Source organism: Globicephala melas, chromosome 4, assembly GCF_963455315.2.
Source record: "Globicephala melas chromosome 4, mGloMel1.2, whole genome shotgun sequence".
NCBI lineage: Eukaryota > Metazoa > Chordata > Mammalia > Artiodactyla > Delphinidae > Globicephala > Globicephala melas.
Genome location: NC_083317.1, coordinates 115,535,617 through 115,817,732, shown reverse-complemented (window position 1 = coordinate 115,817,732; position 282,116 = coordinate 115,535,617). Strand labels below are relative to the sequence as shown.

The 282,116-nt window shown below is 40.6% G+C and overlaps 5 protein-coding genes across 6 annotated transcripts; 2 read left to right on the top strand and 3 right to left on the bottom strand.

The window, feature by feature from the left end:
- Window positions 1-74,129: 74,129 nt before the first annotated feature.
- SERP1 (stress associated endoplasmic reticulum protein 1) lies at window positions 74,130-78,722 on the bottom strand. Its single transcript, XM_030873244.3, has 3 exons — window positions 78,206-78,722; window positions 77,840-77,915; window positions 74,130-76,660 (listed from the first exon to the last, which is right to left on the bottom strand). Exons 1-3 carry the CDS (start codon window positions 78,287-78,289, stop codon window positions 76,620-76,622), a joined length of 201 nt encoding a protein of 66 aa, XP_030729104.1. The 5' UTR covers window positions 78,290-78,722; the 3' UTR covers window positions 74,130-76,619.
- A 220-nt stretch (window positions 78,723-78,942) lies between these two features.
- Window positions 78,943-116,699, top strand: EIF2A (eukaryotic translation initiation factor 2A). Of its 2 annotated transcripts, none has more exons than XM_030873237.2 (14): window positions 78,943-79,032; window positions 88,668-88,737; window positions 93,639-93,713; window positions 96,720-96,838; window positions 97,952-98,051; window positions 98,411-98,493; window positions 101,519-101,592; window positions 101,736-101,880; window positions 102,065-102,181; window positions 105,134-105,705; window positions 109,508-109,621; window positions 114,676-114,804; window positions 115,609-115,674; window positions 116,297-116,699. In XM_030873237.2, exons 1-14 carry the CDS (start codon window positions 78,981-78,983, stop codon window positions 116,360-116,362), a joined length of 1,782 nt encoding a protein of 593 aa, XP_030729097.1. In that variant the 5' UTR covers window positions 78,943-78,980; the 3' UTR covers window positions 116,363-116,699. The 2 variants fall into 2 exon arrangements, with proteins under 2 accessions (XP_030729097.1, XP_030729099.1); XM_030873239.3 differs by lacking the exon at window positions 78,943-79,032 and adding an exon at window positions 88,303-88,326.
- Window positions 116,700-129,945: 13,246 nt separating this feature from the next.
- Window positions 129,946-163,779, top strand: SELENOT (selenoprotein T). The gene is made up of 6 exons (XM_030873235.3): window positions 129,946-130,212; window positions 149,551-149,661; window positions 150,463-150,589; window positions 152,382-152,469; window positions 154,543-154,696; window positions 155,250-163,779. The coding sequence occupies exons 1-5, from the start codon at window positions 130,076-130,078 to the stop codon at window positions 154,665-154,667; spliced, it is 588 nt and encodes a 195-aa protein (XP_030729095.1). The 5' UTR covers window positions 129,946-130,075; the 3' UTR covers window positions 154,668-154,696; window positions 155,250-163,779.
- An 18,437-nt stretch (window positions 163,780-182,216) lies between these two features.
- ERICH6 (glutamate rich 6) lies at window positions 182,217-214,251 on the bottom strand. The gene is made up of 13 exons (XM_030873499.3): window positions 214,229-214,251; window positions 209,701-209,792; window positions 206,313-206,375; window positions 205,924-205,979; window positions 205,707-205,823; window positions 202,633-202,746; window positions 201,301-201,458; window positions 200,795-200,865; window positions 199,792-199,937; window positions 192,540-192,625; window positions 190,397-190,552; window positions 187,731-187,959; window positions 182,217-182,480 (listed from the first exon to the last, which is right to left on the bottom strand). The coding sequence occupies exons 1-13, from the start codon at window positions 214,249-214,251 to the stop codon at window positions 182,217-182,219; spliced, it is 1,575 nt and encodes a 524-aa protein (XP_030729359.2).
- Window positions 214,252-256,307: 42,056 nt separating this feature from the next.
- SIAH2 (siah E3 ubiquitin protein ligase 2) lies at window positions 256,308-273,725 on the bottom strand. The gene is made up of 2 exons (XM_030873234.3): window positions 272,765-273,725; window positions 256,308-257,554 (listed from the first exon to the last, which is right to left on the bottom strand). Exons 1-2 carry the CDS (start codon window positions 273,176-273,178, stop codon window positions 256,997-256,999), a joined length of 972 nt encoding a protein of 323 aa, XP_030729094.1. The 5' UTR covers window positions 273,179-273,725; the 3' UTR covers window positions 256,308-256,996.
- Window positions 273,726-282,116: the final 8,391 nt, after the last annotated feature.

Here is a 282,116-nt window from a genome sequence, read left to right as displayed (position 1 = left end):
CCCCCAAGAAATAGAGCGATTGTGAGATATTAAATATATGGTTCCTCTCATAATTTTTTGTTCAAAAATAGCTGGATATTTCCGATGTGCTGAGCCTAGCATAAATAAGTATAAAAACAGGAATGCTTTACCATCAAGCCCTCAGCGATGGGTAATTAAAACTTCGATTATTCACAAAGAATTGTCACAGGTCAGAGATTAGGGTATTTCTCCAAGTTCCAAACCATAGTCACTTCTGGACGTTTAAAAAAACGGGAAGTGGGGAGGGTGGGCGCAGTATCCTTCCAATTAAAGTAACCAAAATACCTGTTCATGAGAATTCATCCTTGTAGAGCCAGAAATAAAATATCACCTAATTTTCTAGAAACCAATTTCTAAGATGGTCTGAAGTCACATATTTTAAAGGAAGATTTATAGCTCAGTGGCAGGCATTTAGTGACATGACTCAATTCTCTTCAATAATCCTTTAAAAGGACAAAGCCCAGCCCTCAAGTTTCAGAGTTTAATTAAGGATATAGACAAACGAATAGATATGATGCAATAATAAAGGCTTGTTATACACAGTCAAGGATGGCTTTGTTAGGGAAGGTTTCTTCAAGGAGGTGACACGCGAGTCTTGAAGGTCGCAAAAGTAAAAGTGCTCAGAGGCTTAAAGGAGAGCATAAGCAAAGCTCCTTGAGAAGCCACAGAACTGTTCCACAGGAGGCACGCAGGCAATGACTGTCTCACTCACCTGAGTAGTTTGGCATCAATTCGGAAAACAGGAATGATTTATTGAATGATTTTAAGCAATGGGATTGTAATCAGAATTGCATTTCAGAAAAATTAATCATTCCAGTGGCACATGAGAGGTAGTTGGAGAGCTAAAACTAGAAACTGAGAAATAATTTGGGAGAGACAAACCAGAACAGAAATGATGGATAGGCAAAATTATATAGGCAATCTTGGTTCATGACGGAAGTTTGTCTTGAGTTCTTCTGTACCATTTTTCTCTCCACGGTGAACATTCCATTCCCAGCATCAGGTACCTGTTACTTCTTGCTCCAAGGAAAGATGAAAGAGAACTCCAAGTCTTAGAAAGTTTAAGACTTCCTTCCAACAGCCATATATCTCTATGAAACGAAAGCCTTTGTTTCCTGTTAAAGGAATTTCAAGAATTTAGCAAAGGGGTAGGGGGGACTAGAGGAGGCTTAGCTGTCCCTTTATGCCTCTGTGTAAATCCAGCCCTAAAGGTAAACCAAATTTAGTCCTTTTATAGTGGATTAGGATTAGAATGGCCCAGAAGCATGAATTCAAAGTCTGCCCCTCAGAGCTAGCCCTTCCTCCCAAGAAAGGATAATACGGGTTCTAGCCCCGCTGCAGATATTGACAGCCCGTCAGAACAGGTTTTGCTAGGCTTTAACCTTTCATTCTTTGACACAATTCAGAAGGTTTCTTTCTGCCCTATAAGCCCCCTGCGTAAGCAAAACTGGACCTTTTCTCCCACCTCCTCCTGCCTGGTAATCCATGTTTTTATTTTCTAGCAATACTAATAGTGTATTATTTAGTGATGTGTATTTGCATCCTATTTTTCCCTTTTTGAAGTTCCAGTATGCATTCCTGTTTCATATATTTCTCTACCAGTTCACAGAATTTTTAATGGTAAAATCTGTTCTTTAAATGCAAGTATTCCTTTCGTCAGTAGAGAGATTACTGTAAAGTGTAGTTTAACGATTTCCTTAGTGGTCTACAATTAGGCTGACGTGCTGTGTTCACAAATAAAAATGCTAAGTGAGGCACTATACAAAGTAAGTTAAAGGTCAGAGACATCCTCTTTTTTTAAGAGAATCATCAAAAATAAAAGCAAGACAGTCTTTCAGGATTGATAATGGTAAGGTAAGGAGCTGGTATTTTGCACTGGCACAATTTACTTGGTCACAGAATTTGTTCACCACACTTGGGTGGTGAGCTAGCTTTATTTTTCCTTCTCCTCACCAGGGGAACTGAGAGTTTAAGTAGTTTGGGGAATTTTCCCATAGTCTAATGTCTTGTGTTGAGCTGTAAAACAGAGCAGGAAGTTTATGGGCTAAGGCATTACCCATGAAAGCCAAAGCTACCCCTTTGAAAGAAGGAAGGAAAAGGTGTGCTAACTCACATCATAAAAATAACTGAATTTTAAAATCCGGCAAATGTCACACTTCTACTTTCCTATAAAAAAAGTTAAGTTTACCTTCTTTATTTCCTTCTTTTGCATGTCTGAGATATTTCTGTATAACAACTGTAAAGTATGCTTGCCCACTGCAATCCAGAATGTTTTCCAGATCACAGTTCTTACTGTCATTTAACAGGCAAGCAACATACCTATACATAGATCATACCTGAGGAAGTCCACGAACAGCAAAGGAACATTTTTCTCACACTTGGGCATGGATTATCAGGTCAGTGTCTAAATCTAGCGTTCCTACTTTTAAAAAAGAAAAAAATATATATATATATAAAATTTAATCAGATGGGCAGAAAAAAATAAATATGTATAATTTCGTGATGCCCCTGAAGTAAAGGTTTTGTTTTTGAGAAGCTTGAGTTTTATTTTTTATTTTATAGAAACATTGTTGAAACGCAGTTCAATTCTATTTCAGTTCAGGGTGTGCACCCTGTACTGGATGTTTGGGGATAGAAAGATGAATGAGACATGATTTGTGCACTCCAGGAGCTCATGGTCCAATGTAAAAGTAAAAGCTAGAGTGTCACATTGTTTTTTACAAAGTATATGTCACCGTTTGTGGACCTCAGATCATTTGTTGAATGAAAGGTTCTTATAAATGAACAGTAATATTGCCGTGCCACGTGATACCATTTGACATTGCCAGGAAAAAACTTTAAATCACCAAAAAGCTTTAACATCAAATACTTCTAGAAAGAGGGGAGCTGGTAAAAAGGATTCCATCTCTATGTTTAGCCTGTGAGGTGTCCCCTAAAAAAAAAAGAACTAATCTTAAGGAGAAGTTTACACATTTCTTAATAGTCTGTTTGTAGATAACAGAACTGATTTAATTGAATAGAATTTGTGTGTTATGAATTACATCATCGACTGTCTCATGAGGAATACATTCATTATCTTGGCTGATAAAATCAGCTACCGTTCAATGAACCAAGTTAAGAATAACTCAGGTACCTGATGCCAAAATTAAATCTGATAAAGCTGAGAATCCAGAAACGAACACAAATATATATTGAGCAAATGATGAAAGTGACATTTCAAATCAATGAGGGAAGAATGGATTATTCAACAACTAGTATTAAGACCACATAACCACTTGGGAAAAACAATTTTAGATCTCTAACTCACAAAAATTAAATTCCAGCCAGACTAGCAGTGAGCCTTATTGTTTTTAGTCACATACTCCTTTTAGAAATATCCTTGTGAAAACGCACGTGAGCAAAAAGTTTTACAAATAGGTTATGAAGAGATGCCCAACTTTAGCAAAATAAGGGAAATGCACATTAAAACACAAGAAACTGTCTCAGATCCAATTGGCAAGTATTTAAGATAAATATGAATCAAGAGTGTGGGGAAACAGGAATCCTACATTGCTGGTGAGCATATAAATTAGCATGGCCACTTTTAAAGGCAGCTGAGTGGTATCCATTACAATGGTAAATTCACATGCCCTGTGACCCAATAATTCCAATTTTTAATGAAACACACTTTACACATTTTTGTTCACAAGGTGGCTTGTATAATGATGACTGTTGTACCTTTGGTTGTAATATAAAATTGGAAAAACCAAAATATGCCTCAAGGGGATAGAGCATGGTACATGTTATAAAATACTAGGCATCAATGAAAAAGGAGAGTCCTACATGCACTGACATGAGATGATCTCTAAGATACAATGTTAAATTTTTTTAAAGTTTAGGGGGAAATGGAAGGACAATACATGAAATCCACAAGATACCATTGATGTTAAAAAACATACCACATCCATTCACATACACAAATACTGTATAGTGTACATCTTAAGTACCTAATTGTGTATTATAAAAATGTACAGAGAAGCTCTGGAAGGGTACTAACCAAACTGTTCACGGTAGTTTGGTGGAGTGCATTAGCTTTACCTGTAATGTCTGATGTTTTTGAGTATGCATTCATGTATTGTTTGTGTAATGACAAATTAATAAATTAGAAATAAAATCAAATAGAAGGTGTTCTCTTCTTGTCGCTGCTAAAGTCTCCCGTGGTACTCTGGATCTTATCATCTTCAGCCTTCTCTCCTCCCCACGATTGTTTTTCCCCCTCTCTCCCATTCCTTCTACTTGGCTCTCTTCTGGCTTCATCACATCAGTACGCACAGAGGCTGGGAATGTGCCCCCTCCACTTGCTTTTTCTGTTCCTTCTGCCTTTCTACTTCTTTCTCTTCTCACCACATGTCACATGCAATCTGGTTGGGGTCCCCATTGTGACCCCAACCATTCTTGTCATGGTCACCAATGGTCACTTTTCTACTACAGTCATTCCATTCAATACATTTCATTCGTATCTTATTGAGCTGTTTGACCTAATTTCAGTTTCTTATCACTTGTTTAGTCTAGTAGATATTTTCTACCTCTTCGTTTTCCTCCTTTGCATTTTTGTAGGGGTTTCTCTTGTATATATATATGGCTGAATTTTTTTTTAACCCAATCTGTCTTTGTTTTTGTTTTTTTTTTTTTGGCGGGGGAGGCAGGGCCCGCTCTGCACAGCTTGCAGGATCTTGGTTCCCAGACCAGGGATCAAACCGGGGCCCCCTGCAGTGGAAGTGTGGAGTCCTAACCACTGGACCACCAGGGAAGTCCCCAATCCGTCTTTTAATAGATTAATTATCTGATCCCATCTATTATCATTACTGGTACATTTGGATATATCTCTGCCATCTTGTTTTGTGTTTTCTCCTTGAAATGCTTTTTAGATTCCCCCCCCCCCTTTTTTCCCTTTTCCTGTCTTTTAATTGATTGTTTTCTTATTCATTTTGTATCTCCTCTAATGGTTGGGAGTTATACATTCTATGTCCATTCTTCCAGTGGTTCATCTTACATTTTTTTATCATTGTTTTGTGAAAATTTTCAATTATGTACAAAAGTAAAGAGTATAATGAATTCCTACATACCTATCACCCAGCTTAAACAGCTATCTAATCTTGTATTATTTACACTTGCACCCATTTCCCCCATGATCCTCTGGATTATATTGAAAGAAATTCAAGATATCATAACACTTAACATATTTCTAAAATATAACATTTCTAAAACATAAGGTTTCTTTTTAAAAAGAAATAACCATAATACTATTATCCCACTACAAAATTAACAATAATTCATTAATATCATTAAAAATAGAGTTAATGTCTGTTTTCCCCACTTGTCTTAAATTTTTTCATAGTGCATTTGTTTGAATTCTAATCAAAATAATGTCCATACATTGCAATTGGTTCGTATGCCTTTTAAGTCTCTTTTAACCTACAGACTCCTCACTCCCCTCTTTTTCTCTTGAAATTCTTTAAAAATCAGAGTTTTTTGTCCAGTAGCTTTCCCCAAGTCCAAGTTTTCCTGATTGCGTTCTTGTAGAGACATCTACCCCCGTATTTCCAATAAATTAGTAAGATCTAGGAGCTTAATCAAATTTGGGTTCATATTTTGTCAAAATTAACTCATCAGTGGTGGTGTATACTTCCATCACATAATGTCTGGCTGTCTCTATTTTGTGATTTTGGCGGTCTTGATAAGCATTACCGAGACCCATTAGCCTATTAATTCTCTCATTCCTTCTCACTCATTAGCAAAACACTTCTCTAAAGAGAAAATTGCCCTTTTCAGTTATTCAGTGACCCTGAGGTACAATTCATATAAGGAATACAGGGACTTAATTCTTTCCTTTTATTTCTCAGTTTTCAAAATAATAAGCTGAGTGTCTAGAAAGGAATAAAAATAAATAAGGAGTGATTGAGGAAGACTTCCTCAGATATTTTATTCTGAGAAGAAGGAAGGGAAAATAAAGTGAGTTGATTTGGGATGGTATATTTCAGGTGCTGGTAGGGAGAAACCAGGAAATAATAACCCCAAATAGTTGAGGATGGGAAATGGCAACCTGAAGACTTGTCTGTTTACAGCTGAGTCTGGAAGTAACTTCTGAGTCAAGAGTACCTTGAGGGAATGCGGGAAGGAAGCCTATATCTGGGCAGAGTCGGGGCTGGTTCAGAAGCAGCAACAGCGACCAGAAAAAGCAGGTCAGGGTGCCCTGAGGATCCAGGGAGTAAAGAGTTACACAAACGAGCAATGGATTATTGTGTGCTTAGTCTCTGCCAAATGGAGACTGGAGATACTCCTCTTACAATCTGACAACAAGCCAGGAAGTTTCCTAAGAAACACAGCATGGGATGGGTAACACTTAGCTTATGCAGCACTACTTCTAAGCAAGGCAACGAAGATCCCCAACACCGGTACCCAAGTGTTCTATTTATCGCCTTTGTTAACCGTGTCTTGACTCTTCTCGAAGATCAGCTTCTTTATCATTTTTATGGTCTTGCCCCCGACACAAGAAAAGGCTTCAGTGTTGAGACATGCGCTTAAGAACCTCCTAGTAACCACTCCTCCCATCTACCTTTCTTCAGCCCACCTTCCTCTCCCCTCTCCCCACCCCACCTTGCCCCCTGTTGACTGTCCTTGGTAAACACTCATTGGGAAAGATTGAGAAGGAACCTCTTCCCAGGAATATCAGCCGTTTTTAAAATTGGACTCTTGAAGTCTACCCTGTCCTGCTCTCCAGAGAGAATGAACAAGTGAAAACAGCAGCAGCTGCAGAAACACGGCCAGCCCCTGGCTTCCAGCGGCCTTGAGTTCCAAACCTGTGAGTCTTGGCTTTTTCCCTGCCTGCAGCTTCCTGAACCCATCCAGTTCAGCATTAGGTAATGGCTGTGATGACAGCTGACTCATCTGGGAATGCAGTTTTCCTGGAGGTTTCCTCTGCTCAGATAATCACACCTTGGGAGAAAAAAACTGGTTAACAGAGTCTTCTACCGCTGGATATTCAAGAATGTTGGCACAGGGGGAGGAGTCTCAAGGGAGGAGGAGAAAGGACATCAGGGTTCTGGGACCAACATATGGGACATAAAGTAAATACTCCAAAAAACGTGGGGCAGGAGGGTACCATTGCTTAGAGCCAGAAGCTGACTGGTATATAACTGAATGAGAATCCCTCCTTTGCCTTTGATAGCTGGGGACCTTCAAACCCGGTTGCCCTCAAAGGTAAGATCTGTGAGAGCAGGGTCTTCTGCTTTTTTATTCACAGTTGTACTCCTGGTACCTAATACTATCACTAAATGGATGAATGAATGAGGGTTCGCACTTAAGTTACACATTCTTTCTTCTTGAGTTTTCTGATCTGTAAATGTAGCCTGAGATACCAAGTCATAGGTGTGTTGTGAGGATAAAACAAGATGAAATATGTACATTGCTTAACTGGGACCTGGCCCATAGTGAGCATGCAGTAAATGCTTACTCTCGTTTTCATTTTTTCCTCTTCCTAGGCCATGCTGTCTTTCCTCATCACTTCTTGACCAACAGCTCTAGGAAAAGATTGGGTGATTTTTAGGACCTGGGAATAGCACCTATGATAATAGAGGCCACCTAGATAAGTTAAACCATCTCCTCCAAAATCTTTTCCCCCCTTTATCTCATTAGATCCTCACAACTATCCTTGTAAGTTTGGGGAAAGCAAATATTTTTCTCATTTGACAGATAGGGAAACAGGTTTAGAGAATCCAGAGAGCTTGTAATCTGCCCAAGATCTCAGATCTGGTTAGTGGTAGAACTAGATTCCAGGCTCTGGAGCAAAACCATATCCCATGTTTTTCTCCCCATTGTACTCAAGTGAGTTAGAGGTCACAGGAAGAAAAAACTTTTCTAGAACGAATTATGTTGAAGATTTACACAAATTATTCCTATTCATTGATTCATCTATTTGATTTCATTGAGGCAGCTCTGTGATCACATCTGTGATTCAAAAGATGGCCACGTGGGATGGGTAAAATGAACAATATATGACGATATATCCTCCTTAGATGAAGAAAGGTAAGTCACCATCCATAGAATACCAACCACTCTGCAATCGGCTTACTGATAGCTGATTTGTTCAGCCTCAGTGCAGCAGAGGGGTGCTGACTATTGTTTATTTGTTTGAAGTGTGAATTTTCTTATGTAGCACATACTCATTAAAAAAATTCCAATGAAGAAGCTTACCTTTAAAAAAAAAAAAAAGCCAAAATACCCTCTCCCTACTCATCCTCAACCCCACTCTGCAGAGTTAATCTTTGCTAACAGTTTTCTCTGCATATAATTAAGATACATATGCGTACACACATTTTATGGGGTTTTTTAAACATAAATGGGATCATACTAAATACACTCTTCTTCAACAAAGAAGCATTTTATAAGTAGTAACTATCAAACCTAGCACAGATATGGTAAATAATCACCTTCATTTATTTATGGTGGGAGTCAAACATCATAAAATACCTTTTTATGTGATTCTTTATTTATTTTTAATTGAGCTGTAATTGATATATAACATTATATTTCACTGATTCAGTATTTGTATATATTGCAAAGTTACCACCATAATAAGTCTAGTTAACACCCATCACCATACATAGTTACAAAATTTTTATTCTTGTGATGATAACTTTTAAGATCTACTACTCTCTTAGTAACTTGCAAATATGCATTACAGTATTATTAACTATAGCTATTTGATGTGTTATTAGAACAGAAACTCAGTTCCGTAACACCAAAGCCCAGATTTCCTTTAGGCTCCAAATATATTGATATTCTAATGATAAGATATCAAAAGGCTATATTTCTTTTATTTCAACCCCTTCCCCTCTATTCCACTTAGCTACACAACCACATGCCTCCAGGTGAAAAACTGAGTGGATAAAAAAGCAAAAATAGCGAGAATCTCGGTGCTCCCGGGAGACTACTCAAAGCATTTAAAATAGTTCTAACTTTAACACCTTTTAACCAACTATACTGAAGTGTAACCTGTACAATAAAATACACCCTCTTAAATAAAGAGTTTGATGAGTTTTGACAAGTATACATCGTCATGTAACCACAACCACAGTCAAGATGAAGAGTGGTTCTCTCACCATAAAAATTCCTTCCTGTCCCTTTGCAGTTGAGTCCTACCCATCCCCTGCCCCTGAGCTGTTTCTTGTTGTTTGGGTTTTAGGAAGGTTGTTTTTGTTGTTGTTTTGGTTTGGTTTTGGTTTTTTGAAATTTTAGATTTCCGTTATGTTAAACTTCATATAAATGGAGTTATGCAGAATTAATCTTTTGAACCTGGTTTCTTTTGCTCATTGCAATATTTTTGGAAATTCATATGCGTTGCTCTATCAGTAATTCATTCCTTTGCATCACTGAGTGCATACAACACAGTGCATCCATTCAGTGATAATGAGTAATTGGGCTGCTTCCTATTTGGAGCTGTTATGAATAAAGCTGCATGAACATTTGTGTCCAAGTCTTCGTACGGATATATTGTTTCCATTTCTCTTGGATAAATACCCAGGAATGTTTCATATGGTGAATATATAGTTCTCTTGATTTTTAAAACGGCAAAATGTTTTCCAAAGTGTTTACATGTTTTACTTTCTCACTGAGCGTTCCAGTTCTCCACATCCTTGAGAGGACTTAGTACTGACACTCTTTAATTTTAGACTTCAAAGAAGTATGTAGTGGTATTTCATTGTGATTTTAATTTGCATTTCCCTTATAACTAATGATGCTGAGCATCTTTTCATGTGTTTATTGGCCATGAATATATCTTTTGTGAAGTATCTCTGCAAATCTTTTGCCCATTTTTACTAGCTTGTTTGATTTCTTATCATTTAAGTTGTAAGATATCTTTGTATATTCTGTATACAATCTTTTGTTAGATATAGGTATTGCAAATATTTTCTCCCAGCCTGTGACTTGTCTTTTCATTTTGAGCAGAATATTTTAATTTGATGAAGTACAGTTTATCAAAATTTTCTTTTATGGTTCATGTTCTTTCAGTCTAAGCTAAGAAATCTTTGCCTACCCCATAGTCATGAAGATTTTCTCCTTTGTTCTCTTCTAGAATTTTTATATATTTAGCTTTTATATTTAGGTCAGTGATCCATTTTGATTTAATTTTTGTATATAGTAAGAGGTAAGAGCTTGAATTTACCCTTTTGCATATGGATTCCAATTGAAAACATTATCCTTTCCCTGTAGAATCTCAGCATCTTAGTCAAAAATTGGTTGACTATAGATGTAAAACCCTTACAATGTAAATATAACCCTTAATTCTGTTCCATCGACCTATGTGTCTATCTTTTTGCAAGTACTGTACTCTCGATTTCTGTAGCTTTATAGCAAGTTTTTTTTTTCCAAAGGCCATCCTTGTATTGTTGATTTATAATGTGTTAATTGCTCTGTATAGCAAAATGATTCAATTATGCATATGTATACATTCTTTTTACATATATATTCTTTTCCATTATGGTTTATCATAGGATATTAAATATAGTTCTCTGTGCTATACAATAGGACCTTGTTGTTTGCAAGTTTTAAAATAGGATAATTTAAGTTCTCAAATTTCTTCTTTTTTTAAAAAAAATCATTTTGGCTATTCTGAGTTCTTTACATTTCCATTTAAAATTCAGAATCAGTTTGTCAATTTCTACCCAAAAAACAAGTCTGATGAGATTTTGATGGGCTTTATTAAACATGTAGACCAAGTTAGGGAGAAATACCATCTATGAACATGGAATTCCTCTCCATTTATTTAAATCTTCATCTTACCAATATTTTGTACTTCTCAGTGTACAGTTCTTATGCTTCTCTTGAAAAATTTATTCCTAATTACTCTTTCTGAGGCTTTTGTGAATGGAATTTTTTTCAAGATCAATTTCAGATTGCTCTCTACTATATAGAAATATAATTAATTTTTGTTTATTGATCTTATACCTTGTAACCTTGTTGAACTCATTTATTAGTTTTAGCAGTGTGTGTGTATGTGTTTGGGAGGTGGGTGGGTTTCTTAGGATTTTCTACATACAGGCCTATGTCATCTGCAAATACAGACAGTTTTACTTCTTCTTTTACAGTCTGAATGCCATTAATTAATTATTTCATTTATTGCACTGACCAGAACATCTAGTAAAATGTTGAAGAGAAGAGGATATCTTTGTCTTATTTCTGATCATAGGGGAGAAACTTTCAGTCTTTCATGATTAAGTATATTGTTAGCTGTGACTTTTTTTGTAGACGTCCTTTTTTCTTAAAAAAAAAAAGAGCCCTTTGTATTTTCTATTTCCCTCTTCATTATATTGACATTCTCGGCAATCCTTGTGTATATTTGTAATAGCTAAAGTGCTTACCTGCTATTTTCCATTGTTCATCCTTTCTGGGTTTGATTCTTTTTTTTTTTTTTAATTCACTTTTTTTTAAATTAATTAATTTATTTAGTTTTGTCTGTGTTGGGTCTTCGTTGCTGCGCGCGGGCTTTCTCTAGTTGTGCAAGCGGGGCTACTCTTCGTTGCGGTGCGCGGGCTTCTCATTGCAGTGGCTTCTCTTGTTGTGGAGCATGGGCTCTAGGTGCACAGGCTTCAGTAATTGTGGCACACGGGCTCAGTAGTTGTGGCTCGTGGGCTCTAGAGCGCAGGCTCAGTAGTTGTGGCGCTCGGGCTTAGTGGGATCTTCCCGGACCAGGGCTCGAACTCATGTCCCCTGCATTGGCAGGCGGATTCTTAACCACTGTGCCACCAGGGAAGCCCTGGGTTTGTTTCTATTTACTTATTTTTCTCCTAATTAAGGGTCACATTTTCCTCCTTTTTCACATCTAGTAATATTTGACTAGATGCTAGACATTGTAAATTTTACATTCTTGATTACTGAATTTTGTTGACTTCCTTAAAAGAGTGTCAGACTTTGTTCTGACAGTTAGTTAAGCAAGCTGAGGATAAGCTTAATCTTTCTGAGGCTGATTTTTAACCTTTTGAAAGGGCAGCCCAAGAGTAGCTGTTCCTCTGGAGCTAGTTTAGCCCCTGCTTTTAAGGTGTGACTCCTGTGTGGACTCTACAGAAGGCCTGGGTGTTCACTGAGGATTTCACACTCTGGCTGATGGAAATTCAAGTAAGCTCTGAGACGTCCATCTTTCAACCCTCTGGTGGTTCTTTGCCTAGTCCCATATAATTTTGCCCTACACATACATGTACAATTGGATATTGAGCAATATACTCACTGGGAACCCTATGCAATTTTCTGGAGCTATGTCTCCATTCAGCTCCTTCCTCTGCAGCACTCTGCCCTGTAAATTCCAACCTCCTCGGCTTTCCCAAACTCCCATCTCAGTCTTCTCAATTCAGTGACACTACTGTGCCCTATTTGAGTTTTCCCTCCCTGTGCAGTGAACTAGAAATTACCTCTATACAGAAATCTAGGGTGACTGTAGGGCTCATCTCATTTGTTTTCCTCTTGTCAGGGATCACAGTTTTGTATTGTTTTTTGTCCAGTGTTTGGAAACAGTTGTTTCATAATCCGGTCTGTTACTCCATCATTGCCATTGGTAGAAATCCAATTTTTTTTAATTTTGAAAATTTACAAGTTTATCCAAAACTAAAAACCTGTATAGGCCCATTACTCAAATTTCTCAATTGTCAAGATGAACAAGTTCAGAGAATCTAATGTACAGCATGGTGACTATAGTTAACAATACAGTATGATATACCTTAAAACTGAAAATTGATCTTAGAGGACTTCCGGGAAGACGGCGGAAGAGTAAAACGCGGAAATCACCTTCCTCCCCACAGATACACCAGAAATACATCTACACGTGGAACAACTCCTACAGAACATCTACTGAACGCTGGCAGAAGACCTCAGACCTCCCAAAAGGCAAGAAACCCCTCCACGTACCTGGGTAGGGCAAAAGAAAAAAGAATAAACAGAGACAAAAGGATAGGGACGGGACCTGCACCAGTGGGAGGGAGCTGTGAAGGAGGAAAGGATTCCACACACTAGGAAGGCCCTTCGCGGGCGGAGACTGCGGGTGGCGGAGGGGGGAAGCTTCGGAGCTCCGGAGGACAGCACAGCAACAGGGGTGCGGAAGGCAAAGCGGAGAGATTCCCGCACAGAGGGTCAGGGCCGACCGGCATTCACCAGCCCGAGAGGCTCGTCTGCTCACCCGCCGGGGCGGGCAGGGCTGGGAGTTGAGGCTCGGGCTTTGGTCGGAGCGCAGGGAGAGGACTGGGGCTGGCTGCGTGAAGACAGCCTGAAGGGGTTAGTGCGCCACGCCTAGCCGGAAGGGAGTCAGGGAAAAGTCTGGACCTGCCGAAGAGGCAAGAGACTTTTTCTTGCCTCTTTGTTTCCTGGTGCGCGAGGAGAGGGGATTAAGAGCGCTGCTTAAAGGAGCTCCAGAGACGGACGCGAGCCGCGGCTAAAAGCGCGGACCCCAGACACGGGCATGAGACGCTAAGGCTGCTGCTGCCGCCACCAGGAAGTCTGTGTGCGAGCACAGGTCACTATCCACACCCCACTTCCGGGGAGCCTGTGCAGCCCGCCACTGCCAGGTTCCCAGGATCCAGGGACAACATCCCCGGGAGAGCTCACTGCACGCCTCAGGCTGCTGCAACGTCACGCTGGCCTCTGCCTCCGCAGGCCCGCCCCGCACTCCTTGCCCCTCCCCCCCCCACCCCGGCCTGAGTGAGCTAGAGCCCCCGAATCAGCGGCTCCTTTAACCCCATCCTGTCTGAGAGAAGAACAGACGCCCTCCAGCGACCTACACGCAGAGGCGGGCCCAAATCCAAAGCTGAGGCCCTGGGAGCTGTGAGAACAAAGAAGAGAAAAGGAAATCTCTCCCAGCAGCCTCAGAAGCAGCGGATTAAAGCTCCACAATCAACTTGATGTACCCTGCATCTGTGGAATACATGAATAGACAACGAATCATCCCAAATTAAGAAGGTGGACTTTGACAGCAAGAGTTATGCTTTTTTCCCCTTTTCCTCTTTTTGTGAGTGTATATGTGTATGCTTCTGTGTGAGATTTTGTCTGTATAGCTTTGCTTCCACCATTTGTCCCAAGGTTCTATCCGTCTGTTTTATTGTTTTTTGTTTTTTTGGGTTTTTTTCTCTTAATAATTTTTTTATTTTAATAACTTTATTATATTTTATCTTACTTTATTTTATTTTACTTTATCTTCTTTCTTTTTTTCCTTCCTTCCTCCCTCCCTCCTTTCTTTCTTTCTTTCTTTCTTTCTTTCTTTCTTTCTTTCTTTCTTTCTTTCTTTCTTTCTTTCTTTCTTTCTTCTTCTACTAATTCTTTCTTTCTACTTTTTCTCCCTTTTCTTCTGAGCTGTGTGGATGAAAGGCCCTTGGTGCTGCAGCCAGGAGTTAGTGCTGTGCCTCTGAGGTGGGAGAGCCAACTTCAGGACACTGGACCACAAGAGACCTCCCAGCTCCACATAATATCAAATGGCGAAAATCTCCCAGAGATCTCCATCTCAACACCAGCACCCAGCTTCACTCAACGACCAGCAAGCTACAGTGCTGGACATCCTATGCCAAACAACTAGCAAGACAGGAACACAACCCCACCCATTAGCAGAGAGGCTGCCCCAAATCATAATAAGTCCACAGACACCCCAAAACACACCACCAGACGTGGACCTGCCCACCAGGAACCCTACACAACCCACTGAACCAACCTTAGCCACTGGGGACAGACACCAAAAACAACGGGAACTATGAGCCTGCAGCCTGCAAAAAGGAGACCCCAAACACGGTAAGATAAGCAAAATGAGAAGACAGAAAAACACACAGCAGATGAAGGAGCAAGATAAAAACCCACCAGACCTAACAAATGAAGAGGAAATAGGCAGTCTACCTGAAAAAGAATTCAGAATAATGATAGTAAAGATGATCCAAAATCTTGGAAATAGAATAGACAAAATGCAAGAAACACTTAACAAGGACCTAGAAGAACTAAAGATGAAACAAACAATGATGAACAACACAATAAATGAAATGAAAAATACTCTAGATGGGATCAATAGCAGAATAATTGAGGCAGAAGAACGGATACGTGACCTGGAAGATAAAATAGTGGAAATAACTACTGCAGAGCAGAATAAAGAAAAAAGAATGAAAAGAACTGAGGACAGTCTCAGAGACCTCTGGGACAACATTAAATGCACCAACATTCGAATTATAGGGGTCCCAGAAGAAGAAGAGAAAAAGAAAGGGACTGAGAAAATATTTGAAGAGATTATAGTTGAAAACTTCCCTAATATGGGAAAGGAAATAGTTAATCAAGTCCAGGAAGCACAGAGAGTCCCATACAGGATAAATCCAAGGAGAAATATACCAAGACACATATTAATCAAACTATCAAAAATTAAATACAAAGAAAACATATTAAAAGCATCAAGGGAAAAACAACACATAACACACAAGGGAATCCCCATAAGGTTAACAGCTGATCTTTCAGCAGAAACTCTGCAAGCCAGAAGGGACTGGCAGGACATATTTAAAGGGATGAAGGAGAAAAACCTGCAACCAAGATTACTCTACCCAGCAAGGATGTCATTCAGATTTTATGGAGAAATTAAAACCTTTACAGACAAGCAAAAGCTGAGAGAGTTCAGCACCACCAAACCAGCTCTACAACAACTGCTAAAGGAACTTCTCTAGGCAAGAAACACAAGAGAAGGAAAAGACCTACAATAACGAACCCAAAACAATTAAGAAAATGGGAATAGGAACACACATATCGATAATTACCTTAAATGTAAATGGACTAAATGCTCCCACCAAAAGACACAGATTGGCTGAATGGATACAAAGACAAGACCCATATATTTGCTGTCTACAAGAGACCCACTTCAGACCTAGAGACACATACAGACTGAAAGTAAGGGGATAGAAAAAGATATTTCATGCAAATGGAAACCAAAAGAAAGCTGGAGTAACAATTCTCATATCAGACAAAATAGACTTTAAAATAAAGACTATTACAAGAGACAAAGAAGGACACTACATAATGATCAAGGGATTGATCCAAGAAGAAGATATAACAATTGTAAATATTTATGCACCCAACATAGGAGCACCTCAATACATAAGGCAAATATTAACAGCCATAAAAGGGGAAATCGACAGTAACACAGTCATAGTAGGGGACTTTAACACGCCACTTTCACCAATGGACAGATCATCCAAAATGAAAATAAATAAGGAAACACAAGCTGTAAATGATACATTAAACAAGATGGACTTAATTGATACTTAAAGGACATTCCATCCAAAAACAACAGAATACACATTTTTCTCTAGTGCTCATGGAATATTTTCCAGGATACATCATATCTTGGGTCACAAATCAAGCCTTGGTAAATTTAAGAAAATTGAAATTGTATCAAGTGTCTTTTCCGACCACAACGCTATGAGACTAGATATCAATTACAGGAAGATCTGTAAAAAATACAAACACATGGAGGCTAAACAATACACTACTTAATAACGAAGTGATCACTGAAGAAATCAAAGAGGAAATAAAAAAATACCTAGAAACAAATGACAATGTAGACACGACGACCCAAAATCTATGGAATGCAGCAAAAGCAGTTCTGAGAGGGAAGTTTATAGCAATACAATCCTACCTTAAGAAACAGGAAACATCTCAAATAAACAACCTAACCTTGCACCTAAAGCAATTAGAGAAAGAAGAATAAAAAAATCCCAAAGTTAGCAGAAGGAAAGAAATCATAAAAATCAGATCAGAAATAAATGAAAAAGAAATGAAGGAAACGATAGCAAAGATCAATAAAACTAAAATCTGGTTCTTTGAGAAGACAAACAAAATTGATAAACCATTAGCCAGATTCATCAAGAAAAAAAGGGAGAAGACTCAAATCAATAGAATTAGAAATGAAAGAGAAGAGGTAACAACTGACACTGCAGAAATACAAAAGATCATGAGAGATTACTACCAGCAACTCTATGCCAATAAAATGGACAACCTGGAAGAAATGGACAAATTCTTAGAAAGGCACAACCTGCCAAGACTGAATCAGGAAGAAATAGAAAATATGAACAGACCAATCACAAGCACTGAAATTGAAATGATTAAAAATGTTCCAACAAACAAAAGCCCAGGACCACATGGCTTCACAGGCGAATTCTATCAAACATTTAGAGAAGAGTTAACACCTATCCTTCTCAAACTCTTCCAAAATATAGCAGAGGGAGGAACACTCCCAAACTCATTCTACGAGGCCACCATCACCCTGATACCAAAACCAAAGATGTCACAAAGCAAGAAAACTACAGGCCAATATCACTGATGAACATAGATGCAAAAATCCTCAACAAAATACTAGCAAACAGAATCCAACAGCACATTAAACGGATCATACACCATGATCAAGTGAGGTTTATTCCAGGAATGCAAGGTTTCTTCAATATATGCAAATCAATCAACGTGATACACCATATTAACAAATTGAAGGAGAAAAACCATATGATCATCTCAATAGATGCAGAGAAATCTTTCGACAAAATTCAACACCCATTTATGATTTTAAAAAAAAGGCATAGAGGGAACTTTCCTCAACATAATAAAGGCCATATATGACAAACCCACAGCCAACATCGTCCTCAATGGTGAAAAACTGAAAGCATTTCCACTAAGATCAGGAACAAGACAAGGTTGCCCACTCTCACCACTCTTATTCAACATAGTTTTGGAAGTTTTAGCCACAGCAATCAGAGAAGAAAAGGAAATAAAAGGAATCCAAATCGGAAGAGAAGAAGTAAAGCTGTCACTATTTGCAGATGACATGATACTATACATAGAGAATCCTAAAGATGCTACCAGAAAACTACTAGAGCTAATCAATGAATTCGGGAAAGTACCAGGATACAAAATTAATGCACAGAAATCTCTGGCATTCCTATACACTAACGATGAAAAATCTGAAAGTGAAATCAAGAAAACACTCCCATTTACTACTGCAACAAAAAGAATAAAATATCTAGGAATAAACCTACCTAAGGAGACAAAAAACCTGTATGCAGAAAATTATAAGACACTGATGAAAGAAATGAAAGATGATACAAATAGATGGAGAGATATACCATATTCTTGGATTGGAAGAATCAACATTGTGAAAATGACCCTACTACCCAAAGCAATCTACAGATTCAATGCAATCCCTGTCAAACTAAAACTGGCATTTTTCACAGGACTAGAACAAAAAATTTCACAATTTGTATGGAAACACAAAAGACCCTGAATAGCCAAAGCAATCTTGAGAACGGAAAACGGAGCTGGAGAAATCAGGCTCCCTGACTTCAGACTATACTACAAAGCTACAGTAATGAAGACAGTATGGTACTGGCACAAAAACAGAAAGATAGATCAATGGAACAGGATAGAAAGCCCAGAGATAAACCCATGCACATATGGTCACCTTATTTTTGATAAAGGAGGCAGGAATGTACAGTGGAGAAAGGACAGCCTCTTCAATAAGTGGTGCTGGGAAAACTGGACAGGTACATGTAAAAGTATGAGATTAGATCACTCCCTAACACCATACACAAAAATAAACTCAAAATGGATTAAAGACCTAAATGTAAGGCCAGAAACTATCAAACTCTTAGAGGAAAACATAGGCAGAACACTCTATGACATAAATCACAGCAAGATCCTTTTTGACCCACCTCCCAGAGAAATGGAAATAAAAACAAAAATAAACAAATGGGACCTAATGAAACTTCAAAGCTTTTGCACAGCAAAGGAAACCATAAACAAGACCAAAAGACAACCCTCAGAATGGGAGAAAATATTTGCAAATGAAGCAACTGACAAAGGATTAATCTCCAAAATTTACAAGCAGCTTATGCAGCTTAATAACAAAAAAAAAACCAACCCAATCCAAAAATGGGCAGAAGACCTAAATAGACATTTCTCCAAAGAAGATATACAGACTGTCAATAAACACATGAAAGAATGTTCAACATCACTAATCATTAGAGAAATGCAAATCAAAAGTACAATGAGATATCATCTCACACCAGTCAGAATGGCCATCATCAAAAAATCTAGAAACAATAAATGCTGGAGAGGGTGTGGAGAAAAGGGAACCCTCTTGCACTGTTGGTGGGAATGTAAATTTATACAGCCACTATGGAGAACAGTATGGAGGTTCCTTAAAAAACTACAAATAGAACTACCATATGACCCAGTAGTCCCACTACTGGGCATATACCCTGAGAAAACCATAATTCAAAAAGAGTCATGTACCAAAATGTTCATTTCAGCTCTATTTACAATAGCCCAGAGATGGAAACAACCTAAGTGTCCATCATTGGATGAATGGATAAAGAAGATGTGGCACATATATACAATGGAATATTACTCAGCCCTAAAAAGAAACAAAATTGAGCTATTTGTAATGAGGTGGATAGACCTAGAGTCTGTCATACAGAGTGAAGTCAGAAAGAGAAAGACAAATACCGTATGCTAACACATATATATGGAATTTAAGGGAAAAAAAAATGTCATGAAGAACCTAGGGGTAAGACAGGAATAAATACACAGACCTACTAGAGAATGGACTTGAGGATATGGGGAGGGGGAAGGGTAAGCTGTGACAAAGCGAGAGAGAGGCATGGACATATATACACTACCAAACGTAAGGTAGATATCTAGTGGGAAGCAGCCGCATAGCACAGGGAGATCAGCTCGGTGCTTTGTGACCGCCTAGAGGGGTGGGATAGGGAGGGTGGGATTGAGGGAGACGCAAGAGGGAAGAGATACAGGAACATATGTATATATATAACTGATTCATTTTGTTATAAAGCAGAAAAAACAAACAAACAAAAAAAACCCCTTAAAATTGATAAGAGTAGATCTTTAGCGTTCTCTCCACAAAAAAAAGAAAAAAGTTAACTATGCGAAGCATTGGATGTGTTCATTTTCTTGATCTTGTAATGATTCCACAACATACAGGTATATCAAATCATCATGTTCTACACTTTAAATATGTATAATTATATTTGTTAAATTTTCCTCAATAACATTGGATAAATAAATTTTAGTGATTATCAAGATTGTGGGCTGAATGGTGGACCTGCAAAAGATATGCCCACATTCTAATATCCTTAACTTAATCACATCTTTTTTTGTTGTTTTTAATTAATTCTAAAGTCCTCTGATTCTACTTTCAGAGAACTACTTTGTCTTTGGTCTGTTGAGCTAGAGAAGAAAAAGCATGCATCTTAAATTTATTTATTTAATTTATTTATTTTTGGCTGCATTGGGTCTTTGTTGCTGCACGCAGACTTTCTGTAGTTGTGGCAAGCAGGGACTACTCTTCGTCATGTTGCGCGGGCTTCTCATTGCAGTGGCTTCTCTTGTTGTGGAGCACAGGCTCTAGGCACACGAGCTTCAGTAGTTGTGGCACGTGGGTTCAGTAGTTGTGGCACGCAGGCTCAGTAGTTGTGGCTCACAGGCTCTAGAGTGCAGGCTCAGTAGTCGCGGCGCACGGGCTTAGTTGCTCCACGGCATGTGGGATCTTCCCGGACCAGGGCTAGAACTCATGTCCCCTGCATTGGCAGGCAGATTCTTAACCACTGCGCCACCAGGGAAGCCCTAATCACATCTTTTGCCATAAAAGATAATACTGCCTTGCATGGCAAAGGAGTGGATGTTATCTTATATGGCAAAAGATGTAATTAAGTTAAGGATATTGAGAGGAGGTACTTATCCTGAATTATCCGGGCGGGTCTAAATGCAATTGCATGTATCCTTATAAGAAAGAGATATAGGGAGTTTTGACATAGAATAAGGGGAGGCAATATGACCGTGGAGGCCGAGATTGGAGTGATGCAGCCACAAGGCCAAGGAAAAGCTGGAGTCAGTGGAAGCTGGAAGGGGCAGGGAATGACTCCTCCCCGGGAGCCTTGGGGGGGAGTGCAGCTTTCCCAACACCTTGATTTTGGACTTTTGGCCTCCAAACTTACAGAGAAAGCATCTCTGTTATTTAAAGCCACCAAGTTTGTGATAATTTGTTATGGCAACAACAGGAAACTAATGCACATTTCTTTCATTTTTTTCCTTACTGTAGTATTTTACAGCAAATCTCTGCTCAAATGTTATCATTTAACCTTTTCTTTTCTCCCCCCTCCCCCATTTCCTGCAAATAGGAGTGCACCTCCAGAGGCCTCCTTAGACTCAAGTCCTCGTTACTGGCTAGAAGATTCCTAGGAGGTGCTCCGTGCCTCAGACTGCATCACATTGGCAGACACACAGTATCTGATTGTTCCTTAATGCATTTTTAATGAGGCCCAGCTTTTAAAATAACTTATGCAATCCCTGCTTAAAGACAATTTCCAAACTAATTTTAAACCCACATTTAAAATGTCTTCCAATCCACCCATAAAAACAGTGTTTCAAATAATATTTGGTCTGAAAATATTCCACTATTCCCCTTCACACTTAACAAAATTGTTCTCACCTTTCTTGCTTCTAACTCTGGATTAAACGCCTCTAAGCTTCTGTCTCCAGTTATCACTGAATCACCCATGCTGCAGTTCCCCAGAACGATCAAACAAAACAGAAATAAAATAGACAACTATCAAATAACTGCAGTTTTCCAAGAGGCCTACATTATGCAATTTTCCAGTATGGATCTTCACTTTTCCCCCTCAATTGCACTGTAATGAGACTGTATTTTTTCTGGTCACTGTCTCTCTCTCCTCAGCTGTTTACTTTTGCTTCAAAGCTCCCTGACCTCCCCCTGGAAACTCAGCCATCCAAGAGTTTCTTCTTTCTCTCTCCTTCACCTCAGAATGCTTCCCTGCCAACCACCAACCTAACAGAGGGCACCAGGCTCACAGTTTATCCCCTGGTCCAACACCCAAGGACCAGGTGTTATTATTTCAAAATAAACATCCTTTGTGTTACAAGGAAAGTGTTCTGGACTGAGTCAAAGGGCTGAGTTCAAGCCCTGGATCCGGCACTGGCTCTGTATGTCTTAAATCTTTTTAGGGAAGTTAACATGTTGTAGGATAGAGTTTCCCACCCTGTGAGATGACCTTGGGCAGACATTTATCCATCAAAAAAATTATATTGACTCACATAGAAAGTTATTCAAATTTCAATTAATGTCCAATTTGTGTTATTGTGCCTTTGCGACCTCTTTTAACATTAGCTATTCTTTATTTCTTTTTATTTGTGGTAAAATACACATTATAAAATGGGCCATTTTAACTGTTTCTTAAGTGTACGTTTCAGTTGCATTAAATACATTCACATTGTTGTGCCACCATCGCCACCATCCATCCACAGAATTCTTTTCATATTGAAAGACTAAACCTCCATACCCACGGAAGAGTAAGTCCACATTCTGCCTTCCCCCCAGCCCCTGGCAACCACCATTCTACTGTCTATGAATTTGACTACTCTAAGTACATAATATAATTGAAATCATTTACAGTATTTGTCTCTTTGTGTCTGGCTTATTTCACTTAGCATAATGCCCTCAGGGTTCATCAGTGTTGTAGCATGTGTCAGAATTTCCTTCCTTTTAAAGTATGAATAATATTCCATTGTGTGTTAGCACCATATTTTGTTTGTTCATTCATTGATCAATGGACACTCAGGTTGCTTCCACCTTTTGTTTATCGCCAAAAATGCTGCTGTGAACATGGGTGTAACATTGACTATTCTTCCTTTTAATAAAATGATAAGGCTCAAGCCTGTCTTTAGTAGATTCCTAAGCCTTTAGCTGGAATTTAATAACATTTAAGAGCATCGTCTTGTTTTTACTGTATTTACTTGTATTTTACTGTATTACTGTATTGTTTCTATGGTTTTATATTTATGGCAAGAATACTAGTTTACAAGGGGTGCTATAACAAGCTGGATGACTTAAAAAAAATTATTACCTTATGGTTTTGGAGGCTAAAAGTCCAAAATCAAGGTGTTGGCAGGGCTGTGTCCCTCTGGGACTCTGGATAGGATCCTTCCTTGCCTCTTCCTAGCTTCCTGTGCTGACCAGCAATCCCTGACATTCCCTGATTTGCAGCAGCATCAGTGCAATCTCTGTCTTCATCAACACGTGGCCATGTCCACACTGTCTGCCTTTTGTGCATGTCTGTGTCTGTGTCCAAGTTCCCCCTTTTTATAAGGACACCAGCCAGACTGGATTAGGATGCACCCTAATAACCCCCATTTTAACTTGATAATCTCTGTAATGACTCTATTTCCAATTAGTGTCATATTTTGGGGTGGCAGGAACTAGAATTTCAATATATCTTTTGGGAGGGGGACACAATTCAACCCATAACAGGAAAGAAAATTTCGTTTCTATTTGTATGGTGATACAGAGCAGTAGAATCAAAATCCCTTAGTGACTACAACTAAAAATGAACAGGCTCTTCTTTAACAAGCGGAAATTGCACAATTCCTTTTCTCCTTGAATTTCCATTTTCTATTAACTCCCCCACAGAATTATAGCCTAATGTAGTGGTTCTCAACTGCAGGTGGTTTTGCGCCACGAGAGACTTTTGGCAATATCTAGATCATTTTTGGTTGTCATAACTTGGGGCCGTGGGGGGAGTGTGCTACTGGTATCTAGTTGGTAGAAGTCAGGAATGCTGCTAATTATTCTTAAGAACACAGGAAAGCACTCCCTGAAACAACAACAGAGAATTAACTGCCCCATAACGTATTGTGGTTAAGAAACCCTGACCTCATATAATACATTCTTAAGCCTAAAAGCCTTTATAACATTATTCTACCTACTGCAATAAAAATATGTTTATAAGAACCAACATACAGGGCTTCCCTGGTGATGCAGTGGTTGAGAATCCACCTGCCAGTGCAGGGGACACGGGTTCGAGCCCTAGTCCGGGAAGATCCCACATGCCGCAGAGCAACTAAGCCCATGTGCCGCAACTACTGAGCTGCGCTCTAGAGCCTGAGAGCCACAACTACTGAGCCTGCGTGCCACAACTACTGAAGCCCGTGCGCCTAGAGTCCCTGCTCTGCAACAAGAGAAGCCACTGCCATGAGAAGCCCGCTCACCACAACGAAGAGTAGCCCCCACTCACCGCAACTAGAGAAAAGGCTGTGCGCAGCAACAAAGACCCAACGCAGCCAAAAATAAACTAATTAATTAATTTTTTAAAATAATAATACTGTTAAAAAAAAAAGAACGAACGTACGTTTTTGCTATAGACGGAATGTTTTTAATCACCCCAAAATTTCTATGTTGAAATCCTAATTTCCGATGTGATGCTATTAGGGGGTGAAGGCTTTGGGAAGTGATTAAGGTCATGAGAGTGGAGCCTCATGTTCTTATAAAAGAGACTTCAGGGAGATCCCTCGCGCCTTCCACCATGTAAGGACACAGCAAGAAGATGGCCCTCTGTGACCCAGGAAGTGGGTCTTCCGCAGACTCTGAATCTGCCAGCACATTGATCTTGGACTTCCCAGTCTCCAGAACTGTGGGAAATAAATTTCTGTTGTTTGTAAGCCGTCTAATCTAAGGTATTTTTGTTATAGCAGCCTGAACAGACTACAGCGATTTTCATTACCCATGACCATAAAGTTCTAGGTGTTAAACTTTTTTTTCCTCAATTAAGTTATAATTATATCAGTACACATTGATCAAAAAACCTAAATATGTTAAAATTCATGATGAATTTCAAACTTAAAAAGAGAAGCTGAATTGAAAAAAACACATCTTAACAAGATGAATATGGCCGATAATTTCTTTTTTTTTTTTACATCTTTATTGGAGTATAATTGCTTAACAATGGTGTGATAGTTTCTGCTTTATAACAAAGTGAATCAGTTATACATATACATATGTTCCCATCTCTCTTCCCTCTTGCGTCTCCCTCCCTCCCACCCTCTCTATCCCACCCCTCTAGGTGGTCACAAAGCACCGAGCTGATCTCCCTGTGCTATGCGGCTGCTTCCCACTAGCTATCTATTTTACGTTTGGTAGTGTATATATGTCCATGCCTCTCTCTCGCTTTGTCACAGCTTACCCTTCCCCCTCCCCATATCCTCAAGTCCATTCTCTAGTAGGTCTGTGTATTTATTCCTGTCTTACCCCTAGGTTCTTCATGACATTTTTTTTCTTAAATTCCATATATATGTGTTAGCATACGGTATTTGTCTTTCTCTTTCTGACTTACTTCACTCTGTATGACAGACTTTAGGTCCATCTACCTCATTACAAATAGCTCAATTTTGTTTCTTTTTATGGCTGAGTAATATTCCATTGTATATATGTGCCACATCTTCTTTATCCATTCATCCGATGATGGACACTTAGGTTGTTTCCATCTCCAGGCTATTGTAAATAGAGCTGCAATGAACATTTTACATGACTCTTTTTGAATTATGGTTTTCTCAGGGTATATGCCCAGTAGTGGGATTGCTGGGTCATATGGTAGTTCTATTTGTAGTTTTTAAGGAACCTCCATACTGTTCTCCACAGTGGCTGTACCAATTCACATTCCCACCAGCAGTGCAAGAGGGTTCCCTTTTCTCCACACCCTCTCCAGCATTTATTGTTTCTAGATTTTTTGATGATGGCCATTCTGACTGGTGTGAGATGATATCTCATTGTACTTTTGATTTGCATTTCTCTAATGATAAATGACGTTGAGCATTCTTTCATGTGTTTGTTGGCAGTCTGTATATCTTCTTTGGAGAAATGTCTATTTAGGTCTTCTGCCCATTTTTGGATTGGGTTGTTTGTTTCTTTGTTATTGAGCTGCATGAGCTGCTTGTAAAGTTTGGAGATTAATCCTTTGTCAGTTGCTTCATTTGCAAATATTTTCTCCCATTCTGAGGGTTGTCTTTTGGTCTTGTTTATGGTTTCCTTTGCTGTGCAAAAGCTTTGAAGTTTCATTAGGTCCCATTTGTTTATTTTTGTTTTTATTTCCATTTCTCTGGGAGGTGGGTCAAAAAGGATCTTGCTGTGATTTATGTCATAGAGTGTTCTGCCTATGTTTTCCTCTGAGAGTTTGATAGTTTCTGGCCTTACATTTAGGTCTTTAATCCATTTTGAGTTTATTTTTGTGTATGGTGTTAGGGAGTGATCTAATCTCATACTTTTACATGTACCTGTCCAGTTTTCCCAGCACCACTTATTGAAGAGGCTGTCCTTTCTCCACTGTACATTCCTGCCTCCTTTATGAAAGATAAGGTGACCATATGTGTGTGGGTTTATCTCTGGACTTTCTATCCTGTTCCATTGATCTATCTTTCTGTTTTTGTGCCAGTACCATACTGTCTTGATTACTGTAGCTTTGTAGTATAGTCTGAAGTCAGGGAGCCTGATTCCTCCAGCTCCGTTTTTCGTTCTCAAGATTGCTTTGGCTATTCAGGGTCTTTTGTGTTTCCATACAAATTGTGAAATTTTTTGTTCTAGTCCTGTGAAAAATGCCAGTTTTAGTTTGACAGGGATTGCATTGAATCTGTAGATTGCTTTGGGTAGTAGGGTCATTTTCACAATGTTGATTCTTCCAATCCAAGAATATGGTATATCTCTCCATCTATTTGTATCATCTTTCATTTCTTTCATCAGTGTCTTATAATTTTCTGCATACAGGTCTTTTGTCTCCTTAGGTAGGTTTATTCCTAGATATTTTATTCTTTTTGTTGCAATGGTAAATGGGAGTGTTTTCTTGATTTCACTTTCAGATCATTAATTTTTTAAGTTAACTGATGAATATTACATACCAGTTGAATGAACAGATTTAGCTTCAACTCTATTTCTTTTTTTTTCATTTTTATGGATGTCAGCTCTGAAAAACCCTGTTGACATAAATAAATGGGAAAGGGAGTTTTGTTACAGCAACATCAATCTTTGAATTCATTTGAGTTCTATCCCAAAATCCAAAGAGTGATCTTTCCTCACATATTACCCTTACTGATCAATAAGCTGAAAACACCATCAAGTCTTTCTTTAATTTTGCTGAAATCAAAAGGATATTTCAGGGAGACGCAAGAGGGAAGAGATATGGGAACATATGTGTATGTATAACTGATTCACTTTGTTATAAAGCAGAAACTAACACACCATTGTAAAGCAATTATACCCCAATAAAGATGTTAAAAAAAAAAAAGGATATTTCAAAATATCTGTTTGTTTGGACCCCACAGATTTTTATCCTCCAGGGTAAGGCCACCCAGTAAGAACAGGATGGGGGAGGGGAGAAGGGAAGAGCATGTTCTCAGGCAGAGTAAAGAGGACCCATTGAAGTTGAGGATCTGACAACGATTGCTTTAAAACTATCCTTGGGAGAGTTCCCTGACGGTCCAGTGGTTAGGAGTCATGTTTTCACTGCCGTGGCCTGAGTTCAATCCCTGTTGAGGAACTAAGATCTCGCAAGCCACAAGGCACGGCCATGATTTTTTTACAAATCCTTGCCTGGTTCCTTTCATAACGTCTTCACTCCCCACTTTGAAGATCACCATTATAAAATTTCCTTTTATAATATCCTGATGTAAAAAGCAACCCCCCCCCAAATGAGTCAATTTAAAAATAAATCTTAATCAAGAAGTAAAGCAGCGGTACAGGGGGCAAAAATGTTAATGTTGGGTACATGACTGAAGCACTGGGAATCTTGCCACGGTGGATAAAACATAAGCTTTGACACCAAACACAAATTTGATTTCTAGGGACCTTGCACAAGTCGCTTTACCACTCTGAGCCTCAGTTTCTTAATCTGTAAAATGGCAGTAATACACTGTTTCACAGTGTGTTTCTAAGGGTTAAATGAAATAATCTATACACAATGCTTTGTAGACTATAAAAGAAAGTTATAAAGCCTCGATGAAAGTGATGGAAGGGTGTTTCCTTTCCTCCTCACCCTCAATATTAATTGATTTAATGGCAGATGTCTCACTAGAGGAATATCCTCTCTTAGGCCTGAGTCTTGGGCTGAAGAATTCAGATTCAGGAGTTTTATTCTGATATTAGAAAAAAATGACCCCGAAGTTAAATCTATAGCATCTTTTTAGCATTTATTTACTCCCTTGCTAAATATAACAATTGGGTCTTAAACCATAAAGCTTCATCAAATTCTAAGGTTGCTTCCTACCTCAGAATGCGAGGAAATTGCAGGAGAAAAATATCTAGTGTGTAAGTCTATGCCTGGGAAACTCACTCCTCTGACCACCTCACCACACATCCTCTTTTGGATGATGACTGCTCTTCATGCCAAGTGTCTTATCTCATAACTGACACATACATTTGAGGCTATTATTTGATGTTTATTAAACATATAATATACAAACTTGCTCCTCATAGACTGAAGCCTAAAAGAAAAAAGTTTCCAAAGAAAAACAGTCCTGTAGTTCAAAAGCTTTGTGCAAATTAAAAGAGCAGAATTATTGAACCAGTCAACATAAAAATGAATGATCGTACCCGTCAGTTTCCAGAAAAATCAGCAGAGAGCTATCAAACAGGATATAATTAAGTATTTTTAGAGGATCTAAGTCAAGAATACATGAAGACCATAAAATGTTTGTATGGTTTGTGTACTTCTTTCTTTTGTTACAGTGTTCTTATATTAAAAATGGGATTTTTAAAAATATTGTGCTATGAGTCAACATATAGCAACAGATCTGATAATTTACTACATATAAGATGTTTACCTCCACAAGAGTATTGCAGCTATTAAACTATGTGATAAAATAACCCCAAATGCTATTTTTATTTTGAGTTTGCTTTTATGTCACATTTTATAACAAAATATAAAATGAAAACATTTTACTTAATCTCAACATAATTTGCTCTTTGTAAAATATGATGATTTAATTTTTTCACTCATTATTCTTCCTGTTATAAAGATTTTTCAATGCCATAAATTAAATTTATATCATTTCTTGCAGTATAAGCTGTTCGGGAGACATTGTTTTGCTGTCTACTTTAATCCAAGCACACATTGTCTGCCTTGAGTACTTGTGGATATTCAGTCAAAATACATTCTTTTTTTTAATTTTTTAATTTTTTGGCTGCATCAGGTCTTAGCTGAGGTACACGGGATCTTTTGTTGCAGCGCTCTCTAGTTGTGGCGTGCGGGTTTTCTCTCTCGTTGTGGCATGTGGGCTCCAGGGCGTGTGGGCTCTGTAGTTGTGGCACACGGGGCTCCAGAGTGCATGGGCTCTGTAGTTTGCGGCACATGGGCTCTCTAGTTGAGGCATGCGGTCTCAGTAGTTGTGGCACACGGGCTTAGTTGCCCTGTGGCATGTAGGATCTTAGTTCCCTGACCAGGGATCGAACCCGGGTCCCCTGCATTGGGGGGCGGATTCTTTACCACTGGACCACCAGGGAAGCCCCCAGTCAAAATACATTCTAATTTTAAGTGTTCTGAGGTCAAATACGTTTCATAAAGATTAAACATTTAAAACCTGCTTGTGTTCTAAAGAATTGGCTAGATATATGATGACACAGAAAAATAGCCATGATCTATTATCTACTGAAAAATTACAGAATAACATCAGTAATAATTTTGTTGTTTAAAGGTTACATGTATGTATATCAAAAAGTCAGAAAATATTCTCCAAATTGTTAGCAATGATGACGGGGGCATTTAGGGCTGAGAATGGGAGGAGGGTGTCAGAGGATTTTCAGATTTTTATACACATTTTTATTGAATATATTTATAATATGCAGACATTATTTTTCTAACTTATAAAGATTTTATTTATAATTACAATCAACTGGGAATGTAGTTTTAGCAGTAGCAAAACTAAGTCGACTTTGATAGTTAATTTTTTTTTAACATCTTTATTAGAGTATAATTGCTTTACAATGGTGTGTCAGTTTCTGCTTTATAACAAAGTGAATCAGCTATACATATACATATATCCCCATATCTCTTCCCTCTTGCGTCTCCCTCCCTCCCACCCTCTCTATCCCACACCTCTAGGTGGTCGCAAAGCACCGAGCTGATCTCCCTGTGCTATGCGCTGCTTCGCACTAGCTATCTATTTTACGTTTGGTAGTGTATATATGTCCATGCCACTCTCTCACTTTGTCCCAGCTTACCCTTCCCCGTCCCCATATCCTCAACTCCATTCTCTAGTAGGTCTGCATCTTTATTCCTGTCTTGCCCCTAGGTTCTTCTGACCATTTTCTTTTCTTTTTTTTTTTTTTTAATTCAGTAGTTAATTTTTGAAAGTGGGGTCTCTACCCCACCAAGGTGTTTGAAATTGGCCTGGTCCAGCTGTAAAGGAATTTGAGAACATCTCCTCCAACATCTGCCCCAAACTCCCTGAATCCAGGAACTGCCCTTCACGCCCACCCCAGGGCTAATTATTGTAGGCATGCAAGGCTCATTCAATTAGCGCTTCTTGAGCACCTACTATGTGCTAGTGTGGAAGTGCCATGCAGGACTCCAGAGCTAGGTTTTCAGAAGAGACTCACAATCTCAGCTGAGGCAAAATGAAAGGAAGGTCATTCCGTTTATGAATGTTTAAATAATTTTAGCCTTTTGGGTTCCGGTTTGAAGGGCTGATTTCCCTTGCCTTAGACTTGGTTTCTCTGTAACACTGTTTCTGCTCAGGAAAATAGTTACCTTCTCCAGACTCTTTTTTTTTTTTTTTAATTTATTTTATTATTTATTTATTTATTTTTGGCTGCACTGGGTCTTCGTTGCTGCGGGCTTTCTCTAGTTGCGGCGAGCGGGGGCTACTCTTCGTTATGGTGCACGTGCTTCTCATTGTGGTGGCTTCTCTTGTGGAGCGTGGGCTCTAGGCGCGCGGGCTTCAGTAGTTGTGGCATGTGGGCTCAGTAGTTGTGGCTTGCAGGCTCAGTAGTTGTGGCTCACGGGCTTAGTTTCTCTGTAGCATGTGGGATCTTCCTGGACCAGGGCTCGAACCCGTGTCCCCTGCATTGGCAGGTGGATTCCCAACCACTGCACCACCAGGGAAGCCCCTCCAGACTCTTTCTCCATATCTCTTGGTAAAGTAGCTCCCAAACTTGTCTGATCACAAGAGTCACCAGAGATGTTTGTTAAAAATAAGATTCCAAGGCGCCACCCCAGACCTGCTTACTCTGAAATCACCAAGTGAGTATTATGACCAGGTAATTTTGGAAAACATTGCCTTAGTTAAATGAATAACTCCAACAGAGTCTTAAAGTTTTGTAACCAGATGAGTCCTAGAGATGTTCTAGGCCAGTGGCTCTAAACTCTAGGGTTCAGCAGAATCACCCAGAACACTCTTTAAACCCCAATTGCCGGGCTCCACCCTGACTTTCTGCTACAGTAAATCTGGGGTGGGATTGAAGAAATTGCCTTGCTAATAAGTTCTCATATGATACTGCTGCTGGTCCGAGGATGAAACGTTAGTGTTCTAGTCCAGTTGCTTTCAATTTTCTTTTAAGCACAAGCCACACAGTAGGACATACATTTTACATCTGAATCCAGGACTCACACGTGTTCATCTGAAGAGTTTCACGGAACAATACTTAATTCTTACTACAAGCAATGCACTCTGATATTTTATACTTTATTTTATTTTACTTTTTTGAAATTCCCTAAATGGATTGTACAATCCAATGACAGGTTGCAACCAGCAATTTAAAAAAACACTGAATGTAGCCCCATCTTGGAAAGGTGAAGGTCAGTAATCTCCACACTTCTTTGTTCATATGCCACTGAGTGAAACATTTTTGAGCATGCACTCCCCACTTTTGTATATTTATAAATTATATACCTGTGCTCTCTTGATCCATATATCAAATATTAGTAAAACTTCATATTTTTTTTTTACATTTCAGATGGAAAAATGTAAATAAAGCTTCTAACATTTCTTCCAGCTCCCTAATGGATCATCTTAACCCAGGCTTCAGGAGGGCATGCTCCACCTTCAAGGCACCCCGAGAGGTGGAATGAACAGCCCAAGGTCACACGGCTGGCTCCAGTGAGGCAATTTTGGGGTTTTTGCTTGTTTGTTTGTTTTATTTTGGCTGCTTTGGGTCTTCGTTGCTGCACACAGGCTTTCTCTAGTTGCGGGGAGTGAGGGCTACTCTTTTTGCGGTGCACAGGCTTCTCATTGCGGTGGCTTCTCTTGTTGCGGAGCACGGGCTCTAGGCATGCGGGCTTCAGTAGTTGTGGCTCACAGGCTCAGTAGTTGTGGCGCACGGGCTTAGTTGCTCCACGGCATGTGGGATCTTCCCACACCAGAGCTCGAACCTGTGTCCCCTGCATTGGCAGGCGGATTAAAGTTCTTAAAAAGTAGGTAGATACTTGTGAAATAGCAGGACAACATTAGCTTTCTTTTGTGATCCACTTTTTTTTTTTTTTGTGATCCACTTTTTTTAATCCCCAAGTGGTATAGGAAGAAATATGGGGAGTTCCGTGGTGGTCCAGTGGTTAGGACTCAGCGCTTTCACTGACGTAGCCTGGGTTCAGTCCTTGGTTGGGGAACTAAGATCCCGCAAGCCACATGGTGTGGCACCCCCCCCCAAAAAAAAGAAGAAATATGAATACTGTCACATTTTTGTCAAAAGGTAACCAACTTCCCAATGATGTAATTTCACAGAAGCCTCAAAACGGTGGTGATTCACAGTACCTATGAGACGGGCTTTTCTTGAACAAGGAAACTGGTTCCAATATCCCCATGACTTTCTAGTTACAATGACAGCTATGCCAGACAGTCTGCACAACAAGACCCTCAGGGAGAAGTTCTGCTGCTAATTTCATTGCGTCCAGTTCCTGGTAAATAAGGAGAAGTGAGCAACAGACACAGGGCTATTTCCCCCTCTTTGTGGTGAGCTGTAGTGACTGAAATTTTTGGATCCCCAAAGAGGCAGGAAACAGGGTCTGCTGTTCCCCAGAGGGCAATTTTGTCTCTGTTCCTACCACAGAACATCATCACAAGGCTCAATTAGGCAGCAGGCCTGTGACCCACTATGGCTCTCACGCACACATAGACAGAGGTTTGATTGGCAACAAGGTTCAGAACAATTATATGGCCACTAGAATGATTATAACTTCCAAATACTATAGAATGAGAAACCCCTAACTTAAAAAAAAGACATAAGGCTAGCTGACTGCTTCTGAATAGTAAATATCTCGCCCCCAAAGACAGCACTTGTAAAATTACAAAAAAGAAACTTTAAAAACACAAGTGAGGGGCTTCCCTGGTGGTGCAGTGGTTGAGAGTCAGCCTGCCGATGCAGGGGACACGGGTTCGTGCCCCGGTCCAGGAAGATCCTGCATGCCGCAGAGCGGCTGGGCCCGTGAGCCATGGCCGCTGAGCCTGCGCGTCCGGAGCCTGTGCTCCGCGACGGGAGAGGCCACAACAGTGAGAGCCCCCCGTATCGCAAAAACAAACAAAAAAACACAAGTGATTGCTTTATGTGGGGTGGAAAAAATTTTCAAGTTGGATGGAAAAAGAAATCTTCGTTTTAATATTAAACTTGGAATTTTGCAAATAAAAGCAGACCCAGTTCCTAGTTCAGAAAGGGGGATGCTTGGAGGCTAATCAGCCTTGGAAAGAGCTCTGTGGGATTGCTAGCCTCGGGGCACAGGGAGAAGGAGTAGCAAAACGGGCGCTTGCCCCAGGACAGACAATCAGACTAGGCTCCCTCTTTGTTTCTCTCCCACACTCCACCCCAACTTTCAACCACTGGTGTTTCACTCTGTGTAGGCCTGTCCGTGTCTGCTTTTTCTTTCTTCCTCTTTTTTTTTTTTTTTTTCTTTTTTTGGCTGCTGTTTTTTTCTAGTTCGTCTCACTCACCCTCTAACTGGCCATAAGGTAACACGAAAATATATTTACTTTTGTTAAACTTATTTAACATATACAGGTTTTGGAACTTCCCTGGCAGTCCAGTGGTTAAGACTCCACGCTTCTGCTGCAGGGGACATAGGTTCAATCCCTGGTCAGGGAACTAAGATTCCGCATGCTGAGCGGTGCAGCCAGAATAAAATAAAATAAAATATACAGGTTTCCCAATATTAATTTTTAAAGTCATTGATCTGAACGCAGTAGGTTCTCTTGTGAAAATTGTGTTTGGTTTGAATTTGCATGTGGTCTTTGATCTATGGTTTTGTGCCCTAGAAGGTCAGTGGTTCACTCACAAGAGAAAAAGAATTCTCCGTGCCCCTGATTGAGCTTAAGGAATTGTGCAAATTCAGTATAAAGCGGACTTAGGGAACACTTTAATTAGTTTTGTGTGGTCTCCACCTGGTGGTTGGAAAGCAGAACACAAACCCTTAATGGAACTGGAAAAAAGTACTCATTTCAGTTCCTCCCTGCAAGTACAGAATCCACAAATAATAAGCATTGACTGTGTTTCTTCAGTGTCGGTCTCCCTGATGAATTGTAAGCTACATGAGGACAAGAACTGTGGCTCTGCTTGTTCACTGCTATTTCCTCAGAGCACAGGGCCTTACCTACAGTAAAATCCTCAATAAATAGATCATGAACAAACCAATAAGTGAAAAGCACTTGATATAGTTTAACTTCCAATGTCTTTACTGGCCCTCCTATTGCTCTCGTTCTTTTAATATACCATAATTACGCTTTTCGTATACTCTTTTTTCATATTTTAATATTGCAGAGAAATCCAGATGAATCATTCAACTTGGTGTCCTGTGTTCACTGTCACCCAGGAGGCAGCTGCGACAGGGTTGTCATTGCCTGTGCATCCGTGTACTTGGTGATGGCTGTCCATATGATCTCTTCTGCTGAGTTGTGTGCTTTGTCCTATTGGATGTATTAAGCTTTATTGCCCTTTAAAATGTCTTCAAAATGTTTACAGTATGATTCAATATTGAAACAAGAAGTCATCGTATACAAAGAAAGCCCTAGTAGCAAAGGTGTGGTACTTAAGTTTGATATTTGTAAAGCAAATATAAGTTGTTGAAGGAATTATTGCAACTAATTTTTTTGCAAAGCAACAAGCGCCTTACTATCTCTCCCCCCTTCCCCTTTGGTAACCGTAAGTGTGTTCTCTGTGAGAGAACTATTTCTGTGTCTGTGAGTCTATTTCTGTTTTGTAAATAAGTTCATTTGTATCATTTCTTTAGATTCCACATAAAAGTGATATGATATTTGTCTTTGTCTGACTTACTTCACTTAGTATGATAATCTCTAGGTCCATCCATGTTGCTGCCAAGAGTAGATGAAGAGGAATTTACATTTTGTTAAGGAGATATATGTAAAAGATTGCCTGTCACCTTGCTACTCAAGAAGTGGTGTGCAACCAGCAGTGTCAGCAGCCTCTGGAAGCTTATTAGAAATGTAGAACGTTAGCCCCATCGCAGACCTACTGAATCAGGTTCTACATTTTAACAAGAGCCCCAGGTGATTCATGTGCCCAGTCAAGTTTGAGAAGTACTGCCTGCCATATCACACTCCAGGAAGGGCACCTGCATGAATCTGGAGACCTTGCCAAAACCTTCAGAAGAGATGAAAGAATTGCCAAAGACATGAGAGATTAGTGTAACCAATTACTGCATAAGGACTTCAGCGGAGACACTGTGTCATAGTTTAATTGGCAGCATTCTTTTTCGTTCTTAGTGATACATAATGTAATGGTTCTTCCTACAATTGGGGCATCTTGGACTTGATGAAATACAGTCGTATTGGTTCAAGACCTTTCTTTTGCTCTAAATTATGGTGGTCACGGGTGTGGAGACCCAAGAGGAGCGCATTTGTCACAATTTACAGTCATTCTAGCAGCAACCTCAAATCAATCATGTTTTTCAGTTTCAGCTCTTGGGAAAGCCCAGATTAAAGCATCGGTGGAGCAGAGAGAGAGAGACAAAGGGCCCTTCTTTGGGAGAAGAACAGTAATAAGCCACATCTTCACAGGTGATCAAAGTGAGTGAAAAAATACAATGGCTGGAGATTGATGCGGGGATTCAAAAGGAAGGGAGCTAGAAGAGAAATGATATGCAAGAATACTCTTCATTTTGAGAGGTAAGTCTTCTTTATACTTTTCAGCTAAAAACTGTTGATATTACTCATTCTTCATCATTCTGGTCCACAATGGGGACAGTAAGTAAAAATGAATAGAACTGGGGAGAAATGCAACAACTGGCTCAATGTTAACAACAAGGATTGTTTTTCTTAGGCATCTCTGAGCTTTTATATGTGCATCCATAAGTAATTGTAAAATGTATGCCAGTATACTCATTTCAAGCCGTTAAATATGTTACTTGATGTTATAGGGGTTAATTTAAATGCATGGGCTCTGAAGCTATCAAGGTTCATACCAGCACCAACACTTACTCTCAGTGTGACTTGGGGAAAGATAATTTCTCTGGGACTCAGTTTCCTCATTTGAAAATAGGAAAAACAAAAGCTGCTTTAAAAACATAAGGAGTAAAGCACTGAGAATAGTGTCTTGTTGGATATAATACATGGCCAATAATTATGAGATGTGGTTCTGACATTAATAGTATTACCATTGAGCTTTAATTCTCAAAGTGTAGTCCCTAGACCAGCAGCAATGGCATCACCTGGGAATTTGTTAGAAATGCAAATTCTAAGCCCGACTCAGGCCTACTTAATCAGAAACTCTGGGAGTCATGCCTGCAATGCTTTGTTTCAGCATGCCCTTCAGGTGATTTGACATGGGCTACAGTTTGAGAACACCTGCTCTTTAGTAGCCGTGATTTGAAGTTTGGGTTCCTGACTCTTTAGCTGTTATGGAAAGAGCCAATGGAGGCACCGAGTCTATTTATACTCTTGTGCGGGTCCGCTCTGAAGGCTTGTAACACTGTACTTAAATTGGAATGAGTGAGAGATTGAAGAACACGTCGTAGTAAGGATCAGGCTACACAAAGAAGAGAAGCCAAATGAACAGGAAAGCAAAGTCCTGGACGAGGTGCTCAAATCACAGCTAGAGGAGAAGCTTGGATGGCAAGATCTAACACATGAGTATAGGGCACCTGCTATAGCAAATAATCAGTTAGGAACAAGAAGGGAAAATGTGCCAGAGAAAAGATGAAATGGCCAGAGATGACAAGGTGGCTGAGTTGCAAAATATCACGCTTCACTTGGGTGCAGTGAGACACTGAGAGCTACTGTGAATTCTGTTTAGTTATTGCTTGGGGACGGGTGCCTTTAAAATCTAGGTTACTGACAATCAAGATATTGACGAGGTCTGTAGCTAACTGCTAAGGCCAGCTGCATTTGTTACCTCCTGGGGTTGAATTCCCTCCTGGTAATTTGGAGCTAGTTTCCTTGGCTATTTGACCAGGGATGCCTGGCCTTGGCTCCCATTCTTTTGATGCGTCTGATCTTTATTTGCTCCTCGTGGCAATGATGAAGCATGACCACTAGAAGTGCTTTAAAGCAGTAAGGTATGGTTTACCGAACTTTAGACGTTGCTGAGGAGTAGATTAGAAACTCAAAGTCACATGTCCAAATGCTGCTTTTTCATTTTTTGTAATCTTAGAGAAAATTTTGCTTTGTAGCATGTCAGTTTCACTAAAAGAAGTGAAAAGCCTCTCCCACCCCTTTTCTCTCTTCCCCTCTCACTGCCCCCAGGCCAGGAATAACCCTCTTTCCTTATCTCCTATTAGATCTGGATATTTCCCTGATTAAAACATAAATCCCCGAGGACTATTAAAATGCTTACCTGGGGGCTTTCCTGGTGGCGCAGTGGTTGAGAGTCTGCCTGCCGATGCAGGGGACACGGGTTCGTGCTCCGGTCCGGGAAGATCCCACATGCCGCGGAGCGGCTGGGCCCATGAGCCATGGCCGCTGAGCCTGCGCGTCCGGAGCCTGTGCTCCGCAACGGGAGGGGCCCCAACAGTGAGAGGCCCGCGTACCGAAAAAAAAAAAAAAAAATGCTTGCGTGATTAAATTGATCACACAATACTTTGCAAACATGTAATGTTCCATAAAATCTCAACTAGAAAGAAATTGTATCTCTGATAAGTGGCTATATTTGATGCTACCCCATAACCCCCTACTCTGTTCTCAAGTAAACTAGCCAAGTAATTCATATTGAGATAGATAGTAGGCACAGAAGAACTGGGGGGCATACAAGGAGGCTAATGCAAGTGATCAGAGGGTTACAGAATCTGACACAATGTACTAGGAAAGACTTTCTTCTAAGACCGTATAGCTGCTTAGAATAAATACACAAATACCTGAAGTGGCCCATAATCCCTTTTCTATTTACTTCTTCAAAATATATGTTGTCTTCAAGTCACAAAAATATTTAATATAGCAAAAATAATCCAAAAAGTCAAAAGGTGGAAACAACCCAGGTGTCTGTCAATGGATAAATGGATTTTTAAAAATGTGGTATATACACACAATGGAATATTATTCATCCTTAAAAAGGAAGGAAATTCTGGCACATGCTACAACATGGATGAACATTGAGGACATTATGTTAAGGGAAATAAACCAGTCACAAAAAGACAAATGCTATAATGATTCCACTTGTATGAGGTATCTAAATTTGTCAAATTTATAGAAACTGAAAGTAGAATGGTGGTTGCCAGGACCTGGGGGGAGAGGGAAAGGAGGAGTTATTATTTAATAGGATAGATTTTCAGTTTTGCAAGATGAAAAATTTTCACAACAATGTGAATATACTTACTGAACTGTACACTTAAAAATGGTAAAGATGGTAAATTTATGTTGAATGGCTAAATGGTAAATTATGTTATTATGTGTATTTTACCTCAATTAAAAATAAAAAAGAAATGCAAAAATTATAGAAACAATCCAAAAGGCTAAGGTGTCACTCACATAAGAACCCTACATTTTTTTCTTTATATTTGGCACCTAAAACATGTTGGACAATGGCTACTAATGAAATAATACTGTTTTAATTTTGCTGAGGAAAAAACAAAGCCCAGAAAGAGTAGTTGACCTGCCTGAGGTTGTTACCAAACCAAACTTGGGTCCGCTCGCCTGCACACAGAAAGCCAATATACTAACACTGGATTGTAGTGAAGGAAATGCGCAGCGTTTATTGTGAAGGAGCCAATGCAAGGAGAACCGGTGGCTCATGCTCTAAAACCCCCAGATCCCCGAGGGGTTTCAGCAAAGCATTTTTAAAGGCCAGGTGAAGGACGGGGGTGTTGGGGGTCCTCAGGGTATGTGATCAGCTCCTGTACAATTCTCTGATTGGTTGATGGTGAGGTAACAGGGTGGTGTCACAAGGGTTAACATTTTCCATCCTTAGGCCCCAGTAGGCCTGGGGGCAATGTGCTCACGGTCATCAAGTAGTTAACATCTTCCATTCAGTGGAGGTTTTCACATCCGTAAAACAACTCAGGAAATGTGCAGCAGATGTATTATCTAGGTACTTCAGAGACGAGCTAAAGCAGAGGATATGGGGAAGGGGTCTGCCCTGGGAAGGAAGGCCCCGTAGGGTTTTGCTGGGTTACAAGATCACCCAAAATAAAAACTAGGTAGTCTGCCTCAGCATCTGCTTTCCTAAATGCTGAACTAAACAGCTTTCTTTCAACAGAAAGAGAGGAGTTTAAGAAGAAAAATCTCCTTGTCAATCCAGGGACACCACGGCTGTCCTGCAGATCAAGGGAGACACTGCCACTGTCCCCATGAGTACATCTAATGTCTGGACGTGTGAACAAGATCCTGTGAGACATGGTAAGCAGCTGCTGCCTGTTAGGTCTGAGAAGGGGACAAGGAGAGATGGGCTTGAATTTCATCAGAAGGATTTGGGCTAAATACAAGAAATTTCTGTCTGCAGAATTAACACGGTGAGGGTTCTGGAAGGAGATGGTAGAATTCTCTGGGATAGTTTTTCTGGAATGTTGTTGGTGCAATCCTGTGCAAGGTGAAAGGATGAGGGAAAACCATTCATCCAGGGCTCGTTTAACTCCGTGATTCTTTAAACTAAGATTATTCACATTCTCAGGATTTGAAGCTGAGGTCAAAAGGAACCCCTGTGGTTACCAACTCACCTGAGAACAAGGAAGAAGAGGTGAAGTGTGGTCAAGAAAATTTACCACAGTGTGTGCGTGTGTGTGTGTGTGTGTGTGTGTGTGTGTGTATGTGTGTAACACACAGGAGTGGAGCCAGGCCTGAGACTAGGCTAAAGTAAAGGCAAATATAATACCCCCTTTTAACTTTAGGTTTTAGATATGACTATGGTTCCAAATTTCCCACAGTGAACAAGTATTACCACCTTAATCAGGAAAGAAAAAACCCTTCCAAATAATCTTATAAGTAATAACAGAGTGGAGATGAACATGGCCCCTGTCAAAGTGGATGAAGAGTCACAGGCTTGTATAGGCTTTCCCTTGTCTAAATGTACTTTATTTTAACACCATATTAAAGAAAAATAAAATTAAATCTCCACTTCACTCCATGCATGAAAATCAATTTCGGTTACATTAAAGAAAACATGTTTAAAAACACACAGAGAGGAATACCAAGAAAAATATAGAATATTTGTATACCGCTAGATGAGAAAGGCCTTTCTTAACATGACACCAATGCTCCAAATCCTAGAAAAGCAACTGGCAGCTCTACATCCATAAAAATGAAAAACCACCAAGATAAACAGTGGTTCTGGAAAATTTTTGACAAACCGTATGTCTGATAAGGGACCTATACATAGAATATTAAAGGAACTATTACAACTCAACAATAAAAAGACAACTCATGTTTTTAAAATAGGCAAAGGATCTGAATACACGTTTCTCCAAAGAAGATATATAAATGACCAACCAGTACATGAAAAAATGCTCAACGTTTTTAGCCATCAGGGAAATGTCAGTTAAAACCAGAATGAGATACCATTTCACACCCACCAGGTTGGCTAGAATCAAAAAGGCAAATAATAACAAGGGTTGGTGAAGATGTGGAGAAATTAGAACCCTCATACACTGCTGTTGGACATGTAAAATGGTGCATTTTCTTTGGAAAACAGTCTGGCAATTCTTCAAACAGTTAAATGTAGAGTTACCGTATGATTCAGTTAATTCCACTCCTAGGTATATGCCCAAGAGAAATGAAAACTTATGTCCACTGTTCATACAAAACTTGTACACAAATGTTCATAGCAGTGTTATTCACAATGGCCAAAAGATAAAAACAACCCAATGTCCATCAACTGATGAATGGATAAATAAAATGTAGTATATCGATACAGTCGAATATTTTTTGGCAATTAAAAGAAATGAACAATTGATATACGCTACAACACAGATGAATCTTGAAAACATGAAAGAAACTAGTCACAAAGGACCACATATTGTGTGATTTCATTTAGATGAAAAGTTTGAAATAGGCAAAGCTATAGAGACAGAAATTAGATTAGTGGTTTCCTAGGGCTAGGAGAATGGAATGACTGGGGGTAAAGGCTGAGAGGTCAAGGTTTCTTTTTGGGATAATGAAAATGTTCTAAATTGATTGTGGTGCTATATGCACAACTGTATGAACATGCTAAAAACAATTGTACACTTTAAATGGGTAAAGTATAAGATATGTGAATTATATCTCAGTAAAACTGTTTTTTTAAAAGAATGTTCATAGCAACTTTATTCGTAATAGCAAAAAACTGGAAATAACCCAAGTGTCTACTGACAGTACAATGGATAAATAGAAATTGTACTGTACTCACACAGTAGAATAATACATAACAATTTAAAAGAATAAACTCTTGCTATATGCAAGAATGTAGGTGAATTTAACAGACATAAAGTTGAGTGAAATAAGCCAGACATAGGGTGAAAGCGATCAAGTGTATAGTGACGGATGGTAACTAGACTTTTGGTGATGATCACTTTGTATTAAACACAAGATGTCAAATCATAATGTACACCTGAAATGTATGTGATGTTACATACCAATTTTACTGCAATAAAATTTTTAAAATTTCTTTTTCTTAACTGAAGTATAGTTGATGTACAGTAATATTATATGTTACAGGTGTACAATATAGTCATTCACAATTTTTAAAGTTATATTCCATTTATAGTTATTATAAAATATTGCTATATTCCCCATATTGTACAATAGATCCTTGTAGCTTATTTTATACCAAATAGTTTGTACCTCTTAATCTCATACCCCCTTTATTGCTCCTCCCCCCTTCCCTCTCCCTACTGGCAACCACTAGTCTCTTTTGGCTATTCCCTGTATCTGTGAATCTGCTTCTTTTTTGTTATATTCACTAGTTTGTTGTATTTTTTAGACTCCACATGTAAGTGATATCATACAGTATTTGTCTTTCTCTGACTTATTTTACTTAGCGTAATGCCCTCCTAGTCCATCCATGTTGCTGCAAGTGGCAAAATTTTGTTCCTTTTTATGGCTGAGTAGTATTCCATTGGATATACATACCACAGCTTCTTTATCCATTCATCTGTTGATGGACACTTAGGTTGTTTCCATGTCTTGGCAGTTGTAAATAATGCTGCTATGAACATTGGGGTTCATATATCTTTTTGAATTAGTGTTTCAACTTTTTTGGGGTATATACCCAGGAGTGGAATTGCTGGATCACATCATAGTTCTACTTTTAGTTTTTTGAGAAACCTCCATACTGTTTTCCACAGTGGCTGCACCAGTTTACATTCCCACCAACAGTGTAGGAGGGTTCCCTTTTCTCCACATTCTTGCCAACATTTGTTATTTGTGTTCTTCTTGATGAGAGCCATTCTAACTGGTGTGAGGTGATATCTCATTGTGGTTTTGATTTGCCTTTCCCTGACAGTTATCGATGTTTAACATCTTCTCATATGCCTGTTGGCCACCTGCATTTCCTCTTTGAAAAAATGCCTATTCAAAATTTCTGCCCATTTTTTAATCGGGTTGTTTGTTTCTTTGATGTTGAGTTGTTTGAATTGTTGGATATTAACCCCTTATCGGTCATATCATTTGCAAATATTTTTCTCCCAGTCCATAGTTGTCTTTTCGTCTTTTTAATGATTTCCTTTGCTGTGCAAAAGCTTTGAAGTCTAATTAGGTCCCATTTGTTTACTTTTGCTTTTATCTCCTTTGTTTTAGGAAGCAGATCAAAAAAATATTGCTACGATTTATGTCAAATAGTGTTCTGCCTATGTTTTCCTCTAGGAGTTTCGTGGTTTCTGCTCTTACATTTAGGTCTTTAATCCATTCTGAGTCTATTTTTATATATGGTGCTAGAGAATACATTCTTTTACATGTAGCTGTCCAGTTTTCCCAGCACCATTTATTGAAGAGACTGTCTTTCTCCATTGTTATTCTTGCCTGCTTTGTCACAGATTAATTGGCCATAAGTGTATGGGTTTATATCTGGGCTCTCTATTCTATACCATTCATCTTTCTGTCTGTTTTTTGTGCCATACTGTTTTGATGACTATAACTTTATAGTAGAGTCTAAAGCCAGGCAGCATGATTCTTCTAGCTCTGTTCTTCTTTCTCAAGATTGTTTTGGCTATTTGAGGTCTTTTGTGTTTCCATGTGTTTTGTGTTTCCAAATTTTAAGATTATTTGCTCTAGTTCTGTGAAAAATGCCATTGGTGTTTTGATAGGAATTACATTGACTCTGTAGATTGCCTTGGGTAGTATGGTCATTTTAACAATATTAATTCTTCCAATTCAACAACATGGTATATCTTTCCACCTATTCCTTCAATTTTTTTCATCAGTGTCATAGTTTTCCTAGTACAGGTATTTTACCTCCTTAGCTAGGTTTATTCCTAAGTATTTTATTCTTTTTGATGTAATGATAAATGGGATTGTTTCCTTTATTTCTCTTTCTGATAGTTTGTTGTTAGTGTATAGAAATGCAGCAGATTTCTGTATATTAATTTTGTATCCTGCAACTTTACCTAATTTATTGATGAGCTCTAGTAGATTTCTGGTGGCATCTTTAGGATTTTCTATGTATAGTATCATGTCATCTGCAAACAGTGACAGTTTTACTTCTTCCTTTGCAATTTGGATTCCTTTTTTCTTCTGATTGCTGTGGCTAAAGCTTCCAAAACTATGTTGAATAAAAGTGGCGAGACTGGGCATCTTTACCTTGTTCCTGATCTTAGAGGAAATGCTTTCAGCTTTTCAACATTGAGTATGATAGCTTTGGGTTTGTCATATGTGGCCTTTATTATGTTGAGGTATGTTACCTCTACCCCTACTTTCTGGATAGTTTTTATCATAAATGGATGTTGAATTTTGTCAAAAGATTTTTCTGCCTCTACTGAGATGATCATGTGGTTTTTATTCTTCAATTTGTCAATGTGGTGTATCACACTGATTGACTTGTGGATATTGAGAAATCCTTGCATCCCTCGGATAAGTCCCACTTGATCATGGTGTATGATCCTTTTAATGTATTGTTGCATTGGGTTTGCTAACATTTTGCTGAGGATTTTTCCATTTATGTTCATCATGATATTGACCTGTAATTTTCTTTTTTTGTGTGGTATCTTTGGTTCTGGTATCAGGGTGATGGTGGCCTTGTAGAATGAGCTAGGGAGTGTTCCTTCCTCTGAAATTTTTTGGAATAGTTTCAAAAGGATAGATGTTAACTCTTCTCTAAATTTTATAGGATTTTCCCTTGAAACCATCTGGTCATAGACTTTTGTTTGTTGGAAGGTTTTTGTTTTGTTTTGTTTGTTTTTTTGCGATACGCGGGCCTCTCACTGCTGTGGCCTATCCTGTTGTGGAGCACAGGCTCCGGACGCGCAGGCTCAGTGGCCATGGCTCACGGGCCCAGCCGCTCCGCGGCATGTGGGATCTTCCCAGACCGGGGCACGAACCCGAGTCCCCTGCGTCGGCAGGCGGACTCTCAACCACTGCACCACCAGGGAAGCCCTGTTGGAAGTTTTTTAAATTACAGTTTCAATTTCAATGCTGTGGTTGGTCTGTTCATATTTTCTATTTCTTCCTGGTCCAATCTTGGGAGAGAGTACAGGTTCAGTAGTTGTGGTGCACGGGCTTAGTTGCTCCATGGCATGCGGGATCTTCCAAGACCAGGGATTGAACCCGTATCCCCTGCATTGGCAGGTGGATCCTTAACCACTGAGCCACCAGGGAAGTCCTCTTTTTCTTTTTTGTGTGTATATCTATTATAGATTTTTGGTTTGTGGTTACCATGGGGTTTTTGTATAGTAGCCTATATATAAAAATGATTGTTTTAATTGCTGATCTCTTAATTTCAAATGCATTTTAAAACCCTGCATATGTACTCTCCTCCCCTCATGATTACTGTTTCTGATATCATATTTTATATTTAGTTTTGTGTATCCCTTAACTGCTTATTGTGGATATAAATAGATGATTTTATTACTTTCGTCTTTTAACCTCCCTACTAGCTTTGTGTGTGGATTATTTCCTACCTTTACTGTATGTTTGCCTTTACCGGTGAGTTTTTCATTTGTAATTTTCTTGTTTCTAGCTGTGGCCTTTTCTTTTTCACCTAGAGAAGTTCCTTTAACGTTTGTTGTAAAGCTGGTTTAGTGGTGCTGAACTCTTTTAAAGATTTAATTTAATTTTTATTTTTTTGGCTGCGTTGGGTCTTTGTTGCTGTGCATGGGCTTTCTCTAGCCATGGTGCTACTCTTCACTGCAGTGCATGGGCCTCTCACGGCGGTTGCTTCTCTTGTTGCAGAGCACAGGCTCTAGGCACACGGGCTTCAGTAGTTGTGGCTTGCAGGCTCTAGAGCACAGGCTCAGTAGTTGTGACACACAGGCATAGTTGCCCCGCGGCATGTGGGATCTTTCTGGACCAGGGATCAAACCCGTGTCCCCTGCATTGGCAGGCAGATTCCCAGCCACTGCGCCACCAGGAAGTCCCTCTTTTAGCTTTTGATCGCCTGTTAAGCTTTTGATCTCTCCAACATATCTGAACAAGAGCCTTGCTGGTAGAGTATTCTTGGTTGTAGGTTTTTCCCGTTCATCATTTTAAATACATTGTACCACTCCCTTCTGGCCTACAGAGTTTCTACTGAAAAATTAACTGATGGTATTGTGGGAGCTCCCTTGATGTTATTTGTTGCTTTTCCCTTGCTGCTTTTAATATTCTTTCTTTTATCTTTAATTTTTGTCATTTTAATTACAATGTGTCTTGGTGTGTTCCTCTTTGGGTTCATCCTGTATGGGATTCTCTGCACTTCCTGGACTTGGGTGACTGTTTCCTTTCCCATGTTAGGGAAGTTTTCAGCTATTATGTTTTCAAATATGTTCTCAGCTCCTTTCTCTCTCTTTCTTCTCCTCCTGAGACCCCTGTAATGCAAGTATTAGTGCACTCAATGTTGTCCCAGAGGTCTCTTAAACTGTCCTCATTTCTTTTCATTCTTTTTTCTTCTTTGTTCAGCGGCAGTGATTTCCACTAGTCTGTCTTCCAGATTACTGATCTGTTCTTCTGTATCATTTAGTCACCATTGATTCCTTCTAGTGTATTTTTCATTTCAGTTATTGTATTCTCCATCTCTGTTTGGTTGTTCTGTATATTTTCTAACTCTGTTAAAACCCTCTACTTTTTGCTCTGCACATCCATTCTTCTCCTGAGTTCTTTCATAATCTTTACCATTATTACTCTGAACTCTTTCTCAGGTAGATGTCTATCTCCACTTCCCTTAGTTCCTTTTCTGGGATTTTATCTTGTTCCTTCATCTGAAACATGTTCCCCTGCTGTCTCATTTTGTCTAAGTTGCTATTTGTATTTTTATGTTTGTGGTAGGTTAGTTACATTTCTCAACCTTGGAAAAGTGGCCTTCCACAGGAGATGTCCTATGTGTCCCAGCAGTGCACTCCCTTCTCATCACGCAAGCTATGTGCTGTAGGGGTTCCCCCTAAGAGGGCTGCACAGGCCCTTCTGTTGTGGCTGGCTGACTATGTTGGTGGTCTGGTAGAATTGATTGGCCCCTAGCCCAGTTGGTTGTCTAGCCCTGCCTTGTGTGAATGCTTGTGTGTTGGTTGTCTGGCCCTGGCTGCTGGTTAGTGTGTCCTGGCCACAAGGTGGCTGACTGCAGAACCCCAGAGGATTCCAAGGCTAGTGCTGGCTCACCAGTGGGCAGAGTTAGGGTCCAAAGACTCCAGGGCTCTTGCCTCCACACTGGTGGGTGAAGCCAGGTCCTGGGGTTGGTGCTGGACTCCTGGCAGGCAGAGCCAGGTCCTGGAGTCTGGATTCAGGACCCAGGGACCCAGAGCTGGTTTCAGATTTCTGTGGGTGGGGGGGGCGGAGGTGGGGGGAAAGAGCAGTGGCAGATCCTGATGCAGTAGGGTATGGGGTCCAGCATGTCATGAAACTTGTGTTGGCCTGCTAGTGGGCAGGGCTGGGACCCAGCTGGTCCCAAAGTACAGTCTGGCCTGCAATGGGCAGTCTGGGTCTGAAGGCTGCACAATTGTAGTTTTCTTGCATCTGGTGTCTGCTCCCTGGTGGGAGAGGCTAGTCTAGAGGCTAGTGTAGGCTTCCTGGAGGGCCAGGCTGGTGCCCGCCCGCTGGTAGGTAAAGCTTGTTCTTGGCCCTCTGGTGGGCACAGCTGTGTCTAGAGGGTCCAGGAAGTCTTTAGGCAGTCATTCTGCTGATGGGTGGGGCTTTGTCCCCACCCAGTTAGTTGTTTGGCCTGAAGCAGCCCAGCACTGGTACCTACAGGTTGTTGGGTGGGGCCAGGTCTTGGCACTAATGAGCTAGAGGAAGGATTCCAAGATGGTGGCCACTAGTAGCAGTGTCCACACCGTAGAATGCTCCCAAATATGGCTTCCACCAGAGTCTATGTCCCCAGCATGAATTTCGGCCACCCCCTCACCCCCGCTTCTCTGGGAGTCTTTCCAAAACCAGCAGGTAGGTCTGGCCAAGGCTCCTATTAAATTATTGCTTTTGCCCTGGGTCCCAGTGCACATGAGATTTTGTGTGTGCACTGTAAGAGTGAAGTCTCTATTTCCCATAGTCCTTTGGGACTCCTGAAATTAAGCCCTGCTGGCCTTCAAAGCCAAATGCTCTGAGGGCTCGTCTTCCCAGTGCAGGACCCCCAGGCTGGGGAACCCTACGTGGGGCTCAGAACTCTCACTCCTATGGGAGAACCTCTGCACTCTATTCTCCAGTTTGTGAGTGACACTCGGTTATACCGTGAGTCTGCCCCTCCTCCCCATCCTTCTTTATGTCTTTGGCTGTAGATCTTTTCTGGTAGGTTCTAGTCTTTTTCATCAATGGTTGTTCTGCAGATAGTTGTGATTTTGGTGTGCTCGTGAGAGGTGAGCTCAGGGTCTTTCTATTCTGCCATCTTGGCTGATCAAACTCATCAATAAAATTTTTTTAAAAAAGAAACCAGGCAGGACTTCCCTGGTGGTCCAGTGGTTAAGACTCCATGCTCCCAGTGCAGGGGCACGGTTTGACCTTTGGTCAGGGAAGATCCTGCATGCTGCATGGCACGGCCAAGAAAAAAGAAAGAAGAAGAAACCAGACAATAAACAGTACATGTTGTATGATTCCATTCAGTGGCAATAGAAGTCAGCAGTGGTTGCCTTTGGGGTATTTCCCGGGAACAGGCATGAGGCAGACTTTTGAGATATTAGAAATGCTCTATATCTTATACAGAGTGAAGTAAGTCAGAAAGAGAAAAACAAATATCGTATATTAACACGTATACGTGGAACCTAGAAAGATGGTACAAATGAACCAGTTTGCAGGACAGAAATAGAGACACAGATGTTGAGAACAAACGTATGAACACCAAGGGGGGAAAGTGGCAAGGCAGGGAGAGGTGGGATGAACTGGGAGATTGGGATTGACAGATATACACATATATATACAATATGTATAAAATAGATAACTAATAGGAACGTGCTATATAAAAAATAAATTAAATTAAATTTAAAAAAAAAGAAATGCTCCATATCTTGATCTGAAAGATGGGTACAAGAGTGTGTGTGGATGGATATATATGTGAAATCTCATTCAGCTGTACAACAAATATTTGTTCACTTTATGTAAGTTAAATCACAATTTTTTTATATAAATTTATTTATTCTATTTATTTTTATTTTTGGCTGTGTTGGGTCTTTGTTGCTGCACGCAGGTTTTCTCTAGTTGCGGCGAGCGGGGGCTGCTCTTCGTTGCGGTGCGCAGGCTTCTCCTTGCGGTGGCTTCTCTTGTTGCAGAGCATAGGCTCTAGAGCACAGCCTCAGTAGTTGTGGCACATGGGCTTAGTTGCTCCCCAGCATGTGGAATATTCCTGGACCAGGGCTCGAACCTGTGTCCCCTGTGTTGGCAGGCGGATTCTTAACCACTGCGCCATGAGGGAAGCCCCTAAACCACAATTTTAAAAAACTGTGAAGAATTAGATAAATGAAATTGAAAGCACAATCCCACCAGTCTAGTTAGCCTGAGAAATTTCTTATCACTAAATCAAACTGGGTCATAATGCTTTTCTGCTCTGTGTATTTTTAACTTTTCCCCCTTCAAGGCTGCCTTCAGTTGTCAGTTATAACTGATTTCAAGTAGATAAAATAGAGGTGATAGGGAGAAGGACGGGAAGGGAAAGGAGGGGAGGAGAAGAGAAGGAAGAAGAGACCCTGGAAGTTGAAATATCTCTATGCCCCGAGCCCAGCTGCTCTCTAGTTGCCAAGTTTTGTTTTTCCTTCCTTTCAAGTCATTTCTCTTCATATTTCAGAGCTCAGACAGTGCATGAAATTGTAGAATTGCTTTCTCCTGAGGCTGAGACATGCAGTTTCCTGTCAATCAAATCTCAACTTTTTCACGCTTGCTGGCCCCCCTTTCCCCACATATGCTCTTTCCCTGCACTTGTAGAGAAGGCCAAACATTGTATGTTTTTGTCCACTCCAGGACTGGAGTGTAGGCTTCTGTTTCTACCACTCCAGCCGGTGAGGAGGCAAAAGTTAAGATATGAGAGACCTGGGGCAGGAAATAGGGTGCCCTGTGGCCTCAGAGAATGCACTGATTTACAGAAATAGTGGTGGGTCCCACTCAGTTTTGGAATATGGTCCTTTAGGTGTCAGAAGCTTTTCCTCTGTGGTGGAGGGCTCCATCTCTTTCCAATTGAAGGCTTATTGGGAAGGAGTTTGGGAGGAGACAAGCCTTTGTGTATGAATTCTCATTACAGAGTCAGATGATTAACATTCCTTTGCTGTTTAGGGGTTTTCCCTTCATTATTCCCTAATCACACCCCTTTGTAACATCATAGGTGTTACACCTACACATACCTGCTAGGAGACAGTGTGGAGTTAATCCCAGTTCTGTGACTAACAACAGAAAACAGAAAAAAATATTCCTGTTTACCTCACGGGACTCCTGCTAAAAGATCCAAAGACATATTTTTGAATATTTACATTAAGAGAAATACCCTGATCAGATAATATATGTGAAAACTTTCTAAACTGATAGAGGTTACACAAATGATCCTTTTACTTCTATTATGGAAGTCTTCTATAAAATTACAGTCTTCTATAAAGTAAGTGAAAGCATTGGGACAACTTCTGCCTAAGGGGCCTTTGAAATGAGCCTAACAAATTCCAAAGGCTCCATTCCTAAATCTGAAAATAAACGAAGCCAAAGTCAAGGGGATGGTAATGTTGGTGAAACTGACATCACACCAGTTAGATGGGGGGGGAGTGGACATCAAGACACTTGATAGGGCTTCCCTGGTGGCTCAGTAGTTAAGAATCCGCCTGCCAATGCAGGGGACATGGGTTCAAGCCCTGGTCCGGGAAGATCCCACATGCCACAGAGCAACTAAGCCCGTGCACCACAACTACTGAGCCTGCGCTCTAGAGCCTGCATGCCACAATTGCTGAAGCCCGTGCACCACAGCTACTGAAGCCTGCCCACCTAGGGCCTGTGCTCTGGAACAAGAGAAGCCACTGCTATGAGAAGCCCGCACACCGCTACGAAGAGCAGCCCCCCACTTGCCACAAATATAGAAAGCCCGAATGCAGCAACGAAGACCCAACGCAGCCAAAAATAAAATAAATAAATTTATTTTTTTTAAAACAGACACTTGATAATAAAGTATCTGGAAAACACATTTTACTGCCAATTACCAAAGTATTGTCTGAGAACCAGCAGCAGCCTCACTTGGGAATTTGTTAGAAACGCAAATTCTGGGCTTCCCTGGTGGCGCAGTGGTTGAGAGTCCGCCTGCCGATGCAGGGGACACGGGTTCGTGCCCCGGTCCGGGAGGATCCCACATGCCGCGGAGCGGCTGGGCCCGTGAGCCATGGCCGCTGAGCCTGCGCGTCCGGAGCCTGTGCTCCGCAACGTGAGAGGCCCACATACTGCAAAAAAAAAAAAGAAGTGCAAATTCTCAGGCCCCAACCCAGACCTGCTGGAATCAGATCGGAAGCAATGGGACAGGGGCCCAGGAAGGCATGTTCAGGGAGGGTTTGGATGATTCTGGGTGCGCTCGGGTTTGAGAGCTACCGCTGTGCCCAAGTACTTTGTGTAGGCACGGACTTTACAGATGATTAACATTTCAAACACCTGGCTTTAGCTCCCAAACACTGGATGTAGACTCCGATTTTAACACATTTCTCTCTTTGCCGGAGTTATTTGCTTAGCAGTATGAATCTCAGGGCACAGACTGGAGCTTATTTTATTTTCTATCACCTTAATTTGAACAGCCCGTCCTAGAGTGGAGGGAGACCCATTTCGGTCGAGACGTGCTCTTTTCCGCGCCCAAGCTATGCAGCTCCAGGGAGGCATGCATGGAACAGGAAAATGGGTCTCGCTCCCTTGGGGTCCTCGCTTGCCAGGAGCGCTCAGCCTCCAAACCCTGCAAGGGGTCAGGCAATCTCCTCCACAGGTCCCTTCCAGCACCTACCCAAGTCACCTCCAGCCCCAGGGGACCCGCTGTGCCTCTCAGATCTCTCACACTCCACGACACCCAGCTTTATCTCTTCTCTGGCTTTTAAGGCCCGGGAGAACATTTGACTTCTGGTTGTTTCTGCGTTTAATCCTGCAAGAATCCCTGAAGCCTCAAAGCCCTTAGGACCTAAAATGCAGGGAGAGCAAACACAAATTTTAAATTCCATAAGTTATCTAGCCATAGGTATTTCCCAGTATCCCTTAAATAATCTGATATGTATTATTTGTTCCACTTCAAGGCTATACATAAGGGTAAAATGTGAACGTTTGCAATTAAGTCGTAATAACAATAAGCAATTGCATTGTTTTTTCCTCTTGCTTTACTTTTCCTTTTTTTTTTTTTTTTTTTTTGCCGTGCCCCTGGGCTTGCAGGATCTTATTTCCCCTGCCCAGTGATCAAACCCTGGACTGCCAGGGAGTTCCTATACTTTTGCTTTTTAAAATTATCCAAGTATTTTGGACACAATGATAAAAATCTAAACAATTTTAAAAACACACACATGACCCTACAATGGTTAAAAAAAACCCCACCAAATTAATATTACCCATATTCCTTTCCCATTTTCGCCTGCATATATCAGTACACCTATTACTTTATATCCTGCCCTTCTCACTTATTATTAAAGATTTCCATGTTACTAGACAAACTTTATTAAATGAATATATAGGAGCTACGTAAAACTGATTAAAATATGCCTAAATCCTTCAACCTAGTAATTTCACTCCGAATTCTACTTAACACAAGTGTTCAGAGCAAACTTATCAATCTTTTCTTCCTTGTAAATTTCTCATTCCTCCCCACATGGGACAAAATAGAATGCTTCCACATTTTACTCCATCCCCTTAATCTCTTCTACATGAAACAGCAACTGCCTCAGTCAGGTGCCTCTGTGTAAGACACTGTTGTTGCCTCACAGAGAAAGACATAACATGAGTGACAAGCAGAGCCAGCTGCTTACCCATGGCTGGAGGAAGAGGTCATCTTTCCTACCTTTTATCCCAACCAAGAAAGACTTTTTGTCTAACTCCCTTAGAGTTCCCCAGGCTAGGCATGCGGGGCTATCCCCAAAGTGCTTTCAGACCTATGATAATATATGAACAAAATCTGCTCAGTCTTCCTTCCTAGAAACAAAAGTGATAAGGTGCAACCCTGAAATCTAAAGGGAAATCCTGAATGCAACTTCACCTTTCAAACTCCTGCAGTGGTTTTCAAAATATGCTTCACAGGTAATGGTTTGGAGTACTAGGAGGAAGGAGAATGGATTTTCTATCCCTGGAGTCTAAAGCATCTACACCCTGTGCATATTCCACAAATCAGCAATGGCTCCCCTCCTCCCGTCACCCACTCCTCCACCAGTAAAGAATCTGATTAGACTAAGGTCCCAAGGGGGACTAGAATCAAATGTTCATTTATGGCCCCTTATAGTTTCTCAAAATTTAAGGAGGAAATGGGGGAGACGATACTAAAGTAATTCCTTTTCTTTCTTTATCCCCTACTCACATCCCCAAATTAGGCACTATTTATTTATTTATTTAGGCTGCATTGGGTCCTCGTTGCTGCACACGGGGCAGGGGCTACTCTTCGTTGTGGTTGCAGACCTCTCACTGCAGTGTCTTCTCTTGTTGCAGAGCACGAGCTCCAGGCATGTGGGCCTCAGTAGTTGCGGCACGTGGGCTCAGTAGTTGTGGCTTGTGGGCTCTAGAACGCAGGCTCAGTAGTTGTGGCGCACGGGCTTAGTTGCTCTGCGGCATGTGGAATGTTCCCGGACCAAGGCTCAAACCCGTGTCCCCTGCATTGGCAGGTGGACTGCCAACCACTGTGCCACCAGGGAAGCCCAAAACTGGCACTATTTAGAGCCCACCTTTTCAGGTTACCTGATTCTAGCCTTTCATTGCTTTTTAGGTATTTTACAACTCTGTAAATTATGGATAAATGATAGCAATGCAAGGAAAGTCTTGTCTATAAACATGCAAATATACTGTCTGATGGATGTTTAATTGACTTTTCTCCTCCCCATGGAAAAGCCAATTTCCCTATTCATTTGTAAATTCATTTCAACATTCCTTTATTTCATATAAGTTTGTGTTTCTTGACTTCCTGTTTGAACTGGTTAACATCTTACAGGTTCCTTCATTAATAATGAATTAAATAAATATTTAATACATGTTCATATATCTAATTGAGAATTATGATTTTAGCCTTTTTTGAAAATCATCCTTTAACAAGATCAAACCTCCCAATTCCAATAAGAGTACTAGAAAAATCTAGTCTTCCATTCAAAGAATTGCTAAATAAAGTATAACAATTATCTCCTTAAGTGAGTGGCTAAACTTGCAGATTATAAAGGAGAATCCCCAAGTGCCAGAGTAAAGAAGGAATGGAAAACCAAGGTGGGAAGTACAAGAGATAATCCTGTGGCTGTCCTAGAAGTGACAAAGGGACTAGAGACAAACTTTGGTTCCACAAGGGTTAGGGGAGGTGGAAGTGAATAAATTGAGCCCTTGGAAGGTCTATGACCTCAGTGACAGGGTAGATCGGAATGAAATGTGTCCACCAAGTCAGGGAGATGTCAAGGAAGCTTGTCTGTCTCTGTTCTAGACTCTGGTTAAAAACAGGTTTTGTTTTTTGTTTTGTTTGTTTGTTTATAAGGTTTAAACCCTGGGCCTAATACCTCACTCAGTTTTGGTATAAGAATTTCATGATTCAGGAACTCCATCCCCACCCCCCCAGGTGATAAATTAATATAAAATACTGTGAGATTAGGGATATATTCCAGCTTTGTGAAAAGTCCAGTACTCTTCTGTGGAAGAATGTTTCCACAGCTCAGGCCACTATTTTCACAGAAAACACAACCCCCACTAAAGTGAGTTAACTCTAAAAAATTGTTAAAGCATGAGGAAATATTCCACCATAAGTGATTCAGTGAACACAAGTACCAGAACTTGAGGTAATTAAAAAGATAAACTGGGACTTCCCTGGCAGTCCAGTGGTTAGGACTCCACACTTCCACCACAGAGGGTGTGGGTTCAATCCCTGGTTGGGGAACTAAAGATCCCACATGCTTCATGGCGTGGCTAAAAAAAAAAAAAAAAAAAGTGATAAACTGAAGGAATAAAATAATTATTAAAATTATTTAAAATATTTTTAAAATAATCAAAACCAACCAAAGAAAACCACAAAACCCAATTTTTAAAGGCAAATTTGAGGAGAAAATTTGAAAAAGAATTAAATAGAAACTTCGGAAGTAAAAAGGAGTTATTTGAAATTAAAACAAGCACACACACACACACAATGGATGAGTCAAAACCCATTAAACAAAACTAAAGATAATTATCAGGCTAGTAGATATGAGAAAATGATCCAAAATACTAAAGAGAGATAAAGAGAAAGGGTTATGGCCAAGAGATTAGGAGACATAGAAGGCAGTATGAGAAGGTTAGCCATACTTAGAATAGGAATTCTGGAAGGAAAGAGAAAAGAGAGAGAAATTTGAAGAGATAAATGGCATAAAATTTTTCAGTCTTGGTGAAAGACATAAATCCCCAGATTCAAGGATCACTATGATCTGGAAATCAGGAAAAGTTAAGATAGACTCACTGTCCCAAACACCTTAGTGAAACCAAGAAACAAAGAGAAAATCTTCTAAGACTTAAGAACCCTGAGAGAAAATACATATAATGCACAAAGAAAGGACAGTAAATTGATAGCTGACTTTCTAACAGCAATAATGGAGAAACCAGGAGGTAATAGAATAACATCTGATTCCTGAGGGGAAATAACTGTCAATCTGGAAATCAATATGCAAGCCATTCAAGACAGAAGACAGAATAAAAACATTTTCATACAAACAAACAAAAAGACTGAGAGCAATTATCACTCACTGTTAGTTGCTGAAAGAAGTACTAAGGGATGTACTTCTGGAAGAAGGAAATGGAAGCCAGAAGGAATGAGATGCAAGAAGAAATGGTGAATAAATAAATTGGTAAACATGGAGCAATGTAAAAACAACACAGGCTCATAAAAGACAACAATAATAGCTAATTTGGGCAAAGAAAAATACAAGACAACATTAACATACATTATGGAAGAAGAGATGATTGAAATCAAAGCATGTTAAAGTCTTTGTTCAAGAAGGTAGAAATAAACGTTAATTTTAGACTTCATCAAACATACCTAGTTAAGTTTTAAAAGTGTTCATTGAGAGAATAGGTATAGAATGTATAACTATGAAAAAAGATGGTGGGTGGGGGGTGATAAAGAAGCCTCAATTGGACGCTCTCCCACACACAGCACCCAGTCTCCCAGGACTGCTGTGTCCCATGCACCAGGGAAGGAGACACAAACCCAGATCCCCGTGGCAGCCATGCCCAAGAATAAAGGTAAAAATAGGTACAGAGGTAAGAATGAGAATGAATCTGAAACAAAGAACTAGTGTTCAAGAATGGGCCTGTAGGGCTTCCCTGGTGGCGCAGTGGTTGGGAGTCCGCCTGCCAATGCAGGGGACACGGGTTCGTGCCCCAGTCTGGGAAGATCCCACGTGCCGTGGAGCGGCTGGGCCCGTGAGCCATGGCCGCTGGGCCTGTGCCTCCAGAGCCTGTGCTCTGCAACGGGAGAGGCCACAACAGTGAGAAGTCCGCGCACCGCAAAAAAAAAGAATGGGCCTGTAGCCCAGGTAAGTAAATGTTGGGAAATGCACAATTAGAAGCAATGTGTTTTGATGGTCAGAAGAAATTGAGGGAAAAAAGTTTCAATAAGAACTTAAGACACTATATTGTTGGGCTTGCAAGACTACTGGACAGCAAAGCTACATAATTTTTCATTACATCTCACACATAAAGGCATCTGCAGGCATATGTTGAGCTTCCAAGACAAGCTACAGTCAAAGGCAGTTACATTTGTTCCCAGAGATGATGCCAAAATCCAGTTAAATGTTGGAGATGATGAAGACACTGAGGATATCTAAATTGAACTCAACGTTTAACATCCTGATTTTTCTGAGGATTCTTGCACAATTTGGATCTTAGCCACAACCCGTGAAGAAGACTAAAACATCATTAGCATGAGTGGTGTGTTAAAGCAGATAAATTTTTGATATTTGTTTTAAAGTATTATATTTCTCTTTTTAAATAATATTTATTTATTTGGCTACACTGGATCTTAGCTGCTGCACGCAGAATCTTCGTTGTGGCGTGTGGGTTCTTTAGTTGCGGTATGCAAGATCTAGTTCCCTGACCAAGACTGAACCTGGGCCCCTTGCATTGGGAGCACGGAGTCTTAATCACTGAACCACCAGGGAAATCCCTAAAGTATTATATTTCTTTAAAAATATATGATACTAAGGGACTTCACTGGTGGCGCAGTGGTTAAGAATCTGCCTGCCATTGTAGGGGACACGGGTTCGAGCCCTGGTCTGGGAAGATCCCACATGTCACAGAGCAACCAAGCCCATGAGCCACAACTACTGAGCCTGCGTGCCACAACTACAGAAGTCCACGTGCCTAGAGCCCAGTCTCCGCAACAACAGAAGCCACTGCAATAGGAACCCCGCGCACTGCAACGAAGAGTAGCCCTTGCTCGCCGCAACTAGAGAAAACCCACGCGCAGCAACAAAGACCCAATGCAGCCAAAAATAAATAAATAAATAAACTTATAAAATTTTAAAAAAAGTATGATACTGAATTATCTTAAGTCAAATGTTAAATCCACTTTGTTCTTTTGTTATAATGGAATTTAATTTGCTTTAAAAAAAAACTACATCTGTTGTTTAGAGAAAAAGAAAAAAAAGCTACTAGTTTTCTGCTGTGAGCAATTCACTCCAGTATATGGATGTTCTGAATAATAAATTTTATGCCCTGTAATTATTATGGATTATGTGTAAATCCCTAGTTTTGACTAGTCTGTGACTGATCAGAGGCTTCTTGTATGCTCCAGCTACTTTGATGTCCTCTCACATTTTTGCTAAAATTCAAGGGAGGCAGGGACTTCCCTGGTGGTCCAGTGTCTAAGATGCTGAGCTCCCAATGCAGGGGGCCCGGGTTCAATCCCTGGTCTGGGAACTAGATCCCACATAACTCAACTAAGACCCAGTGCAGCCAAATAAATAAATATATATTTTTTTTTAAAAGTTCAAGGGAGGCAGAAATCTGCATTTGATATCACAATGCATGACTCTTTTTTCATATTTAATAGATTTCTTTTTACTAATTTTGATCACATACATTGTTTTTATAGTCTTATGTTGCCAGCATAAAGAAATCAACAAAAAGTCATTTCCAAATACAGTTGGGTTTAAATTTGTAAGATTAGCACTTGCAGAAATTGAACACTGGGTGGCACCGAATCATCATCAAAAATATTAATGTATTCACTTTTTTTTACTTAATATGAATGGAAATTTTCATACAAAAAGAAACTTTCTTTTAAATATTTTGCTAAATATAGAGTTTAAAATTTTTTCTTTATATTTAGAGTTCTCCAAATATAGTTTTAAATATTTTTTCTTTAAAATAATTTCAAAGTTATAGAATGTTGCAAATATAAAAATAGTACCAAAACAGTCATATACCCTTTACCCTGATTTACCTAATATGAACATTTTATATCACTCACTTTTATCATTCTCTCTCTTTCTTTCTAATAACTCTTTCTATCTATAATTATTTTCCTGAACTATTTGCAGAAAAGTTACATACATAAGGAGTCTTCACCCCTAAATATTTTAGTGTGTATTTCCTGATAATAGGGATATTCAAAAGAGTCTCTCTTTTGATGATATTTAGAAAATATTTTTACAGTACAAAAGATTAAGATAAATTTTTTTCCAAAAGCTTCATACATTGTAAGCTACAGTTTTGTGTGCTTTACATGTACTTAAATTATGGTTTAGAAATAAAAATAATTTTATACTAACTTCTACAAAATAAGCTCCTCTCAAGTTATCCCTAACCTGGGAGGAAAGGAAAAAACTAAATGGAAAGATGGTCTCCAATTTCTGAAGAAAAAAAATGGTAAAAATTATACTAAAGAAAATATCACGCTGCTGAGATAGATTTTTTCCATATTTTCCATAAAAAAGCTCAGAAATTTCATAACCCAACAGTCCAGTAGAAGGCAGGAATAGGAGGTAAATATAAGCAAAATAAAATAATTTAAAAATGATAAAATTTAAAATACATGGTAAACAGAAAACGATAAATATGATAGTAAAAATAAATTCCAAAACATCACTAATAATAATATATATAAATGTACTAAGCATAGTTTTTTAACTACATAAAAACATATTCAAATTTCAAGTATATGGTGTTTAAAATAGATACTTGAAACATAATAACATAGAAAGATTGAACATAAAGAGATAGAAAAAGATACCAGGACTTCCCTGGTGGCGCAGTGGTTAAGAATCCACCTGCCATTTCAGGGGACACGGGTTCAAGCCCTGGTACGGGAAGATCCCACATGCCTCAGAGCAACTAAGCCCATGTGCCACAGCTACTGAAGCCCGCGCGCCTAAAGCCTGTGCTCTGCAACAAGAGAAGCCACCACAATGAGAAGCCAGCATACAGCAATGAAGAGTAGCCCTGCTCGCCACAACTAGAGAAAGCCTGCGCACAGCAACAAAGACCCAACGGAGACATAAATAAATAAATAAATAAATAAATTTTAATAAAAAGACACCACATAAACAGCACCCAAAAGAAAGGTGAATACATATATATATGAATATATATTCCACATGAAATATAATAAAGTCAGAAAGCATTATCAGAGATTAGAATAGACACTACATAGCGGAAAAAAGCTATCAGAAAGGGTATAATTTGAATATGTATATGTATAACTTATATACTTTGCTGTACAGCAGAAACTAACACAATATTGTAAAGCAACTATACTCCAATAAAAAAAAGCAAAAAAAAAGTAAAAAATAAATAAAGTTTAAAAAAGTAAAAAAAAAAAGGTATAATTTGAATATACCTAAACATAGTCTCAAAATGTTTAAAGCAAAAACATGTAGAAATATTAGAAGAAACTTAGAAACTTACAAACCCATAAACTTCTATCAAGAAGTTTGAAAATTAATAAGAATCTAGATTTAAACAGCATAATTAACAATTTGATCAAGGTAACAAACACAGAACTGGCGCCACAAACTAAAAAATACACATTATTTTTTTTAATCATATATAGTACATTATAAAAAGTAACCACATAGGGATACTGGCTAGGAATATAATGTAGGGAAACCTCAGTGGAAAGGAATTTGAGAAGACTGCATTTATCCATTAACCCCGAAATCTCAGTTCCAAGAATTTATCTCAAAAATACATGTGCAAAAATATGAAACGATAGGGAATTCCCTGGTGGTCCAGTGGTTAGGACTCAGTGCTTTCTCTGCTGGGGCATGGATTTGATCTCTGGTCGGGGAACTAAGATTCCACAAGCTGCATAGTGTGGCCAAAAAAATTTTTTAAAAAAATTAAAGATATATACATAAGGGAATTTATTCCAGTTCACTTTGAAACAGCAAGAGACTGTGAAACAACCCAAATGTCCGTGAATATGTTACTGGTTGAATAATCATGGCACATCCTGATTATGCAACGGTAAAAAGAAGCAAGGAATATCTGTATACTGAAATGGACTGATGCCTAGCATATGAAATTTTTATTTTGTTTTGCAGGATATATTTTAAGTGAAAAAAGCAAAGAGAAGAAAAAAATATGTATGCAGTGCTACCATAAGAAAGTGCTTGCCTAAGAAAGTGATGATATATGTATAATATTTATATCTCTACCTCTATCTGTCTATGGAAGAACAAAACAAAAACTTTTTCAGAAATGTTATCTATAACCGAGCAATTCCACTCCTAGACATATACCCAAAAGAAAAGAAAACACGTATGTCCACACAGAAACTTCAACATGAATGTTCATAGCAGCACTATTCATAATAGCCAAAAAATGGAAAAAACCCATCAACTGATGAATGAGTAAACAAATTGTGTTATGTACAAACAATGGAATATTATTTAGTCGTTAAAAAAGAAGACATATTGAGTGAACTGATGAGGATGATTATAATTTTTGTGACTTTCTGTTTGAATAAAAAAGAAGAAGAAAACATATTGATTCATACTACAAAATAAATGAACCCTGAATACATTGTGCGAGTGAAAGTAGTCAGTCACAGAAGGCCATATATTATATTATTCCATTGATATGAAAAGTCCAGAATAGGCAAGTCCAGAGAGAAAGAAAGTAGATTAGTGTTTGCCAGAGTTAGGGGGAAGGGAAAATGGGGAGTGGCTGCTAACTGCTATGGGATTTCTTTGGGGGAAGATAAAATATTCTGAAATTAGATAGTGATGATAGTTTTCAACTTTGTAAATATACTAAAAACCACTGAATTGTACACTTTAAAGGGTGAATGTTATCGTGTATTAATTGTATCTAATATTTTTAAATGTTTTAGTCTTATCAGTAGGAAGAGGCAACAGAGTAGAAAGGATAAGAATAGACACTGGATTTCTCTGAATATACATTGTTCAATAGATTTGACTTTAGAATCATGTAAATGTGCCATATAGTTATAAAATCAAACTAAAAAATTAGAAAGCAACCCCCAGGGGTCTATTTCTGGCATGGTAATGTGAGGATCTTCATGGTTCACTCCACAGTAAAACTGGTGAAAATCACTTAAAATATTCAATTCTCTAGAGATCGTCTTTAGGCCATGTAGCAAATGCAAAAACATTTATTCAGGAAAACTTACTAAAATTTGGTAAGAGCAATGAGAATCTGTGGCCTCTGAACCCACTCCCTCCCTTCTCCCAACTCAGGGTGATGGAACCTTCACTCCAGATGGATGCTGCCAAGACATAAGGCTCCCATCTTCCACCCACCTCCCACTCATGGGACAGAGGCTCTACCTTGGGGCTGGCACACTGAGAATACTAAGGTCTGATTCCCCTCGCTCTAGCTCATTCATAAAGCAAAGGTTCCCTGCTCAGACAAGCAAGCCAAGAATACCAATGGCTATACAGCGAAATTAAAGGAGTAGAAAATAGAAAAACAATAGCAAAAATAAACTTGAAAGTTGGGGACTTCCCTGGAGGCAAAGTCGTTAAGAATCCGCCTGCCAATACAGGGGACATGGGTTTGATCCCTGGTCCAGGAAGATCCCACATGCTGCAGAGCAAATAAGCCCGTGCACCACAACTACTGAGCCTGCACTCTAGAGTCCGCAAGCCACAACTACTGAGTCTGCGTGCCACCACTACTGAAGCCCACGCACCTAGAGCCCATGCTCTGCAGCAAGAGAAGCAATGAAGACCCAACACAGCCATAAATAAATAAATAAATATATATATATTTTTTAAAGTTGCTTCTTTGAAAAGAACAATCAAGTTGACCAACCTTTAGCTAGATTGATCAAGAAAAAGAGAGAAGGCTCAAATGTAAGAGGGACATTATTACTCATCTTACAGAAATAAAAAGGATTGTGAAAGAATATTATGAACAATTGTATGCCAATAAATTAGGTAACAGATAAAATGGACACATTTCTTAAAAGACATAAACTGAGTCAAGAAGACAGAAAAGCTAACAAGTAAATAGATAGAATTTGTAATTTTAAAAAACTATCAATAAAGAAAAATCCAGACCCAGATGGCCTGGGTGAATTCTTTTCTCCCCGCAGCTTTTTAAAAATATTTATTTATTTATTTATTTTTGGCTGCGTTGGGTCCTTGCATGCGGGCTTTCTCTCATTGCGGCGAGCGGGGGCTACTCTTTGTTGTGGTGTGCAGGCTTCTCATTGCGGTGGCTTCTCTTGTTGTGGAGCACAGGCTCTCGGCGCTCGGGCTTCAGTAGTTGTGGCATGCTGGCTCAGTAGTTGTGGCTCACAGGCTTAGTTGCTCTGTGGCATGTGGGATCATCCCGGACCAGGGCTCAAACCCATGTCCCCTGCATTGGCAGGCGGATTCTTAACCAGTACACCACCAGGGATGTCCCTTCCCTGTAGCTTTATTGAGATGTAATTGACATATAACATTGTGTAAGTTTAAGGTGTACAATGTAATGATTTCATATATGTATAAATTGCAAAAGGATTACCATTCACTGGTGAATTCTACCAAACATTTAAAGAATTAACACCAGTTCTTCATAAACTCTTCCAGGAAATAGAAGAGGAAGGAACTCTTCCCATTTCATTCTATAAAGCTAGTATTATCCTATCCTGGTTATACCAAAACAAGACAAATACATCTCAAGAAATGAAAACTCCACCCAGATCTCTTACGAATTTAGATGCAGAAATCCTCAACAAATGCATTACAAAAACCCACAGCTAACATCATACTTAATGGTAAAAGGCTGAATGCCTTTCTCCTAAGATCAGAAACAAGATAATGATGTCCACTGTTGCCACTTCTAGTCAATACTCTACTGGAGGTTCTAACCAGAGTAATTAGACAAAAAAAGAAAAGACATTCATATTGGAAAGGAAAGAACTAAGATTATTTTTATTTGCAGAAAACAATCTTGTATGTGGAAAATCCTAAGGAATCACCCCCCAAAAAAAAACTGTTAGAACTAATAATATTAGAGTTTAGTAAGTTTGCAGGACACAAGGCAATATACAGAAACAAATCATTTTTCTATATAGTAGCACTGAGCAAACAAAAAATTGAAATTAAGGAAACAATTTCGGGAATTCCCTGGCAGTCCAGTGATTAGGACTCTGCACTTTCACTGCCAAGGGTGCAGGTTCAATCCCTGGTCGGGGAACTAAGATCCTGCAAGCCCTGGGGTGTGATAAAAAAAAAAAAAGAAAAGAAAACAATTTCATTTATAATGGAATCAAAGAGAATAAAGTGCTTAGGAATAAATTTAACATAAGTGCAAAACATATACTTTGAAAACTACAAAACATTGTTGAAAGAAATGAAAGAAAACCTAATAAATGAAAGGTTATCTCATGTTCATGGATTGGAAGACTTAATATTGTTAAAATGGCAATGCTTCCCAAGCTACAGATTCAACACTATCCCTACTAGAATGCCAGCTGACTTCTTTGTAGAAATTAACAACCAGATTCTAAAATTCATATAAAAACTCAAGGAACACAGAATACCCAAAATAATCTTGAAAAAGAACAAGGTTAAATGACTCACACCTCCTGATTTCAAAACTTACTACATAACGAGTAATCTACATTCTGGGACTGGTGTAAAGCTAGTCATATAGATCAATGGAAGAGAACTGAAAGTTCAGAAATAAACATATATATATATAAACCACCTGAGGGACTTCCCTGGCAGTTCAGTGTTAACCTTAACCCTAACCCAATGCAGGGGACACGGGTTCAATCCCTGGTCAGGAACCAAGATCCCCCATGCCCACGGTGTGGCCAAAAAAATAATCAATCAATCACCTGAAATTCCTCTCTGTGATTATGCCACTAATTTGTTACACAGTTAGGTTCATTTGTTCCATTTGATTTTGATTTTCAGCCTTTTCTTTCTTTCTTTCTTTTTTTTCCTAACAGCTTTATTAAGATGTAATTCACATACCATACAACTCACCCATTTTATTAAAGTGAAAAATTAAGCAGTTTTGAGGATATTCAGAGCTGTACAACCATCACCACAATCACAACATTTTTATCACCTCAAAAAGAAATCTAGCACCCTTTGGCAATTATCACTCAATTATCCCCCCTCGCTTTATAGCCTAAAGCAATCACTAATATACTTTCTGTTTCTATGTATTTGCCCATTGTGGACATTGCATATAAATGGAATCATTTGATAGTGGTATTTTGTGACTGGCTTCATCCATGTTGTGGCAGTTATAAACACTTCATTCCTTCTTACAGCTGAACAATATTCCATTATATGGATATACCATGTTTTGTGAATCCACTCATGAACTGATGGAGATTTGGGTTGTTTCTACCTTTGACTATTGTGGATGACGCTGCTATAAACATTTGTGTACAAGTTTTTGAGTGGACGTACATTTCCATTTCTCTTGGATATATACCTAGGAGTAGAATTGCTTGGTCAAATTGTTAAGTCTTTGTTTAACTTTTTTGAGGACTGCCAGATTGTTTTCCAAAGCAGCTTTACATCCCCACCAGTGTATGGGGGTTCCAATTTCTCTAAATCCTTGTCAACATTTGTTATTATTGTCTTTTTGATTCCAGCCATCCTAGTGGGTGTGAAGCGGTATCTCACTGTGGTTTAAGTTTGAATTTCCCTGATGGCGAATGATTTTCATGTGCTTATTCGCTGAGCGTGTATCTACTTTGGTGAAATATCTATGCAGATCCTGTGCTTATTTTTATTTTATTTTATTTTAGTAAGAACATTTTTAAAATTGAGGTATAATTGACATACAACACTATATTAGTTCAGGTGTGCAACATAATGATTCAATACTTGTATATATGCTGCAAAATGATCACCACAATAATTCTAGTTAACATCCATCCCCATACATAGTTACAGACTTTTTTTTCTTTGCGATGGAAACTTTTAAGATTTACTTTCTTAGCAACTTTCAAATATGTAATACAGTGTTATTAAGTATAGTGGCCATGCTCTGCATCACATCCCCATGACTAATTTATTTTATAACCGGAATTTTGTACCTTTTGACTCTGTTCACCCATTTCACGCACCCCACCCACCACCCCCTGCCTCCGGTAACCATCCGTCAAAGAACATTTAATATGAGATCTCTTTTCGCCCATTTAAAAAAATAGTTATTTCTTATTATTATTTGTAAGAGATCTTGATATAATTCTAGATACAAGTCCTTTATCAGATATATGATTTGCAAATATTTTCTCCCAGTCTATGAATTGTGTTTTTAACTTTCTTGATAGCGCCTTTTGAAGCACAAAAGTTTTAAATTTAGACGAAGTACGATTAATCTACTTCTTTTGTTGCTTGTGCTTTTGGTGTCATATCTAAGAATTCATTGCCAAATCTAAGGTCATGGAGATTTATGCCCATGTTTTCTTCAAAGGGTTTTATAGTTTTGGCTCTTGCATTTAGGTCTTTATCAATTTTGAGTTTATTTTTATATATGATATAAGGCAAGGGTCCAATTTTATCCGTTTGTTTGTGGCTATTGTTGTCCCAGCACCATTTGTTGAAAAGACTATTGTTCTCCTATTGAATCGCCTTGGTGTCCTTGTTGAAAACCCAATTGACTCTATCTCCCTCATGAAATATTGCCCAAGGACAAAAAGAACTGCAAAGAAATTTTTTATTCTTTTTGTTTGTCTGTTTTTTCTTTTTAAAATTTTTTTTTGCAAAGAAATTTTTTAAAACATTGTTTTCAGTAATCATAGTGTTAATAAAATTATTACTGTATCTTGAAGCTAGTGTAGATTTAGTGGGATAAAGTAACTAAATAATTATATTAATGTTCTCAGGAGCCAAGGTTTTCAATTTAAGAAAAAAAGGATCAAATATAAAATTTAAGAAATATGTGAAAACCTGTCATCTTAAATTTTAGTTGGAATTATTGATATAAATTCATGTTGTATTTTCTCTTTTGTTTTCTATCTTTTGTTATCTTTGTTTTATCATATTTTCTATCTTTGTTCACTAAAAGTCTTTGAAGCAATGAAAACACATGGGCAATTAGCATCCATAGACTTTAGGTTGTGATCTCTAAATACCATATCCTGGTACAAAGAACTCTGAGAAAATGGCCGATTCCATATCTAGGGCAGGAAATATATCAGGTGAATCTTGGGCATCTTGTTATGCCAGTCTCTTTTCTATGTGCTCTACATGTGTTGGGCTGTACCTCTCAGGCCTAGAGCCTGGAGTCAGCAACAGAGACATCAATGGTTTAATGGATAAGGGGGAGCTTACACGTCTGAAGCAAGGTCCTGGAACGACATCCCACCATGTGTGGCAGACAGTGAGCAGGACATGGTGGCAGTCTTTGCTGGGTTGGGGGTGGGGGCAAAATTACCAGTTATAGGGGAATTGACATCAGGTAGGCTCATTAGTTACTAGGGAAACAGAGGAGCACAGGGAACAGAGGAGCAGAGGAGCACACCCTTCATCACACCTTTGATCAGCCATCACTGGGAGTTCCCTGGAGGTCCAGTGGTTAGGACTCTGATAAGCTTTCACTAGCTGGGGCCAGGGGCAAGTACTAGGAAGGTCAGTCATACGGGTAGGGCAGAGGCAAAGCAGGCACTGGTTGGGCAGGGGATGTACAGAGAGCAAGAGAATATCCATCTTGGGTGGCCTGATCATGCAACATGCATTAGCTCATTTAATTTCATTTTATAGTTGCGAAACTGAGACTTTAAATAGATTGCCCAAGGTTACACAGATACAAAGCGATAAAAAATAGGTACAAACCCAGGCTTCAGAGCCAGCATTTGAAAAGTTGCTCAACCTTGCTAGGAATCAGACAAATGCATATTACAACAACACTGAGACTATTTTCTTATTAGAAGGGCAAAAGTTGAGGATATAGGAACTCTTACACATTGCTGGTGTAAATTTAATTTTTTAGAACCTATTTTGGATAATGATTTCACCATACTTAATACATTTGAAGATGTACATACCTCATACCCAGAAGTTCCACTTCAGGACTAGAGAAATTCTATATACATCTGTACAAGGAAACAACGCATAAACATCCACGTTCTTTACAGCCCTACAAATATTGAGAAAAAGAAAGCTGGTGACTTCCTGCCACGTTAAATATGGAAGCTGCCTTCTTTTTGTTTTCGATGAGGAAGGCCCCTTACCCTATCAGAGATCTCTTTGTTTTTGCGGTTCACGGAGCAGGGGAATGTTTTTTGCATAGAGTATTTTTAAGTTTTCAAAGTGCTTTTACCATCATTAGGTTTCAGAACAGTTGCGTGTGACAAGAGGGTAAGTGTTTCCTTTTCCTTAGGCCAAGAAACTTAGGGGATTTAAGGCCATAGATTGAGAACTCAGAGCCTGCTTTAAAACTTCTCAAAGTTTAATTTTCATACAAATCAGATGGTGGTCCTGTGAAAATGCAAATTACCTTTCAGTGGGCCTTGGGTGAGGCCCGAGATTCTGCATTCCTAAGAAGTTTCCAGGTTACTGTGGGTCCCCTGGCCACACTCTTGAGTAGTGGGAGATTAGACCATTGACACAGGCTGGATATTAAACTCCACTGATCCACTTTGCCTGTCTGTCCTTCGCAGTGCAGATGGATTTAAACGTAATGTTTAGCAAAAGAAAGGGATCTCACCTTGAAAAAATCCTGATGTTGTTCTCAAGCAAGCAGAAATGACTTTAAGATTTCATGTTTTCATTCTCTCTGGTACCTTCCTTCTTTGTGTAATCCATTTGTAATTAATAGGTGGGCCATGCACGGGTAACCGAGACTGGAGCTAGGCAGAAACATGCTTGGGTACTTCCAGTGTTGATTTATCTTTATGATTCAGGCTTTGTCAGAAATTATAGTCTGTCTCAGTCCTGGATACCTTTCCACCTTAGAATCTACAATTGTTTATTAACTGACGCTCAGTGTGTCAAACAGAAAACAAACCTGCAGCAACTTCGTGGTTCACCCTGGTTCCCCAGCACTCCTGGGTGTCAGGAACTAAGTGCTGTTCAGCAGCTCTGAGTGGGAGCGCGACCGGCATTTACCCAGAGGGGCCCTGTGAGTCTCCTCTGCCCAGAGTATGAGATCTGATTTGGTAACCACACCACACCCCAAATGCTTAACAATGTGGTACGGCCTTGCGGTAGGGAATTCCTCTGTGAAGAGAAGCAGCTATTCTCCCAGGGACTGGATCTGGTTTGGGGGGTACAGAGCCATTCTGGGTTCCCAGTCTGGTGTGGAGAAGGGCGCCCCAGTGTGGCATCCTTGCCCCTTCCTGTGCCCTAGAATGGGGCTGGGGACAGAGGGCAGCTGACAGCCCATAGGCACCTGTCCTAAACAGCAGGTGCGGTGGTTTGACTCATTCCTTATAACTGGACAGACTGGTATAGTGAGGTATCAGCTTTCTTTGTGAAGCATTTTTTGGTTTTCTCAATTACTATTATTATGAACGGTTCTCAAATGTGACTAAAGGACAAATACGGCTATTGATATATTTCCAAATATCAAGCTTCTCTTGGGAGAGTTTGTTTCTAAGGTAGTCTGAATTCTAATGCTGAGCTCCGCCATTAAGCAGAGGTGGCCAGGATTGGAAGTATCTGGGATGCATGTTATTTTGGAGTTAGATGATCTTACAAGACACGTTCTTACTTTAAAGATGATTCTGATATAACAGCGTTCTCATTGCTCTCCTTCACTTTATCACTCAACTCAAATGTTGGGCTCAGGACTTCCCTGGTGGTCCAGTGGTTAAGGATCCACCTTCCAATGCAGGGGAAGTGGGTTCGATCCCTGGTCTGGGAGCTTAATATCCCACATGCCGCCAGGCAACTAAGCCCGAGTGACACAACTACTGAGCCCGCCTGCTCTGAAGCCCATGCGCCACAGCTAGAGAGAAGCTGCTGCACCGCATCAAAAATCCCTCGTGCTGCAACTAAGAATCAATGCAGCCAAAGATAAATAAATATTTAAAAATAAATAAAATGTTGAGTTCCCCCTATGTATGTAAAGTTTCACACTAGCTTTTGTGGTGGTAAGAGTAAATGAAAAAGAATGAAAAAGAAAAATATGGCATTTGTTCTTTTTTTTTTAATAAATTTTTAAATTTATTTTTGGCATTGGGTCTTCGTTGCTGTGCGCGGGCTCACGGGCTCTAGAGCACAGGCTCAGTAGTTGTGGCGCACGGGCTTGTTTGCTCCACAGCATGTGGGATCTTCCCAGGCCAGGGCTCAAACCCGTGTCCCCTGCATTGGCAGGCAGATTCTTAACCACTGCACCACCAGGGAAGCCCCTGGCATTTGTTCTTAAGGACTGCGTACACTAGCTGAGAAACTAAGAAACAAAACCAAGAATTATGGGAACATAATAAACACTAACTGGTCCAGAGTCATCAGTTCCAAAGAGAGTGTTTCTGACGCCCATAGCAAGGGACAACTTCACAGAGGAGGTAAAATTTAAGCTAGACTTTGAAGGCTGTGTAGTATTGTAACGTAGGAAAAATGAGCAAAAACATTTGAAGTGCAGATTATCTAGAGAACAAACAGGTGGTTGCCAGAGGGGAAGGGACTAGGGGGAGGAGAGAAGTAGGTGACAGGTGAGGCGGTACAAAATTCCAGCTGCAAAATAAATGAGTCACAGAGGTGAAATGTGGGGAAAATAGTCAATGGTTATGTAATGTCTTTGTATGGTGACAGATCATAACTAGACTTATCATGATGATCATTTTGAAGTGTATAGAAATATTGAATCACTATGTTGGGTACCAGGAACTGACATAGTGTTGTAGGTCAACTATACTTCAAAAACAAATCAACTAACTCAGAGAAAAAGAGATGAGATTTGAGGCAGTGGTGGAGCTGGGGGGAGGGGGAATTGGATGAAGGCAATCAAAAGGTACAACTTCCAGTTATAAGAAAAATAAGTATTAGATGTAATGTACAACCTGATAAATACAATGAACACTGCTGTATGTTATATATGAACGTTATTAAGAGAGGAAATCCTAAGAGTTTTCATCACAAGGAAACATTTTTTTTCTATTTCTTTAATTTTGTATCTATATGAGATGATGGATGATCACTAAACTTATTGTGATCATTTCATGAAGTATGTAGGTTAAATCACTATGCTCTACATCTTAAATTTACACAGTGCTATATGTCAATTATATCTTAATGAAACTAGAAAAAAACAGTAAAGTGAACAAATGCTGTTGGAAAAATGGTGCTTATGGTTGACACTGGGTTGCTGCAACCTTTAATTTGTAAAAAATGCAGTATCTGTGAAGAACAATAAAGTAAGATATGCCTAAGCAGATATTGCTTTATTTTTTTAAAAAATAAATAAATTTATTTATTTATTTTTGGCTGTGTTGGGTCTTCGTTGCTACGCGTGGGCTTTCTCTAGTTGTGCGAGCGGGGCTTACTCTTCATTGCAGTGCACGGGCTTCTCGTTGCAGTGGCTTCTCTTGTTGCGGAGCACAGGCTCTAGGCGCGTGGGCTTCAGTAGTGGCACATGGGCTCAGTAGTTGTGGCTCGCGGGCTTTAGAGTGCAGGCTCAGTAGTTGTGGTGCGCCAGCTTAGTAGTTGTGGCTCGTGGGCTTAGTTGCTCTGTGGCATGTGGGATCTTCCCAGACCAGGGCTCAAACTCGTGTCCCCTGCATTGGCAGGCGGATTCTTAACCACTGCACTATTAGGGAAGCCCACTTTTTTTTTTTTTTTTTTTAGACAGATTGAGTTTTTGTGGCAACCCTGCATTGTTAGATGATTGTTATTTTTAAAAATATTTATTTTGCTGCACCGGGTGTTAGTTGCGGCACGTGGGATCTTTAGTTGTGGCATGTGAACTCTTAGTTGAGGCATGTGAGATCTAGTTCCCTGACCAGGGATTGAACCCAGGCCACCTGCATTGGGAGCTCAGAGTCTTAGCCATTGGACCACCAGGGAAGTCCCAATAAAGTATTTTTTAATTAAGGTATATTCATCTTTTGAAGACCTAATGCTATTGCACACTTAATAGACTACAGTGTAGTGTAAACATAACTTTCATATGCACTGGGAAATCAGACAATTCCTGTGACTCGCTTTATTGTGATATTCACTTTATTGTGGTGGTCTGGAACTGAACCCACGTTATCTCTGAGTTTTGCCTGTATATGGGGATCAGTTTTCTCTTGAAGTTCATTCTTCCTTCTAGAGGAAAGAAAAGTGATTTTAATGCTAACCAATTCCACTAGTCAAAATAAAAGTAATGCAATAGAGCTCATGTACGTTGAACCTAGATAATATGAGCCTTTCATGTATTTGTGATTTTAACAGAACCCCAGGGAGAAGACAGTACTCAAAATGGTAAAATGTTGAGCCCAAAACCAAGAGTTAAGGAATACTTTTTAGTTGTTTTCACTTTTATAACCTCCCTCAAGTCAGAGTGTGTAGGCAAATCACCATTTTATGTCTCTATTTAAGGTCAATTCTGTGTTTGTTACCATGTCTGGAATGCTGAATCTGAAAAAATTGAGGTACAAGAAACTTATTGTGAATTATACAAATAAAGGAAGTAAGCATTGAAAAAAAAAGCACAAGGCACAAGGCATCTGAAGAATGAAAGTAGAGTCTTTGGGCTAGAGCGAGTTTATGACAGGAAGATGTTGGGACAAGGCTAGGTTGGGCCATGTTGTGAAATGTCCTAAAAATCAAAGCTAAAGAGTTAATGCAACCCAATGGCAGTAGGAAGCCACTGAAGTTTAGTTAATCCTCAGACTTTACCTTTATCAAACACTCAAGGGGGTTCATGCGATTCATATATAATCTTCTCAGGTAAGAGGAAACATTCCTAAAGAATTGTAATTCCTTGGCACTCAACATACTAAAGAGCCAATTTGGTCATCCCAAATCCACTTTTCTAATGCTTGCTCTGCTACTGGTTCACTGATGGGAAAGATAACTTCTCCAGGCCATAATTTCCTCAAGTGTAAATCAAGATCATTTGAAAAGTTCCTTTTAGCTCCAAACTCAATTATTCTCATTCTCCTGTTTGACTTTCTCCGTAACAGTGAGAAAAGAAGAAAAACCTGTTACTAACCCATTTAATGATATTGAAATCATGGTTTTAATTTTTTTACACTGGAAAAGAAGTCACATATGCATTATTCACTGAAACTGGTATCTGTGGAGAGCACATATGTGTATTTTTTTGACTACTGGGCTATCAAAAATTATTTTTCAACATCACAGATAAAAAAGAAATTAAACAAAAAAAACTTTAGCAAAACTACTTTTAAAAATGTACTCTGGAATATGTGAAAGTGAATAACATTACTGATTTGATCTTTGTTAATTTTGTGCTGTACAGGAAACACCAATAGTAAATTTGTCACAAGTTCATTTTCAAAAAAAAGTTGCATCCATAAAAGGACAAACTTTTTTTCTTTCTTCTTTAAATTGGCAACATGAAAAAAATTTTAGCTTTCTAAAAGCAGAAGCAAAGAGCTCATGAAAACAGAAGTGTGCTGTGTGGGTATTTTGCAGTCACTCTTATGGTTTCTAGATGGTTGAGTGAGTCAGGAAATCTTGGCTCTAGTTTCTACTCTACCTCAACTAGTTCTGTGAGGGCAAATCCACCATTTATCTGGTTTTACTTTTCCTTTGAAAGACTTATCACAATTATGGTCGTTTTCATTGTATTGTCTTTTTCCTCACTACTGGACTGAAAGATACCTGAGTGTTGAGATTCCGTATTCACATATCTATCTCCAGATCTGGCACACAACTTACTCAATATTCACTGAATAAATGAATTTCTTACTTATCTGTAAATGGAGGCAGTTGTACTAAATTTCCCGTCATTTAAAAAAATAATTTATTTTTGGCTGTCTTTGGTTCTTCATTGCTGTGCGCGGCTTTCTCTGCTTGCAGCGAGTGGAGGCCACTCTTCGGGTGGGTGCAGTGCGCGGGCTTCTCATTGCAGGGGCTTCTATAGCTGCAGAGCATGGGCTCTAGGCACGTGGGCTTCAGTAGTTGTGGTATGTGGGCTCAGTAGTTGTAGCTCACAGGCTCAGCAGTTGTGGCACATGGGCTTAGCTGCTCCGCAGCATGTGGGATCTTCCCCGGCCAGGGCTCAAACCCGTGTACCCTGCATTGGCAGGTGTATTCTTAACCACTGCACCACCAGGGAAGCCCTCTATGGCATTTCTATCTTTGATTCTTTGATATGAATTTACTTTGAATTATTTAAGTCCAGACAGTTGAATTTTTCCCTTCAGCTTGATTTCTAGCATTTTATTGCTCGTTAGCACTCTTTCCAGATTTGGCCATTTTTGTTCTAACTTGAAGATAAAGTGGTACAAGCAGCTAGAGTGGGACTGTGTTTAGACAGGAAAGGATTCTCTGTGGGAGTGTCATAGAATTTGTTATTGAACCCAACTCCTACCTCTTAAAGTTGTGGTTTGCATCTAAAATGACAAGTTAAAAAAACGAATACATAGGTAAATGTGAATCAAACTTCAGAACAATTTCTAAATGGAAAATCTGATGATGTCCTAAATTTTACAGATGCTAAAAGCATAATAAAATTTTGTTGCTGAACCTCCCAAGAATATGATCCAGCACTACACGGTAGTCCTTTGTGCCAACGAAACTCCAGGAACCTCAGTGACAATAGCCATGGCCTTGCAGTTGAGTATATACATTTCTTTAATGTAAATCAAAGCCTATTACAATGCATTCTCTTACAATGAAAATCTTCACTTATTTTGGAAGCTCACTCAATCATTTTGAGCAACATTATATACAACCCAACAGATACAATGAAATCACTGACAACTCCTTGAAACGTTATAGCTAAATTACAAAGAGTAATTGGATAATGTAGACAACCCCGATAAAGTATTTATTCTCACATTGTGCTCGATATTAGATGACATATAAAATTCAACTGGGAAAGGGAAATCAAAAAAAAGAAAAAAAATTGTGCTTTTCCTTGAACCAGACTCAAATAATGAGATGAGGGTAAACCCCAGTTGGGAAAGTATTTAATTCATTGTGCTTTTATATATTTTTCTTGCTACCTATTCCCAGTTAAAACCTTAAATTTGTGCCTCTGGGTACTATTTCTTTTAACTCAAGGACAACATACCAGGCGTTCCTTAAAATCATTTTCTATTAAGTATAAAAAGTATACTCAGATAAGAACTCTATAAAATCATTTCCTTTTAGAAGGCATCAAATATTCAGGGATCTTTATTTTTAAAGGGTTAATGAAATGACATAGCTTTCATTGACCCAAACATGCATAATCCACCCTTAAAAATGCACCCAATTGGTAATGACACGATATACAAAGGGAATGCAACTTTACATATGTAAAATGATTGCTCACTATGGCAAGTTAACAGTCAAATTAACAGACATTGTACATTAAAAACAAAACAAAACTCCTCAATGTCTTAAAGCCAGTTATCTATAGGAAACCAAGGGAAATTCTGATATGGAATAGTTTGACTCAAAGCAAAGAATAAGGCACCTGCTATGAATTTAGAACAGTAACTTTCATTTTTTAAGTTACAACAAAATAGAATTAGTTAACCAAGACACTTGTTTCCAAGAGGGAAACAAGTACAGGGGTTGATTTCCTGGGTGAGAAAGGCAGGTAACAATGCAGATAAAAACCTGCTGGCCTAAGGTCAGCAGATTCCTTTCCTATTGTAGTCAAGTTCCTAAACGTCCTTAACCACTCCTCTCCTTTATTCTCCCCATACTTAGGGGTATGGGAAGCTCTGAGGTTCACACTGTATATAGACTAGGTAGTAGATTTCCCTTCTGTTCCTCTTAAAACAGCTTATTTTCAAGAGGTATCCTGAGGCAATTAACATAGCAAACAAGCAGCTTTCTTTCCAATTCACTACCACATAGACACCTCTCAGGCTTTTTTTCATCATTATGGCTAAGAATTTAAATAGCCAATACTTGAAATTTTCAACAGTACCAGAAAACTCAAAACCTGCCTTATCACTCACCCTTACCATTAGTAAAAAGAAAGTTTGATCAATCATAACCTGTAAAATCATACAACAAAGGGAAGACTGAAGACTGATCCGTATCAGTAAATCCATTTAATTTCACATGACACTTTAGTCTGATGTATCTAGTACCCTAACAGAATTTTAATCATAAATCAAGAAAAAGCATTTCCAAACTAATTTGCAGTTGATGTGCCTTTTTGGTATTAAAAGTGCTATTAACATGCTGTCCTACGGCACACTGGACTCAACAGTATGTCCTGATGAGGCATCCATTTTTAGTACTATTTTTCCCTAAAGTGTTGTGAGCATAATAGGCCCCTTTCATATATTAAAGTAATTCTGGTGAAATCAATGGTGATATAAAAAACCTTCCCTGACTTTACTCCACCATGGCTGCTTATAGTGAAACCGAAGTGCCTAAGTTATAAAATGCTCAACCAAGTTGTTTTCTTATGGCCTCTTACGTTAGTATATTCACTCATGCAAAATCCAAGGTAGTGTAATAGAAATAATATTGTTAAAATAGACGTTGTGGCTATAAGCATCTCCCTTTATATTAGGCATTTAGAAGCTTTTTAAAATTTTCAGGTGCTAAAGATTTCGGGGAAACTAGGCTAACCGTGTAGTTGTTCCATTTATAAGCACCTTATTACAGGACGGTTACATGACCCTCTATGGGAGTGTGCTTTCAAGAAATAGTAATAAAGTGCCTAGCTATATAAAAACCGTAGGATTCCAAATTTTAAATTAAGCTAATTGCATTTACACATTAGGGCTAACAAAATCTAGACCCTGTCTACACAGATTCAATCTAATTACCTATATTGTATACTGTTCTAATAACCACATTAAAAAAAAAAACTTACTCTTTACTGACTGAATAAGTAGGGTCCACTACTGTAGCTTAACAAATTTTATTGCTTTATTCATGTGGTGCTTTTGCAAGGCACTGTGGTATGGACTAGAAAACTTGGAATGACTTGTGAAGAAACCTTGGAATGACACATGAAGGATGATATGAAAAGTCATTCTGAGGCAGGATGCTTTACTGAATTGTTTTTAACCAGGGTATCAAACATCAGGAATGAGTTCAAGTTAAAATTCACAGGAGAATGGAAACATCTTAAGGTCAGTCACTTCACATGCCCATCCTGATACTTTGAATAATCTGGAAAATTGCTGTAAAGAGAAAGAGCAAGTATTAAAACATGCTTGGAATAAAACAGGCCTGACAACTGACAAACATTAAGGTAGTTCAAGAATCCAAGAATACCCTTACAATTACTTGCAAGTACTATGTAACTTCATAGTAATATGAACACAGGCCTACCGTAATAATACAATATTTTATGCCTCAGCTTCCTTGAATTTTATGCCAAAATGTCTAGAGAGTTACCAAATAAGCAGTGATTTTTAGAAAGAAATTAAAGCACCAAAGCAAAAAGGTTTTTCTAGCATACAATTATTTTGGTTTAACCCTAAACATTAGGTGTACTTGGCCTGTAACATACGCACAGTTCCTCATTCTCACAAGGCTGAAATTCAATAATCTTTAGGTTACATAAATTGCTTGGCTCTTGGCCATTTATCAGGAAAGCTTCCAATTGGTATGTTTAGGAGACAGGCAAAGTGAAATGTTTAAAAGAAACCTCAGTAACTTTAAGATGTCAGAACATGTAAAACAGAAACAAGTATTTCCATATTAACAGCTTGCATAGTAAGATGAAGAGAAGAAGGCATTCTGTAATCCATCTCCTTGGGCAAGAGTCTACTACTCTAACAGCAGTCTGCCCTGATAACTATTTTTTCCTACCATATGTCAAACATTTCTTTTATTAAACTAAAAACATTTGTCTCGCACGTTAAATTGCCAATCAGGTACAAGTTCCTCTACAATGAGCCAATTCTTTGCACTAGCTTTACTTCATAAAATATATCCAATTTTGACATAAAGACATTAGATTTCGGAACATGTTAAATTAAGTTCGAACATCCGCATGTACATGTTGTTCATAAGCTTCACTTTCGCAAAGGTTTCAAAATATTCTAAATTCTCATTCTGGGAGGTGTTTTTGTTTTTTGTTTTGGTCTAATATTTGTCAACTCGATCATTACTAAGGACCTGACCTCCTTTTCTGCTCTCCTGTGAGCTCAAATCAAGCGGGGAGAAGTTTCTAGAGCACCACCCTCTGTGCATATGTGGGACAAGTAACTGGGTTCAGATAAAACAGAATTATGAGGAGCTCCCGGCAGGTGGATTGAGAACTATGCGGGCAGGATTCACCACTGATGGATCACCACGTCATCCCCAACCCGTCATCCAACACCCTACCCGATGATCGCCCCCAAAGCACTTACCAGAACCACAAACAACAAAAATGAAGAGAGCCAATAACCAGGGTCCTACAGACGCCTTCTCTTCGGGAGCATTTCTCTGCAAAAAGGAAAATGCACGGTCTCCAATGCAAAAAAACCACTCAGACCCCGGGCTCTCACCCTGCATCCCGGGCCAGGTCGCCGGGTCCCTGCACCTCACTGGTCTCCCCTGCGTTCCCGAGCCGCCCGGCCCCGGCACCCACCTCCCTGAGCTCCCAACTTAGCGTCCGGCTCGCGACCTCGGGCCCTTGAGTCGCCCGGGTCTGGGGAAGAGAGCTCGGCGCGGCCCCGGGGCCCGGGCCTCATACCCGGCTGCGGAACCAACAGGGGCGCCCGCTTTTCCCTTACCGAGGTCTTGGCGACGTTGCCGCGCTGGGTGATGTTCTTGCTGTGCTTCTCGTTGGCCATACGGATCCGCTGCTTGGCGACCATCTTCGCAGCGCAACCACCTGCCCCGGCCACCGCTGGGCCTCGCTCGCTCGCTTCTCCTCGGGCCTCTGCGACCAACGCTCCACTCCCGGTGCCCGCGTCGCCGGAGCGAGGAGGCTCTCAGGTGGGGCGCTAGCTCCGGCCGCTGGGCCTGGGCGCGGCGGGCGCGGGGGCTGAGCCCTTAGCTGGGCGCGGGCTGCCGGCTGACTGACGACGCCGGACCGTCCGGCCGAGCGAGACGGGCAAGCGGGAGGGGGAGAGCAGGCCGCCGTGATATTCTCGCGTCCCCGCTGGGGCCTCCGCCGGGAGCGTGGAGTGAAAGAGGAAGAGAACGCAACGCTACACAACGCAACAACCGGACGGTGCAAGCCGTCGCCTCGAACTACTTCGGGTTCGGCTGCCAACGTCAGCATTGGGCCGACTCCGCCCCGCGGAAGTGCACGCTCCGCCTGCTGAGGAAGAGGGAGAGGGAGGGCGAAGGCCCGCACTCCAACCTTAGCTCCGCCCCTCCACGCTCCGTAAAGTGTTGACCCAGAGCTGCGCGTGCGCGTTCGGCCTCCTTTTTCATGTCTCTCTCCGACCGGAAGTGAATTGGCCCCGAGGCTGGCGACCCCGGAAACACCAGTTCGCCGCCTCACGCCGGAGGAGACGTGTTGGGGCCGGGTTCGGCTCTCGTGAACTCTGACCCAAGCATATGAGTTTCTCTTTCCGGAACAAGATGGCGCCGTCCACGCCGCTCCTTACAGGTGAGCTCTGAACGAGCAAGGGATTATTTCTTTAGAGCAGTAATTTTTGTGTCTCTAATCTTGGGCACCACCCGAGAAGCCTTGGAGTCTGATCCGCCTTTTCTTGTGGATTGTAGGAGAGCCGGAGGGCCTTTTGGATTTCTTGGTGTAGCGTGGCAGTCGGAAGTTAGGCTCTAGCCTCGGAGCTCCAGCATTCCCCTTCCCTTTTGCTCGTCCATCATTCTTTCCTGACACTTCAAGTTCTACAGGAATAGAGGAAGGGGCATAAAAACGAAGAGTGCTAGTGGGATTTGTTACTCTGGGTCTACAATACTGGTGTTACACTAACGCTTACTTGGTGACAGGCCCTGTTGACAGAGTGAAGTCATTTAGCTAGCTCTGTAATAAGAAAAAAACGTAAACGTATGACTGGGTCTACTAGAATAACCACGCACATTAAATACACCTGAATTTAAGTGATACCGAATCCTGCACTCCTTGCTTTAATGAAATTTGTGGGACTGAGTAGGGCGAGTGGAGCTGCAGTAGTGTAGGTTTTAAGGGGATGAGAGTGTGGTCTGGGATGGTAGCATATAATGAACATTATAAAGATAAAGTAGCAACGTTAGAACATTACAGGATTCCTGAGGTTTCGAAGCTGAGGCAGAGTTTATAATGTTGGAGAAGATAATAAACTTAGTCTTGGACAATGTCGGCGATGACTCTGGATTAATGGCTGGAGTCTCATATATGAGCATCAAGTAAGGAGAGGGGAGTTGGGAGGGAAAAGAAGGCTATAAGTTACCAATAACTTAATAACATTAAGGAAAAAGAAGCCATTGAGAGAAAGGTTGTCTACTTTTGAGGAAAGGGGTTATTTCCCCCTGAGACTTGGGGGGAAAATAAGCTTTTGCACTTTTCACCATTCTACATTTTGAAATCTTTGTTATTAAGCACCCTGCCCATTCATATTCAATCTGGCTACCACAGTTCATTCACCACACATTTATCAAAAACTAATTTGTTAGATAACATACCAGGCAGATACTGCTTAAAAAGTAACTAAATGAATTTATTTCTGTAGCTTCATAAAGGTAGCTTGTATCTTACTTACAATTTTGGAATACTAAATGCTTTTTTTGAACTTTAAAAACTGGTACATTTTAAAATTTGATCATTATTTTTTCCCTTTTAAAATCCTTACAGTGACTGCTTGCAGGGTAAATTCCATCCTGTTTAGCATAGCATATAGAACCCTTTATAATCCTTGAATAGCTCTTGTCATTCATTTTACTCCTTGCCATCCTATCCTATTTTGTTCTCCATCAATACTGAACTGCTCATAAAACCCTTGAACAACCTATTTCCTCAGTCTAACACTACTCTCTTCCTCTTGATTTGGCTGATGTCTTTTTGTCTTTTAAATTTCATTTTAGACATCATTACTTTGTGAAGTCTTTCCTTACTCTTCCCAGATAGTCTTTCCCCAGCCTATTTTGGTACCTCATATATACTTGAGGTTTTTGGGGTTTTTTTCCCCACTTATCACATAGGGTAATTATCTAGTTGTTTAGATGCTCTTCTCCCTTGCTAGACTGTGAATTCCTTAATGGCAGGGGCAGAGCCTTATTCATCCCTGTCTTCTCAGTACCAAGTACAATGCTTGGTAAACAATAGACACTAAGTGGGTTTTTTTGTTTTTGTTTTGTTTTTTTATTTTTGGCTGTGTTGTGTCTTCATTGCTGCACGCGGGCTTTTCTCTGGATGCGGCGAGCAGGGGCTACTCTTCGTTGTGGTGCACAGGCTTCTCATTGCGGTGGCTTCTCGTTGCAGAGCACGGGCTCTAGCCACACGGGCTTCAGTAGTTGTGGCACATGGGCTCAGTAGTTGTGGCTCGCAGGCTCTAGAGCTCAGGCTCAGTAGTTGTGGCGCACAAGCTTAGTTGCTCTGCGGCATGTGGGATCTTCCCGGACCAGGGCTCGAACCCGTGTCTCCTGCATTGGCAGGCGGATTCTTAACCACTGCGCCACCAGGGAAGCCCAACACTAAGTGTTTAATGGAAGAATAAATTAATGAATGATAACCACTTTATTTGTAGTCAGATTAACCAAGAGTGACAGTTTTCTTACAGTGCTTAAGGTCAAGGACTTCGTAAGAGCTTAAGGGTTATCTAGTCTGTGTGCTCCAAATATTCTCATATTTATAGCAGCTCAGGGAAATTCACATTGCAAATTGGCAGAGTCAGGATTATATTCAGTCATTCAACTCCATGGCCCATTTTTCTTTCACTGGAACACACTGATTAATCTTTTAAACATTCTTAGTATAGGTATTTCAGTCAATAATAGATTCTTTTACTTCCAGAACCTTTTTTTAAATATAGACTTATGGGACTTTGGAGTTGTGAATAATTTAAAGATTATCCAGTAAATTTTATTAGTTATGACTTTCAATTGGAAATGACAAAAAGCTAAAGCAGGTAAAAAGGGGATATTTTAAAAATTATTTATTTTTGACTGCGTTGGGTCTTCGTTGCTGCACGTGGGCTTTCTCAAGTTGTGTGAGCGGGGCTTACTCTTCGTTGTGGTGCGTGGGCTTCTCATTGCAGTGGCTTCTGTTGTTGTGGAGCCCAGGCTCTAGGCGCGTGGGCTTCAGTAGTTGTTGCACGCAGGCTCAGTAGTTGTGGTTTGTAGGCTCTAGAGCGCAGGCTCAGTAGTTGTCGCTCCATGGCATGTGGGATCTTCCCAGACCAGGGCTTTGAATCCGTGTCCCCTGCTTTGGCAGGTGGATTCTTAACCACTGCACCACCAGAGAAGCCCCGAAAAGGGGATTTTTTTTTTTTTTAAGAAAAAGCTCATGTAACCTTAAAGCTTCTACTGTTACATCCAGGTATTCACATGACTCCAAAAATCTGTTTTTCTTCCTCCTTCAGCTCTTGCTTTCTTTCCGATTAAACTTATTGTCAGGCTGACGTTCTAATCGGGAGCTCCAGGTTTACAGTCAAGCAGCTCAACGGCCCCAGAGGAAAGTGCACATCTGTGCCAGTCTCAAGGCTGGCTGTCTTTGGCTTGGCTCATGCTCATCTTTGAATCAGTCAATTTTTAATCAGATCACCAGGACCAAATTATATTCTCACCCCTGAATATTTCCCAAAGGAAAACTAAAGTCTCCTAAAAGGGGGGCCTGGATGCTAGGTATGTAAAACAATAGCCTTTACATGAAGCCCATATTGTCCAATCAGCTTGCCTAGTTGAAGCCATTGAGATAATCAAGACTGAGTCATTTTCTTAAATTGATATATACTTCAGGGGATGTAAGCATTGGAAAAAGTATCATACTATAATGATCACCATTATAGGACCCTTGTTTGTTGAAGGACCCTTGTTTGTTGAAGTCCAGTAGTTTTCTCATATTAACTCAGGCCTAGAGCAATAAATAGTATGTGAGTATCTAGAAAGGCTAGTAAGTTTTAAAAAGATACTATGTAGGTACAGTATTTAATGTAATTGTTGTTTTTAAACAGTTATTCTGTGTGAAACTCTGGCATTTATTTGTTGCTTTAATGAAAAGAACTGTTAGCATTCCAGATTTTTCTTTCCAGTAGAACATATTGCTGATCCTTTTTGATTAAGGGGAAAATCACTAAAAATAAGGAATCATATCAAGTGTCAATACACTATGTTAAGCTATCCCCACATTTTACTCAGTGTTTTACATTTAGTCGCTTCTAATTAAAATGAATTCCTCATTAGAAATTCATATGTAGAAAAAAATTGTTTCAGTTATTGAAAAGAGTTTGAGTCCATATTTATTTTTGCTTTTATTAACTTATAATGCAGTTTATGTTCTGTTATGAACCTGATTTTGTGTTTCTTCTGATAAACTTTGTATATCCACGTATTCAAGTTTGTATAAGAAGTTGCTCAAACTAATAAATCCAGTATAGTATCTTAGTGGTTCCAAAATGTCTTACAGCACTTTCTCATAGTTATGCTTCTATGTAGGGAAGTGTGAAAGAAAATATTTGTTTTAAATAGCGGTTTACATGTACGAAGAAAACTATAATGACTCAATATGACTTTAATGATGAATTTAATTGATAATTCACATATAACAGACATATCTGTTGTAAAGCATCATGTACAAAGGTTGTCTAATTTAATGGGAATCAACAGTATCATCAGTGTATGAAGTAGCTTTGATATGTACTTTTGTCTTGCAGAATATGTTTTTATCTTAGTACAAAAATCTTGGTCTATTCGATTTTTAATTTTAATTTAACACCTCTGTTCTGTATTCCCAGGCAAATCAGTTCTTGAGAAATGTTGACAGACTTTTGATTGGTTTTATTTCTTGCCGTTTTGTGAACAAAGTATTACCAAAAAGGGATGGGCTTTTTAAAAGCCTTTTTATTTTGATATAAATTAAGACTTGAAAGAAGTTGCAGAGAGAATAAAGAAAGTTCCTGCATATCCTTCATCTAGCTTTCCCCAATGATAATATCTTATAGTATCTTAGCCAAACCAGGAAATTGACACTGGTACAGTCGTATTTACTAAACTGCTCTCCTTATTTGGATTTTACTAGTTTGTGCATATCTATATTTTATCATGTGTAGATTCATGTAGCCACCACTATCAGAATATAGAAATGCTCTGTCACCCCAAAGATGTTACCCGTTTATCATTGGACCCTCCTTCCAACTCCAACCGTTGGCAACCACTGATCTGTCCTGTATCATGATAATTTTGTCATTTCATGAGTGTTATATATCCTGGTGAAAAGCCAACCATTTTTTTTTAGTAAGTTTTTATAGCATGGCCGAACATAATGATTTGTGATAAATATTGAATAGCAACCTTAATATAATACAAAATTATTGAGACTACCTAGTGAAATTATCTTGATTATTATTCAAGGGACAATTGAAATGTACTTCTAAATTTCAAACAACAACAGTTTGCCTTTTTTTCTCCATCTCTATGCAAAATACAAATGTATTTTTCTTAAAAAAAAAGTTTTTTAAATGGAGTCATAGACTATGTAACCTTTTAATTTTTGTTTTCAAAGTGTTCTTTATTTAGAATGTGAACATATGCATGTTGAAAAGCAGTTGATTGATTTGACTCAAGATTTTGCTTCTCCAGAAACATACTAAAACCAGTAATTGAAAGCCACATGAGACTGAATGCTACTTGAGCAAGAAAGACATGGCACTTTTCACACTGACATTTCTGTCGGTGTTGCCTTCTGAGATTTTGGGTTAATAATCTGCATTATTAAGTTAAGTGGGAGTTTTGCTCCCCCACTCCTGTCTTAGTCCATTCTGGCTCCTGTAACAAAAATATCATAGACTGGGTGGTAAACAACAGAAATTTATTTCTTACAGTTCCGGAGGCTGGCAAATCCAAGATCAGGGCACTGGCAGATTCAGCGTCTGGTGATCACCTGCTTCCTGGCTCATAGACAGCCATTCTGCACTGTGTCCTCACATGGTGGAAGAGACAAGGGACCTCTTTGGGGCCTCTTTCATGAGGGCAGTAATCCCATTCATAAGGGTTCTTCCTTCATGATCTAATTACCTCCCCAAAGCCATTCCAAATATCATTAGGGATTAAGTTTCAACATATGGATTTGGGGTAGGGGTACATAAACATTCAGTCTTAGCAACTCTTTTGGGATCTTCTACATGTCTTAGTTTGGGATATAAGTATGAAATAGAAATTTTGGAAAAGGAAAACCTTGTACCCATACTGGTTGCCCTGAATACCCTGAAAGTTCCCACTGCTGTGGCCAGAAGGCTACCTTCATGGGTTCTGAGGTACAGCTGCCACTTTAATATAACGTACGAAAACTTTGGATTTTCACCAAGTGAACATTGTGGTCGGTAATAACAGCAAAGTCAACAGATACAGAGGACCAAGGTCACTAGGTACAAGTGTCATGAGAACACAGGAAGCTGAGATGAGCTAGGGAAAGCTTTTTTTCTTTTTTGCCAATCACTTCAGGCATGTGTTAAGGCAATAGAGCATGGTTTGATTGCATCATCATATGGTACATTTTAAAAGTATTGCGACTTCATTGGGTGTACACTGATAATGTACTGTTTTGTTTTCCTAGATAAGTATGAGAATTTTGAAAGAGCGATTAGTGAGTTAAATTGTCACTGCAGCTTGTGGGAGGGACCTCATTAGCCTGACAGAATTTTATGCAACCTAGCGATAACATGTAATCTGACAACTACAAACCCCCTAGTTTGGGAAATTCACTTTTTATTAATCCCTCAAATAAATGTTTATTAAAACCTTAACTGTAGTATTAAGAAAAGAATGGCTTGTTTTCTTCTAAATCATAATGTATCATACATTATATTGCAGCAGACGATTGATTTGGTGACAAGAAACAACACAGCTTTGCCTGTGTAGTAAGAGAATTTTGATGCAATACTTGATTTTAGCCAGAACGCCAAGAAGCAGTTGAGAATTTCTGATGCTAAAGAATTAAACTTCGTAGTTTTCAAGTCTTCTAGGAAAACATTTCCTGGCACAAAATGTTTACTAAATGTATTAGAGATTTTTAGAATTGATATCGTCAGTGTTTCATTCAAGGTGTAGCAGTAGACTGAGCTCCTTTTGAAATCATCATTTTGAGTGTAGTGATGGACTCATTTTTTAAGATCCCTAATGCCTAGCACATGGAGCTGTGCAGGGGCCAGGTATAGAGTCTTGTAGGCAGTAGTGTGAGGAGTTTAGATTTTGATATATGTACAACACTTTGCTAGACTCCATTCTATTCAAGGGCAAACTACCCACAGCAGTTTGGCAACTCAGTTTAGTATATGAGGAAACATGGTATCCAGTTGTATACTTGTGGATATCTGACCAGAAACTCATTATTCAATTACGTGTTTACTCCCTTATTTTTCATCATTTCCACTAGAATGGAAGCTCTGTGAGTACATAGATTTTTATCTTGTTTGTCAGTGGTCCTTTTACTTTCATTCTAACTTAAAAACAAAAAAAATTATTTATTTATTTATTCATTCATTCATTTTGGCTGCGCCAGGTCTTAGTTGCGGCACGCGGGATCTTAGTTGTGGCGTGCGAACTCAGTTGTGGCATGAGTGCAGAATCTAGTTCCCTGACCAGGGATTGAACCCGGGCCCCTTGCATTGGGAGTGTGGAGTCTTACCCACTGGACCACCAGGGAATTCCCTCAGTCTAACTTTAAATTATTTACTTTGGGAAGGTAGATTATATTATTTTCAATATCTGAAGATTGAGCTAGTTAATTTACAGGTAGAAAATTGATGTTATGAGAACTGTCCCTTGAGAAGGGAAAGGATATAGGGATCAGAGTTGGAGCCAAGAGTGGCCCCTCGCTACCAACTTTGCTGCTGAAGAGTGGGAGATTTGTGAATAGCTGGCAGAAAAGGAAAGAAGTGAAATTGTAGCCATGGACTTCAGTAAAACTTATTCCTTTCTTCAGCTCTTATACTGTTGCTGCTAGCAGGAGTTCTAGCTGATAAAATAGTTACTCATCACCAAGTCCTGTCAGTTTTCTCTCTTGAATATTGAACACTTATTCTCCACTTTCCATTTCCACTGCCCTACCCTAGTCCAAGTTTTGTATTGTTTTGTTTTTTTTGTGGCCGTGCTGTTCGGCTTGCAGGATCTTAGTTCCCTCCACCAGGGATGGATCCCAGGCCCCTGGCAGTGGACGCTTGGAGTCCTAACCACTGGACCACCAGGGAATTCCCAAAGTTTCTATTATCTCTTCTGTAGGACTACTGCAGACCATCTTGAGTAGTTTCTTCACATCTTACTGCCTTCTGGTTCACTGTCTACACTGTACCAAGTTGAGCTTTTCAAATTGCAAGTCTAGTTTTAAAAATCTGCCTAAAACTTTTTTGAAGTTTCCCAACATTCTTAGGCTGCAGTCCAACGTTGCCTAACTTAAGCCACAGGATCCTGCTTGGTCTGAGCCCTGTTTTCTTCTCCAGATCCACCTCCTTCCAGCCACGCAGGCCTCCTTTCCATTCCTGTGACGCTGTCATCTCTCTTGTCACGGAGTTTCTGTGACTGTTACTGTTCTCCTTGCTTGTTAACTGCTGTTCATCTTTCAGATCTCAGCACACAAATCACTTACTCAAGGATGCTTTCCCTAACCTTCCATTTTTAGATTAAAACTCCATATTATTCACTGTAGTAGCCTCTTATATCTTTCCTTTGTAGCACTAAATGCAGTTATAGATTTCCATATATTTGACTAATTATCTGATTAGTGAGGTCAGGGACAGGCTGATTTTCCTCCCTATTGTATTTGCAGTACTCAACATAAGGTTTTGGTGGTAGTTTTTTTTTCCTCCAGTAAGCATTTGCTGAATGAATGAATCATTTTATTTGGTTCAGCTTTAGAAGCCTCTAATTCAGTCATTTTAAAAAAGTATAATCTAGTTCTGTAGATGTTTCTGCTTATTTAATCTTAAACTTTGTTCCCACTTAATTTTTTAGAATATTACTATCATTGGGAGTTTAGTAAATGAATGTATCTCATCCTGCTTGTTCTCTTAGCTTGAGAAATTGTAAATATATTAATAATGTCATATTTTTTAAGAACTTTGAATGAATTTATACTATATTTTTATGTTATTATTTTACATAAAGCACACAGTATTTTAAAGTTTATATTTTGCTGATTGGGGCACAGATTCAGAGGTGGGGAGGATCTAAGATTCCACAATCAGATAGGAACTGAGGTCTACCTTTGAGTTCATGTCCTTTCTACTATAGTACAACTGCCTTTGGTGACAGTTACAATTTTGAGTTTTTAATGATAAAAGTTACTTGAGAGAGTAAGCTGATACAAAGAAGATTTAACTTAGACTCAGCTCCTAATTCTGTTTCCAACATCCATACATTTTGAAAATGAGATTAGAAAATAATGTGAAAACATAATACTAAGATCACTTTTTTCCATTTGAATGAAGGAATATAAGTATGAATGCTGTATCTCAATGCAAATGCATAGATTTCTTGTAAGATAGATAAAAGTGGATTTATTGAAGTAGTCTCCTTAGAGACTAAATGAATTTGCTCTATAGGAAAAGAAGTAAGAGGGATATTACCTGTCTTAGTTCAGGCTGCTATAACAAAGTACCACATACTGGGTAGCTTATAAACAACAGAAATTTATTTCTTACAGTTCTAGAGGCTGGAAGTCTGAGACCAGGGTGCCAGCATGGTCAGGTCTGGTGAGGACCCTCTTGTTCGTTGACTGCCAACTTATTGTATCCTCTGTGTTTTTCTTGTAAAGGTACTAAACCCATTCATGAGGACTCCACCTTTGTGATCTAATAACCCCCTAAAAGGCTCCACCTTCCAATCCCATCACATTGGGATTAGGGTTTCAACATGAGGATTTTTGTGGAGACACATTCAGTCCATTGCATTACCTATTTATTTCTCAGCGATTATATGATTTTTATGCAAGAGGAAGAAAAGTGTGCCCTTTTAATGCTGATGTTTGATAGTTCTATGAAATGTTTAATGATTTCATTAGTATTTTGACTGAAAGCTTTTTTTTTTTTAAACATTTGTGACAACTGAGTATTTATTAACAAAGTAATGGTGGTTCTTTCCCTTTTTTTTCTTTAGTCCGAGGGTCAGAAGGACTATACATGGTGAATGGACCACCACATTTTACAGAAAGCACAGTGTTTCCAAGGTATGGTTTATTTTGTCGAGTAATGTTACAGAGAACTATACAATGCACTCTAAAGTATTTTTGTTGTTATATTCTGAACAAAAAAGAAAAAGAACAGATAAGCTAGTTTCTTGGGACATATTATATAATATTAACAGAAGATGGAAAGAATGAAAGAATACATATTCTCTATCAAGAAAAATGATCTTTAGATTTGAAAATAATAGCTTAAGCATGTTTAAAAGAAAAGGTGTAGGCAATAGTGTAATTCAGTTCATGCCTCTAGCTTAGAAGAATTTTATCTTAGGGACTGAGGAAAAACCAGTAAATGTGATAGCCAAACCACTGCCTATAATCTTCGATAAATTATAGAATGAAAAAGTATAAGAAATGAAATATACAAAAAATATATACATATAAATATATAGCTAGATAAATAGAGAGACATTTTTCCCAAAAAGAAATAATGGAAAGGTAAACCAAAAACTAACAAAAGTCATTATCTATAGGAGGAGAGAGAATTGCAAGATCCAGGGGACATGTCTGTAAATGAACTTTGGTATATATAGTTTCGACTTTGGACCACGTAATTGTTTTAAATTTAAAAAAATATTTAAATGGAAAATGGGAACAAGTGAACCTAGCTTTATATTAAGTTGGTGACATAACCATATGATGATGTACAATATTCTTAAATGCATTCAATAGTTTTATTATTAATAGAAAATTGATGTTATCCTTTTAAATCTATTGTAGGGTAAAACAAATAAATAATTATATTAATGTCATTAGGAACCAAAGTTTCAGCATAAGAGTGAAGTGGGGAGATAGACTTGCATGTATCAATATGAATTCATGATTTCTTTTCATAAAAACATTTGTATTTCGTAGTTCTGTCCACTCTAAAGGGCTAGAGCCAGTGATAACCTGGTAGCAGTAAATACGTCACAGATTATGATTTCTAAATGCCATTCTTCACTAAAAGGAAACAGTTCCTTGGGGGAGTGGTCAACTCCAGGTATAGGACAAAAAATGTATGAGTTGAGCCATACATATCTTGTGCCAGAAAGCAAGGAAGTTATAAAAGGCTAATGGGGTTTTGCTAAACTGTCACAGGAGTCAACATGAAGGGGTTTATACCAACCTTAGATGGGACAATTTGAGCATTAAGAAGAATAATGACTCTAAGAATTAAGATGTGTTAAGTATATAAGTAGTCTGTAAAAAAATCCTCCTCCCTCCAAATCTTATTGGTCAGCATTAGAAATTGATGGGATCCTTGTTCATTACTTTGAAAATTGATAAAGAAAGAAAAAAATCAAGCATTTATGTTGCCTTTCCTGTACAAACTATTTTTCAGTAACCAAATTGTTGATGAGGAAAACTTCTTTATAGAACAGTAATAAATTTAAAAAGAATGATGGGATTAGATAATCACCATTTCATTATCCTAAAGAAGTCATGTATCAGTGGTTCTCAAACTTTTGCATGCATCACAGTCATCTGAAGAGCTTGTTAAAACACAGGATACTGTTCCCTCTTCAGATTTTCTGATTCATTAGATCTGGGGCAGGGGCCCAAGAATTAGAATTTTTAACAAGTTCCTAGGTAATGCTGACACTGCAAGTCTCGGGTCCACACTTTGAGAAGGACAGATCTACACAAATGATCATTAAAAGATGCTGTTAGATGAACTGTTGATAGGGAACTTTATAATCAGGCTGCCATCATCTGACTCTATTGACCATTGTTTTTTACTAGACTCAGTTCTCTAGAACCTTGTTACAGGAAGTATGGGCCCAAGATCAGCCATACTGGCATCACCTTGAGCCAGTGCAGAAATCAAACATCAGAACATCTCAGGCCCTTCGCAGCTTACTGAATCAAAATCTGTATTTTAACCAGCTCCTCAGTGATTTGTATGCACATTAATATTTGAAAAGCACCACTTTAGAAAATAAGAGTCTGTGTTAAAGCTTTTGTGCTGCGCTTCATTGGGGTGTGCAATCCCAAGGCAGCAGGAGTGAGGGGGAAAGGAAATGAGACAAGGAAGAAGTGAAAGCAAATACAGAGTGAGGTGCACTGAACTGACCACAGATTCACAAAATCCATCCAAGTTGCTTGGTCATGCAGAATTTCTCCAGAGAGGTTGTATAGAACCACTGTGCCTTAGAACAATCTGTTTTGAAGAGGATGGGTACGAAATTGGTCTGCAGCCAGAATCTTCTTTTGATCTGTTCGGGTTGAATCTGAGTGCCCGTGCTTCTCTTCCTGCTACTGCAATAGGCATAATGGAAGCCGTGCTGAAATGGGGCCTTCATTCTTGGAGAGTCTGAGACAACCAGTGGTGTTAGGAGATGAGGTGGCCAGGTCTCTTCGTTGAATAGCTGGTGCCTGGGAGCAGGAAGGATTAGGTGAGTCTGAGCAGGCGCATAATGAGTCCAGTACAATCTCAGCATCACTAAGAGCAGAACAAGGAGACATTATGTGTCTCCTGGTAAGTTGCAATAGGAACTATGCGGTACTTACCTTCTATGAAGATTTTTTAAAATCTGCTTCTAATCAGGCTTTTAGATGAATGGTCCTTGAATTTGGCTGCACATTAGAATGACTTGGGGAGCTTTTAAAAAACCGGATATCCAAATACTGGCTATTAAATGATAGTAAGGAATTATTGTTTATTTCATGAGTTAAAGTGGCATGGTGGTGGTTCTCTTTTTTAAAAATGCCCTCGTCAGTTAGAGATGCATACTGAAGTATAGAGTAAAATGATATGACATCTGGTTTTGCTTTAAAATATTCTGGCATTAAATATGAAAGTAGGGAGTAGATTAAAGAAAACTGACCATGAGTTAATAATTATTTAAGCTTGGTGATAAGTGTGTAGGGGGGTTATCATACTTTTGCTCTATTTTTGTGTATATTTGAAATTTTTCATTTAAAAGGTTGTTCCAGAAGGAAATAGACAAAATTTTCCAAATGCCAAAATTAAGAAAAGATTTGAAGTCTGGATACTATAGTCTAGGAAGCTTGCCTTCATTCTTAAACAGAATTCTAGAATGAGTTATTAAAAAGACAATTTATAATCATTACAATAAGGAGGTAATCATTGGAGTCAAAATGAGCTTGCTAAGAATAAATTGTTTCACGTTTATCTCATTTCCTTTCTGAGTAGAATTTCCAGACACATCAGAATAGAACTATAAACATGATTTTAGCAAAGTATGTGAGAAATGAGAAAGTCTTTTGGTTGAATGATGTTAGTGACAGAGTTGTCATTGGTTAAGAGCTGTGAAGTCAGCTGACTAATAAGTTGATTTAGTTTGAGGGAAGGACTATTGGTGAGCCACAGGAGCTTGTTAAAAGGTCATCCAATATTCTCATAATTAATTTAGATGATAGCTTAGAATTATGTTTTATAACTTATATTTTACTTAAATCTGTGAGGAATGACTAATGCTTTTAAAAGGGAAAATGAAGATATAAGTAGATATCAGTAGGCTGGAATAATAGACCAAAAGTTGGGTAAGATTTAAAAAGAATAATTGTAAAATTCTGCCTTAAGGTTCAGAAATAAGTTGCACAAGTATAGAATGGAGGACATCTTGGTCATAGCTATTTATGTAAGGGAGTGAGAAAAAAATGTTTTAGTAACTATACACTGAGGATAAGCTACCATTATTGTATGATTGCAGAAACACAAATGTCATCTTCAGATGAATTAATGCAAAGACAGTCTCCAGGACTTCCCTGGTGGCGCAGTGGTTAAGAATCCGCCTGCCAATGCAGGGGACACGGGTTCAAGCCCTGGTCCAGGAAGATCCCACATGCCACGGAGCAACTAAGCCCGTGCGCCACAACTACTGAGCCTGCACTCTAGAGCCCGCGAGCCACAACTACTGAAGCCCGTGTGCCTAGAGCCCGTGCTCCACAGTAAGAGAAGCCACTGCCATGAGAAGCCCGCGCACCGCAACCAAGAGTAGCCCCTACTTGCGGCAACTAGAGAAAGCCCGCACACATCAACGAACACCCAACGCAGCCAAAAGTATAAAATAAATAAAATAAATAAATTTATTTAAAACAACAACAACAGAAACAAAGACATTGTCCAGTTTAGAAGGGGTGTACTGGTCAGTTCTGTGTGTGTCGTTATTTGACAATTCAAATATTTGTTAGCCACAAAGTTCTGATCTAATGTTGTGATTACACATATGGACATCTACTGTACACACATGCACACATTTCTGTTTGGGTCTTCATTATCACTGGGAGGTGTACTCACAGTAGCCATCTCCAGTTGAGAAATACAGTACTTAAAGTTTTGATCGTTTGATAGAAGGTTGCCAAGAAGTTCTAGTTCCACAGGTTAGTTTTTGTACAGAATCCTGCATCCATATTTTTTTAATGTGAAGATCCTCGTATCGTTGTTATACTTTCTGTCTCTGCACATGAGAAATTGGTGGAAGGTCTTTGTCCTTGAAATCCAGGGTCACCTCTTGGCCGCTTGAGGATATTTTATCCACCATTGTTTTGTTATGCAGGTAGTTTGGGAAATTCTTCACAAAACCTCCGTGTTGAAATCCTTCAGCTCTCTCAAGATAAGGGCTGACAGCTGGTAGCTTCCACATACACCTACATTTTTGGGTTTTCATACCAACTAGTTATTTACCCAAAAGGGCTCTATTTCTTACTTAACATTGGTCTGTTGGTATAAAATCAATTTCCAGCCTTACAGTGGTAGTTGGCACTGCATTTTAAGCGAGAAAGTATTTTTGGTAGACTAAAGCATTTTGGAATTATTTTCTAAAATTTATGTAAGTTCTTAGTCATTAAATTTGTGGTAAGATTGTGGATTTTTAATCAGATTTTTTTAAAAAGTATTAATGCTTATGAATTTAAGCTTTTTTTCTTATTATTTTCAGAGAATCTGGGAAAAATTGCAAAACCTGTACCTTTAGTAAGGATGGAACCTTGTTTGCCTGGGGCAACGGAGAAAAGTGAGTGTTCATTTATATAACATTTTATGTGTGTGTTGTGAATATAAAACATAATTGTTTTATGTGAATAACATGTATTTGGATGTCATTTATAAAGTCCATCTTTTAATGTGTTGGTGCTGTTAGGTATTATCTCCAATATAACATCCATAGAACATCTACAAAGTTGTTAGTTTCTATTTATGTGCCAGGACTTCTTTGAGTTCTCTAGTTACTTAGAATGAAAAAGTAACATATGGGGCTTCCCTGGTGGCACAGTGGTTGAGAGTCCGCCTGCCGATGCAGGGGACACAGGTTTGTGCCCCGGTCCGGGAAGATCCCACATGCCGCGGAGCATCTGGGCCCGTGAGCCATGGCCGCTGAGCCTGTGCGTCCGGAGCCTGTGCTCTGCAACAGGAGAGGCCACAACAGTGAGAGGCCGGCGTACAGCAAAAAAAAAAAAGGGCAATTAATTTAATGCAGAAGAAGCTGAGAGGTTGTTTTAAATAGTGCTCTAAGTGATTGGTTAGGGTTTCTTAAGTTCTGCACTAACATTTAGAGAATAACTCTCTTTGCTTGTTTATGGTAGATAACTTATATCTTTGCTGTTAACTTATTAACAATTGTCTATATTACTGTTAGTTTTATTGTGTATAACAGCATGTCATCTAAATATAAGTTATTCAAAAGTATGTTTGGTATAGTCTGTATTACATAAAATAATCAGATTACAAAATTGGTCTTGCCAAAAAAAAAGTATTTTGGTTCAGTGTTCATAATTTCACTTAGAAAACCAATTCTTTTCAGTTTTCCATAGTCACTGTATTTCAGTTCACAGCAGGAAAATGCCTGAATATTTGTTGCTTGGTTTAAAGTTATTTTTGTTGTTTTTAGCCAGATATAATATCTTAGGTTTTTTAAAGGGGGAAAAATGATTGCATCCTTTTGAAAAGTATATTTTAAATGTTTCTTACACAGTGGTACTATATTCTGAGGTCTTTCAGCTATCAGGTCAGATTGGATTAACACATGATTTTTAAAAATGCTAAAATGATTGCGTTGAATTAGTTGATTCATTTCTATGACTATAAGTAGCTGGCAGAATTAGCTTTTATAATTAAAAATGTTCATCAGTATTTTATTTTTTTTTTAAGTTATTGAATCCAACCAACAAACTACTACTCTCAAATTGTTAAGAATATAATTATATTGGGTCCTATTCACAGTGTTAACAGACAGTCTTACTCTCAGCCTCAAAGAAAGGACGTACTCTCAACTTTTCTTATTTCTTTAGGTGTAACCTATTGTGGGTATTTGGGGTTTTTTTTCCAATCCATATTTTATTATTTTTCTAATATTTATATATATATTTTTTTATTTGGTTGCGCTGAGTCTTAACTGTGGCATGGGAACTCTTAGTTGCGACATGCATGTGGGATCTAGTTCCCCACCAGGGATCGAGCCCAGGCCCCCTGCATTGGGAGTGCAGTCTTAACCACTGCGCCAGGGAAGTCCCTAAATCCATATTTTAGTTTACACTATTTGAGTAATGAGTTGATAGAAATTTACTGTCTGATGGAACGTATCATACATCTTTTCATTGCCTGTTATCTTTTTGAGGAATCCGTTATTCTACTAGCTTACAGTTTATTGAGTAAGTCTATTTTCACTTTGGCAATTATTATTAATTTTTTATATGTCATATCTCCACTTTGTTTTCTGTTGGATTCAACTCAGTCCTCTTAATATGTCCCTACGTGTTGTGTCCATCTTTTTAATAGATTTTTTTATACCTGGTTCTAGCATTTATTTCCTTAAGGTGCTGCAGCCATAACAATACATATTGTTCCTGGGGCAAGAGAAACAGATATAGTGTATTGATTGTGGTCTTTGCTGGGTTCACGGTTAACTAAGTCAGGAGCTATAACTGTGATTTTTCCTTAAATGTGTGCTTATTAAATTAAAATAAACACCCTTCATTAAACTAAGAATAACTTTAAAGTTTATTAACAACAACAAAAAAGAAAGCTTCATGTAATTCTAAAATATGTAATTTACAGTAAGTTGTAAAGAATCTACAGTCATAAGTGTGTGTGTTTGTGTGTATGTTTCTGTGTTTAAATAATATATGGTAATTGTTTATTCTTACCAGTTGCCACTTATCCTAACCCAGCGTCCTCAAACTTGAGTTGAACAAAGTAACTTTAAGGAACTTCTGCAATGAGATGGAGTATCTTTTTTTATTTTCTTTCTTTCTTTCACCACAAGGACTACGTAAGAGCAAGTCAGGCCAAACAGGTTTCAGAGCATTACTCTGGCATTTATTAGGAGTATGCTCTTGGGCAAATCATCAGATCATTTCATTTTTCTAACCTTCAGTTTTACCATTTGTAAAATGGAGATGATAATACCTGTTTTATGAGATTGTTGTGAGGATTAAATGAGAAAATGTACATAAAGTGCTTAAACCAGAACATGGTTCATAGAAAGTGTCCCCAAAAGTGGAAACTGCTTTTTTTTTTTACAATTATTGTCTTTTTTGTCATTGTACCACGATAATTCTTACAGTAATATCTTTTGTAGACTGCTTCTGAGATTTTTATAGACGTCAAAAGTATCCTTGCTGATTTCCCTAGCCGCTGCAGTTTCCATTTACTCAAATTAAAAAATAGATACTTTTCATTTTCTCTTGGATTTGAAATTCGTCAGCTTGTCTGTAGATTTGTTCTGTGTTCGCTTAAAGGCCTGTTTTTTCCTTTTTGGTTGAAGGTGGTATCTGTTGTATCTTTGTGCAAATTCTATACTACTTCCCAACACCAGCCTTAAATAGGGGCCTTTTGGTAAAATGTACACTCTTTTACGTTAAAGTGTTTATTGGATATTTTCTAGAACTGACTGAAAATTGATTTTTATGAGGAATGAACACTTTAGAGTGATCTGTACTTAAAAAGAAGTATGAATGTTTTGGATAGTGCTGGCTATTGTGAAACAGTGTTTCATTGCTGAAGTAATTTCTTTTGAAACCAGAATAAATGTTATCAATGTCACTAACAAGGGACAACTGCACTCCTTCGACCTTCCAAAGACAGTTTGCCTTGAGTTCTCGCCAAAAAACACTGTCCTGGCAACGTGGCAGCCTTACACTAGTAAGTATTTTCCAATTGTAAAAATATTCTGACAGGACCAACTCAGTGGGGAAAAAAAAGGAGGTTTATAACCTTATAGGAAAGTAATTAATATTTATGATAGTAAATAGTGTTTGAGAATATTTTTAATTGACAATGAATCTTGTATTCCTCAAATAGAATGTACTTTAAGTAATTTCAAGGTATAGTAAGTTAGTGAGAAGATCCATCATGAGATAGAGGAAAAGAAAAAAGCTCAAGGGAAAATTTGTAAAGTAAATAACCAATGGATAGAGAAGATCGCAAAAATTAAGAATAATGACCTTTAAAATAAAAATCGTTTTATATAATTATAAATGAAAGAGGAAGTACAGTAGACACAACATCTAAGAAATGTTTATGGTGTGACAAAGGTGGGAAATGGTGTGTCATTTTCTAATGCATTTAAAGATCAAATATACATTATATGAACATTTTATTGGCTTGGCCAACAGTTCGTTGGGTTTTTCCATAACATCTTACAGAAAAATCCAAATGAACTTTTTAGCCAACCCAATATATAGCTGTGCTTCATAGATCAGTGATAAAATATTGGGTCCCGGTATAGGGCTTATTTTAAGAAGCATTTTGTAATAATGTGGATATTGTTGAATAAATATATGATAGTAGCTCATTGTTGGGTTATGAACTTCCTGAGTTCGTTCTTCCAAGAGGCATGGACTCTAATGAATATTATTTTTCCAAGTAAGTAAAAGGGAAATTGAGAATCAGTTGAAGACTGTGAGTGGTTTTATATAACTTTTTTTCATGTGTGTGACTTACAGACACAGCTTTCGTGATAAGACAGTTTAATCTGTTTAACAGCAAGCTATGTCACACTTAATCTCTTAAGTATTCTTAAAAACTGTAGTAATTAACTCATTTCAGAAATAACAAAATTCTGCTCAGACAGCCGTCATATTGTCATAGCTTTAGGAATGGATGATTAAATCTATAATTAAAGCTAAAGGGGAAAGTTGATTTAAAGCAGCTCTTACCCGATCTTTATAATCTTGTTCAAATTTTTTCTAAGAATGAAATCTTTTTACTAGTGTTAGGAAACAATTACTGCAAAAATTTTTGTTTTTATGGCAGCTTCTAAAGATGATACAGCTGGGATACCTAACCTACAACTTTATGATGTGAAAACTGGGACGTGTTTGAAGTCTTTCATCCAGAAAAAAATGCAAAATTGGTAAATAAATGCTTTATAATACTAATTATTTTTAAATATTTTAAATATCTTTGTTGTATGTTATTTTTTTCTCTGGTATTGATTTAGAAAATAACTTCTCAGATCAAAATCTAGATCTTTAAGGATTTTGTATGTGAGAATGTAATAGAGTAAAAACTTGATCTTTTATTTAGTATTTGAATCAAAAGGAATAATATTTTTCTATTATATATGCTGACTAAAACTATTAGTAACTGACTTGACATCATATTTATAAGTATTTTTCCTTAAATAGTAAACAATATCATAAACTTTAACATGTTAACATATGATGTTACATTCTATTTAAAATTTTTTAATATTCTTTCTTTTCAATGTAGGTGTCCATCCTGGTCAGAAGATGAAACTCTTTGTGCCCGAAATGTTAACAATGAAGTTCACTTCTTTGAAAACAACAATTTTAGTATGGAAAGATTTATGAAATAATTTTATTATTTGCTATAAATATGTACAGTTTTTATTGCCTTATATGGTATCATAGGGTTCTCCTAAATACTGTTAATATATTAACAGTTGCTGTTATAGTAATTCATTTGAATAACTCCAAGTGTAATTGCTAGTAAAACTTTATAACGCAAACATTCTTTTATAATAAACTTTTACTATCTAATAATTACTATTAAGACATTTGAGTACCTCTTTCTGAGTTTAGTTGCTATTGAAATTCTGTGATACAAATTTTTAAAATATTTTGTTGTGTAGAATTTCAAATACAAAAGTAGACACCTAGTCCCATAGCCATCAGCCCATTGCCAAACCTTCTTCATCCATGCATCTGTCCACCTACCATCTCTTCTACTCTGCTAAAGAAAATTGTAGACATCGTATAATTTTACCTATAACTATTTCAGTATGTATTCTGAAGATTAGGGCTCTTAATATTTTTTTCAAACTTAGTCATAATACCATTATCACAGATTATAGAATATCTGGTCAGTGTTCAAATTTCTAATAATTGAAAATGTGATAATTTTTTTAAAACTCAGGATCCAAATAAGGTCCTTCACGTTGCAATTGATTTATATATCTTTTAAGTTTCTTTAAGCTATAAGTTCCCTCTTCATTCTTTTTTCCCCCTTGCAATTTATTATTTAAGAAACAAAGTTACTTGTCTTATATATACTCCCATATTTGAGTTTTGCTCTTGTATCCCATTCTGTAATTTAACATGTTCATCTGTTTCCTGTAAATAACTATTTGGATCCAGAGTTGATCAGCTTCAAGTTCTTTTTTGGGGAGCTGAGGGCAAGACTACATCATAAGGCCATGTTCAATTCTTTTATCAAGAAGCACATAATGTCTCATTGTCTTTAATTTTGTATGGTTAATTGGCGTTAATGTTCAATGCGTGGTTAAAAATTGGTGATACTATAGTTTCCCTCCTTCCCCTATCATTTATTAGCTGTACTACCTCTATAAGGAGAAATTCCCCTTTCTACTGTTTGGTTACCTAGTGGACCATTTATATGGGAAAGGCAAAATAAGTATTCTTCTCCTTTATCACTTTTAATAAAATGAGTTCTTTCTCTAGCAATCTCCATTGCAACCGATTAGTCCCCACCCCCAACCTAATGAACTATGGATTTAAACATGATGTGTTTCAATCCATTTTAATTACTATTCTTATTGATTCTCAAATTGTCCCATCATTGGTCAATTAGTCTTTAATGACTTTTTTGCTACATGGTAGGACAAATCATTCTAGGATTATCTGGTATATTTCTTGCTATACACCTAGAATCAGCCAATTCTCCAATATACTCTGCTCCCTTTTAGTGGAAAATGGTATTTAGAGACCACAGTCTGGGTGTAGAGGATTCTCATTGCTACTGTGTTGATTGATCATTGTTTCTAGGCCTTTTTTTTTTTTTTTTTAATCTTATATCTGTATTGCCTTTTGCCAACACCAAGAATGTGTTTCTCTGGGATAACAGGGGTGATAGTTTGAGAATATCACATCCACATAATTATTCATTTGCTTTATTCTTCATTGACCACATAGCATTCTTAGAATAGCAATACCAATAGTAACACCTATAACATGATTACTGAAAAATAATTTAAAGAAGAAAGTTTTGCAGTTCCTTTTGTCCTTAGAATATTCCATTGGTGACTGAACACTTTTTAGTACAGTCACTGACTTACAATAGTTTGAGTTAAGATTTTTCAACTTCATGATGGTGTGAAAGTGCTATGTATTCAGTAGAAATTGTACTTTGAATTTCAATCTCTTCCTGGGCTAGCGCCATGTGGAATGGTACCCTCTCGTGATGCTGGGCAGCAGCAGTGAGCCACAGCTCCCAGTCAGCCACATGATCACAAGGGTCAACAATTGATACACTTAGAACTCTTTTGGACCTGTACAGACATTATGTTTTTCACTTTCAGTTGATTATTCAATAGATTACATGAGATATTCAACACTTTATTATAAAATAGCCTTTGTGTTTAATGATTTTGCTCAACTGTAGACTAATATTAAGTGTTCTGAGCACTTAATATTTAAGGTAGTCTAAGTTAAGCTATGATGTTCAGTACATAAGGTTTATTAAATGCATTTTCAACTTATGATATTTTCAACTTACCATGGGTTTATCAGGACATAACCCCATCATAAGTCGAGAAAGTAGAATGGGAATTGGCAAATGTTCACATGTACAGAAGATGGCATGCAGGCTGATTTTGACACCATCTACACAGTCATTTAGCATTACCCTTCAATTTCCTGCTTTTGAGGCTTAATCCTTTCCCCACTAATTTGGGGTTAGCTTGCTCGCTTATCTTTCTTGCCTCTTTATGAGCATGCCAGAAGAAGGGGGCTGCCAGTTTAGAAGTTTGGTATGCTACTTTTGAATAGCTGTTGGTCTCTATATTTGAACAAAGAAAGAGTAATAGCTCTTGATCCCGTTAACTAGGAGAGTGTAGTGTTCATAACGTGGTTTCTTACTGCCTGACACAGAGTAAGCACTCAACAAATATCAGCCATTGTTATAGTTACTATTGTTGATTATCATTGTTGTGGATCTGTTTATCACATTAGTTACAGAATTTTCATTTCCACGTTCTACAGTAGCAAGCTAGGGTCATCTGTACCATCAAATGGGCTCTAAGACTACTTTAGTTCAGAGATTTAAGAGAAGAGAACTGATATTTATTTAATACCTACTGTGTGCCTGGCACTGTACACTAGGAATTAGGTATGTAATCCCATTACTTGCCCAAGGTCACACAGTGACTGAGTAGGAATTCAAGCATAGGTCTGTCTCACTCACCCATGCTTTTTCCACTCTGTTACTCTGCCTCACCAACATGAGACTACAGTGAGCTGTTTTGTGTATAGTTACGTTAAGCTTTTATAATGCATTCAGAATTTGAGATATTTCTATTAACTTCTCTCATTAATCTAATACCATTTACTTTTTTTTTAGATACATTTGCAAATAAGTTGCATTTGAAAAAAATTAATGACTTTGTGTTATCACCTGGACCCCAGCCGTACAAGGTAACTGCTAATGTTTTTGTTTGTTCATGTGGAATATTATGAGATTAAACCTTTTCCTAGTTTTTAGTGACTTTAAAAACATGTCCATCTTAGTTTATATGCTTCAAAAACTTTAAATCATTATTTATGTCTGTGTATCTTAGGTGGCTGTCTATGTTCCAGGAAGTAAGGGTGCACCTTCATTTGTTAGATTATATCAGTACCCCAACTTTGATGGACCTCATGCAGCTTTAGCCAATAAAAGTTTCTTTAAGGCTGATAAGGTTACAATGCTATGGAATAAAAAAGGTATGATAAATATATTTTATCTCCCATTTTGTTTATCAAGCATTAATTTAGACTTATATTCCTATGTATATAGAAAAAGAAAAGAGTATCAGTGCTTATTCAGTGAAAATTTACATGTGCTTTGTTACAATCACCATTAGTTTAATTTGTGTTTTAAATCTAATTAAAGTTTTTACCCTTACAGCTACTGCTGTGTTGGTAATAGCTAGTACTGATGTTGACAAGACAGGAGCTTCCTACTATGGGGAACAGACGCTGCATTACATTGCCACAAATGGAGAAAGTGCTGTGGTGCAATTACGTGAGTGTTCCAGCAGTCTTCCTTTAATAGAATAAATGATAGTAAAAAATACAGTGCCATAAAGATGATATCATCTAAGTTCTTGATCAAGTGATAGAACTCGCATATTTTAATAACCTTTAAGATAAAATTCCTCTTATCATCCCCAAACATACCTTATTTTGACAGAATCCAATTAGTTAATTTAGTTATGCCAGCAGTTTAGTAGGGAACTTGCTGAGTGAGATAATTCCATTGTAATAGCTCTTTGGGGACTTGTTTAATTAATTATGACAGCAAGTTGGTGTAGTGTGTTTAGCACCATCTTCAGAACTGAAGAGTTTTAACCATTTCATATTTTGTTTTGATGAGTTAACTGTGAAAAACTAGTTTTAAAATTCTGGCAACTCCCTAATCTTTTTTATTTTGAATTGAACATGTAAGGGTAAGGTAACCTTTCTTTCAAAAACTGTGTATTCCCATTCAAATCAGGAACAAAACAAGGATGACCCGCCCCCCTTCCATTTATTATTTAACATTCTGAAAGACCTAGTCAGTGAACCTGATCAAGAGACTAAGTATACAGTTTTGAAAGGTGAAAATCGAATCATCTCTGCTCATCAGATGAAGTTACAGCATAAACAACAGCCTCTTAAAAAGCAAAATGGAAGGAAAGATTCCATATACAGCAACAAAAAAGAAATATATAGGGCTGATGGGAAGAAAACTTTAAAACTTCTGAGGGGCAAACTATAACCTTTAATAACTTTACAAGATGTCATTTCTCTCCAAATTGATCTAAAAATTAAACTAAAATGCCAGTAGATTTTCTTTTTTACAACTAGATAAGCTGGTTCTAAAGTTGATATTGAAAAATAAACATGCAAGAATGTTTTGAAAACTTCGCAAAAAAAAAGAGTAGCGAAGGAGGGATTCTGATACTATTAGATATTAAAATGTAAAGCAATTGTAATTAAGACAATTTGGTTCTGGCTTACGGATAAGCAGATAAATCAGTGGAACACAATAGGATCCACAAATAGATCCATACTTCCAAAGCCATTGACATACAATAAAGTCAGCATTTGAATCAATGCAGGAAAATATTGATCATTTAATATATGGTTTGGGGACAGTTGGCTAGCTATTTGGAACAGAAAGTTACTATTGCTAATTCTTTACCAAAATAAGTTCCAATTGGGCCAAAAAATTGTATCTAAAACTACAGAACTAGAAGAAAATATGGGAGAATTTTTTTCTAATTTTTTTAAAATTTTTATTGGAGTATAGTTACTTTACAATGTTGTTAGTTTCTGCTATACAGCTACAGCAAAGTGAATCAGCTATACATATATGTTTCTAATCTTAAAGTAGAAAAAGACTTTAAACAAGGTAGAAGTCGTATGGGGAAAGTGATCAATTTTAGTATATGAAATTACAGATTTCTACACTGGGGGAAGAAAAGAGTCCATAAATTAAGCAAAACAAACAAAAAATTAGGGAAAAAAGTTTTAGACAAGGGATAAATATGAGAAAAGGTGAATTTTGTTAATATCTCAAGTGTAACAATAAAAGACCAATAACAAGAGAGAAAAATAGGTATAGGACAGTAAAAAATAGTCCACAAAAAAGAAATAAAATTATGTATAAGTATACTAAAAGGTGCTTCATTTATAATAAAGGAAAACAAGATTCAATTTTTCACTTAGTAGGTTGGCAAAGATAAAAATATGAAACAGTATGAGTGAGAGTGAGGGGAGAATCTTTGCTATCAAAAACTACTGGTAGGGCTTCCCTGGTGGCGCAGTGGTTGGGAATCTGCCTGTCAATTCAGGGGACACAGGTTCGAGCCCTGGTCCGGGAAGATCCCACATGTCGCGGAGCAGCTAAGCCCGTGCGTCACAACTACTGAGCCTGTGCTCTACAGCCCGTGCTCCGCAACAAGAAAAGCCATCGCAACGAAGAGTGGCCCCCACTCGCCGCAACTAGACAAAGCCCATGCACAGCAACAAAGATCCAACGCAGCCAAAAATAAATAAATTTAATTAAAAAAAAAAACAACACACTACTGGTAGTGTAAACGGGTACAAGTTCTTTGAAGGGCATTGTGGTGGTACATTATGAAGTAAATGTATGTGCCCTTTGACCAGGCAGTTTCTCTCCTACAGATGTATTTGTGTACATTTACAGTGGAGTATAAACAGCGAGATTTGTAATGGAATACAGTGCAACTGAATGAGGCAGAGCTCAGTGTGCTTACATGGAAAAATTTCCAAGAGTATTAAATGAAAACAACAAAGGTTTAGAACTTTTTGTGTGTGTGTAAGTGCTTAAGAGAGAGATGCTTAATTTCAACAAAAATATTCTGAAAGGATATGCAAGAAGTATAACAGAGGGCTGTCTTTGCGTAGAGGGACTTATTTTTGTGGCATGTCTTTTTATATAGTTTGTATCTTTATTACTGTATGCATATATTACCTCTTTCAAGAAAAACTAGTTTTTTAATTGTAATAATAACCTATGCTTCTATGAGCCCACATTGCCAGAACGTTTACAAGAAATTAAGGGACTTCCCTGGTGATCCAGTGGTTAAGACTCCGTGCTTCCACTGCAGGGGAGCACGGATTTGATCCCTGGTCAGGGAACTAAGATCCCATATGCTACACGGCATGGCCAAAAAAAAAAATTTAAATAAAAGTACTAAAGACAAATAATAATATACAAAATTGTAAAACAATTATAAAAAAAAAAGAAATTAAGATTCATTAAGGGTTCTTAAATAAATTTATAATCATACATTAATCCCCATAGTATGTCATGTAAAAATATTTTAACATACCATGAAATTTTTGGATTTTTTTTTTTAGTGTTTGATGTGTTTATGAGTGTTATGATTGTAATTTGTGCTATTAAATATTATAATACTATACGTATTTCTTTATCACTAACTTGGATTTTATATTCTTTTTCTAGCAAAAAATGGCCCCATTTATGATGTAGTTTGGAATTCTAGTTCTACTGAGTTTTGTGCTGTTTATGGTTTCATGCCTGCCAAAGCAACAATTTTCAACTTGAAGTGTGATCCTGTGTTTGACTTTGGAACTGGCCCTCGTAATGCAGCCTACTACAGCCCTCATGGACATATATTAGTACTAGCTGGATTTGGAAATCTGAGGGGGCAAATGGAAGTGTGGGATGTTAAAAACTACAAACTTATTTCTAAACCGGTGGCCTCTGATTCTACATATTTTGCTTGGTGCCCAGATGGTGAGCATATTTTAACAGCCACATGTGCTCCCAGGTTACGTGTTAATAATGGGTACAAGATTTGGCATTATACCGGCTCTGTCCTACACAAGTATGATGTACCATCAAATGCAGAATTATGGCAGGTTTCTTGGCAGCCATTCTTAGATGGAATATTTCCAGAAAAAGCGATAACTTACCAAGCAGTTCCAAGTGATGTACCTAGTGAAGAACCTAAAGTTGCAACAGCTTATAGACCCCCAGCTTTAAGAAATAAACCAGTCACCAATTCCAAACTGGTAAGTAAAGTTTTGCTACTTTGGTAGGAAAAGGTTTTTCAGTGTGTAGCGTTCCCTAGATCCTTCTCTTATGCATGTTCTTGTGTTACTTAGTATCTGATTAGAAGATATAAACTCTAGGGTAGAAATTGTGGAGGACCTGCTGCTGAAGATGGTGAATGGTTGTTTTGGGTTTTGTTTTTTTGTTTGTTTGTTTTTTTGGCCGTGCACTGCGGTTTACGGGATTAGTTCCCTGACCAGGGATTGAACCTGGGCCCCCTGTAGTGGAAGCGAGGAGTCCTAACCACTGCACTGACACGGAAGTTCCGGTGAATTATTGTTAAGTTGACAAAGTAATTAATGTAAAATCTCTGGGAAAGATAACTGGGTGTGACTTACTGGGTGTAGATTGTGGGCTCAAATTCAAATGCCTGTCAGGCTAGGCTGCTAGCGTAAGGCAATGGTGAGTGGGAGAGAATGGTGAAAGGGAGAGAGCATGCCCTCTTTCAAGGCCATAGCAACTACACAGCAGTAGCCCATTGTTTCCACAGGAGATTTTAGGCCCAGTTTGCCAAAAGTTTGATTTTTCAAGACAAGTCTGGATGCTTGTATGAAATTTCTCAATTTTTAAAACACTGCTATTCAAACAAAACACACTTGTTGTCCTTAGGCCATCAGTTCCAGACCTCTGTTGTAAAGTTATGACTGGAGTATTGGTCAGATTCTGATCTACTTTAAAATGTTAGCATTTCAGAGCTCAGGGGAAAGCATTTATTAATATCCTGAGTTTCTGTGATGACGTTAAGGAATAAAGTTGCTCTATAAGAATGAACAATATTATTCATATTAATAGAATGATGACCATACAATAGGTATAAACTGGGACTGTTCCAAGTAAATGGGAATATATAGTCACTTAATTATTAAGGCACTCAGGGAAGTAGACACTTTTTCAAAGGATAAATATTTCTGTGCCTCCATTGTGCTCCTAACCCTCTGAAAAACAAAAGAACAAGCCTTCTTCCTCCACAAAATGTAGCATTTTGACTTCAATGAAATGTTGTTGAAACATTTTTCTTGCATTAAATTATTTAGTAAAAATATATAGAAACATACAACAAATTAAGCCCTGTTTATTATTTTTGTATTTAGATTTTTTAAAAAAAGATATAATAGTCTTAGGATTTGTTTTGTCTCTTTATTGAAATTTTCCTTACCTGAGATTAAAAAAAAAGAAGTGACGTTAACACATCCTGCTTTCTAAATCTGTGTAAGATAGCACAAGAGGAAGAACTTCTGAATTAGTGTATATTTTTATTCTCTGACTCATAAAACTGATTTGGTTGGTGGAGGGAGAAAAATTAATATAGAAAGAATATATTTTGAAAACAGTGAAAAAAAAAAACTAGGTAAGAACTTCTTAAAACCAAACTTTTTGTTTTACTTTTTTTTTTGGTTGTGCCGGGTCTTAGTAGCAGCACGCAGGATCTTTGTTGCAGCATGTGGGGTCTTTCATTGTGTCATGCAGGCTTCTCTCTAATTGTGGCGCTCAGGCTCAGTAGTTGTGGCACGCAGGCTTAGTTGTCCTGCGGCATATGGGATCTTTGTTCCCCGACCAGGGATCGCACGTGCGCCCCCTGCATTGGAAGGAGGTTCTTAACCACTGGACCACCAGGGAAGTCCCCAAACCAAACTTTTTTGACATTTAAGATTTCTACTAAATTCTTGCTTTTGTATATAACCTGGTGATTATGTGATCCTATCACATCATTTTATTTGAAGGAACTATATGCCTATGAATGAGAAATTATTGTTTGTATCTAATTCCAGAAAACTAAATGGCAAAGAAAACGTTGTCAAGAAATTACTAGAAACAAAGGTAGTCTGGTCAATAACTTCACAAAGGAAGAAGGTTACATAGCAGAGGGGAAAAAAGGTGTTTGGATTCTTCACCCTGAAGGAAAAAATAACTTTTTTTATAAGTAAAAATTCATATATAAATTATACTTAAAGAAGTATTTCTTGGCTTTCAAAAAAACCCTTCACTTTTATAATGTGTTTATCAAGACAGTCTTATAATTGATGTAATTGAAGAAACAAACTTTATCAATGAGGATGAAAGTGTGTACAGTAGACACATATTGCTAAAGCTAGAAAAGCTCATGAGCCATAGTAGCTGTGTGGATTTTTTTCATCTAAAATAAAAGTCTGTCAGGGGACTTCCCCGGTGGTGCAGTAGTTAAGAATCCGCCTGCCGGTGCAGAGGACATGGTTTCGATCCCTGATACGGGAAGATCCCACATGTCGCGGAGCAACTAAGCCCACATACCGCAACTACTGAAGCCCGCGCACCTAGAGCCCGTGCTCCGCAGCAAGAGAAGCCACCCCAGTGAGAAGCCCACGTGCAGCAACAAAGACCCAACACAGCTAAAAATAAATAAATAAAATGAAAGTCTGTCAGTGGCTACATGATGCTCATAGTGTGGAAGAGACTTGTAACTCATCCTTTCTTCTTGCATCATTCTTAATTGCTTTCTCTTTTTTTTTAAAGTTCTCATGAGTAGAAACTTTTTCAGCCAAAGCAAGATACTATAGAATAACTCACTATTGAAAGAATATAAAACAAATGTTCAAGGATTAGTATATCTTAACTAACATTATGTGCAGTGGGGATCAAAGAAGTGCAAGAGGCTTGCCATGCAAATGTGTCTGTTCTCCAAATGTGGGTTCTCATATATTCAGTTGCTTCAAGTAGGGTATGTTCACACACAGAACTTCGATGCCTGCAATAGTTAATGCAGCTGCTAAGATAAAAATCACTTTATGGTTTTTTACTTATTCCTCTATATCTTAAATGTTTGAGCCCTGCACATTTGATTATAGCACTTACAAGTACAATACAGCTCTGAGATCTAGTACTCAAGAAACTTCAAAAGTGTACATCATGGTGATTTAATACACATTGTGAAAGGTTTCCCCTCATGTGGTTAATTAACATATCCATCACCTCACATATTTATCTTCTTTTTTTGTTTTTTGTTTTTTTTTTTTTGGTGAGAACATTTGAATTCTACCCTCAGGAAATTTCAGTTATACAATTATACAATACAGTGCTATCAAGTATAGTCACTGTGTTTTACATTAGATCCTTCTTGATCCTGTATGTAATTCTGTTGTTGTTGAATGTGGTTGATAGTTATATAAATATCTGATGATGAAAATGATTGCCTGTTTTCACAGTATAGTCTGACAAGTCATTTAGTGTTTTAAAACCTCTTCATTATGTTAATTCTGGATTTATAAGTATGTAGTTACCCCCTTCATATTTGATTTAATTTTTTATTGTCTGTTTTAGTTTTTCCATTTGCTTTTATTTTTAATCTTCTAATCTCTGATTTTGCAAGATCTAGCAAGTGACTGTTTGTGCAGAGAAAACAAATGAGGCAACTGTTTCTGTTGGCAGTAGTCAGATCCAAAAGGACCCCAGAAGAAACTATTGTTAGTATCTAATTTCATAAAAATCATGTGTCAGTGGTAGTACTAAGAAAAATTCCATTGTTTAAACAAAAATAAAGTGAATTTTGCTGACTCTTATATAACTGAAAGATATCGTATATCAACTAGTAGGAAGATCCTTATTAAATCCATCTTGACCGTTGAAGTGTGCCTACAACAAGAGTTTTGAAATATTCTTTGCCAGTGAACTTATGATAAATTTGGTAAAGTAAGTTTGTCCTGTACTAGCCAAATTGTATAATTTGTTGTATATGTTTGTAAATACGTGGACTCCATTTCAAAGTCATTTATTTTACATTTTCTATAGCATGAGGAGGAACCACCTCAGAATATGAAACCACAACCAGGAAATGAGAAGCCGTTATCAAAAACAGCTCTTAAAAATCAAAGGAAGCATGAGGCTAAGAAAGCTGCAAAGCAGGTACTTGGGGCGCTTATCTTTTCAAACAAAACAAACAACTAAAACCAGTTAAATTAGCTATGTGCCTTAAAGTTTAAAGAACTGTAGTCCTAAAAACTTGACAGGTTATAAAATGTAGTTGGAGTTAGACTTAAGTAGCCAGAATGTCTCTTTCGTGTTTGCCTATGAATTTCTCAGTAGTCCTTTATATATAATGTGGGACCTAGGAAACTGGAACTGACCTTAAAACCTGAAACCCTCATGGGATTATGTAGTGTGTTACTTGCAACAGACCCTTTTGGAGGAGCCTGTGTGAAGTGGTATAGTTTGCTTTTTTGAAAGCATATGTTTAAGAGAAACCAGAAATTACATGACTATAAGGCCATTTTGTCACTCAGTATATTACTATAGGAATTGTTCAGCTGGGAATCTAAACACTAGAGTACCCAAACAATGGAATTGTTCTAAAATAATTTTTTATATGATTTGGTAGTTGAAAAACCATACCAGCATAATAATTGACAAGTAAATTGTGATGGTGTGTGGCTTACGGTGATAGTGAGATCTGCTGGGCTGGAAATTTGTGGTTAGTAAAGTCATGGTAACCACATTTTTGAGATTGAGACAATTCCATCTTGCCTATTAATGCTTGAATTTTGACAGTTCTGGGTTACTTGTGTGTTTTGACAGGCAGTTACTATTTTAAGGTATAGAATTTCATTATGCAGCCACATTCTGTTAAAATCTGGGCCTAAAAAAATCGGTGTGCTCTTTTGTAGTTAATATATTTCATCTCCAGAAATGTCTTTAAATAACTCAGGCTTAGGTCCTTCCAAGTAAAATGATCTAGTCCATGTATTAGACTTGTGTAAAAAGGAGGACTTGGCCTTTCATCAGAGTGGGTAGACACCTCTGCTGGCCCCGAATATTACAAACTGGTAGCTAAGATTCCTTTTTTGTTGTTGTTGGTTTTCCAGCTAATAATTACAGGTATAATTGACAAATAAAAATTTTAAAGTGTTCAATGTGATGATATGATATAGGTATACATTGTGAAAGGATTCCTACAATCAAGTTAATTAACACATTCATCACCTTACATATTTACTTCTGGGGGATGAAGCACTTAAATTCTACTTTCTTAGCAAATTTCATTTACTGTATTCAGTACAATATAGTATTATCAGCTACAGTCACCATGTTATACTTGAGATCCTCAGACCTTATTCATCTTATAACTGACGATTTGTACCCTTTTACCAACCTCTCGCCATTTCTCCCACTACCCCCCAGCTCCTGGCAACCACCACATTCTACTCTCTGTTTCTATGAGTTTGACTTTTCTTTTTTTTTTAGATTCCACATATAAGTGGTACCATGCAGTATTTCTCTTTCTCTTTCTGGCTTATTTCACATAGCATAATGCCCTCCAGTTTCATGCATGTTGTTGCAGATGGTAGGATTTCCTTTTTTTATGACTGGATAATGTTCTACTCTGTGTAAATATGTAGGTATGTTTATATATCACATTTTCTATATCCATTCTTTCGTTGAAGGGCACATAGATTGTTTCCATACCTTGGCTATTATAAATAATGTTGCAGTGAACATGAGAGTACAGCTGTCTCTTGGGGATAATGAGTTTTGTTTCCTTTGGATATATACCCAGAAGTGAGATTGCTGGATCACATATTTTTAATTTCTTGAGGAACCGCCATACTGTTTTTTATAATGACTGTATAAGATTCCTTCTAACTGAGATTTAAGGGCCTTCAGAAACCCCCTCAACGTAGAATCCCACTTTTATAAGTGATGTTTCTTCCTCTTTATCAGAAGATATTTTTAATATGACCGTTGCTGGTACTGAGCTAAGGTCCCTTTGTAATAAAATATTAGTTTATTTTTTAAAAATATTTATTTACTATTTATTTTGGCTGTGCTGGGTCTTAGTTGAGGCATGCGGACTCTTAGTTGTGGCATGCAGACTTCTTAGTTGTGGCATGCATGTGAGATCTAGTTCCCGACCAGGGATCGAACCCAGGCCCCATGAATTGGGAGCATGGAGTCTTACCCACTGGACCACCAGGGAAGTCCCATTAGTTGTTTATTTTTGTGTGTTATTCTGGTATTTGAGCACATAAAATTTGGGGAGGAGGGTCATAGAATCAGTATGTCTTGTTTAGAAAAATTAATATTAAAATAGTCTGACTTCTTTTTCTTTTTGCGTACACCGCACGGCATGTGGGATCTTAGTTCCCCAACCAGGGAACCCACACCCTCTGTCATGGAAGCGCGGAGTCCTAACCACTGGATCACCAGAGAAGTCCCAATGTGACTTTCTTAAAGATAACTCTGTGGTTCTTTTGAAAAAACAATCAGTGCTATGAATGTAAAACATAATAATTACAAAAACAACCCCCCACACACACCCCACCTCATACAACCATATAATCACCCACACATGTTATTTACTAAAGATGACACTACTAATCCGTCATTTTGGAGTTATTCTGCGTGTTTTCTCAGTGATGACAAAGTTTTCTACTTGCAAGGTAATCCTTTCAGTATGTATTTTTGAGACAACTGGCTGGAGTTAGTAAAAGTTACGACTGTGATAGAACAAAGGTAAATGATCTATGACAGGATCTCATCCCTGACTGAATTAAGGAACCAAAGATAAAGGAGTCAGATGTACATAATCTAACCAAGTACTTTTATAAACTGGTGATGACTTTGTAAGCTTATCAGCTTTACCAGAAATAATTGAAACAAAGAGTTTAATCTTACCATGTACATAACCTTTTTTAGAGAATGACCAGAATTCAGGTATATTAACACAAACATTTTAACTTATTCTTGGTTTTTTAAAATATGGAGGAAAATCGTCATTTCACTTAACTTTACTTATTTATTTTAAATATATTTTTATTTTAATTTTTTTGGCTGTGTTGGGTCTTTGTTGCTGTGCGCAGGCTTTCTCTAGTTTTGGCGAGCAGGGGCTACTCTTCGTTGTGGTGCACAGGCTTCTCATTGCCGTGGCTTCTCTTATCGCGGAGCACAGGATCTAGGCGCGCAGGCTTCAGTAGTTGTGGCGCACGGGCTTGTTCCACGGCACATGGGATCTTCCCAGACCAGGGATCGAACCTGTGTCCCCTCTATTGGCAGGCGGATTCTTAACCACTGCGCCACCAGGGAAGTCCCTCGCTTAACTTTAATAGTTTTTCATATTTATAACATTTATCTTCCTAGAAAATTAATATTCTCAGCTGATTACAAACAACTAAATTAAAAATTTTTTTATCTGATGTCAAAAATGAATTTTGACAGGCAAAGTGTGTCTCTTCTCCTTTTATCCACTCTTCTTTAATTTTATATTATGAAAAATACCAAACTGTATATTATCAGAGCTTATAGGCTCCTTAAGAGTGGAAAGTAAATAATTTCTTTCTGAATACTCTGTTAAAGTGCTCAGTAATGTTCTCACATAGAAGGTTAGGAATTAATGTTTGTTGATTGTAATGTACAAAATACAACCAACATGACTCTAAAGAGAAAAAAAATACTCCAGTTCTGCACTCTCTAAAAACTCTCAGGCAGACATTTTTAAATTTGGAGATCTAGGAGTGATAGCCTGTCCCATATTCCCCTGGGATGCTTTGGTAGTTCGGAGTATTCCATCCAGAACTCTTAAGAGGTTTTAGAGTCTTGCAGGGTCTGTGTGTTCCACTGGGAACTCTATAAGGAAGAAGTAGAAACCCTACCTTTGGTCCAATAAAGAAAGACTTTCATAACCTTTCCCTCCTCTTGTCAAAACGTATGTCTTGTCATAATTACAAAGGAGAGTCGGTCTTCTGCTCTTTCATTTAGTTAGCATGTACAGTCGAGCTCACATTATGCTGAGGGCACAAGTGAACAAAGAAACCTCAGGTACAGTCTCATGGGGGATAGTACAGTGCAGTTACAGTAAGGAAACATACCATGTGTTGTGCAACTAATCTGGTTTCTTGGGGGGTGGGGGAATTTTCCAGAGGCCTAAAGGATAAGTAGGGTTAGCCAGGTGACCTGAAGGTGTTCTAGGCACAAGGAACAGTACACATGAAGGCCAGGAAGTAAGAATATATGGCACCTTAGGGGAAATAAAAATGGTTCAAAATCAGTGGTTACTCGGTGAGAAGGGATGAAGCTAGAAAGGTCATCAGAGATCTGATCACATTGGGAGCAATATACTGTCCCTTTCAGGGAACAAAGTTTTCCGTGGCACTTTCTTGCAGAGCTGAATTGATCTGATTATAAATAAATCTCTATGGAACTTATCCTGTAGCATCATCTATTACATGTACTTGATATATGTGTAATAGTTTTTGAGGATATTCCAAGAGTGAAACTTCAAACACCTTAATTAGAAAAGCCCTCTCACATTTCCAACCATCCACATAGTGGCACTTACCAAAATATCCCAAAATTTGGAATGCTTATTTGCTGATACAGAAACCTCCTAGTTTACTCTGCTAAGGTTATTTCATTTATTTCCATTTGTTATTATATTACTAATTATATATTTTATATTACTAACATAATATTTTATCATATTACTAATATAATATTATATTACTAATATACTATTATTTTTTATTTTATTATTATGTTACCTTAATTTTGGGGGGGGGGTGGGCGGCCCACACGTCACAGCATGTGGGATCTTAGTTCCCTGACCAGGGATCAAACCCGTACCCCCTGCATTGGAAGCACAGAGTCTTAAGCATGGGACTGCCAGGGAATTCCCTAACTTTAAATCCTAGATCTAGCAAAGTGTTCCCTATGACAATTATATAGTGAAAACCTTTTGGGTAGTTTATTATACTGTGACTTTTTTGAACGCTTCATTGTAATTATCTGTTATGGGACAATATAGCATACTTCATGAGACCAGCAATTCAGATGCTTTCTTTATATAAAATGTGCAAAAGATAAAATCATATATTGGTTTGTGAATTTCATGTACCAAGGCTATGTTTGTTGAAATACTTTAATGATTTCATTTTAGAAAATAGAATTTTTGAAACTATTTCCTGTAGGAAGCAAGAAGTGATAAGAGTCCAGATATGGCGCCTACCCCTGCCCCACAGAGCGCACCACGAAATACTATCTCTCAGTCAACTTCCGGAGACCCTGAGATAGACAAAAAAATCAAGAACCTGAAGAAGGTGGGAGGCTTAAGTGAAAAGCACATGTGTTTATTGAAAGAATACATGAGAATTATACAAAGAAAGTAATGCTTAGATGCCTAAAGACAGGCATCCGAGAGGTTTGTACAGTCCTCATTGTTGCTTTTTCACCATGAAATACTGTAACTTAGGAATGGCACCTAGTTTAGTTCTGTTCACAGTTGTCTAAAGGATATTAGTCTTTATTATTGATTTTTGGAGTAATAAGAAATAATGTACATTTGAACACTTTTATACTCACTTTTTCATTAGACACTTGTGAGACAGGTAAGAGCAGATATTTATCCCATTTTTAAAGATGAAGAAAGAGAAACAAAAAGAAGTTTATTAACTTGTCAAATTGCAACCAGTTTGTGATGGCGGCCTTGGAGGTAAAATCCAGGTTTCTAGAGCCCTTCCCAGGCTACATTATGGAGTTTCTCTTAAAGCCAAAGACATCGTCCAGGTACAATGAGGTTCTGAAATAAATGGTGAAAATGGTGATGTATTTAAATACATATACATGTACATGTATACACATAGATGTACATATATGATAATATTAATTAAAATCTTGAAAAATACTTCGCTAAATTCCATGTTCTTAACATACCCAATTTTACATTTAATTTTAAAAAGTAGTTTACCTTAGCATTTTAGCAGTCTGTTCCTGATACAAATGTAAGATAATTGATTTTCCTTATTCAGGCTTCACATTTATATGATTGAATTGTTAATAAGAAAATTTGCATTCTAAAATTACTTATTCTTCCTTTTGACTCATAATATATTTGATGTTTCCAGAAACTGAAAGCAATTGAACAACTGAAAGAACAAGCAGCAACTGGAAAACAGCTAGAAAAAAATCAGGTCTTTTCTGCATTTTTCATTTGGGCTCACAGTCACTACCACCCTTCCCTTTTTATTATAAGCAATTATTTAATCTGGTAAAAGGGCGTATAGATTTTAAAACTTCTTTTGAAAACCATGTGCCATTTTTTTTTTTTTTAACATTTTTAGTCTTAAATAGGCAAGGGTAGGGGAAGACATGATGTGGATCGTGGTGAATGAGGAAGTCCCTATTTCCTCTGAGGCATACTAATGCCATTGCTGCTGAAAATCAAGGCAGTTTATATTATGTTAGACAAATGGAAGATTCTCTTCTTTCCTGTGTCTCAGGTCACACTGTCCCGTTTGCCCCTCTCCCTCCTCCTTTCCTCAACACTTTGAAGCCCAAGTGTAGAATGGAAGATTTATTAGACCTAAAGATGCATGCAGTAAGACAGCTCCGTTTTTTGCTACCTTAATTCATACCAAATAACAAATTAGAACTTGTTTCTAATCTGTATTTTTAAATCTATGTTTACCAGTAGATCTGGTAAAGTCTCAGAAATATTCTTTCTCTAAATTTTTTCTCTTTTGCTATATGGCTATAGATCCAATAATTATTTTATTTCCTATTTAATAACTTTATTGTTTTAAACTTTTCTAGTTGGAGAAAATTCAGAAAGAGAAAGCCCTTCTCCAGGAGCTGGAAGATTTGGAACTGGGTATTTAAAGATTCAAAGAAAGCAAGTTGGTTACCAGAAATCAATGCAAACATATTTTCTGTTAAACCCTTTGGTGTACATGGAATATTCATGTGCCCACATTTAATGTTCACTTATAATTTTAACCATTTATCCAAGATTCTGCATATGTGTGGAATTATTTAATAATGTCTGTTAAATTGATTTTTACCTCCTGCATCCTATATCTTGTCAACACATGATATAGAAAAGAAACATAAGATTTTTCTTTTAAGCTAAGCTTGACAGATTGAAAGACCAATGTCATTGTTTTTTAGTAGGGGACAGTATTTACCATATAAATGAATAAAGACGTTTTAAATTTGATCATTGTTGACTTTCGTCAATTAACGGATTCTTTATTAATTTACAAGGCAAGTTTGGGAAATATTTCCTTTGAATATATAACGTGGCTATCTTGATCCTAAACACTGTATTATCAAACGTTAAAGAAACACCTTAAAATCAGGTTGTACTGAATATGTTAAATTGTTGGGACTTCCCTGGTGACGCAGTGGTTAAGAATCTGCCTGCCAATGCAGGGGACACAGGTTTGATCCCTGGTCCAGAAGATACCACATGCTGTGGAGCAACTAAGCCCGTGTACCACAACTACTGAGCCTGCACTCTAGAGCCCGAGCGCCACAACTCCAGAAGCCCACGCGCCTGGAGCCCGTGTTGCTCATCAAGAGAAGCACACCGCAACAAAGAGTAGCCCCTGTTCGCTGCAACTAGAGAAAGCCCACGCATAGCAATGAAGGCCCAATGCAGCCAAAAATAAATAAATAAATAAATTTTTAAAAAATAATAAGATAAATATATTAAATTGTTTATATTATTTGTAGTATTTGAAGTAAAGTTTTTCTGACTAGTTCTAAAAAGTAAGTATAGAATAAAAATAGAAAATAGCAAAACATTTTATTTTGATATTTCAAATAATAAATCTCATCATTTAATGATGAGGTAAATATTTTCTAAACATGAACTGTGATCATTTTGCTATAGTCATCTTGATTGTTTTGATTGTTCACTCATATGAAGAATAAAAGATGTACTGATAATCCAAGATAGCTATCAAAACTAATTTCTATTTGGTTTTAGAATCTATTACTGTTAATTTTTTTCATCTGATTTACATTTGAAGTTATTTTTATTTCATTTGCATTGATACAGGTTTTCATTATCTAGAGCCAGTATTTAAGTAAAAGAAAAGAATCTAGGAATACTTTGAGAGATATACACAAACAGATAACTGAGTTCTCTGATGCCCCAAAGCTGCAAATAAGATTTGGTAAAGACCTAATGCATTAAAATTTGAGTGCTATTTTAAATGTTTTGTGTGTGAAGTGAGTGTGAACATACACACACTCATGTACATATAATTACTTTCAACATTAATTTATTTCTGTTAATAGAAACTTAAGCTTTTTTAAAGTAATATATTGCTTTTATAATATATTTAAAAATTGTTTTTCTAATAAAATGTTAAATAATTCATCCTGAGACAGTATAATGTTTTTTGGCCTGGCAGCCTAATAATTTTTTTTAATTTTAAATTTTTAAAATGAATTACCAGTTTACACAGTTTACAGCAAATATATTCATCATTTTTAAAATGTTAAGCGAATTCCCTGGCGGCCTAGTGGTTAGGACTCCACACTTCCACTGCAGGGGCATGGATTGGATCCCTGGTCTGGGAACTAAGATCCCATATGCCACGTGGCCAAAAAAAATTAAGAAAAATAAAATAAAATGTTTATTTTAGAGGTAGTATCATTGAACGTTTTGTTTTAGTCAGATGCTTTTTAATTGCTCCAAGGTGACTGTTCTGACCAAAATTAGATTGCTTGGACTCATTCTTTAGAATTGTCTTTATTTGTGTAATTTAATCCATTTAATTTTTTCCAAAGAAATGTTTTATTTCTGAGCACATATCAATATAAAAATCACTGACGTGTTCTTTGACTACATATTTTGTTTGATTTTTATTTTAAATACATTGTCCTCAGGGAGTAAGAGTAAGGTGATAGAAGAGTGTAAGGTGATAAACGTGTGCTTGAAAATGAAATTTTAAATACACTGCTGTGTATTCATTATAAAGGAAAATCTATAAATCCTGTATTCTCATAAAAATCTCCTTTCCTTAATCATCTCTGAAATGTATTTGGCATTTACCATAAGCATCTGTGAATACCATTGTAAGCTTGAGGGGAGATAACTGCAGTAGACACAAAGGCTCGTGCGTGCGTTACACAAGCTTCCCAGTGAGAGAAGAGAAAAAGGGGCAAAACCCAACTTTTGTAGCTGGAAAAAAGGAATTCTCTTAGAAAAGGAATAGAGATACAATTTACGTCAAAACATATATGTTGCCAAATAATACAGAATATTTTTGAAACAATACTATGTTTTTTATGGCTACATTTAAGTATGTAAACTTACAGACAAAACTTTGGACAGGGTATGCACTGGACTGATAACATTGACTACTAGGATGGGCGGTAGTCAAAAGGAACTTTAACCTTATTTGTAATGTTTAACTTTTTTCTATCTATTTATTTATTTTGGCTGCGTTGGGTCTTCATCGCTGCGCATGGGCTGTCTGTAGTTGTGGCGAGCAGGAGCTACTCTTCATTGCCGCGCGCAGGCTTCCTCTAGTTGGGGTGCTCGGGCTCCAGCACGTGGGCTCTGTAGTTGCAGCATGCGGGCTCTCTAGTTGTGGCATGCGGGTTTAATTGCCTCACAGCGTGTGGGATCTTAGTTCCCTGACCAGGGATCGAACCCGAGTCCCCTGCGTTGGAAGGCGGATTCTTAACCACTGGACCACCAGGGAAGTCCTTCCTTCTTTAAAGATTTATACTTCTACCAGTGAAATTTTCCCATATTCTTTTCAAATCTATAAGTCTTTTGAATTTTTACCAAATCGAGGGAAGGGAAATAATACTTTTTGGTTTTGTTATTTCTTTTTATTAGTAATGGGTTATGTACTTTTCCACATTTGATGGTTGTTTATATTTTTTTAGTGAATTGTTTTTTTCTTTTCCTTGGCCCATTTCTCTGTTTGGCTTTCATCTTACTGATCTGTAAGAATATTGTATATAGTAACACATAAAATCCTCTTTTTTTAAATTTTAAATAGGAAATATGTGAACAGGATTTTTTTTTTTAATTCAAGCAGTACAAAAGGCACACAGTGAAAAGTACCTCTGTTCTAGATAAAGCAATTTCCACTTCCTTATGTATCTTTCTAAAGATACATTGCATATTTATATTCAAGTATACATACACTTCCGTTAAAAAAAAAAGCATATACACTGTTCTTTATTCCTTTTTTCCCTTAACATATTTTGGAAATCATTCCATATCAGTACATAGCTCTTTTAAAATTTATACATGTATCTTTATAATGACCACATTGTGTGGAGGTAAGATAATTTAACCAGCTCATACTGATGTACATTTAGGTTATAAAATGTCAGTTAAACACACATATACACATGCTTTAAAATAACAAGTATCGATGTTTATCTGTATTCTGGGATTAAGCTGGATGTTTTGAGAAATTAAATTTGTTCTGTGGATGCTCAGTTTAACTGGTGGTCATTTTTGCAGTATATTTCTTTGAGTTAGTGAGATATTAGAACGGACAGCTAGGACTATTAAAAATCTTTATTCAAGTGAGGTTTCAAAGCAGTTCTTGGATTCATCCACCTATGTAAATATATTAATGTCCAGAGCAAGGCAAAGTGATATGAATTTATAAGTAGTAAAATGACAGAAATTACAGTGACAGCGTTGCTGTTCCAGTCTTGCCAAAGTTAAGTGTTTTCTTTATTCCTGGAAGGAAGGAGGAATAATGGAATAAGCCACACCAGGTGCCTACTTCTCTGGGTCATCTTTGCCCCCAAGACCATAAAATCAAACCAGATTGAGGAGGAATAAACTTCGTGCTTTTTAGAGAGGTGCATAGGTCAATTCATCAAGTGTTTACTGTGTAAAGTGCAGGTTACAAAGGAAATACAATGTATTTAGAAATGTTAAGATTGACATTGAAATGAAGTGAAAGACACTTGAAGATTCAAGACCTGGTACCAAAAGATGTAGCCAGGTGTCTTAATCCGTCAGGACTGCTGTAACAAAATACCATAGACTGGGTTGCTTATAAATAAAAGACATTTATTTCTGACAAATCTGCTTCCCGGTTCTGTCTTCTTACCATCTCCTCACGTGGTGGCAGGTGTGAGGGAGCTCTTGGGGCCACTTTTATAAAGGCACTAGTCCCATTTATGAGGGCCCTGCCCTCATGACCTAACCACTTCCCAGAGGCCTCACCTCCAAACACCATCATGCTGGGGACTAGGTTCAACGTAGGAATTTTGAAGGGACACACGCATTCAGTCTATATAGCACCTAGGCAAAAATACATAAAACAAGCATACATTGTATATCGATATAAAGAGATGGGAGATACTACTGTGGTTTACCGGTATTTCTTGTTCTCATCTTCTGGTCGTGTGGGAGAATTACACTTCCCTGTCTAGAGTTTTTACAGTTTCTAGACCACTGCCTTCTTTCCAGCATTGCCATGGATTTATTGCTGTACCTCTTTACTGTCATTTCTCTAAGATCCTGAGAAAGGAGAGAGGCAAATGCATGTGCTTATTTCGCTATCTTAAAGCGGAAGTCAGAAAAGCATACTTCTAAAGGTTTTTTAAAAAATATTTTATAATATCTTTATATTTTAAGTGAATTTGAAAATCAAAAGCATTTTTTTCATTTCACCCAAAACACAATTCCTGTTATGTTCACTAGAGGGTTTCAAAGATCAGAGAATTGGGGAATTAAGGAATTAGAATTTATGGAAATATGTTCCGTACTAGAAATATGCAAATGAAAACGTAATAGCATGGGGTGCTGCTCCTTTTTTTTTTTTTTGGCTGCGCAGCATGTGGTATCTTAGTTCCCCGACCACCAGGGATTGAATCCATGCCTCCTGCATTAGAGCCATGGAGTCTTAACCACTGGGCCACCAGGGAAGTCCCTGCTCTTTTTATATTAACAAACTCCTTGAATTAACCCTCTTTAGCCCCTTGCCGTCAGACTTAACTCCTACCTTCCCCTGAGTTCTGTCAGTAATCTCCTATTGGCTGCAAATGAATCGTGTCTCAAGAGTTTGTTTGTAGGTCAAATGTTTGCAAATGGAATTTGCATATGTTTTCCCATAGAGGATAATAATATAAGTGGTTATTGGTGCTGAGGTGAGTTCATGAAAACTTTACATGGAAGAACTGAGTATAGATTCATTAAAACAAAAAAGCTGTTTACAAATTAATTTTTAAAATGTAAGACCAATAATAGAAAATAGAATGAGAATTCTTTTTTTTTTTTTAAGAAGATGTTGGGGGTAGGAGTTTATTAATTAATTTATTTTTGCTGCGTTGGGTCTTAGTTTCTGTGCGAGGGCTTCCTCCAGTTGCGGCAAGCGGGGACCACCCTTCATCGTGGTGCGCGGGCCTCTCACTGTTGTGGCCTCTCTCGTTGCGGAGCACAGGCTCCAGACGCGCAGGCTCAGTAGTTGTGGCTCACGGGCCCAGTTGCTCCGCGGCATGTGGGATCCTCCCAGACCAGGGCTCGAATCCGTGTCCCCTGCACTAGCAGGCAGACTCTCAACCACCGCGCCACCAGGGAAGCCCATTGAGAATTCTTTTTGAAAGTTTGAATGCTAACTTTTTTTTTAAGCAGATTTAAATGGAAAAAGTAGAAGAAAATAATTTTTAGGAGATTCCTATAGATGCTTTTGGTCATTTTTGTGTGCTTTAGATACTGGTTCTTTGCTACATACATATAAATTTATGTTCTCTTTTCCTTCATTTAAATTTTCACTATTTCCAAATTCAACCACAATTGAGATTTTTCCTAAGATCACTAAGCAAAAAATGGAAGCAGGAGGGAAAGTGAAAAAGACATTACAGAGAAAAAGATATACATGAGATGGACAGAGAAAGACAGAAAGCAAGGGAGAAGTGAAGCGAAGAGACCCTGGAATTGGGTCAGAGCCATCACACCCAGGACACCATCTCTGGTTCTTTTCTGAGCTGGGAGTGATGGTGAGCACCCTTGGAAGAGGAAATAGGTGCTGTGTAACCCAGGTATAGCTGCGAATCAGGAACTGTGTGACTTGGGAATACCTCCACAAATCTCTTAGGAATTAAGCTCCTTTCAAAAGAAAAGTCAAAAAACAAACAAAAGTCAGCTGTGTTTTTTTGTTGTTGTTGTTTTTGTTTTTGTTTTCCGGTGGCGGGCCTCTCTGTTGTGGCCTCTCCCGTTGCAGAGCACAGGGTCCAGACGCGCAGGTTCCAGACGCGCAGGCTCAACGGCCATGGCTCACGGGCCCAGCCGCTCCGCGGCATGTGGGATCCTCCCAGACCAGGGCTCGAACCCGTGTCCCCTGCACTAGCAGGCAGACTCTCAACCACTGTGCCACCAGGGAAGCCCCCAGCTGTGTTTTTAAAGTCTTAAAAGACATGGCAAAGCAGAGCTGCTTGCATTCACATCCTTGGGCAAAATTACTTCTGAGCACAGTTTTGTTTATTTGTCTATGTTCAGTTGAAGCTAAACAGAGAGAACCTTTTATTGCGCCCAGCCTGCTTTGCTTTTGTGTTCTCTCCCCCTCTTCTTCCCAGCAAGTGCCCATGGTACCCTCTTGAGGAGTCTAAAGTCCTTGGCTTGTGCTTCCTCTCCCAGGCCCCCAGTCATATAATAGAGACAATTCATGCATACTTACTGATTGAAATAATACATCTGGACCACAAAACTCAAGCAGGCATTTGCATTTAAACACTGGCAATGAAAGACTTGGGAATTTAGTTAGAGAGTTTGGTAATATTGACCGGAACAGAGAAGTGATCAGCCTTGGGCACAGAAGTAGCAGGGGCCCAGTGCAAAATGAAAATGTGGAGTTCCTGTTCAAAAACTAAGAATTTCATGGCAGTGACAGCAAAGCATTAAACCAAGTGCAGGGCGTTTTTAAGTCCTGGGCCCTGTGTAACCACACAGGTCACACAGCCATGAAGCCAACCCCGCACAGAAGCTGTGAGAATCTGAACTCCCTCCAATCTAAATGAAGAGACTTGACTGTTTCTGAACATCCCCCTGTTCCCTGGAGGAGAAAGAGGTAGTGGCTGACCCTAGCAAGACTGCTGCAGAGGAAGGGAAGGTGGTGGGTTTTTTTTTCAGATTTTTTTTTTTTAGATGAGTTTTTAGGTTCTCAGCAAAATTGAGGTGAAGGTACAGAGTTTACCTGTATACCCCCTTCTTCCACTTATGCACAGCCTCCCGCATTGGTTACAACTGGTGAGCCTATCTTGATGCATCATAATCATCCAAAGTCCATAGTACATTAAGTTTCACTCTTGGTGTTGCACATTCTATGGGTTTGGTCTCAGGTGCAATGACGTGTATCCACCATTATAGTAGCGTCCAGAGTCATTTCACTGATGGGAAAATCCTCTGTTCTCCACCTATTCATCTCCCTACTCTCTCCCTGGCAACCACTGATCTTACTGTCTCTGTAGTTTTGCCTTTTCCAGAATGTCACGTAGTTGGAATCATACAATATGCAGCCTTTTCAGATTGGCTTCTTACACTTAATAATAATGCATTTAATGTTTCGCCATGTATTTTCGTGACTTGATAGCTCATTTCTTTTTAGCGCTGAATAGTGTTCCATTGTCTGGATGGACCATAGTTTATTTAACCATTCAACCATTCACCTACTGAAGGACATCTTTGTTGCTTCCAGGTTTTGACAATGTGAATACAACTGCTATAAACATCCACGTGCAGGTTTTTGTGTGAACATAGTTTTTATTGTACGCCTTTAATCTTAGGCCTCTTGCTCCAGCCCCTTCCGGGTACTGAGGTCTGGCCTTGATTCTGAGCTTGCTGGCCTGAACAGCTTGCTGGGCCCAGGTTATCCCATCTGTGTAATGGCCTCCTAGACACTGATAGTCTACTGTCTGAACTTCTAAGTATTGTCTGCCAACAATTCTATGTTTAAGAGTTGGAGATGGGAGTGGCAAGAGTTTAAAACCCGAAACCAGGCTTAAGGAAAGAAAGAGCTTAACATGGCTCTAGGTTAGGGTTCTTAGTTTGCAAGCAACAGAAATGGTCTCTCTCTAACTTAAGAGGAAAAGAGTAGTAACAGAATATGTTACAGCTCACAGATTCAAGTGAAAAGAAAAACAATGAGGCCCAGGAGATGACAGGAACCAGAGTAGTTTGGGGTCTAGAATGCTCCTCAGGGTTCTCCTACCAGAATTAACGGGCTTCAATAGTTTTTGGCTTGGGACATGGTCACAGCTCTGGCTGGGAAAGCTGCGAATCTTTTTTTTTTGGCGGTACGCGGGCCTCTCACTGTTGCGGTCTCTCCCGTTGCGGAGCACAGGCTCCGGACGCGCAGGCTCAGCGGCCATGGCTCATGGGCCCAGCTGCTCCGCGGCATGTGGGATCTTCCCGGACCGGGGCACGAACCCGTGTCCCCTGCATCGGCAGGCGGACTCTCAACCACTGCGCCACCAGGGAAGCCCTGGGCATCTTAATTGACAGTCCCAACAAGATTGTGTGCAATGGGTTCCGGCCAGTCCTCTAAAGAGAAACTGAAGTGCCATTACCAGAAGAGGGGGAGTCAATGCTGGGGAGCCTTCCTACAATATGCACCTTATTAATATTATGAAGAATCCCCCACAAGGTAACTTGCTGCTCAAATTTTGTACAGCGTTCTTTATTTCTTTCTTACTTTCGATCTTGAAATGGATACATTTGGTTCAAATAATATTTTCCCATACAGCCTATGTTCTCTAGATACTGTTTTTAAGTTCAATTCTAGATGATTATATTAATTTACTTTGTATCAAATGCTTTTAATTGAGGCCTCAAAACTATTATGTGTTTACTACATATGGATGTTCTTTCATAATTTTAGCTACCACGTGCACTTAAATTATCCCCAAATACATATGTGTACATTCTGTCTCTTTCTAGTACCATATTACTAGTTATCTCCATCATAAGTTTACTTGACTATCTAGTCAAAAGTTGAAATTTAACAGGTTGACAAATTATCTTCTTTTACCACTTGCCAAATTTTCCATTACCATTCACTGCAATCAAAGTTCAAGTAACTTCCATGTTCATAGTAATTTGCTGGGTTCTCTGGAGATTTGAAGACAAATAAGACCTGAGTCTATACCCTAAGAGACCTCAAGTCTAGTACACTAAACTTGGCTTCATAGTCCGGGGAAACTTAAATACATTGGTGCCCAGGCCTCATCCTAGACCAATTAAATCAGAAGAACACCTGAGCTAGAGACATGATTATTGCTTCTTCACTGTCTTAACTCAGGCTGTTATAATAAAATACCATAGACTGTGTGGCTTGAACAAGAGACATTTATTTTGCACAGGTCTGGGAGCTGGGCAGTGCAATATCAAGGTGCTGGCCAGCTTGGTTCTTGGTGAGGGCCCTCTTCCTGGCTGGAAGACGGCTGCCAGTGCAGGGGACACAGGTTTGAGCCCTGGTCAGGGAAGATCCCACATGCTGCGGAGCAACTAAGCCCGTGAGCCACAACTACTGAGCCTGCGCTCTAGAGTCTGTGAGCCACAACTACTGAGCCTGCGTGCTACAACTACTGAAGCCCACGCACCTAGAGCCCGTGCTCTGCAACAAGAGAAGCCACTGCAGTGAGAAGCCTGCGCACTGCAACGAAGAGCAGCCTCCACTGGCCCCAAGTAGAGAAAGCCTGCACGCAGCAACGAAGACCCAACGCAGTCAAAAATAAATTAAATAAATTTATTTTAAAAAATAATAATAATACCAGCTCACATGTCACAGACTCATTGGTCCTACATGCAAATCCATTTAATGCCTGTCACCCCTGCCCCACTTCCAAGTATGTCTGGGAGGCTCCAGGGGATGTCTGATTTATAGTCAGTAAATGAATTCACTCTTATCAGGTGTTGCCACTGCCCCTAATTGCACCATACTTCTTTCTGATAACTGCTACATCTGCACTGCTGCATACCCCACCCTCTGCTGGCACCTGAGGTTGCTCCACTGGGCCCTGGGGTCTCTTTCAACATCTGGGCATATTTAGCATATCATAAGCCTGATATGCTAGAGCTTCATCATGCCATAGCTTGTGTCCCTAGATAAGATGGAGAATGTCTCTCTTCCCTTTACATTATATTCTTTTGGGGGAGAGTTGTTAAAAGTTGTGCTTCTGGGGTTCCAATGTTGTGCTGCATTTTTAGGCTTTTAGACTTGTCACTTTTTTTTGAATTGAGTTGGGCTGGGATGGGGATACAATCTGAGCAACAGTCCTTATGCTGGATTTGGAATCATCTTTCCCCCAAAGACCTGTGCTCTGTCGCTGCCTGGGCTCTTGTTGTTTGGTTCCTTCTCATAAAATGCATTGTTTCCCAGAAGGATTCATTCCATGTCCCCCCACCCTAACCCACATACACATGTGTCTACCTGCCAGCCACACCACACATGTCTGGGCCCCAGCAGTGGAAACCTTATAGGCTTAATGAGATTTTTCCACTTGTCTACTTTTGCACATCTTATTGTTCCCAGTTGAAATATTTTCTTACCCTACAGTGATCTTCTTTAAGAAGTCGTTCCTCAAGAACCCAGCAAGTCTAGTTATTCCTTGTGCCCTGGTTTTGTGCTATGTCAAAGTGGTTTATAATGATTGTTCTGCATTAACTACTCCCTGTTGTATCTGAGTTCCTACCTTGAGACACTTCTTACTTCAATCACTATGCACACAGTTACTACATCAGTCTTCCTAAGACAGTGCTTTGATAATGCTGCCAATCTTCAATAGCTCCCATTTTCTATAGGAAAAAAATTTAAACTGCTTACCCTGGCATTCAAGGACTTCCACAATCTGCCCCACCTACATTCCCCATCTGGTTTCCCATTCATCCCCTAGTGGAACCCCCCTCTAGCACAGCAGTCCTGCAACGACCCCTCTCCTGGCTTTTGCTTACGTTCTCTTTTCTTCTTCACTGTTTAAAATCTTAACCATCCATGACATGCACACATTCAAACATTATTTGCTCTGTGTCAGTAATTAATAAATAAAAATAATATAGGTAAAGCCCTTAATAGCACCTTGTATATAGTAGGCACTCGATAGATAGTAGCTGATAATTATTTGTTCTCATTGTTATTTCAAGAAGTCCATGGTCACCTGGACTACAAGGAAGAATGACAGTCCTTAACCTTGCCAGTCTCAGCTAAAAGCAGAAGAGTCTGACATAGTAATAACCGATTACAGTGTTATATAATGACTAGGTAGGAGGTCAGTGCTGAGTGCCTCAGGGGCATAGTGCAGGAAGGGCTGAAGATAGACTTCACTGAACAAACAGTGAATTGGCCTTGAAGAGTAAGTAGAAAGGTTTATATTTTTCTTTATAAAAGTTTTGCACATTTCATTTTAGATTTATTCTAGGAAGTATTGGTAAAGGATACATTTTTTTTAAATACATTTTTAAATTGTTGGTGAAAGATAATTATTGATTTTTGTAAAATGAGCTTATATCCAGCAACCTTGCTGTACTCAGAGTTTGTCAGTAGATGGGCATATACTGAGGCTCAAGGTCTAGTGGAAGTCTACTCGTCCACGATCTTGGACCTAGTTGGTTCTAACCAGTTTATGTCATGTCCTCAACAGCTATGTCATTCTTTTAAAGGTTGTGCCCTGCCCCCTTCCTATCTCACTAAGATATATAAGACTTGTTTTAGTCACTTTGAGTTGAAATAAAATATTGTGAAATGTTTTCAGACTTTCACTGCATCCTTAAATTAGGAAACAATTTTTGATCATGTGCTTCATTCAAACTATTGGATATGAGAAACTATGGGCAGACACATTTATTGAGAACTTCCTATTCAACTATTTCTTGAATTCATACCTGATGTATTTCATAACTGCAATACCGGGGCTAAATAATCCAAAATGATTGATGTTTATTCATTCTGAGGCTTTATTTACAAAATATGACCAAATTTTCCATTGGCACTCCCAATACTCTTCCCAAATCATCCAAAGCCCAGATGCTATAATAATCTTCCTAACACCCTCTTACTGAGACTCCCCTTGATTCCCTGTGGTGTGTGTTCCCTTTGCTGTAATGAATAATACATGAAACTTTTTCAATTCCTGGTGTAATCTTGACCTTAAAGGCTTTGTTTGGTGGGATCTAAAAGACGTATCAACCAATGGCAAAGGATTACTTTTTATTTTGGTCCTGATTTTGAAATGGAACTGTGGGGCCCCTGTGGGGCTCTCCTGGGTACAAATCCTTTCTGTGTCTCTGGTTTCTTGTTTGTAGCAAATAGGCTTCATTCAGACTCCTTGACCTTCCCTGAATTCCAAAGGGCAGATTCAAACAGTTGCTAATCAGGGAAGGGACAGAAACAAGGGAGGAGCAGTCAGGAAACAATAGTGCAGCCCTGAGAATATACATAACAATATCTTTGAGTTCTTCTGCAGGAACTAAGGCCCCTACCCTGGTGGAGGATGGTAACTTCAAGCTGAGCACCTCACCACCAACCAACCAGAAGAAAGCTGCACACCCTGCATCCCTCACGCCAAATTTTGCCTATAAAGACTTTTATAGGCAAAACCACCAGGGGTTTCAGGGTTTTAGAGCACAAGCCACCCATCCTCCTTGTATTGGCGCCTTTACAGTAAATGCTGCATTTTCCTTCACTACAGTCCAGTGTCAGTAAATTGGTTTACTGCCCACAGGTGAGCAGACCCGAGTTTGGTTCCGTAACAATTTGAACAAATTAACAATAAAAATAAATAAATATTCTTTAAGATAGGAGAAATTTGAACACTGGATATTTTGGTATTAAGCAATAATTTATTTTTCAAGGTGGGATAATGGTATTGTGGTCAGTTTTCTTCTCCCCAAAGAAAAGTTATGTTTTAGAGATACATGCTTAAAAATCCATAGATGAAGTGACATGTCTGGTATTTGCTTCCTTGGGGGAGAAGTGGTTAGAGCTGTACTATAGACAATTAAGATTGCCAAAATACCAGTAATTGTTAAAGGTCGTTAATGAGTTAGGTAATTATTCTGTTCTTGTATATGTCGAAGTTTTCCAAAGGTCTTTTTAAAAAAGACTCCTTTAGGAGAGCGCAATATTCCAAGTTCAAAGAAAGGCCATAGCATGCACCCAGAAAGAGTGAAGCATTCCGGTTTGGAAGGCGGGGGCTTTCTCTTTTATCTCCCACACCTGAATCAAGGCTGTTAAACAGGTGTTCCTAAGTGTCTCGGGGAGATAAAAGTCTGAACTACATGAAATTGTATGTAGAACCCAGGTGTGCCAGAAGCTTTAATTAGCAGGCTCCTCTACTATCCCATCAGCTGCTGTTTGTTCTCTACCTATCTCACTCCATCCCAAGAGTCTCCGCGCACATCCAAGATGGTGGGTCAGGACCGTGAAACAGGTCAGCTCTCCCTCCCAGAGCGCGCGCAGGGACCGGGATACGCAGGCGCATTCCAGCTTCCCTCACGACCTTGGCGGATCGCGCCTGCGCGGTGGGGAGCAGCTCGCGGCTCCGGCTCTACCTTGGGCCGGCTGCAGTCTGAGTCTGAGGGCGGCCGAAGTGGTTTGCTCGTTTAAGATGAGGCTTCTGCTACTTCTCCTGGTGGCGGCGTCAGCGGTGGTCCGGAGCGATGCCTCGGCCAACCTGGGTGGCGTGCCTGGCAAGAGATTAAAGATGCAGTACGCCACGGGGCCGCTGCTCAAGTTCCAGATTTGGTGAGTATGTGCGCCGGCGCCCCGCCGCCCCGCCGCGCCTTCGCTCGGCGCCTCTCACTACGCGAGGCCGCGGCTTCGCGGCCTAGAGAGCTGAACCTTCCCTGTCCCGGAAGAACGGTGCCAGCAGCCTTCCGCTGCCTACCTTCTCCGGGGCTCTTCCCTGGGATGGCCAGGCCGCCTTCTTTGCCTCCAAACACAACCGCTCACTTCTTTTTTGGTTCCTATAATGTAGGGAATGGGGAAGGAGGGCACGAGAAGGTTAAATACTGAAAGGCGAAGACGCGGGGACACTTGTCAGTACGGAGGACGGGTCGGCGGCGTCACGCCATGGCCACCCGGCTGCCTGCGGAGGTGGGCATGAGTCGGCGCAGGGTCGGCGGAGGAGCTCCAGCGTTTGTTTTCCGGTTAACTTCCTCTCGGCTTTCGCGGGGTACGCCAGGCGGCCTCGCTGCCCCGCTAGGCGAAGGTCACCTCGGGTCGTTGAAGGAGACCCGCGAGGGACAGACGCCTTTTTCTCCAGGATCCGCCGGGCTGACTGTTGGGTGAGAGCGTAGGGATTCTGACAGCTGATAAGCTTGGACGGGGAGGCTGATTCTCCGTTTGCAATTTCTTAAGTGTTTTTGTAAAGGAGCACGTTGCTCTTCTGACAACCTTTCGCTCCCAGACAACTGCATCTTCTCCCCCACTCCCCTTACTCCCGTGAGTTCTGCCTTTTAAATCTCTTGGGCATTCAGAGAAATAGAAAAAAACAACCCTTTTCCCTCCACACCCGGCATTTTTCGACAATGTTCTGTAAGTGATTTTGTTGTTACCTAGTTAAGTATTAGAAGCAGAGCAGTAATGCATGTGATAAGGTAAGTGGTGTCGGGGAAGGTTTGAAAGGCTCAGGTTAAAAACAAACAAAATTGTAAAGTTGTGGAAATTAGAATCCCGTATCTCAAAAGGTGACGTTTTTTCAGAATAGGATGGTTGGATTAGTAAGTCTTCAGAGTCCTGATACTTTGGAACATTGGTGTTGCCCATAATGCATTTAAAATCAGCTTTTTCAAACTTCATGTATTAATATAAGTGTACTAAAGTTTAGATTTTCTACTTATCCAACTAGTTTTTTTGCTTTATCTTTAAAGACTAAGCAAATCTTTAATATTAAATCAATTTAAGTGCTGTTTAAAGAGAGTCAGAAAATAAGATGGTAAGTCTTTATTTTTGGAGTGAAAACTAAAAACCTTGCAACTTCCTTCTGATTAAAAAAGCTCTCTGTAGTGTTTACTGTGTGCTTGGCATATATCATCATATCATCTTTCACATAATGATACTGTAAGAGGGAGTTATGGCTTGATTATTCTGACTTTTTTCTCCATATTTATTTTTTTCCATTAGAAAGTGGCAGTCGTACTAACTTATAAATATTGTTAAGGATTAAGTGTGATACTTTGGATTTAAGTAGCTAAAAAAAAGACTGCACTTTCCAAGTTATGTAATTTTTCTATTTTGTATGTCTTGGTTTCACTTGGGCTTTTCCAAAATACTCTTCTTTTACAGTTGCTTGTATTGGAATACTTGTCACAATAATTTAACAAATGTACCTTATAAAGTTTTGAAAATGTGTAAACAAATGTAGGGGGAAGGGCATTTAGTCCTTCAAATTAAACTTTTAAAAAAGTCTAAGTACTTCAGTTAAACTTTTGATACTTAATTTTTGTTTCCTTTCCTTTTTTTTCTTTAAGTAGAGAATTACAAAAGTCTGTTAAGTATTTTCTTTTGCAGTCATCCTGAGCATGTTACATACAAAAATCCTTCCCTTTTGTTTTTTAATCTGTATATGGGAAATAACTATTAATATGCCCTATGCCATACCCATTACAGGTAAATTTAGCTTGTTTGTTACTTTTTCCCCCAGAGATTAATGTGTATATAGGAAAGTGAATATTTGGTTTCTGATTTTGGTAGAGTTTCTTGGGCATTTATTTGCAAGTTTGTTTGGGAAAGGAGAGGAAGCGAAGACAATTGAGGGTAAATATGTGAAAATTCTTTTAATTCCATTTGAAATCGGAGTGCTATAAAATGCAACTTTTCATTAATTACCAGTGTTAACAAAGGAGAAAACAGTTTTTACCTTCCTTTCCATTGCTTTTGTCCCTTATTATTTTATATTTATTATGAGTACTCTTTCTTTAACTTTAGCTCAATATATCATCTGTTAATTGTGGCACTTTTGTAATTGCTAATAGAAAAAAATAACCCAACACATAAATGGAGTTGAAGGGAGAGAGATCAAGCATGCAAAATAGCTTAAAACAAACTTTCCTATTTTGTGTTGATGTATTTTCTCAGTAAATCCTCATTCAGTACCTGCTTGTGCCAAGGGCTAAAGATACCTTGGTGAGCAAGACAAATGTGGCTCCTCTGGAAGCCTACAGAGAAGCACAGACTTACTTTAGGTACCTGAGTGTTTGATTTATTACATCCGTTGATTGAGCAATTGAATTAGATAAGTTTGATGACATTCATTGCATATTTGGGGAAAAAATTTGTACTGCTTATTTGGATGTTTAAGTATTAAACATAAAAAAGGAAGTTCTCTAATCAGAGCTTAAAATAAAGTTCCCTCGTCACATTTTCCTTTCTTGTGATTTTTTTTTGTGTAAATGTATTCTGACAGGTACTGTTTGGCATGTTTGTATGCATGCTTTTTTCCTCCCATACATGTGAATTAACATGTCATCAGATTTACAGCATTTTATCAGTTGTTGGAGTTTAAAGAGATTACTGTCTACAGCTCTTTATGGTTAACGCTTATTTGAACATTTGACAGTTGATTTACTAAGAATAGTGGGTTAAAGTTAATATATCAAAACATAAGCAGAATACAGCAGAATTTTCCAGTTTTTGTTAATTTAAGAATCCACTGCTATAATTTTAGGACAACCAACTTCTAAATGGAGTTTTAAGAGGTAAATGAAGCAACTACTAGAAGAACAGATTTTAATTGAAATTTATACCAACTTAGCCTTTGCTTTCATGGTATGGAGGCAAGAAAATAAAGACCTAAGTCTGATTTGGGTGTTGATACTGATCAAGATTAGTAAAATGCTGAATTGAAGAAATCTGAGAAATTGGGAGTTATAGAGATCATGTTAGTTACTTAGACAACATTTGTATATTTAACAAATATTTGTGCACCGACTCTGTGAAGGTGCTTTGCTTGGTGCTGGGAATTCCGTTCAGTGCTCTCATAGATGTTAAAGGCAAGAGTAGAAGGCAGTCGTTAATCCATGGACAACACATAAAATTACAGTTGTGTTAATTGCTGTAGGAAAGTAATGATATGAAAGAGACCTAGTCACAGGGTCAGGGAAGGTTTCCATGAGAAAATGAACTTTGAACTGAGGCTTGAAGGATAAAATGTATTTAGAGAGCACTGTTGGGCAATGGAAATAGCACGTTCAGTGACCTTACAGTAGGAGAGAACATAATTTTTTTTTTGCTATTATATCAATTGTACTTTTTTTTCTGAATTTTATTTTTTTATACAGCAGGTTCTTATTAGTTATCCATTTTATACATATTAGTGTATACATGTCAATCCCAATCTCCCAATTCATCACACCACCACCCCCACCCCCCGGCCACTTTCCCTCGTTGGTGTTCATACGTTTGTTCTCTACATCTGTGTTTCTATTTCTGCCCTGCACACTGGTTCATCTGTACTATTTTTCTGGGTTCCACATATATGCATTAATATACGATATTTGTTTTTCTCTTTCTGACTGAGTTCACTCTGTATGACAGTCTCTAGATCCATCCATGTCTCTACAAGTGACCCAATTTTGTTCCCTTTTATGGCTGAGTAATATTCCATTGTATATATGTACCACATCTTCTTTATTCATTCATCTGTCAATGGGCATTTAGGTTGCTTCCATGACCTGGCTATTGTAAATAGTGCTGCAGTGAACATTGGGGTGCATGTGTCTTTTTGAATTATGGTTTTCTCTGGGTATATGCCCAGCAGTGGGATTGCTGGGTCATATGGTAATTCTATTTTTAGTTTTTAAGGAACCTCCATACTGTTCTCCATAGTGGCTGTATCAATTTACATTCCCACCAACAGTGCAAGAGGGTTCCCTTTTCTCCACACCCTCTCCAGCATTTGTTGTTTGTAAATTTTCTGATGATGCCCATTCTAACTGGTGTGAGGTGATACCTCACTGTAGTTTTGATTTTCATTTCTTTAATAATTAGTGATGTTGAGCAGCTTTTCATGTGCTTCTTGGCCATCTGTATGTCTTCTTTGGAGACATGTCTATTTAGGTCTTCTGCCCATTTTTGGATTGGGTTGTTTGTTTTTTTAATATTGAACTGCATCAGCTGTTCATGTATTTTGGAGATTAATCCTTTGTCCGTTGATTTGTTTGCAAATATTTTCTCCCATTCTGAGGGTTGTCTTTTCGTCTTGTTTGTAGTTTCTTTTGCTTGGCAAAAGCTTTTGTTTCATTAGGTCCCATTTGTTTATTTTTGTTTTTATTTCCATTACTCTAGGAGGTGGATCAAAAAAGATCTTGCTGTGATTTATGTTGAAGGGTGTTCTTCCTATGTTTTCCTCTAAGAGGTTTATAGTGTCCAGTCTTACATTTAGGTCTCTAATCCATTTTGAGTTTATTTTTGTGTGTGGTGTTAGGGAGTGTTCTAACTTCATTCTTTCACATGTAGCTGTCCAGTTTTCCCAGCACCAAGAGACTGTCTTTTCTCCACTGTATATCCTTACCTCCTTTGTCATAGATTAGTTGACCATGTGGGTTTATCTCTGGGCTTTCTATCCTGTTCCATTGACCTATATTTCTGTTTTTGTGCCAGTACCATATTGTCTTGATTACTGTACCTTTGTAGTATACTCTGAAGTCAGGGAGCCCGATTCCTACAGCTCCGTATTTTTCCCTCATGACTGCTTTGGCTATTTGGGGTCTTTTGTGTCTCCGTACAAATTTTAAGACTTTTTGTTCTAGTTCTGTAAAAAATTCCGTTGGTAATTTGATAGGGATTGCATTGAATCTGTAGTTTGCTTTGGGTAGTATAGTCATTTTCACAATATTGATTCTTCCAATCCAAGGAGGGAACATAATTTCTTGAGGCCAAGGCTGCTGACCTTAAAGACCAAAGAGAAGGTAGCACAGACCCTGGAAGGTCTGGATGGCTATGTTAAGGAAAAACCAGTAAGTATTGTGGAAAAGACATTGCAAGGAACACAAAAATAGATGTGGGGAGACCATTTTAGGGGACTCTTGGAGTTGCCCAGGCAAGAGACAATGGAGCTTGAAATAGAAGGGTGGTGGTAGAAGTAAAGGGACAGGTTTAAGAGATTTTTTTGCAGATAAATTTAGCAGTTCTTGGTGATTACATTATTTGAGGGGCCGGAGAGGTGGCATGCATTGAGAGGTGTCACAGGTGACTCCTGAGTTCTGGAGCGATGCTGTGCCATTCACTGTAGTGATAAACAAAGAAGACAATTTTTATGGTTTTTTTTGCAGGGCGGGGGGTGGGGGGGACTGAAGGGGATGGATCCTGAATTTAAAAAAAATTTGCATAGGTTACAATGTTGTGTTAATTTCAAGTGTACAGCAAAGCGATTGTTATAGATATACTATATATATAGTATATATTTTTACTTATAGATATATGTAAGTATATATAGTATATATATATTTTTTCAGATTCGTTTCCATTATAGGTTATTACAAGATGTTAAGTGTAGTTTCCTGTGCTATATAGTAGGTCCCTGTTGTTTACCTGTTTTATGTATAGTAGTGTGTATATGTTAATCCTAAACTCTTAATTTATTCCCCCCACCCCTATCCTGTTTGATAACCATAAGTTTGTTTTGCTTTGTTGCTGAGTTTTTAAAACTAAAAACACAGTAGCCAGGGGAAAATCCTACAAAGAAATTTTCATCTCCCCAAAATAGTCACAGTAACTGAAACTAAAAATTTAAATAACAGTTATTATATATCTCCAAACCTACAATATGATAGGTTGTAAGATACACCATTATTCTGTATACCACTCAGAAGGAAAAAACTGTGGCCATTTAAACTGTGACACACTAATGGTTATAAGATAAATCTTGGTTTTTAAAAAGATGCTAAATAGGAAGAATGTACTACTTGGAAACAGTGAAGTAAAGGAGTAGTAAGATAAGAAGTTGATTCAGATTGTAGAGTAGTACAGAGTGCTCTAGAGAACAAATAAAATGGTAGCCGCTGCACCTGCCACTATGTTAGATTTTTAAAGTTACATAGAGTTTAGTCACCAATTTTGTTTGTTTGTTTTTTGCGGTACGCGGCCTCTCACTGTTGTGGCCTCTCCCGCTGCGGAGCACAGGCTCCGGACGCGCAGGCTCAGCGGCCATGGCTCACGGGCCCAGCTGCTCCATGGCATGGCATGTGGGATCTTCCCGGACCGGGACATGAACCCGTGTCCCCTGCATCGGCAGGCAGACTCTCAACCACTGCGCCACCAGGGAAGCCCTGTTTTGTTTTGTTTTGTTTTGTTTTTTACCATTTTAAGCAATAAATAGCTCAGGAGTTAACTGAATACCGTGCACAAAATAGTTGTTTCTTCTTAATAATGAATGAAGTACCTTAGTTCAAAGCTTTTAGATGTAAGTAAAATATGAATGGTTTAAGGTTTTATCTTCTCTTACAGAAAATGGGAACATTGTTTCCTTACAGTTTGCCATTAACGTAAGTGGTAGAGATCAAATTTAATATATTATTTGGAAATCTCATAAATAACCTCGTAGATTTTGAATGGTATAGGTACTGGGAAGGTGAGCATTTACTGGACTAGCAGTTTGGAGGCCTAGTTCTTAACTCCATCTGCCTTTTATCTTCTGAATGACTTTGGGGAAATATTTAATCTCTAGCTCTCAACTTGTTCATCTGTAAAATAAGGGTGTTGGTTGCATTCCAGTTACCTCTAATATTCTATTATTAGGTACTGTAAAGAAGCTTGAAGGGAAAAAGTAAAAGCATGCATGTATGTTTCATTTCCATCTTTGTCACTTAAGAGTGTAGTTGGAGTCCTCTGGTTCATTTGATTTTTGTCACCGTCCCTGCTTTTCAAAAAGGAAAATCATGTTTTCACATACTTTATCTTGATTGGGGTGTAGCTTGGGAGTGATAAGAAATCTTGGTCACAGATTTTAGCACGAAGTGCTCATAATCAAGCCCTTGTTTTGTTTTGTTTGTTTTAATTTTTATTGGAGTATAGTTGATTTACAGTGTTGTGTTATCAGGCCCTTGTTTTTTTGTTTTATTTTTGTGGTACGCGGGCCTCTCCTGTTGCGGCTGCGGACGCGCAGGCTCAGCGGCCATGGGTCCCCAGCTGCTCCGCGGCATGTGGGATCTTCCCGGACCGGGCACAGACGCAGGCGGACTCTCAACTACTGCACCACCAGGGAAGCCGAGGCCCTTGTTTTTAATGTCCCCTTTTTCATGCCACTTGTTTTCCTGTTTTGTCCAATTTTTAGGAAGATACGAATTTGTTTTTCACAGTAACATTTGAAGACCAGTTGTCTGGTGGGAGAGACAGACATGTAAACAATATAACAGTAAACCACTCTGTTCTGAGTGTTCTAAAGAAGTCTTAAAAACCCAGAGAGAAGAAGTATTACTTATTCAGGGAGAGTTGGAAGGCTTTGCAGAGGAGGAAATGAAATTTTGCAAGGGTATGGGGAACTCCACCAGGAGATACAGAGAATGAGCTTTACTAGCTAAAAGAAGAACACATGCAAATGAAGCCTGACTCAGCATAGAGGGGGAGGAGGAGACAGGAAATGAGGAGAGCTGGAGTAAGCTAATCAGTTAAAAACACCTAGCACAGTGTACCTGCTACTACCATTTATTAAGTGCTCGTTATGGTAACTTATTATTTGTATTGTCTTTAATGTTGTAATAAGACCTGCAGTAAATAAACCTTTGAAAGCTTTACTTATTGACTTTCAGCTTAAAAAAGTGAAAATAAGCTCTCTGGCTGTTGATGCCGAAAGCTCAGCTTCTGTGTACACTGGTGCGGAATTGAATCTCAGAGACAAAGTTTTGGGTGAAGTAGAAAAGGATAGCTTTATTGCTTTGCCAGGCAAAGGGGAACACAGCGGGCTCCTGCCTTGAAAAGCTATGTGTCCCAACCCAGGAGGATTTGAGGAGGAGTCTTACAGCAATAATTCAAGGGTGGGGTCCGGACAAGGTTAGGGTGTGTGCAGGGTCTCTTAATCTTGATGAGCTTCTCTGGTCCCTTTAATCTTCCCTCAGGTGGTTTCTTGGCTGCTCCTCCCTTGATTAGCAACTGTTCATGGAGGCTGGAGTCTTGCCTATAAGAAATGGGGGACAAAAAGTCTTCCATGGCCTGGAGCCCCACAGGATCCTTCTCGGTTTCACTGTGAAAATAACATGTTAACTGTAAAAATAATTTTTAAAAAAGTATATGGAAGAAAGTGAAATATCCTTGTAACTCTTTAATAACATTTTGAAGAACCTCCTTCAAGCCGACTCTTCGCGCAGAAACATAATGCTATATAATTTTATATTAGTGAGTTTATAGTTGTATGCTTTTTTTGAAATTTGCCTTCCCCTCATCACTTATCTTTTCATATCGGCAGCTACTGTTCTGTATCAACAGGCACAGTACTCCATAAGATGGGTATTCTTTAATTTATTTAAGCCACTGAATCTGTTTGTTTAATATTTATGTTTATAAGGCCAACTGGCCCGAGGCAGGGGAACACAATCAGTTTCACAGGTTGCATCAGACTGAAATTCTCCTGACCACCCAGTTCCAGAAACTGCCCTGGAGACATTCCGGACCACCCAGTTCCAGGAACTGACCTGGGGACTTTGCATCCGGCCCAGCCTTCCCGCCTTTCGAGGGGCGGGACTAACGGCCCCCCAGGATACCCGAAAAGACCACCAAATAAGGAATACCCTGCGCCCTCCCAGATTCACCACACCCCTTTCCCTTCTTCCCCTATAAAATCTTGCCCAACCCTCGCCCGGGCGCGACTTCTCTGGCCCCTTTCTCTCGGACCAGTGAACCTCGCCCGGGAGCGCTCCCTAATAAGGCTCTCTTGAAGCTTTCCTCTGTTTCGCGGTGCCGTTTGTTAAGATCCGACCTTACAATGTTGGTCCTAATTTTTCATAAAATTACTTTAAGATGACTGTCCTCAGACATCATGTGTTCTTGTCCAGTTATTTCCATAAACTAAATCCATAGAAGTAAAATATTATGATTACGTTAATGGGTATCACATTTAAAATTTTGACATAATTAAACTAGTTAATATTCCTACCAGAAGATCTTAAAGTGGGTTGGGTTTTTAAAGTTCTCTAGTTTATTGCACTGTAATTAGAGAATGTGACATTTGCTGTTATGTTTTATTCCGCGGACATACTGAGGCCTTAGGCCCAGGAGACAGCCTCTCAACTCTGAGGAACTATTCTGAAGAAGGGAGGAGCCAGAATGTATAGAAGTTTAAAAAAAAAAACCTCCAGGTTATCGGAACATCAAAAGATTACTGTTCATTAAAGAAAACCAGACATCTCAAGTTAATGAATTTAGTGCTTTTCTGTGTATGGGAAGATGCAAGAGTCTTTTTCCATCCTGAATCTCTCAGGGTGCACAGCTGGGGGTGTCTGCAGTGGCTTGATGGTTGCAGCATCCTTTGTTTGCTGATAGTTGGTGACATTCTTCATCCACCTACTTATTAGGCTTTCTTTGTGACCTAACATAGATGGTCAATTGTTGTAAATGTTCTGTGGTCTCTCAGGGTGTTTTCTATAGGAAAAAACTGATGTATCTGGATTCCATTTATTGATGATACTATTCAGATCTTCTGTACTTTTTATTATTCATCTTCTAACACTGATTCAGTTTTCCACCGATCAATTTTCTTCTTCAGGGCCTTAAAATATTTTTTTAAATTCTGCTTTTGATTTTGAGGTTTCTTACAGTCCTTCCTTACCTCTTTTATCATCCTTTTCTTCCGCTTCTTGCAGAATATTTTTGGGTGTCGGTTCTTGTTTTGAATCTTTTGTTCGATGTTTTTGCTCTTTAAATTTGTGACACTTTTTCCATAGTCCCTCAGGTGTTTTGTTTTGTTTTGTTTTTTCGTTCCTGTTTCTCAAGCAAGACAAGGGAAACAACTTCGGATATTATCAATTGGTGAACTGTATCTTCTCCATTAGACTGTTACAGCTTACTCTCTCTTCATTAGAATGTTGCCAGCATCAGAAAGGCATAGATTTTTGTCTGTTTTGCTTGCTGCCATATACCTTTAGAGCCTAAAACAGTACCTGTCATCAGGCAATATTTATTGAAAAAGTGAGTACAGTCTCGTGGTAGTCCACTGTGTTTGGTTCTGACATAACCTATCTTCTTCCTCCTCACTTCCCTTTAAAAATTCTTAACTGGAGTATAGATCAATGTTTTCTGATACTGTTCCTTTCAGGTGGATTTCTACTTGGTTGACCTCTGCTTCAGTTTGGTAGCTTTTAGGCATAGAATGTGATACATGTAAAACTTCAGTTTTGAACATACTCTTCACTCAGTAACCTTCTCGACCTGGCCTCCATCTCTGCTGATGCGGCTAAACTTCCAGAATTCATTGTGTTATTGTCAGTCATCTTCCTGCTGCTCTTATTGGCCAACACACCCTTACTGCTTATCCTGTTGGTGGTTTTCTTTCTTAGATCCCTGGGTTTTTTAATCGAGTTTATTCTAATGTCTGAAGTCAGTATACAACCAACAGGTAAAAGTATAAGACAAACAGGAAAGCAGTAAAGCAGACAAGAGACATATCCAGTTTTGCCATTGAATTAGCATAGAACACAATATATTTTTTTTATCAGTCTCTCTAACAAATGATAAAAATGCACCGAGCATGAATTTTATGGTGTGTGAATTATATCTCAATTTTTAAAAATGTATTGTAAAGAATAAAAGTGTTGTAGGAGGGGGGACCCCTACCTGAGAGTGGGCTCTTGTCTAACACTTGGAAATGAATTGTCTGAGGAGACACACATGCTGACAAAGCAAGAGACTTTATTTGGAAGGGGCGCCTGGGCGTAGAGCAGGAGGGTAAGGGAATCCAGGAGGACTGCTCTGCCACGTGACTCGCAGTCTCGGGTTTTATGGTGATGGGTTAGTTTCTGGGTTGTCTCTCGCCAGTCATTCTGACTCAGGGTCCTTCCTGGTGGCGCGTGCAACTGCTCAGCCAAGATGGACTCCAGCGAGGAGGATTCTGGGAGGTGGACATGTGGCATCTGCGCTCTCTTTTTTTTTTTTTTTTTTGCGGTACCTGGGCCTCTCACTGTTGTGGCCTCTCCCGTTGCGGAGCACAGGCTCCGGACGCGCAGGCCCAGCGGTGTCCCCTGCATCGGCAGGCGGACTCTCCACCACTGAGCCACCAAGGAAGCCCCTCCTCTCTCTCTTTGACCTTTCTCGAATTCTTCCCTTTGGTGGTGGCTTGTTAGTTCGTGTTCCTTACCAGGATCTCCTGTCATAAAATAACTCACGCACATTGTTACTGTCTTTGCCTGGCCAGGGCGGGCGGTTTCAGTCAGTGTTTCCTCTAACAGAAGCATCAAGTTATGTATGAAATAATTTAAGATGAGACAAAAATTCCTGCAAAATGCGGGTAAGTCACCATTTATTGAATGCTTTTATCAAGTCACTTTTACTGAGTGGCTGCCATACCTTATAAATCTGTTGATGAGAAATGCTTTCCAGAGTAAAGAGATAAAATTCCTTCCCCACAAAGAGTTGAAGAACTTACACAATTTATAAATGCTTTTTTTTTTTTTTTGCGGTACGTGGCCCTCTCACCGTTGTGGCCTCTCCCGTTGCGGAGCACAGGCTCCGGACGCGCAGGCTCAGCGGCCATGGCTCACGGGCGCAGCCGCTCCGCGGCATGTGGGGTCTTCCCGGACCGGGGCACAAACCCGTGTCCCCTGCATCGGCAGGCGGACTCTCAACCACTGCGCCACCAGGGAAGCCCAAAATTTAAAAATTCTTTGTGGAATAGTCTGCAGCAAAATATTTCCTGAAATGTTAAGCCAAAGGTATAGGAAAACTAGAAACTAGTGATCTCAAGAATAAGACACAAAGAAGGAAGAGAATAAAAACAGATCATTAATTGAATTTTAGGTTTATCAAATCTTTGGAAAAAACTCTAAGGAAGCCTGAAATTTTTTTTTTTTTTTTAAATTTTGGCTGTACCACATAGTATGTGGAATCTTAGTTCCCTGACCAGGGATCGAACCGAGCTCCCTGCAGTGGTAATGCAGAGTCTTAACCACTGAAGCAGCAGGGAAGTCCCAGGAAGCCTGGAATCTTAGAAGCCATGTTAGGCATATTTTGTATTCGTATGCGTTTTTACTGTGGTGGCCACTGCGGTGCTCCTAGAGTGAGGCAGCTGGAAGGGAAATCACTTGATTTCATATAATACAGTTCTTAAACCTGATAAGCTCCATACCTGTTTAGTGCTGTTTTTCAACTTTTAAAAACGCTAGGGTCTGTGATACAGAGTGAAGTAAGTTAGAGAAAAACAAATATCGTATGCTAATGCATTTATATGAAACTTTAAAAAGCAGTACAGATGAACCTATTTGCAGGGCAGGAATAGAGACAGATGTAGAGAACAAACGTGTGGACAAGGGGGAGGGGGAGAATGAAGTGGGAGATTGGGATTGACATATATACACTACCATGTGTAAAACATAGCTAGTGCCAACCTGCTGTATAAGCGCAGGGAGCTCAGCTTGGTGCTCTGTGATGACCTAGAGGGGTAGAGTGGCAGGTCGGGTGGGGCGGGAGGGAGGTCCAAGAGGGAGGGGACATATGTATACATATAGGTGATTCACTTCCTTGTACAGCAGAAACTAACACAACATTGTAAAACAACTACACTGCAATTAAAACAAAACAAAAGGCTGAGCAAGTTCTGATGTACATTTTGATCTTCATTCAAAGGACTTCATTCAAAGTCCTTTTTTTTTAATTGAAGTGTAGTATAGTTGATTTAGTGTTTCAGGTGTACAGCAAGGTGATTCAGTTAGTTTTTCAGATTCTTTTCCATTATAGGTTATTACAAGATATTGAATATAGTTCCCTGTGCTATACAGTAGATCCTTGTCTTTTATCTATTTTATATATAGTAGTGGGTATTTGTGAATCCCAAGTTCCTAATTTATCCCTCCCCCCACCCCTGCGGTAACCATAAGTTTGTTTTCTATGTCTGTGGGTCTATTTCTGTTTTGTACATAAGTTCATTTGTATCTTTTTTAGATTCCACATATAAGTGATATATGCTATTTGTCTTTGTCTGGCTTATTCACTTAGTATGATAATCTCTAGGTCCATCCATGTTGCTGCAAATGGAATTATTTCATTCCTTTTTATGGCTGAGTAATATTCCACCGTATATATGTACCACATCTTCTTTATCCATTCATCTGTTGATGAACGTTTACGTTGCTTCCATGCCTTGGCTGTTGTAAATAGTGCTGCTGTGAACATTGTGTGAGCACTCTTGTTTATAATTTTTAAAAAAAGCATTTATAAGGTTAGTTTGTTCACTCCTGAATATCTTGTTTCTTGTATGGTTTATAGAGCCCCTTGTTCAGATTTCATTGCTTAAAACACTTAGAGCAGGTAACGTACCAGACAAATGTCTATTAGTGCTTCTACTAAACAGAGCAAGGGGAAGTAAAGATTACCTCTAAAAACCCAGTGTTCATTGCATTGGTCAATGCTGTTGACAATTAGAAAGCGTGGTAAAAATACCTTCCTGATTTTCTGCATACACCATGGGAGAAATATTAGTTGACATTCTTAGAATGCAAGTAGAGAAACCAGTTTTGAACTGCTTTAAACAACACATTTGGAAATCTGTTTAAAACTACTAAAAGAATAGTATAGAATCCAAAGGCAGGAATGCATCAGTGCCTGAAGATGGCCTGAAATAGAAAACTGAAAGGTCTGAGAGGACTTCATACACTCTTGCTCTGGCTCACATCTGTATTCTTCTCAGTAAAATATATTTCGTTTTTCTTTTTCTCTTTGAAGATTGATTTATCTCCTCAGTCTTTTTTTTTTTTTTTTTACTATTTAAAATATTTATTTATTTATTTATTTATGGCTGTGCTGGGTCTTCATTGCGGCACATGGGCTCTCTGTAGTTGCGGCACGTGGAGGGCTATTCTTCATTGAGGTTTGTGGGCTTCTCATTGCAGTGGCTTCTCTTGTGGCACACAGGCTGTAGAGCACGTGGGCTCAGTAGTTGTACATGAGCTTAGTTGCTCTGCGGTATGTAGGATCTTCCCGGGCCAGGGATAGAACCTGTGTCCCCTGCATTGGCAGGCGGGTTCTCCACCACTGTGCCACCAGGGAAGTCCTCCTCAGTAGTTTTGAAAGATTACCACTCTCCTCTACCTACAACAGCTCTGATTAAATGTTTACCTGTCTGGAGATAGTTACTTTTTAAAATTCCAGTTCTTCATTTTTAGGGAGGAAACTCAAGCCTTCATGACAGGTTTGCATTTCTGGAACATTAGATATTGGCAAGGGGTTGGGTGTTATTGTATAAACAGGGTCCAATCCTGTGTGTGGGTGGGAGGATAATTGGAGGGGAGGTTATCGTAAATAAAAGGGGAAGGTGAGTTCAAGAGATGCGAAAAATAGAAATCACAAGTATTTACTTCATAACAGTAAATATCTGAGATTTTGCCCCCATTTTCCTTTAATAAGGAGATAGGAGAGGTTGGGGTTTGTGACAGACTCAAGTTGATATAAGTAGGCATTTGACTACAATTAGGGGCAGATGTTAGTATAGAAAAGGAAAAGTGGGATGGTTGGCACCATGGATTAGGAGACTGAAACTTGATGGACTTAAAAAAGCACAGAATCTATTTGAAACAGCATGGACAAATTGCCTAAATTTCCTTTCTGTTCATTACAGAAAGACGATCTAATTTGTATGCAAGTTCTTTCTTTTAGAAAATTAATCTTAGCAAAGTATTGTGTAAAATACTTTAAATTAAACAACTGCAGAAGTTGACTCCATATAGTAAGATATTTTTGTATTGCAAGAAGGAGATTTGCAAGGTGATTAGGACTTAAATTAAGATTTCTTTTCACAGTTTAATTTACTTAAGGGCCTTTGGTCCAGGGGCAGAAGAAATAGGCAGCAGCTACAACATATTTTTAGCGTGTTTACATATTTATTCGTTGAAGGTATACTATGAGTTATATAGTTTCACTCACTGCCCCAGAAAGAGTGAAAAGTTGAAAGAACTGGGTGTGGTGGTAGAGGTGGAATGATTACTGGCTCCTTACCATGTGTGCCTTTAACTTAACATTTTGCCCACCTTGATAAACAGTAGGTATGTTTTATTTTGGAAAACATCTGTCAGCAGTAGAGATGGCTATTTCAAAACAATTTGAACATTTGGGGAAAATTATTACATAGGGAAAAAGTTACTTGTTTTTTCTTCACAAGTCTCAAAGCAAATATAGGGAGGAAAGTTTACTAATGCATAAGTAAACTTGCCTAAAAATAGGTTGTGTCAGTCTTGTAAACTACTTCATTTTTCAGAAATAAGAAATGTACAGTTTGTTTTGAGGTATAACACATTAGTTTCAGGTGTACAATGTAGTGACTTGATATTTGTATATATTGCAAAACGATCACCACGATAAGTCCAGTTAATGTCCATCACCATACAGTTACATTAATTTTTTTCTTGTGATGAGAACTTTCAAGATCTGCTCTCCTAGCTACTTTCAAGTATGAAATACAGTATTATTAATTACAGTCACCATGCTGTACATTATATATCCCCACGACTTTATCATTTTATAACTGGAAATTTGAAGAAACTTACAAGGTTTAAAGTCCTTTTTATATTTCAAGATTATGGATTGATTCTGTTTGAAATTTGATAAAAAGATTTGTGACTTAACTGAGGAGTTGAGACCTGAAGAACCAAGGATAGAGTTAGGCTTCTGAGCATAATAGCCAGAAAACTAGGAGGACTCTGACCTAAAGTGTGGCCTGTATATAGACATACTTTCCTTTACGAAGGGTTGGAAGTCCCAGAGCAAATATGACGACTGTTGGGGTCCACAGGCTTAGTTCACCCAGAGGGAGAATCTATATCTTCATCATGGAAGAACCTCAAGAGATATCTGCTATTTTATGGGTACTTGATTGTGGCTTTGGGGACACAGGGAAGGTTAGCTCTTACATCATCTAACTTTTATTGAGGTTTAATGGAAAGGGCCTAGGATCTCAAATCACAAAGTCTGTGTTCTGGTCTCAGCCCTGACTAAGGGCAGGGACCATATCTGAAGTCACTTGATCTCTCTGGGTTTCAATTTTTTCCCCTTCATCTATAAAAAAGGAAATTTCAACTCAAGGAAATTTCAACTCAAGTAAGTCTCCAGCTCTCAATTAATGCATTAAAAGTTATCTACTATCATTTTAGATCATCAACTCCATTGTAAACACCGATGCAAACTTAGGCATTGAAATCAGGTGGCATTTCTTGGTTTTAAGGTAGTTAGGCATATAAATGCTTTACATTTTTTTTGGTAGTATCTTCAAAACAAAAGCAACATTAAAATTTTCTTATATAGAAAGCAGTTGTGAATCTGACAACAGAAATAATAAAGTATTGGATAAGGTGAATGTTTAGGAAAGATAAGGTGTCTGGAGATTAAGTTCTTTTAAGTATTTAGGTAATAGAGACTTGTCTCCCTTTGCAAAAATTTCATACTTTTTAGGGACTTAATTTTGTGTGAAATTTTCATTCTAAATGTAAAAGAAGTATTACTTGCAAAGAAAGAGTGGTGAATTTCTCTTTTTTTTTTTTTTGAAAAGTGAGTTTTCTTACATTGAGATCTACTAATATTTGGACTGGTTCTCCCTATCAGATATAAACTTGTTGCTGATCCCTTGAGTTGGTCCTGGTGGTGGTCGATATTTTTTTCCTTGATGATTGTGGTATTTTTTTCCTTGATGATTGTGGTATTTTTTTCTTTGATGATTGTATGATTGACAAAGTTGGCATCTCGGGTTTCACCCTACTATCTCTTACTGATTCTGCTCCCTCCTACCAAGTGGTACCTTCATTGCTTTATATTGTGTTTTTAACGATAGACGTCGTAACAGGTATGAGATGATAATTCATTGTGGTTTTGATTCGCATTTCACTGTTGATTAGGGATGTTGAGCACCTTTTCATCTACCTGTTGGCCATTTGTATGTCATCTTTGTGAAAATGTCTATTCAGCTTTCCTTGCCTTTTTTTTTTTTTTGGATGCACCCAGCTTGCAGGACCTTAGTTCCCCAACCGGGGATTAAACCCAGGCCCCTGCAGTTGAAAGCACTGAGTCCTAACCATTGCACTGCCAGGGAATTCCCCCCTTTTCCCTTTTTTTTTTTTTGCGGTACGCGGGCCTCTCACTGTTGTGGCCTCTCCCGTTGCAGAGCACAGGCTCTGGATGCGCAGGCTCAACGGCCATGGCTCACGGGCCCAGCCGCTCCGCGGCATGTGGGATCTTCCTGGACCGGGGCACAAACCCGTGTCCCCTGCATCGGCAGGCAGACTCTCAACCACTGCGCCACCAGGGAAGCCCCGCTTTTTCCCATCTTTTAATTAGGTTATTAATTTTTTGGCTATTGAGTTGTATGAGTTTCTTATATGTTTTAGATAGTAACCCCTTATCAGAGGTTATATTTGCAAGTATTTTCTCCCATTGTGTAGGTTGCCCTTCATTTCATTTTGTTGATGGTTTCCTTTGATGTGCAGAAGCTTTTTAGTTTGTCACAGTCCCACTTGTTTATTTTTTGCTTTTGATGCCTTTGCTTTTGGTGTCAAGGCCAAAAAAAAATCATTGTCAGGACCAGTGTCAAGGAGCTTACTCCCTATGTTTTCTTCTAGGAGTTTTATGGTTTCAGGTCTTCTGTTCAACTGTTTAAACTGTTTTGGGTTGATTTTTGTGTGTGGTGTAAGATAGTGGTCCAGTTTCATTCTTTGCATGTCCACTTTTCCCAACACCATTTATTAAAGAGACTATCCTTTTCCCATTGTATATTCTTGGCTTCTTTGTTAAAAATTAATTGACCATGTATGTGTGGGTTTATTTCTGGTTTCTGTCTAATTGATCTGTGTTTCTGTCTTTATGCAACTACCATACATACTGTTTTGATTACTGTAACTTTGTAATATAGTTTGAAATAAGGAAGCATGGTGCCTCCAGCTTTGTTCTTCTTTCTCAAGATTGCTTTGGCTGTTTGGGGTCTTTTCTGGTTTTATACACATTTTAGGTTGTTTGTTCTATTTCTGTGAATAATGTCATTGCAATTTTGATATGGATTGCATTGAATCTGTAAATTGCTTTGGGTAGTATAGACATTTTAAAAATATAAATTCTTCTGATTCACGAACATGAGATATGTTTTCATTTATTTGTGTCTTCAGTTTCTTTCATCAATGTCTTACTAAAGTTTTCAGTGTACTTTTTTCCCCCTGTATATTCATTCTGGTGGCATATCTCCCTTTTCTTGCTGGGGCAACAAATATCATATATCCATAGCCTAGTTTTTCAGAGAGTTTAATGAAGGTGATGGGATGCTGTTGACTTAATTTCTGGAGTAATGACATACATTACTGTCATATTGCTGAAAAGTATCTTCCCAATCTTTGCAAAATAGAATCAAATCTTAGAGTCAGAAAGGATCTAAGAATTTTTTTTTTCTAAAAATTTTTCAAGTTTCTTTTATTGTGATTGAGCAGGCATGTTTGCCTAGTTAAGGGTAGAGTGGGAATAAGAAACAGGGTGTCATGTCTCGTGCCTTGGTATTTTTTTAAGCTTCCTGTGCCCAAATGTTGAAAGTCCCTATTTCAGATAAATAAGAGTTGTTTTCATTTCAGTGTTTATACAGTTGTTGATACCAACAACAACAACAGAAAAAAAGGCAAAATGATTTGAGAGCTCAGAATATGGCGGATTCTCTGAATAGGTATTTGTTCCTCTCCAACAGTAACCCAGATCTATAAAGTTTAATGTTCTAATAGAACGATTTACTTGAAGGGAAGATAACTTAAATATGTGAAATCTATGAAAAAAGTTCATGTATCCAGCATCAATCATTATTAGTTTGTGACTGTTCTTGAGAAACATTTTTAATCTTGGTAATAATTTTTAGGCTTTGTATAACTACAAAATAAATGTAGTCATATTCTAAACGACTTAATTGGAAGCACTTTCATTTTTCTGCAGTGTTTCCTGAGGTTATAGGCGGGTGTTTGAGGAGTACATGCGGGTTATTAGCCAGCGGTACCCGGACATCCGCATTGAAGGAGAGAATTACCTCCCTCAACCAATATATAGGTAAGTAAATTTCTGTAGTTTATAAACGAGTTTTTTAAGTGAATTCTTTCACATTTGTAAATAAACTTTTGTGAATTGGTTCAATTAACTTTCCTTGGTTATTATAATTTCTTAGTTGGTTATAATTTACAGAGAACAGTTTTATAAATGGCAAGTTTATTTGATCCAAATATAGAAGAATTTTTCTGTAACAAGGAATAGAGGAAGATCATTTCAGAGATGGCAACCCTTCTAAAGATGTGTTTTCTTATGTAATTTTTATTGTGGGCGTAGATCAAGAACTCCTACAATTTTTTTTTTTTTTTTTGCGATATGTGGGCCTCTCACTGTTGTGGCCTCTCCCGTTGCGGAGCACAGGCTCCGGACGCGCAGGCTCAATGGCCATGGCTCACGGGCCCAGCTGCTCCGCGGCATGTGGGATCTTCCCGGACCGGGGTACGAACCCGTGTCCCCTGCATCGGCAGGCAGACTGTCAACCACTGCGCCACCAGGGAAGCCCAAGAACTCCTACATTTTTATAGAAAGCCAGTGGTACAAAATTCTGTACTGTTAAAATAGTATTTTTAAAGACCAGTGCTCTATAGTTTTATAAATTAATTTTTGATTGATTCAAAAGATGTTAAACATTTTTGTTTTAAAACTGCACAATAAAATTTAGTTACTAGTTTTTTCCTAGTATAATTGGCAATTTTTAGATTTGGTGTTTAGAAAATGTGTATACACATAGACTTGAGTTAAAGAAATTTTGAAGTAGATGAGAAATTGCAGCTTCTGATGAATTTCCTTCTTTTCTTTTAATAGACACATAGCATCTTTCCTGTCAGTCTTCAAGCTAGTGTTAATAGGCTTAATAATTGTTGGCAAGGATCCTTTTGCTTTCTTTGGCATGCAAGCGCCTAGCATCTGGCAGTGGGGCCAAGAAAACAAGGTATGTAATGTAATAGCTTTGGTAGCTGTAGGTTCTTAGTTGTCAGTGAGATATTTTAATGGATTCTTCTTTTTCTTTCTTTCTTTTTTTTTTTTTAAGTACTTTTTGCTATTTCAACTTAAACCACTTTTTATTTCTGGGCAAAGCACTTAACCTCCTTTAGCCTTAGTCTCCATATTTATACATTAAGAATGATTAGGTCTTACCTTTTTATTATTTGAAGGACAGAGAGGTGTTACTTTAGTAGAACCTGGGCACAAAATAATTTAATACCTGATTTTGATTTTGATTATACAAGTTGGGCCAAATCATACAGCAAAACATAATATATACAAAATGTAGGCCTTTTATACCAACTAATATGGGTATTAATAGGTTTATTCATGTTAAAAATGGGATTTCCACCAATTTATTCTTATCAAAATTCTCTGTTTTTATTATTTGTTCTTTGACTTTTCTGTTCATGGGTAACCTAAAGCAGATTACCTGAAACAATCAATATAAATATACATAAGAATCTTGTGCTGTTTATTTTGTTCTTTGGTAGGGTCTTGCTGCATCATATACTCTTTCCAGATCTCTCATCTGTTTTACTTAAAACCATCTTTTCTGGAGGGTGTACCTTTCTGCTGTGAGAAATGGGAATAATTTCTCCCTTGAATGAGATTACTTAGGTTTCCTTCTAATAAGTATTCTCTTTTGGAGTCCTCTGGTCTTATCCTTTAGTTCTAGGCTGAGACTACCTTTAGCCAACTCCTAATATAGCTGTACTTCTTAGGGAATCACTTATTTCTAGTCACAGGCAAGGCTTCTTAACATAAACATCCTCAGGTGCTACCTCTAATTCAGATGTGTCTCTACTCTGTTATTAACAAAATATTGATTTACATAGGATTAAGAATTAGAAATTAAGTACTTACTGATAATGTTTTGTACTATATTTGTTCCTTCTGTTGGTTCTAAATTGATTTAGTGCATTTTACTTCTTTAGGCTTATAACATTGTCAGTCTACTGTGGAAGAAGATACTTGAAGGCTGTAGCTTTCGTGACACTTAACTTGTGTATTGTTCTCATGAAAGTAGACTTTGTGCCCAAATGCTAGGATAACTTCTGTGAAATCAAAGCCCACCTAGCTCAAGTGGGGTTAGGGGAAATCTCCTTCTCATCTGCTATAGGCATTTTGATTTATTTTTCTGAAACAGCTGGCTGTGAATTGACATCCTCACTACATCCTGCTTTTAGGTGATTTTGTTAAATTGAAACTTCTGTTCAACAGGAGCCTCTGATCTTTTGGGACAGTATAGATTTGCCTTCAAAAGGTGAATGAATGTAACTTAATATGCTAGTGCTTTCTAACCAACTTTTTTTTAGTTTGACTTAAAATGATTTGTTTGGAACACAGAATACAGGGAGTTGCTGACTAGTTGCATCACTAGTCTCTTGTGAGTTCATACATTATATTATAAAAATTCTAAAATGAATCCTTCTTATGCTGGTATTCTTTTGTTTAACTTATTAAGACTATTATGAGATTTCTAGAAATTTTATCTTTACATTAGGAATACTGTAATTTCTTCAGAATGTATAGAGCTGTGAATTAATGTTGCAATTTTCTGTGTACACTATCTGAATATATGGAGTAGCAGTAATAATTTGTATAGAAACTTAAAGTAGATTTAAAAAGAGCAATTTCCAAATAAAAATGAGACTATTTAAAGCTTACTTAATTTGTGATGTTGTTTTGATTTGAAAATAAGTTTACCTATTGTACTTAATTGTATTTTCTTTTAGGTCTATGCATGTATGATGGTCTTTTTCTTGAGCAACATGATTGAGAACCAGTGTATGTCAACAGGTGCATTTGAGATAACTTTGAATGGTAGGTTCTGAATAGTTTGCATTCTGTGATAAATGTTAAATGATTTATAATAAGCATCAGGCTTTTCCATTTTTCATAATATGCTAAATTATCTCTTTACATGGTCCTCACCTACTCCCATGGCTTTAGAATAACATCTATATGATGACCCTTAAATGTATAGCTCTGGAGAGCTCTAGACCTCTCTTCTAGGTGTTATAGCCAGGAATCCTGAACATTACCTACTCCCAAACTGTTGATTACCTCAGCTTCCTGCAATTGTTTTATACTCCAGTTTGCTCCTTCCCTGACATTTCTCGCTTATTTAAGGGCACCATTATCATTCTCCCCAGTTGCCCATGTCAGAAACCTAGGATAACATCCTAGATTTCTCCCTTACTCTCCATATCTAATGGATTACCAATTTTTCTCAATTCTACTTTTTACAGTTTTCAAAAATCTTCTATTTATCTTCATTGCTAACCACCCTAATCCAAGCCACAATTATCTTGCTATCCTCTAACATATTCTCTAAACCAGAGGTTGGCAAATATGGCCTATGAGCTAACAGTGGCTTTACAATTTTAAAATTTCTTTATATTAAAATTTTTTTTATTCAGGTATAGTTTATTTATAATGTCATGTAGGTTTCAGGTATACAGCACAGTGATTCAGATTCTTTTCAGGTTCTTTTCCCTTATAGGTTATTACATAATATTGAGTATAGTTCCCTGTGCTGTATATAGTAGGTCCTTGTTGATTATTTATTTTATAGAAAGCAGTATGTATATGTTAATCCCAGCCTCCTAATTTATTCTTCTTCCCACCCCCCTTTCCCCTTTGGTAACCATAAGTTTGTTTTCGGTGTCTGTGAGTCTCTTTCTGTTTTGGAAATAAGTTCATTTGTGTCTTTATTTTTTAAGATTCCACATATAAGCGATATCATATGATATTTGTCTTTCTCTGTCTGGCTTACTTCACTTAGTACGATAATCTCTAGGTACATCCATCTTGCTTGGTGGCTCTTACTTTTTTTTTTGGCCAAGCCACGCAGCTTTCTTGATTTTAGTTCCCCGACCAGGGATTGAACCTGGGCTCCAGCAGTGAAAGCACCAAGTCCTAACCACTGGACTGCCAGGGAATTCCCTCTTATATTTTTTAATGGCTAAAAAAATTAAAAATACTTTGTGATGTGGAAATTATATGACATTCAGACTTCAGTATTCATACCTAGAGTTTTGAGTTTCATCATTGAAAAATTTGTGGAAATATATCTCCCTGGTTTTATAAGTACCTATATGGTATCCTTGATTTTGCCTCGTGGTATGTAAAGTCTAAAATATATACTGTCTGGCTTCTTACAGAAAAATTTGCTGACATCTGCTCCAGCACTTGAGTCATTTAAAAGAAAATTTTTTTAATGCACATTTCATCTTGTTGCTTCACTCCCTCAAGTTTATTAAATGGCTTTATTTTGTTCTCAAGATAAAGACCAGAACATTTAACATGGACAAAAGGCCCTGAATGATGTAGCCTGGGCATGGACAAACCATAGCCCTGTGGACCATGTCCTCTGCTACCTGCTTGGTAAATAAAGTTTTATTGGAACACAGCCATGCCCATTCATTTATCTGCTTTCAGGCTACAATGAATGTTAAGTAGCTGGGACAGACTATACATCTTCTTGAGCTGAAAATGCTTACTTTATAGTTTCTTGATCCCTGATCTAATCCCTGCCAACCTTTCCAGCTTCCCTTGTACCACTCTTCTATATTTCAGCTTTCACGTTTAACAATATCTCCCAATTTTAATAATCTCTCTCTTTTAATGATAGTAAGTACAAAGGCTCCTTCCCAGCCTCTCATATGTCCCTCTCATAGCATCTTCTAGTTTTGATTTTTAGTATACAAATGTGATTTTGTAGCTATTTATATAGTTCTTTTTATATTTCCTCTACTAGAATGTAAACTCCATGAAAGCAAGAAGCTGAATTCTATCTCCAGCTGTGTGCATAGACAATACATGTTTATAGAATGAATGTCTATTATAGAATCATCTTTAATGTGGAAGGGGTGGTACCATTTATTTTTATAGATGTACCTGTGTGGTCTAAGCTGGAATCTGGTCACCTTCCATCCATGCAACAGCTTGTTCAAATTCTTGACAATGAAATGAAGCTCAATGTGCATATGGATTCAATCCCACACCATCGATCATAGCCCCACCTATCAGCACTGAAAACTCTTCTGTAAGTAGTTTAAAAATACAGTAACTGTGTATAGGTATCAGTTAATTGTAATGAATCAGCAAGATATTTCATATATTAGCATAATAGATATAGATATATATAATAATAGATATTGCATATATTGTCAATTGAGTTTCCAACTTAAGGTTTAACAGATGGTTGTTTTCTTCATTAAAATTTATAAATGACCAAGAGAGTTTGGATCTGCTAAAGTAAAGTAAGGTTGTACTATTAATTTTATGTTTAAGGCTTAATAATTGGGCCTGTAACATCATTTTTTTGACTTGTGAACTTCTAATGGCCAAAATTCATATACTGTACATATATTGTACATATATACCCTCCCCTTACCTTCAAATAACTAGTTCCTAAAACTATGCAAGTTCTTTTCACATGCTCAAGATAGAAAATTTATAAGCAAATGTGGGTGAACATAGAGGTGAAAGTTAGTTAATTTTGTTTAACAGAGATGTTATCAGTTCTTTTCTGATCAATGAGTGGATTTTACAAGAGTGAATTTTGAAACAAAATATTTTTTCTGTGTGTCTTTCAGACATTAAGGGATTTTTGCAAGAGCAGCGTGACTGACATTATGAAGGCCTGTACTGAAGACAGCAAGCTGTTAGTACAGACCAGATGCTTTCTTGGCAGGCTCGTTGTACCTCTTGGAAAACCTCAATGCAAGGCAGTTTTTCAGTGCTGGCACATTTTGGAATTCTGCACATTCGTGGAGTGCAATAATACTGTATAGTTTTTTTTTTCTTCCCCAAGTCCACTCGGTTAATAGTTTTTTAAAAAAATGCAGACATTACTACTTGCACTTCTTTTTTCTCGGTCATATTTGAAAAAGTAGAAAATTGAGTTGCAATTTGATTTTTTTTTTCAAAGATGTCTGTTAAGTCTGTTGTGATTTTATATGAATTTTCCTTTTTTATAGTTTAAAATTGATCCTTTTGGGACTAGAGCTGTAGTTCCCAAATACTTTATAAGAGTTTATCAGACATCTGTAATTTGGTCATGTCCAATTTATATAGTTTTCAAAATACTGCGGATTGTGAACAGCACATTATATAAGATTAAGGGGGGAAATCCTATATCCAGAGTACTCTACCAATTTGTGTATGTGTGTGTGTGCGTGTGTGATTACCAGAGAACTACTAAAAGACCAACCACTTTTTAAATCCTGTTAATGTAGTTCAAGTGTCCTGCCTTGACCAATTTAATGAGTTGATTAACTGGGCCTTTATACTTAACTCAATAAAAAACTAAGCAGATGTAAGTTAAATAAAAAGCTTGAGTTTATTGCCCAGCGTACCTATTAACATTATATTTAACAGTTGTCTGCAAAGTTTTGTTTTTGACTCACTGAGAATTTCCTATGGGACACACTTTAGATTCACACACAAATAATAGGTCATTTACCATTTTTAGGATAATTGAAACTTGCCTCACTAAAGAAAGGTTAGTTGAACCTCTTTACAACATTAATATTAGGTAAATGGAGATCACTTGCCTAATAATTTAACTTGTCTAACATCATATCAGAATTTTATTATATTTGAGGGACAAAATTGAAAGATTTTTTATTCAGTGAATTTAATATCTTTCCAGAGTTCTAAAAGGTAGTTTTTTTTTTAAAGCTTAAATTGATAAAGACTATAAGAGTAATTTAGCAGAAATAGGACCATAATGTAGAAAAATAGTCATATAGCAACAGTCGTAACATACTTCATCTTCCCTGTAGGAATAAAAGTGGTAGGTCTAGATTTGTTAGTGGAAGTAAAGGGATTTATGGAAAAATAATGAGATAATTCAATATTGAGTCCACCAAACACTTAGCACAATCTTATACTTCATTTGTCAGTGAATATTTGTTGAAATGCATGTCTGGTAATTATCATGATTGTGACAGCCTCAAGGTGGAACATACTGTAGTCTCTAGCTGAAAAGAAGTTAGCCTAATAATTCACTGCAGAAAATTGATTAAATGCCTTATCCTTTTAATTAAGGCTGCAGAACTGTTCACCTAAGATCATACAGTAGCAAGAGTCTATACAATTTAAGCTAGAGGTTACTTAGAGATTGTTATTCAGGTGTAATAACATTTTGTTATCTTTGATTAGGGCTTAAAACTTTGTTAACTTGATTTGTACCAGCCCAAACTTCCTTCTGCAAGTTGAACACACTGCTGAGTGTGTGTAGGGTCTTTCTTCAGTGACAGACATTCCACCAGTGACAGTTAACCTTTTGACATTTAGACCTTCCAGACTTGTCTTGGATATTCTCATGTATCTGACAGGCCAACCATGAAGAATTGAAGATTTAATTCTAATTTTTTCCATGTTTGCCTTGGGTGAATAACTTATCCTTTGGAGAATAGCTTTAAGTGGCTAGGTCATTGATAAAACTCAACTACTTTCTTCACACCCATTTCAATATTATTTTATGTTTGGCCATATTTAAATCTAAGATTTAATGTAGTCTAGTGAAAAAATTAGTGGGAAGTGTGAATGTAAAAAAAAACATGAAAAAAAGGAAAGTTAGAAAGCTATTTAGAATGTGGCTTTATTATATTCCTAACATTTCAAAATTTATTACATAGTTGCTTACAAATTGGTGTGGTTGTGTAGTTTATAAATGTTTATGTACTCTGTTAATTGCAAGACTGTAGAACATGACAGCAGGTTGGCTACTGTTATTGGGGTTTTTACCATAGTTGCTATTGTGGAAGAGATTACATGTTAGATTAATTTAAAAATGTTGGCAAAACATGGCTTTATACCTCAGCATCAAAATGTGCAAGACACATATGCTTTCAGAATATAAATGCGTTATTAACTTCACGGCACTAAGCTCAATGGCAGCAGTTGATCACCCTTTACCACTATCAAAACATAACAGGATCCTAATGATGATTCTTATTTTGAATGTTATTAGCTGGGGACCTTGATTGGTTGGCATTTTATTGTCATGATTTTAACTAATTTAGATGAAAAAGAAATAGCCTACAGAATTTTAAAGCATGATTTAATATTTCATACTAAGACTTTAAAAAATCTTTTTTGAGAGAAACAGGAATTGTAGAGTCTGGGGGGCTTTAAAGCATTGTGAAAATAAACTTTTATTAAGCTGATATGAAAGGAACCCCTCCTTTCTGGAACTGAATCTGTGCTAGAGCACTTTATATGATAACTGTATTTAGGAAATTTTATGTTGTAAAAATTGTTGTCATCAAGTAATGTTTTCTGATGGTTTCTTAACCCAACCAGTGCTACACCCCCCCTCTGCCCCTCCCAGTCTGGCACTCCCAGTATTACCACTCTGGGGCCTTAAACTACTTCTTGAGCCTTATGGTCCAGTTTCGTGTGCTTCATTGTTACCTGAAATTTCAACAGTTCTGTGGTGTGTTCTGTGCTGGGGTGGAGCAAAGACGAGCAGTTTACATTATTGATCTTCTTTACCACCAACCTCCAGAATCCCTGAGAAAAGTCATACTAGCATCCCAAAATCTGGATAGAAATAAGATGAGGACTTCTCTTGACTGATATAGACAGTTTAACAATCTCAGAAGAGAAAGCAAAAGTTCAGATACTTTTCTTAAATCCAGCTGAGCCTTTTCCCTCACAGTCCCAGGCTCCTTTTCCCTAGGCTTAAAAAAGCAAATAGAAGCAGACCCAGATCTGAACTGTATCTTGAAGAAAAATTAAAATTGGTCTCATGTACAGTGGGAAGAGTGTTAAGTCACCCATTCTTTGTCAAGGCTTGTAGAATGTCTTCTGTTGCCTTTGTTAAGCATGAGCAAAATAAAAAGAAACAACATGATATCTAGGCAAACGTGTAACAGTAGTGGTTTTAAAAGTTTAGTGTGCCTAAGAATCATTAGGATAAATTACTGGATCCCATCCCTAGAGATTCTGATTCATTTGGTCTGAGAGGGGTCCATATAATTTGCACTTTAGCCCAGCTTCCAGATAATGCTGGTGCTGTCAGTTTGAGGTCCACACTGAGGAGCACTGCACCATCACAGGTCAGAGTGCAAAAGACCCAGGACACTCTGGAAGGAAATACAGGTCGTGGAACAGAAGAAAATTTTGCATATTTGCTTCACATTTATGGAATGACTTAACAACAAGAAATTCAGTAAAATGAGAACCCAAAAGAAGAAACAGAATGAGATGAGAGGGAGATTGTTTCCAGGAAAACAAATTGAGGACTTAATTGTCCCAATTAATCTGTTGTATCAGTGCAACATATTTGTTATCCTTTGTTGGGTTAGTATGTTAAAACTTTTGGAGTGGGTATTTTAAAAGGAAATGTTAAATCTTTGAGTATAAAATAACTGATTTGAATTGCCAGGTTTTCTCAAAGTGGGCAACATGCCTGCATTAATCTTTATAATGACAACTGATCTTGATTTTCACGTCAAACAAATTATTTAAATTTTTACTGTTCTCAGTAGGGAAAATGCATACTTTTAGTTTTATTTTAGCAACCATAATAGAATTCTTTATATCACTGGGGAAATCCAATCTGAACTTAATTAAGCCCCCCAAAAGTAAAGGATTTACTTTCACTTAACTGAAAAATCCAAGGTAAAGTTGGCCTCATTTCTCCATGAGCCTCCACCATAATTGGGGAGAGGATTGTGGGGGGGGCTGGGGAGGATGGGAGAGGAATGAGAACATTGATAAAGTCCTAGAGAGGACTTTGGTGTAACTTGGGGTTACATTCGTATCTTTGGATTCTGTTTCTCACTTGATATCCACGAATAATTTTGTCATGTTAGTTCTTCCTTTTCTCTAATTATTGACTTTACTCCCTCCACCCAACCTCCTTCCTATTGAGGATCATAACTGTTTAAGACAAGTTTATGGCTTTGTGGTTATAAGCTGCTGAGACCAAGTGCTTAGCTATCTGGGAATTATCAGGAGCCAGCACTGGGTCGCTTGGCTTGGTTAGTAAAGTGTTAGAACCTGGCAGGCAGGTTGCTACCAGTACTCCCTGGGGCCACTGGCTATACTCATGACTTTGTGTACTAGCAACTCTTACTAGAGGAAAAGACAATTACTGTTCTTGTTTATTCTTGAGTTGCTAAGAGCAGGTCTGTTTGCAGGGAAGTGTACTGATGACATTTCCTTCTAAATATATATTTTTTAATGTATTAGAAAATGCGGTTGCATTTCATCTTTTAATAGTCCATAGGCTTTCATGATGAGACTATTTTAAAGGTATTAAAATATATAATGTATTTAAACAATAGGTAAGTTAATCAGTGTGATTCTGCTAGTAAAATTCTATATTATTCAGAGCCATGGAAATTTGGTGTTACAAAAGATTTTGAGATGTACTTCAGAATTCTAAAGAAAAGACTAGGAGTTAAGTATCTTGCCCTGATTTCTATAGCTTGTGGCAATGCTAAAATGAAAGGAAAACAAAACCCTATACTGTTGGTGGGGCTTGGGGAAGGAGTAGAAAAGCAAAGAGAGCTTCGTCAGGAATTACTCCTGGTGGGAAGAGAAGAGACCAGTAACAAAGCAAACTTAAAAATTTAATCTCAGTTTCACTTCACAACTGTTTATTTACTTTTACTTTAGCTATGGTGTGGAATTTTTCACTTCAACTAAACTGAAAATAAAAGGCGACACAGTGCAGGGTACCCCAGAAGAAGAGAAGGCAAGTTCCACTAAAGTAGGGCTTCTCAACGTTTTTGCTGAAGCACAGGTCTGCCTGGGACTACGGCTTGATGTGATCCTTTGCAAAATACAATTTTGCCAAATACTTATTTTAAAATTCATGCAAGAAATTCGCTCCAAATTGTTCATGTTGCTTTTAACATAAAAATTTTGTTTTAATAACTCCCTAAATCTTCAAGCAAAATTCATGTTCCAGGAAACCGTTTCTCCTGAGACTGTGTAATCCCTGCTCCATTGCTTATTTTTCTTGGTGTTGGTGTGTGAGTGTGCTTGTTTGTACACACCATCTTAGGAAACATGGAGTGATCTACATTATAGCCATTTTCTTTCAATGTACATAAAGTTTATATATAATCTGCACTTAAGCTTTGCACTTAGGACTTATTACAATAACTGAAGAGGATGTGTTCCAGGAAATTTGTATCCAGAAGATACTTGTGGGAAGATAATGTGAGAAGCATAACTGTGAGTTTTAAAGTGTTAAATAGAGTTACAATACCAAAAAACTAAACACTGTCTAGAGTAAAGTAATGACAGACATGCTGATAACATAAGCCTCTGGGAAGTCTTGAGGAAGGCTAAAATGGTGGTTTTATAAATGTTGCCTATGAATGAGTGGATGGATGGATGAATGAATGGATTGGTTAAGGCAGTGGTTCGCAGCTGGGGGTTTTACCCTCTAGACACTGGTGATGAGACTTTTTTTTTTTAAGCCTCTGTTTTATTTGCTTTATTATTATTTTTTAAACATCTTTATTGGAGTATAATTGCTTTACAATGGTGGGTTAGTTTCTGCTGTATAACAAAGTGATTCAGCTATACGTATACATATATCCCCATATCCCCTCCCTCTTGTGTCTCCCCTCCCACCCTCCCTATCCCACCCTTCTAGGTGGTCGCAAAGCACCGAGCTGATCGCCCTGTGCTATGCAGCTGCTTCCCACTAGCTAGCTATTTTACATTCGGTAGTGTATATATGTCAGTGTTACTCTCTCACTTCGTCCCGGTTTACCCTTCTTACTCCCCGTGTCCTCAAGTCCATTCTCTACGTGGTGATGAGACATTTTTGACTGTTACTCCTGGGAGCGTAGGGTGTGTTGCTCCTGGCATGTAGCTGGTAGAGCCAGAGATGTTGTGAAACATCCCACAGTGTCCAAGACAGCTTGCTACAACAAAGGATAATCTGGTCCAAAATGTTAGCAGGGCAGCTGTTGAGAACTCTGGGTTAGGAGAGTTGGAGGAGGGTGGTGGGAAAGGAGAAGAAAAAGACTGAGAGACAGAGACCAGTGGACCAACACATCATGCAGAGAGGGTCCTGGAATGGAGCCTGGGAACCATACATAGCCTTTAGCTGGGACCTGGAGGGGAAGGAGGGTGGAAAAACTGATCAACCTCCGGGGGTGGGAGAGGGCGGCTCTTTTCTAGGCAGGCTTGAAAGGATTTGCTATTAAGGAGGCCTGATGTGGTTTCAAAGGGTTTCCTTTGCCCCCCTGCGTAGTTTTTCCATATTTAAATTTCAAATTACTTCAACAGAGGAAGCCTTTCATTCCAGTAATGAAATAAAAAGCTAAGTTGAAGGTGACATATTTTTGTGGGAAAGAACAGTCAAATGTAACAGGCCAACAAAGAGAAATGGCTCTTATTAAATCCTGTTTTTGATTAGGGAAAGGAGAGAAGAACTTTGAGGGCTTGAGGTTGGTAGTGGGTCAGAGCAGAGCACAGAAGGGTACATAAAGAAGAGACTTCACAGTGTTTCCTAGGGAAGTTCCTATTTTCTTGGAACTTGTGTGGGAAAGTGAAGCTACATGATCAGAAGCAACTTTGAAATAACTTAAAAAAAGTGGCATTGGTGTAGGAATATTTTTTCCCCTTGAGACATTTGTATTAATGAGTTGGATGGTAAAAGATGATTAACATTCCAGACTGGTAGAGTCCAGCAGTGGCTTCCAGCGATTAAAATAACCTATGTTTAAATTCTCCAGGCTTCCACCTATCCTTAGGCTGACTGAGGGGGGAAAAATAGCTCTGGAGTCTGTACCGAGGGACAAGCAGATCCACAACTTGAAAGTCAGTCGTGTTCTTGGAATATTCCAACTTCAGAATAATGTTTCCATTTAGCTTCTTACAAGCATGTTTTTTTATATATATATAAATTTATTTATTTATGGCTGCGTTGGGTCTTCGTTGCTGTGTGTGGGCTTTCTCCAGTTGTGGTGAGTGGGGGCTACTCTTCCTTGCAGTGCGTGGGCTTCTCATTGCAGTGGCTTCTCGTGGCAGAGCACAGGCTCGGGGTGCGGGCTTCAGTAGTTGTGGCACATGGGCTCCAGCAGTTGTGTCTCGCAGGCTCTAGAGTGCAGGCTCAGTTGTTGTGGTGCATGGGCTTAGTTGCTCTGCGGCATGTGGGATCTTCCCGGACCAGGGCTTGAACCCGTGTGCCCTGCATTGGCAGGTGATTCTTAACCACTGCGCCACAAGGGAAGCCCTGCATGTTTTGAGGGGTTTCTTTGTGCCAGGTAATGTGGAGGATAACAGTTGTGAAGACGTCTAATACAATTGCTGCATTCAAGCTTATAGTTTAGTTAAACACAGCACAACATAATAAGACCTCGTAAAAGAAGCCTAACAAAGCGGGCTACAGAAGCAGAGGGTGGGGCAGTGGCTCTAAGCCCTTAAATATAGAATTTTTGATAGATGGGGGAGGGGGGTTGGGAAGGCACAGAGGAACAAAGAGCATTTTAGAGATGGAAAAGAGCACAGAGGCACAGGGTCTTTGTGATAATTCCTGTAAGGGAAGGACCATAGAGGAGAAGTGTCTGGGAGGGGGTGGGTGAAAGAGGGGTGGGTGATGTGGTGGGAAGTAGGCTGGAAAGGTAGGTTGGGGAAAGATGATTGAGGGCACTGAGAGCTGAGGAATTGGGCTGCATTCTGGGATGATAGCCAAGGAAGGTTTTTGTGCAGATGAGTAGTAGGATCAGATCTGGGTTTTGAGGTGATTTGGCTGTAGAGAGGATATGGAGGGCTGGAGTGGAGGGGAGGCAGAGGCTGTAACAAAAATATTATTCTGGCATCCTCTCGCGCGCGCGCGTGCACACACACACACACACACACACACTGATTTATTCAATTAAAAATCAGTGTCAGCTTCTGTGGTCATAGTCCCTTTATATTCGGGAGTTTTCTTTTACTTTAAGGTTTGGGTTCATGATAAAATTTACATTTCCTTAGAATTACCCTCCTTAAATCTAAAGTCTCATGTTTACAATTTAACTTTTAACCCTTGGGTATCATTTAAATATCTCTTTGTATCTATTTTCTGCTTATTGACTAAGGAACCTCCCTTTTTGTCCTGAGAGCATGAAATTCACTGTAATTAAAGTGTCTAGTGGATTAGTGTGATTATTGTGGTTTTTTTTAAACATCTTTATTGGAGTATAATTGCTTTACAATGGTGTGTTTCTTTTTTCTTTTATTTTTTTAACATCTTTATTGGGGTATAATTGCTTTACAATGGTGTGTTAGTTTCTGCTTTATAACAAAGTGAATCAGTTATACCTATACATATGTTCCCATATCACTTCCCTCTTGCGTCTCCCTCCCTCCCACCCTCCCTATCCCACCCCTCTAGATGGTAACAAACCACCTAGCTGATCTCCCTGTGCTATGTGGCTGCTTCCCACTAGCTATCTGTTTTACGTTTGGTAGTGTATATATGTCCATGCCACTCTCTCACTTTGTCACAGCTTACCCTGCCCCCTCTCCATATCCTCAAGTCCATGCTCTAGTAGGTCTGTCTTTATTCCCGTATTACCCCTAGGTTCTTCATGACCTTTTTTTCCTTAGATTCCATATATATGAGTTAGCATACGGTATTTGTTTTTCTCCTTCTGACTTACTTCACTTTGTATGACAGACTCTAGGTCTATCTACCTCACTACAAATAAATCAATTTTGTTTCTTTTTATGGCTGAGTACTATTCCATTGTATATATGTGCCACATCTTCTTTATCCATTCATCTGTTGATGGACACTTAGGCTGCTTCCATGTCCTGGCTATTGTAAATAGAGCTGCAATGAACATTTTGGTATATGACTTTTTTTTTTTTTGTGGTAAGCGGGCCTCTCACTGTTGTGGCCTCTCCCGTTGCGGAGCACAGGCTCCGGACGCGCAGGCTCAGCGGCCATGGCTCACGGGCCCAGCCGCTCCGCGGCATGTGGGATCTTCCCAGACGGGGGCACGAACCCGTGTCCCCTGCATTGGCAGGCGGACTCTCAACCACTGCGCCACCAGGGAAGCCCAACATGACTCTTTTTGAATTATGGTTTTCTTTGGGTATATGCCCAGTAGTGGGATTGCTGGGTCGTATGGTAGTTCTATTTGTAGTTTTTTAAGGAACCTCCATACTGTTCTCCATAGTGGCTGTATCAATTTATATTCCCACCAACAGTGCAAGAGTGTTCCCTTTTCCCCACACCCTGTCCAGCATTTATTGTTTGTCAATTTTTTGATGATGGCCATTCTGACTGGTGTGAGATGATATCTCATTGTACTTTTGATTTGCATTTTTCTAATGATTAATGATGTTGAGCATTCGTTCATGTGTTTCTTGGCAATCTGTATATCTTCTTTGGAAAAATGTCTCTTTAGGTCTTCTGTCCATTTTTGGATTGGGTTGTTTGTTTTTTTTGTTATTGAGCTACATGAGCTGCTTGTAAAATTTGGAGATTAATCCTTTGTCAGTTGCTTCATTTGCAAATATTTTCTCCCATTCTGAGGGTTGTCTTTTGGTCTTGTTTATGGTTTCCTTTGCTGTGCAAAAGCTTTGAAGTTTCGTTAGGTCCCATTTCTTTATTTTTGACTTTATTTCCATTTCCCTAGGAGAAGGGTCAAAAAGGATCTTGCTGTGATTTATGTCATAGAGTGTTCTGCCTATGTTTTCCTCTAAGAGTTTGATAGTGTCTGGCCTTACATTTAGGTCTTTAATCCATTTTGAGTTTCTTTTTCTGTATGGTGTTAGGGGGTGTTCTAATTTCATACTTTTACATGTACCTATCCAGTTTTCCCAGCACCACTTATTGAAGAGGCTGTCTTTTCTCCACTGTATATTCTTGCCTCCTTTATGAAAGATAAGGTGACCATATGTGTGTGGGTTTATCTCTGGGCTTTCTATCCTGTTCCATTGATCTGTATTTCTGTTTTTGTGCCAGTACCATACTGTCTTGATTACTGTAGCTTTGTAGTATAGTCTGAAGTCAGGGAGCCTGATTCCTCCAGCTCCATTTTTTTGTTCTCAAGATGGCTTTGGCTGTTCAGGGTCTTTTGTGTTTCCATACAAATTGTGAAATTTTTTGTTCTAGTTCTGTGAAAAATGCCAGTGGTAGTTTGGTAGGGATTGCATTGAATCTGTAGATTGCTTTGGGTAGTAGAGTCATTTTCACAATGTTGATTCTTCCAATCCAAGAACATGGTATATCTCTCAATCTATTTGTATCATCTTTAATTTCTTTCATCAGTGTCTTATAATTTTCTACATACAGGTTTTTTGTCTCCTTAGGTAGGTTTATTCCTAGATATTTTATTCTTTTTGTTGCAGTGGTAAATGGGAGTGTTTTCTTAATTTCACTTTAAGATTTTTCATGATTAGTGTATAAGAATGCCAGAGATTTCTGTGCATTAATTTTGTATCCTTTACCAAATTCATTGATTAGCTCTAGTAGTTTTCTGGTAGCATTTTTAGGATTCTCTATGTGTAGTATCATGTCATCTGCACACAGTGACAGCTTTACTTGTTCTTTTCTGATTTGGATTCCTTTTATTTCTTTTTTTTCTCTGATTGCTGTGGCTAGAACTTCCAAAACTATGTTGAATAAGAGTGGTGAGGGTGGGCAACCTTGTCTTGTTCCTGATCTTAGTAGAAATGGTTTCAGTTTTTCACCATTGAGGACGATGTTGGCTGTGGGTTTGTCATATATGGCCTTTATTATGTTGAGGAAAGTTCCCTCTATGCCTACTTTGTGCAGGGTTTTTATCATAAATGGGTGGTGAATTTTGTCAAGCTTTCTCTGCATCTGTTGAGATGATCATATGGTTTTTCTCCTTCAGTTTGTTAATATGCTGTATCACGTTGATTGATTTGCGTATATTGAAGAATCCTTGCATTCCTGGAATAAACCCCACTTGATCATGGTGTATGATCCATTTAATGTGCTGTTGGATTCTGTTTGCTAGTATTTTGTGGAGGAGTTTTGCATCTGCGTTCATCATGGATGGCCTGTAGTTTTCTTTCTTTGTGACATCTTTGTCTGGTTTTGGTATCAGGGTGATGGTGGCCTTGTAGAATGAGTTTGGGAGTGTTCCTCCCTCTGCTGTATTTTGGAAGAGTTTGAGAAGGATAGGTGTTAGCTCTTCTCTAAATGTTTGATAGAATTCGCCTGTGAAGCCATCTGGTCCTGGGCTTTTGTTTGTTGGAAGATTTTTAATCACAGTTTCAATTTCAGTGGTTATGATTGGTCTGTTCATATTTTCTATTTTTTCCTCGTTCAGTCTCAGCAGGTTGTGCATTTCTAAGAATTTGTCCATTTCTTCCACATTGTCCATTTTATTGGCATAGAGTTGCTTGTAGTAATCTCTCATGATCTTTTGTATTTCTGCAGTGTCAGTTGTTACTTCTCCTTTTTCATTTCTAATTCTATTGATTTGAGTCTTCCTTTTTTTCTTGATGACTCTGGCTAATGGTTTATCAATTTTGTTTATCTTCTCAAAGAACCAGCTTTTAGTTTTATTGATCTTTGCTATCGTTTCCTTTTCATTTATTTCTGATCTGATCTTTATGATTTCTTTCCTTCTGCTAACTTTGGGGTTTTTTTGTTCTTTCTCTAATTGCTTTAGGTGCAAGGTTAAGTTGTTTATTTGAGATGTTTCCTGTTTCTTAAGGTAGGATTGTATTGCTATAAACTTCCATCTTAGAACTGCTTTTGCTGCATCCCATAGGTTTTGGGACGTCGTGTCTCCATTGTCATTTGTTTCTAGGTGTTTTTTGATTTCTTCTTTGATTCTTCAGTGATCACTTCGTTACTAAGTAGTGTATTGTTTAGCCTCCATGTGTTTGTATTTCTTACAGATCTTTTCCTGTAATTGATATCTAGTCTCATAGCGTTGTGGTTGGAAAAGATACTTGATATGATTTCAATTTTCTTAAATTTACCAAGTCTAGATGTGTGACCCAAGATAAGATCTATCCTGGAGAGTGTTCCATGAGCACTAGAGAAAAATGTGTATTCTCTTGTTTTTGGATGGAATGTCCTATAAATATCAATTAAGTCCCTCTTGTTTAATGTATCATTTAAAGCTTGTGTTTCCTTATTGATTTTCATTTTGGATGGTATGTCCATTGGTGAAAGTGGGGTGTTAAAGTCCCCTACTATGATTGTGTTACTGTCGATTTCCCCTTTTATGGCTGTTAGTATTTGCCTTATGTATTGAGGTCCTCTTATGTTGGGTGCGTAAATATTTACAATTGTTATATCTTCTTCTTGGATCAATCCCTTGATCATTATGTAGTGTCCTTCTTTGTCTCTTGTAATAGTCTTTCTTTTAAAGTCTATTTTGTCTGATATGAGAATTGCTACTCCAGCTTTCTTTTGATGTCCATTTGCACGGAATATCTTTTTCCGTCCCCTCACTTTCAGTCTGTATGTGTCCCTAGGTCTGACGTGGGTCTCTTGTAGACAGCATATATACGGGTCTTTTTTTTTTTTTTTTTGCGGTATGTGGGCCTCTCACTGTTGTGGCCTCTCCCGTTGCAGAGCACAGGCTCCGGAGGCGCCGGCTCACTGGCCATGGCTCACGGGCCCAGCCGCTCCGCGGCATGTTGGGATCTTCCCGGACTGGAGCACAAACCCGTGTCCCCTGCATCGGCAGGCGGACTCTCAACCACTGGGTCACCAGGGAAGCCCCAGGTCTTGTTTTTGTATCCATTCAGCCAGTCTGTGTCTTTTGGTGGGAGCATTTAATCCGTTTACATTTAAGGTAATTTTCGATATGTATGTTCCTATTCCCATTTTCTTAATTGTTTTGGGTTTGTTATTGTAGGTGTTTTCCTTCTCTTGTGTTTCTTGCCTAGTGAAGTTCTTCTAGCATTTGTTGTAAAGCTGGTTTGGTGGTGCTGAACTCTCTCAGCTTTTGCTTGTCTGCAAAGGTTTAAATTTCCCCATCAAATCTGAATGAGATCTTTGCTGGGTAGAGTAATCTTGGTGGTAGATTTTTCTCCTTCATCACTTTAAATATGTCCTGCCACTCCCTTCTGGCTTGCAGAGTTTCTGCTGAAAGATCAGCTGTTAACCTTATGGGGATTCCCTTTTGTGTTATTGGTTGTTTTTCCCTTGCTGCTTTTAATATGTTTTCTTTGTATTTAATTTTTGACAGTTTGATTAATATGTGTCTTGGCGTGTTTCTCCTTGGATTTATCCTGTATGGGACTCTCTGTGCTTCCTGGACTTGATTAACTATTTCCTTTCCCATATTAGGGAAGTTTTCAACTATAATCTCTTCAAATATTTTCTCAGTCCCTTTCTTTTTCTCTTCTTCTTCTGGAACCCCTATAATTCGAATGTTGGTGCATTTAATGTTGTCCCAGAGGTCTCTGAGACTGTCCTCAGTTCTTTTCATTCTTTTTTCTTTATTCTGCTCTGCAGTAGTTATTTCTACTATTTTATCTTCCAGGTCACTTATCCGTTCTTCTGCCTCAGTTATTCTGCTATTGATCCCATCTAGAGTATTTTTCATTTCATTTATTGTGTTGTTCATCATTGTTTGTTTCATCTTTAGTTCTTCTAGGTCCTTGTTAAATGTTTCTTGCATTTTGTCTATTCTATTTCCAAGATTTTGGATCATCTTTACTATCATTATTCTGAATTCTTTTTCAGGTAGACTGCCTATTTCCTCTTCATTTGTTAGGTCTTGTGGGTTTTTACCTTGCTCCTTCATCTGCTGTGTGTTTTTCTGTCTTTTCATTTTGCTTATCTTAGTGTGTTTGGTGTCTCCTTTTTGCAGGCTGCAGGTTCGTAGTTTCCGTTGTTTTTGGTGTCTGTCCCCAGTGGCTAAGGTTGGTTCGGTGGGTTGTGTAGGTTTCCTGGTGGAGGGGACTAGTGCCTGTGTTCTGGTGGATGAGGCTGGATCTTGTCTTTCTGGTGGGCAGGTCCACGACTGGTGGTGTGTTTTGGGGTGTCTGTAGCCTTGTTATGATTTTAGGCAGCCTCTCTGCTAATGGGTGGGGTTGTGTTCCTGTCTTGCTAGTTGTTTGGCATAGGATGTCCAGCACTGTAGCTTGCTGGTCGTTGAGTGAAGCTGGGTCTTGGCGTTGAGATGGAGATCTCTGGGAGGTTTTTGCTGTTTGATATTATGTGGAGCTCGGAGGTCTCTTGTGGACCAATGTCCTGAAATTGGCTCTCCCACCTCAGAGGCACAGCAGTGACTCCTGGCTGGAGCACCAAGAGCCTGTCCTCCACATGGCTCAGAATAAAAGGGAGATAAAATAGAAAGAAAGAAAGAAAGAGGATAAAATAAAATTAAGTAAGATAAAATAAAGTTATTACAATAAAAAGTAAGAAATAATTATTAGGAAAAAAATTTTTTTAAGTAAAAGAAAAAAAACCCGGAGGGTTAGAACCCTAGGACAAATGGTGGAAGCAAAGCTATACAGACAAAATCTCACGGAGAAGCATACACATATACACTCACAAAAAGAGGAAAAGGGGAAAAAATCATAAATCTTGCTCTCAAAGTCCACCTCCTCAATTTGGGATGATTAGTTGTCTATTCATGTATTCCACAGATGCAGGTACATCAAGTTGATTGTGGAGCTTTAATCCGCTGCTCATGAGGCTGCTGGGAGAGATTTCCCTTTCCCTTCTTTGTTCTCACAGCTCCCAGGGTTCAGCTTTGGATTTGGCCCCGCCTCTGCGTGTAGGTAGCCTGAGGGCGTCTGTTCTTCGCTCAGACAGTAGGGAGTTAAAGGAGCAGCTGACTCGGGGGCTCTGGCTCACTCAGGCTGGCGCGGGGGGTGGGGGCACGGAGTGCGGGGCGAGCCTGCGGCGGCAGAGGCCAGCATAACGTCGCACCAGCCTGAGGCGCGCCATGTGTTCTCCCGGGGAAGTTGTCTCTGGATCATGGGATCCTGGCTGTGGCAGGCTGCATGGGCTCCCGGGAGGGGAGGTGTGGATAGTGATCTGTGCTCGTCCACAGGCTTCTTGGTGGTGGCAACAGCAGCCTTAGCGTCTCATGCCCGTCTCTGGGGGAAGAGGATTTTTACATGGTCTCAAACTCTCTTTTGAATCAGGAACTCTGGGGCTGGAACCCAGTCATCTGTGTTTTCACATGTCCTCCTGGGGTTTCTGATACACGCTAGACAAAGTTGGAGAACCAGTGATCTGCTAGTGTTGCAGGGCCTCCTGAAGAGGCGGGGGTTGGCTGTGCCTCACGGTGAGGACAAGGACACTGGTAGCAGTTCTGGGAAGTACTCCTTGGCATGAGCCCTCCCGGAGTCAGCCATTAGCCGCACCAAGGAGCCTGTAGCCTCCAGTGCTGGGTCGCCTCAGGCCAAACAACCCTGTTGTGTGTTTTTGAGAATCCATCTTTGCCCTTTGTGATCCAGTCCAGGACATAATCTTGGCTTCAGTCTCCAGGGGAAGTACTCTGTATGTCCTGTGAGTATTGATTTCAGGAAGGACACAGCTAGATATTTCTGTAGGGGATTAATTTTTCTTACTGTAAGGAGAGTTGTATGATGGATGTTAAACTGATTATTTTCTTGGACTGAATGAGAACTCCATGTTACTACAAATATGAGTAGGACCTAAAAGTCTTGTCTTGCTGAAATCTGAAATCTTGATTAGCCTGTACTGAGCTGCCAGATATATATAGGATCCTCACTCCCTCAGCAGTCAAGATGGCATAATACACTTGTTTTTCTCTGGAGAATAGTGGGCAGTGACTGAAGATTTCTCAAGGGTCACTCATGATGGGGTTGTACCTTTCCATCTTGAAATTTCTGAAAATAATTGAGTTAAAAGATAAACATGTTGCAAGGGCATTCGTGCTTCTGGCCATGATGGAGTAACTGAGACCTAACTAACCTTCCTGAATAGATAACTAGAAGTAGATGAAATTTGTGAAACAACTACTTTCAGAAATTGGACAGCAGGCAGTGCAGGACTCTGATCCTCAAGAGAAAGGAAAATAGCAATGAACCACATACAACCACCACTTTCAGGCTTTCGCTTGGGAGGCTATCTTAGCTCGGGCTGCCATAACCAAATCCCACAGACTGGGTGGCTTGAGCAACAGGAATTTATGTTCTCAGTTCTGGAGACGAGAAAGAAATAAACAAGGTGCTATCAGCGTTGGTTTCTGGTGAGGCTTGTAGGTAACTGTCTTCTCACTATGTCCTCAAGACATAGTAGAGAGACAGATCTGTTGTCTATTATAAGGACACCAAGCCTATAGGATTGGGGCTCTACATTTATGAATTTGTTTAACTTTACCTCCCTGAAAGCCCTATCTCTGATGTATAGTCACAGTGAGGGTTAGGGCTTCAACATATGAATTTCGGGGGAAGACAATTCAGTTCATAACAAAGGCACTTTCCAGGCTAAGATACAGAGAAGGGGGATCCCCATCAAAGCATAGTCATGTTACTAAGTTGAGGCAGATTGGAATTCATGGAGGGGGCTAGAATTTGTAGGGCAGACAGCCATAGAAGAAGGAGCTATGCAAAGAAACGGCCACAAGGGCTTTCCTGGTGGCGCAGTGGTTGAGAGTCCGCCTGCCGATGCAGGGGACACGGGTTGGTGACCCGGTCCGGGAAGATCCCACATGCTGCGGAGCGGCTGGGCCTGTGAGCCATGGCTGCTGAGCCTGTGCGTCTGGAGCCTGTGGTCCGCAACGGGGGAGGCCACAGCAGTGAGAGGCCTGTGTACCACAAAAAAAAAAAAAAAAAAAGGAAACGGCCACAAAAGTCTCCATAGGAGTTTCATTGAGTGTATTGCTGAAACTTCATAAGGCTGGGCAAAGAATTGGTAGTTGGCAAGCTGAACAAATTACCTGAGCTCAAAAAGGCTGGGAAACATTCATGTTCTGAGCTGCTAGAATGGAGAGTTATACATTTAGGCCATTCAGTAGAGACCTCAGAAGGGTCACATCTTGGCAGTAGGGCTAAACTGCCCAGAGTAAAGATTATCTTAAACTCACACTCATGAATTTAATAACAAGCCTTGAAAGGTTCAGCATGATCCAAAAGTAACCAAGCTGCCTCACTGAACAGTCTTACACCTTTTGAAGGAATTCACAAAATTCAACACTCCCCAATGCAGAATTTGCAGTGTTAATCCATTAAAAATTTACTGTACATAGAAAGAAGCTGGAAAATGTGAACTATAGTCAGCAGAAAAACCAATAAATAGAAAGCACCCAGAAATGACTAACGATAGGATTAGCAGACAAAGATTTTAAAATAGTTTTTATACATATGCTCAGATATTTAAAGAGAAACATGAATACAATGGTAAGAGGAATTGGAGATACAGAAATGGAACCAAATGGAACTTCTAGCAATGAAACCGTACAATATCTTATATGAATAATTCCCTGGAGGGGCTTAAAAGAAGATTAGACACTGATGAAAAAGGTCAATGAACTTGAAGACATAGCAAAAGAAAGTAAACTGAAGAAAGAGAAAAATCCAAAGTGGCTACACCAGTTTACATTCTCACCAGCAGTGTTCCAATTTATCTACATCTTCACCAACACTTGTTATTTTATCTGACTTTTTGATTATAGCCATCCTAGTGTCTGAAGTGGTATTTCATTGTGGTTTTATCTGAAATTTTGATAACTAATGATGTTGAGCATATTTTCATGTGCTTATTGGCCATTGTATATCTTACTTGAAGAAATGTCTATTCATATCTTTTGCCCATTTTTAATTGGGTTGTTACTCATTAAGTTATAAGAGTTGTTTATATATTCTGCATGCTAGACTTCTATCAGATATGTGATTTGCAGGTTTTCTTTTTTTCGTGCGTTGTCTTTTTTACTTAACGGTGGTGTCCTTCGAAGCAGAAATATTTTTAATATTGGTGAAGTTCAATTTATCTTTTTTTGTTGTTATTTTTGCTTTTGGCATCATATCTGAAAAACCATTGCCTACTTCAAGGACATCAAGATTTATGCCTATGTTTTTTTGTAAGAGTTTTATAGTTTTAGTTCTTACAGTTGGGTCTTTGATCCATTTTGCATTATTTTTGTATAGGGTTTAAGGAGGGTTCCAAGTACAGTTTTTGCATGTGGAATACATTTGCTGAAAAGACTATTGTTTCCTCATTGAATTGTGTTGTCACCTTGTCAAAATCCATTGACCATTCTCAATTCTATTCCACTGTCTAGCCTTATACCATTAGGGCACTGTCTTGATTACTGTAGCTTTACAGTATGTTTTGAAATAGGGTTTGATGAGTCTTCCAACTTTGTTCTTCCTTTTCAAGATCGTTTGGGCTATTCTGGGTCCCTTGGCATTTCCATATGAGCTTTAGGATCAACTTGTCAGTTTCTGCAAAGAAACTAGCAAGGATTCTGATAGAGATTGTTAATCTGTAGATTATGTTAAATCAGTTTGAAGAGTATTGTCATCTTAACAATATCAAGTCTTCTGATCTGAGAACATAGGTGTCATTCCATTTATTTAGGTCTTTAATTTTTTTCAACAATGTTTTTGTAGTTTTCAGTGTACAGGTCTTGAATTCTTTTGTTAAAATTGTACCCAGATATTTTATTGATGGTATCATAAATGGAATTGTTTTCTTAATTTCATTCTTAGAATGTTCATTGCTAGTGTGTAGAAATACAATTTATTTTTGTACATTAATCCTGTATTCTGTAACTTTGCTGAACTCGTTTATTGGTTCTAATATTTGCGTGTGTGTGTGGATTACTTAGGGTTTTCTATGTATAAAATCATTCCATCTGCAAATAGAGATAGTTTTACTTCTTTTCTTTCAGATCTGGATGCCTTTTATTTCTTTCTCTTGTCCTGACGAGAACCTCTCGTACAGTGCTAAGCAGGAGTGGCCAGAGCAGACATCTTGCATGTTCTTGATTTTGGTGGAAAGCATCCAGTCTTTTACCATTAAGTATGATGTTACTTAAAGCTGTGAAGTTTTCATAGATGTCCTTTATCAGGGTGAGGAAGTTCCCTGCTTTTTCTGCATTTATTTAATCATGTCTCTCCCTCCCCCCTTATTCTACACTATTGTCTATTATATTAATTGATTTCCAGATGTTAAACCAACCTCATATTCCTGGGATGAATTTCATGTGGCCATGGTGTGGTGTATAATCTTATTTATATGTTACTAGATTTGGTTTGCTAGCATTTATTGAGAGTTTTTGCATCAATATTCATAAGCAATATAGATCTTTAGTTTCTTTTCTTGTGCTATCTTTGATTTGGTATCAGGGTAATACTGGCCTCATAGAATGTGTTGGGATGTGTTGCTCCTCTTCTGTTTTTCAGAACAATTTGTGAAGAATTTATATCATTTCTTTTCTGGACGTTTGGTAAAATTCACTAGTGAAGCCATCTGGCCCTCAGCTTTTCTTTGTGGAAATTTAAAAATTACTAATTTTATATCTTATAGGCCAAGTCATATTTTCCATTTCTTCCTATATCAGTTTCAGTATTTTGTGTATTCCTGGGAATTTGTGCATTTCATTTATCTATTTTGTTAGTATAGTCCATAGTATTCGCTTATAATCCTTTTCATATCTGTAAGTTTCGTGTCTCCTCTTTTGTTCCTGTTTTAGGTAATTTGAGTCTTTTCTCTTTTTTCCCTTGGCCGGTCTAAAGGCTTGTCAATTTTGTTGATATTTTCAAGGAAACAACTTTTGGTTTATTGATTTTTTTTTCTGTTGTTTTTCTGTCTGCTGAAAACCAATAATAAAGAGAAAAACCTTATAAAGCAGCCGGAGGAAAACAAGACACATTGCTTATAGAGGAAGAGGAAGCCTTCCAATACAGAAGATAAGGACACTACACTTAAAATGGATGCATTGAATTTCTTGTAAAAATTTGGTTTAAAAAAAAAAAGCACGTTTCCTTTGAGTCTGAATACTGTCAGTTTGATCTCTGCATGAGACAGTATGCTTTGCAGGGAAGAACCCTTTCCCTGTCCCCGAATTCCCAGACAATACCATGTCCCAGAGTTCTTCATGGTGGAGGTGGTGGTTTTTCCTTCCAGTACAAAAGGAAAAAACAACAACAAAAAAGCAGGCCCTGCTGAGTGTAGGCAGGAGTCTGTGCTGATTATGATGCTTTTAGGGAATTTTTTTTCTCCCTTCTTTTAGCCCTAATCCAGTCATTATCAGCCTCAGCTGCACTTTAGAATCAGCTGGGGAGCTTTAAAAAACTACTGAAGCCCATCTCCATCCTAGACCAACTTAAATTTAGAATCAGCTGGTGGAGCCAGCCATCTGAGGTGTGTGTGTGTGTCTGTGTGTGTCTAAATATAAAATATATGTATGTGTGTATATAAATATAAAATATGTATATTTTGTGTATATATAAATATAAAATATATATGTATATCTTATATGTATGTATATATATGTATGTTGTGGTTTTTTCACTTAACGTGAAAATTTTTAAATATATACTGAAATGGTGAGAATAGTGATCTTTAAACTGGGGATATGAGGACACCCAGGGGTGAAGGATTCTCCAGGGGATCAGCTTTAGCTGAATATCCAGGGTAAAATTGACACCCCAAATATGCTTTGTCCAGTTTCCCCACCATATGGGGTGCAAAATGGAGATGGTTCTTGGTCATGAAACAGATACTATTACACATAAACGCACAAACACTGTTGGGAGGAAAAATTTTCTTTTGTCACCTTAGGTCCTAGTGCTTGGGGCCTGTGTATTAATTGACAGCCGCCAGTTTGAAGATCACTGTCAAGGGGTTTGCAATTCTTTGCTTTAAATCAAATTTTAAAAGGGTGAGTATAAATTTCCACTAAAATTTTACTTTCAATTAAAATTTGTCATGTTGTTTTGATCAATTATGTGTTACTAGTAATGGTAATGTTAACTCAATCAAAATAATTTTTTTGAACACTTACAGCTTTAAGATCATAAGAAGTGAAGTTTAAAACTTTTTAAAATAAAATACTTTTGTAGTCAAATACTTTTGTAGTCAAGAAGTATGAGCAGATGATCAGTAGTAGATCTTCAAGCATAAAAATATATCACAGTCCAATAAACTTCTTTGAAGGAAGTAGGGTGAAAGTGTAAGTTCAAAAAGAAAAAAAAAAGAATGATGTTAGGAAGAGTTAGTCAGGGACTTCCCTGGTGGCGCAGTGGTTAAGAATCCGCCTGCCAATGCAGGGGACATGGGTTTGAGCCCTGGTCCAGGAAGATTCCACATGCTGCGGAGCAGCAGCCCGAGCGCCACAACTACTGAGCCTGTGCTCTAGAGCCCCCCGAGCCACAACTACCGAGCCCACGTGCCACAACTACTGAAGCCCGCGCGCCTAGAGCCTGTGCTGTGCAACAAGAGAGGCCACCTCAATGAGAAGCCGTGCGTCGCAACGAAGACTAGCCTCTGCTTGCCGCAACTAGAGAAAGCCTGCACGCAGCAACGAAGACCCAATGCAGCCAAAAATAAATAAAATTTTAAAAAAATCATATATTTTTAATGGATAATGACGGGTATCATATTGCTATGGTATTTAGATTCCACTGGATTCATTTCAGAAAGTAACGTCTTATTTCAAAATGTTAAGATTTATAATACATTGGAAATTAGATTCTTTGCAATTGCTTAAACTTGTGATGAATCATTATAGATGTCAACTGAAAAATGTACAAGGGAGAACATGCATTAAAAAAATTTTTTTAAGGGCTTGAGAAGGGAAAAGTGAAGATCACTGCTCTAGATGGATTGCTTCGTTTCCTTCTGGAGGGCCAAGGACCATTCACTAGAAGGTAATTTATTTTAAACCTTTTCTTCATAGTTTAATGAAGCAGAAGTTGATTCATACTTCACAACTTCATCTGTATTAGGACTGATAACTAATAAACTCTGCAAAATAAGTGTGCTTATGGAAATTACGTGGATGTGTTTTGTATGTGCACGGCATTTTCTATCCATTCTCTGTCTGTGAAAGACAAATATGTCTGTATAGTACAAAGTTACTTTTGCTGTTGTCAGTACTTATCAATATAGCTTATGTCACAGCAATAATTAAATCATTCACTCTGATACCAGCCTCCAGTTCCTGTTAATTTTTAGTCTATGTGACCTATGTCTATAATCTGTTTTTTTTAATTAATTTTATTTATTATCAGACCTCTCGGCAGTGAAAGCGTGGAGTTGCAACCACTGGACCTCCAGGGAATTCCCTGGTATGACTTTTATTAGCAGGAATAGCTACCAATGAAACTCACTTTGGTGTATGTTGCTCACACACTATTAGAACTGCGCAGAGGCCCATACACTGGATGTGCTCTTACGTTTCAGTTCTCCAAGGCTTTGCTGACATGCTTTGCTGCCAGCTTTACCTGAAGCAGAAAGTTTTCATTTCTTATCAGTTACATTGAAGTGCATATATGTATCTTCTCAAAGATGATCATTTTATCTGTTCAAAATGGTACACATAAAATGTAAAATATGCATGAACAAAATAAAAAAGTGAAAATCCTGAGATCAGGAATAAATGGAGACAAGGATTTGTAGTCCTGCTTTAAGCTTTAAGTACATCAATAATTCTTCTGAAATTTACATCTGGAAAAACCTACATATTTAGAGTGTTTTCTTCTCCCTCAATTTATGCAATATTACTATATGACAACTTTATGGCTAGAAGAGTTTAATTTTTTTTCTTTTATTGAAATATAGTTGATTTACAATATTGTGTTAATTGCAGGTGTATTGTGTTAGTTTTCAGGTGTATGGCTAGAAGAGTTTAATTTTTCTTTTACTGAAGTATAGTTGATTTACAATATTGTGTTAAGTTTCAGGTACAAAGTGATTCGGTTATACATATCTATATATTTAAGTGTATACTTTTTAAAAATTCTTTTCCATTATAGGTTATTACAAGATATTGAATATAGTTCCTTGTGCTATACAGTAAATCCTTGTTTATTTTATATATGGTAGTGTGTTTCTGTTAATCCCTCCATCCCCTTTCCCTTTGGTAATCATAAGTTTATTTTCTATGTCTGTGAGTTTGTTTCTGTTTTGTAAATAAGTTCATTCCACATATAAGTGATACCATATGATATTTGTCTTTCTCTGTCTGACTTACTTTACTTAATATGATCATCTCTAGGTCCATACACATTGCTGCAAATGGCATTATTTCATTCTTTTTTATGGATGAGTAATATTCTATTGTATATATGTACCACATTCTCTTTATCCATTCACCTGTTGATGGACATTTAGGTTGCTTCCATGTCTTGGGCTATTGTAAATAGTGCTGCTGTGAACACTGAGGTGCATTTATCTTTTCAAGTTAGAGTTTTCGTCTTTTGCAGATATATGCCCAGGAGTGGGATTGTTAGATCATATGGTAACTCTATTTTTAGTTTTTTAAAGAACCTCCATACTGTCCTCCATAGTGGCTGCACCAATTTGCATTCCCACCAACAGTGTAAGAGGGTTCCCTTTTCGCCCCACCCTCTTCAGCAGCATTTATTATTTGTGGACTTACTATTAGTGACCGTGTGAGGTGACACCTCGTTGTAGTTTTGATTTGCATTTCTCTAATGATGAATGATGTTGAGCATTCTTTCATGTGTTTGTTGGCAATGTATATCTTCTTTGGAGAAATGTCTCTTTAGATCTTCTGCCCATTTTTTGATTAGGTTGTTTGTTTTTTTGATATTGAACTGCATGAGCTGTTTGTATATTTTGGAAATTAAGCACTTGTTAGGCACATCATTTGCAAATATTTTCTCCCAGTCAGTAGGTTGTCTTCTTGTTTTGTTTATGGTTTCCTAGACGAGATTAATTTTTTTGAAGAGGTTTTTATTGTGAAAAATGAGAAAAAAAACCACACCCCATGAATTAACAGAATAGATTCAAAACCAAGATTACCTGAAACAGAGAAGTGGAAAAATGGACAATGATAAATAAAATCTGTGGCATATCCCAATGCACTTTTGGTATACATAGATACTCAAGATAAAATTTATCATTATTGTTATTTTTAACAACTCAGTCCCTTCAGTAAATACAGTTGCCTTGAAATATGACCGTAAAAGATAGCTAGAAGTAGATATAAACATGTTCATTTTTAATACATTTTAAAGAAGCAGCATAAATTGCTTTATTACACATAAATTATTTTAAATAAATAACATTTTATTATTAAACATGAAGCAAAATTGTTGAAAGATGTTGTCTCATTATCCTGCCAATCTCCAGTTAATCAAGGCCTTATTCAGTATCCACTAGGGCTCAGCACACCCAAAAATAGTGTTTAATGATGTACAAAAACAGATCCAGTTAAGGCTTTGTTGTGATTGTTACACGTTATACTGTTATATGCTATTTTTCAGAGCTATATTGAAACATATTAGCTCAATTAATATTTCTGTCTCACTTTATAGAAAATAAAATTTCACTTATCAGTGAAAAGGAAGAGGCAAAAGGCAAAAATAAGAAAGAGAAAGAGACATTTAGCATTGATCAAGACGTAAGCCTCGGAACCTCTTTTTCAGAAAGCAGTGGAGATTAGCAAGAATGGAAATGAAAAAATAAGAAAATTGAATTCTCAGTGTTGACACAGTTCCTAAAAAGTAAGATAATTAAAAGCAGCTTTTTAAAAAAAATTATTTTATTTTTGGCTGCACTGGGTCTTCATTGCTGTGCATGGGATTTCTCTGGTTGGGGTGAGCGTGGGCCACTCTTCACCGTGGCGCATGGGCCTCTCATTGCGGTGACCTCTCCTGTTGCGGAGCACGGGCTCCAGGCGCACAGGCTTCAATAGTTGTGGCACGCAGGCTTAGTTGCTCCGCGGCATGTGGGATCCTCCTGGACCAGGGCTCCAACCCGTGTCCCCTGCATTGGCAGGTGGACTCCCAACCGCTGCACCACCAGGGAAGCCCAAAGGCAGCTTTAAAAAATTTTTTTTTCTATTTTAATTTTTAAATTTTGGTTGCGCCTGGTCTTAGTTGCAGCAGGTGGGCTCCTTAGTTGTGGCTCTCTGGCTCCTTTAGTTGGTGGCACGTGCTCCTTAGTTGTGGCCTGTGGGCCCCTTAGTTGTGGCATGAGAACTGTTAGTTGTAGCATGCATGTGGAATCTAGTTCCTGACCAGGGATCGAACCCGTGTCCCCTGCATTGGAAGGCAGATTCTTAACCCTGTGACACCAGACAAGTCCCCTAAAGGCAGCTTTAAAAAAAATTTTTTTTTAATTGAAGTATAGTTGATTCACAATGTTGTGTTAGTTTCTGGTGTATAGCAAAGTGATTCGGTTATACATATTTTCTTTTTCATATTTTCCATTATGGTTTATTACAGGATATTGAATATAGTTCCCTGTGCTATACAGTGGGGCCCTGTTGTTTATCTGTTTTGTACATAGTAGTTTGTATCTACTAATTCCAAACTCCTAATTCATCCCTCCCCCACCCACTTCCCCCTTTGGTAACCGTAAATTTGTTAAAGGCAGCTTTAAACAAAAAGGTGGTGAATGGATTAATACCAAGACCAGCCCCTAGTCTCCCAGTAGCTCACCTGCTTCGTGCTGCCCAGCACTCGGCCCTCCCTGGGACACAGCATCTTTCCACTCTTCCTGTCCCTTCCTTCCCCTCCCCATGCTTCCTCAGCGGGCTCTTAGTAGGAAAACAGTATGATTTAGTACCTCACGCTAACTGATCAATCACCGGTGGATAGGCTGAATCTCTCTTGCTACACCTTAGCACCAAATGCGTTATTCACTAGAAGGAATGGCCCCTCCAACTACATTCCTCCCTCTCCCAAAGAACAGGGAACTGAGAAGTCAGAGAAGTTCAGGAGAGGGCAGGGTTGGGCGGTCCAGTCTTTAGGGTTCTCCACATCCGACTCTCAACTCTGCTTTCTGCTCTGAAGCATCTTCATCACTGAGCAGAGGATGCTGTGCTGGGCCATCATTGCAGATCCAGCAACATCCCTCCTCCCTCCCCTCAGAAGGGGAGATACATATTGTTCCATAACCCTTTGCCGGCGGGAACCATTATGTTTCCCCAGGGGGAGGCAGCTGCCTGAGGTGGGGGAGGCAGCTGCCTGAGGTGTGGGAGGCGGGAGAGGAGCAGCAGCCATCCTTTACCTCTGGCAGGAGGGTGGACTTGGGGAGGGGGTAGCTGTTTGTCTTGCACCGGCCGGGATGTGAGGCTGCAGCTCTTCCTCGGTGCTGTTGGCTTCTTGGCTTCCTGAGATTCCCTCATTTCCCCAGCGACCTCAGGGCAGTTCCTTGACCTTCACTTTCCCAGCCTTTAGGAAGGGGAAGGTTGTGGAAGCACCTGCTCCCTCCCTGCTTTCGGTTTTCCTGATGGAACTCTGGCTGATAGGGGCACTTTGGCTGACTTGCTTGTTCTCTGCTGTCCTCAGAGTGAGTTGTTAGTTTTCCCACCAAGAATGCAAACCAGTGATGACTGTGGATGTGCTCTAAATTTGTAATAAAGCACATTCCTTGGTATTTCCTAGTCGTTTTATACACTTTTCTTGAAATCTCCGACACCCCCTCCCGGAAAGACTCAAGAAAACAAAGGAAAGCACCATCACTGTCGTTAAATCTTTTCATTTATCAAAGCTGTTATTGTTGTTATTGTATCTTGCTTCATACCAGAATTGTGACAAAGGGCAATTAGTTTTAGAGAAAGTGAAGAAAGGTAGGAAGGTTGCTTTAATTTTTCCCGGACCTGGCTGGAGGGGAAATTCACACATCCTTCCAGTTTATGAAACAGGCGTCGGATCTTTATTAAACTGGCTAGCAGAAGAAGGTCGTCCCCGTTCAGGTGTCGGAGTGCTGGAATCTCTTCAGGGTTTGGTAGCTTTTCAGGAAAGAGAGAAGGGAAGTTCAGGGTCCAGGGTGGAAATGGTGACTGCAGAAGCAGGGGGTGGGAGGAGGCGAGAGGCGACACTAATCTGGGGCTGGATTCCCTCTTGAGTCTAATTATCTATAAATAGGGGCAGTGGTGTTAATTCTAGTCTGAACAGGAATGAGTTGAGATGCTCTGGAGATTTGAGAGACTACAGCAGGCCAGACCACATAGAAATCGGATACTTTCTTTCAAATGCTTACAATGTATTTAAGTCATTTACCGGCATCTGCTGGGGGAAGCACAGAGATGCTGCAGGCACCCCGTCCCTGGGACACGCCCAGTGCGGAGAGCGTGGTGGGTGCGGGCCTAGAGGCTGGGAAGGCCCTGAGCTGGGCTTTCCAGAAGGAGCCGGGATGACTAAGGCACCTTTCCTTCTAAAGCGCGCCCCAATCTCCAGGAGGCCCTTCCACACGACCCTCCTTGCCCTCCACCCTCCCCACTTCCTTACGGCCTTGAGTGATTCAGGCTGATGCTGTCTCCTCGCAGCTGCGGGAAGGTCAAGGGTCTGTTAGGGCAGCCTCGCCTGAGGTGTTTCCCAGCTGCGGCTTCTGAGGCAGCGCAGGAGGGCTGTATAGCCTCGGCGGGGCGGGGCGGGGCTAAATGCAAGCCCACCTACTACCTCCTGCAAAGCTGAGTGACCTCTTACCTGCCAGAGATGTGAGAACTCGCAGCATCTTCCTGCATTTTTATCCCTCCCCTCTTTGGAAGGGAGGAGGGAGGGAGGGAGGGGGGAAGGAGGATGAGATGCCTGAGTAATGAGGATGGATCTCCATTTTTAGTTTTCCTTCGATCCCAAATCCCATAAAATGGCAGAAAACATTTTCAGAGAGTAAATCAATAGGAAATAGGAAAGATTTTTTTTATCTGCAGGAATAATCTTAAGGAATTCCTGAAAATCAAGAAGCAGCTGGGACCACATCCGTACAGAGATAAATGACCAGATGGAACCACTAATCCCAAACACACACATTCTGAGATCAAAGTCAACAGCAATGGGAGGAGGAGAGGCCTTGAGGTAAATATTGCCATGGTCCCCTGGCCTCCCCTTTGTGTTGAGCCGCGGTGCCCCCAGGCTGAGGCTGGAAGCCTGGCGCTGGAGCTCGCCTTCCACCCCTCAGCAGCACATGCCACTCCTCCACAGTTAGCAGAAGGACACTTCGGTAAGGAGAACATGCAGGAAAACAGGGCTTCTCAATGAGAGGCACCAGATTTACCTGTCAGAGATGCTAATATTCAGGGAAACAGACCTTAGAATATATATATACATACATATATATGTGTGTGTGTGTGTGTGTGTGTGTGTGTGTGTGTATAGTTAATATTTTCTGAGGGATTTGGGAGAATTATTGTTGTCAAGGAAAATAGAGGATTTGGAACTTAGTTCTATGCACATAGAAAAAAAGATACGTTACTTTTAGAATAACCATTAAAATATAACGTATTAAAAGATCAAGTCTGTTAAGTTGAGGAAAGCAACAAAAGTTAGATGTGTTTGCAGGGACACATCTAACTCAAAACTACATAAAAAGGTTGCAAATCAAAGGATGAAAAAAAGATGTATGAAGCCAGTGCAAACTAAAAGAAAGCAGGTGTAGCAATTTAACATCATATGAAGTAGCATTTAAGGCAAAGACCATTAAGAGGGAAACTGGGAATAATACATATTGATGACATTAAATTTTTTTGTCAAAATAGAAACAAAAACCCTCAGTGATATGCTGAGTCATGTAATGGGCACAGCTGAAAGGCAAATAAATGAGGTGGCCCAGGGGTGAAAAGTATAACTCACCATGAAGACAGTCGACACCTTTAATTTCCTAACCATAGAGCTTTAGGACAGATAAAGCAAAACCTGATAGAAATTGTAGGAAAAATGTACTAATTCAGTCATATTGGGAGACATTCATACATCTCTCAAATAAACCAACCATAATAAAAAGAAAAGGATATAGAGAGAAGTGTAAATAGAACATTTAGACATACACAGTTTTGTGCTAGTAAACCTTTTGGGGGGGTCAAATATACATGGAACAGTCATAAGTTATGTCATCAACCACCAAGAAAATATCAGTACATTTTGAACAGCAGGGAAAAAATACAAGCCATATTCCTTGACCATTTAGAAGTTAACAAGAAAAAGAGAAAATTTAAGAACTCTATTTGAAAATTCAATAACTACTGAGTTGAAGAAATCAGAATACAAATCATAAACCCTTTATAGGTGAAAGAAAATGGGAGCCCTACATATTAGAACCTGTGGCATATATATGTGGCCAAAGGGGCACTCAGAGTGCCAGGGTAGGGGTGGGGGTCGTGCGAGTTTACACAGGGTGGTCAGGAAAGGACTCCGAGAACAGAAACCTGAGGGAAGTGCAGCAGCTATGTGCTAAATGGGGGAGGAATATTTTAAGTTGAGTGAATAGCGAGTGCAAAAGCCCTGTGGCAGCGACATGCCTGGTATTGTCTAGCAACAGCAAAAAGGCCAGGGTGGCTGAAACAGAGTGGGTAGGAAAAGAGGACTACAGAGGGAATGTTAATAGAAGGAAGTCCAGATCACATACAATATTGCAGTTACAGGATCTTGGCTTTTACTGTGAGTAAGGTTAGAAGTCTCCAGTTTTGACCAGACTTTTGTTTTCAAAATATCACCTCCACTATCATGGCAGAATTGACTTTGGGAAGACCGGAAGCAGGGAGACTTAGGAGGAGGCTACTGTAATAATTTAAACAAGAGATGGATTAGGTACATGAGGCAGATAAGGGTGGTAGTCTTGAAGGATGCCAGGAGTGATAGAGTCTGGAGATATGTTGGCGGTAGAGTTTATAGGACTTGCAGATGAAAGATGTGGGGTTGTGAAACAGAGAGGAGGGTAGCAACCCCCAAGTTTTGGGTCTGAGCAACTGAAAGAAAGCAGTTGCCATTTCCTAAGATGGAGAAGACCCAAGGTAGAGCACGCTTTCAAATGTCATTTTGCTCTGTGAAGTTTCTAATGCCCTTTAGACACCAGATGGAGATGGAGGGTTGGAATCAGATCTGCAAGTTTAGAGTTCCTGGGAGATCCACGTGGAGATAAATGGAGGGGTCATCAGCAAGCAGATGGTATTTCAGGACAGAAAACTAATGAGATCACCTAGGGAGTGAGTATAGCTAGAGAAAAGATGAGCCCAATGACAAGCCCTGGAGCCCCTCGATATTTAGAAAAAGGCAGGGGTGAAGAAGATAGGCAAAGAAAAATGAGAAGGAGTAACCCTTGAGGTAGAAGTAAAATCAAGGGAGAGTAGGTCCTGGAAGCAAGGGAGGAAATTCTTCTAGGAGGAGGAAGTGAGCAACTGTGCCCAATGCCACTGAGAAGGCATTAGATTCAACATAAATTAACTATAGAACATATGAAATATTAGGTAGCAACAGAATAGACAAATATGCTTGGATATGTAGACATGAAAGGATCTTTAACACGTTAAATGGAAAAAAACAAGTAGAACAAGCCTAATAATACAATCAGTGTAGTCTGATCCAATTTTTATTTTAAAAAGATGTATGTGAATAATTTATAAGTACATAGAAAAGAAGTACACACCAAATTTTCAGTGGTGATTACCTTTGGGAAGAGAATTAGAATAGAAGAAAGGATGAAGGGGGTATCTCATTTTGTTACTCTCTATATTTCTATATTATTTGAATCTTCAAATATGAGAATGTATCCACATATCACTTGGAATTTTAAAAAAATGAAAGGGTGTTCATGAGGATGATGAGAAAAGCAATCACTTTTAACATCAAATTCTTTCTTTTGCACCAACTCTCTTTTCTGATTAAAATTCATTTCGAAGGAGGGAGGTGAGGAGAAAGAGCATTTTAGACATTTTTGGTAAAAATGTATATTTACCATGAATGTAATGAACCAAAAAAAGGCTATCTTGTAAATTTCTAACCAAGGAAGAAGCTTGTTTGGAGCGTGACAGCTGACTGCAGTAGCTAGACTGACTGGAAGTAGCTCAAATAGTGCTTAGCACATTGTAGACCCTTGCTCTGTGTTGGCTGAATCTGGAGTCTCCTTTTTGTTTGGTGTTTATGAAATATCCCTGCCTGTGTGGAATCCTGAAGTCGTATTTCCACTCGATTAAACGTATAGACTTTTTAGAAGCTGAAGATGTCTTTGAAGTTTGGAACAATCTCTTCCTTGAATAATTGATGAAACAAGGTCCTCAGAGTTTAGAGGACTTATTCAAAGTCACATACTATATATGCTCTATATGTGACATAGATCTCTATCTATATCTTTCTCTACATGCCTATATATATTTCAGCTTTACTGAGGTATAACTGACAAACTCTATATCTCTACTGAGCTATCATTTGCTAAGTACTTAGTCAGTTCCAAGCACCATGCTAAGTACTTTGCATTCTCATTGTATCTTCACAGCAATCTGTAAGAGAGGAATCATTATCCCCATTTTGTAGAGGAGGGAACTGAAGTTCAAGTTCAGCTACTTAGCTAAGTGGCAGAGCTGAGGTTTGAAACTACGTCTCTGTAACCCGAAGTCTGTGTTCTTAACCGTTGTGCAGCATTTCTGGTCACTGAGAGTGTACTCTGGGCCATGCCCCGGGCAGGATAAAGGAATCAGTAAGACAGATTCTGTCCTGCAGGAGCTCACCTTCCAGTAGGAAAGACAGCCATGAAGGCGAGTAAGGCACATGGTTCAGCAAGTGCATGGACAGAGGTGAGTACACAGACAACCCAGAGAAGGACATTTTCGACCCTGACTGGACAAAGGGCTAGGAGCTCTGGGAAGTGTTTCCAAGGAGATGGGGCTTGTGCTGGGTCTTGAACGTGGTCAGAACCCAGGTCTCCTGACTCAGCCAGGCGCTTTCTGCTAGAGCACAGAGAAAAGCAAACCCAATACAAAATCCCAAAACCAAACCCCCAAAGCTGCACTACCTCAGTCAGAGAGTAAACACTCAGTAAATGTTATTTGGAATCAAGTCTGAACTAAAAGGAATTTCTGAGGAAGAAAAAACAGTAAGGTTGCCTCAATCCATATGAAACTTTCACTATATGTTTTTTCATTGAACTCCAAAATTCACAGTAGTGCACAGTGGATTACACACAAGTATAATCTATCAGTAATAACACTAACAAACATTGCTTTACTCTTATTATTCTAAATGCTTTCAACTGTTTATAAAAATGTACCTACCTTCACTTTGGTTCCGACACTGATTCTTGCCTGTTGGCCCATTGCTAAAAAAGTGATTGAAATCTTGTCTTGTTCTAAAATGCGGATTCCAACATAACGGTTCAAAGCCAGAAAGACAGGTTTAAATGAAACGAAGGGTGAGGAAGTGACGGAACTTGACCAATTCCAAGCCCTTACTCTGTTGCCAGCTTGATCTGAACATTGACCGCCCAAGATATTGATGTATACCCTGGGCAGAAAGGAAATTAAAAATCATAAACAGTTACATTATAATTCAACCTTGAATTAGCCTGCTCACTTGCTAACCAAAGGGAATAGCAGTTTATACTAGCCAATAGCATATGAATAGTGGAAAACCTCAGGTAATCTTAGGAGCAATAATACTGTGACCGACTTCTATACTAATTTGAAGTACTGGGTATGGTTTAAGATGTAGTAATAAACCAAAATGGGTCCAAAGGCTGGAACCGGGATGGTAAAGGGATCTGGAAAATGATGTGCTGGGGAGGATGAAGAGGGAGCACAGAAGGTTTAGTTTGGATAAGAAGAAATACAGGAGAGCAGGCTCTACATGGAAGAGGGGAGAAGACTCGTACTTAGATTTTCCCTGTGTCAAAATGAAGATCAGTGAGTGTAAGTTCTGGGAAAGGCCAAATTGGCCTCAGTACAGAGACCTGTTTCCTAACAGTGCCCAGCAACTGGGGGCCAGGAGTCCTTCTAGGAGACCTCTCATCAGGGCCAGTGTGGGCAGGAGAGGCTCAGGGATCATCTCTGAGATCACTGTGGTTTAGAAGAGTTTGGTAATGGAGCAGAAGGGGGAACTGAGGCCAGCAGGGCCTCCCCAATCTCTTAGAGTTGTTAATGCCACATTTTACCACATTACCTACAGATGTAGCCCTGCACAATCTGAGATCTAGTGGCACTAGTGACTGCCATCCTACTCTATGAGCTCCTTTGCATACCCTCTCACTTTCTTCCATCTGGGGTCACCATCTCTTTCTCGAGGAGAGAGGATAGGTAGAGTTCTGGGTACTTAGCTGGCTTAATTTGATAATAAATTATTATTTTTTAAACCAGATGAATTGGCCAGGAGGGCTCCCTAGAGTAAAATAACTCACATAGTATTTTCCCAGCTTTGATGAGTGGCAGTAATCTGATAACAAAAGTACAACTGAGAAATTGAGGTGATTATCTTTGTATCTGGGAGGAGGGAGATTTAGTTTTATCTTGGTACGTGGGTGAAAATAACATTTGGCTAAAATTATCTAGATAAATTGTTTATTTAATAAACTTTCTTTGAGTCTATGCCGTGTACAGATAAATGTTATGTAGTGGCAAAGGTGCAGGGTGTGCCTTCAAGGGACTTCAGTCCCACAGGGGAGGTGGGCTTGCTACACAAGAAGCAGCGAGAGGGGCTATGAGAGTGTCAAGGAGTCATGTCAGTGGGCCCAGGAGTTCAGTCGGTGGCTGGGAGGTCTTTACTGGTAAAGGGAGAAGTCCTAGAAGCCAGTGAATATCTGGTGACAGTTGATATAGTGCCCCACCAGATGTGATGCAGAGCTGCTACTGAACCCTGCAGGATAAGGAGAAAGTCTCCAATAGACTTGGAGGTAATGGATTGACTACTGCTTTGAACTAAAAGTACAAATACCTTCCTGTGTCCTAACTTTCTCAAGTACTGGCAGAGTGTTCAAATTTCTGTCAAGTATTGGCAGAGTGTCTCAAGATAAGATTGTTATACCTGTAAATAAGTTAAAGGGAGAGAATATCTCTTTCTGAAAAGCTTCAAAAGATTAAATTGTATTTGAAGTTAGAACCCAAATTTCACTTTCTCAGACTAAATGAAATAATATGAAATCACAGAGTGTGTAAGTTAGTAGATCGAAGGCATTAGGACCTTCATTTCTCTAGAGATTTTGTTTGTATATTATTGTTGGTTGTGGCTATGGGAAGCCTACTTGTTAGGGATATATCTCAAACAGTAACAACACAGTATGGCAGCTGTCCATTGCGAATTATTTCCATAGATGAAGCCAGGATAACATTATCAGGGCATAGCATCTAGAGAGACTGCCTGGGTTCATATCTCAGATCCCTAGGATGGCCATACAATTTATTTAGAGATTTTTTTTAATATTAAAATTGTATAGTTTATATTTTCTTTCTGTTTATAGAAAAAATATGATGAGCTTTGTTTTATGTAGTTGCCTGGGATTTTTCCACTAAGCAGCATATGGAATGACATAAATCAAAAATTTATCTGAGTTGAACATTACTATCTAAAGACCACTAATATAAATAAATCTTCTTAAAGCTATTTTTGTCCTTCTAGTTATAAGATGAATAAGATCTGGGGATCTAATGTATAGCATAGTGATTATAGTTAACACTGTATTATAAACTTGAAAGTTGCTAAGACAGTATATCTTAAATGTTCTCAACACAAAAAAGAAATGGTAATTATGTGACATGTTGCCTGTGTTAGCTAATGCTATAGAGGTAATCATTTTGCACCATATAAGTGTATCAAATCGACACGCTGTACACTTTTAACTTACACAGTATATGTCAATTATATCTCAATAAAGTCGAAAAAATAAAAGGAAAAATAAAATTTCACAAAACCTGAGAAACAAAATGACAGCAGGAGGAACCTAGAAGCCTACCAGACATTTCCGTTGGGATGATAGCAGGAACTTCGACCCGAAGAATCTAGCACTGCCAGGATTGCAGGGTTAGTGGGCATGTCTTCTTGGACTATGCAAGTGAAGCCATTTATCTCATTGGGCACTCGGATGATGGCTAGGTTTCCAGATGGGTAGCTGAGATCAGATAAGGTCATTTGAGTTATGCTAATGGTCTTTATACTGGGAATAAATTCAATTTATAAGAGAGCCCTTTGAAACTATAAAGCATTCTGAAAATGGGAGGGTTATTACAAAATAATTTCATGCTTTTTATGTGGATCAAAATATATTTATGAGACACAAAAATCCTCAACAAAAATACCAGCAAATGGAATCTAGCAACATATTAAAAGGATTGTGTACCACAACAAAGTGGAGTTTATCCCGGGATGCAAGGTTGGTTTACCATCTAAAAATAAATTAATGAAACATACTATATTGATAGAATAAAGAGCAAAAAAAAGATGATCATCTCAATAGATGCAGAAAAAGCATCTGACAAAATCCAGTACCTTTCATGATAAATGATTCAATGAACTAGGAATAGAAGGGAGCCTCCTCAACCTGATAAAGAATGTCTAACAAAACCCCAGAGCTAACATCATACTTAATGATGAAAGACTAGGTGTTTTCCCCCTAAGATCAGGAACTAAACAAAAATGTTCACTCTTTCCACTGCTGTTCAACCTCACGCTGGAGGTTCCAGTCAGGAAAATTTTGTGAAAGAAAAAGAAATGAAGACATTCAGACTGGAAATGGAAGAAGTAAAACTGTCTCTATTTGCAGATAACATGCTCTTGTATATAGAAAATCCTAAGGAATCCACAAAATAATGTTAGAACTAACAAAAGAGTTCAGTAGGGTTGTAGGCTAAAAGATCAATGTATAAAAATAAGTTGTATTTCTATACACTAGCAGTGAACATTTTGAAAATGAAATTAAAATAATTCCACTTAACAATAGCATCAAAAAGTATAAAATATATTGAGGATAATTCACTAACTGTTAATATTCAGTCCTATCTCAGCTGATCGGAAGTCCAGAGATGAAGTAAACACAAAATTGATTCTGAATCATTTTGAAAATCAGCCATAGCCTTCAAAGGAGTGAAAACGAATTAAAGCCAGGGCAGGAAATGATAACTAATGATACAAGCTGGGGAAGTTATTTAAAATTTTTTGATATAATTAAAACAAAAAACCTACACTCTTTCTCAAAGGGCCTAGGGAACTAAAACTTCATTACACTTCTATGCCATGAAAGCCATTTTTATGGTTTCTTACTGGGGTTTGACTAAACATTTAGGCAACTGTGACTAAAAATGACTTTCTCCTACAAAATGAGGCCCTTAGTTCGCCAAAAAGTCCTTCTCGTTTCATAGTTTTGTTTTACTTTCCTTGAGATATTAAATGGCCTTTGCGTCAAAATAGCAAATGGTCTGATCATCAGGCAGAAGTTCAAGTGATCAATAACTTGAACACTCAATAACTGAGTGTTGCATAAAATGGATACTGAATTTTTGTATTAAAAAATAACATGCTGCTCATGGATGTGTAAACTGGTACACATTTTCTGGGGGGCAAAATCTATTAAACCTTTAAAATGTCCATAATTTCTTACCCAGAATTTCTATCCCTAGGTATTTAATTCAAGGAAGTAAGTGATAAGTGTGCAGCGAAGGATGCACAAAGCTGCTCATGTAGCTGTTGTATAAAACAGCCCAAAATTGTGAAACCACCTTTGATTAGTGATAGGGGATAGATGAAAGGAATTACAGTACATCACTGTGATGGAATGCCATGTGCTTATAAAGATGGTGTTGTTATCTCTATATTTATTGCATATTATATACTCATAACATTTATGAGTATTGTATATTATGTAAAGGGCGCAAGTTACAAAATATGAATAACTAGTTGAATTAATTTTTAAAGAATCATATAATTACTCATAGGAAAAAAGTAAGGCAAGATGTATAAAAAGATGTTAACAGCTTTGCTCTGGGTGGTAGGATTTGGTAATAACTATTTTTTTCTTCATATTTTTCAATCTATTTTTTCTTTATCTTTCTTTTTGTGAAGAAATAAAGCTAACGAAAATAAGTTGTTGAAAGAAAGGATACAATATTTGTGTTGTCCCGTCTGGAAATGAAGTCAGAAATTTGCTCCCATGTTTGTAGTGCTTTTCAAAGAGCTCATTTGTCATGATCTATATACCGTAGAAAACAAAAGCACAGTTACATGATGACAACAGACATCCTTTGCTTGCTAGACACTCACACAAACCATTTCTTAACTTAAATTTTTGATCCTAAATCAGCAACAGGGAACAATCCTTAGGAATCATTAAAGATTGTCCCTAACCCCTGCAGATAACCTGATTAAACCTTTCTGGCAGGAATCTGACATTACTTATCTGTTTGAAGAGTGTTTTTTGTTTTTTGTCTTTTTTAAAAAATTAAAAACAATTTTTATTCAATAGAACAAGATAGAAGAGAGTGCTCAGGCTTCAGTCAGAATTATATTTTAAGTAATCGTCATCATCATAACAGCAAACACTTAAAAAGAACTTATATGGTAGGTATTTTTTTAATTGAAGTATAGTTGATGTGCAATGTTATAAAGTTTCAGGCGAACAACATAGTGATTCACAATTTTTAAAGGTTATACTTCATTTATAGTTATTATAAAATATTGGCTATATTCTCTGTGCTGTACAATATATACTTGTAGCTTATCTATTTTATACATAGCAGTCTGTACCTCTTAAACCCCTACCCCTATCTTGCCCCTCCCCACTTCCCTCTCCCCACTAGAAAATACTAGTTTGTTCTCCATGTCTGTGGGTCTGTTTTCTTTTTTGTTATATTCATTAGTTTGTTTTCTTTTAGATTCTACATATAAATGATATAATGCAGTATTTGTCTTTCTCTGACTTATTTCAGTTAGCCAAATACCCTCCATCCATGTTGTTGCAAATGGCAAAATTTCATTCTTTTTTATGGCTGAGTAGTATTCCAATATATATATGTGTGTATGTGTGTTTTTTTAATATATATATATATATAAAAATATATATAAAACACACACACACCCCCCACATCTTCTTTATCTATCTGTTGATGGACACTTAGGTTGCTTCCATATCTTGGCTACTGTAAAAAATGCTGCTCTGAACATTGGAGTGTGTGTATCTTTTCGAATTAGTGTTTTCATTTTTTTTCAGTTATACACCCAAGAGTGGAATTGCTGGGTCATACAGTAGTTCTATTTTTAGTTTTTTAGGAACCTCCATACTGTTTTCTACAGTGGCTAAACCAATGTACATTCCCACTAACGGTGCACAAGGGTTCCCTTTTCTCCACATCCTTGTCAACATTTGTTATTTGTGTTCTTTTGGATGACAGCCATTCTGACAGGTGTGAGGTGATATCTCATTGTGGTTTTAATTTGCATTTCCCTGATGATTAATGATGTTGGCCATCTGTATGTCTTCTTTAAAAGAATGCCTATTCAGGTCTTATGCCAATTTTTCAATCAGGTTTATTTTTTATTTATTTACTTTTACTTTATATGCATATTGTTATAAAAACAAAAGAAGATTAAAAAAAAAAAACCCAGCCCTAGCACAGTGGAGATATTCTGTGTCCTGGTTGTAGTGGTGATTACATAACTGTCAAAATTAATGGAGCTGTACATATAAGAAGGTGAGTTTTACAATAAATTATACTTCAATAAACTGACTTTACACTCCAGTGTAAGCTGCAGCATCTGGTGTCTTTTCAAGGTTGCTCTTGAAGTTCATTTGAGAAAAACACTAGTGGAATATGGGAAGATGAAGAAAGAAATACAAAAGATATTCCTTGTTGTACCTGTAAGCTTAACTATTTTACTTTCTATGTAATACTCAATAGGGGAATGAATTTGTAGCCAACAATATTTTATTTTTTATAGACATGTCTTTTTAAAAAAATTAACTTATTTTGGCTGCATTGGGTCTTCATTGCTGCGGGCGGGCTTTCTCTAGTTGCGGCGAGCGGGGGTTACTCTTTGTTGCAGTGCGCGGGCTTCTCATTGCAGTGGCTTCTCTTGTTGCGGAGCACGGGCTCTAGGCACGTGGGCTTCAGTAGTTGTGGCTCGCGGACTCTAGAGCGCAGGTTTAGTAGTTGTGGCGCACAGGCTTAGTTGCTCCGTGGCATGTGGGATCTTCCCGGACCAGGGCTTGAACCCGTGTCCCCAGCATTGGCAGGCGGATTCTTAACCAGTGTGCCACCAGGGAAGCCCCCAACAATGTTTTAAAATGAACTAAAGCTTCAGTTGAATTCTGTTTCTTCCTAATCTTGAATTGTAATAAAATGCATACAAGAATTCCTAGGGCTAAACAATGAAACAATCTAAATTTTCATGTAAATGTTGCCATTTATTTTGAAAGATAATACACTTTTCACTTTTATGAAATATAAAATAGATTCAGATAAGCACTAAAATATGCTATTTTGTTAATGAGCAATTATAAAGTGAACACCCATGTTATCACCATCTGGGTCAAGATATAGAACAATGCTGATACTCTGGAAGTTCCCTCTGTGCTACCCCAAAGTCAGTGTTCTGTAATCTCTAAACAATATAGTTTAACTTTTCCCATTTTGAATTTTACATAAATGGAATCGAACATTATGAAATTTTAATACTTTGTTTCTTTTAGTCAACATTATGTTTGTAAGATTCATACACGTCCCAGTGTGTAGTTGTGGTCCAATTACTTCCATTTGTGTGTAGGATTGTATTGTATGACTTCATCATTATTTACTTATCCATTCTATTGTTAATGGATATCTCAGTTGTTCCCAGTTTTTGGCTTATAAACAATGATACTCTGAACCGTCTTTTGCATGTATGCTGGTACCCAGTTACTCTCAGATCTTATACCCAGAGGTAGAATTGCTGAACCCCAAGATATGCCTGTCTCCCACTTCACAAGGTACTGCCAAAATGATTTTCAAGTTGTACCAATTTGCATTCACACTAGAGGCAAATAATAGGGACTGTTACTCTATATCCTTTCCAACACTCAGTAGTATCAGACTTCACAATTTTTTTTTTTGCCAATATTATACGTATGTACTGATCTCTAATTGTGGTTTCAATTTTCCTCTCCCAGGTTACTAATGAGGTTGAACACCTTTTCATATGTTTATTGATTATTTGAATTTTCTCCTTGGAGAAGTGGTCAAGTTTTTTAAGTTCATTTTTCTATTAGGTAGACTTTTTTTTCATATGGATTTATAGAAGTTCTTTATACATTTAGGATAAAAGCCCTTTGTATATCCTATGTGCTGCAAAATATCTCCCTTGGCTTGTCTTCCAAATTTTAATTTTTAAAAATATTTTATTTATTTATTTGGTTGCACCAGGTCTTAGTTGCAGCAGGTGGGCTCCTTAGTTCTGGCTCACCTGCTCCTTAGTTGCAGCTCACTGGCTCCTTAGTTGTGGCATGCAAACTCTTAGTTGTGGTGTGCATGTGGGATCTAGTTCCCTGACCTGGGATCGAATCCAGGCCCCGTGCATTGGGAGCGCAGAGTCTTAACCACTGCGCCACCAGGGAAGTCCCCCAAATTTTAAGTTTAATTTATCTACTACTTTATGGATACTGCTTTTTTAAAATTGGTTAGTAAATCTTTCCCTAACCTTAAGTAATAAAGCTAGTCTCCTATTAAAAAAAAAATCATTGTAGTTTTGCATTTCACATTTAGGTCTTTAATCCACTGGAACTGATTTTTATATGATGTGAGGTATGATTCCAATTTCATTAAAAAATATGGATATCCAATTGTCCCAACAGTATGTATTGGAAAGATTTTCCTTTCTCCATTACTGTGCAGTGCCACTGCTGGCATAGATCAGAAGTCTGTGTGTGCATAAATCCGATTCTGAACTATTCTGTATCATAGATTTATTTGTTTATCCTGCCCCAACACTACACTGTCTTAATTACTATATTTTGTAATAGATCTCAGTATCTGATAGAGCGTGTTCCCCTCCCTCCCAGGCTTCTTCTTCAAGAAAGTCTTGGCTCTTCTAGGTTCTTTATATTTCCATGTAAATCTTAGCATCAACTTGTCAAGACCTTCCTTCCCCCTGCACACGCAAATATACAACCTTGTTAGAATTTGAATTACAGTTGCATTGGATCTATAGATCAATTTGGGAAGAATGTCATATTAAAATACTCTTCCAATCCATGAATATTAGATCAAATTTGTTAAATGGGTTGTTCAAATATTCTATCGTACTACTGCTTTTTTTTTTTTTTTTTTGGTCTAATAGTCCTCTCAATTATTGAGAGAAGCAGGCTAAAGTATCCCATTATGATTATGGATTAAATTTTTTCCCGTTTTACTTCCGTGAAATTTTGCTTTATATTTTTTGAGGCTATGTTAATAGGGGAAACATATTTTGTAACATTATACCTTCCTGGTGGATTAAAACTTCTGTCACTGTGAAGTGGTCCTCTATCTCACTGATGTTCTTTAATATTTTCATGATACGTCATTTTTGTTTATTTATATTTAATCTTTTTGTATCCTTTTATTTTATTTTTTATTTATTTTATTTCACTTTTGGCTGTGTTGGGTCTTTGTTGCTGCTCACAGGCTTTCTCTAGTTGCAGCGAGCGGGGGCTACTCTTCGTTGCGGTGTGTGGGCTTCTCATTGCAGCGGCTTCTCTTGTGGAGCACGGGCTTTAGGCGCACAGGCTTCAGTAGTTGCAGCACACGGGTTCAGTAGTTGTGCCTCGTGGGCTCTAGAGTGCAGGCTCAGTAATTGTGGTGCATGGGCTTAGTTGCTCCACGGCATGTGGGATCTTCCCAGACCAGGGATCAAACCTGTGTTCCCTGTGCTGGCAGGTGGATTCTCAACCACTGCGCCACCAGGGAAGCCCCTATCCTTATATTTTAGATATAGTCTCTTGTAATCAGTATATGGTTGGAATTTTTCCTTAAAAAAGTTGTCAGGCAGTCTTTGTTTATTAACTGAAGCATTTACTCTATTTACATATAACTACTGACATTCCTTGACGTGTTCTATTTGTCCTCTGTTATGTGTTTTTCTTTTCCCTTATCCTTTCTTATCTTTTGGGGGGCATTTAAAGTGAATTATTCTAATTTTTTGCTCTGCCTCTGATAGCTTGGAAGTTATACTCTCTACTTGTTATTTTTCTGGCTACCCCAGAAATTTCAGCAAGCAAAGTTAATTTATCAAAGTCTGAGTTTAAACTATGTTTGCCCTTCTCCCAAACCAAGGACTTTTATAACACTATAATTGCATTTAGCTTTCTTGCCAAATCATGTACTATTTTTTCAAGTATTTTTACTCTATACCGTTTCTTGAAAGTCCTTGAGCCATTATTATTATTATTGTTTTATCAGTCAACTTTTAGTTTTATACATATATCCCATGAACAGTTTTCTTTGCTCTTCATCTTTCTTGAATCTCATACTATCCAACTACACAAAGTACATTCTTTAGAATTCCTTTTAGTCAGAGGCTACTAGTGACAAACTGTTTTGCCAGACCATGTCTTTTGGGGGCATATTTTAATGAAAGATATTTTAACTGGGTATAGGTTTCTAGACTGACTGACATTTTCTTTCAGCACACAGAAGACATTATACTGGCTTCCATTGTTGCTGTTGGGAGGTTATCTGATTTCTAACTATTCTCTTTTAAATGTAAACAGACTTCTTTTTCTCTGCTAATCTTTAGATTTTCTTTTTGTCTTTGTGCAGTTTCACTGTACTGTGTCTAGGATTTATTTTTATTTTACTTTATTTTATTTTTTTAATTCATCCTGCTTGGGATTCTTAAATCTGTGAATAGGTCTCTTTTATCAGTTTTGGAAAATTATCATCCATTCTCTCTTCAAATACTGCCTCTGCCTGATTATCTTTTTCCTCTCCTTCTGGGATTCTGAACAAATACATTTTAGACCCTTCATTCTATTTTCATATTATACACACTTTTCTGTATTCCTTACCTTTTTTTGCCCCCATGTAAATTTTGATAGTTTTCTTTTAACCTTTCTTTCAGGTCATTAGTTCTTTCTTTAGTTGGGTCTAACCTGCATTTAACTCTCATCTTTTAAGTTTTTAATTTCAGTTTTTGTATTTTTCATTTCTAAAGTTCATTTTTTTCTTTTCAATTGTATGTCCCTTTATAGTTTTCTGTTCCCTCCATATATCTTCAAGCTGATCTTTTGTTTTCATAAACATAGTTAGATTACTTCAGTTTTCGAAGTCTTTGTAGATCTTCTCTTATTGATACTAATCCTCTGAGTTTTCATTTGTGGTGTTGAGTTTCCTTGTGTTCTTAATTATTTTTCACTGTGTGCTGGTAATTGAACTTGAAAGATAATTTGTAGGAGTGATTTCAGGGCTAGATAAGCGACCTTCCTTCAGACAGGATTTGGATTTGATTCTGTCAGAACCTCAGTTCACTGCCATGCCTTAAATTCTATATCACCCAGGAGAAACAAAACTGGTCTCAGGAGTTTAATTTCTAGGGCTCTATTCTGGGGAACTATATTTAGTATAGTGTAAATTTATACACAAAGATATTGAAAGCAATGGTTAAACTATATGAAAAGGCACATAGATATTAAAATGATGTTAATGTAAGCTATGTAATATCATGGAAAAATTGTTGATAATTAAGTTAAAAGGATAAAAATTACATGTGTAATATAATTACAAGTGTTTTAACAGAAACCTATGCTTAAAAACTGTAGAACAGTGCTGTCTAATAGAACTTGTAGTGACCATAAAAATTTTCTATATCTGCCCTGCAATATGGTTGCCTTTAGTCACACACAGCTATTTAACACTTGAAATGTGGCTAGCATGACTGAAGAATTACATTTTATTTACTTATTTAATTTAAATTATTTTAAATGAGTTATTTAATTTTAATTATTTTAAATTTGGATAGCCATGTGGAGTATTTGTTACCATATTGGGCAGTGCAGATCTAGATAATATTGAAATATTAATAATGATTTGGGGGATGTGGGTGAGACTTCTGATGATTTTCTCCCATTCTTTTTAGTTTTCTAAAGGGTTCCAAATGTTCCTTACTATACACTGATCACATTTTAAAGTAAAAAAGCTTTACCCAAAATACCCCCTCATAAAACATATGTAAAGCATTGTTATAAAGTCTAGTATAAGTTAAAAGGCCAAGTCCGTACCAATTCTTTTTGACAAATAGTTAAATGTGTCATGTAGCCACGCTGCCATATTCATCATGACAGCTTTTATAATTTTAGGTAAAACTGATTTTTAAAGAGTAGCAAATAAAAAAAAATTACAAGCTAATTACCTTTCCACATGCTATCCTAGAATCACAACAAACAATGGATATATTTCTTTCGTCTAGTTGATAATCAGTTAGTTCTTCCTTAGCTGACTCTACTTCTGGAATATCCATGGAAAGTTGATAAGAAATTGTTTTAAACTGCTTTGCATCTAATGGGAAAAGAATCACATGAAATACATATACGATGTTTAAAACTTTCCAAAACCTCTCTTCTAAAATGAAATTGCAAACTCTGTTACGGATGCATTGATTCATTGGACATTTTTTTAATGGAAGAAAAATGAGGACCTCCTTCTTTTGTTTAAAAAAATGAGAAATTCTCATTTGGTTGAAAGAAAAATAATGATGATTTTCATTACGTGGAATTTTCTGGCCTTAGGTTTAGTAGAAAACAGTTGAATACCAAGGAATTTTATACTAGGGGTTTCGTTGAAAAAAAAAAATCTTCTCTAAGTATCTTTTCAATGGCTCTGAGTCACAGAGGAGGAGCCTGATGCTCAGAAATATTAAATAATTTATCCCCAATTGGGCAGCCTATGAGGAGAAAAGCAAGGACATAAATCCAGAACTTCTGATTCTAAAATCGGTGCCCCTTCAGTCGTACCAGTACTACAGCTATACTGGCCAGCTGACCGATGGGGCCTGCCTATAAGAAAGGAATCTGATTTGTTTTTGACAGATTTTCCATATCCTAGCTTGAAACAAAATGGAATGTATGTTTGATAAAATGAGAGACAATGAACTCAAAAGCTCTTTCTAGCTATCTGTAAAGTGCTCTATAGATGTTGCTAATTTATTTCAATCAATAACAACAGTGAGCTGAAGACTAAAAGCTTCAAAAGCCAGATGACGGAAAAGCGGGATTTTCTGAGCCGTTTTGACTGATGTATTGACCAAGATGAAAAATTTAAATGTTATTAAATGTTATTTTTAGAATATGTCAATTTTTGCTCTTGGTCAAACATGTGAGCTTTCTGATCTATAACATCAGTGTTAAGGAACTTACCTTCTTCAGAGAAAGGAGTCTGTTCTTTTGTAAACATTGCATAGTGTTGGGCCATTCGTCGCTCCAGTTTTCTACAAAATCAAAAGATGATGCATAAGTCTGAAATATGTTGGAAGTTTAAAACAGTATACTATAAATTTTTACTGTTTAAACGCTATTCCTTGTTATTTTTATGTTACTACTTGTGAATCAAGTCATTTAATCAGTGTGCGTGTGTTTCTACTATATTTAGTGGACAGATTTCTCCAATATAGGAATTCCGAATTGCCCTGAGAATTTGGGATTGGCAAATTTCTACTCTAAGTCAGTGAGTTCACTGAGTTTCTGAAATCTTCTGACTCTTACAGTGTCCACCAGGAATTGCAATAGGTTTGCTTTGGCCAATTTTTGTTTCTTCACTGGGAATGCATCTTCAAAATTATCTATTTTGAGAAAATGAGGTTCATTTTACAAAAAACTAACTAAGTGGGCCTATCTGAGTTTCAATATCAAAGGCTCACTGTTACCTCCGCAAAGCTTTTTCCTTTGCTTTGAGTCTGTCGACTTCACTGCCGTGGGCGGCATGAGGGTCAATACAGATTAATTCAGCTTTAGAGCTTTGGATTTTTTGTTTTCCCTCATAGATGTAGTCAATCAGGTTTTGGAAATAACTACAACAGGAGGTCTGAAAAACAGAGTTCATTTTCATCTCATCAGTCCTAGATGATAATTACAGGAGGGAAAAAAACCCCAAAAATGTTAATGGGGTTTTGGATAACAATCTATCATAACATTTTTTTGGTAACAGTTTTATTGAGATATAATTCACATATCATACAGTTCACCCATTTCAAGTGTACAAGTCAATGGTTTTTAGTGTTGGGTTGGCCAAAACATTCGCTCAGGTTTTTCCATAACATTGTAGGAAAAACCCGAACGAACTTTTTGGCCAATCCAATATAGTCACAGAATTTTGCAACCATCACAACAATCAATTTTAGAAACTGAAACCTGTACCCATTAACAGTTACTCCTTATTCTCCTCTCGTCTCAGCCCCTGGCAGCCACTAATCTATTTGCTGTCTTTATAGATTTGCACACAACATGTGGTACTTTGTGACTTGCTTCTTTCACATAGCAAGTATTTTCATTTATGTCATAGCATGTATAAGTACTTCATGCCTTTTTATGGCTGCATAATATTTCATTGTATGGATACCCCACATTTATTTACCCTTTCATCTGTTGCTAAATGTCTGGGTTATTTTCACTTTTTGGCTGTTACGAATCATGCTGCTGTGAACATTTGTATACACGTTTCTGGGTGGACATATGGTGTTAATTTTCTTGGGTATATACTTAGGAATGGAATTGTTTGTTGGGTTATATGGCATCTGTATGTTTAACTTTTTGAGGGATTGCCCGACTGTTTTCCAAAGCGGCTGCATCGTTTTATATTCCCCTTCAGCAGTGTATGAGGGTTCCAGTGTCTCTACATCCTTGTTATTATCTGTCTTTTGGGTTATAGCCATCCTAGTGGGTGTGAAATTGTATCCCATTGTGGTTATGATTTGCGTTGCCCTGACGGCTAACATGTAACTCTCTTAAGAATGGCAATGCAGGGAATCCTCTGGCAGTGCAGTGGTTAGGATTCTGGGCTTTCACTGCCAGGGTCCCAGGTTCGATCCCTGGTGAGGGAACTACGATCCCACAAGCCACGCAGTGCAGCCAAAAAAAAAAAAAAAGAAAAGAAAAAGAAAGGCAATGCATTGGAAAGATGCAGAAGAAAATACTAATTATGCTTAAATTAGTGTCTAAAAGTAACACTATTTCCTCCGTGAACCTGCTTTAGAACTTACCTGTTCTACTAGTTCAGAGCTATTGTAGTCACAGGAAAGATCCACATTGGAGAGAAATGGTCTTAGATCGCTCCCACAGAACTCACACGTGGGCGATACCTCCTCCTCTTCTCTCTTCAGAGAGGAGAAAAAAAAAAAATGAAGACATGCCCACGAGGAGGCCCAGAGCCTCTCAGAGCAGGCGGAGCCAGAGCCCTGGACAGGACCAGCGAATGTCCAGTCAGACACCAGGTTGATGAGGGATGTACAAATCTGCTTGAGAACTCCTGTCAGACAACATGAGGGCTCCCAGCGGTGGTTCGTAGGGAACTTTCAGGGGTCTGAGATCCTATATCAGAAGGCACGAAGCTAGCAGGATCTGTGTATTCCAGAAATGAGACATCATTTCTATTCAAGGGCTCTTAAGGGCTGGGGAGGCTGAAGTGGTGTTTTGGAGGCCTCTGTCTGGTGCAGTTCGTTGGGGTGCAGCTGAGCCCATCAGGAGCTCTGTGGGTCCTTGGGATGCCTCCTCAGTGTAAGAAGAAAGTTGCAGAAATGATTTTACTGTTGACATCAGTGTCCCTTGTCGAGCAGGGGGAGGTACAGCGTGTGACTAGATGCGGGACACAAAGGATAACACATATTTGATTTTGTGTAAATGGTCTAAGGTGTTTAAATACCATAAACTCTTTCAAGACGTGTCGGCTAAGGGCTTCCCTGGTGGCGCAGTGGTTGAGAGTCCGCCTGCCGATGCAGGGGACACGGGTTCGTGCCCCGGTCCGGGAAGATCCCACATGCCGCGGAGCGGCTGGGCCCGTGAGCCATGGCCACTGGGCCTGCGCGTCCGGAGCCTGTGCTCCGCAGCGGGAGAGGCCACAACAGTGAGAGGCCCGCGTACCGCAAAGATAAATAAATAAATAAAAATTAAAAAAGAAGTGTCAGCTAAGAAAAAGTCTTGACATTACTATGTAGGCCACTGTTTACAATGCTCAACTTTCTAAAATAAATTAGAGTCCTTTCTCAAGGGAAGCCCCAGTTGGGGCACCACATTCTCCTGTCTGTGCTGTGAAGGTAATCCAGGAGGGGAGGGGAGGCTAGGGAACACAAGAGGAGGCTGGGAGTTACGGGTGCAGGTGACTCAGTGAGGGGTGGATGCACTATGGCACTCTTAGTGATCTGAGGTCATGGCTGTGACTACAGAGCCTCCTGGCAGGTGAGCAGCCAAGCCTCGGCACAGGCCTCCAGGAAAAGACCCAGATCATGACTTGCATGTCATGAAACCACCAGGGCACCTGCAGTTGCCATGGAAACCATTCTCCGAGCCTGGCAAAATGACCGCAATGGGGCCAAAGGGTGACTGAGATGGCCGGTGCAGCCAGGGACCCTAGAGTACAGTCCAGTATAATTAGGACATGGAAAGTACCCGATAATAAGCACTGCACATCGCTGAAAGCAGAACACTCGGGGAGGAAAGCCTTGTAAGAGAGAGATGGTGGTGACGAATCCAGGACAGCTACCAAATGATGGAATGGGCAGGAAGAGCTTGGCAACGCCAGGCCAGCTACAGACTGTGCTGCCAGCATCTCGGTAGTGAACTCCTCTGCCCATGGCCCCTTCACCCCTTCACTCCTTCACCTGGGGGCGAAGTAAGTAAAGATGCTTCCAAAGACATGAGTGGGGTTGGAATTTCCACCTCAAGAGGGTGTGGCTGAAGAGGAGAGCTGGCCAACCAGCTGCTGCTGCCCCTGAACTAGACCAGTGTCCAGGCCCATCTCAGAAGACCTGAAAGGTTGGCCCAGGGATGCAGGGGGAGCCAGCCCTGTCCAGGGGCCGGTGTAGGGACAGCTCTGTGGAAGGAAGTCCCCAAGGCCTTCCTCATGTTCAGGCGCATCTCTGGGTGTCAGGGGAAGAGAGCTCGAGAAACTTCCTGGATACAAGCCTTTGTGCTTCAGAAAAAGGAAGGTGCTATGTTTGAAGAAAGAATTTCAGCCTGAAGCGTCTATAAGGTGACCATACAATTTAGAAACCTGGGCAAATATAAACAGTGAATGTTGACTCATATTACGTTACGTGATGTATTTAATGATTACCATGCATTAGAATCGCATAGTTCAACGTGCTGCACAGAATGACAGTGAACACCAGCCACATTGGTGCATCCACACGGCATTCCCGTCAACGCCTGCACACGCATCTGTGCCGTCCTGCCTCACATGATTGGTATCTCTGATTTCAGTGAATAAGCCTGTACCTTTAGTGTACCCCAAAAGAAGTAATGAAGGAGGTTCCAGTCTGGGGAGTGTGCAGCTCTCTCCACATGGCCATGCCCTGCAAGTTTGGAAATAATCATACCACCGGTCAGTCCCTTACCTCTGTGGCAAGGCAGGGTGATTTGTGTCCTGTTGGAATTACTAAGGTGACCTCTCCCTTGCCCATTGAATGCAGACATTAATTGGTCATTTAATGTGATCAAATACAGCTAACGTTCACCTGTGCTGCCTGGCTTTATGACCACTGTTACAGGCTGAGTTGTGCTCCCCCAAAGGCTCTGTTGAATTTCTAACCCCTGGTACCTGTGAATGTGGCCTGACTTAGAAACGGGGTCTCTGCAGATATAATCAAGTTAAGATGAGGTCATTAGCGTGGGCGCTAATCCAATATGACTGGTGCCCTTGGAGAAGAGGAACATTTGGACAGACACACACAGAGTGTGCTGGGACAACCAAGGCAGAGATTGGAGTGATGCAGCCGAAAGCCAAGGAATGCCAAGGATTGACGGCCACCACCAGAAGCTCAGAAGAGGCAAGGAGGGACTCTCCCCTCCAGGTTAGACTTGCTGACACCTTGATTTTGGACTTCCAGCCTTCAGAACTGTGAAACAATACTTTTCTGTCGCTGTAAGCCACCTAGTTTCTGGTATTTTGTTCCAGCAGCCCTAGGAAACGAATAGAGCCACCCTAAGTGCTATTCCAAGTAAATGAGCTCCTTGCCTTTTTTTTGTAAAAGTATGTTCACTGTCTTTTGTGCAGATCATCATGGGGCTTTTTATACCATTTATTACAGTAAAAGCAAAAAGAAATATAAATGAAAATTACCTTGAACTTAATGCCTAAATTGGAACTCTCTTGTTTGAATGTGAGAATAGATGGTGGTCCGATGCTGGGTAGTGTTCTCAGAGAGGGCTCAAAAAGTGTTATGAAGTCTTCCTTAAACTAAATTTTAGAAAGAGGGAGAAAGAAAAAAATTGAAGATTGAGTAAGTGATTTTTACCATGAGTTCAGTGTACTAGTTGGACTGATAAACATTTCTTACCTCCAGCTCACATAAAATATTTAGTTTTGGCTCTTCTGGGTTAATTACCCATTTTGCTGAAGACAAAAAGACAGATTTAGAAGGAATGTTTGAAAACTTTGTGCAGTGTATTCCATTTTCTCTAGTTTGAAGATCCTAGCCCATGACACACACTGACTCTCACACACACACACACACACACACACACACACACACACACACACACACACACACACACACACACACACGTGCTGTCTAAATGCCCTGAAACCCTACCTTCACCACCTTCTTGCATATACTCCTAGGGGAGCTCTTTTCTAAAGGGGTTGGACACCGTCCAAGTTAAGGCTGGTTTCCTAAGGGCAGTTTGCCTTTGCCAGCAGAGGGGATGACGCCAAACATCCAGTTACCTCTTAATTTAGAAGCTAGATTTTCAGATTCATCTTCCTTCTCTACAGAGGGCACTTCCTTCTCTGTAAAAAGAGTGTACATTTGTCATCAATCCTGACAGAGGATGAAAGAAGTCTAATAGAAAAGAAAATATGCCTCTTGGAAAAATAAGTGCCCTTTTTGTGTTTTATTTTTAATTTTTTTTTTGCCTTTTCCCAAATAACATTTTGTCAACAGTAAGTAAAAAACAGAGAAGACTCACCACTAATGAATCACATTAAAAAATGCTTCCTTGCTTCTTTTTAGTCGTAGAATGTTACACGAATGCATATTTTATTTGATTATAATCATGGTTTGCAGACACTTTTGTGTTCTGCCTTTTAAAATTACTGTTCTGTCTAATTTATGACTGTTATTCTGCAAAAGATTTTTCAGGGAGAAGAGTGCTGGCGTGGGGTGAGAGGGCGGTTCCCAGTTCAAGACAGTGAACTAAACCACCAGAATAATTCCCTCTGCAGATTCCAGGGCAATACTGGAAATGGGGAAGACAGCCATCTATCAACACACGAGCCGCTTGGAGTAAATATCTGGAAAGGTAAGCAGATAGGACTGGGATGATGAAAAACCAATCAGAACAACCTACAATGAAGCAGAGGTAAAGGGAGAGGGCAGACCCATTTTCCTTGTATAGCCAGGGCTGGTGCTGGAGAAAGAGGTGGGCTTCAGAAAATGACATACTTCATATGTTGAGTACCTGAACAATTTAAAAATATGTTTTGGGCATTTTGCCCAACAGGAATACCAGCACAGGTATTAAAAAACAAACAAACGAATGAACAAGACTTTCATTAAGGCATTATTTGTCATAGGGAAGAGGTCAAAACACAAAACCAAACCAAACCAAACAACCCTGCAACATCTAACAATCAGATGTATTCATAAGTCACAGTAACTGTAGGTATATAAGGCAATACTACATAGTCATTTCAAGGAATTAGATCAATATTTCCTGACATGGAAAGATGTCCCTGATATACTGCTAAGTAAAAAAAATTAAAGACGAGATAAAACTGCTGTTATTCACAGGAAATGTAATTGTCTAGTGGACTTTTAACTGATAAAATATTAGAATAAGAAAGTTCAGCAAGGGAATCAGATACAAAATTAATGCATTGAAATCAATAGTTTTCCTATACATTGACAATAACCAATTAGAAAATATAATAGGAAAAAAAGATTCCAATTATTACATCAATAAAAGACAACTGTAAAACACCTAGGAATAAACTAATAAGAGGTGCATATCAGTTCTCTATTAAAAAAACCTACAAAAAAAGATACGAAAAAATTGAAAAGGTACATTAGGTTCCTGCTGTTAAACTAATCAAACAAGGAAGCCACTAGATGAGGGGGCTCTACCGCCTCCCACCTCATCTCCCTTCTCCAATCAGTAACTCTTCTTGCCTGCTCACTTGATGCCAGCCCCTGGATGCCAGCTGTTGTACTGTACTACTGTACTTTTCAAGGTACTGTACTGTAAGATTAAAAATGTTTTCTTAATTTTTTTGTTTTTCATGTATTATTTGTGTGAAAAGTATTATAAACCTATTACAGTAAAGTACTATATAGCTGATTGTGTTAGTTGGGTACCTAGGCTAACTTCGTTGGACTTCGAACAAATTGGACTTACAAACACACTGTCGGAATGGAACTCGTTCGTATGTAGGTGACCTACTGTAATGCAACCTTGAGCAACAGCCAAATGATTTCCTTGCTTTGCTCCCACGACTTCTCTATAAAAACCTCTCCTTAGCTCTTGTCTGTGGACATAACCACTTCTGGTTTGGCGCTACCTGTTTCCAATCCACATCTGCTCAAATAAACTCTTAAAAATTTGAAAATGCCTCAACTTATCTTTGAACGCTGCAGAGCAGGACCAAAGAATCAACTTGTCACACTCCATTGAAAAACTTCATCACAATTACATTGAATATATAGATTAATTTGGGAATAATTAACATGTTTTAATATTAGGTTTAATATATTAATATTAATTATACGTCTAATTTTTAATTTTTTAAAAAATTATTTATTTATTTTTGGCTGTGTTGGGTCTTCATTTCTGTGTGAGGGCTTACTCTAGTTGCGGCGAGCGGGGGCCACTGTTCATCGCGGTGCACAGGCCTTTCACTGTCGCTGCCTCTCTTGTTGCAGAGCACAGGCTCCAGATGCGCAGGCTCAGTAGTTGTGGCTCACGGGCCTAGTTGCTGCGCGGCATGTGGGATCTTCCCTGACCAGGGCTCGAACCCGTGTCCCCTGCGTTGGCAGGCAGATTCTCAACCACTGTGCCACCAGGGAAGCCCAAATTTTTAATTTTTATGTTAGATTGTGTCACTCCTCTGTGCAGACCCTCCAGTGACTTCCCACTTCATTCTCATTGAGTAAGATTTGGTCCTCATTGTCTCTCATTTTATCCCGTAGGGCTCACCTCCTTACTTACCCCACTGCAGCCAAGCTGGCTGCCTCCTTGTTCTAGAAGGAAGCACTTGTTCTTCCCTGTGCCTGGAACACTCTTCCCCCAGAGATCATTATCACTCTCTCTCCTCCTTGAGGTCTTTACTCAAATATTTCAGCTTCTCAGTGAAGATTTCTCTCAGCATCCTGGGTAAGCTTGTACCCATCTACCCAACATTTCCCATCCCTCTCCCTGCTTTATTTTCCTCCTTAGCACTTACATTATATAAGATATTGTGTATTTCCTTACTTTGTGTATCATTTATCTCACTATTACTTCCACCTCCCACACTTTAATAGAAGACCATTGAGACAGAGGGTTTGTCTGCTCTATTCATTGCTGTTACCTTAGAACAGGAAACTGACCTATGACAGGTGCTTGGTGTGTGCTCAGTAAACATCTCATGAATAAGTGATATAACATAAAACAATAAAATTGAAAGGAAAGGCTATTCATAACGATCACTTCTGAGGAATATACTGGGATAAGTTAAAAACTTAATGTTTACATTATATTTTTCTTAATGGTTTGATGTTTTAAAAACGGCACGCATGTTACTTCTGTAATAAAAAATAAAGATGTGTTTCAAAATATGATGACAGATTATTTCTTGATGTGAACACAGGTGCTACCATTTATTAAAGGCTCAGTGCCAAGGAGTTTAAATGTTGAGTTTCATTTTGATCTCCATAACAGTCCTGTTGCAGAAGGATTATTAAGGCCAACAGAGAAAGAAACAGAGTCAATGAGGTTAAGTGACTTGCCCAGTTGTCATGGTGTTAGTTTGTTTTGGGGCTGGGATTCAATTCTAGCTCTCCTGGCCATTTACCCCAGTGCCCTTTCCAGTGTACAATCCCATCTCCCAGCAAAAGCTAAAAAACCGAACTACTCACTCAGCTGCTGCATGCCTGACAATTCTTGAAGCCAACTTTCTTCTGTTTGTACTGATGTTGAAATTCTTGGATACAGATTGTGATAGACAGCCCTGAAATTTAGACAAAATGTTAGTTTTCAGTATACCTATAGAGTTGTTAGCAGTTCTTCTAAATCTAGTACATTTAACAATCAAATAACAGATGTTCTTAGAAGATCCTGATTTCTTTTTCCTTTGAAATATTTTCTTCCGTTCTGTGTCTTCAGTAAAGTCAGGCACAGTGTGTTTGCATCATATCTGTTCTTTGCAAAGCACTCCTCTCTCAATCCTGGAGGCTCCCAATACCGTATTATTTCTCTCACGGAGTAAATTACTACCCCTCTATCTGTGCTGTGTGTTGCTGGTGGTGGTGGCGATGATGGTATGTGTGTTTAAACATTTACTTGAATTTAAATTAGAACGTGTTGTTCATTTTAAAATAGCTTTAAAATAATCCAAGCTCTTTTTAAAGGGCTGAAGTTAAATGCGTTGTAATTAAGCAATCTGTATTCTTTCCACAAGCAGTTTAATCAGTTAGTTACCATCTGCATGATAGGAAGCAGGAATTTATTGACTTTTACTAGCTAAAATGACTGTTACTGGTAACAAGTAAACAATACCTATTGCTTTTCAAGTTCCTTTGCCTCTTTGAATTTCAATTTTTTTTGCCATAATTTGCTGGCTCTTCTAAAATTATCAAACAAAATTTCCCAAATAATTTAGTCAACTTTAGGATTGTCACTTTTTCACCTTTCTCAGTTCTCTTATGTCTCCACCTTCCTTTTTTGGTGCTTTGTTCCGTGAAACATTGTATGTTGAGAACTCCTCTGCAGAAGCCACCTGAACAAGTGTCTGGGGGAGTCCTGATTGTCTAAGTTCCCATGGAAAAAAGTTATGGGACCAAGAGTAAAGGAACATTGACGAGCAATCCCTAGACAACATTTTACATTTCAGTGTTTTCCCAATACAGTAGTTAACAAAATCAATACATAACTCATCTAGGTCTCTGCCTCCCTTGAACCAACATGAAAGATTGTTTCTGAAATTCTGTGTAAAGATGGCAGACATTGGAGGATAAGAACAAAATTAACATTTCCTGAGAACTTACTGTGTTGTAGTAGATACATAGTAGTTGCTTTACTTACATTACTTCATTTATCTTTACAAAAACCAATCAAGGTAGGAATTAGTATACCCTTTCCTTTTTTTTTTTAAATTTTTATTGGAGTGTCGTTGATCTACAATGTTGTGTTAGTTTCAGGTGTACAACAAAGTCAATCAGTTATATATATACATATTTCCCCCTTTTTTTTTTTTTTTTTTAAGATTCTTTCCCCATATAGGCCATTACAGAGTATTGAGTAGTCCCTTGTGCTATACAGCAGGTAGTATTCCTTTTCTATAGGCAAGGAAATCGAGGCTCTGGGGGGCCTTCTCAAAATCAAACATGGAAGAGGCAGATGGGGCCCAGACCTATTTGGTTCCAAAACCTGTGTTTCTCCAGATTCATCTGCCTCCTAAAGTTTGCCCCAGAATAGTAATGGGGCAATTAAAAGTACAAATTGAGCCAATATTGGTTGCATTTTTGTTTAAGGACAGATTTCCTTAAAAACACAATCTCACCAAATTCACCAGAGAATGCTTTGAAGTACAGAAGAAGCATCTTCTTAGGAAGATTTATGAGGAGAAATTAAGAATTTGATTTAGGAAAGAGAAGTTCCCATATGATAGAAAGACCAGGTCAAGATGGCACCTGAACACACAATTCTCCCCTTCCTTCCAAGATCTTATTGAACTAACACTTCAAACCCACAAACAAGCAATAGCCCTGGAAAACAAGAGCGGTGTCGTCAGTAGCCAAGTAATATTGAAGAAGTCCTTGAAAGAAAGAAAATAAATGGCCTCAGGTTGATGGAAAACTAGAGCAGAGACTGCCACAGCTCAAGATAAGAGACATAAGTAAAGTTCTTCCAAAGGGAACTCCTGAGAAGCTCCTAGCCCAGACTCGACCAAATGCACAGGGGAGGGGGCTGGAGATGGTCATCAGGGTAGTTCAAGGAGTGAACATGGGACAGCTGGCCAGTCAGACCCCTTCCTCTCCTCTTACACGGGGCAGTTGGCAGCAGTTGTGTTTATTTCCGGATGAAGCCCAAAGAACTGGTTTCTAAAAAGCCTGCCTGGGGAAGTTTAGGTCTGCAAGAGAAGCAGAGTGCAGGATGAGTTACTCAGGACCTACCCAATAGGCTTGGGTGAAAGAGGAGGAAGGGAGAGTCCCATGAAAGAAATGCATGAGGAACTCCAGCCACACAGTGAAGTGTCCTTATCATAACTAGTAATAGTGGGCTTACCCACCTTGCCTGCTCCCTGCTGACACCCCACAGGAAGCTGGCTGTGACTGCCCTACCCACCCACGCAGGACTCACAGTCAACCTTCCCCTGCCAGCCCAGTCAAGAAACAGAACTACTTGGCTGCAGGACTCCTATCCTAGTTTCAGCTACCTGTCAGTCATTCATTGATAAATACAATTGGATAACCAAGGATTACCAGTCACTGAAGGACAATCCATAGCATGTAATAGAAGGACCAAGAAAAACAAACAGAACAAGTGATCTTGAAAGAAAAAAGAAGAAATACAAAGAACAAATGAGAACTTTAGTATTTTATAACAGTACCCTCAAAGAGATTTAAACACACACACACACACACCTCTTCAGAGAGTAAGAATCGGTTCTTGGAAATTATATGAATCCCCCAATAAAAAATTCTGTACAAAGGCTACATCATAGTATGTAAACACCAAGAATCTTGAAGATATCCAAGAAGTCCAACAGCCAGCTAGTAGCAGTTCCAAAGGAAAGACTAGAGAAAATGAAGGGGAGGAAATAAATATTAGAAGGGTTTGAAAATCAGACTGATCAGCAATACTGGATACTAGAAGGCAATGAAGCAATGTCTTCGGAGCTCTGAGGGGAAATGGTTTTAAACCTATTCTTTTATTCCAGGTTATATTATTAATAAAGTATGAGAGCAAAAGGAAGAAATTTCAAGACAGGCGAGAACTCAGAAATTTGACTATGCATGAGATCAATATGAAATAATTACCTGGGGAGTTTCTCCAGCAAAAAGAAAAGGAATAAAAGAAAGAAAACAATATGGAAGACAAGAAAGTATGGCCGTTGAGCCCAACTCAGAAAAATTGAAGACAACTAAAAACAACTGAGACTTGAGAAGTTCTTCTTTTAGGAGCCAAGTTTTACAGACATAGGATTTCATTTTCTTATGCATGAATGCAGTCACATCATTGGGTTCGTAGCAGGAAATTGTGAGTATTGGTTATTGATCTTCAACGTTTAGAATCAACTTGTACCCAAAGCACTAAGAGCTAGCTAATTATAATTACAAAATATGCAAACACTATAAAACTTGGTAAAGTAATACGACTTTATAGGACTATATATTATATATTTTAATAAAGTCTGTTACATAATTTGTTGTTAATTGGGAGAGGAAAGGGTGAGAGAGAAGGAAGTAGAAGTGCATTAAGGTGTTAATTTTTCAAAATAGAGTTAATAGTTACTAAAATTGATAAATCAAGAAGTAGAGGTTTAAATACTTTAAAGTCCTAAAGGTTAGAAAGTATAAAAATAATCTAACTACTGAAAATGGAGAGGAGGGAAGTAGTGTGTTACGTTCCTCAGCTTTCATGGTGGGAAGTCAGTAGCTATGTCAAAGATTAATAAATCAAGGAATGAAAATATGCTATTTAAATTATACTGGAAACAAAACAAACTGTTAACAATATGTTAACTCGGGTGAGTGGAAGTGGGAGCAGAGAAGGGTACAGAAATTTTAAATTTTATAGCTTTGTCTACTTTAATGTTTTAACCATGTACATATATTATTAAAATGTTGACTTGGATAAATAAAAACATATTAGTGGGGCAGAACAATTCTCTTTCTGCTTAAAAATGGAAATTTGCTTATAAAAGCAAAACTTAGGTGAACAATAATGTGAGATTGTGGACCCATGTTTGGTGTGAGGTTTCAGGGAAGACTGATAAAGATGTTGCAAATGTGTTTCTCTGGTGTCTTCCTATTATAGTTAGAAGTGCTTGGAGGCTAATAGCAATAACAACAAGAAAAAGAAACCGTACGGTCCACTCTCCACCACAGGTGTCCCTGATCACTCCTAAATTTAGCCAATAGAGACTTATGTCCTACAGCCTCATAGCACTTACTGTTGTGCACATGACATTTATGATTTCATGCTATATTAGTAAGTAGACATGTCATCTCTACAGGTAGATAATAAGCCGGTGATGGGCAGGGACCCTATCTATCTCCTCCAAAGTGTCTAACAGTGTAGATTAAAAAAACACCTTTTTGAATAAATTGGTTGTAAATGCCCTGGATGATTTTACTCTACTTCCTGACATGTTTATTCCAAAAGTAAACATCATCAGCTTCAAAAAAATAATAATATAGAACACTGAAAACAGTTTCTTACCTATCTAAATCCATTTCAGACATGTCTTTTTTAAATGTCTGAAGTATTTTAGGAAAACCTGTTGAATGAAACATGAAACAATTTAGCCATTCCCTTTAAATCAGTGGCTCTCAAAAGGACAATTTTGCCCCCCAGGAAACATTTAGCAACGTCTAAAGACATTTTTGATTGTCACAGAGCCCGGTGGGGCTAACTGGCATGGTCAGAAGTGGAGGCCAGGGATGCTGCTAAACATCCTGTAATGTGTAGTCCATCCAACTGCCCTCAACCCACGCGGCCCCAGCAAAGGATGATCCTGACCAAACTGTCAATGCTGGGAGATGGACAAATCTACTGTAAGTAGCTGCTGTGCCTCTCTTTTTAAGGAAGTGGCTGGAGTGGTTTCAGTCCAGGAAGTTAAGCACAAAAGTGAATTATTTTTGGCTGGGCTGTTTCAGTAGCAGAGCGCCCTTAAAGCACTACTTCTTCTTCAGGAGTGGGGCGCGCGCGCGCGCGCGTGTGTGTGTGTGTGTGTGTGTGCGCGCGCGCACTCGTGTTTGAGGGGCGCGGCGGGGGGAGAGAATGAATGTAAGAGGACGCGGTCACTGAAGGCACGAAGTGTTATAAAATGAGCACTCCGTACAGCACTGCCTGTTTCCAGTTTGACGAGGCTCAACTGTGGACCCTCACAACCGCTCAGCCAAGATTTCAGTGTCTTGAGGGACTGAGATAAGGGTGTGTGTGAAGTCTTGTGTGTATTTGGAAACAGACTGCCGGGTAGACGGAGGCTCTAGAGGAGTTGGACCTGCTCTCCCCTAGGGACAGGGAAGCCTTCGAGGAACGGGTTGGGCGGGCCGGGGAGCGGTACTTTTTGGGGAGGAGGTGCTGGAGGGTGCACTCTCGCTGGCCACCGGCGTCTGGCTCCACTTCAGGCTCGGCGTTCGGCTGAGCGTCGGCGTCGGGCTCAGGCTGGGGCTGACTACGCTGGCTGAGCGGGGACGAAAGGCTTTCCATTCTTCCTCATTGCCATCTCCGAAGGCCAAAAGCTTCCATAAGTACTCCTCGCTGAACCCCCCATCCTGGTCCGCCGCCGCCGCCGCCGCGTCCTCCTCGTCCTCCTCCTCGGGCTTTCTGAAGCTGTGATTAGAGTGCATTTTGGCCGCGGCGGGAGGGAAGCGGGATCGCGGCCAGCGCAGGGGACACCGGCGGGTCTAGGCCTGGGGCGCGCAAGGCCTCCTGTGCGTCCGTCTGCCTGGGCAACGGCCGGCCGCGCGGCCCCCGAGTCTGGAGATTAAAGTCGCAGGACCCTTCAGCCCGGAGGACTGGCGCTGCGGGGAGAGGGGCGGAGAGGCACGGAGCGACCATGGGGGGAACTAGGACCACTGAAAGCTCCTTTCGCACCTGCTCTCCGGAGTCTCGGAGAACCCTAGCGGCCTGCCGTGAACTGATCTTCCTTTCCAATCTCTCTCAGCTCCTTTGGAGACAGTCTTTCGAAAATTTTTTTTTTTTTTTTTTTTGCGGTACGCGGGCCTCTCACCGCTGTGGCCTCTCCCGTTGCGGAGCACAGGCTCCGGACGCGCAGGCTCAGCGGCCATGGCTCACGGGCCCAGCCGCTCCGCGGCATGTGGGATCTTCCCGGACCGGGGCACGAACCCGTGTCCCCTGCATCGGCAGGCGGACTCCCAACCACTGCGCCACCAGGGAAGCCCTTTCAAAATTTTTTAAAATTTAAAAAATGGAGGTATGGTCGACTTACAATATTGTATTAGTTTCTGGTGTACAACATAATGATTTCAATATTTTTGTAGACCATACTCCATTTAATTTTATTATAAAATATTGGGGAGCCAGTCTTTTTCTTTTTGGACTGGGGAGGGGGCGTGGCTACTAGCTATGGGCACCCGTAAGGCCTCTTGGTAGTGCTGATGCCGGCGTTTGGGTGCTTGCTGGAGCTTACAATAAAACTTTATTTACAAAAGCTGGCACTGGTCCTTGGTCGTAGTTTGCTGGCTTGGTTTTTTAAAACACTGCCTTAAATATTGTTTATCTTGATTAGTGAGATTTTTGATGCCACTTACCTTTTGCGACCGAGGTGAGTGCCTTGCTCTAGTCCAGGGTCTGATTGATGCTTGTTTCATCCATCCATCCAGGAGGTGGAAAAAGCTTGAGGCATCTGGCCACCAAGGCATCTCCTGCGTCTTTCTGGGGCTTTGTTTTCAGCTCATTGTACTTGCTACCCCCGGAGCCAGAAACCAGCTCGGGTTTGGCTGCTCATTGCTCAAAAGTCGATGGTCAAGAAGCAAGGGTAGGTGGAAAAAGAAAGGGGCTTTGTTCAGGAAGCTGGCAACCTGGGGAGGTGGCGAACTAGTGTCCCCCAAACCATCCCCCAATGGCCAGATCAGAGTGCAAGAGCCTTTAAAGGAAAGCTCCAAGGATGTGCAGGCCGGGGCTATGTGCAGAGCAGCACAGTCAGCTCTGACCATCATCTTGAAACTGGTCATGCGGTGGTCTGGTCAGCGTCATCTTGATTGTTTTAAGCACAGTAAGTCTTCAGCTCCAGGATCGGTGTGTTGCCATTTTCTTGAGGCCAGTCCCTGGAATGGTGCTAGCCATAGGTTCAGTACTGCTCAGAACGGAGCAGCTTATATTATGACTACAGTCTGGTCATCATGCAGTTAGCTTTTTCCCTCTTTTGGTGGTTATAGTATCTGCAAAACAACTCAGGAATGTGTCTCAGGTATTGTTATCTATGTCCTTCAGGGAGAACTAAAGATTCTGTGACTGCTCTTTGGCTGATTTCCTGTTTATTTATTTATTTATTTTTGGCTGCGTTGGGTCTTCGTTGCTGCGCGCGGGCTTTCTCTAGTTGTGGCGAGCGGGGGCTACTCTTCGTTGCGGTGCACGGGCTTCTCATTGTGGTGGCTTCTCTTGTTGAGGAGCACAGGCTCTAGGCATGCGGGCTTCAGTAGTTGCAGCATGCGGGCTCAGTAGCTGTGGCACTCAGGCCCTAGAGCGCCGGCTCAGTAGTTGTGGCGCACGGGCTTAGTTGCTCCATGGCTTGTGGGATCTTCCCAGACCAGGGATCGAATCTGTGTCCCCTGCATTGGCAGGCAGATTCTTAAGCACTGCACCACCAGGGAAGTCCCGATTTCCTGTTTAAATTGTTACCAGTTCTCTAGGTTTAATTGCTATTTTTGTCACTACATGTCTACATCCTTTCAATCATTAATTCTTGAACCAGGCTTTTGTGACTCAGGGGAGGCTCCTAGGAGACTAAAGCCTTCTTCTACAAACAAGAAACAGGGGACACAGAAGAACTTTTGTACCTGGGAGGGTCCCGCAGGATCCTGCTTGGTTTCATACTTGCTAAAATTTGTGTAAGATATTTGTATACACACAAAAAAGTATGCAGAATAATACAATGGACATCTGTTTACCTACTACTCAGACTGGAAGCTATGACTTCACCGTCCAGTTCAGCTTCTTTTGAAAAGCCTGTTAAGACTGAGAAGGGTTCCTGGTGGGAGGGATTCTGTTCCTGCTGTTTGACTTCAGCTCTGAGTAAAGGATGCCAACTGAGATTCTATGTGGCTGAGGACATCTGGATGTTGTGAAAAGGGTCTGGATTGATCCTTATATTAAGTGACCAGGGTTAGGCCTAGAAGTCCCCTTGTATAATCTCTGTTAAATAACCCTACGTTGTCCAGCCTCAGTTTCCCTGGGAGTATATTGGGAATAATAATACTTACCCCTAAGATGTATGTGAAGACGAATACAGGGCTTTCAAGGAAGCAGAAAGTGAAAAGTTAAGAGTCGAGAATCACTAAGCAATATTTTATGATTATCAGATCAAACTAATATTTATTGAGTACTATGAGCCAGCTCTCTGCTGGGTGCTGGGCCATGAGTGAGTAGAAGTGTGTCCTGCCCTCACTACCTGCCAGCAGTACCTGAGCATGGGGCAAGGGTCCGGCAAGCTCTCAGGCACTGGGACAGGACACGGCAGGTGAGAGGCACAAAATTGCCGTGCACTTCAGGGAGTCAGAGAGAAAACACACAGAATATTGTTGGAAGAAGAGCTCTTGCAGGCTATTGGAGCAGTCAACACAGATGAGAGGACATTTGAGCTGCTTTGGAAGGAAGGGGAAAATGTGGGTGTTTGGAGAGGAGAGTGAAACCCATTCAAAAGCATTCCAGCTCTCCCAGGGTAGGAAAGGGGGCCAGTGCAGGGAAGTATGGGTGGAGATGTCAAGATACAATTAAGATAAATGGATTGAAAAATTACCCAACCCTTTTCTGGGCAATAAAAACATTTTGATGCTGGAAGGGATCCTAAAAGTCATGAAACTCAGCTGGCCACTTCTACTTAAAGGAAGTGGCTTGTTTGAGGAGAGGCAAGTTTGTTTGTTTCCAGAGTCCTCAGCAGAATGGGAATCAGGATGTGGGCTGGGAGAAAGCAAGGGTACAAGTGTTTATTTTCATGGCGGCCACAACCTGCTCAAAGCCACCTTCCTCCTTGCAGTCTCTGGTTCCTCTCCTGGAACTTAACTGTGGTCTTCCCAGAGGACTCTTTATCACTTCATCCAAGCACCTAGCAGGTGGTGTTATTGAGAAGGACAACAGTGACATGATTAAGGACATGGATTGGAGGAGCAAGACGACATGGGTTTAAATCCTGGCCTCCAAACTGACCAGCTGCACTACCTGGCTAAGATACCTGACTTCTCAAGGCCTCAGTCTCCACATCTGCAAAATGAAAATAATATTTTAATCTTCCTGACAAGCGCATGAAGTGGGCACTAATATTCTTTGAAACTGGTTTATCGGCTGCTCACGAGGGTTCGATGAGTTGATATACATAATAAGTTAGAACAGCTCCTGGCACACTGTACATATTGCATTATCTATTCACATTTTAGGGTGTTCATTGTCTGACGAGAATGAAATTAAAGTTTGTGGCCAGAGGCAGCCATGTGGAGGCCCCTTTCAAAGCTTGTCATGGATCCAAAAAATAAGTGAGAAGGTTAAGAAGAGAGAGATTTAAATAGGCATAGATGATAAATACCCAAGTGTATTTATAGGCTGAGAAGGAAGCGGCAGATTGATTGGAAATTCCTTGCCAAGTCGGATTCTCCTCCACTCGTTAGCTCCCTACTGTCTGGAATTTTTAGCAAATGAGTAACTGAATAAATGATGGCTGACCCTATAGGAATGTTACATGGGGGAAGAGCATAGAGGCGCAACATCTGTGAGCAGGGAGATATGCACAGGTTTGCTCTTTACTCTGTTTTCTGGATTATAGTTTTTATTTTCATCCTTACGTTCCAGTAAGTGCTGACAACCCACTAGGCCTTGGACATCCGAGAGCAGCTGGCCACGGGGTTAAAAGTCTTGCTTTATTTCCTAGTGCAGCTTTAATGAGGAGGATAAGGTGTACAGCCTGTTGGTTCAGGAGAGGCCCTCTGAGGGTGTCTCAGGAGTCTGGGTCGTGTTTCTATGTTCACCTTGTCCCATCAATGATGGTATCAGTGAACAGGGCAGCCAGGGTTTGGTTGGGGGCTGATTTAATAAGCTGTGGCCCTATTTCTCCAGTGATGTCTCATTAAACTCTCACCCACTCCTGTGTTCAGGTCCTACTGATGTCTTTGCAGTCCTTGAATCTACCGTGTGCCTCTCCCCTCAGGGCTTGCAGCATGTGTTCCTACTCCTGTGTGCTCTTCCCCTTGCCTCACCTGGCTAACACCTACTCGTCTTTCAGGGTTTCCAGGAGGTGCCCCCTCCCCCATCGCCCCTGATGCTACTCCCTTCAGAGATTGCACAGATCACAGGCGTTTCTGCTGGTGTATTTGTCTATTTGCACTTACTAGTTTCTAAGTCCCACCAGGGCAGGAAATGTATCTATTTTGTCCTCCACTGTGTTCAGAGGGCCTAGTAGATACTTAATAAAAGTGGATAGATCACATAAAAGTAAATGGGTTTTAGGTATAATTTAAAATAACCCCTAACCTCACAGGTGAACAACTCTGACTCAAAGATACTTGATGGTTTTTATCTTAGCCCAAAACTAGTTAGTGGCTGCATGGGAACTAAAACTCAAGTCACCTGGTTCCCAGGGCAATGCTATTTTCACAAAACCAGAAAAACTTCATGTCCTTGGCACTTTTATGATCAACCTGGGGCAATTTTTAAAAATGCAAACTTTTAGTTAAAATACACATGCAGTCTACAGTCGTAGAGAGCAAACGTATGGATACCAAGGGGGAAAGGGGGGAGGTGGGACGAATTGGGATATTGGGATTGACATATAAACACTATTGATACTATGTATAAAATAGATAACTAATGAGAACCTACTGTATAGCACAGGGATCTCTACGCAATGTTCTGGTTGACCTAAATGGGAAGGAAATCCAAAAAAGAGGGGATATATGTATACGTATAGCTGTTTCACTTTGCTGTACTGTAGAAACTAACACAACCTTGTAAAGCAGCTATACTCCAATAAAAATGTAAAAAAAATAAAACTATTGAAAGAAAAAATAAAATAAAATACACATGCAGAAAAGTGTATAAATTATAAGTGTACAGCTCGATAAATTTCATGAAGTAAACACATTAGGACAAGTTTTAGTGACTAAACATTAACTAAAATATGTATAATTAATATAAGCCTCTCCATGAACTTCGTGTGAAAGTGGTCACGCTCACTGTCTTTTCCAAGTTAATCACTTAAGCCCTTACCTGCCTGGCTGGCACTATCTCAACCGCGCAGGCTGATGCCCTGAGTTTTCCAGAGAGGATAAGCCACATCCTGGTTGCTGAGTGCCCCTCGCTTGGGTTCACAAACTTACAGCTCTTATCCCATTCGGTTCCCATCATAGCTGCCCCAGACCAGGCCCCAGTACCCACCCCTCTCAGACCCAGAACCACTGTCTGCCTTCTCTCCCAGGCTCTGCCCTTGAGGGAGGAGTTTTCCCTTAAACACTCAGAGCACGAAGAATCTGAAAAGGACGTGTGCCTTTCCCCTAGACACTGAACTTCTTGCCCTTCTGACCAGGTGAAATAGCGTCTCAGAGAGACATCCCTAGGAATTCCCAGCTGCCCTCCATATGCCCTTAGGGAGTGTGGTCTTGAATAGGTGGCTACAAATTCCTTCCCTCCCCTCCTCTGTAATGTAGCTGTAACTTTGCGGCTTCTCCCCTCAACAGGTGGAGTCCATTGCTCCACTCTTTGAAGTTGGTTCTGGTCACGTGATTTGCTGTGGCCAATGGAGCATTAGCACACGTGACGTAAGCGGAAGTACAAAAGCACTCCTGCCTTGGGAGGCTTGCCTGTTTCTGTTGCTGGGAACCCCGAAGTCTCCATGTGCTGAAGCCTGGGCTAGGCTGCTGGGGCCCGGCCCAGCTATTGCAGCTGTGGGACCTGCCTCCACCAGTCAGCCGGCCAGCCAGCTGCCTGTGAATGGGCATTCCAGCCTACCCACCAGCTGACCCCAGGGAAGAACCAGCTGGCCTAGGTCAGGACCGCACAGCTGAACTCCAGAACTGTAAACGAGGTAAAATGGTGAGTGTCCTGGTTTGTTTTTAAAGTCATTACGTTTGGGGATGGTTTGTTATATGGCGATAGATGACGGAGTTAAAAGTGATTTTCTCTTCTGGCCTAGAGTTCAGTAGCTGAAACTTCTCTAAAGAAAGGAACAAACACACGTGTGATGCCCCTCAGGTACGGCAGGCAGCACCCTAGATACAGATGGAGATAAACACACACGCATACACATTCAAGCAGGAGAGGGCTGGCTTTTTGTTTTAAATGTTAAAAACAAATTCCTCTAGGAAGCAGGAATGAATGGGGGTGGGGTGGGAGAGTGAAGAAGTCCTTTAACTTCAGCTCTATGTATACCTGTATATAGATATTTTGCAACACATGTGTATTTACAATATTACCCGAGTTATTTTGAAAAGTAAGTACACACCCATAATCACGCTGAGGAGCTTTCATGATGTCCCCAACTTGTGGCCTGGAGGACTAAAGTCCCCTTCCCTCTCAGCTGTAGCCCTGTGGGGTTGCCTTTCCCTCAGGAGGTGAGAGGAACCATGCCCAAACCTGGCTCAGTATGGGAGGCCTCGCAGCAGCTGGGAAGCCCTCTGCTCCCCTTTCACCTGCTGTGGGCACTGGTGGAAGCCGGGGTGAGCGGTGGGTTGGGGAGAAGGGGATGGAGGAGGAAGTAGAAATGTGTTCTGCTGTTTCCAGATGCAAAGAAATAACCTCAGGTCTTTGAGGGCAGTGCCTAGGGCCTTGTTCTGGTCTGTCCCGTCATCGCATTTGCTGACCCAGAAGCTCCTTCCAAATCTCACTGGATGGTGCAGTAGAAAAGCTGTGGGAGCTTAGGTTTCGAATGCAGAACAGAAAAGTTGCAAACAGTGTCTGGGCTTCCGGAGACAAAAGAAAAAGCAGGGGTTTGTGTAGGAAAAGAACATGGCTTGAGCAGAGAGGAAAATCTGATAGCTGAAGTTTTATACTAGGGGTGAGTTTGATATGGAAACATTATGAAAGGTCACGTTTCCCTTGGTTTAATTTCACGATCTGTCTGCTCTCCATCTGGTACTCGTGGTTATAAAGCCTTCTGGTGGACAGTGATTGCTGAGATTTCTTCTCTCTACTCCTTCCTTGTGGAGACCCCATTTCATGGGATTTCCATGAGGAGGATCTCTCGAAACCTCTCGCCATAATCAGGGGTTGGCACATGGTTTCCTAATTCTAAAAATGAATTTCCTAATTCATTTTTAATGTATATTTTTAAATATACATTAAAAAATCTTCTCTGTCCTTCATATTTTAATATTTTTGAATTGAAATTTTCAGACTTGTCTTTTGTCTCCTTTTTTTTTTTTTTTTGTGGTACACAGGCCTCTCACTGTTGTGGCCTCTCCCGTTGTGGAGCACAGGCTCTGGACGCACAGGCTCAGCGGCCATGGCTTATGGGCCCAGCCGCTCTGCGGCATGTGGGATCTTCCCGGACCGGGGCACGAACCCTGTATCGGCAGGCGGACTCTCAACACTGCGCCACCAGGGAAGCCCGTTTTTTGTCTCCTTTAACATTGTAGGCATAGTTATGTTTAAGCCTATGTCTGAGAGCTCCCATATCCAGAATCCTCTAGGTCTGTTTCTATTGTTTCTTTTTCTGCTCACTTGTTGTTGTTATTGTTCATGTAATCTTGTCACTTGGTTATTTTTTATTGCATGCCAGACATTGTTATTTGAAAAAATTGTAGAAGTAATTTGAGGTTTAGGATTATGTGATCTGTCTCTGGAGAGGAATTACATTTACTGTAGGAAGGAACCTAGAAGAGCTCGTAATGCAGGATCACCTTAATCCAATTTCAGTGATTGCCATGATTTAATGCTAGATTGCATCCCTACAAGGGTTAATCTATTTCCACTTCAACCTGTGCTTAGAATGCAGCCTTCAGTGTCCCAGTCTCAAGTGTGGGGTTACCGGCACCTCTCTCCCAGACTTGGTGGGCTTAGACTCCTATTTTTTTTTTTTTTTTTATTCCCTTAGCCCATTTAAGGCTGTCAGAAATCTTGCTTGGCCTCTCAGTTGCCTCTTCTAGAATTGGCAAGTACCCAGGAAAGTAGCAAGTCCAAATGCATCTCTGGATTTCCCCCTTCTCCATTTTCTTAGTTTATTTTACCTGCCTTGCTAGCTCTTCAATGCCTGTAAGTAGATTTTTAAAATTAAGTGCACCTGGCTTTCGGAGAGGTCCTCAGTGGGCAAGTTGGTCCAAATATCCTAGCCCATCAGTAGTGGAAGTAGAAGTCCTTTATGTAAAGTGGCAACTTGTTTTGGATGGGAACATATATAAAAGGTGGATTTATGGGGACAAATGCATGAAATCTCAGCCTTAGGAAAGGAAATATGATTATAACTCTAGGAAGGAAGCTCTGCCCCCTAAAGAAGGTACAGGCTAGGTTACGACAAAGAGAAATACAGTAGTTCAAACAACGTCACAGTGCGTTTATTTCTCTCTCACATAATACTTCAGAAGAAGGTAGGTTAGGTTCTTGAGGCAGCTCTGATCGAGGAGTATCTAAGGACCCAGGTTACGTCTGTCCTGTTGCTGCCCCAAAGCAATGTCGTCCTCATCATCGTAGCCAAATATCATATTAGCATTCCAGTTGGGGAGGAGGGGAAAAAGAAGAGGAAGGCAACCAGGTTTGCTTGTTTTTTAAAGATATAATCTGGAGGTCGCATGCATCACTTTCATTCATATACTCTTGGTCCAAACTAATTATTTGCAGAGCTGTATCTAGAGGCAAGAGAGGATTAGATATGTAGTTTCCTGCTTGTATTAGTAGGAGAGAGAAGAGTGGAATGGATCCTGAACAATTCATAGTCTCTGTCGTGGGTCCTGGATAAGAGAGGAAGAATGACATCTCATACCCAGGATGGGCTAATGGGACAAGGAGGAGAGACACCAGTATGACTTCACACAAAAATAAGGGCACCTGGGCTTCCCTGGTGGCGCAGTGGTTGAGGGTCCGCCTACCGATGCAGGGGACACAGGTTCGTGCCCCGGTCCGGGAAGATCCCACATGCCGCGGAGCGGCTGGGCCCGTGAGCCATGGCCGCTGAGCCTGCGCGTCCGGAGCCTGTGGTCCGCAACGGGAGAGACCATGACAGTGAGAGGCCCGCGTACTGCAAAAAATTAAAAAAAGTAAAAAAAATTAAGGGCACTTGATGTCTCTGTGTGTTAGGGAGGACGAATTCGAGTGGCAGTTGTCAGATTTGAGCATGTGTCAGAACTGTCTAAAAAGCTTGTTAAAATATAGGTTGCTTGGTAGTGCCTCCCCAGAGTTTTGATTCTGTGAGTCTGGGGTAGATCTGCGAATTTTCATTTCTAACAATTATCTGATGTTGATGGTACTGGTCCAGGGATCAAACTTTGAGAACACCGCATCTTGGGCAGGACTAGCTTAGACCGGCTTTGTTTCTGAGAGTTGACAAAAAGGGGTGTGTATAACAGTAATAATATAATTGAGCACCAAATTTTCAGTTGTAAAGTTCTGGAATCCTTCACCATGGTATTATGGACGGGATTATTCAGTCTAGACTAGGTAAACTCCTTAACATAGACGAGCATGACCATTTTACTTTTGACTTCCTAATCCCCAGTTTCTCTCTCCCTGCTAATTCCAATAGAATATCCTGGAAAGCCACTTAGAGCTCTTCACTTGAAGCATCTCTGATAAGCAGATTTCACTGGGTGTTAACTTCACTAAGATACGTGCAGCATATTATTTTTGCAGCTTTTTATTTATATTTCAATGAGAATTTTATGAATGTAGGTCTTGGTTCTTCAGGACAAAATGAAACATGATATATTTATTTTTTATTGGAATAAAGTTGCTTTACAATGTTGTGTTAGCTTCTGCTGTATAATGAAGTGAATCAGCTATATGTATACCTGTATCCCCTCCCTCTTGGACCTCCCTCCCATCCCCCCTTCCATCCCACCCACCTAGGTCGTCACAGAGTGGTTTATTTAGTTGCTTCCTCCTCTTTAAAAAAAATTAGGAAAGATTGTATTTACTAAGTGAGGGACCTGAGTTTCTGTATACTCTTTATAGAATGGAATTGAGGGAATGCCCTGGCAGTCCAGTGGTTAGGACTCAGCACTTTCACTGCCGGGGCCCGGGTCCAATCCCTGGCAGTGTGGCCAAAAAAAAAAAAAAAAAAATGGAATTGAAAACAAGGACAGATCAATTTGAAAATGATTGTTTCCTGAGGAAATTACCAAAGACTGGATGGAATGGATGGAATCTATTTCCCGGCTTCATTTTTTATTATTGATTTCCACCAATTGGCTGAGCTTTGGGTGGTTTTATTTCAAATTCCAAATGGCATTTAGCAGGCAGGTGGGGAAAAGAGAGAAGGGTGATCTTTAACCCCGCAGTATGGCCGTTGACCCTGAGCGGGACATTAGGGGACACAACTGGGAAAATGGGAAGGATCCCAAGTATGAAGAGAATAAGAAGTGTGGGAAGCAAGGCCAGGGAGGAGACCACCATTCAGGTCAACTCCCAAGCAGCACGCGGCTCACCCAGGGCAGTTCTCACTTTCGCAAATCTAATATGGTGGGAACAAGCTGGAGGTACGGTTTGAAAGAGAATTTGGTAAAGATCCTTATGTTAGTTTCAGAGCTAGATTACTGCAGTCATTCTGTCAGAAATCCAGGCAAAAACCCGGAATGGAGAGAAAACGTCAAGAGACCTATGCAGGAGGTCAGGTAGGACTATGGCCACCACCCAACAGTGTCTCTGAAACATTCAGGCATTTAGATATCATGCGGAGAAGTAACTGTCAATCCACTAGTTTTCTGGGCAAGCACGTTGTAGAGATCGGAACAGTTTCTTGGCCGTTAGATGCTGTTTCACACACTGCCTGGGCTGACCAAGTGACTCTCCCTGGGGCTGAGGTTTTTTGGATACCCAGGCTGAATCAGGAAGGCGCTTTCTTTAAAGCTACCTATTCAAATGTCTTAACTAAACGGAAGACCTCAAATCCTGAGAAGACTCAATAGTCTTTTCCTCTGAAAAGCGGTACCTCTTAAACGCCTTTCTTAGAGTCTGGGGTTATTGCCTTTGTAGGAACAATGCAAAAACCTGTTGCTGCTTTGCATCTCAGAATGTATGTACTTACTTCACTAACCTGATAAAGGAACTTGAACTTGAAAGATGGCTGTGGGAAGTATTAAGAAGTATTTTTTCCAAATATATATGTCCTTTATAGAATGTTCTTTTAAAAATTATTATTAAAGCACATATTCATGACCTCCCCAGGAAACGCCCCTTTTGTCCAGCCCTCCCCTACTTCCAGTCACTACTCACCCCCAAGGGGAATCCCTGTCTTGATATCTAACAGTATTGATTAGTTTTGTCCTTTATATAAGTAGAATCACATAACATATACTCTTTTGTATCTGGCTTCTTTCATTTTTATCACTGTGTGTAGTTGTGGATTGTATATTCTCATTGCTGTAAGTATTCATTGTCTGCATATACCAGTTTGTTTACTGATTATTCTGTGGATGGATTTTGAGGTAGCTTCCAATTTGAGGCTATTATGAGTCACGCTGCTGTGAACTTTCTAGTTTATGACTTTTGGTAAGCACATGTTCACATTCTGTTGGTACTTTTTTTAAAATTAACTTTTATTGGAGTATAGTTGATTTACAATGTTGTGTCAGTTTCTGCTGTACAGCAAAGTGAATCAGTTATACATATGCATATATCCACTCTTATTTATTTTTTAAATTTTAAAACATATTTATTATTTATTTATTTATTTATTTTGGCTGCACTGGTTCTTAGTTGTGGCAGACTTCTTAGTTGTGGCATGTGGACTCTTAGTTGCGGCATGCATGTGGGATCTAGTTCCCCGACCAGGGGTCGAACCTGGGCCCCCTGCATTGGCAATGTGGAGTATTATCCACTGGACCACCAGGGAAGTCCACCACTCTTTTTATGATTCTATTCACATATAGGTCATTACAGAGTATTGAGTAGAGTTCCCTGTGCTATACAGCAGGTTTCTTATTAGTTATCTATTTTATATATAGTAATGTGTATATGTCAATCCCAATCTCCCAATTTATCCTTCCCCCTTCCCTTGGCATTTTATTTATTTTAAAAAATATTTATTTATTTGGCTGCACCGGGTCTTAGTTGCGGCACGCAGGATCTTCATTTCCACGTGTGGGATCTTCGTTGCGGCAGGTGGGATCTAGTTCCCTGAGCAGGGATCGAACCCGGGCCCACTGCATTGGGAGAGCAGAGTCTTAGCCATTGGACCACCAGGGACGTCCCAGGCACTTTATTTTAATTGTAGAAATAGTTTACCATCGCCAACATCCTCTTTGAGTCAGGAATTATATGGTAGGTGCTGTGAAGAATTAAAAGGCAGCAAATGGGTGTCTCTAATGGCAAAGCTCAGGTGAGGGGTGAAAATAGTCAATGTGGCTTTGGAATCCTGCATTGGCAAAGTAACTCAATCCAAACCTCAGCTCCTCTTTTATTTAACACTCCCAATGGAAGTTCCATTTTCTCTCCATTTTACAGATGAGAAAGCTGAGGCATAAAGAGGCCAAATACCCTGATCCAAGCCACACAGGCAGCAAATGGAGAAGCCAGAATTGAACCCAAGTGGTCTAGCTCTAGAAGCCAGACCACTTGGGTTGTCACTCAGCTTTCTTGCCTTTCTGTATATTCATCTTCCCATCTCTACCAGTAGGATAGATTCTTCTCATTCACATTTAAATATGCCTCATCTTACCATCTTAAATTCAACTCTCCCTTGACCTCACATCTCCTTCCAGCTACTCCCCCTCTTCTGCTCTTTACCTCCATAGTTCTTGAAGGAGTTGCCTACTTGCATCATCTCTGTTTCCTCACCTCCCACACACCCCTCACCTCACTCCAGCCTGGCTTCAGCCCCTACTGCCCAGCCATGTTAGATCTTGCTGAGGTCAGCAATGACCTCTGTAGCTAAATTCAATGCATGTCATGTTATACATCTCGGTAGTTTCCAATATTGTTGATCACTAGCTCCTCGAAACTGTCTTATCTCTTGACTTGAATAACTTTCCCATTTCTCATCCTACCGGTTTACTCTCTCCACAGCCTCCCTCTTCTGCTGGCAAATCCTCTTCCTGTATGACCTTTAAATATTGCAGTAATACATGGTCTCCCTCATCCCTGCGCTCCCTTCTCTTCTAATTCTATACCTTTACCCTTAAAAAGCTCATCTTGGGCTTCCCTGGTGGCATAGTGGTTAAGAATCTGCCTGCCAATGCAGGGGACATGGGTTCGAGCCCTGGTCCGGGAAGATCCCACAGGCCGCGGAGCACCTAAGCCTGCAAGCCGCAACTACTGAGCCCACATATCACAACTACTGAAGCCCGCACGCCTAGAGCCCGTGCTCCGCAACAAGAGAAGCCACCGCAATGAGAAGCCCGCGCACCGCAATGAAGAGTAGCCCCACTCGTCGCAACTAGAGAAAGCCCGCATGCAGCAACGAAGACCCAGTGCAGCCAATAAATAAATAAGTAAATAAATTTATATATATAAAAAAAAGCTCATCTCCACCCAAGGCCGCATTTACCATCAACACCCTGAGTATCCCACATGGGTACCTCTAGCTTGGCTCTTTCCTCTGAGTTCCTCTGGTGTTTCCTGGGCACCTAACTTTAGCTTCTCAGCGATGAACTCATGATCTCTCTCATCCCCACCCTGCTCCCTCCCTGGGGTTTCCATGATCAAGTCTATGGCTCCATCTTCTATCCAACTGCAGAGTCATCCTTGACTGTGCCACTTCCTAGCCCCCCGATCTAATTATTCACCAAGTTTCTTTAACATTTCTCCTAATTATCTCTCACGTCTCTCTACTGTTTCCAGCCCTAGACTTAAGTTACCTTTCTCTCTGGCCTGGAATAGTCAAAATCGCTTCCTGAAAGGTCTGCCGATGCAGGGGACACGGGTTCTTGCCCCGATCCGGGAGGATCCCACGTGCCACGGAGCGACTGGGCCCGTGAGCCATGGCCGCTGAGCCTGCGCGTCCGGAGCCTGTGCTCCGCAACAGGAGAGGCCACGGCAGTGAGAGGCCCGCGTACCACAAAACAAACAAACAAACAAAAAATGACTTCTTGTTGTTCTTGGGGAAAAGGTTGAAACCCTGAACACTAGTCGTAGTGCTTTGCGTGACCTGGCTTGCTTTGCCAGCCTCTCCTCATTCAGTGTCTGCACCCAGTCTTCACACCGAGACACACAGTAATCAAATTGGCAAAAATTAAAGACAAAGAAAAATTATTGAAAGCAGCGAGGGAAAAACGGCAAATAACATGCAAGGGAACTCCTGTAAGGTTAACAGCTGATTTCTTGGAGGAAACTACAAGCCAGAAGGGAGTGGCATGACATATTTAAAGTGATGAAGGGGGAGAGCCCGACGAAGTCAGGACCCTGTGTTATATGTCTCACAGCCTCCGTTACCTCTCTTTCACAGAGATTTTCATGACTGTAATGATTTCATTATGTAAATAGTTGCTTAGTCGGTCTCCCCTGATAGACTGTTAAACTCCAGGAGGACAGAAACTGCCCCTGTGTGGCTGTCCGCCCCATTCCCAGCACCCAGAGCAGTCTCTTCCCTCTAACAGGGACTCAAATAAAAGAATAAATGAATGACTTGCCATCTTCAGAATTTTCAACTCCATCTCCTCTGATTATTCCTTACTCATATTTTATCTGGGGTGTTTAGACTATTAATAAAAGTAAAACTAGATTAATTTGGCCTTTGTGGCTACTGTATTACTAGTATCAGAAAAAGTGATTTTATACACTCAGCATCATTAGCCATCAGAGACACGCAAAACGAAACCACAGTGAGACACTACTTCACATTCACTAAGCTGAGGATAGTAAAAAAAAGACATGTGTTGGGCTTCCCTGGTGGCGCAGTGGTTGAGAGTCTGCCTGCCGATGCAGGGGACATGGGTTCGTACCCCGGTCCGGGAGGATCCCACATGCCGCGGAGCGGCTGGGCCCGTGAGCCATGGCCGCTGAGCCTGCGCGTCCGGAGCCTGTGCTCCGCAACGGGAGAGGCCACAGCAGTGAGAGGCCCGCGTACCGCTAAAAAAAAAAAAAAAAAAAGATGTGTTGGGAAGAATATGCAGAAATCGAAGTCTCAGATGCACTTACGGGAATGAAAAACGGTGCAGCCACTTTGGAAAACAGTCTGGCAGTTCCTTGATATGTTAAACGCGGAGTCACCGTATGACCCAGAAATTCCACTCCTAGGTATGTGCCCAAGAGAAATGAAAGCATATGTTCACATAAAAACTTGTACATGAATGTTCATATCAACATTATTCATAATATATTTTTGACTCTTCATAAGAGTCAAAAAGTGGAAACAACCTAAGTGTTCATATACTGATAAATGGGTAACTAAAATGTGGCATATCTATACAATGGAATATTATTCAGCAATATAAAGAAATACAGTACTTACACATGCTACAACATGGATGAACCTTGAAAACATTACGCCCAGTGAAAGAAGCCCGTCACAAAGGCCCATGTGTTGTGTGATTCCATCTTTATGAAATGTAGCATAGGCTAAATAGACAAATGTACAGAGATCGTTAGTAGATCAGTGGTCGTCTAGGATCAGTAGGGTTTGGGGAAATGGGGAGTGACTGCCTGTGCGTATGTGGTTTCTTTAAGGAGTGATGGAAATGATCTAAAATTAATTATGGTGTTGCACGTCTCTGTGAACTTACTAAAAGCCATTGAATTGTACCCTTTAAGTGAGAGAATTATATGGGATGTGAATTATATCTCAATAAAGCTGCTAAAAGAAAAAAAGATGGTTTACTTTTGAGGGTAAACTGAAAGCACACCACCCAGACATTACTAACAATTAAACAACAGTATGGAGCGCTGACCACGCCTTCTGCATGTGGTTTTTCACTCCAGTGTCCTTGCTCTGTATATCATGTGCCCCTTCGCTTTGTTTTTTTATTTATTTTTATTTATTTATTTTTGGCTGTGCTGGGTCTTCGTTTCTGTGTGAGGGCTTTCTCTAGTTGTGGCGAGCGGGGGCCACTCTTCATCGCGGTGCGCGGGCCTCTCACTGTCGTGGCCTCTCTTGGTGCGGAGCACAGGCTCCAGACGCGCAGGCTCAGTAGTTGTGGCTCACGGGCCCAGTTGCCCCGTGGCATGTGGGATCTTCCCAGACCAGGTCTCGAACCCGTGTCCCCTTTATTGGCAGGCAGATTCTCAACCACTGCGCCACCAGGGAAGCCCCCGCCCCTTTGCTTTGTTTTGACGGGACATCTTTTGTCCGTCCCCTCCCTTGAATTCAAGACACTGCACGAGCTCAGAGTGACAACTTGTCCTCGCCCTTAGGATTATTATGAGGACTAATATATGCAATGATTATGAGGTTAATATATGCAATGCACTTAGCATTGTGCCTCGCACATGGGAAGTGTACAATAAATATTATTTGTTATTATTATCCCAACCAAAAACTAGCAAATTTTATGTGGTTACAGAAAATATAGAGCCATGACTTATGTTTTGCAATTGAAGTGGCGGTTCTTTGAGTGCTTTTGACGGTTCTATCACACGTCCGATACACTTATTTTTTCCTTCTGGGAAGTTGAGGGACCCAGACCTACCTCCACCCTATCCTCACCCTTTCCTCACCCTGTTACAACAGGGTGCAATAATGTGGATGAACACTAGGGGGAGACATGCAATTGCAGTTAAAAATCACACTTGAAACTCAGACCATAAAAAGACCTAAGCTGTCTCGTGTCAAAGGAAAGTGAAATGTCTTCCTTTAATATAGTATCTTATGGTACTCTTCTATAGGAGGAAAAGGTTATTATTATTATATCAGAGGGGTGTTGCTTCCGGAAGGATGGCTGCAGCATTACTCAGATTCTACCTATGTGCGCCTGCATAAAGAGGGTGTACAACCATTTCCTCACATGCTACACGCCGTGTATCAGTTCTCTTGAGGACACTTAGCTTCTCTTGTGAGTTGGTCCTGCTTATGGGAAGTATTTGAGAGCCCACATTACTATAGTGCTGCCTTTCAAAGCACTTTAACATAATATCTGGTCTCTGGGAGGCCCAGCTGTGCTTCAAATCCTAGACTTCCCTGAGATTGCTGATGAGTTTCTGTTGAAGTGTATGTGTCCCCACTTGAGATGAGTCCTGCAAGGGCAGGGACCATATCCCCTCTTCATCTTTGTGTCCTCAGAAGTTTGCAGTGCTTGGCATGTCCCACTGAAGCTGGGTAAGTGTCTCCTGGACCAAACTGCTCCATGAGCTGAAGCTCGAAAAAGAGGGAAATGAGGACCACCTTATGCATGAGCAATGGGACTCCCTCCAGTGAAGTTTCTTTAATTATTTTTTCTATGCTATAAAAGCAGTTCATGCTCAGACTTCCCTGGATGTCCAGTGGTTAAGACTCCAAACTTCCAATGCAGGGGTTGTGGGTTTGATCCCTTGTCGAGGAACTAGGGTCCCACATGCCACGTGGTACGGCCACAAAACAAAACAAAACCAAACAAAAAGCAGTTCATGCTCGTAAGGAAAAAGCAAGCGAAAAGAACACAAATTACCCACAATCGCATCTACCCAAACCCTGGGATACCACAGATTCCTTTTACCTTGCCTCAAAGCATAAAATATAAATATATGTGTGTGTGTGTGTATACATATATAGAGTGTTTATATTTATGGCAGCATGGAACATAGGATTCCATTACATGATGGTATTATCTTTGTTTAACTAATCCCACCCCACTTTGGGAATTCAGGTTATTTCTAAATTTTTGGTCTTTTAGAGAGCAGCCTAGTGAATAACCTTGTAGCAAAATCTTATCCCACATTTTTTGTTAGTTCCTTAGGATAAATTCCCAGAAGCAGAGTTGCTGGGTGATGGGTAATTTACATTGTCACCAACAGTGACGGTGCCCTTGATCAGATGAAAAGTTTTAATTAAACATCACACAGAACTCTATAATCTTGTCTCGGTAGTGTCACCACCACTCAAAACATTAGTGAACTCTGTGTTTGGTGATCCAGGCTGTGACTCACACAAGAAAATAAATCTTAATCCCTCATCTTGCCTTTGATCTTGGACTACTCAGGAAAATCTGATTTACCACAAAAAGACAAAGAAAGCAACCCTGGAGGATATTCACATAAATGTGCCACCAGAGTCAGGAGGTAAGATAAAGAAATGCTTCCTACAGTGGAGCAGGGAACACATCAGAGCATGTGTTAGGGGGCCGCAGAGCTTTCAGTGTATGTATACTGATAGAATTATTTAAAAAGCCATGTCATCGCACCTCATGCACTCTCCAGGTGCAACTCTCTTGATGCTTTTCCAATTTGAAGGTTTTTTTTTTTCACCTATCATTTTTCTAAGTTGCTTTTTTTTTTTTTTTTGAAATTTGGATGGAATTGGCTGGTTCCCCATCATCTGAAGACCCCTTCTGTGTTGCAACAAGGAAGGCTCTCTTAACTGGTTTCTTCCTTAAAGGTTCCCAAGCTTCTCTTTCTTTAGATCTGAAAGATATGCTTAAATAAAGAACTGAACGTTTCAAAATGTATTTATAGGGATTTCTTCATGGACGGGTAGAGAGAGACGGCAGCACCCAACTGGGGCTTAGTGTTTCTTTATAGAGGGGATTAGGTGTGGCTCTTGATTGATGGCAGTAGGGTAGAGGACCTGCACTGGTTTTTACTATGATTATATGTTTATTTGGTGAGGTCTTGGTGAAGAGCTGTTATTTTATGGAGGAAGGGGGCTGAAACTAACTCAAGCCACCCATTGGTGCGGCCATGTTATTGCCGTATCACAAAGAAATCCTCAGTGGCTCTCGGTAGCCTACCAAATAAAGCTGTACTGCTTGGGCTGATGTTCAAGGCCGTCTACAACATAACCTTCACCCTACTTCTCCAGCCTTAACATCCCCTACTCCTTGTACAGACCTGTGTGGATGCTCCACATCTTCTGGCCCAGCTCCTTTCTCTCGCCGCTGCTGTGGCAGCCAGCTTGTGGCCCGACAGCTCTCACTTGAGCTGCACAGAGACTCTTTCATTTTCTGCCTGACATCTCCCTGACTCTGCAGTGTGGACACGCTGGTCACCTGGTTGCCTTCTGGACGTGTGAGGGACTGACCCTGCTGCAGGGCAGCCTCCGATGACTGGGGGATGGGAACTGGAGGGTGAGGACCACCCCCCGCCTGCCCCATCTGTCAGCTGGGCGGTTCCGAGGTCCCTTCACACAGCTCCTCAGAAGTGCCCGTGGCACTGTGCCCCAGACGCCCACAGTGGTGAGCAGCTGCTAGCCCACCCTCCACCCGCGTGCTGGCCTTCCCTCCTTGCTTGTTCCCCTCTCCCCGCACCTCACCCCTGTTCCCTGGGATCATTTCCCCAAACACATGGCACTGAAGCCTCTTCTCGTGCTCTGCTTGCTGGGGGAGGGGGGCGGACAACAGTCCCCGTCCTTTTTTCTGATCATGTTCTTTGGTCTCGTCTCTTCATTTCTTTAATACTCACGCAGGGAACGTCTAGAATGTTCCTCATCTGGGGAAGGGCCCCAAATAGAAAAAGGAATCAGACCCAGGCCTTGCTCTTGAGGCGATAGGACATCTGATATAGTTTGGGCTATCTGGGGAGGTTTTCTCCAGAATGCCTTTTAAAGGATGAGTGGGAATGAGTTTGCTGGGACGCAGTGGAGGAAGACTTTCTGGGCGGAGGGAATGGTTTGGGCGGAGATGGCAGGTGGTGAACACGGTGTGTTTGGGGACCTGGAAGCTGAGCGAGACTGGAGTGGGGGGCACCCAAGGAGTGTGCACCGAGGGATCTGCCATGCCCCACGAGGGCAGAGAGGGCCCTGCGTGGCTCCTTACATGTCCCCAGCCCGGTTCTGTCCTTCTGGGAGGTCCCACCCTGGCTGTGGCTGACCAGGGGTGGGCGCCTGCAGGGGTGGCCTTGGCGTGAGCCTGAGCCTCTGTGGGGGTCCCCGGGAAGCTGAGTATCCCCTCACCCAGGCCATCCTGCCCCTGTGTCCTGCCCCGGGGAGAGGCTCTGGAATAGCTGGGAGGCCGGGGAGGGACCGTCCTTCACCCACCACAAGAACACCCTGGAGCAGGCTGTGTGATCTCCTGCTTGTGTGTGGCTCTGTTTTCTTTGCCATGAAACAATCCTGCCCTGGGGCTGTGGAGTCTTTCCCCTGAGCCCATCCCGCTGTGGTAAACATGCAGCTCCTGACTCAGGGACGGGCTGGTGACTCAGGGCTCACTGGTGGCTTCCCCATCAATCAGACCCTTTTTTGGGGACTTTAAAGGACACACAGGGAAGGCAGCAGATAGAAGCAATGAGGACGAGAAAAGGTGAGCAGAGAGAAGCAGGGCTGCTGGTGGCAGGACAAGTGGAGAGATCATGCCTGAGTCCCAATGATGTGGCCATATCAGGAGCTGTGAGGTAGTGAGGGATCCCCGGAGGGGACTGGAGGGTCTTTTTGTTTTGGAACTACACCCCAGACTCCAGAAACTTTGTAGGGCTGGACCTGTGCTCCCTGGAGCAAAAATAGACACACCTACTTCCCTGGTCCCTTACACATCCTAACAGAGTGGCGTCCGGCGCTGCCCTGCCTGGGTCTGAATGTTGCCCCATTGCTTACTACTGTGTGAAGTTGGGCAAGTTATTGACCTCTCTGTGCCTCAGTTTCCGCCTCTGTAAACAGGGCTAATACTGGTGTCTGCCTCAGAGGGCTGTTGTGAGGACTGGGTGAGTGAATGCATATAATATGCAGAGAAGAGGCGGGCACGTGTGAAGCGCTCTGTAACCAGGTGGCAGCCCGGGTCTGGGGGGAACACTCAGCTGGGTAACTGAGGTGGGTGTAAGGGATCATTTACACAGGTGTGGTTCAGAGGCGGGGACGCTGACAGAATGGTACCTGCAGGAAGCCGGTTCCATTCCTGGGCCTGATGGGGTGAGGGGAAGGGGCAGTCACGAGCCAGCTGGCAGACTCAGGCGAGGGTGGCAGGACAGCAACTGTGGGCTCTGGCCAGGAGTGCCGCTGGGCCAGCCCGCCCTGCAGGGCGGGAGTGGAGGGGATGCATACCCCCGAGCCCCTCTCCTCGCCCGCTCTGATCTCCTGCCCCTACCCCGCAAAGGCCAATCCAACGGGGGGACAAAGGGCAAGGCGTTTAGGAGGATGCAGAACCCAGAGGGCGGCCTGCCAGGGCCCAGGGCAGTTGCGGAAGGGTGGGGAGTGGAAGGGCAGCCCTTGGCGTCTGTCCAGCACCAGTGCCGGCTAGGGTGGCTGTGACTGTTGTGACCATGAATGCCTGTCACTTGAAGACTTGACAAATCTTCATCCCTTGCAAGGAGAGCCACAGAGCACACAGTGTGCTGCGCTGTGACAGCTGGTCTCCCTCACTCGCTGGGCAACCGTTGGTGCAGGGAGGACAGAGGCCGCTCCTGCTTTCTGTCCTGCGCCCGGGAGAAGCATCGGGCCTTTTTGTTTACATCGCGAGCTGTTGGATGCCCCCTGGAGCTGTACTTAGGGATGAAGACTCTCGCAACCAATGCCGCACTGTGTTTATCTATTGAAGGTTATTTTACCAAGAGGCCGCCCCCCACCCCGGAAGTTTAAAACAAGATAAAAGAGCAAAACTCATATACGAACTGTGCTGGTGGGTTTTTCTTCCCCCGCTCTCAGGGCAGCTGGCCTGCTACAGGAAGCAGCTGAAACTCCAGGGACAGGAGCAAAAAAGCAACTTTGGGCTCGGAATGCTGAGTCATGGAGAGCAGGTGCTGGCCGCTGTGGGGAGGTGATTACAGAAGGAAGAATGCTGCGTGTGTGTGAATGTTTACATTTGACACATATTGGGGGGGGCGGGGGGGTGGAGGAGGGCGGGGGTGAGTTGAAGGCGGTGCCTGCTTTGGATCAGGGAGGAGGCCAGGCCCGGACCAGGCTCCTCCCTGGGGCCCATCTTTACTCAGCCGGGTTGTGCCAGCCCCTGGGCTTCCCTGAGCTCACTGACTGTCACAACATCCCTGTGGAGTAGGTGTCGCCCCCGTGGGCCAGACGAGGGCAAAGCCGTCAGTCACCAGGGATGTCTGTATTTGAGCCCAGGTGTACACCTCCAGAGGCTGGGTTCTCTGTCATTCAGGCCGAATTTTGGCCCTTTCTGTGTGTTACCTGTCTTATCATTTACTTAGTATTTTTTTGAAAATGACCTTTTTTTGGTACGGTAAGCAATTTTGTTTGAAAAGGAAGCTGGATCACTACCGTGAACGGAGAGCTAGACTCACCTACCTTAAATAAGGTGACCGGGCATCCCCAGTGGCGCAGTGGTTAAGAATCCACCTGCCGATGCAGGGGACACAACTTCGAGCCCTGGTCCGGGAAGATCCCACATGCCGCGGAGCAGCTGGACCCGTGTGCCACAGCGACTGAGCCTGCGCTCTAGAGCCCGCGCGCCACAACTGCTGAAGCCCGCGCGCCTAGAGCCCATGCTCCGCAGTAAGAGAAGCCACCGCGATGAGAAGCCCGTGCACTGCAACGAAGAGTGGCTCCCGCTCGCCACAATGAGAGAGAGCCCGCGCGCAGCAACGAAGACCCAGCGCAGCCAAAAATAAATAAATAAAACAAATAAATTTATAAATAAATAAATAAAAATAAGGTGACCATCCATATAAATACAAAGGAATTCCTGATTTCCAGCCTGGCTGACTCTGAATTCTAGAGCAGAATGATTTTGAATTAACTCCATCCCTTTCTGAGGGTCGGCTGAGCAGCCTCTCTCCCCTCTGTCTGGTCCCTAAGTTCTGTAAAAGCTGATTCGAAAGTGGATAGTGTGGGACTTGCCTGGTGTTGCACTGGTTAAGAGTCCACCTGCCAGCTCAGGGGACATGGGTTCGATTCCTGGTCCAGGAAGATCCCACATGCCTCAGAGCAACTAAGCCCATGCGCCACAACTACTGAAGCCCACGTACCTAGAGACCGTGCTCCGCAACAAGAGAAGCCACCGTGATGAGAAGCCCGTGCACCGCAACGAAGAGTAGCCCCCGTTCGCCACAACTAGAGAAAGCCCGTGCGCAGCAACGAAGACCCGACGCAGCCCCAAAAAAAGAAATTGGACTGTGTGCTAGTAGCCAGGAAATGTTTAATGACCGGCTTTCCAAAAATGAATGTATTACGCACACATAGTATAAATCTTACTGATGTCAAAGACCTGTATAGCACACAATTTACAAATTAAGAAAAACCACAGAACTCTCTATTGTAAATTCTGTATAGCCGTTTGATTCCTTCAGAATGCTTTCATTGCTTTTTGCTGAACTCTTCCATCTGTGGCCAACCTGTGGTTGGAATTGACGAATGAGTGTGTTAAGACATGGATGTTGGTTGATATCGTCAAGGTTAAAGTGAAGCAACAAAGACATCTGTCAGAATTTCACTTAGTCCATTCATTGTCATCAATGATATGAGTGACTTCTTTGCTGAAATGGGTAAGAGTTTTTGAATCCTGGGAAAATATTTCCTCACTTTTTTGGTTCTATGTGCAATGTAATGCATTCCCAAATGTGACAAACTTTTAAGTGAAAGCTGCACTATAAACACCTTTTCCTTCACTTTCTTATGTCTGGATAATAAGACAATAAATCAAGCCCCAATTTGTAGCATTTGCCGATTTCTGTGGTGTAACTACCCCTACCATGGCCCGTTTCAAATTACCAGTGTGACACCACTGAGCGTGATGCAGATTTGGGAATAGAAGGGCAGAGCTCACCTTTTATAGTATTCCCACTGTACAGATACAAAAGACATAAATAACCGTAACAGCCTAGATAGTAGTTAGATGTAGCAAAATAATTTGGAAGTTGCCAGTATTTAATACTTTGTTTTTAATATAATTTATTTAATTATAAATTTCTATAACTTAATTTTTAATAAGAGCTGTGTTTATCAACTGAATCTCCAGATTCCTCAAAAATTCTGTCGCCACTGGTGTGTGTCAGCTCCAGGACACCAGTGATCGCAGCCTTATCTTGAAACTGGGCGTATTGTATGTGCATGAAGCTTGGAGCCAGGGGCCAGAATAATTTCTGCTCTTTTCAGATGTACACACTCCACTATGCCCTACCTCAACAGGATAACGGAGTTTGTCTCTCCCCTTACTTCTCTAACTTCGAATCCTCTACTTTCCTTCTTACTGACGCTGCTCCCTAGATATTCCTCAGATGCACCAGGCACGTCCATCTCAGGGCCTCGGTACTTGCTATTTTCCCTACCTAGAATGTTCTTCCTCCAGCTATCTGCGTGGTTCACTCCCTTCCCTCCTTCAGATCTTTGCTCAAATGTCACCTTCTCATTGAGGTTCTCCCTGCCCACCTTGCTTATAACTGCAACCCCTCCTCTCTATTCCCCTGCTGACCATCCCTCTTCCTGGCTTTATCTTTCTACCTAGCATCAATTACTTTCAATGTATTGCACTGTATAAGACCCTCCTATTTTGTTTATGGCCCATCCACAAGAATGTAAGCAGCTCTTTTAATATGTTTTGTGGGATCCTCCGTGTATAGAACAGTGCCTAGCACAGGGTATGTGGTCAATACATATTTGTTGAGCAAATAAATGCTTGAATAGTAGAAGCCCAATAAATATGTATTGAATAAACAGATAAATGAATGAATGAATGTTGCCTCAAGTTCTGGAGGCATCAGATTATCAGGAAGAGATTTTAAAACTATATATATACCAGCTTTATTGAGATATAATTCATATTCCATACAGTTCACCCACTTGATGTATACAGTTCAATGGTTTTTGATGTATTCAGAGTTTTGAGATCATCACTAATATCAATTTTAGAACATTTATATCACTCCAGAAAGCACCTCATGCCCATTAGCAGTCACTGTCCATTGCCTCTGAATCCCCCCAGCCCTAATCAAATGTTAATTTATTTCTGTGTCTGTAGATTTGCCTATTCTCTCTCTCTCTATATCTATGGAATTGTATAATATGTGACCTTTTATACCTGGCTTCTTTCACTTAGCATAGTGTTTTCAAGGTTCATCGATGTTATGGCTTGTGTTAGTACTTTATTTCTTTACATTGATGAATAATAGTCCACTATGTGGATATACCAGATTTTATTTATTCATTCATCAGTTGATGTATGTTTAGGTTTGTTCCATTTTTTCACTCTAATGGATAATGCTACTATGAACATTCATGTACAAGTTTTTGTGTGGATATATGTTTTCATTTCTCTTGGATATATACCTAGGAATAGAATTGCTGGGTCATGTGATACTCTATGTTTATTTTGGAGAACTGCCCATCATCAGTGTATGAGATTTCCAACTTCTTCACATCCTCATCAATACTTGTTAGTATCTGTCATTTTTATTATAGCCATCTTAGGAGGTGTGAAATGATTTGTGAATTTGGTTTGCATTCCTTTCTTTTTTTAATTGAAATATAGTTGATTTACAATTTTGTGTTAGTTTCAGATGTACAGCAAAGTGATTCAGTTATATATATCTATATATACATATATATTTCCAGATTCTTTTCTATTATAGTTTGTTACAAGATATTGAAAATAGTTCCCTGTGTTATACAGTAAATCCTTGCTGTTTATCTATTTTATATATAACAGTGTATATCTTTAATCCTATACTCCTAATTTAACCCTTCCCCCCTTCCCCCTTTGGTAACCGTAAGTTAGTTTTCTATGTCTGTGAGTCTGTTTCTGTTTTGTAAATAAATTCATTTGTATTACTTTTTAGACTCTACATATAGATGATATATAATATTTGTCTTTCTCTGACTTACTTCACTTAGTTTGATATTCTCTAGGTCCATCCATGTTGGTGCATATGGCAATATTTCATTCTTTTTTTACACCTGAGTAATATTCCATTATATATATATACATATATATGTGTATATATACGTGATGGACACTTAGGTTGCGTCTGTGTCTTGGCTGTTATAAATAGTGCTGGCATATATATGTGTGTATATATATGTGGTGGACACTTAGGTTGCATCTGTGTCTTGGCTGTTATAAATAGTGCTGGCATATATATGTGTATAGATACATGGTGGACACTTAGGTTGCGTCTGTGTCTTGGCTGTTATAAATAGTGCTGGTCTACATTTCTTTGATGGCTAATGCTGAGCATCTTTTCACGTGCTTATAGGCTATGTGTCTATCTTCTTTGGAGAAATGACTGTCAATTTTTAAATTTGGGTTGTCTTTTTGAGTTGTAAGAATTCTTTATATATTTTGAATACTAGATGCTTATTAGATATATGATTTACAAAAACTTGTGGGCTGTCTTTCACTCTCTTCTTGATGGTGTTCTTTGAAGCACAAATGTTTTAACTTAAAAAAGATTTTTTTTAATTATTATTTTGGCTGCGTCGGGTCCTTGTTGTGGCATGCAGGATCTTTTGTTGTTGTTGTTGCCTCATGGGGGCTCTTTGTTGAGGTGCGTGGGCTTCTCTCTAGTCGTGGCATGAGGTTTTCTCTCTCTAGTTGTGGCGCGTGGGCTTAGTTGCCCTGTGGCATGTGGGATCTTAGTTTCCTGACTAGGGGTCAAACCCGTGTCCCCTGCATTGGAAGGCGGACTGTTTACCACTGGACCACCAGGGAAGTCCCACAAATGTTTTAAATTTTGATGGTGTCCAGTTTACCTCAGTTTTCTTTTGTGGCTTGTGCTTTTGCTGTCATAGCTAAGAAACAGTCACCTAACCCAAGGTTATAAGGATTTACACCTAGGTTTTCTTCTAAGAATTTTATAATTTTCACTCTTACATTTAGGTCTTTGATCCATCTTGAGTTAACTTTAATGCATGGTGTGAGGTAGGGATCCAACTTAATTATTTTGCACATACATATCCAATGGTCCCAGCACCATTTGTTGAAAAAGCTATTTTCCCCCATTGAATTGTTTTGGCACCCCTGTCTAAAACAAGGGGAGATTTTAAATAAGATTTTTGTGATTAGATTTGCTTCTTTGTGATTTACTTTGGTGGAAGCATTGAGAAGTCTAGTTAAAGTCTATTTAGGTATGAGGCAGGAAATCCTTTCAAACTGATTCAAGAATAAAGGGAATGCTCCTAATGCCTAGACTGTGATTTTTTCAAAATGTTTTAGCTTTTTTTTTTTGGAAATTGAGGTATAATTACATATAACATTATATTAGTTTTAGGTATATAAAGTAATGTTTTGATATTGCAAAATGATCACTGCAATAATTCTATTTGACATTCGTCACCATAGTTATAAAAATTGTTTTTCTTTTGATGAGACGTTTTAAGATTTACTCTCCTAGTAACCTTCAAATATGTAATACAGTATTATTAACTATAGTCGCTGTGCTGTAGATTACTTCCCATGACTTATTTATTTTGTGACTTTTGACCCCCTTCACACATTTTGCCCATCCCCAACCCCTGCATCTGGGAACCACAAATCTGTTCTCTGTATCTTTGAGCTTAGTTTTTGTATTTTTGTTTTCTTTTTTAGATTCCACATCATAAGTGAGATCATATAGTATTTGTCTTTCTCTGTCTGACTTATTTTACTTAGCATAATGCCCTCTAGGTCTATCCACGTTTTCACAAATGGCAAAATTTTACTCTTCTTCATGGCTGAATAATATTCCATTGTATATATATACCACATCTTCTTTTTTTTTTTTTTTAACATCTTTATTGGGGTATAATTGCTTTACAATGGTGTGTTAGTTTCTGCTTTATAACAAAGTGAATCAGTTATACATATACATATGTTCCCATATCTCTTCCCTCTTGTGTCTCCCTCCCTCCCACCCTCCCTATCCCACCCCTCCAGGCTGTCACAAAGCACCGAGCCAATATCCCTGTGCCACGCGGCTGCTTCCCACTAGCTATCTACCTTACGTTTGTTAGTGTGTATATGGCCATGACTCTCTCTCTCCCTGTCACAGCTCACCCTTCCCCCTCCCCATATCCTCAATTCCGTTCTCCAGTAGGTCTGTGTCTTTATTCCTGCCTTACCCCTAGGTTCTTCATGACATTTTTTTTCTTAAATTCCATATATATGTGTTAGCATACGATATTTGTCTTTTTCTTTCTGACTTACTTCACTCTGTATGACAGACTCTAGGTCCATCCACCTCATTACAAATAGCTCAATTTCGTTTCTTTTTATGGCTGAGTAATATTCCATTGTATATATGTGCCACATCTTCTTTATCCATTCATCCGATGATGGGCACTGAGGTTGTTTCCATCTCCGGGCTATTGTAAATAGAGCTGCAATGAACATTTTGGTACATGACTCTTTTTGAATTTTGGTTTTCTCAGGGTATATGCCCAGTAGTGGGATTGCTGGGTCATATGGTAGTTCTATTTGTAGTTTTTTAAGGAACCTCCATACTGTTCTCCATAGTGGCTGAACCAATTCACATTCCCACCAGCAGTGCAAGAGTGTTCCCTTTTCTCCACACCCTCTCCAGCATTTATTATTTCTAGATTTTTTGATGATGGCCATTCTGACTGGTGTGAGATGATATCTCATTGTAGTTTTGATTTGCATTTCTCTAATGATTAACGATGTTGAGCATTCTTTCATGTGTTTGTTGGCCATCTGTATATCTTCTTTGGAGAAATGTCTATTTAGGTCTTCTGCCCATTTTTGGATTGGGTTGTTTGTTTTTTGATATTGAGCTGCATGAGCTGCTTGCATATTTTGGAGATTAATCCTTTGTCAGTTGTTTCGTTTGCAAATATTTTCTCCCATTCTGAGGGTTGTCTTTTCCTCTTGTTTATGGAAACCTGGGTTCTTGAATAAATTCATGGAAAGAAAAGAGATGGAAGGAGAAACTATAGATTAAAAAAGTTGTAACTTTTCGTCGGTAGCAATGTAAGGATCTATCATGGATCCCAGTTCAAACAAAGGATCCCAATTCAGAGTGTACATCAATCAGAGAAATATAAACATTAATTGGGCATTTGATTATATTAAGGACTCATTACTACTTTTTATAGGTGTGATATCAGTATTGTCCTATAGTTTAAAGCCATTGTCATATACTTTAAAGTTCTCATCTTTAATTATTCTGTACTGAAATATGCATAGAGAGATGAAATGACATAATGCCTGGGATTTGATTTGAAAAATACACATGTGGATGTAGGTGAGGGTATAGATGAAGCAACATTGACCAAGAGTTGATAATTGTTGAAGTTGGTGATGGGTCATTATTCACCCTTCCTTCTTTTGAAAATTACATAATAAAAGGTTTTGAAAATAACCTGCCTCCCTCCATGTCCCAGGGCCTCTTGCTTCCACGTTTGCACTTTCCTTGCTGGTGCCTGTTCCCTCAACCTGGTGGAGCCCCGACTGGGATCCCAGGGCCATATGGTTCCAGGGCCCACCACTGACTGCCTTCCATTCTATCAAGAGAATCTAGCTGATTGAGCTCAGCCAGTGAACGGCCTGCCTGGGATTGGGTCATGTCAGCTGTGGCCCCTTTTGTTAGTTTGTGTGTGTGTGAGTTATTGCGGATTCAAATGGAGATTTCCAGGAACTATGGGCCAGGAAATTCTCTAGAAGGAGTAGGTTTAACTGTGGGCTGGCCATGAAACTTAGCAAGTATGGATATGTATTGGGGAAAGGAGAGACTAGAATTAGGAGACCAGACAGGATACTGTTGAACTCAACAAATACTCACTGGGCACCTTCTACGTGTGTGGCCTTGGGTTAGGTGCTGGGGATGTTGGGAGAAATGAAGTGTAAGAGATGGAAAACCGTGCAAAGGGGATGGTGAGGTGGGCAAGGCTGGATCCAGGCACTGAGTTGATTGGGCCTGGTCAGGGAGAGACTGCCCCTTTCTCCTTTCACATCCTCCCGATAGCCTCAGCCCTGCAAAGTCCTGTCCAATTCTCAAGGCCCATTGCACACACTACCTCCTCCCCAAGAAGCATTTTCTGATCCCCCTTTGAGCTCCATAGCAATTCGTATGTCCTTCTTACCTTAATCTGCATTGTCACGATATAGTTTATGTAGTTGTAGTTGCGTATTTTGTGTCATTGTAATTTGCCTCTTCGTCTTCTGCTCTCAGATTTCTGCTAGACTGCAGAGTCTGTATCTTAGCCTCATCTGCAGGCTGGCCAGGCTGTTGGAAGGGCTAGAGTCCTGGGTTTGAATCTCGTTTTCACCACTTGCAAGCTTGTGACTTTGAGTAAGTTACTTAGCCTCTCTGAGCATCTCTTTATTTGTTCATGAGAATGATAATACTCACCTAAAAGTGTTTTGTGAGGATTGAATTCCGTCAAGGATGTAGAAGCCCAGGACCGAGCACAGAGCCATTTATGGATGTGTCTTGAATGAGGAGAAATAAGTTAGGCCTCGAAGGGTAAGAGGCATTAGCATAGCTGGAAAGATGAGAAAGGTAGGGAAAGAAAAGTGCATATCTAGTGGCTCGCCCTCCCTCCAGGACCTCAGGGGACAGGGGACAGGGTGGGTTGACTACGTGGAGGGACAGCCAGCGTGCCACACCGTGGACGGGACAGCTCTTCCTGTTGTCCGCAGAAGCCACGCCCTTGTCTGGTGTAATGGAAGCTCTGCCTTCTGAGCTGCATGGTGCTCCTTCCTTGATATCACTGTCCCAGGACCCGAGTCGCCAGTAACTAGAGCAGGACGTAGGGCTTGGCTCTCAGGGAGAGGCAGTCGCACAGTCTTCTCAGCAGCGTTCCACAGCCGACCCCTCTGTTCTACCTGAACCCAGTATTCTCCTGGGGGGTTTGTGACACCACATTCTCTTGGATTTCCCCTCACTTTGACAGCCACTCCTAGAAGTCTCATTTCCGCGCTCTGGTTCCTCACGTCACCTCTTATGAGGTTGGCAGTCCTGGGATAGGGGCCTGAGTCTGTCTCTCTTTTCCTTCCATATTATTCCCCCAGGTCTTCTCACCCTGCCCTGCAGCTCAGATACCCTAGAGATGGGGATGGCCCCAAATGGTACCTCCAGCCTGGCCTCCCTCACAACTCCAGATTCAGATAAACGACTGTCTGCTTGCGGCCTTCAGCCATGCGCTCTTTCTGGATTTCTCCCCTGAACTGGCTCTTTCCTCCATCTCTTTCATCTCGATAAATGGAACTTCCCTAGCTACTCAGGGTAAAAACCTAGAAGTGACCACCTTGGCTCTTCCTGTTTTCTTATTCCTATAACCGCCTTCCCACCCCGTCTCTGCATCCAGTCCTTTAGCAACTCCTGTCAACTCTACCTTTAAAACATGGCCCCCCATGTGCCCACTTCTCTTTAGCTCTCCCATCCTTGTCCAAGCCAAAATCACGTTGCCCCTGGACTAATGCGATAGCTTCCTAAATGCTTCCGTTCCTGCCCACTACACTCATGTTTCTTCGCTGAGTAGCTAGAGCTAGTTTTAAAAATCTAAATCCTTCTTAAAATTCTCCAGTGGCTTCCTCTTGCACCTGGAAAGAAATCCAACCCCCAGCTTTGGCCTCATGGGGCAAGAATCTAGCTCCCCACTGACCTCCCCTCAAACCCCCTCCCCGCATCCACCTTGCTCGGCCTCGCTGGCTGGTTCTACCTCAGGCCGTCTGCACCTGCCGTTCTCTTCTTGCTGTGGTGCTTCCCTCCAGGTGGTTTTGCATTCATTTGCATTCCTTGGCCATTTGATCTAAAGCAGCCATTTGGTCATATTTAGCACATTACCCCATTCCTGTTCTCCACCGAATGCTTCTCATATTTTCTTGTTTGGTTTCTCATCTGTTGTTCGTCTCCACACACACACACCGCCCCCCCCCCCCCCCCCCCGCCCCTGCCGTTTCACGTACATTCCATGACAACAGGCGCCAGGCTGGTTTTGTGCACTGCTTTGACCTCAAGACCCAGCATGGGGCCCAGCACACCCTAGGTGCTGTCAGGTCTGGAATTTGATTCTAGCCCGCTTACAAGCTAGCAAGTTAGCCTTTTACTCTTCCATGGGTGCTGACGGGAGACCTGAGACACCAAGATCGGAAGCAAAGGACTTTATTCCTCCCAGCACAGCAAGCAGCATGTTTGCACCAGGTTTTCCTTGCCCTGTGTTCTCAAGGGGGAGACATGACCTGGGCCAGATGGAGAGGACATGCACAGTGAGCTGTGCTCTAGGTGAAGGACACGGAGCTTGGGAAATTCATGACTTTGATAGTCAGCGGTAGGCAAGCCTGTTCTTTGTCCCAAGGGAAACATGACCTCATCTCTCAAGGTTTCTTGCTGACGACACAACCCTGAGAAATGGGCCAAGTAAAGAGCAGTCAGTCCTTGTATCCTTGGCACACACAGCTAGGTGTATAGGTGCGTGAGTCCCATGGAAGAATGTGGTAAACATTTGTTGAATGAATGAGTGAAAGAAACCTGGCCTAGTGACTAGGTACCAGGAGCTGATGCCTGCAGATGGGCTCACCTGAAGTCAGTACCTGCCTGGATCCCTGCCTCTCACTTACTCTGAAAAGTGAGAGGCAGGGATCCTTCTACCACTGCTCTTCTCAGCCCTCACCATGCCTCACTCCTACCCGCATTCACTGTGGCTGACTGTTTGCTGAGACTGGTAGCATCTTCTGCTACCGCCTGAGCCAGATACGACCTTTTGCTTGCTGGATGGCGATTCCCCCTAGTGTCTGTGGCTGGCTCTCTCCCCAGGATCTCCCCATCCCACTGCCACATCGCAGTGCTGTGTTTTTTGTTTGTTTGTTTGTTTTGTTTTTTCTGCGGTACGCGGGCCTCTCACTGTTGTGGCCTCTCCCGTTGCGGAGCACAGGCTCCGGACGCGCAGGCTCAGCGGCCATGGCTCACGGGCCCAGCCGCTCCGCGGCATGTGGGATCTTCCCAGACCGGGGCACGAACCCACGTCCCCTGCATCGGCAGGCGGACTCTCAACCATTGCGCCACCAGGGAAGCCCCGCACTGCTGTTAAATGTCGCAAGGTTGGCCCTATCCCAGCACGTGGCACGAGGCGTGTTAACAATGGTGCCGTCGTGGCATTCTCTGGTACGTACTGGGCGTGTAAGAGCAGGGGTGGCTGCTGTAGCCCTCTTGCTTCTCACCCTAGAAAGTCCTCTGTGAAATGGCATTACATTGTCCTTTCCCATGATCCAGCGTCCAGACTTATGGATTCAGAAATCTCAAATTTCTAAATTTTGGAACTTGGAACCCAGGCAGTTTCCTGACTTGACGTAATTTAGTGATGCTGGTTGACCAATAGAGCTCTCGGAGAATGAAGAAATATTTGAAAACCAATTAATTTAATTAGCAGAAAGGCCTGTCAGATAGTTGGGATATTGACAGTAGTCTACCCAGAACGTTCTTACCCCGTAAGCAAACTACATGGGAAGTTAAGTTCTATTCAGAAAGTGGTCTGGCAGGCACAGAATTAGACCCCAAGCTACAAGGAGCCGGCCAGGTGACAGGGAGGGTTAATGGCATCCTGCTCTGAAAGCCTGATGTATCTGTCTTCATATTAGAAACATTCCTGCCAGCCTGAGCCTTATCGTTCTTTTTTTTTTTTAAACATTTAAAAAAATTTTTAATTTATTATTTATAAATTTATTTATTTATTTTTGGCTGTGTTGGGTCTTCGTTGCTGCACACGGGCTTTCTCTAGTTGCGGCGAGCAGGGGCTACTCTTTGTTGCGGTGCGGGGGCTTCTCATTGTGGTGTCTTCTCTTGTTGCGGAGCACGGGCTCTAGGCACACGGGCTTCAGTAGTTGTGGCACGTGGGCTCAGTAGTTGTGGCACACGGGCTTAGTTGCTCCGCGGCATGTGGGATCTTCCCGGACCAGGGCTCTAACCCATGTCCCCTGCATCGGCAGGTGGACTCTCAACCACTGCGCCACCGGGGAAGCCCGAGCCTTATCGTTCTTATTATGAGCCAATTGCCTCTTGGACTCTCCTTTTTAAATATTTCTAGGGTTGACAATTCTCCCTTTTTGATCAACACATTCTTTTTCTTTCTCTGGATTTTGCTTCCCATTATTTTCTGTTCTTTTACTATGTAACTAATATGTGAATCCATTTTGTTGTAAAAGATACAAGCAACACATACATTTCTAGAGACAAAACACATGAAAGTTCTCTGTCATGTCCCTGTGCCACCCCGCTCTCCTGTCCCACTTTTAATGGGACATGGAAGTAAATGACCTGGAATATGGAAAGAATCGGACAAGAAGACCTCAATATGCATCAGTGACTATTTCTGGGAGAGGAGTTTGTTAGTGATTTTTATTTTTTCTTTACATTTTTCTGTTTTCTTAAAATAATAACTCATATATTACTTCTCTAAGAAGAAAACAGTTTTCTTAAGAAAAAGAGCATAGCCTTTGGAATTCCACAGACATGGGTGTGAAGCCTGGCTGTAGTCCTTTCTCTCTCTCTGACTGTGCACACACTAGTTTACCTCCTTGAGCCTCAGTTTCCTCATTTCCTCATCTGTAAAGAACAGGTGTAAGACCCCCTCCCTCCCTTATGGGGTTGTTATGAATAAAGTATGTGAAAGCACCTGACACATGGTTGTCACTCACTAAATCAATTTCCTCCCAAGGAGAAGAAAATGCATGTTGCCCTGAAATCCCTTTGCAGATCATTTCTAATTTTACATGTGAAAGGTTTCAGAGCCACAAAATTATGCAGATACTGTGTATGCATGTGTGTAGGTGTGTGCAGGAAGAAAAGGAAGGAAGTATAAAACTGTTAAAGGATTCATAACTATGCGAGTGTACTTAATACCACCGAATTGTGCACTTCAAAATGGTTGGAATGGTAATTTTATGTTAACTAATTGTACCACACCAAAAAACGTTTAAAAAAAAAAAACGGCTAAAAGAAGATTGAGAACACCTCTCTTCTTTCTCACACCCTTTGAGCCCTGGACTTTCTCAGGTGAAGATGCAAAGCCACATTTTGTGTTTTCTTATAGAGTTTCAGTCAAAGGGGCTATTTCTTCCTGTGTTAATTCAACCGTTCCAGTAAATATAGATCAACATGCAGTATGAAAAATGTTTTTTGTTTGTATATTTAAAAAAAACCCTCAGTGATTATATATCTTTGACCACTGGTACAAGCTGGTTCTCCAGTCAGGGTAGCAAGCTGGGGCAGGAAGGGACAGAGTGGGACTAGATGCAGGGGCTGGGGTGGGGGATGGGGACAGTGGAGGCATGTGGAAAAGGAGACCGCCTTTGACTTCCTTTCCTGTGGACCTCACTTTCAACCACTTCTTCTGCATCTTTTCATCATCGCTTGCTTAATGAAAGTTTGGCTCCACACTTGGAGAATATGCCGGGGGAAGGAATTGCAATGTTTCAGCTCTTAACTCCTCAGACAGCCATCTGCTGCTGCCTGGGTTGATCTGACTCGGGTGGTCAGAGTAGCTGCCTGTCATCAGGGTCCTACTACGCACAAGCGCAAACGTTCCATCCCTTGTGCTGTGCCTGTATTTCTCACAGGGACCCTCTGAGGTGGGCATTATTATTCGCATTTTATAAATGTGGAAACTGAGATCCAGGGAGGCTCGTGTTTTGCCTGAAGCCTCACTGGTAATAAGTGGCAGAATCAGGATCCAAACCTTGCTCTGTTTAAGCTCTCAAGTCCACGCTCTCTTCATCACGCTTGGTAGGTCACTTCACTTGTTTTAATTGTAATATAAAAACAAGGGGAAAAGAAAAGAAAAGAAGACACTGGAGTGGAGCTAGATTGGTGTTTCCCAACTCTGGCTGCCTATTGGACTCTTCTGGGAAGCGTGAAAAAGAGCTCAGAATCCCTGCCCTACTGCCAGGGATTCCAACTCAGGTCCTGGTATGCTTTAAATTCCCCGGGTGATTCTAAAGGGCGAGTAGGTTGAGAACTCCTGGTCTACACCAGTGCTTGTCAAACTTGAACTGCATCCAGTCCACTTGGGTTTGCGTTAAAATGCAGATTCTGGGGCTTCCCTGGTGGCGCAGTGGTTGAGAGTCCGCCTGACGATGCAGGGAACATGGGTTCGTGCCCCGGTCCGGGAAGATCCCACATGCCGCGGAGCGGCTGGGCCCGTGAGCCATGGCCGCTGAGCCTGCGCGTCCGGAGCCTGTGCTCTGCAACAGGAGAGGCCACAACAGTGAGAGGCCCGCGTACCGCAAAAACAACAAAACAAACAAACAAAAAATGCAGATTCTGATCCAGCAGGCCTTGGTGTGGGCTGAGATGCTACATTTCTAAGCAGCTCCCAGGTGATACTGATGCTGCTGGTACATGGACCACTCTTTGAATAGCGAGGGTCTTATCGATCCTAGGTTTCTGTCCCCTTCTAATATGCTGTGACAGTGGAGAAGGCAGTTCTAAAGCACAGGTGTTCTGTATCCGCCAAGCTCCCTGCACCTCTATATCCTGTCATCCTTACCTGTTACAAATGAGCAGTATTTCTCTTGGTGGTCAAAATGTGTGAAAGCCGAACACCAACGCTGATGGACGATGGGACGTAATGAAGGGGCGCGGAGACTATGCATGGGTTTATATCCCAGTTCTCTTGTTTACCAGCTGTGTGAGTTCGGGCAAGTTACTTAATCTCTCTGAGTCTTAATTTCCTCAACTCCAAATTCAGGATAATAAACCCTTATTGCATTGGGATATGGGGAGGATCAAATGGGTTAATATAGACAAAGCACTTTGTACCAATAGGTGCCCATCAAGTGGCAACCGCTGTTATCTTGGTGGACTTTCCAAGCTGATCTAATCTTGTGATAGAGCTCCCTGCAAGTCAGAGGAAGCTTGATCTGTGTCCTCTGCACAAAGCAGAGTCTGCCTTTGATCTGAATGTCAGGTGACACGATGACATGACATCTCAAGGCACAGGACCTTCGGGCCCGTGTCCTCGCCTAGAGAATGACAGAGCAGAGAAACCTTTTGTTTCCTTCCTTCTCTGGACTGTTAGGTTACTGTTCCCTGCCTACCTGTGGACATTCCCTGGTGATTTTTGGTATAAAAACAGAGAACGTTAGCTCTTAACGTATTGGTTCAATGCTGCGCTCAGACTAATCGTTAGTAGTAATTTATTCAATCAGTATTAATTGGTTGCCCAGGTGCCAGGGATACAAGGACAAACACAAACCTCACAATCTCTTTCACCCTGGAGTTTGTCGACGGGGTGCGGGCAGATGTTGAACAAATAAAATGTACAGTTGCCATTGTGGAAAGTGCTATGAAAGGAAAGAACAAGGCTTCCTGAAAGAAAATACCGAAGAGCTTGTAGCGCCGTCAGTTTTCACTTAAAAAAAGCCTTGTGATTTCCTATGTGTAGACTGGGTTGAAGCAGGGCAAGAGGGAGGACAGGCAGTTAGGAGCTCTGACAGTAGTCCAAGCCCAGATGGTGGTGGCAATGGAGTGGGGAGAACTTGGTGGAATCAAGACTGGGGGCGAATTCCCTTCATTTGTCTTAATTATCATAAAATGTCAGCTTGTAGTTTGAATAGTTTTATAATTTTCCCCCTTTTATTCAATACAGAAGACACCATGTCATCACCACAGGAAATTCTAACTAGTTGTGTGGTTTTTAGGCTAGTGGTTTCCCCTCTGTATGTCTCCATCCATCCATCCATCCATCCATTCATTCTCTAAAATAGTGGTAGTGGTAGCAGGTGTTCGTATCAACAGGGTCTAATGTTCTTTCTTGCCCTGTCATTTGGGGACTCCAAGACAAATTAATACTGAGTACGAGATTTCCTATTCTTTAAGAACTCTTGACTCCCTTTCCTCTGGGCCAGCACAGATCAGTGAAATTATAATCATACTTCAAGCACAGGATGCATGAGTCAGGAAAGGTCAAGGCCGCAGTCCCCTCAAGCCAGAACTACAAAGCAAAATTGATTTCAATGCCCAGGCACCATCCCCGGCTCTAAACCATGGGAATTGAGAGGCAGCTGGAGTGTGACTCACGTACTAACTCTGAATGACACACGCTGGGTCACAATTATCCCTGAACCACCTTGTTCAGGGCCCGCTGGAATGACTTACACACCTTAAATTTAAATAGCTCAGTTGTCTCACGAAATTAGTATTAGAGTAAAAACATTTAGAAAATAGAACTTCAAATGGTGCAGGTCAGGACATTCGGGACCAGAGAGGTCAACTCATGGACCTAAGGTCACACAGCTGGCTATCTGGCCAGCCCCAAGAGCCTGAAGTTAGGGACAAGGAGACCTTCTTGGGGATGGTTTTGTATGGGAGTTGCAGGATTCTGCTGCTAAGACAGAGATACTCAGCCATTTGTTTGAATCTGAGAGTGGAGTTTCAGATTCTACTCACGTGCATTCCACCATGGTTGATGCCTCCATGGCCTCTTCTCTGAAGTTTCCCATCATTTGCACTGGACGGTTTGCTGTGAGGACTCCATCCTCTTAATCCTCTAAATCCTAAGGATCTAGGGAAACCAAGGCCAGTTCCGCCTTGCGGAAAAGTTGGGAAGCCCTGATCTCAAGGTTGGTTAGCTTAAAACAATTTAAAAAAATAGAGAATAATGTAAATACTAATATAACATACACCGGGTTCCTGCAACCCAGAATTAATAACTATTAACATTTCCTTCAAGGTATTTTGAGAATCTTTTTTTCCTTTAGAATGGCTTAGGCATGTAAGATACCGGCTGAATCTACCATCTTAATCAGCCAGATTTCTATCAAATTAGTATATAGAACTAAGACGGAAAAGAGAAAGACATTTTTTTTTATATGGTACATAAGTGTACCATGTGATGAGTTTTGACAAATGCCTATCTCTGTGTTTTAAATTGCATTTTGCAATTGGAACTACAAAAAAAGAGATTTTAATTTACATAATCTTTTTTGCTGTTTTCACTTCCACTTAATACAGGGAATAACCTGGGGATTTTTGTCTGTTTTCTGGCAGAAAATGCTTACGTTTAAAAAAAAAGTCAGAGAGTAAAAGTTAAGTTTACAGATTTCCAGTGACAGATTAAAGAGAGCTAGAAAACTATGGAAAGTGAAAGTTCCGTTTTGTTGCCTACAACTGTATTTTCATTTGTTAAGTTCTAGAAACATGTTTGAATGGGGAGTCAGGAAGTCTGAATTCTAGAATCTGCGCTGCCACTAATGCGCTGTATGACTGCTGGCCCATCCCTTTACCTCTTGAGGCTGATAATCTAACATTTTATGCTTTTGGAGTAGTCTGATTCCACTGTCTGCTCCATTACAGTCTTTGATTGTAGTTTTACCCTTTGGTACCTCATTGACCAATTGGTCCTGATTTCCTCCATCACATATAACAAGAAGGGTGAGCTATGGACACCACAGGATGATGACAAGCTAGGCTAGTTCATGTACAAAACACACTGCCTGGGTGTCATACGTGCCCTAGACTGCCATCTCTGGACCAGCTCTGCCCCCCGAGGGTCAAAGTCCACCTGCTCCTGGATTCTAGTTTCACCTCCAGGCATCCCTCTATGTACTGGCTTGAAATGTGACTTTCTTGGTGACAAGGATTGTGGTTTTCATTCATTTACTAAACATGTGATAAGCACGTTCTTTTATTCATGGCACTGTTTTTCACCTTTATATGAAGAATAGCCTTGGAGATAAGTTGCTTTAGCAATTCCTTAACTGCCAAAACTCTTTTCCTGGCTAAAAACTCAGTCTCATCTAAAAAACAAAACAACTCTAAAGCCATCCTTCCCACCTGGTGCTTCTCTAATGCCATCGGGCCGCCAAGGTAAGCAGTCAATCCTCACCAGGCATTCAGGGCTAATATTGTGAATTCCTCTGAGGGTTTAGGGTTGGGACGTAGGGACTGGGTCACCCTGGCTTCGAACCCAGTACTCTGGACGTCAGCTCTAGCCAAGCCTCTTCCTTCTGATCCTGTAAAGCAGGAGGAATACTCTCCTTCCACAAGCTCTGGCACTGTCAGGCAGAAAGAACCGCTCCAAGGAGGAGACCTGCCGCACCAATGACACTCTGTGGTTCAGAGAAGTGAGTTTGGACCCCAGTGGTACCACCAATCCGCGCCATGATCTTGGACGAATGACGGTTTCTTCACGTGGAAACAGTGAGAGCTCCAAGCCCAGGGCAGGGGTGAAGCTTCAGGGCACCTGCACCTAGCAGGTACCCGATAAATATGCATTATTCCACTCAGAAGATGAAGCAGGATGTTCATTTTTGAAAAATATTTATTAAAAAACTAAAGTGAACGTGGCAAAAACAAACAAACGAACCCAACACATTCCTTTAAACAGCAAGCAGATGACACTGGTTATAAAGCGTTTCCAACTCTACTCGTCTAGTCTTTCCCACCATCTAAGTCAAGGAGGGCCACTGAAGGAAGCCACGTGTAAACAGGTCTTCTGGACTCGTGATGAGCAAAAACGACGTGAGAGCCATCAAAAGCCATCTGACTTGCTTTCCTAGGCAATCCACCCCGAACACGAGACAGTGACCAGCTCTCAGGACTGTGTTCATGGGGGTCTGTAGTTCTAGTTTTAATTTTGGGGTGGGGGGTGTGTGGATGAAATAGTAGAAAGACAAGCGGTATCAGCAGAGGGCAATCTTAAAGCACCTTTAAAATTGGGACCCTTTCCCACAATTTAACCCATTAATTCTCAAACTTTACTGCTGGAAAGAATCCCCTGATGAGATTGTTAAATTCGCAGGCTCCCCAGACTGCACGTTTCAGGTGAGCCCTCCAGGTGACTCTACGCACATTGGTTAGCCATCTGGTTTGAGAAACACTGTTTAAATTGCATTGAAACAATTCACACCCCCTTAAACACAAGAGTAAACTTAAGGAATCTGCTGACAGTCACTGTGCTTTTGTCAACCTGCAGGGACCAATGCGGGGAGGCAGGCAGGAAAGAGCCTCCGATTCCTAACATACAGCCCGAACGACCTGTCAGGTGCTGTTCGGGAAGTAAATAAAATTGAATAATAAAGTTGGTTTTAGGTCACAGAGCGGCCTCCAAATGACTAACAGGCCAACCTCCTCCATCCCAGTTTAATGAACTTTGTTGAGCCAATGCCAGATGGGAAGCTGCCGTTCACACAGAACACGGGGTAACTGTGGGTCTTGACTTGTGAAGACACAGTGAATAAAACATCTATAAAAACCTTTATTAACCATAAAGCACTATACCCAAATCATTTCAGTACATCACGGACAACACGTAGAAATAGTCACATTGATTCCAAGGTTCCCGTTATCTGCGAAAAGATGTGCTATGGCTGTGTCGAACACCAGGCAGTCGCTGTTCATGATGGCCGAGGACACGCCGTCGTGGATGGACCGGGGCGTGGCCTCCCAGGTCAGTCTCCTCCGGTTCCCGTTCAACTCCAGTCTGTAGGCGAAGTTCTCAGCCTGCTTGCGGGTGCCGATGAGCAGAACGATGGCGAAGAACTGCTGGTGGCCCTCGTACTTCTCTTGTTTCTCCAGCACCAGCATGAAGTGATGGCCGAAACACGACTGCATCATCACCCAGTCCACAGCCCCCGGCAGGTTAATGTCTGTGGCCAGGAAGACGATGTCTTCTCCCTGAAGGGTGGTGATGCTCTTGTGGGCGTGCATGAGATGGGACATCACGGCTTCCAGGGACCCCTGCCACTTGCAGGAAGCACCGGGACAAGGGCAAGAGTAGGGACGGTATTCACAGATGTCTTCGTGCTCCGGCTTCTCCGTGTGGTGTAGGGTCAGGGAACAGCCCGTGGTGGCGTACTGCGGGGGCAGAAAGAGTCAGAGTGAGACCTCGGGCCTCCTCAACCTCTATGGGGGCAAACCTCTAAGAGCCTTCACCCGCTCAGGTTTCCAAGACTTAAACTGCATTCTTATTTCAACTACTTTTGCTCGAGGGGAGTTAAACCTCGAAGACTTCAGAGTCTCAGTGCCTATTCATCCTCAGTACTGCTGTGCGTAAAATCAGGGGCACATCCCGAACCAGGAATGAACTGCACTCCTGCCCCTGTTCCAACACTTAAAAACATGAGAACTCAAGTGCTCTTACTATAAATGTCTCAAACGAAATTGTGAAGCCAGCCCTAGAAAATCTGGCCTTTTCCTTATTTTCTGTGAATTTAAAGAATTTTTAAAAAGAATTTAGAATTGCTTAGGGGTAGGATAAGGAATATATGTTATATCCAGACTAGTTTTCCCCTACAGACAATTCTGCAGAGAGTATAATTCCCCTCCATTGTCCCTGTCCACTTCTTCCTGGCTCAAATTGTGACCAGCAGGCAGCCTGTGGGAAGGCTGCCCTGTGGTTCCCTGCTCTTGCTGCTGGAGTGACCAGCCCAGGGCAGAAGAGAGCCCGCTGGACTTTCCCCAGACCCCTTCCTCAAGTCCATGTGCACTGCACATCTCTTCATGACCCGGTGGGTCAGGTCCTCGTGACAGGCCCGGTAAGAAGGGGAACTAAATTGGGTCCTGGAGTGGCCGCTCGTCCTAGATGAGTTTTCTGACAGTCTCTCCCTCCAACGCTGCCTTAATAGGGTGGGAACAAAACCTTTTTCTCCCTGCACTCAGGATGACATTCCTGATGGATAAATCACATCCATCATGAGACAAGACCACGCCAAAAGGAATTAGATTTCTATACCCAACCTTCATAAGAATGACCACGTTAATTCCCAGATACCAGATGGAGAATCAGCTCACAAGCAGACACTTGCCCAGAGTACTATGCTGTTGTTTTGCCGAGGATGACGAAACCTGAATGAACTTTTCAGGGGAAACCAGAAGTTAGCTCCATCCCCCTCGAGCCCAGGGTGGCAGGTATGCCATCTGGGTTCCCCCACTTGGATTCCCCTGCCCCCTGTTGAGACATGAAGACACCAAATAAGTGAAGAGCCACGTGATTTTTCTTCTTTTTTTTTTTGGCCGTGCCAGGCGGCTTGCAGGATCTTAGTTCCCCAACCAGGGACTGAACCCAGGACCACAGCAGTGAAAGGGCCAAGTCCTAGCCACTGGACGGCCAGGGAAGTCCCCCGTGTCATGTTTCCAAGATGCTATGTCCAATGCTCAAAAAACAAAACGAAACCCCACAGCTGTTTTTGCTTCTCCCTACCCTGCTTTAGGGAATAAACCCCTTATAAACTTTAAATAGGTCACATTCTCATCTTTACAGCTGAATTCATCACTAGCAATAAGCAGACACTGAGCATCTTCTCCTTTACAAGACCCTAAGCTGTAGTCACTGAGTGGATACAGAGCAGAGAAGGCAGCTACCACCCTTAGGGAGATGAGTCTCCCCTAATATGGAAGAAGAGGGTGGCTTAAAGAGAGAGACGCAGCTCCTTCCTCCTCTGTGCCTAAAGTGAATTATAACGGTCTTCAGTAGAAATTGGCAGAAGTAGTTGACCAGTTACTTACTTTGCCCGTAGGAATTGTGTATTCATCTTTTAAAACCACAGACTAGGGCTTCCCTGGTGGCGCAGTGGTTGAGAGTCCGCCTGCCGATGCAGGGGACGCGGGTTCGTGCCCCGGTCCGGGAAGATCCCACATGCCGCAGAGCGGCTGGGCGCGTGAGCCATGGCCGCTGAGCCTGCGCGTCCGGAGCCTGTGCTCCGCAACGCGAGAGGCCACAGCAGTGAGAGGCCCGCGTACCGCAAAAAACAAAACAAAACAAAAAACCACAGACTAATTTTAAAAGCACAGGTATAAGAAACTTAATCAGGAGAAACAAATTTATTTATCCATATATATTTATAGTTTGTGTTCCTAATAGTGTAAGGCCCTAAAAGACACACCTCTATTAACTGTGTTTTAAATCTAGGGTGAGGCTCGGAACACAGAGCCTTCTGATGGTTTTCTGTGAGTGATGGGTGAGGCGCTTCTGCCAGGTGTTTAAAAACACACATCCACACAATAAAAATAGCAAGAATTGGCCCAGAGCCTGGCAGATTCCCTGGCTGAAACAAGCCCTCAATACTTGGTTCTGAAGACCTTTCAGCATTGGCTGTTTACCACAGCTGCCTAGGAATAATTCCAGGAATGAGATGAACTCTGGCACAGAGTGTACAGAAAAGTACCACCTGCCCCTCTTCCCCAGCCCAAAGCCCCAAACCACTCCAGGTTCACGAAGTCAAACGTACAACAAATATTTATCACCTAGCAATCATTTTAGAACTTTTTCTTGCGTAACTCAAGTAGGAATATTTATATTCTGAATTATTGGTTTGCCTTACAAGTCACACACTCTTCCTTCGACCCAAATACAGAGAACAGGGGACCTCCCCAGATTACACGAATAGACCAGGCGTTACTTAGCATCTGTGTGGACAGTGACCTTATGAGAAAAGATCTTGCTGCGGCCTCTATTAACTTAAATAAATATAATTTTAAAGCGTTAATGTGCTTACTCTGCTTTTCGTAAACAAGCTGAACGTTAATGCCGATCTATTCCTTCTCTTTTCCATCACGGGCGAGGGTGTGTCTTCGTGACCATTGGCACCACTGTTAGGACGACTAGATTAGAGGTGATCTCTCAAAAGGAAAGATCTAAACTTTCAACGTGTGTGCACTCACACGCACACATACACGTGCGCTCTCGTGCCACACTTCATACTTGTGACAGTCTCGCCATTGTTCTCGAATGACGTTCTTGTCACCTACATTAGGGGCACTCCTCCAGGGATCAGAGGGCAGGCTTCAGGGTCTGTGAATTCCCCGAGACTGTCTATAAAATGGTCTAGGTGCCACTGAGGAGCAAACCCAAACTGCACTGGTCCCTGGGCTTTTGTTTTCTCGACAAGCTCCAAGGATTTCTAAGGGCTGCCAACCTCTGTGGCGCAGATCCCGCCCCCTGTGGTGTTTGCTGTCAGAGGGGCCACATCATGCAACAATAAACAGCTCAAATACATCAGAAGAACGGGTAACTATGCAAAGGAAGATGGGGTGGGGGGCGGTGATAGGTGATTTCAAAGTGGGGAGAGGTGGAAGAAGAGGGCGGATGGGAAGCCTCACTGTGGATGAAGCAGACTGTGGATGGTGCAGGTCCATCCAGTTTTAGCAGAGGGTTGGTGGAGCAAACAGTGGGGATAAAACCTAAGTGAGGAGGAGGGCCCAGGCTCCGTCAGGGACATCACTGACAGTTTAGTTTGTTTTCCGGGTTTCTCTACAGCACTATTGACAAAGAGCAGATGAGTCTGGGTTTGGGGGGCTGTGCATTGGAGGCCGTTTAGCAGCATCCCTGGCCTCTACCCCTCTACCCCCACCCACCACGTTCTGACAACCAGAAATGTCACCAGGCCTGGCCAAATGTCTCCTGGGCGGCAAAATCACCCCAGTGGAGAGCCACTGATCTCCAATGAGTGACAGAGCCTGGCGGGGCTGCCACACTCGCAGCCGCGAGGAGGGGCCACACCAGGAAGCGGTCGGGCTGGTCACCGGCCCAGCCAGCGGGCGCTACCCAGGGCAGCTCAGGAACGCCAGCCCTGACGCACGACTAGACCTTGACGGCCTGTGCAGCGTGGAGGGAGCCTGGGGCACTGGTTCCACCCGTTTCACAGACTGACTGACTCATCCTGGCCATGTCGTCACTGATGGCCACACCAGGGTCAGAGCTCTGTTTCCGGGTCCTCTGCTGCTCTTTTTCGGCACACGACAGCTTAGGAGTCAGACAGTCTAAGAACCACTCTTGAGAAAAAGAGACAATTTCCATCTGCCTTGATGCCCCGTACCCTCCACGGAACACACACACAACACCCAGCGTCCACAGATACACTGCTTCTGGAAGCAGGTTCGAATACGAACTTCTTCCTTGGGTGGCAAGGAGATAAAACAGCCCTGATAGCAGCCCACCCTAAGGAATGAGGTGGCGGTACCTCACAAACAAGTAACCAGTAATTAGGCCCTCCCAGCCTTCCCTGGCCTCTGGCAAGAAAGTCCTGAGGCTTCCCTTCTCTCAGTCTGGCTGGGGCCTGCCCACCCAAGGGGAGGGTTCAAAGGATGCCCGCTTTCCTTGAGACGCCGGCTTCTTCACTGCACACTCTTGTTCCTGAGATAAAGCACCTGGGCTGCTTCGCAGAGGGCTGTCTGCAGCCTGGGACACATCCATGGTTATAAATGAGATTTCTCCACCGGCAAGTATCTACTCGTCTCTTCCGGGGCTGAGTGGGATGTGCTTTAAGTGAACCTCTTTAACGGGAGGTTAGGGGAGACACGGACACACACAGGAGCTCAAAGCTAAAGAAGAATGTGTGTGGCATGGGGGAGATGGCCCTGCAGAGTGAGAAACAAAGCGATGTTGAAATAACATTTCTGACTTCTCTTTTAGAAACTCTGCACGTTGCGATGGCTCAAAAGTCTTGTGCAAACACGTTCTGCCGTGAAAAGGGCAACATGTGACCCGGTGCCTCATTCTGATGTCTTTGCAGAGAGCAGTAAATAGTGCCAATTGTTTTCTGGACGTGGGGTTTGAAGGTTGTTTTACTTAGGCTGGAATTTAGACAAGGTTTTTTTCCCTTTTTGGCATAGAGACACCTTGACACTCAAATACACACGACGAGGTGTGTCAGAAACGTAGTCAAACACTAGACACCTGTTATTTACCTAAGAAACGCAGGCATATTGTATTTGTTTACGGAATGGGTATATAAACAGAATTCTTAGCTTGCATGCTAGTTAAGGTCATGGATCCTGTGGCTGGTTTAGAATAAGTCTTTTCACCTACTTAATCAAATCTGAGTCCACGCGATTCAAGAACGACTTGCTGGACTCCCACAATCAACAGTCTATGACACTGGAGGCGCCGTGCACAGAAGCAGGTCCCTCCTGGGGACTGTGAGGTAACCGCCTCGCCTCCCCTGCTTACCTCCTAGGAAACAGTGAAATGTATTCGCAGAGTGTCTGCCAGCGCCTCAAACGAGAATGGCTCAAGAGAAACAAAGTACAATATATGTTGTGCTGCTGATGCTTATAAACTTTTGCATTAAATCCAAGAAACGACCTTGTCTCGGAGTAAGCGTAAGCAAAAGCAAAGTGCACTTTCTTTCCATCTAAATAAGCTGTCATCATCACAGAATGCACACTGACAGCCAAATGCAATGTCTGACCCTGGACTGGGAAACCAAAATTGCTACAAAGGGCATTGCTGGGGCAACCACTGAAATCTGAATATGGACTATAGATTAGATAAGAATATCTACTGCATATCACATTATCACCTTATTTACATAAACTATTTGTGGGGGGGGGAGGGGGTGTTCATAGCTTTTCTGAAACCTTACATAGATGGGAAAACATGATGCTTTCGTCGTTTTGATGGCTATATGTCCCTCTTGCTTAAAATGTGTTTACAACCACTGGTAGAGTGGGTGTGATTAGAACTCAAGTACCCAGTGTCCTGTGTAACCTTGGATTGAGCCTACCTACCTACCAAGTCACCTCTGAGTGGGTCCATAAAGCTACCTACTACTCAGCCCTTAGCTGTTATTACCAGTGGAGAATTTCAGACGTGGGCAACAGGAGAAAGTGACATCTCTTCTTTATTATAATAATCATACTCACCCTGCATCTGTCTGTCTAGCATCCTTCCTCTAAGAACTTCAGTGGATTTTCACTTAACTCAAATGGTATATTCCTCACCTCTGCTATGAGGTAGTGCAAAGACATAATTATCTACCCATAGTGCAGTAACAGTTTCACAGAGAAGACAGTGCCACTCAGTACTTGAGCTGTCAAACAGTGGTGAGGCTAAGAAAATACTGACATTTAACTTTATAAAACTTTCTTCCGGAGAAGGCAATGCTAATTCACATCTTAGGCTCAAAAATTCCTCCTTTTTGCCTAAGAAAAAGTCGACGAGCCTCATGGGGCAGAGTTTTCTTACTGAAGGGGACTTGGTGGAAGAGTGGCATCTTATTATTGCAGTCATCTGAGAACATCCTACTCTTGGGGAGGGGTGTGTGTGCGTCTGGCCTTACAAAGACTCCTTGGGCTGGCAGGGGGTTCTTTTCAATCTTGGAAATGTTAAACAAAAGTTGACTTTTGACCAAATATACCTCTCATCTGACCGTAGCTCGAGCTAGCAGGCAACCCCACAATGGCTTGGAGAACCAGTTTCGTAAGGTCCCTTCAGAGTCTCTGTTCAAGCAAACAAAAGCATCGTAAAGTAGGAGCTGGAGTGAGAGGCGTTATGGGCCTTGTCCAGACTTTCTCAATACACCCTTCCCGCCAAGCTCCCACCTGCATGATCACGTTCACTGCCCTGCCCACCCTTCCAACGGCGCTAGGATCCCTCTGGACGTTTTTCTCAGTGAATGCAACTGAATTCACAAGAAGGCTGAAGCGGTAGGGTTGCCAGATGTAGCAAATGAAGATACACGCAGCTCAGTACGTTACAGACAATGTTTAGGTTATACTGATATCAAAAAATTATTTATTTGAAACTCAAATGTAACTGGGCATCCTGTATGCCCAGTTAAATAAAAGGCCCCTTCTGGTACCACTACTGCCATCCCTCCAAAAGCCACTACATGAGGCTGGAATCCCTGTTCCTCAGCTGGTGGAGTTGGTAGCAGAAAGGGCAGGAGGTTATGTGTAATTATAAGGCACATTCTGGAGTTTCTGCTCCCCAAACTAACAAACTTTGGGCAGATCTCTTGGGGGGATGCTAACCGTGTCCTACTTCCTTCACAAAGTAATTAGGAGGATAACGTGAGGTAATGCACCCAGCTCGGACCAGGTAAACAACATTTTCTACAAGCACTGGCCTTCCACACAGCCCCATCAGGATCTTCCATCCCTTCCTTCTCTGTGGGCATGCTGCTGCTCATGCTTTTTAATTTTAAAAAACATTTTTATTTATTTTTGGCTGCGTTGGGTCTTCATTGCTGCGCGCGGGCTTTCTCTAGTTGCAGTAAGCGGGGGCTACTCTTCGTTGCGGTACTCAGGCTTCTCATTGCGGTGGCTTCTCTTGTTGCACAGCACTGGCTCTAGGTGTACGGGCTTCAGTAGTTGTGGCACATGGGCTCAGTAGTTGCGGCTCACGGGCTCTAGAGCGCAGGCTCAGTAGTTGTGGCGCACAGGCTTAGTTGCTCCCCGGCATGTGGGATCTTCCCGGACCAGGGCTCGAACCCATGTCCCCTGCATTGGCAGGCGGATTCTTTTTTTGCGGCACGTGGGCCTCTCACTGTTGTGGCCTCTCCCGTTGCGGAGCACAGGCTCCGGACGCCCAGGCTCAGCGGCCATGGCTCACGGGCCCAGCCGCTCCGCGGCATGTGGGATCTTCCCGGACCGGGGCACAAACCCGTGTCCCCTGCATCGGCAGGCAGACTCTCAACCACTGCGCCACCAGGGAAGCCCGGCAGGCGGATTCTTAACCACTGCGCCAGCAGGGAAGTCCTGCTCATCCTTTTTAATGCAGCTCCAACACCACCACTGAGGGAGGCCTCCAGATTCCTCTGCTCCTACTACTTCAGAAGGGCTCTGTTGGCACATCTATCTCCAGAGTTAGACTCAGAGTTTCAGAAGGATGGGGTGGGAGGGGTGGGGCGATGGCTGGCTAGGCAGATGGTTTGTAGGAAGAGAGGGCTTGGGGCTGCAGGGGATTCCAAGGCAGGGGTGGGTCTGATGAAAAGTTAGTGGGTCATCAGGAGGGGCCAACTCTTGCCTGATGTTACATGAGGGAGAAAAAGCAGGCAGCAGCATTAAGAAAAGCAAAAGGATAACACCCATTGCTGGTGACGCTGGAGAGAAGTGGGCACTTGATTGTAAATGATTCTACGTGAGAAGGCAATGTGGCTGTATGAGCAATAGCTTCTGATTTCTGCACCTACCCTTTGGCCCTATCATTCAACATCTAGGAATGTATCATTAGGAAATAATCATTTTCTTATGCACAGGGATTCAGTTATAGCAGTACTTTTCTTTCTTTTTTAAACACAGTAAGAAAACAGAATGATTTAAATGACCACAAACTGGAGTTGGATTAAATAACTGATACATTCATAATCAACATTCCATTCCATAACATTCCAGAGTTATGGAGCTGCAATACTATGCAGCCATTAAACAGGATCTTAAGGAATATTTATCAGTGTGGAAAAGCAGTCACAACGTGTTAGATGAAAACAGGTTATGAAATAGTATGTGGATTTCCCATCTGACTTGTTTTTCGTTGTTTGTTTGTATATTTTGATGTAGCAGTAAGTTTGCAAGGACCTGTGCAAAAATGGTGCAGTGGCTATTCTAGGTGGTGGGGATTACGGAAAATAATATCAAATTGAAATCTCCCATATGTTCTACATTAAAAATAACGCCTGGTGGCGCATTATTTTATTAAAAATAATGCCTGGTGGCGCAGTGGTTGAGAGTCCGCCTGCCGATGCAGGGGACACGGGTTCGTGCCCCGGTCCGGGAAGATCCCACATGCCGTGGAGCGGCTGGGCCCGTGAGCCATGGCCGCTGAGCCTGCGCGTCCGGAGCCTGTGCTCCGCAATGGGAGAGGCCACAGCAGTGAGAGGCCCGCGTACCGCAAAAAAAAAAAAAAACCCCAAAAAACCAATCAGAGTAAGAGGTAGCCTGGGGAAGAAGGAGTGAGCCAAAGACACTACCTTTATTGATTGAAAGTTATAAAACAGGGCTCAGGTCCACACATTTAACACAGGTTACCTTCCATCCATCTCGACAGTGTCTGTGGCTGAAAACTGGGAAGGGGATAACCTTTTACTCACAGACACTGTACAGTGTATAATTCATTACAATAAAGCCTTTACCCAACTGGAAATGAGAATGACAGCTTCCCAATTTTTAAGAAACAAATGGAGAAAGATGCACATGTGGGGCAAAGTTGATGAAATTCTGCTAGGGAATTTTCTGTATCTCTCACAAGCATCAGAAAGTACACTCAGGTTTAATATAAAAACACATTTGCGGGCTTCCCTGGTGGCACACTGGTTGAGAGTCTGCCTGCCAGTACAGGGGACACGGGTTCGAGCCCTGGTCTGGGAGGATCCCACATGCCGCGGAGCAACTGGGCCCGTGAGCCACAACTACTGAGCCTGCGCGTCTGGAGCCTGTGCTCCGCAACAAGAGAGGCCGCGACAGTGAGAGGCGCACCGCGATGAAGAGTGGCCCCCGCTCGCCACAACTAGAGAAAGCCCTCGCACAGAAACGAAGACCCAACACAGCCAAAAATAAATAAATAAATTTATTTTTTTAAAAAAAAAGTAAAATAATTTTTAAAAAAATTTAAAAAGAACCCCCCAAAACCACATTTGCTCAGGAAGCCTTTCTGTGTGACTCAGCAGCAACACACAATGGCTCTGAAGGCTGGTGTTCACTCTGGCAGATGTGTACCGACTCTGCGCCCCTTTCAAGGAGTGAGGAGGACCTTACGGGTGGGAATGAGAAATGTCACAGTTCACAAATTTCATCAGATGTACAAGTCTGGCTCTTAAGACATTTTACACTGAGGTCTTACTGTAGTCATCTGTATATAGCACTTTATATGCGGCTTCACAAAAAAAGGGCAACTCTAATCCATTCCTAGGCTGGGGACTTTATAGGTCAGACCTGCTGTACCTTTTGGCTCTGCTTGTACTAAAGATCACCTTTAGGTAACAATGATTTAGTCTAGTTCCAGACGGTGGCGACCTGTGAAAGATCTTTGGCCAACTCTGCGTAGAATCAGCATTAAACTTTGGTTCTCTTTCCTAGTTGGGGCTTCTGTTCTTGATTTGATATTCAAAAGCTGTCAGCTTTGTTCTTGAAAATCTTGAGCCTCACCAGAAACGCACATGGACCCCAGTGCCTGCCAGCACAGGCTTTTAGGAGGCAACCTGGTCAACTTCAGCCAGGAGTGAGGACGGCAGGGACGATTTCCAAAGTAAAGGATTTTGTCTTCGGGGAATTACTGAGGCTCAGAAGAGATCTTTGAAATTGTTTTGGCAAATCAGCTTATACCCTCAGAATTTTAGGTGACTGATCACCCATCACCTAGCAACCACTGTGATCCCACCCATCGTCCATCTGATTTGGTGAAGCAGAAGCCCTCTGCAGCACTTCTGATCTGAGAGCGCCCACCAGCTAGGGGTTATCTCCGTTCTTTTAAACTGATGAACAAAAAGGTTCAAGGAAGAAGTGACTGGACTGAGGTCACAGAAAGCCAGGATGAGAACCCAGTCCTGTCTCCTGCGTAGTGCCCTTTTCCCTTGGACAGCTCGCTAGATTCCCAAACTTTAGGGCCAAAAAAGATCCTTGGTATAATCATTTAGTTCAACTCTTTCTCTTAAAGGCACTCAGGTGCCTTGTACAAAGTCAAACATCTAGTCAATGGGACAACAGCTCAGGTCTCCCAAAGGCCAGAAGGTTGAGCATTCTCTCTGGGCAAAACAAAGATGAAAAGGGAATAAGCTGTAACAGTTGGGGCCTATCGGAGTTTCAAAGTTCATGCATGCTCAGAGTTAAATGAGAACGTCCAGTCTCAATGGATGCTTTCTAGAAGAGAACCAGGTCAGAGGTTGCACACTGGCAGCTGGAATTTGGTCTGCAGACATGGTTGGTTGGGCCTGCAAGTACTGGCTTTACATTTGAATTTGGCCAATGTTAAAGAAAAAAAAATTGAGATTTTAAAAAAAATTTATTTATTTATGGCTGCGTTGGGTCTTCGTTGCTGCGCGCAGGCTTTCTCTAGTTGTGGCGAGCGGGGGCTACTCTTCATTGGGGTGCGCGGGCTTCTCATCGCGGTGGCTTCTCTTGCTGCGGAGCATGGGCTCTAGGCGCGCGGGCTTCAGTAGTTGTGGCACACGGGCTCAGCAGTGGTGGCTCGTGGGCTCTAGCACGCAGGTTCTGTAGTTGTGGCACACGGGCTTAGTTGCTCCGCGGCATGTGGGATCTTCCCAGACCAGTGCTCGAACCCGTGTCGCCTGCATTGGCAGGCGGATTCTTAAGCACTGCACCACCAGGGAAGCCCAAATTGAGATATGTAACATTCAAAAAATCCAGATTTCTGGCTTTTCTTGAAAAAATCCAAAGGTCTGGCATGGCTGCATCCACATTCCCATCCCTGCCAACCGGCCAGACTCAGGCAAAAGTTGCCCTCTTTGAAGGTGGCATGTGTGGTCCAACTCCCAACCACCCCCACTGCCCCTGACGTCACCCGAACCTGAGGCCACGTGTCAGATGCCTCTGTCCCTTGCATTACCTGTCCCTGCTGGTATTTACAATTTGTCCCTAGATGAGTCCACACTGAGGAGCTTTTAACTTTCAGCTGGATTATCTAATTTGCCTTTTTTTTTTTTGAGCGACACTAACAACACTGTCACAATCCAACTGCAGGGAAGACTTAATCTGACAGAGGCTTTCCAGTTCCGTAATTATTTGGTGGTGACGCTGCTAGAAACTTTTAGAGCAGCCAGAGAAGAAGTGGAAAGAAAACGTCTCACAGTGCAAGTGGGCTTCGATGGTTGAACATTTCCCACGGCTGCGAAGAGGAATACTTGGCTAATATTAAAATACACTGTCGAGTGGGGGCGCCGACGCGTCAGCCTTCACTCCCCCCACACCCACGCTCCCCGGAGGTGGCTGCGGGTTTGAGATAAGGGGATAGGATGCCTAAACTTCTCAGGCGTGGCACAGGCCATACAATGGACTAAAAATACCACAGGTGGCAGACAGCCGTGCTCTGATAGAGATCCTTTTTTTAAAAGGAGACCTGAGCTAATAGCGCATATGGTGCCCTCTATCAGAGGTGCTGGCAGGACTCTAGCCTTTAATTAGGTGACCCCACACCTACATAAGGAAGCTATTTGACAACGCACCCATTCTGGGGGCAACTGAAGCACAAGCAGTTCAGAGCTGGGTTGAAATCCCCCCAAATGTTAGGTCTGTCGGCGGTTCCCTCCCTCCTCTCCCCGCCACCCCGCCGGATCTTCTCACTCCACAAGCCCTACCACATTCCTGCCAATGAATTTTAGAGTCAGCATCTATGTTGTCTCATTGGGACGTGTCCATCTGGTGAACTCATCCAGTCGGATGATTTTGTTACCGGTGTCAACCTCAAGTTATGCTTTGGAGCCTTGGAGTACAAGCTCAGATTCCAAATCCCTACATAGTGAGTAGTACAAAGGATGTGTGCCTTCCGAATGCAGGTTTATGGGCTGGTCCACTGTGTGATCTCGACAAGTCACTTAACACTTAACCTCTCTATAGGCGCTTGTTTCCTCACCTGCGAAAAAGAAAGCAAACCCATAAAAGATGACCCATGCAAAGGAGCTGGCACGCAAAGGGCATCTAACAAGCATTCCACAGAGCCTCCCTTCTTTTCATGGAATTCTGGAAGCTACAGGTCCTCAGAAGTTGAACAGTCCAATCTCCTCATTACAGATGAGGACATCAAGGCCCCCAGAAGTGGTCTCGCAGGCAAACAATGGCAGTGCTAGGCAACTCCTGAGACCTGGCTTCTGGTATTTTACCCAACGTCCGTTTTCTCCCATGAGCCAGCCCATGAGAGAGACTCAGAGCAGGTAGGGACAAGTGACAAGGCAGTCCCTATGATTTGCAGGGGCAAGTGTGAGGCATAGGGCTTGCTAGGCAGACCTAGTTTGCTGAAGTTTGCCACAGACCTCACCATTCCCTATTGCTCTCGGCCTCCCCAACAAACATTATCGCAGCTGCTTGCTGAGCCTCTGTATCCAGCCAAGTTTGGTTGATCCAAACTAGCTGGCTGAGCTGCCCTGTCGACAGTCTGGATTACTGATCACCCAGAGTTGAGGCATGCATACTCCAGCTCTACAAATCTCACATATATGCACGCGCACAAAAGTGAGCCCCCAGGTCACTTTCTAAGCTCGGTTCCTGGTCTGCAGGGCGATGGTTGACCCTGTCTAATTTCAGCTTGCAAAGCGATGGCTTTGTCCAAGTGCAGTCTTACAGAATGGGAGCTTGAAAAATCACTGACATGTACAGAAACGCTGGATACCCTTGATTCCCAAGAGAACTCTTCTTCAAGAGAGACTTCACATTAGGAAAGAACACATGCTTCAATAGGAACCAGAATCTTGGATCCTGAAAGTGAAACTTCATACTTCAGACAGCATGTTGTAACTGTCCCTTTCCCTTTCTCTAGGGAGCAACATAATGCTTTTATGATACTGCTTTCTAAAAATAAATTAGGGATAGCTGACTGATATCCAATGCTCATTTGTGACCTGCAATTCATCTAAAATAATTTCTTTTATCAGCCACTGAAGGTTTGGGGGAAAGTGAAAGGCTGAGAAGATGGCTCCCCAGAAACCCTGTGGGGCATCCACCACCTCCTCACCCAGGCCCCACAAAATACCTCAAACCTCAAATATCCACTCTTATGTCACCTATCGCCAAACCTTCTCTTGATCGCTAGGCTGCCACCTTCTTCATGACCCTAAGAAAATTTTGGAACTATTTTGTCTAAATTTTGTAACAACCTACTACTGGGCTGGGTGAATTACGAAGCATTACATGAGGAGTAGTTGAAAGCGGAGTCATTTATTAAGGTTGACTGAAAACCCACAGCCCAGACACGGCTTCAAACCCTTATTTGAATACGCTATTTTAGACTTGATTTGCGGTGCGGCACAGACCAAATTAAATCACTCATTTTACTGACTTGAGTCCCAAGCTTCAATTCTCTGCTGGACTATTTTTAATTTAAAAATAAGCTCTTGCCCTATAAAAGTAAGCAGCAGCAATGCAAGACAGCCTAAATGGCCCAAGAGACAGTAAGTAGTTACTTTTACAAAAAAACACAGAAGTATTACTGACATTATTTCTAAGTTCAGAGAGTGAACTTTATGGTAAAATTCTAGGTTATAATAAGGTAACATAGAGAGGTATGCCTCTGAAACTGCTCCTGAAGATTTTTAAATGACAGATGTAGGTAAACAGATGCTACAATATGACCACACAATGCAATATTATGCAGTCATTTAAAATACAAGGAGGTAGAGCTGGGTTGCAGATATAGAAAAATACATGTGATGAAACGAATTTACGACAGCAAGTTGCAGAAGCCATTTTTGGAGAAAACTTATGTGTGCATATATAAACCTTTCTGACACTGACATCTACGATTCTATATTCAGCTGCGGAAGAGCATATTTATATATGGTTAGAAAAAACCCTATGCAGATGCATACTAAACCTAACATTGGTGGGAAAGGAGGTGCGACAACTTGCTCTTCCACTTGACTTCTTGTCTCAGTGATGTGCTTTTTTTTTTTTTGCAAGATCATCGATAATTTTTTAACTAAATAAAAAATAAAGTGATGGGCTTTAAAGAACTGTAACAACCGCTCCTGCGTGCCCTTCCTGTTAAATTCCCATCAACTCTTGCTTTCACCCCACTTAGTGAAAAAAACACAACTCCCCAGTTCTTGGAAGCCTGGGAGAGGGAAAGGCGTGGCTTACAGGGTTCTCTTGTTGCTGGAGGAAAACAGGCTGTAGGCACCCTTTTTTTAGCTACCCTCCCGAGGGCTCCCACGTGTCAGGGGTGCGCTGAAAGCAGGCGCGGGGTGCAGGAGGAATACAGTAGCAATTCTTCCAAGCCCAGCGCTGGTAAAGGGTGCGTTTGGTTCGCCCTTCCCCCCCCTCCTCAATCCCCCAAAGATAGTCAGCTTCCCGGTCCAAGTTTTACTTGGGCGGCCCAGCTCTACCCTGCCTGAGTACACGTCTGCAGAGTACGCAGGCTCCGGGTGGGGAGAGCGTGAAGTGTTCTAACAACGATCGCGTGCCAATTAGGCTGGGGTCAGTGATCGGGCAGCTGTCAGCCCAGAGCTACTCTCAAAGTGGACAGGTGGGCATGGGGGAGCGTCGACAAGGTGTAAACATTTTTTTTTTTTTTTTTTAATAGGAGAGATGCCACCTGCCTCTCAGCGCCTGAGAGTGGGCTGGAGGACACAGGAGTTCCGGGAGGTCGCCGGGTGGAGGTGCGCGGCTGGCACCTGGGCTTACCTTGCAGGGAAACAGGACTGCCGAGGCCACCTTCTCCATAGCCAGGTTCCTGATGCTGGGCGTCAGGGCGCCCCTGCACGTCGGGCAGCAGCTCAACTTCTGGCGGCATTGGTTACACACCAAGTGCCCGGCCTGGCACTGCAGGATGGGGGGCAGGACATAGTCAAAGCAGACCGGGCACTCGAAGAGCGAGGTCAGCTCGTGGTGTTGCGGGGACACCGGGCCAGCCCCGCCGCCGCCGGAGCCCGAGATCACCGCCGCCGCGGCGGGCACCGCGGACGAGCCGGGGCCCGCAGCCGAGATGGTGGCGGCGGCCGGGGGCGCAGTCGGGGACTGAGCGTGCTGGGGCTGCGGCGGCGGCTGCTTGCTGCAGGGTTTGTTAGCGCTGGGGCCGGTGGAGGACGGGCGGCTCATCGCGTTCCGAACCAACCATGGAACTGCGGGCGCCTGCCTGCCGCGGGGCCGCCGGGGTCAAGGCGGTGCGCGCCCCGCGGGCGGCGGGCTCCTGGGCAACGCCACCGCGCCCAGCCCGGGACCGAGCAGCGGAGGCGGTCGGCGCCGGGCAGGCGGGGGAGGGGGGCCGAACCGCGCTGACGATCTCCGCGGTCCCCGGCGCTCCGAGCACCCCTCCGCGCCCCCAGACTCCTCCTCCCGGAGGCGTCGCAGCCCCGAAGCCTAGCGGTGCGCAGAACCACGGCCCACTCGCTCCTGGAGCGGCAGCTGACGCAAGCCCCGGGGGCGCGCGCGGACGTGACGCTTGGATACGTGTGCGGCCGCCCAGGCGCGCGGGGACTGGCAGAGCCACCCTGCGCTGGAGCGCTGGCTCCGCCCGACTCCAGCTGGCAGCACGGGGAACCGCCTAGCGCGGGCGCTTCCTGCCGGGGCTGAGGACCCGACCCGCGCCAGTGAGCATGTCCGGTCGCCGCTGTAGCCGCCGCGCGCGGGGTCTTGATTTTCCGGGCTGCGGAGGCGGGGGCCGCTCTTTGGGAAGGCGTTGCCCAAGCCCTCTGGCCGCACCCCGTGGAGTCACGCCGACGCTTCCCGCGGGCGCAATCCAGGACAACTTTAGGCGGGGCGGGGCCTTGGATGGTGGGCGGGGCAGGACGCGGGCGTCCGACTACAACAGGTCGGAAAAAACCGAGACGTTTCACTTCCCTGGGTTGAGTCAGCAGCGCGCGGGGGAGGCGTGCCGCTCGGCCAGGCCAGCATTTAGTCTGGAGCGCGGGGTCAGGACCCGGAGCTTTGGGCGAGAGCAGGGCAAGGGTCTGGGGTTGGGTCTGCAGCGGGCGCGGGACCTAGTGCTGGGCTGTTAGGGGTGTGTTTGGGTCACTCCTTTGTCCTGCTTCCCAAGATGGAGAGGAGGTAAACTACTCCTTTCTCATCGGACCTGCCGAAGCCTTCGTTGAATCGAGCGCCTTTGACTTGCTAGCAGGCCGGGGAGGGAGTTCGTGGACAGAGTTGGCTAAAAGGAGAGTTCGAGATCTCCAAAATCTAAGAATGTCAGAAATGTGGCTTGGGTCCTGAAGCCCCCGGAGGACAGTGGGTGATCCTCCAATACAACGCATTCTCATCTTTGAGATCCCTTCAAAGTCCAAGACTTTGGTGCAAGGCGTAGGCGAGACGGTGGTAAGGACTGGGTGAAGAACGGTGGCCTCCGCTTACCATCTGTGTGACTTTGGACAAGTTCTTTAATTTCTCTGTGCCTCAATTTCCTCATTTGAGAAGGTGGAATAAAAAGAGCCCCTATTTTATAGGTGGGATAGTGAGGATTAAGTGAGTTTGATATATGCCGAGAACCTGGCCCATCATAAGCACTGCTTAACATTAGCTGTTATTTAAAAAAAATACTTAGTGAATGTTTAATAATATTAATGAGTATCAGTGAATAAAATCTGTCCAAGAAATATACTGTTAGAGGCCGGAAGAAAGAAAGCTTAATCTTATACAGGGCATCTAGAAAGACTACATGCATGGAATTGGTGGAATTTGATCTAAATCTTGAAAAATAATAGATGTGATGTCATTCAGTCATTCAGTAAATGTTTCCGGAGCATTTATTATGTACCAGCCACTGTTTGGGCTCTGAGAATGCTTCCAGTTTAGTCTCTGTTATAGTAAGGGAGCAATGCCGGTAACCAAACACTCATGGAAGAGGTTTTCAGATGAATAGGCGGGGGTGAAGATACTGTAGCAGCAGCTGAAGCACAGTGAGGGAATGCATTGGGACTTGGGAGTGTGGAGATGGAGCATGGGAGCCTCAATTGGCCTGATAGGACCTTTATGTCAATGTCAAGGGGTAGCCACTGTAGGTTTTGAAAGGCACAATAACATGGCTGAATCTGAGTTTTTGGAAGGGTACTTTGGGGAATACAAGAAAATAACTGATATTTATTGCGTGTCCACTATGTGCCAGGCATAGATGGTTCTAAGGACTTTGCAATAATCTTACATGATGGATATTATTGTCATCATCTCCATTTTACAGTTGAGACACAGGGAGATTAATTTGCTCGAGATCACACAGGTGATCATATTGGAAAAGCTTCAGAGCCCTCCTTCTTAACTACTAGCCTACATCCCTTTCAGTTATACCCGACAACTACTTACAGTCTGGTTAAGGAGTCAAGGTTAGCACACTCAACACAAAACAGTTACACAGCTGTAATAAAGCACTGAATTTTGTGGGTACACTTTACATAAATTCTTTCCTTAGCTGGCCATGAGAGGAAAAAATTTAATCATATTCTGTTTGTTTCATTTTTACCTTTTTATAGCATAAAGAACACAATAGTGACAACAACAGAAAAAATAAATCACCCAGTTTCACTTTTCTTGGAGAAGATAGAATATTTTCCACTTTTCATTGAAAACCCAAGCAAGTGGAATTTATTACTAGAATTTGTTTTCTTTCTCTCCAGCTCTGGCCTCTCAGAGCAGGTGGCCACCATTCTCAGATCCTACTGGCACTCTCTGGAGAAGTGGGTCCCTACCCTTGTCATGTTGATATGAGATTTCAGTATTCCAGCCAGCTAGGCCCTGGGTGTTCTAAAAGCAATTTGGTTTTAGAGGTGTTGAAATAAAGGACAGAAAAGCAATTCTCTGCAGGGAGAATTTGGTTTACTTTTCCAAAAATACAACGAATCCATCCACTCGTACCCTGGCAGACGCCTCCTGTGATATGGAGACATTTCTTCTTGCTTCCTCCTTCACATCATTGCACTTCTGATTACGTTGACCTGGGTAATTAAAAAAAAAAAAATCTCTGGGCAGTTGCTAAGGGTGAGTGGGGTGAGCACGCACAGGCTGACTGCTCACCCACATCAGTGACCTCTCCAGGGTGCCAGGCTGGCCTTTCTAGTCCTTCTTCCGTCTTCCTGCTTCCTTGGGGCTTTTGAATCAGAAAGAAGTGGCTTTGCACACTGGGCGCTGTGAGCTAGAGCCCTCTATCAGGAGGGCCCATGTGCTGAGTTGTGTTTATTTGCCCTTGGGAGTTGCTGCTACTGCTGGGTGACTTGTGGCCTGGGGAGGGCAGGGGGAAAGGTCCAGCCTTTTGTTGTCGCCTAATTCATGACCCATTTACCACATCTGCTGGAGGACAGGTTGGCTTCCTTCCCCCACCCACTGAGTCCTGGATTGCACAAAAGGGACATGTGTGAAGTAGGACACTGCTCCTTAACCCATCTCCCTCTCTGTACTACCCTTTAAAGACTAGGGGTAGGGACTTCCCTGGTGGTCCAGTGGTTGAGAACCCGTCTTGCAATGCAGGGGGCGCTGGTTTGATTCCTGGTCGGGGAACGAAGATCCCACATACTGCAGGGCAACTAAGCCTGCGAGCTGCAACGAAAAATCCCGTGTGCTGCAACTAAGACCTGACGCAGCCCATAAATAAATAAATATTTTAAAAAAATAAATAAAGACTAGGGGTATAATAAGTAACAATATCAGGGTGGGTCTTGTTTGTAAAAACTCACAGGGGACCCCTAATCTCACCTAAACCGCTGAGCAGCCGGTGAGAAATGCTTCAGCTAGGCAGACAAGCTCTCGGATCTTCTTTCTGTAACTTACAAATTGTGTGGTTTTGCAAATGAGGCAGCTTCTGCAGTCAGGCAACTGGTGTGCATTTTCAGAGTGAAGTGTGGCTTTTTCTGTTTAGAGGTAGAGGTGACTCAGGAGTGCATTGGAGCTTGCTGGCTGGAAATTCCGATAAGGGGAGAGATTGTGGGAAATTTGGAGGTGACTATGAGGCCCCCCTGGTAATTATGGTAGGTACTTTTACCTTTAGAAAGTACTTTTGTTTCTGGGGTAATTTCCACGTGCTCAAACTTCTTTTGAATAATTAGGGGTCTTTTAAGGCAAGTGTTTCTTGAACAACCACTGCAGACTTAGTACTGTGCATTGTACAAAGTAGGCATATGCATTTGCATTATTCTTGTATCCATACTTAGCTAATATTTCTCTAGTGTTCATCGTGTGCCGGCCACTGTTCTCAGCACTTTACAAGTTTTAATTCTCTTAATTCTCATAATGTCTCCTATAAGGTAGATGTTTACAGATGACAGAACTGAAGTACAGAGAAGCCAAGTTACCTGGAGTAAATAGCCTTTAATTAAGATGGCTCCGATGATCCCTCTTACTGGTGTCTGCCCTCTGTGTCATCCCCTCCCTTCAGCTGACAGCCAGAGGTGCTGACTCACTTTATTTATTTATAATTGAAATATAGTTGATTTACAATGTTGTGTTAGTTTCAGGTGTACAGCAAAGTAATTCAGTTGTACATACGTATGTATATATATATACATATATATATATTCTTTTTCAGGTTCTTTTCCATTATTGGTTATTACAAGGTGTTGACTCTAGTTCCCTGTGCTATACCATAGGACCTTGTTGTTTATCTATTTTATATATAGTAATGTGTATCTGGTAATCTCAATCTCCTAATTTATGCCCCCCACCCACCCTTTAAATGAATAGATGTGGCCAAAGTGATAGAATGGTACTTCTGAGATTAGGTTACAAAAGACTAAGACTTCTGTTTAGTGCTCTCTCTCTGTCTTTCTCCCTCCGAGCCCTCTCTGTGGGTGAAGCCAGCTGCCACATACGAGCAGCCCTATGAAAAGCCTCACACCACAAGGAACTGATGTCTCTGGGCAACAGCCAGCAAAGACTCCAGGCCTGGCTGACAGTTTGCACTTGTGAGAGCCTGAACCAGAGGATCCAGCTGAGCTAATGCACAGAAACTGTGAGACAATGAATGCCTGTTGTTTTAAGTCACTGAGTTTGGGGCAGTTTGTTATACAGCAGCAATATGTAACTAATACACTTGTCCAACGTCAAAAGCTTGTATGTCAGAAGAAATGCAAAGTATAGATCCTCTACTTTGTTTGTCTTACATTGTTTTTATCATAATGCTACTTAGGTATATAGAAACAAACCTAGGAATAAGGTTTTTATGATTATTTTTATATACAGCTACAGAAATTTAAAAACTGGAATACTGAAAAAAATCTAGAAGTCATTTTTACTTAAATTTATATTTTTAAAATGATAACTTCATGTGATGGAAGATATGCTAAAATGAAGTCATTTAGTTTGGAACAACTTCAGTACCCATCAGCAGGAGAACAGCCTATGTAAAGACATCTTACAGAATCCTCTGAAATTCGGGAAAGATCTCTAAGGGAGACTTCTATATGAAAAAAGCAAGCTGCAGCCTAGAAGCCCCCAGATGATCCCATTTATGTAAATAGAACCAAGCAAAACAAAGCTGCTGTTTCTTTACATGTGCAAAAGGGCATAGAAAGCTTTGGAAGGAGACGGTGAACTGACGACGGTGATGCGTTCTGGGGAAAGAGTGTGAATGGGTGTAGAGGAGCTTTGCTTTGTATTTTCTATATTTCTGTAGTTTCTTTTTTTCTTTCGTCTTTTTTATCTTTCTCTATTCTTCCCCCCTTTTTTTGCAGTGAGGATTTATTCATGTGTTTCATGTGTAATTAAAAAAAAAGTGTTGTCTTTGTCTTCTAAGGTTATTTCAGTGTAGAATTTATTTAGCTGTAGGGTTGGTGCCAAAATGAGTGATACACAGAAGATCAGTCAGCCAGTCAGAAGAGGTAGTGCCTGTGCTGCCATGGGAAGGACCAGGAGCTTTGGTCAGGGTCTTGGGTCTGGGAGATGACTTGCTGAAATTTTGGTGTTTTAATAAGAGGAACTCAAAGGCAGTGTGTGCATAGAACTTGGAGATCCGGGAGAGGAAGAAATAGACAGGCTGGGGGGCCTGGTGCTCCAAGGGAGGCTTCCTGGGACAAGCGGAAATTCAGTCCTGGGCAGAGGTGAGGGTGGAGCTGTGTGCCAAGTAGTTGTGGCTCTCGGTCAGCTGACCAAGTGCAAAGATTTATTTAAGTCAGTAGTGTCACGTTTGGAGGCCAAGGATAAAATCAAACCCAGGCTTGACTTCCTGGGGAGTTAGTAGCCCAGAGGGGAATGATATTAGTGAGAGCTCACTCTTACACAGTGCCGCTGTACATCTGACACCCTTTTAAGCACATAATGTTTAATCCTCAGAAGAACCCTATGAGGCATGTGCTATGATCCTATTTCATAGATGAAGACAGTAAGGACCTTGGAGGTTTAATATTTTGTCTTAGTCATACAGCTGGTATGTGGCAGAACCTGGATTTGGCAGGTGGTTTCAACTCCAGTATCTGTGCTCTTAACTACTCGGCTGTCCTTCCAGAAATTCTTTGGAAACTCTAGTACAGTGTGGTAAATGCCATAATAGAGTTGGGAAAAGAGAGGAGGGTGAAACTGGTGCTTCCTGGACAAGTATGAAGACGATATTAAGAAGAAAGGACATCGTTTGGGTCTCGAAGAAAGAGTGTGACAAGCAAAGAAGGCGGTTAAGAATGCAGCCCATAGGGGCTTCCTAGGGGCTTCCCTGGTGGCGCAGTGGTTGAGAGTCCGCCTGCCGATGCAGGGGACGCGGGTTCGTGCCCCGGTCCGGGAAGATCCCACATGCCGCGGAGCGGCTGGGCCCGTGAGCCATGGCCGCTGAGCCTGCGCGTCCGGAGCCTGTGCTCCGCAGCGGAAGAGGCCACAACGGTGAGAGGCCCGCGTACCGCAAAAAAACCCACAAAAAACAAAACAAAAAGAATGCAGCCCATAGAGAAGGAACAGTATACATGAAGGTGTGGAGCTCTTAAAACTTTTACTGTCCCTGGGAGTCTCCTGTCCGCTCTCCTTTATGTACACCCTAATCAGACCCCTGCTTTCCTCCTTTTTCTGAACTAGCTGATGAGGTAGAGTTGCATACCAGGCAGCTCTCCCAGGAGTGTTTACTCCTAGGTCTCTCCCTTCATGAGACAAACAACATTTAGGCCTTTGAAGTGAAGAAAGGCAGAGCGGAAAGGGTCCCCAGTACTGCCCCTGTTCTCCCTGCATCCCTAGGCTTGATCTAGGATTCCCCAGAGAGGCTCTTCCATGTAGGGCCCAACACAGAACATGAATCATTGAGAACCAGCAAAATTGACATAACCTTGAGGCCTCAAATAATACATTCCTCTCCTTCAACGTCAATTTCATCAGATTAAAAATCCAATAACAGGCTGTCATTGAGTCTGAGAAAAGAGATGGTAATGAAAAGGAGAATCTGATTCCATAATGGAAAGCAGGTGATTTTTAAAATTAGTTTCTCCAGCCGTCTGTGCTACAGAAATTCAGAAAAGGCAGAAAAGCCTGTGCATGTATCTTTCTCCCCAGTTCTCCTGGCTCCCCCCCCCCCCCCCGCCCCACACCGTCCTTCCCCTTCTGTTTTCTTGGACTTGGTGCGCGGTCCCATTATGCCTCTGTTTGCCTGCCTGGGACTCGCCGAGTTGTGCTCGCTTCTCCCTCCTACCAGCTCAGCCTAATTCTCTCCTCAGCATCCCACAATCTGCGCTCCGCGCCATCCCTGCAGCCCTGCAGAAGTCAGCTGGGGACTCTGCGTCCTGCTGCTCTGTCACTGGCTTCCCTCCTGCAGCACCCCTTTGCCACCTCTAACGCACAGATGGAAACAGCTGGTAAATGAATGGCTGGATGCCATGTAATAACATGTAAATCCTTTACCTTATCATTGTGTTCACCAAGTATGAAAGTAAGTGCTTGGGGTGTGCCCTGTCTTCGATTAAGTCTGCCTGGGCTCTTTCGATTGCATGGAACTTATTTCAGACTAATCCAGGGCTCTCATGTGGAAAACAAGGGTAGACAGTGCTAGCAGGCCTTGACATTGGAATCAGAAACTCGAAAGCCTCCTGGAAGAGGCAACTTGTTCTCTCCAATTCTTCCCTATAGTCTAGTGTTTGTTTTTATTCCTCTTTCTGCAAAATGGCTCTCACTGCTCCCCAGAGCACAGGGTCAAATGTAGCCAGCCTGCACATTTGGAGTTTATGGTCCCCTGGAAGATGAGTCACTGTGAGATCTCAGTTTCAAGCCCAGGTCTCAGGAGAGAATCTGATTGGCTCCACGTCGGGCAGCTGACCATTCCCTGTCCAATCGCTAAGGCCAGGTTGGCAGCCTTGCTCAATGCGAACTTGGCCACTAGTTGTCCACCCTTGTCCGGGTGGAAAGAATTCTGAGAAGGGGAGTTTGGGGCTGGCCAGATACTCCTAAAGTTGTCTGTTAAGTTGTCTATTGTCTGTAAGGAAGGACATGACCTCTAGCTTCTCAGCACTTAAGCTCCATTGGGGAAATTGAGTAGTGAGTTGGGGTTACTTCAAACAAATGTGGAATATTTGATTTTATGAAAGAACTTGGAGATTATGGTGGAAGTGCTGACGTCAAGGAAGTACAAGTCTTTGAGTTTTGGAAAGAATGGTTATTTCAAATGAGAAGAATAGAAGGGTCATGGGTTCCTAACAAGAATGAGTGAGGGTAGTAAAGACTCCTTCCTAGGGCAGATTCAGTTTTGAACGGTGAAGGTTGAGATTAGGTGGGTAAAGTGGGAACATTCAATGGAAGGCTTTGAACACCAAATAAATAAGCTCAGACTTACCCCATTAAGGACAGTGAATTGGGGTGTTTAAATGGAAACTGGGTGTGTTGTGGAATCAGACACCTCTGCATCTGAGTGTGTCTCATCTTGTAGTTTATGTGATTTGGGCAGATTCCTTACTATAGAATCTCACTATCCTCATCTAGAAAATAGGGATAATTGTACCAGCCTGTAGTGGGAATCTGTTGTTTTTGTATGTCCAGCATCCATTCCCACTGCTGATAAATGCTCCTTGGTGTCACTTTGGGGAACCACTCTGTGGTTTGGATAGGATTGACCCCATCTCCCGTCTTGGTGATGAACTGATGATGATTCTGGCCAGGGCTA

What these genes read in the sequence shown, in the direction of transcription:
- SERP1 (XM_030873244.3), bottom strand. Translation starts at nt 78,289, where the DNA reads ATGGTCGCCAAGCAGCGGATCCGTATGGCCAACGAGAAGCACAGCAAG. An exon ending in GCAACGTCGCCAAGACCTCG is followed by an intron (nt 77,916 to 78,205) that starts GTAAGGGAAAAG and finishes TCCTTTTTGCAG; the next exon opens with AGAAATGCTCCCGAAGAGAA. An exon ending in TTTTGTTGTTTGTGGTTCTG is followed by an intron (nt 76,661 to 77,839) that starts GTAAGTGCTTTG and finishes TTCTCTTTACAG; the next exon opens with CAATTTTCCAGATTATTCAA.
- EIF2A (XM_030873237.2), top strand. Translation starts at nt 78,981, where the DNA reads ATGAGTTTCTCTTTCCGGAACAAGATGGCGCCGTCCACGCCGCTCCTT. An exon ending in AAGTGCTGTGGTGCAATTAC is followed by an intron (nt 102,182 to 105,133) that starts GTGAGTGTTCCA and finishes TTCTTTTTCTAG; the next exon opens with CAAAAAATGGCCCCATTTAT. An exon ending in CAGTCACCAATTCCAAACTG is followed by an intron (nt 105,706 to 109,507) that starts GTAAGTAAAGTT and finishes CATTTTCTATAG; the next exon opens with CATGAGGAGGAACCACCTCA.
- ERICH6 (XM_030873499.3), bottom strand. Translation starts at nt 214,251, where the DNA reads ATGTCTGAAATGGATTTAGATAG. An exon ending in GACTCCTTTCTCTGAAGAAG is followed by an intron (nt 199,938 to 200,794) that starts GTAAGTTCCTTA and finishes TTTTCCCATTAG; the next exon opens with ATGCAAAGCAGTTTAAAACA. An exon ending in CTAGGATAGCATGTGGAAAG is followed by an intron (nt 192,626 to 199,791) that starts GTAATTAGCTTG and finishes TACGGTATATAG; the next exon opens with ATCATGACAAATGAGCTCTT.
- SIAH2 (XM_030873234.3), bottom strand. Translation starts at nt 273,178, where the DNA reads ATGAGCCGCCCGTCCTCCACCGGCCCCAGCGCTAACAAACCCTGCAGC. An exon ending in CAGTCCTGTTTCCCTGCAAG is followed by an intron (nt 257,555 to 272,764) that starts GTAAGCCCAGGT and finishes CTGCCCCCGCAG; the next exon opens with TACGCCACCACGGGCTGTTC.